General features: G+C 41.2%; 2 protein-coding genes and 1 long non-coding RNA gene across 32 annotated transcripts; 2 read left to right on the plus strand and 1 right to left on the minus strand.

Annotated features, from left to right (window-relative positions):
* The first annotated feature begins 17,766 nt into the window (after positions 1-17,766).
* On the plus strand, positions 17,767-57,143 carry ZNF438 (zinc finger protein 438). 9 transcript variants are annotated; one of them, XM_052693807.1, is made up of 7 exons: positions 17,767-17,834; positions 19,845-19,926; positions 20,376-20,429; positions 39,637-39,693; positions 47,186-47,290; positions 51,976-53,836; positions 55,378-57,143. In XM_052693807.1, the coding sequence occupies exons 4-7, from the start codon at positions 39,666-39,668 to the stop codon at positions 55,988-55,990; spliced, it is 2,607 nt and encodes an 868-aa protein (XP_052549767.1). In that variant the 5' UTR covers positions 17,767-17,834; positions 19,845-19,926; positions 20,376-20,429; positions 39,637-39,665; the 3' UTR covers positions 55,991-57,143. The 9 variants fall into 9 exon arrangements, with proteins under 9 accessions (XP_052549767.1, XP_052549766.1, XP_052549765.1 ...); XM_052693806.1 differs by lacking the exon at positions 17,767-17,834 and adding an exon at positions 17,966-18,099; XM_052693805.1 differs by lacking the exon at positions 17,767-17,834 and adding an exon at positions 18,261-18,610.
* A 45,397-nt stretch (positions 57,144-102,540) lies between these two features.
* Positions 102,541-107,754, plus strand: LOC128085856 (uncharacterized). Its single transcript, XR_008209130.1, has 3 exons — positions 102,541-102,657; positions 104,904-105,657; positions 105,955-107,754. It is a non-coding gene; the product is annotated as an uncharacterized LOC128085856 (long non-coding RNA).
* A 59-nt stretch (positions 107,755-107,813) lies between these two features.
* On the minus strand, positions 107,814-240,814 carry SVIL (supervillin). Of its 22 annotated transcripts, none has more exons than XM_052693781.1 (41): positions 240,740-240,814; positions 215,290-215,360; positions 176,714-176,780; positions 171,150-171,241; positions 165,567-165,624; positions 165,290-165,441; positions 164,257-164,941; positions 159,625-159,708; positions 157,558-158,433; positions 157,057-157,227; positions 156,289-156,323; positions 155,170-155,231; positions 154,630-154,769; positions 153,772-153,867; positions 152,309-152,561; positions 150,863-150,886; positions 149,329-149,815; positions 147,685-147,904; positions 142,052-142,181; positions 138,047-138,124; positions 131,978-132,128; positions 129,434-129,523; positions 129,256-129,342; positions 128,157-128,334; positions 127,715-127,887; positions 126,350-126,505; positions 123,527-123,663; positions 122,900-123,047; positions 122,646-122,791; positions 121,749-121,924; positions 121,506-121,650; positions 120,889-121,165; positions 119,073-119,224; positions 117,774-117,879; positions 116,786-116,993; positions 115,992-116,125; positions 115,139-115,294; positions 114,589-114,732; positions 109,843-109,964; positions 108,871-109,026; positions 107,814-108,752 (listed from the first exon to the last, which is right to left on the minus strand). In XM_052693781.1, exons 5-41 carry the CDS (start codon positions 165,572-165,574, stop codon positions 108,666-108,668), a joined length of 6,630 nt encoding a protein of 2,209 aa, XP_052549741.1. In that variant the 5' UTR covers positions 165,575-165,624; positions 171,150-171,241; positions 176,714-176,780; positions 215,290-215,360; positions 240,740-240,814; the 3' UTR covers positions 107,814-108,665. The 22 variants fall into 22 exon arrangements, 21 of the variants coding, with proteins under 21 accessions (XP_052549741.1, XP_052549740.1, XP_052549743.1 ...); XM_052693780.1 differs by lacking the exon at positions 240,740-240,814 and adding an exon at positions 240,386-240,517; XM_052693783.1 differs by lacking the exons at positions 165,567-165,624; positions 240,740-240,814 and adding an exon at positions 240,386-240,517.
* Between the last annotated feature and the right edge of the window lie 21,186 nt (positions 240,815-262,000).

The following is a 262,000-nucleotide window of genomic DNA, read 5'->3' on the forward strand; positions in this document are numbered from 1 at the left end:
GCTCTGCTAGTTCTCAGCCTAAAGAAACTGTGGTTTGTGCAGTTTTTCCTTATGTAAGAAGCACATTCACAGTCACTGTTCGCACTCAGTGGCATTATGCAAACTCTTAGGACCTTTTCCACCCTTTGTGGTTCTTTAGACATGAGTGCTGTGTTACTGCATGTATTCCTCTGCGTGTTCTGAAGGTATTTTTCCTTAGTGACCTGCTTACCGGACTGGCTAAAACTCAGATTCTGGTGGCTTCCAATGGACATTAAGCACATATGGTACTTTCTCAGGCAGGAGTGACCTTTTGAATTCGGAGCTGTAAAGCGCAGCTACTGTGTTTACTCTGTTGAGGGACAAATCACACTCCGCAGGTCTTGTACTCCCAGGTTGGTTGTAAACCTTTTCCTTATGTTTACACTGCACTCTGGGACTCAAATTTCTCACTCTCATGAGGTCCCTGCGTGTATGAGGCTCTCTTGACAAATGTGACTGATTCAGCTCTTGTGCTGTCCTCCTGTGCCAGACACATGTCCAAATTGGCAGGAGCTTCACTGTAATGCCTGATAAGAGATAAGTTAGCTGCACTGAAACAAAGTTGCCACACGGGATCATATTTTTTGTTCTCATGTCTCCAAATGAAGCTATTTCAGGAATTGAGAGTAATTCTCTTGGAGAAACAAAGTTTATATAGCCAACATAAACAATCCTATGCCTGCTTCATGCCAGGGAAGGAAGAAAGGGGTGATATTTCTTTTGCTACCAACATAGGCTCTTTTGCTTGAATAGTATTTTTGGCAGATGCTACCATATTTAACTTCCCACAATGGCACTGTTTACTTAAGGCCAATATAAAACATCCCTGGCCCTTCTCTTAGATTTTTCAGTCCCTCAGTGGACTTTCCCGTATCCTTTTAAGCACATTTTTTGTGGTGCCTTTGGAATCACTACTTGGTGCCGTTAAACGAAATACTTCCAAGCAATAAGAACTCCATCTCAGCAGGGCAAGGGAATGTGGTGTAGCAGCTGCACTATTGTTCATATATTTCATGACCTTCTGTACACCCTGTTCTCAACAGTAGTTCTGAGGAACAAAATAACCACCGGAGGTTACCTAGCCAAGTACCTTGTCACAGGCAGAGCTCAGTTGTGATTACTTAGAGAAGAGAGTAAAAAAAGGACAGTGGTGCTCTGTCTAATATGTATGGAAACGTCTGGCAATCACTTTAGGCAAAGCTATGCAGTTTTGTTTTATCAGACTGACATATGAGAAGTTTGCTCTCTGCATTTTTTTGCTATAGAAAATGTATTTGCATCTACAAATGCTTTGCATTTGATTTTAAAATCAAATATGTGTAGCTGTAAAAATAAGTTTCAAATTTTTATAGGAAGCATGCTCGGTCCTTCCTGATAATGGCTTACGGTCAGCCAACACAGCCTCTGCTTTCAACAGAATAGTCATTTTTCACTCATGATTTCAGACTGAAGCCTCCCTCTCCAGATGAGCACAATGGCACTGCTTCTGTTTGTGCCCGCCGTGTGTCCATTGCTGGTCTACGGCTTTGCAAATGTTGGAGTAGAATGGCACTCCAACCAAAGCTCCTTCCTTACCCTGTCTAGCTGCTCGGCAAGTTGGCACTGCTGCTGATGAGCCATGAAGGGCTGTCCCAGTGGGTCACTGAAGGCAAAGTCGTGGGACTCTATAGGCTTGGAGAAACACAGTTTGGACAGCCAGCATTTTCCCTGGCTTACAGAGACAGCCAAGGAATGCAGTTTTATCCTTTATGTGCTTGCCTAAATGTCCTGGGGTTGGCCTTGTGGTCACCTATCTATGTTATGCCTAATGTTTCTCCCACATGTGCTATTTCTGTTGAACAGAATTGATTGCTGGCATGGAGGTAAGGACCAACAGCTCTGGCTCTTGACACTCAGAGCTTCTGGTCATGTTTTTCCACTGATTTTCTCAAGTAAAAATACTGCCTATTACCTTAGAACCCTCACCACCATCATTACCTTTTTCTGTATTTTCCTGTGAAGTACTGTGGGTACCAAATACAATCCAAATAGCCATCTGCAGAAATAGTGTCTCTCAAAGGCAGTGCAAAACGTGTGCAAACGTGTTCTATTTTCCCAAGGACACCTGCCAGAATCCTGCTGATACATCAAACACAGGAAAGTATTTGGCACCAGCCACGTCTCCAAAGATTTCTCTTCTTGCAGGTAGTGGAAAATGCTCCTTTTAAAATGTATTTATTTCATTTTTTTGTTCTCTCTGTGTATGTGAACCACTCTGACTTTCCCTGCCACAGTGTCCAATAAGCACAGCCACACTGGGAGGGCTTTTTGGATCCCTTAAAGCAATTACCCAGTCCCTCTCAGTTCCTGCCTCGAGGTGTGAACTCGCCTTGCTGCTGTGCTGCACTCTCTTTGGTCTGTCTCGTGCTTCTGAGAGCTTTCTTCTTCCCCAGAGGACATCCTCTACCTCATTTTCAGTTTTTTAAGTGCTTGGGTTTTCCAGCAAATGCATCTTCTTAATGGCATTGGGATGCTTCAAACCCATGGATGGGTGTTGTTTTCACTGGTGCACTCACAAATTGTGCTGAGGTGGTAGCATGATAGAATACCAACAAACAAAGCTTTTGCTTGCTCAGGCAAGATTAGAGGGAATGAGACACACTGCCCTGCATTCACAGGTACATGTGTGTGCTCTGAGATACAGAACATGGAGAAGTCACGGTCTGTGAAGATAAGAGAAAAGTGCATCAGGGGTTTGACTGCAGGAACTGCTAAGCATGAACTAAGGAATATCTGAGGCTTTTTGTGTGCAAAATGCAGAATCAGCTGAAGGACAGGATTTTGTAGTAATGAGGGATGTTAACCAGGTATTCATTGGTGAAAGAATGCTGCAGAATGCTGACGGTCCAGTGAGTTCTTGGAATTACTGGCGGTGTCTTTATAAAAGTGAGGAAGGAAGCAGAAAGCAGGCTTTTCAAAGTTGATGCTAAGCAGTAAAGAATTACGAGAGTGTGAAGGTGAAAGACTGCATGTGTTAGAGCAACCTTGGAGTCAAAAGTATGTGATCTCTAGAAAGGCAATGAAGGGAATGGTAATGGCCTAGAAGTGTGGAGACTTCAATAAACTCTTGGATAGCTGGTAGCTAAGTGAACATAAGCATTAAAGACGGCTGTAAATGCCTCAAAGAAATATTTCTAAGTACAGCAATGTACATCATTTCACGTCACAGGAACTACAGAAAATGTGAGAAGAGATCAAACTGAGTAAGCCATGATCATTCATAATATAAGCTCAAATTCGGAAGTAAATTGAAACTGTGTCAGATTACTTGGGACTGAAGAAAAGTAGCCTCGTCACACTGGGCCAGAATTTATGTTTTATCTTTTCTTACTCTTTTTCTGAGATCCAAACTTAGATACAAAGAGCGAGAGTGATGAAGCTGATAAGTTCAGCAACATTGGGGGTGAATGCAAGGAACATGACAGTTTCTGCTTAAAAACAAAGGAGAGCTACAAAGCCAAGAAGGCTTAATTGGATCGTTTTGCATCTGTTCTCATTCAAATGATCGCTCTAACCAGTCCTCCAGCACAATTTTGGTTAAGGACTGTGGGGTGTGGCTTCAACTTAGAAGAGAAAATAGCCTAAGGAATTCTTATGTTAGGTGTTTTCAGACCAGTTGCATCTGCTTCATAAACTTCATCTGTGGTTTCAACTGTAACAGGATGGCACAAAGCTTGGTTCGAGAACTGTATCTAAAAATCTGTCATTTGTTCTCTGTTAGAGAATAGATGTATTTTCAGAAGGATTCCACAGGAATCTGTTTTGGATCACTTTCTGCTTGATCTCTACCCTGAAGACCTGAATATTTAATGTTTGAGAATGACATGGAACTGGGGGAACTACAGATGAGCTGCACAACCAGATTGCAATTCAGTGTTCTTAAAGGAACTTCTTGAAGAAATGGTCTGAGAAAAGGCAGAATGAAGAAGAGCAGGGATAAGGGCAAAGCATGCTTGTGCAGGTATGATCAACTGGGTAAATACCAGTTGATCAGTTGTAGGTGCTGTCAGCTTCTCAAAAAGGAGTCTGGAGAGATAGTGGATCATAAGCTGAGCGAGGCTCAATACAGGCGTTCCATTTCAAAAAGGCAGACCCAACACTGAGTTACGTAAGCAGGAGTGTGGCTTAGTATTGGATGATTTTATCCTGCTCTCCTCAGCACTGCTGGGGCGTCAGCTGGAGCATCATGCCCAGTTTTACCAATGGCCTTCAAAAAGCACATAAAATAGCTCAGAGCAATCCAGAGGAGCCTACAGAAATGATTAGTGCTGTGAAACACAACCTGGGAGGCAAACCTGAGAAAAATGTGCTTGTACAGCCTACATAAACAACAGAGAGAAGATAGAGTGAAAAGGAAAGTGATAACTTCTCAAACGTGTGAAAGACCACATTAAAAATTAAATAAATTTAAATATTAGATAAAACATCCTGCAGATAAAAATAGAGACAAGCTAGATGCAGCTGGTGAATGTTGTGAAATCACAGTATTTCTGTGACTGGTGTGACTGGATGGAGTCAGGAACAGATGAGACAAAAACAAACAAACAAACATAAAAAACCACTGTCAAAATTCACCAATAAATAATTTTTCGTAATTGTGGGTAGAGAGGTGGGCTACACAATCTCTTGATTGTCTTCTCAGCCACATATTCAGTTGTATGGATCTTACAAATTGTTTACACCCTCCTTTTGGGTAGAACTCATTACTAAGAGGCCCAAAGTGTATCACTTCTTTCTGGTTTTTTTTGTGTTAGAATTCATGGTATGTTCTTCCATCCTTCTTGTGGCTGTTCTATTTGCATTTTATATTCTTGCATTTTTGATGACATTTTCCACTGATGCTACACCAAAATCATCTTGGCTGTTAATGCTGCCATTGCCCTTTCTTATTCCTGCTGTGCACACTTCCCTGACACTTGCAGACTCTTACACAATGATGTAATCTTTTGGTCTTGCACCTCACTCCGTAGTTTAGCATTAATTTCCTTATTGTCTTCACAGAACACAGCTCCATTTACAGTCTTGGGGGCACTACTTCTTAATACTATGTAACTTCTTCTACATGATCAAACCCATTCCAGCTGCAATAAATAAAATTAGAAAGGATCAAGTGGATCACTGTTTCTATTCTTATAAGAGAAATGCTATAACTTAAGACTGTGATTAATATATAGCTTAAGACTAGATTAATGCTAAGTACAATCAAAATTTTAAGATGACAGGTGCTTGCCCTTCAAAATATAAAGAAGAGAGTGATTAGAAGAATGAAGGGTGGAAGCAGGAGCACACGGCCTGAAAGTAAATTCATGCTGCAGTTGCAGATTGTGTTCCCTGTAACATTTTCACTCGAGTAAATTGCAGGATAAGAATGAGAATCAGGGGAACTGGTGGCTGAGGCCAGTTCCTTCTGCTTTCCTTAACCCCGCTCTTCTTAGCAATTATTTCTTAGAGAATCAGACTTATGCTCAATTTCCCTAGCAGCAGAGTTCATATGTACTTGATTACTTACACAGGAGACAATTTAACTATGAAAACCTCATACGTGAGGGATTAGCTGAGGGCAAAGTAGGGCTCTTAAACTCTTAATGTAAGTATAGTCATGACAGCACAGTTTGATTAAATTGAAACATTGAACTTACTAAAGTATAGATTTAATTCTAATAATTTTAAAGGTGTCAAAAAGGAAGGGGTACTCATTTTACTCTGCATACAGTGTATATATGTGTCTCCCAGAGGGAAACAATGAACAGACCATGCATGGGAAAGAAAATAAACTATTCTGTTTCCTGTACATCATTCTTCTTCTGGTACTCACAATTCTTATGGACACATCTGCATGATTTCTACAAATCCTGTTGCACCTCATAGACAGAAAAGAAATTAGTGAATCAAAGTTTTATTTGAAAGGCAGAAAGCAGTGTTCATCTGTCTTGAGATAAAATGCACTTATAAAAGTGTTACAAGTTCTCATTTTCTGCAGATGTAAAACATAACTCATTCATAATGTCATGCAAAGGGTTTTTTTTTGAGGTATGTCTGCCATCTTCTTCTTATTGTCACAGTTTCTGACTTCATGCTTAGTGTTTATGTTTGCCATCCATCATGCAATTCCAGCTGACATATGATTTGATTTTTCTGCTACATAAACCAATTGTACATCGCTGTAGTTTCAGTAACAGGGGCTACTCACACCATAAGAAGAGCACTGAGCCTTTATTTGTTTTCTTTAGGTTCCTTTCCTAAAGTTCTGGGGCCAGATTCTCAGATTTTTCCCTGGGGTCTTCATTGTAGTTCTGTTGATGCTCTGTTGTTGCCAAACTCACCTTTCATCTCTACAAATCAACTTTTAAGTGAGTCATTCGATATTTTTGTTTTACTGAAATCTTTCCTCTGGGTTGAATGCTTTGAGATCTCTTTCTGTACTCATGGGCACCCATGTGATTTGCTAAAATAATTTGTGCGAAATTATGAATCCAACTTTAAAGACTGATGCCTAAAAATAACCACCTCAGAATCAATAGCCAGTTTGAAGAAACCTGGTTTGTACATTTTATGTGCTGTGATAAATGATTGTTGCACTGTATTAAGTTTACAGCGAGAGTGACTCAGGTGGATGGCATGAAGTGCTTCATTCACCAGCTACAAATCCGTTCTCTTTTGCCTTGAAGAGAGGGAAAAAGCAAACATGATTTCTGACCGTTGCACAGCAAACAGCCGCACAGGTGTGTGCGGAGATGGATAAAGTGTGCAACTGTCACCATTGTGCAATTGCTCACGATTTAAGAGTCAGCCAGCAGCAGAAACAGGAAGAGAAAAGGTCATGGGAGGACAGTGTCCATGGCCAGGGTCAGGTTTCAGAGTGGGGTCCTCAGGGGAGAAAATGAAAAACATTTGGATGTAATTAAGGCACTAATCTGGAAAAATGAGGAACAGTTGAAACCTGCAGAGTTGGGACATTGTACAAACTTCTGTCCTTGGTTGCAGAGCAGCCTTGCAGTAGCTTCTGCTACCGAGAATAGGAAAGAAAGACTGGAAGAAACTATGGTTCCCAGCTCAACCCTAAGGCGCTATCATTTGTGGTGCAGTAGCATCAATAAAGGCAGAGAAAGGAATACAATAGGAAGGGGGTCTGGGAGGAAATGACATGCATTGCTTAGAGCTTTGCTTCTCTGAGGATAGCACTTTCACATCTCTGAAAATGTGTATTTCTCCTAGAAGTGGCTTTCCAGTTGTCATCTTCAATTTCTGCTAGAAAGTTCGCCTTGTGCTTATAAATAGCATGTAAATAGCAGGTAGGGTTTGAGTTATATAAAATAACACTGTGGAGAATATGCACATACATTTGCTGATCTTTATTTGTTGCTTCACCTCACTCTCACCACCATAAATAAATAAATAAATAAAAACCGAGGGAGGGTGAGGACAGCACAAAACGAGGCAAAGGAAGGCAAGACGCTGGAGCTCCTTTTACCTTTTACAGAGCCTATGTACGGTACAGCTCCAAGCAGCTACGGGCATGGGTATTCAGCTTAGTTCCAGTGTTCTGTGTTTTGTCACTAGGAAGTATAGCAACAGAGTTGAAGAAGAAAATTAGGGCACTTTGTTACACTCAGTTGCCTGCCCATGCTTTAGAAGGCACACTAGAAAACATAGTTCTGGGCATCCCAGACAGGCAGACATTGAAGATGGTAGACTTCAAAGTCTATCTTCAACCACTGTGAACTGGCAGAGCTATACCTCTGAGTAAAGCAATGATGCTCAGCATGACAGTATCATAAATCTTCCTATTAGAAGCCGTATGCACATATATGAGGTTATTGAACAAACCAGGAATCTAGTTAGATGTGGGTCAGAATGGATGTTGTATATCCTGTTATCTACTAAGAAAAAGAAATATGTAATAACTTGATATTATTAAATGAGAAAAATGAAATGTAGCTTAACATTTGATAGAAATATGTGCTTTTCACTAATTGGATCTAAATGTTCATGAGTTTCACATGAAAGTAATTTTAAAATTTCATTTTGTGGTAATTCTTTCTAAAAGTGGCAGTGGCATGCAGCAAGGACTACAACTGTTGCTTTGAAGAAGTCTGTGTCTGCAGTGGTATGAAAATAAAATCCCACATCAAAGAGTACGGTACGAGTTAGCCCTGACCCACAGACAAGGATATTTATGCAAGGATGTGTGTGCGTTTTTTTCTAAGTTATGCCTTACTGTTTTGTTCTTCTGACTTACAAATACTTTTTCTGTTCTTGTTTTCCCCTTGCTGGTGATATGGCTGTAGCAGAAAAATGCACAGATGTACCAAAAGCCCCAAACCTGCAGTTTAAGGGATGCTCTTCTGGCTCACCAGAAGCTGGTAGGGTGTATTCTGGTGTTGTTTGAACCAGATTTATGCTGATGGAACACCTCTGGGTGAAATCCAGGTCTTTCGGAACTCAGTGGCAAAGCCTGACTCCAAGGACAGCCAAATGAAATCAGCTTACAGAGAAAGCCTTGGAAATACCTTTGTTATTTATGCATTTGACTCGAGCCAAGTGATCTAACTGTTGATGAATTCCAGTAACGTAAGTCCCAACTGATGCCATTAAAGTAAACTGAGTTAATCTTGTTTTACATACATGGGACTGAGATCAGAATTTGTCCTAAATAATTTTTTTTCATTTGTTTAAGTGGAAGAAGTGGTACTAAGGGTCCTTATTTACAGCTGGATAAGGATGTAAAGGTAAGAGGAGATGCAGGGAGAAAGGAGGAATAACAGTAATTTCTCTGAAGCATTCAGGCGCCTGGAGCAGCTGTTGCTGCCACTGCTGCCACCAGCCTGCACAATTACAAGGCATCCACATATTTCTTCTTAACAGAAACGTTACCTTGCTCACTTAGAATATCACAGCAGGTTTTTTACTCATTTTTGGCTCTTGAACAGACCGGTGACATTTTGGTGCTTGTAAGTTGTACCAGTGTGAGAGGGCTACATGGGAACCCCTTATTTTATCCTCTTCTACTGCCTGAGGTAGGCTGAGCCACAGGTGCTGGGCGGCAGCCATCAGTGCTCTGCCATGCATGGGTGTGGGCTGCTGCGGAAGTGCTGGAGCTCAGTCCTGTCCTGGATAAGTGGTGTGTTTACTTCCATCTAGCTGTCACTGAACACGGACGTCTAGAAGGCACTGTCAGAGCAAATGAAGCAGAAAAGGTGCTCCCCAAAATCAGTGGAGACAAATACCTCCCCTCTGCTTTCTGAAGAGATGCCAGTTCCTCCTGTGTATGCATGTGGATGAGCAGCACCATACAAAACAACATCTCAATCTCCCATGGCACCGAGCCCAGAAGGTGACCTGCCAGCCCCAGCCCGGTTAACTGCTAGCAGGCAGCAGAGCCTCCCGAAGGGTGAGAAGAAACAATTTCTGCCGCGCTGTGGACAATTCTCACATGGTTGCTCTGGAGCTGCATCCCTCTGACCTCTGAGACAGATTTCTAGGAAGTGTCCTCTGTCTGACACCTGCTGTGAACACCAGGCACCTGAGTTCTGCTTCATGCCTGTCCCAGCAGCCTTCCTAGTGGGCTGAGTCCACGGGCAGGTTTCCTATCATGTGCAGTGATTCCCAAAATACAGCCTTGCAGACTTTGCCTTCCTCCCCCTTCCACATTAAACATATTCCCATGTCCTCAGAAGCCCTAAGAACCTACACTGTCAAATCCACCTGCCTTTATGCCTGCCAGTGCCTGTACACTGATGGACATTATCGTGGCCTCCAGCAGCATCCCCTGCACTGCCTGTCAGCAGGTTCACCATGGCACTGGCAGAATTGCTAGGTGCCAGAAGAAACATGGGATTTATTGGTTTTAAGTCTGGTCTCTGCCGTTTCTTGTAGATATCCTAGAATTAACTGTTAGAAAGAAGCACTACAGAATAGCTTCATGGAATAGTGAGGGATTTATTCAAACAGAGCAGTGGAGACCCTACCTTGACTCCAGGGTGAAAAAAAGGTGGTATATGTGGATTTCCATGTGTTGTAGTGAAATCCTTTCACTTTTAATGAATGAATAAACTTGCTCCATGTAACAACCCCAAGCAGACATTGCCAGGAATTCCCCATCGGTGCTCCCCTGGCATACCCACTCTTTGCATATTTCCTGTCCATTGGCTGTAAAAAGAACTTCCAATTTTGTATACTTAGCTTTCCAGCTTATTCCAATTAGGAGCACCCCTACAATGACTTTCTTTCTTTCTCTCTTCTGTGGAGAGGAAAGCTTTTATGTTAAAAATCAAAATAACCCTTCTCTCTTATTCTGGTTTTGTGCTGTGTGTACTCTGGCATCTCAAATTTTACCACTGCAAACTCAGAGATGTGATCCCTCTGCACAAAGGAGTTCTACTGCTGAGTGTGCTCAAAAGCGTAACCAACCGAACAAACTGGCAGCCCGTCTAATGCTGCTGGGAAGGCTGCTTTCCATTGTGCACCTCTTGCATAGCATCCAGGGTCTGCTCCAATCCTCTGCTGCTCTTTGTACTGGAGATGCCACAAGTTTTCCCAGGGCCAGCATCTCCTTCCTTCCCTCTTATGTCTGCTAAGTAATTCAGGCAGAGTACTATATCTCCCCTCATTTGTGTTCTTGTTACCATGCAGATTGTAACTGGTAGGAATTCCCTAGGATATCCTGCATCCTTCTGGTCACATATTTTGCCCTTAACCCAGGAGACAAATTACCACAGTGGTCTCATTTCTTTCCTTTCAGGACACAGATGTCTTGGCACAGGATTCTCAATGAAGAATCCCAGTTCAGAATTGCTGTCTTTTCCTTCCTCTCATTGCTACACTACTCGTGGTCAAGAGCTGGACAGTCACAGGCCCAGTTGGCTTCTTTCCTTAACTTGGCTGCACGTGGAAATGAGACATTTACCACAGCACTTTAATTTTTATTTTTTTAATCGTTTTTTATTTTTATTATGACTTTTTTTTTCCTGTCTGTCAGTGCCCTGATAGTAACACAGAAATCCACCAAGAAACATCTGAGAAAGGCAGAACCTCAAAGAAAATCACATTCTTACTATGGTAATAAACAGACAGGGGAAGAAAGAAGAGTTAATATGTGGTCTAATACCATCACGGAGGATTACTGGACATAAATGATTACACATTTTAGGTGGCAGCAAGCTCAGGCAGGCTAGCCCAGCACCTTATCATCCTAGCCCTGGCACTGGCATTCCCTGCAAACCAGGAGTGCCAGCACGGTCCTGAGTGCAATGGAGGTGGGAAAATGCACAGGAAATCAAGGTCCATGGATTCTGCTCCTGCTGGGACCTCTTTTCTTGCCTTATGGTATCCTTTTAAGAACACACCATTGTTGGTTTTACAACTAGAATCAGGTATTTTATTTGCATAGCTTCTATATTTGAGATCACAATCTACTATGTGAGTATTAGATTATTTTGCCTTCTGAAATGTAGCATTGGACTAATTAATAAATTAAATATGTAAATATTTGCTTAATTAAGTACAGCTCCATTTTTTTCTTGATGGTCCTTACTCAATCCATTTTTAATATACCTATGTTTATATATACAATACATATGAAAGAGAAAATACTAAAAACTAATGTGTTAACTATGTAAAATGTTCAGATAATAAACTATGAAAATTATTAGGCTTCACCATTGATTAAAAACTAAAACAACTGGTTTCACACGTATGTGTGACATTAACCTTGAAAAGCGCTACTATAAAGAATAAAATAAATGTTGAATGCTTTCAAACTACAGATTTTAGGAGGGTTCAGAAGACAGACTTCCGTTTAATTGTATTTTTGGGCTGCTGCCAGGTTGTCATTATTCCCTAGAGCTGAATCTGTGGACATCAGAGGTTCTCCCCTGGAGCTGCATGTATAGACATTAAAGATTTGGAGTCATTACATACCTTAAGCTAGGGGAGACAAGGGACTAGCTTCTAATTACAGCTTGTACCCATTTAAGGTTATTTAAGCTTGATGCACAAGGCTTGATGTAGATGAAAATCAGCTCCTCAGTCAGTTCAAATGTACTCACAAAAAGAGTTACAATTCTGTTTAACTTCTTCTTCTTACCAAAATCTTGGGAAAAAAAGAATCTTTTCATAACCACCAGGGTCTGTGTGTTTTATCTGAAATCTGCTGTATAAAAAAGGTGATTGATTTTTTTTTTCACATTAAGGGCAAAATGGCAGGAGCTCTGTGAATCACTAACTGTTAAACACATACCTGCCCACAAAAGAGCTCACTATTCAAATAAAAATGGGATTTCTGCATTTTAACTGTATGACTTGCAGGGCTCAATTATTTTGGATTTGTATTAAATTAAAAGCCTAAAATTATTTTCCCATGAATATTCAAGTCAGATTTTTTCCAAGGCCATGGGCCACTTGACTGTGCCCAGGAGTTTATTCCGAACTCTGCTGGTGATGTCTGACTTAATGATGTTTCAGTACACAATACTTCATAGTGACCAAAGCTGGTTCCCATGACTTTTTACATTCAGTTGGGGAGTGTATCTTTCTCAGGCATTACTCCATGTTATTGTTTTCCAGAAATGCAACGTTTTGTGATGATCCTTGATTACTTACTTCTGTTTGTAGGCTGTAGATGTATTCATGGAAACGAAACTGCCATATAGAAGCAACAATGAGAAAAAATGTTACTAGTTAAATGTGGAGTGACATGTGTAACTATAATAAAAACTCTTGGTAATACACCTAGCCACTGTGGGACAGAATGTCATGCTCCACATGCCAGGAATGACAGTGTGATACCACAAGCATCTGAGAATCGATGGTGAGTCAGTACTCTAGCTCAGTGGCCTTGTTGCAGTGGGAACTGTACAACTGCAGGAGGCAACCAAGTAAATTGAGGTGTATTTCTAGCTCTCTTGTGTAGTAAGGTAAACTGAACCAAGAGATGTAGAAATGCAAAATTGCCAGTAATGGTAAAAGAAAATAGGAAGAAACACAACTACACAAATAAGTAGGTTGCACTGAAAGTAATGCCTCGTGTTTATTTCCATGTAAACCACAACAGATACAAAGAGTACAGTAACACTATTTGATAGAGCAAATTCTCAGCTATAAAGCACTATTTTTCAAAGTCACCACCATTGCTGTGCATTTCTACCAGCAATGAACAAGAGCCTGCATGCCCTAATGGTAAATATCTGCACCAGTGGAGGTGACCACTGTTTCACAGCTGTTACAACAGCGTCACTGCCAGGAAAATGTTGTCCATGTAGCCCAGCTTTCTTTGAGCCAAAGAGACGGCAGTCAGAAGGTGCCAAATCTGTACTATATGATGGCTGTAGTAGAACAGTCCAGCCAAAATTGGACTGTGGAACACCCATGGTCTTTGAGCTGCTATGGGGCCTGGCATGATTGTGTCGCCAGAGAAAGGTTGTTTTCTTCTCTGGCCTGACTCTGCAAGTTTGAGCCTTCAGCTTAGTCAGCGCTGTAATGTAGCTGTCAGTGTTGATGGTTTGTCTGTGTTCCAGGTATTCCAGAAGGATCACCCCTTTCCTATCTCAAAAAAACAGTGCACATCACTTTACCTGCTGAGGGCTCTGTCTTGAACATCTTTGATGGGAAATTCACCTGTGCCATGGACTGCAGTTTTGACTCTGGCTCAGAGCCTAACCAGAAAAGGAGAATTGTATTCTTGCTCTGTGGGTTCCATATAGAGAAAGCACTTGAATGATTTTGTTTTTAATCAAAGAAATTATATGTAAGAACTACCTACCTTAAGAGCTATTAAATTTAAGAGGTATTTCAAGTTTCTTGATGTTAAAATGAAAACCAATCCTCAATGCAAGAACCCTGCTCTGGCCACTGCTTCTCTTCCTGAGCTGTGTTCTTCATTCCCAGTAGTTAATTTTTATGACTTTATGAGGTTTCTCTTCATCATCAATGTGATGGTTTTATGAACTAACACAGAATTCTAAGCAAAAATAATGTAATTTAACACTTCTCTAATTACAGTATTATCTATTGGTATACTGCATTTATGGAAAAAGATGTATGGAGTATTATTTTCCAGATTGCACTTACAAGGCCATTTTCTTTGGGGAAAAAAAAAAAGGCCATAGTTGAGGGATGTTTTTAGTCGTCCAGTTTTTGTCCCTCTTTTCAGGCTTCGTTAACAAGTGCTATGAGAAATTTTTTACAAAATACTGCTTGTCCCCTAGGATGCACAGCAGCTGGGCTGGCTGACCGGCTTACACATTTTTCAAGTGTTCTTTTAACTGCTTTTTAGGAACAACAAGTTTTATAAGCCTTTTGTTAATTGTAATTTGTTCAACCCTTATGGAAGTTGTTTCCCAAATGAACATAAAACATTGCTACTGCTGAGTCATTTGTTTCTATCCTCTCCATTTATCTTGTATCTATTTGCAGTTTCCATTTCTCTCCTCTTCATTCTGCTTGCTAAAGCCTACTTTCCTCATGGATGTATTATTTCATTTTTTCTGTTCTACCATTTTTGCTGTTTTTATTGACTCCATGTACATATATATGACTCTTAGTTTTCCATTTCCAAAAAATTCTGCTTTTTTATTCCTTCCCATTGCTGATAGTTTCATGCAGAGCCTTTTTATCCTGCAGCTGTAGCAAAACAAAAACAAAAACAAAAATCAAAACAAACCAAAAATAAAAAAAACCAAAACTTAAAAACAAAAACGTGATGCTGAGAGAAGTGAGGTTACTTCTTCCTGCTTGCAACCTTGCATGTTTCCTCTCAGGTTTTCTTGGCTTCTCATCAAGAAAAACAAGAAAAGAGACAAGAACTATGTGTTCTTGGCTTGTCACAGTATTCTATTACCTTGAAGGATAGAGATCAACTTGTTGGGCATAAAATGAGCACTTTAGAGCAAGCAGTCTGTGGATTTTTATAAACAATTCTTATTTGGCATCATCAGTCAAACCCTTCATGTTGCTGAAATCTGTTGCTGTCTTTGAAAAATCCGTCATTCTAAGCTGGTACAAAATCAGTTCAAAGACAGATTTTCCTTTATGAATTTATGATTTCTTAGAAGCTTCTGAAAGCGTTTCCTCAAAAGAATAATAAGAAGTACTTAAAATATGTTCTTACTTTTTTCTATGAACCAATAACAATGGATATAAATTCTGGCCTTCCTCATATTACAAAACAAAAACTAGTTTGAAAGAATATTAGAGGTTGAGAAATCACATCTTGAGAAGTTAGGAAATGTCACCTAGTATCATTTTGACAATTATGCATTATGATACAATTCTCAGTTATGTTCCAAACATTAAAAAAAAAAAAAAGTTTCACTGAGTCAGTAGCTGCCATGTGCTTACTTTCTTCTTATTGCTGGGACTGTGTGCAAGACTGCAGCGCATATTATCCCTAAATTTGACATTTCCTCCTTCTATCTACTCCTGCAAGTCCATCTTATTCCACTTAAGCAGACTGAAGTCCATCCTCTGCTTAATGTCTGGATCTTTGTTCAGTCGCAGTCTCACCATGCAGTCAGTTTTAAGGTTAGATCAAAGTGACCAGCTGAAAACCCCCATTCAGCCATCCCGTAACACTGGAGGTATCTGACCGCTGAAGAGGTGGAATTTGTCAATTTCAGCTAGTAACCTTAGGCCCCTCCTATAGACAGAGAAACAGAAACTTACAGGGCACCACTGATGACCACTCAGGAGTCTTCAGGAGAGAAACTGCAGCCCAATGTATTGGCCTTTCTAGTTGTGTTGATATATGGCAGAAGTATTACTATGCAAGCATACTTCTTGATGTTAGTCTGAAAATATACTACAGTGCTAAGAAAAGAATGTGAGATTTTGTACATCTATTTTTAATCTGTTTAATTCTCAACTACTAATGCTCTTCTAAGTAGTGCAAGTTTGTTACTTTCTCATATGATCAGAATTCTTAAATGTGTACATATACTTTTCATTTTATTCTACATGATTGCCCACTACCTTTCTTATCATTTGCATAAAGGATTGAGTAAAAACTTTTCTACCTAATATTTATTCTAAAGAATTGCCAATGTAATCTTTAAAATGGTTATTATCTCTCTCCATTGTAAGGTTGTAAGAAGAGAAAGAAATATTTTCACCAGGTACCATACTGCAATTTTCTTCTGCTATCATTGATTGTTAGCAAGTTCTTAAGTTCTACGTAATTTCACTGCTAAGAGTAAACTTCTACTACTTTGCTTCTAAGAAAAAGTCATTCTCAGAAAACCTCCAAGATGGAACTGAGATCTCTGACACACTTTCCCCTATGATAATCAAAGGGCAGTGCCTCAGCATATCATAAACTATGATGTTGAGGGGCTATTCCACACAAAATACCATCTTCAAAAAGAGTTGCAAGGAAGTCTTTTTCCCAGTATTCTGTTTTAAAACTTGAGGTCCCAGATTAAAATTTATTACCACTGCTTCAAAGTTTCTAAAGCTTATTGTGAAGTGTGGTCTTAGGAAAATTAATATACTCCATTAGAAGGAACTGATCTTTTCTGTGAATAATGAACAGTCTACAATGAAAGTTTATATTGTCTCACTATTCTCATCAGTTATCTTCTTTTCTTTCACCAGCAACAGATAAACCCACTGTAGAATTTTATGATGTTTTTAAATGAAAACTAATAGCTGGTAAAGGCACAGACACATTTGCACATCACAATGAATATTTTGTGTCTCTTCAGATAGCAGGTAAATATATCAACAACCATCGTATGGTAATTATGTCTCATTTATGGTTCAAGAAGTCAGTGCATATACTGAGTATGGCAACATTTTTGCTCAAGTAAGTTAGACACAAATGGCTTCAAAAGGAATTACAACTGTTCAGGACAATTTGAGGGTTCTCTTTCAAATTCATTGTATTTTATAGGCTCTGTAATTGCCAAACACTTTGGATTTAGTAGGCACAAAAAGGTGAGGAATAAATTTGTTTATTTTTAAACTTCAGTTCCTGCTGAAATTGTAAATGACTTTTACATGAAGCAGTTCAGATACCTACATTCCAAGCAGAATACCTAACTAAACAAAGTATCTTATTATAAATGTACTTCAATTCTCAAGTGATTCTAAGTCAATTTGTCTGTCCTATCACCAGATATTTCATATGCCACGATGAAGAAATCTGCATATATATTTACAGACTTAAAATATGTTAACGTACTGTTAACTAACAAAGTTTGTTTTTCAGCCTGAGGTATACATGGAGCAATATGGAGGTTTGGAAAGGAGTACATCGTTCTTGCATCCTCTCCTGTCTTGACCTCTATTTTTGCAATTTCTTGTGCTTTTTTTTTCCAAGCACATGACAACAGATAGCAGAATTAAATGCTTCCCCTTCACAACTTCCACTTCCCAGAGATGTGCTAATGCAACTTTACAGATCCATCGCTCCAGCAGTGGCTGGGATGATCCTATCCTCCTCTTTTTCAGCAAACGGCTGTGACCCGACAGAATAGCTGTGGTAAATGGGCTCAGGGGTCCTGGCAGAGCTCCAAAGAGTTTGTGGTGATGGAGACAGCAGAAGACTCCAAGCTGAGAGGTGCAGCCGTATGACAGAAGGGAACAGAAGCTGATCTAGGCCCCATCCCTGGGGGCACTCAAGGCCGGTTCGGGTGGGGCCCTGGGCAGCCCGAGCTGCTGGGGGCAGTCCTGCCCACGGCACAGGGACAGGACCGGTGACCTTTAAGGTCCCTTCCGGCCCAAGATGTCCGCGCGTCTGTGAGGACGAAGGAAACGAAGGGCCAGAAGGACCAGGCGAGGTGGGTGGCTCAGAGCGACCGCAGGCACCCGCTACAAAGCGCAGGCAACAGCAGGGCGGCGCACGGGCAGGCAAACGTAACCCCGCGCCCAGGAGCCACCCACCGCAGGCCCCAGCCGCCCCTCGGCGGCCCCACTCGCCCGCCAACGCCGGCACCACGCCTGCGCCGCGCCGGGGCGGCGGTTTCCCCGCGGGCCGTGACGCCACACCGTCTCCGTGACGCCGCGGCGGCGTGACGTGACGCGGCCGCGCGGAGGGGCGCGCGTGTAAGTTCCCTTCCCCTGCGGCGGAGGGAGCCGCGGGACGGGGTGGGGGCGGGCGGGACCGCTCCCGGTCTCTGCTCACGCCGCCCCGGCTTCAGGAAGCCGGCGGCGGGGCCGGGCGGTCCGGCGGCCGCTCGGGGCTGGGCAGGAGGAGGAGCCGGGGCCGTCCGGCGAGGCTCTTCCCGCGCTCCGGAGGGTTGCGGCGGGGCCGGGCGGCGCTGAGGCGCCTGTGCTCGGGCCGGGCCGGGCCGAGCTGAGCTGAGACGCGGAAGCGCCGCGCGGGGTGAGATCCCATCAGCGCCGTGCCCGGATCCGGGCCCGGGTGCCGTCAGCAGACCTCGCCGCCTCCTCCGGGCAGCGCTGCCGTCCCGTAACGCTGCCGAGGTCCGGAAGGAGCCTGAGGGCGCCCGGCCTCGGCTCTGTGGAAGTAGATGCGATCGGGGCGGAGGGCTCCTGCCCCGCCGGGGCTGAGGCCTGTCACCTCCACAGCTCCTTGGGGCTTCGTGTTAACGAGGTAACGACCGTATCCCAAGCACTGAGCGGTCCTGTGTGGCTGGTGTTGGAAAAGCAAAGAAGGAAGTGTGAGAAGGCTTCCTAGAGGCGTTGTGGGAGGGCTGTGAGCGTGCCCTCAGTGAGGCAGATGAGAAAGAAAGCACGAGAGAGGCTTGCTGCACTTTGTCTTGTCCCACGGTCACGACTGCTGGAAGACTGCCCAGTTCTGTGCCTGAGCTGGATCTGTGGGATGTGCCTTACATACTATCGACAGTCTTATCCCCTTCAAGTCAGGAGCCAAGCAGCAAGTAGCAGTTGTTTTCTCACTGCTCTCCTGGGAGCTGTGTAAGGAGCCCGAGGCTCACTAAGCAGTCCCATATCTGTGGTGCAGTTCACCTGGCTTAGTGTAGAAGTTACTGTCAAAGATTTGCTTACACTGATGCATTTGTAATGTGATATGAGCAATGGAATAATTACTGTGTAATAAAATCACAGAGAGATGGCTAAAATAAGGTAAATACACAACTCCCCTGGATCACAGGATTAGCTGAGTGCACTTGGTTTTTTGCTCGTTCTTTTTTTTTTCCTATCTTTTTTTTTTTATTTTTTTCCAGGGCTGCACAGCAGCCAAGATACTCAGTTGCTTTTTTTTTTCCCATCTAATCTTATCATAGCTACTTATTTTTAGTAGCAGTTCTGGTGAAGTTAGCTCTTTTTGTTTATTTTATTTATTTTTATTTTTTAGAAGCTATTTTTGTGCAAAGCAAAATGTACGTATCAGCACGAGGGCATATCTTGTTCTGCTTCGGCTGTTGAAGGAATTGGGTTTTGTCCAAGTTCCAGAAAGATCAGAAAGGGAAGAAAGGAAAAACCTTATAACAGTTATGATGCCAGTTTAAAGTATTTTTCTCTAGTGATCTGGTGTAATGTGTTGGTTCAGTGAAAAAAAAAAAAAAAAAAAAAAAGCATGATGATAGCTGGAGGGTCAGAATAAAAACAACATGAGTCAAAGGTTTTCAGCGTTTGCACAGTCTGCTTGAGTAATAGATTTTAAGGTGACCAGAAATTCTGTAGCTAGTGTTTACCCAAACATTCACAAAGGAAATACTAATTTCCTATTTATCTTCTGAGTCTAATTTCTGGGAATATTGGAGCTAGCAATGGCAGTGACAGCATATGATGAGATTTTTGTCATTGCCATGTATGACTTTGGATATGGTTAGCAAACGTCATATGTATATGTTTTTAATGTGCAGGTTCAGTGACTGTGCTGCGTTAAACCAACAGGACTTCCTTCATCAGTGACTTGATGTGTTTTGAGGAGTTTTATGTGAAGAGGTAATGTTTATGGATGTGGCTTAATGTTTAAGTGTTTGTATGAAAATGATGATAGTTTTGTGTATGTGTTTGAACCTGATGAGATAGGTATTGTCGAGTCAAAAGAAAATGGTCAAATAGTGAAAGCTGTAAAGTTATTACCGTTATAGAAACTTACTTTTAAAAGTAAATGGTCAAATCAGGAATGTGCTTACTTACAGTTATTTCAGCAATATCAATTCAAGCATTTATTACTGTGTCTTGTAACCTAAATGATGGGAAATGTATGCTGAGCCTCGAAGAACATGGTGTTGTGTTTGCCCCAACTGAGAACACATTTTAGGAGGAGTCTTGTTTATTTACTGCTTTCTTAAACGTATACCTTTGTTTCTAATTTAATATGATGTCGTGACCTTTGTGAAATACATTTTGTGACAGATTGGGACTTTTCTGTTTTTTCTTTAAAACAGGAATTTAGATGAATGAAATACTTTATTGGCCATAGGAGGATCAGGATGTGCAAGGTAGGTACTCTGAAAGGATACAGTAAGTATCCTTGCAGAATATTCAAATGATTGATTCAGTATTTAAGTACAAATTAATGGTATACTGTGAGGGGGGGTTAAAACTAGATGATCATTGTGGTCCCGTTCAACCCAGGCCATTCTATGATTCTATGATTTTTTTTTGGTGTTTGCTCATTTGAATGCATCTTTGACTTACCATAGTGCAGTGCTTGCAGGTGTTGGTTTGTCCTTAATAAGCTAATTAACTGAGTGGGGGAGGTGTTCAAAAATCTGTTTTAAAGGACTGTTTTCCAGGGTATTTATAGCATAATTAAACACTTTAGGAAATGTTTTCAGTTTGTGGAGCTGGACAGTGAGCTCAGACAGCGTTTGATTCAAGTAGATGCAACAGATGTGGGAAGAAAAAGCACCATATCTGACAGTTTTACCAAGTCCCTTAGCAATGGACTTGATTTGGGTTACTAGGTAGCTTCAGAGTTCATGGAGAGTTTTACCTGATTGGTTGAATTTGGCAGAGAAACATTTGATCACTGAATTAGTCAGAGAAACATTGCTGTGCTCAGTGTCCCATATGGGGTCAGAAATTATTGATAACTGAAGATAGAAATATCTGTAGGAATTATTTTATGTGCCCTCTTAAAAAAAAAAAAAATGGAAACCAAACAAAGTGAGCTCTGCATTCCTTTGATAATTCTTATTTGAGAACATCCAAACATCTGGAACACGTATATTGATGATGTGAGTAAAGGAATTTAGCTTTTCTCTAGCTTGATTACAAGTGGTTGCATCTCACTGATCTGTGTGTCTGTCTCTGCATCAGGTCACATCTCAGTGGAATCCCCTTCAGGTAAATGACTTGTTCTCCTGGGACTGCCCACTTACTGCTTTGATCTTCTCATCAGTAGGGACACTAGAACTTTTAGGCAGTAACACAGAGTCCTTGTCAATTTGAGCCACATCAAGAGAGAAGACTGACAAGTCTAAGAAGCTACATTTGCTTTTGGTTTCTGTCAAATTTAAACCTAAGTATACAAAAGTATCAAAAGCAGCGTTCAGCAGGAAAGGACTACAGGAATTGGCTCCTGCTCATTCCCACTGAACTGTTCTTGTCATTCCATTTAATGGAGGTTGCAGTTTTTACTTTTTGGTGTAGTTAGGAACAGACTATCTGAAACTTCTTGCATTTGGCTCTGGAACAGCAAAGAACAAATGTCAGGGAGGTGCTGCGACAGGAATAAAAGTGTTCAGAAAGTATGTGGGAATTTGGGGGGAGGTGACAGGGAAATCTTCCTCCTATTTCTTCCATGCTGGAGTTCATATTGTAACATTTAGAGTTGGTGTTCAGTTCAAAACTTACTGTGCTGCAAAGGTTGGTGTGTTGACATGGGCACGCTTTCCCACAGCTCAAATAGTGGAGAGTTTATTTATAAAGCAAAATATACCTCTGAAATTATAATTGATACTGTAATTGTGGAGAACTTGCCTTAAAGAGGAGGCTTAGTGGTCTGTAGGACATTTTCCTGGCTTAGAATAGTCGAGATTTATACTGCAGCATTTTCTCTGTATGAGTCTTAAACAGGAAATTCCCCCATCAAGACAGAAAAACTTCAGTAATTAAGAGGTACTGTGACGGGGATGATAAGCCTAAAATAATGGTCAACTTTAAATGTTATTTATGGTTGGAACATCTAAATGGTGAGCTTTGCTTTACTTCGTGGGGATCATTGCTTTTTTAAAATATGCGTTCAGAAGCCAGCACTGTGTGGTGCCAGCCTTTCCATAAACCAGGGTGTGCCAGATGTGTGTGGGATCCTGGGGAAATTGGTTGCATTGGTTTCTCTATTTCACTTTGGTAACGAGCGGAATGCTTCCGAAGTTGCTGTGTTTTTTTCTTCTTTCAAAAGACTGGGAGTTTTGTACCTCAGCCTTGGGAAGGAGGCCGGTTCTGAATGTGTTTCACACTCATTTGTTACCTGGTGGAATGGTTGCTTGTTTATCTCATTTATAATTTTTTTTCCCCACTCATTGTCTGCCTGCACTTCAAGAACACCCATTGCCACTGTGCGGGTTAGAGATGATAAGAACGCAAATACGGTCTAATTTGCAGTGATTTTGATCACAGGTTGCTATGTTTGAGAGTTGTGCCAACTCTCTCTTGATGTGCGTGTATAATGATGTACTTAATGCTTAGTGGAGCCTGAGGGATTTGTTCTCCTGTAGTGAAAAAGTGCTATTTATTTGCACCGTAATCTGCAGAGGAGGATAGCAGTAAATCTTCTGATTTTTCTTGAGATGGTGCTCCTTTATCTTGTGTTTTATAAAACCGTGCTGCCTCCTGCTCCGGGTGATTGTGGTCTAATAGTGACTGTAGCAGCCCTTATCATTTGCAGGGGAGGTGGGATTTGAAGTAGAGAAGTGCATCCTAATTATTGCACACTTAATCACAAAATACAGAAAAAGACTGACTTTTTGTAAAAGCAGTTATTATAGCAGAATGAAATGCCAGAAGCGTCGTATCTGCAAGATATGTGGGATACTTGCTCTGTTCTCTCAGGTCTTACAAGATCATGACTGGAGTGGGCTGTTCAGATTTAGGAACAAGTCCTGCCATGTTTTCTGCTGACGAGCCACGTGGACATACTGATGTAAGAAAACGGGGCAAACCAGCTTCCTTTTTAGCTGCGGCATTTGAATGGAGGCTAGGTACTCTGATTTGTTATGGTGCTGTGCCAAGACCAGAGCTGCAGTTCGATGTCAGAGTTCTGCAGAGAAAGTTGCCCTAATTCTCCACCTGCAAAGTGTTTCATCTCTTGGGTGTCTCCCAGAGTGTGTTGTGGAATTCCCACTGAGTTTAGAGCAGTCTGGTTTCTGTCCAGTGGAGATGACTTGTGTGTTGGAAAACAATTCAGCACCTTTGCACTGCAGGTAAATAGACAAGGGAAAACGTGGGTAATAAAAACTGAAATACGAAACAACCATTTTCTTTTGTTTCCAACAAAATGGCAGTTATGAACTGAAGAAGAAACTTTGACTTCATCAGCGAGCTTTTGGCCTTCATTTAGTTCTTTACTGCACTGCATCTGCCCCATTCGCACACCCATCCTGAGACATTTTCATGTGTTGCTTTTGTATTTTGCTTTTGTATGTTGTATATTCCATAACTTTATTTCCTTTGTGGTTCCACTGAATGAGTGACTGCAGACAAGCATTGCTCATGCAAGAGTTCACTCTGCATGCACAGCTAGTGATGACGGTGGATTACATTAGAAGTGAAAGCAAGGAAAAGGAAACAAAATAAGAATCATACAGAATAATTGAGGAAAGAAAGACTGAATGACAAATGAGTCGTCATACACGAGGTGTGGTGACAGTGGTAGTGCTGTTCTGATTTGCAACTTCAACGATAACTAAGGAAGCATGGCATTTAAGTGGTTTACTGCCTATTTTTAATCAGAAAAGTACTTTTTAAATTCCATTTTTTGGGGAGATTACTTGAAGAGTTTACTCCTGTGAGTGTACAGCTGTTCCTCCTGTACGGGATCTTATTTTGTATAATGTAATGAGGATACATCCATTGTAGTTTTTAATCAACAAATTCATAAAAGCACTGATAATTGATTGCTTTGTTGCATCTCTTGTTCGGGTTATTTGCTAATACTTTACAGTGTTATCTATCAATAGATATAAGGTAGTACAGTTTTCTGTAGTGTGAGCTTAAAAAAAATGAAATCACTTAATGTGGAGTCTTTGAAGAGCGTTTGTGTGTGATCATATTCACTTTCCAGCATGGCACTTGGAGGCTTTGTAACTGGGTTGAGCTACAGCCAGACTGCTCAAATTCTATGTATATCTCTAGAGAATAAAAACCTCTTTACCATTAAATGCATAGGATAGCTTGAAGCCATCCCATTGAGCTGTGGGATTTATTTCAGGTTTTGGGAAAGTAAAGTAGATAACTGAGGGAGTGAGTATTCTTGCTTGGATAATGCACTGTTTGTTTTGGAAGGAAGTTTCCTATGACTAAATAAGAACAAGATGTGTGACCACCTTCCAGGGAGGAGGCTGTTTGGTCAGCATCAAATTAAAAGGAAAAATTTAGAAGAGGCAATTGCCCATTTTTACATAGTGTTTGAAATGTTTTCATTTTTCTTCTGAGCTTTAATTATACGGTATGTGAATGGCAACAAGAAAGGCCAGAGGTTTTCTTCTGTTCTTGGAAGTATAGCTTTATCACATCGTTGGGAATTTATAGCCTAGTAATATGTAGTGTTTTTTCCATTCCTGTGTTTTACAATTGGTTTGTAGAGCCTCGTAGTTTGGCAGCAAAGAGTTCAGTTTTTCATGATTTTTTTTTTTGGCATGAAAGGGTTACTGTTCACGTTTCCTGTGTAATTCCTTCTGATCTTGCTGGGCTGTAATTACTTTCTTGATGTTAAACATTCCCAGGCTCCTATAACCTTCTAGCCTGCTTGCACTGGCCAAGTTTGTCCCAGGTGATCGTGTGGGCGAACCTCCTGTTTTTAAGGATAAAAATCTCTGCTTCCTGTGTATGATAGGCCACAAACTCGTTCCTTTGCTGTGCAAACCCAGGATAAATCTTTTTTTTTTTTTTTTTAAATAATAGGGTAACACATCAGCCTTTCAGAGTCAGATTTAGCAGCTAAATTTGTGACAGGCGAAGTGGGTGGGTTTAGAACTTGCTGAATCTTGGTTGAATGATTTCTAGTTCACATTAAAGATTCTTCTCTTAATTCATTTGGAAAATAGGTTGTGATATAAAAAAGATCTTGACTGCAGCGTCTCACATCTGACCGTATAATTGCCCAATGGTTTTAAGGTTTTTTAAATGGAGAACTACTTAGTTGAGCTTCCAGGATCTTTCTTTTCTTTTAAATTCTTTGCTGAAGCTGTTTATCTTGCAAAAGAATGAGATGGATTCTCTCCTCGACATATAGTTGTTATCTTGCATTTCTTCTAATTTTTAATTTGTGACATGTAAGCATTAAACAAAGTATTATTTTCCTTTTTAATGTAAGTAGCTGCATAGAGCTGAAAAATGTTGGCTTCAGAGGTGTGGGAACTGCGGTGTTCTGTTCCGCAAAGGCGTTGCAAGCTTCTGTGTGCTTCATTTAAGCTGTTCTTCAGGGGGAATCACCTGTAAGAATGCCAGTGAGATCTGCTTTCTGCGACCTTTGTGCCACTTTCTCACAGAGTCCAGAAAGATGTGGGGTGGTGATGGTAACAGTGACTGTCTGAACTCTTGTGAACGCATAACAGTGTGTCAGCTCAGTGGGGCACAAATAAATAAAGGTAATAAATAGTGACTTTTCTTTGCTTAGTTCTCATACGTTGCAAAGCCTATGCTTTGACTGTGCAAATAGAAGTTAGACCAGGTGGTGATCCTGTTAACTGTGCTGATTTGCTAATGAAGGATAGGATGAGTGTATTTTAATGAAAACATCTTTTTATCAGGAGATGTTGAAGTTGATGGCTTAGTTATAACTGTGATGCAGTAAGTGTTCTGCCCTGTTCTTAACTGGGTCCTTTGTCCTGTAGTTGGTAACGTGGCTGTCACACACGTAACGTGTGTGTATTTGTTGTTGAATTTGGAGGTTCTTACCAGCATGTTACTCAAACACGCAGGAAGCAGAGCCTGGAATAAAGTTTGAACACACTAGCAAAGGAAGTGAAGGTGGGAGGGAAAGCTCCCAAGAACAAGAAAACTAACCAAGAAGCACTAAATGAATATGGCTGAACAGGCAGGAGGTGCTGCTGGTATCTTGAAATAAAGCAGTTGGTCATTTAGTTGTTTATCATTACATTTATGTGATTTCCAGGTGCTGAGATTTCGTAGGAACTCCATCTTCACACAGGGCTCACCTAATGCGTCTGGTTGGTGTTGCAATCTGGGCTTCCTGTGCAGCAAGCACGGCTGGGCAGTGCTTTTGGTTAAAGCCCTTTCAAAACAGCTTGCTTTTGACTTTGGATTAGGAAAACACTGAATTCAGAGTTAGTTGAAAATACGTACAACTGTACCGAAGTCTGCTTGCCATCCAGTAGCAGATAAAGACCTTCTTTCTCTTCCTGTCTTGTTCCACTCCCGTTCAGATGAATACAGTGAGAAATTGTGTGTTATATTATAATTAAAGGTAATCTGTCTTAAATTTGCTTTATGAGGAGCTTAGAATAAAACAAACACAACTTTCCACTATGAACTTCACCTTTGTGCTAACAAATTCCCTCAGAGGTGGTGAGTTTTGTTCTTTAAAAAGTAAGGCTTCAGAGTCCTGTGCAGTGTGTTCTGCTTTCTGTGTCAAAGACAGGTTAAAGGACATAAGCTAGTGCTGCTGATCTTGTGCCATCTTCTGTATGTGTGTGTGCTCGTGTTCTTGTGGTTTAACTTAAATAGAGCTCTTTGATTTAGTTGCCTTTAATGTGCTGGAGGCTAGGTGATGTTTGTAGCTGTGATACAGGGAAGAGCTGGGCCTAACATTATTGTATTCAGTACAGAGAAAAAGGGTGATTGGATTTAGCAAGCTAACGTGAAATTAGGGAGTAATCAGAATGAGACGAGTTTCTTAAGCTTTCAGACAATGAACTCAACTGTATTTTTATATTTAGTTCTACAAGTTCTCTCCTTGAGAAGACATGTAAATTACTGTTATGACAAAGTGCATAAATATTCCTAGGATTTGATAGTAATTAATTCATTTAACTTATCTAAGGCACAATTAAGTGGCTCAGTTTGAAGCAGGCTATAAAAAGTAACGTTTAAACAAATGTAAGACACGTCAGGTTCAGTGGCAGCCGTTTTTATAGAACTGCAGACATTTGTTTTTAGGTGCAGTGGTTTCTCATTTTCCAAGCTCACAAACTGAGGTTCAGTTGCAGTGCTGCTAGACCAGATCTTTGAGGGCAGTTTTTTTTTGTTGCTTGAGTGACTTAATACTTCATCGTGCATACTTCAAGTACTGCTAAAATATTAACTAGCATTCTGATAGAGTTAGTTACCACTGCTGCATAAAACAAATGATAGTCTTTTCCAATTTTCTTGTATTTGCCTTAGTTCAGAAGCAGCTGTCTATCCACCAATGCAAAAATCTCAGGATGCGTGCTGCTTGTGATGGAATAAAATCAGAACAAAATTGTCTTTCAGAGTCTCTTTTATAGATAAAATTTTTGCTGGGCTACCTACTTGAGTTTGACATTATGGACTGCAAAATAGATGATGTGCTTTTCAAGTTGCCTTCTGTGCTTTCTTGGTTCTCTGTATTTACACACGTACATATTTATGTGTAAATATATTAACGTTAGTATTCTTATGTGACTTGACTGTAGTTGTTCTTGAATATAAGCATGCACAAAGTCTTTTTGCAGAGCTCTCCCATAATGGATTATTTACATCCCACATTTTAATTCCACCTAGCTGCTTGCTACTTTTGCTTAGTAATGCCTCCTGACATGCTGCAGGTAGTCTTGCTATTCTTTATTTTAATGTATGCATACTGAAATAATCCCTATATTTTGTCTCAAAACACTCAAGCCTTGTTATGTAATATTTATTATTAAATATTGGCAATGTAATGTAGGTTGGAATGTTGTAAAATTGGGCAGTGCAGGTAAAGTTCATTGTGGTATGTCTTGCCCTGCATCTCTTACTGGTTAAAAAAAAAAAAAAACAAAAAAACTTTATGAATCGAAATTTAGGGAAAGTAAGTACTCTTCTGTGTTACCTCAAAGTGAAAATATTTGACCTGAAAAGCTTGAAACAAATTTGAGTTTGTCAGAATATATGTAGGGAAGAAGAGAGGAACAGACCAGCTTGTCAGACTGCCGTTAATTCTTGAGACAAAAAACTCTGCAGTTAAGCTACCCAGCTGGAAATTCATGGTGTGAGTGCTGATTTCAAGGAGAGGAAAAACAACAGAAATAAACAACAAAACAAGCAAAAAAAACCCAACCACCAGCTGCCATCTTTTACTTAAAAAGTGGAATGGGTACTTTTTCTCTATTGACTCTTTAAAATGAGGTAATATACTGACAGAACCAACTGTGCTTTAAAGAGCTGGCACTGAAAATAGTGATTTTTCAGTCAGATGAGAATCTTTCCTACTGTTGTAAGTGGAGTAAATCCTGAGTGTCGTTTGCTCATGAGATGGACACGAACAGACATGTGTATTGGTGATACACTTCCCACCTCTAATATTTAACTGCTCCATTTCTTATTTCTGGACAGTTATTTTTGGAAGTCTCTCTCTTCAAAGTTCACAAAACATGCACTCAGCTTGTATTCTCACTGACTTTTGCTAAACAGAAGTGGAGGCAGTGACTTTTGGAGGCAAAATAAACCTGTCTGCAATTTATTCATGTTTGTAGTACTGTAACTAACAAGATTCCAGGTAGCTGTTATTTCTGATCACGTAAAGGATGCACACACATTCATTGATAGCTTATTTGCAGCTATTATTGACTAGTGAAAATATTTTCTGTTCCTGGTAGATAAATATAGGAATCAGAATGCCTGATAGGCTCAGTTAGTGCTAAGTATTACTGCACAGCTGACCATATTTAGGCACTGCTTTCTTAGCTGAAGAAGAAAAGTGGTTTAAGCGTAGGGATAAACCTGTAGGTATTTTGTTTTGTGCCAAGGGAGAATAAAGAGTCATAACGTTTTTAACATTTGGGATGAAGTAAGCACAGAAGTGCTATCTGTATTTTTAAGACTTTCTAATTGTATGCTTTTAGATGAACAGCTTTGAAAATAAAAATATCTTACAATTTGAAAGGGATTAGGAAACAGAAATCCATGATATCTTCTGTGTAGAAGGACTTCTGTTTTTGTGATATGGTCTATGCTTTAAGTAGTTTTATGCTTTCTGTGTTATCTATCAGAAGTATATCTATTCTCTAGATTTGTTACTTACTGGTGGCTTTCAAAAAATCCTGTCTTAAGTTTTGCGTTTTGGGAACGTAAAGCTCATTCTTCCATCTGTACAAAATGAATTTGGTTTCCATTCTGTGGATTTTCATCATTTTTACATCAAGCAAATGTTACAGCTACTGCAGGGAACAGTTGTGCAAATACTTACAAATTATATATTTATGAAGCCTGAAACACTGAATAAATGAGTTACCTATTCATCTGTAGCCAATGTTAATGTGTATTTTTTTTAGATTAATCAAAGGAATGTGGTTTTTAGTGGAACTCTTTATCAGTGCTATTGCACGTTTCTTTTTTTTAAAGTTATGTAAGTCCAGACTCATGGCAAATCACTGACGTTTACACGCTATGGATTGTGAGGCCTTTGTGCAATAAAGGATGCAGTAAGTAAATTGATGTATCAAAAGACTTGTAGAAGAAAAGTAGAAAATGTCTTTCACAGTTCAACCATTCACTTTCACAGTTAGTACCATATTTTTTTTTTTTTTATATCCCCTACCCCTTCTAGAGCTCTTCAAAAAACAAAACAAGGTATTTCATGGAGTGGCCTGGGTTGGAAGGGACCTTTAAAGGTTATCAGTTCTACCACCCTGCTGTGGGCAGAGTTGTCACCCAGCAGATCAGCCTGGCCTTGAACCTGTCCAGGGATGGAACATCACAACTGCTCTGGGCAACTTATTCCAGTACCTCACTATGCTGTGAGTAAAAGATTTCCTTCTCACACCTAGTCACAGCCTCCCCTCTCTTAGCTTAAAGCCATTCACCATTGTCCTGTCGCTACCAGACCATATAAAAAGTCAGTCTCTGCCTTGTTTATAAACAGCTTTTAAATAATGAAAGGCTGCTGTAAGGTCTCCCTGGAGCCTTCTTCAGGTTGAACAAGTCCAGCTCCCTATGCTTTTCTTTGCAGGAGAATGCTCCAGCACAAAAGCCTGGTTGCTTTAAAATCTTGGTCATTGTTAATTGTTTTTTCTCTTGAAGTACTAATTCAGTTTGGTTTTGCTTAGATTGAGATAAAACTAATAAATTAGGAATACAAATATCCTTAGGAGCAGAAGGCAAAGCTGGAGGCCCGGAGTGAAAGAAGAATGTTCCCAGGGTTAGCATATTCAGAGCACCACAGCTGCTTGTTGGACATTAGCCAGGAATAATTTTGGCTTGTTTATTTCACATATTTTTCTTCAAGAACATATTTAGGGGACACTTCATTAAGCACGTCTAATAGTCTTTGAAGCTCTGTGTCTTTAAACTTTTCTTTTTTCAAAGAGCTAACAGGGTAGTGGATATGAAAATGGAAAAATAATATTAGCAAGGATTATCTGCACAATAAAAAGAACACAGTAGAAGTGAATGAAGGCACTGAAGTAGGACAGGTTAGAATTCAGTTAATTCTTTACATGTTTATCTGCATAAAGATTTTCTGTAATAAGGTATGTTTTATTGGTAACATTGTGCGGGTATACAATAACAAATCCTACAAAAAATATAATCTAAGTAAATCACAGAATTTGGATATTCATTTTGTCTGCACATCTTGTCCTGTATGCTGCATGGCAAACGGCTCTCCATTCTGAGCAGTAGACGTTATTTTGTGTTGCTTCTGGCTGCTGATCAATCAAGCAATATCTCCAGATGTACACAAACCTGTGGAATATTTGTGTCTGTCTAAATTTTATGATTGGTATTAGGAAATGTATTTATACCAGGTTGACTAAAGAAAAATAATACTGTTTCGTGATGATCTTGTTCTTAAAAGAAATAATGTGTCAAGTCTATTTTTGCATCAGACTGCTGGGAGCTCCCAGTCAGGGAATCAGGGCATTCCATGCAGGAGAACTCAAAGCGACGTGTCCTTTCCTGAAAGAAGAGATGAATATGACTGTAAGAGCAAAGAATGCAGACCGAGCAGCTGAACATCTCTGTTCAGAGGACTCTTAGGAGTGAATATAACAATTTGGTTATACAACAGCAGGGAGGGAGGATGCTGCTGCCTCTGCACGTTCTCAGCACACAGCTGGGCAATTGCTTCTCTTGGTGCAGTCTTCGCAAGGGCTCTGTGGCTGAAGTCCAATTATTCAGCTCTGCAAGCTGAACTGAATTTCATTTTGCAAGAGAATTTTGAATACATTGGTTGTATGTTTAGAATTCTTTTTGCCTAAATGAGAAAAAAATGATTGTTCATTAGCATTTAGAGTAAGTATGTGTTCTTGGAGTGAAGTAGGCTCTCGGCTATCCTGAAAAAAAGATCCTTAGTAATGTAACACTGACAGACTGGGTTTGGGGACAAGATCAGTGTAGCACAAAAGCAGTCAGAGCAGTCCTTAATACAGCATGTGATACGGTTTAGTTTTTGCCGAAGGAAAGCTGGGCCTTAGGATCTGTTGTGCTTTGATTGATCATAGGCATAAAAGTGTGTGGTAGAGGTCAGTCCTTTTTCGGAATCTTGCACAACCAAACATCTTAAAAGTGATCAGTTGGTATGCAGTTACAATTTTAACATACTGGGACTGTGTATCGCCTTAGCCTTCTTGATCAGCCAGTTCCAAGTTGGCCATCTCACTTTCTCGTTTTTGCTGTGTACTGGTATGCTCCTTTTATTTTTTTTCTTCCCAGCTCTTGAATGCTTATTTTGTTTAAGTCTGCAAATAAGACTCTTTGAAGTTACTTTTTTAAAATCTACAATATTTTCTGTGTGATGGATATAGCTGCACAAACATAGATGTTTTTATTGGGTAGAGGTTGTATCTTTCTGTAGTTATCTAGTTGACTTTCTAAGAAACTTCTTAGTAGAAATTCTTACAGAAACAACTGTAAATGATGCTCACTTTGTCATGTGGCAAAATTTAGTACTATTCAACTTTGGAGCTGTGAAGGCAAAACCAGTACCGTTATTTGAGTCAGATTTACAAAGACAATTCACCTTACAAATTTGGAGGGGTTTTTTGATTGCTGAATTTTTATCAGCTGTTGGTTATCTGTCTTCTAATGTGAGTGTTAACAACATCTCCAGACTTCATTAAAATAAGAAAACGTCTGTACAAAATCCTTCCTGAATGGCACAAGAAGTTGTGTCTTTTTTTAGTCTTCCCTGAGGGAATCAGTGTCCAAGTAACCTGAAATATTATAATACAAATAGAAGTAGCGATTAGGGATTGATTGTTTCTCATTTAGTTTTCATGTAATTTGAAGGCCAGCTATGATTCTATAAGACTTCTGTGCCACATCTCAGGCTTCAGTTGGTTAGCTTTATAGGTGAATTTGTTATTTTCTTGACTTAACATTAAACTTTTAATGGAAATGGCTCTGTTATCTGAGATATTCAAATACATTTTGATTATGTGTAAGTTCTGAAGTATTGAGTATATCTAAAATACATTAAGACCTCCATATTCAGAAAACAGAACACCTGATCGTCCGACAGCATTGCAGTGCTGGTTGATTATTTCTGCAGTCTGAGCTGATAGTAAGATCCTAAAAGTGAATTTTTGCCAGAAAAATGTCACTATACTACCAGTAATAGCTCATTCCTCAGCTGTTCAAGTTGAAAATGGAGAAAAGGAACTAAAATGCAAGTACTGTTTTCTTCATCTTTCCTTTAGTAATCTTTAATTATTTCTGTTAGTAACTTTGTCGAGCATGTAAGTCTCCTTCTACTCTTCAAAATAACCTGTTTATCTTTAGTGTAAGAATAAATTGGAAAAAAAAGAAAAAAAGAGTGTGTGGCACTCTGTTAGAAAGTATCTTTTTTCACTGCCAGTCATAAAGAATTTGATTTCTTGACTGGCTACTGGTGTAGCATGAAAACAGGAATACCTGTACAGCTATTTCTGAAGTCTGGTGAAAACACTGGAAAAGGAATTACTGGAGAAATCAGTTCTACAAACACAGGCTCAGTGTTACGGTAATCTTCAGATTTTCCGTTTGCCAAGTAGTAAACGTAGTTTCATTTTTGAAAAGCATTTGTTGAATTGGAAGTTTTCAAAACTCATCTGGGTAAAGCTTTAAATGCAAGGCAGGTTGACTCTGCCTTGAGCAGGGAAATTGGGACCTGCCGGGATCCCTGCAGGCCTTATTGGCAGTGTGGGTACTGGCGTAAGAAACTATGGCCATTTCTCTAATGTTGAGTAAGTTGTGCTCTAAGTGCAGTGCAGCCACTGTCTAGTATTTGTGATATTCTTTATCTGAAAGGAAAGCTAATATACAGCAAAACTACATTAGGTATTCTGTGCTTGTTTGGTCAAAGCAGTTATTAATTATGAACATCAATAAAGTTTTAAAAAAAAAAAGTCTCAGTTTAGTCAGTCATTACAAACTACATTATAGCTGAAAAGCTTAATGATGTGCTGCAATTCCACCATGAATGATGCTTCATATTGCTAACAGAACATTAAGATCTGTAGGTTCCGTCTCATGGACCTGCAGTCCTCAGTCATGGACTGAGACCTGCAGCAGAACATATTAGTGACTTGGACCAAAACAGTAAATTAGTCCGTAGTCTGGGGCTGGGATGGCACAGAAGAAAGCAGAACAAGAAGGAATTGTACAGTTTGAATTTTAAAATGAGTGCAGAAGTACTCACTGCCAACTAAAAGTACTAGATGTCTCTGTTTCATGATTTTTAAAAATCAGAGCTCTGCGAGAACAGGACAAAGGGAAATGGCCATAAGTTGGAGCACAGGAAGATCCACACCAATATGCAAAGGAACTTCTCTACAGTCAGTGACGGAGCACTGGAACAGGCTGTCCAGGGAGGTGGTGGAGTCTCCTTCTATGGGGATGTTCAAGACCTGCCTGGATGCCTACCTGTGCAACCTGCTGTAGGGAACCTGCTTTGCATGGGATTGGACTCGATGATCTCTGGAAGTTCCTTCCGATGCCTACAATTCCATAATTCTGTGAATCTGTAGAAACGTGGGAAAAATATTTTTGGTTTTCTAATTGTCTAATGATAGTCATAGTAACAGTTTTTCTGTTCTTTGCTCTTTTTAGTTTTTGAAATGGTGTTGTTTTTACAAATGGAAAATAGATAAATTTACAGACACAAAAGAAACTGCTCAGCTACAATTTATTTTGTGCGCATACATTTCATAAAATGATGAGCTGGTATTTCTCCTTCATTCAATTAATATTGCTCCTGTGCATACTTTTGAGAAACTTGTATATAATTCTTCACAAGATCTTGAGCTTACTCTCTTGGTGTTGGTTACAATTCTGAAATATAGAATTACTGTGACTTCTTAAGCTGTCTTCATCAGTAGAAAATTTTTGGGATATCTCATTTCTGGTTGTGTGTGTATGTGAAGTCTTTGTTTGTGCAATTGAAGAAATTGGTTTCAAGAGAGAAATCTCCTGAAGAAAAGCAATCACTTTCAATTGTTTTTTCTTTTAAGCCAAAAGATGCAGTCAGAAGCTGAACTTGCACTGCGCCATTTCCTAAGTAAGCTTTCATTATTGACAAGATATTACTGGAAGTAGCATAGAACCTGTTATGTAGGCACAGTTCCACTCTGACAGATGGGCATAATGTAGCCATGCCAGAGAACCATTATACAGATCACCTAGCAGGGTGTGAAGCAAGGAATTTTTGTCCAGGATTGCCACTGAGACGTTCAAGTGAGCTTGAAGTTCAGGAAATGTACTCTGGCTGGTCCATCACATAGGATGACCAAACATGTAAAAATAGTGTGGGTTATAAGTTCTGGTGGGTTTTTACTGGGGGCGTGGAGGGGGAAGACCAATTGTAGTGAGGCTTCTGCTGCTTTTTGGCTGTCTGCTGAAGTCACCTAGTGCTCTCAGCCAAAAGAATTCTGCTACAGGCACGCATTTCTCCCTGATTAATTACCTAGGTATGGGAATATTAACAGTAACAGTATGTAATCTGTTTTGTAAGAAAGCTGGTGTTTTATACTGTGTATCTCTTTGGATAAGTAGTTGTAGGATAAGGAGCTACTGGTGTAGGGTGAAATACTGGTGTGAAAATAGGATTGAAATAGAAAATTTTCAGTAATAATAAATAAAGCTTCTGGCTGAAGATTTGGATAGTGAAAGCATTGCAGAATTTTGGCAAATGCTGTTACTTGAACAAATGCTTTCGTGTATTCCACTAGTCAGTCTTTATGTATGTCATTGTCATTTCCTCAGGAGCTTTGTCATACTGCATCGCTTCAATGTTCTAATCCTTTGTTTCAAGTCTAACTCAACCTTTAAATAGTTAGATTTTGCTAACTTTCCTGGAAGCTATTGCTAATCTGTACTTTTTGGGGAGCTTGGTTTCTAAAAAGTTTCTGAATGTTGGGAAATAGTGATGGCGTGGAACCATCATTTAAAAGATGACACAGTATGTAAAAGAACAGGTGTGAAAAATGAAGTAAATGAAATGGCTTTTTAAACATTAACTGACATTTCATGGGCTTCTGTTAGGAGGATGTATTTTCTTAAGTGTGCTAAGTACTTCATATTTTTCTTTTTGGTGAAATATTTTCCTTCTGAAATGAAATTACATAATACTATTTAACTGATGCTTTGTTACATGCCTTGTTTTAAATTAGAATTTGTAATTAAGCTTAATATGAAATTATAAAATTTGATTTAATGCTTTCTTCCAGTATCTGAACGAGTGTTCACTGCATTAGATGGTATAGTCATCACTGAGAAGCTTTGTTCTTCTAACAAATGTACCAAAACTAAATTCAGTTAAGGTCACAGTGGTTTAGTTTAATACTATTAAGATATTAAGTAGTGTAATTACTTTCACATAGTTCTCCCCTCCCAGAGCATGAGGTTTTTAGTTTTGATGTCTGCTTAAAGCATGAGAATAACAGTAAAATTAATGTCATAACCTTTACAGCCTATTTATCATTTTCTGTGTAGTATCCTGAAGGATTTTGTCTAACATCTAAAATAAACATCCTAGTATGGACAAGCGTCAAATTAGGTTAATTGAGTTCACCTGATATTCAGAGCCCATATGTCTGTCAGGACACCAATTTCCTGTGAAGACCTACGAGTGTCTTTCCATGAAGATTAGTTTTGAATAAATACAAGTGTATGCTCTGCTGCCTTTGATTGTTGAAGACAATTTACAGTGTGGTTTTGAGACTCTTTTTCATTTTATTTGATTTTTTTTTTTTTTTCTTCTGTATTTATCCTTTCATTCTTTGGTAACGTAAGGAGGAGTGTAAACATGATAGAGATTTTTTGTGGCATTAAGATGAATTTGACTTCTTAATTCTATCCAACTTGAACTCCACTTATTTGAAATTCTTAGATCCATTAACAGCAGATTTCAAGGGACTATTCTGTGTTCTGGACTACTGCATTTTGAATGTCTTTTTTAACTATCTTATCTTAGTGTTACAAACTGAACAAAATAGATTTTAAGGTTCTGTGGAAATGTACAAGTTTTGTCATTTGGTTGAATGACGTAAAATTGTTTATATTGGTCCATACTTACTGTCATCTTTTGTATTTGGAAAGAAGTGGTATTGGAAGAGTAGGAGTGCTATGAAGTCCATTAATAATAAGAAAGTCTCCTAGAATGATTTCCACTTCAGCAGTCATTAAAAATTAAAATCAGTAGGACATCTTGAAGTGGTGGCCAACATAACATCTGTTCTGGACGTAGGAGTGTGAAATATGTACAAACTGCAGCTAGTAATTTTGTTTCTAAGATTGGATCTTTTTGAACGTGATGATGTTTTGAGGAGGAAGTAACACAATGATTTAGACTAGCCAGCGAATGAAAAAAAGAAAGAAAGAAAAAAATGTGGTGAGGGTGAGTTACAGGTAGCCATGTAGATGTTCTATCCTTGAATCCTGTGCATTCATTCAGAATTTCAGAACTTTTTGAACTGACAGCAGCATACGTGTTAGGACACCCTTCCAATGTGAGTAGCTATTGAGTAGCTGTTAAGCACATTACAGAGTGGCTGAAAAATGTCACGAATTTTCAGTGAGCAAGAGCCATTAATCATTGTGTTCATACAAAAATGCCAGCGGGGCCAGTTCCCAGAGCAGCACCAGGCAGCGATCAAAAGGCCGCATTACTGTTGATGGAAAACGTGGATATAGTAAAAGTGTAAAATCCCCTCCGGTCCCTGCAAGTTTCGTGTTGCCAGGCTGCGGCCCGGCCCTTCCGTCGCAGCGGCCCAGGGACGCTTTGGGGCCCGTTGCCGCTGTGCGGAGCGGTGCCCCGGGAGCGCGGAGCAGTGTGAGCGCTGCGGGCCGGCCGTTGCTTAAGCACCACGGACAGGGCCCGGGCGGCCGGCGCTCTGCTGCTGCTGTTGGAGCCGTGTGTCAGTCGGCAGATGGTTCCTTTCCAAAGCCTCCAAAATGAGTATCGGGAGGACAAGAATTTTTATACCCTGTGTGAATCCTGCCTTGCTCTTTAGCATGCTGCTCAGCCAAACCAAACTATGATGCAGCCAATCCAGTTGCTGGACCAGGTCAAAGGAAACCAAAGTAGATAACAGCATAATTTGATGCTGTAATTGTATAATGTCTTTCATACTTTACTGTTAAATCACACTGGAAAGAAACAGCCGGTGGCCAAGTAGCCACTTAGTGGTTTATGTCAAACGCTGTGCAGTAGAGTGGTAAGAACCAATGTCAAGCTCAGGAGAGATGGCAGTGTAATGTTGGCTTCACAAGTGTGTGCTAGCATTCTTCATTGTAACATCCATGGAAGATTCTGCTTATCAGTCAGCTATAGAGGATCCATGCAGTCAGATATTTGAAAGGAAACAGATGCTTAAGCCTACATTGTCTGTGTCTTCAGAATACACTGTCCCATTGGAAATCATGACATATTTTCTTTCTTTGAGTTTAACAGGGACTTTGAATTACAAGAAAGTTGTAGACAGAACTGAAATATGAATGCATATAAGCAATTTCAGTGAAACACTTGGTTTAAAACTCAGGTATGGTTTGCACGAGGTACAAGCATACTGGGTTCTATTCAGGAATAATTTTGGAAAAATGTTGCCATTTTTGTTTTGTTACTAAACCTGGTCTTTTTTCAACAGGTGAAAAAAAATATTTACTTTTTCAGGGACCTTTTTAGTTTTGCTTTTAATATGGTGTTTTTTGAATGAACCAGCAGGTTAAAATTTGAAAATGTGTTGTCAGTGTTAGTGTATAGCAGTAGTGACCTATTTAGTTTTTGAGAGTGAAGAACTATTGGGAAAAAGAGTATTAATGGGCATGTGAATGGAGTCTCAGTTCATGTATTGACTGAAATGTGCTTTGAAAATAAAATTGAAGGTTGAATAGATACAGAACTGCTGAATACGCTGGTTCTAAGTTTACTTTTGTTCACTTAGATAAATTAAAAGATTAGTGTGGAAAAGATGGGCATTGTTTGTAACCTCTGTACTGCAGCAAAAGCTGCCAATACCCAGAAATTACTACGATTTGACTAAAGTTTCAGTGTTGAGTCTGCAAGGTGAACATGTAGCACAGTAGTGTTTGAAATAAAATGCAAATGTTTTCACATGTTACAGGATACTAACAGTAAATAAAAATTTGTCAAGGGATCTTCAAGTGGAAAAAAGAACAGTCACAGAAAACATGTATGCTGAGTTAACATCATCAAATTACTTTTCAGTTATGCAGGTGATTTGTGTTTTTGCTCACTGTTTTCTTTCATTATGCTATGTAAGGCTTGCATGTAGTACAACACTGGAGTGATGTCAAGCATTTCAATGGATGAGTCAGTGATTCAGTGAACTAAATTATCACTGCAAAGATTGGCCTTCGAGTTCAAAACATATTTGCTAGGATATACAAGGAGACTTTTGGTTTTGTATTGATTCCAGATTGTACACTGCATCTCAGATTTAGAGTTACTGACTTGTTCTGTGAGGACTAAAGAAAAGTAAAGAAAAAGTATGATAGCATACAAAAATAGTCGTTACTTTTCATAAAAAGTTTTGCTTAGTGCTAGCTTGTTTACTTTTTTGTACATTGCTTTAAAATAGTTTGAGAACTCAGAGTGAACACACGGTTTTCTTTAATTTTACATTTAAAAATATATAGCAAAGCATGTTAAATAAAATTTTAAGAAATGAATGTATAGAAAGATAAGAAACCTCTTTACATGTTATGGCTCCCTGTAAATTCACACTTGAACTAAAAAATCTTCCCAGCAAGATGTGGGAATATTATTGCGAGTCTGTGCATTTAACTATACACTACTAGTAACTTCCTTTAGTTTTTTAAAAAAAAGTATCAGAACTTCTAAGCATCTGTATTTCTTCTTTCCAGGAACGTTGTCCCATCTATTAGTGGGCATAATGCAGAATCCTTTAACTTTTTCTGCAGGTACAGTATGATTTCTATATGTTTTTTCTTTGAGAAATTAGACATTTGTGATTCAGAATGTGGACTAAAGAGTATCCTTGTTAACAAAAGCTTAAATGGTAGGTGTAACTCATGCCCTAATTTTTCATTACTGTTTATCTGTAATTACTATTTGTTATTTTTATAAATTATAACACCTATCACATTTAAGTGATTGTAGAAGCTAAGATTGTTTTCTTTTTAGGACATGGGTAATTAATGTTACTAAGACTTTAACGTATATAACTCTGCTTGTTTGAATTAGCAGTTAAATATTCAGGGTTTGTTACAGTTTTTATCCTTATATATTTGAAAATCACTGCTATATTTGATTCCTGTGTAATTGGGGCTCTGATCTATGTGCAAGTTACTCTGTAAGTCTAACACAAAAAAGAAAGTGTGTATTTTCTAAATGCAAACTTCGCCTTTTCTCCAGCATTTCTATCCTTATTAATGTTTATTGTGTTCAACTGCATTTCTGCTGTTTTGTCTCTTCAAAAGTCATGTTTTGATGTAGTTTTTCAGTGGAGCGTCTTGAATTTTTGTCTTCATTATTAGTGAGTATATTTACACCACAGCTGTGTATTCCGAAGTCTCTAAGTGTTCAGCCATAACTTTTGTTTCCTTTCCTTGTTGTTCTGTGTTGTGACACTGGTATTTAAGTATAATTTTTAGCATACACTATTTTTAGTGGTAGCTCTTAAACGTGAATGTTGATGGATATGACATAAAGCCTAATGGACCCTGCTGAATCATTTTAGGCTGTCTGTTAAGTTTCCATTGTTAGTACTCATGTTAATTAAGAACAGCACTCTATATTAGTTGCCTGGAAGCACTGAGCTTTTGCTGTCGTATAAGTTTATACTTTACCTCTTCTGTCAAGTCTATGATAATTCTGAGGAAGCTATTCCAAGAGGGCATCACGTGAATTGATCTTTGTTGATGCAGTTCTGTCTAACAGGACTGTTCTTTCAATGCAGGTAGTACGTAGCATTGTATAAAGACAGCCACTGTGCAGTGTGCTCCACATCCGTATACTTGGGAGTGAAATACCTGAAATTCCCATAATTTAAAGAAGGTGAATTAAGGGTATTTGGCCACAATGTAGTTAAACTCTGTTCTCTTTAACAAAGTTATTTCTGGACAACTGAAGAATGCAGACTGTGAAGCTATTTGCAAACTCAAAAATAAGTTGGTGGGTTTTTCTTTTGTTTCCTTAAGAAAAATTCTTTTCAGTGTGTATCCCATTAAGAGCTTTCATGCAGAGTGAATTATAAGGGCCATGGTCTAACTTCTGGAAGTGTTGCTCACGATGGAGCTCGTAACCACATCCTGACTAAGAGCTGTATCAGTGCGAAATCGTGGTGCTCTTCAAATGCACTTGGCTCAGTATATGTTTGGTGTTCTGTGGCTATCACTCTTCTTTGTCCTTAATACGATGAGCAACCTTTGATTCTTCAAATGCTATGGCCCTTTGAAAATATCAAAGTTATTAGCAATTTATTATGATTTATGTGCAACTGTCACATCAGTTACGTCTCCTACAGATAAAAGGTTTGAAAATGAATGGTGTTGGAAGTAGAACATATCCATCAGCTGCACTTGGTATGGTATTTTTGTCAGCCTCTCTGTACTGTCAACAGGCTCGTTATTTTTCAGCTGAGTATGGAAGTAACCGTGATTGCAAGTGCTTCGAGTGACAACGTAACCAAAATGTTACCATTTGTAATATAGAAGCATGAGTTCTGTAATTTGAAACGTGCTCCTTCTGCACGTATTTTCTTCATGTTAAAATATTATATAAGAAAGGTGATTTTTTTACATATACAGTGAACAGCAGCATACATTTAAAACAGGTGGCTTCTCTGAGTAATGAGAAATAGGTAACTTCTGAGATTTCAAAGTTCCAATGAAAATTATAAAATCATAATAGAAATGTCTATCCGTGTAGATATTTGTGTTTGAACAAATGCTGTGGTTTTTTTTATAGCGCTCTATAATGACACAAAATAACTTTGAACCTTAGAGAGTTGAAATCCCCTTGGATGAGTGGTACTTTCAGATTCAGAAATTGCTTTTTTTTCTAGGAACTTGTTTAATACTTTCTTGTCATTTTGAGCTATTAATTAGAAAAATATGCTCATAGGCTGGTAGAGTTTTGCTCCTTGTATGTTTGTTTTAATAAAAATCATCATATAACTTAAAAAAAAAAAAAATTGTATAGTTTAATATAACAGTTTAATGTCAATGTTAGTGTAGTTGTAGAGATCTCAGACTTCAATTAACCATGTAAATGTGTTCCTTAGCATCAGACCTCACTTTGCTGGAACCCCTGCTGCCTTTATATCATTAACATAAATGCAGGTGCAAATAGCATTTATGCACTTTGATAGAAAGCAGTTGGAGACATTTCACTGTGGGACACGACACTTTCAGATTGTGTACATCTGTTCAAATAATGTATCCAAGCCAATGACATGAATGCAAGGATAAAAACATCTGCCCCTGAGACCATTTGCCATGCGGCAGATGCTTACATCTTTATTTATGCAGATGGTTTGTGTGATGAGCTGAGAAATGATGAAAGCAGGAAAGTTTGACAAAGATTTCAGGGCATTGCTTAGGATGGGAAAATATCTTGGCAACAGAACTTAATTTTCAGATGTCTATTAAAAAAAAATCTGTTATAGTTACTGATGTTTTTAGTAACACAGACGTATTTGAAATATTGACAATTAAGAATTCTCTAAACTACTTTTTAAATCAATTTTGTGAAAAATTGTACTGCAGTTAGAGAAGATAATAGTTTAATGGGGAAGCTCAACAGATAAAGACTCATTTAATTGCTTTAACAGGAAGGCTCAACGGCTTTGCTTCAAGTTTTTCATGTTTTCAAGTTTATTTAGAATACTGAGTTGAGTGAAATGTTTGCACTACGTAAAATATTTTGCAATACTAAAGTAACCTTGGGAAGCATGTAAAGACTGTATCTTAAATATTTGTGTCATTTAAGATTTTTCAGCAGAAGCTTATTTACTGTTACAAGAAAAATCAGATTTGTAGGCTAGCCTTTACATTTTTTGAAAATTACTGTCGATTAATTGGCACAAGTTTGCATATCTAAGCTGAGTTGGCACTGAGTAAGTAAAAAGCAAAACAATGGCTTAGACCTCAGTGCTTAGGCTTGAGGAGCCCTACCCTCCGGGGGTGGATGGATGGGGCTTTGTGCTACACCTGACTCCCTCTGCTGGACTTGAATGACCAGGACTTGCTTTGTTGCAAGTTGCCACTCGACTCAGCGAGCGCTCCAGATAAACAGAAATTTAATGTTAAATTTAATGATATTTCTGTGCGTGGCAAATGAAGGATGTCGTCTCTGGCCTACATTCTTGCTAATTGTGTGTCATCCCTGGCCTACATTTTTGCTAATTGTGTATCTGTTTTAATTCCATTGTATGTTGGTACTCCTTTACAAGCAGTGGCTAATGCATTATCACTTATCAGCAGCATATTCGATCAATTTCCTTACAGTACATCCAGTACAATCTTCTGAAAATCAGTGCTGCCTTAGGTAACACGGCATCTAACATGAGCAAGTGTAATAATGTCATAAAGCACTGAAGATAATGGGAATTATGCTTGGGGTGGGGGATGGCATTCAGATACTCTAATTTAAATCTTCTGCTACATCCTGCTGCTGGAATGGCCTAGCTATGTTCAGGCGTAGCAGCAAGTGATAAGTTTGTTCTGAAAACAAATATTTTACCAGGCTCTTTCTGAAGATGTTCACTTTCATTTGCTCTATGGGGGCTGTGTTTCCTTTCAAAAATATTCAATCTATTTGGAGTGTTGTGGAGATCCTATGATCTTCATTTTTGTTTTAATTCTTACTGGAACTGATTATAGGTAGCAATGTTTTGCATATCTTAGATAAAGCCATGTAATATGTCTTCTGAAGCAAACTTTCTTGTGATAAAAAAGGGTGGGGGAATAGTCTAAAAAGCATTCCAGAGCAAAAGCCATAGAGATTCCTCATTCATAGAATCATAGAATGAATCGTAGTATCATAGAATGGCCTGGGTTGAAAAGGACCGTAATGATCATCTAACTTCAAGCCCCCTGCCATGGGCAGGGCTGCCAGCCACTAGACCAGGCTGCCCAGAACCTATCTAAGGATCGTTGGGTTAGATCACAACAAAAGGAAATGAGCTATTCACTAAATCCATCTGAAAATACTCTCCAGAAATCCGTCTAAGTTGAACAGTGTGTTTTATATTCCAGTCTCTCCTTTGGAGAAGAGAACTATAAAAGCTATTTGTATGAAAAGACTCAGAACGAGTCAGGCTGTGTCTAACCATCTTCTGATCCTTTGCTCATCTTCAGTGGGGGAACGCATTTTGAGTGCAGAACTTAGCTGATAGATGCTTCTAACGTCTGAAGTAATACAGATTTGCTCTACCGAGAATCCGTAAGACAGAGCAGAGAATTAATCATTTGTCCTCTCTTACACAGGTCTCAGTTCAGACAGAAGTGCTCTGACTTTAGCGTAAAATGGGTACCCTATAAAATGATTAACAGTCTGACTCTTTTTTAGTGCTTTGTTTGCATTTGTGGGGAAAAATAAAAAATAAAAAATTGAGGTGTTACAGTCTTATTTCCCTTAGTGCAACAGTAGTAGTTTTCCATCCCAGAGAGGGATGGAAGGAAAGTTAAATTCCCAGTGAGATGAAGATTGATTCTGTTCTCAGCTTATTTGAAAGGTGAGCAAGAATGTAGTTGGAAAATATTTCATGACTTATTCATAAAATAGTTCTACTTGACCTTTTGTGCTGCTCAGTTTCTGAAGAATTCTGCCTTCATTTTTGTAGCAGATTCCATCATTATTGTCTCCTGCACTTAACAAAAAAAGAGTCTATTAATTACCGCTTACGTTAGGTGTCTCAGGATTTTGTCCAGGTTGATGTGATCTTGATTGTCCTATTAGAAAGGATTTTACACTGACATCAACTTTACAATGAATGAATTAGTGTTTGGTCTGTTTGATTCTTGAAATTCACTTAAAGAAATTTAAACTGGCAGGTCTTCCAAAAAAGAACTTTTGAAAATCCACTTGTTTTTTTCTTTGGAAACTAATGTTTGTTCCCACCTCCTAGAGTACCTAATTCATATTCACAATGCCATTGAAGTTTTATGAATTTATAAAACAGTGCTTACATCACCTCCCTTTATCTTTTATGAACAATTATTTCCTCCTGGTGGTTGCAGCACTGAAGCCTTGCTTTGCAAATCTCTAGGGATGGAATCCTCTCTTGAGTGGAATGACTGGGCAAAAAGAACAAAGATAAAATAGTGGAACTGCAGTGCTATCTAAATCGTTTCTTTTTTAATCAACTGACCTGTGTCAGAGCAGCATGGTTTCTAGAAAGTGAACACTTTAGTTTTGATGTGGTTGATGGTGGAATCTAGCACGGAGATGTACAGAAGCTGGAATGCACTCTTTTATCACATATGCATGTAACTGCATCTCTCAGAAGTGTTCTGTTCTTAAACAGAGAAGAACCAGCGTTCTCATCTTCATTAAGATAAAAAGTGGTTTCAGAGGCCAGGCAACCTTAGATCTATTTGCATGAACATTATTCCTAAGTTCTCTTACTGTGTTAGAGAGAAAAATGTGTGTGATTTCTTCAGCTGCTAATAATATTACTAATAATTATAGATGCTTTTCTGTGGCAGTTCTTGTTTCTTGATATGAAAACATTTTGATCTGTTTAAAGCCTATCATATTAACCTTAATAGGAAATGAGTAGTTTATAATTTGGAAGATAGTGCCTTCAAAAGGAAAAAAAAAAAAAAGCTTTTTTAAACTTCTCAAACACAACTGTAAGAAGCTAAGAAGAGTCTTTTGGAAACTATTTAAGGAATACAGGAAGTGTCCTGCTGTTCAGTGTTTTTCTGGAAATGGGCTTTAATCTTGATTCCATAAAATAGTAAACATGCACGGAGTTTAAAGCAAAGGAGGTCTCTAAACGGTAGAATGCCTTGTGAACAACTGTCAAATTATATTGATGCTAAAATCACTATTAATTACATATAGCTCTAAAGAGATGTAATTTCCCTTCTTAGTAATTTAACAAGCTGTTTTGATCTTGTTCCTCCAGTGGTATGTCAGAACACATTTTCTAGTGTTTGTACGTTATGTATCTTAGACTTTGTGCAAATGTTCTGTGGTTTTCCAATCTTGCAGTAGAGTACTTTGTTGTAATGTTTGATTTTCCAATCTATTTTAAATTGCACAAAAGAATTCCTATGTAAACGTAATTATGTTATCAAGCATTAAAAGGTAAGGAGTGCAAGATATGAGATTATCCTTGCAGTTTAAATGCTTCTCCATTCCAAATTACATGTCATAGTAATGTTCCTTTCTCATCTGAAGTATACTCATAATTCTTTATCCCCATCTGATTTTGTCCTAGACACTTTCCAAATCTCATTTCTAACTATCTTGTCATTTTTCTGCTTGCCCTCTGTATATCCTAGCTTCTCTTTCATGCTGTGTGAGCCCAACAGTTAAGAGCTAAGGAGAGTTTTCTTGTTTCCAACACTGATATTTGAAACTAAAACTGTACTTTTTGGAAAAATCTGCCTCAGCCTGAAGCACGAGCACGTTTAGTAGAACACAATCATTGGGAAAAGCTAGTTTCTTAAAGTATCTCTTAAACATATGCCGAGAGCCTACAGCTTGGGCCGAGTTGGGGCAGCTTTTCAGGAAGACAGGAAATTATTGTGTCACATGTCAAGGTCTTCCTCTAGTAATGTGTTAGATTTTTATTAAAAAATAGAAATGCACACACCTGGGGATGGCTGACATTCATTTTCTGTGAGTTTTTTTAAATTATCTGAGGCAAGTAGCTAGAATGGAGTGTTCCTCTCAAACCATTTATATTTGGCAAAGAGAAATGACTGAACATTGTTTCTTATATGGTGTATGTGGTGTTGGACACTCCTGACTTGTGCACTTTATTACTAACTTCACATCTTACAGGTGTGCAGCAAAAGTAGCTTTGAACACAAAGGCCAGATTCTGTTTTCTAGAATGCTGCCATTCTGTTAATTTATGTAAGATTATGGTGTCAATTGGCATAGAACTTAACCTTCAGTATGTAAAAAAAACTCCAGAAAGTTATGGAAACTTCATTTTTCTGAGCTTTTGGTTTTGGTACTGTCATCTCTCTACCATGATGCTCAAGTTAAAGTATCACATCTGTTTACCACTTCAAACAGCTTTATTTCTTTTTTAAACTGTTGCCTTGTGTTTGGTATGTAATATACTGGATTTTAAAACATTTGTGAAGATGGGAAAATGGCAAAGACCAAGAAGCAATAGCTTTCTTAAGGCATTAACTGAAAGATAATGTTTTATATACTTTTTGGTGCTGGGATTGATTAACTGAAACTGACTGAAGCACTTTTGCAGGTGGTGTTTTTTTGCATGCTAATCCTGCAGAGAAACAAAGTGTTCAACACGGTATGCTGGGTCAGCAAAAACAAGAAAGTTGTGCTGGAAAGACAGTATCCACAGGTATTCAGTGTGTATGGAGATCTGGTAAAATCAGTGATATTTCATATAGCATTGACTGAAATAAGTGTAGTGTTGTGTGTTAGAAAGTAGTTACGCATTTTGTTTCCCAAAGAACTCAATAGTCACCTTTTTGAAGTTTGCAAAGGACTGCAGAGTAAAATGTGCATTAAAATATTGTTAATGTTTTTTTTTTTTATCTGTATTTTGCCTTTTCTTTCAGAACTGAGTGGTTCCTTCTGTGTTACATTCTGCCAATTGTCCAGTCATACACAAATTAAGTATATGCCTGGCCAAGTAAGGAAGGCTTACAAGAGTTGTTTAAAAAAGAAAAAAGGCATTAATACCCAGAGACTGAAGGAATTCTGAGTTGTTTTTTTGTTTTTGTTTTTTAATTTTTTTTTGTAATTTTTAAGCAGATTAGGTGGGAAATGTAATTTTTTCTGATGTTTTCAGTGATTCCTGAGTTCTCCAATGTTGCATGCTATATGTATAGTGAGAACAAACAGAAAGACATACAAAAAGAAGGCAAAAAAGATTGGAATAAACTAAATTTAAATGACCTGTGAAGAAAAGAGAGCCATGAATGAGTGGCAGCCCAGTGGAAGGTGTCCATTCTTCCAGAGGACTCTCCTCAGCATGACTTTGTCAGAAGTTTGATGCATCATTGATTTTTATTGGTATATCATTGGCCAGTCCTATACAGTTTTAAGGTAATGTGGAAGTACGGAAAGCTTATGACATCCTGCAAGTATCAGAGTAATTTGATACTCATGTGTATGAGTGTGGTAACCATTAATCTTTCAACAGAGACTTTTAAAGCAAATGGATTGAATTGCATTTGATTTAACCTTGTACTTAATTATTTAAAAGTGTCTACCTATTGCTCCAACTGGATGCAAAAGCGAAAGACTGAATACACATCAGTTAAAAATGAGATGCACAGCATTCAGATACTGCATTCAATGTGTTCATTTGTTTCCTTTATTTCTAAGAAAGTATAAAAGCTGCTGCTCTGCAATGACAGACCTGTGGACTGTGACTTGTAAAAGGAATGTGTTCTAAAACAAGGGCCATCCTTGAAAGTGCCATCACAGTGCCTCTCATAACTGCCAGTTCCCCTTCTCAGATCCCAGACTTCATTTGCTCAGCTCACAGCTGGCTAGTCCTTGTCAGAAAAGAGTCCTTCTAACTAATGGAAGTACTTTGGGAGATAGAGTGGAATAGAAGTGGAATGACCCTGAAAGATGCGTATTAATTATCCAGGTAGCCTTCTGGAATGGTGGCAGCCAGAGCATATTTAAGTCATTTGACTTTTTCAGTGTCATGGCAGCAAAGACGTGAATAACTTCACCAGTGTCCAAAGTACGTTGAAAGTATGTGTATGTCTAAAGGTTATTGTTGAAACTTCTAGCAAAATATAAATTAAAGAGATAGTTTTGATCATTGATAATACTTGGGTGCTCTGGGAGGGCTCAGTAGAACCTCCAAATTGTGGACTGACTGGGTCCTTTTTGCTGATCAAGATGCTAAATTGTCTTCAATTAGTGTTCCTAGTCCAGATCACAATCTTAGCTGAGTCTGAAAGATCATCAGGGAGCTGCTCTGCATCTAGCCCATCTCTATATTTAGGCACTGGCTAAGCTGCTTAACTGCAGCAGCTGTGTGGGATGAGGAGGAAATATCGAGCTGAGTATCTTTTGCATTCTAGAGGCATGGCAATGAATATTTCTGCACTAAAAGGTCTAATGTAAACTTGGCAAAACAAAACAAATACAACTTGTACTCCAGGCTGCTACCAAACATGGTTAGCCTGGAGAAAGTATTCGTGATAAAATTACATTAAATGGAAAAGGAGCATTTGTATAAAGATCCCTTCTGAGACAGTCGTATCAGTACTTTAGCATTAGGGTAGCTGGAGGAGAAAGAACAATGTTGATCTAAATGGATCTTGTTTCAATCACCATTTTGTGGTTAATTTTTGTGAGAGTCTTGGCCTCTTGAATGGTACTTCTACAATACTGTGAAAATAATGTAGATGGTCCTTCTGTAAGTAAAAGTGATTTTACATCTTGAATTGCAATAGGCAAATCAACATATTTGAGAAGACTGTGCTTATTTTTATACCCAGTACAATGTGTTATTACTGCAAGCATTTGCTTCTAACCTTGAATTAAACATTCCTGATGCTTCAGCTGCCATCTCAGCATCCTTGTAGTGGCATGTCCACTGCAAAATCTGTTTCCTGAGCATTTGCTTCTATTAGTTGGAGAGAAGGTAACCTCCTAACTTGCAGCATGAAGCAGCTCAGTCCTCTAGAAATCTGGTGTTCCTAAAAATTTTATGTAGATCAGTGAGTGAAATTTTGAAAAACGAAGAAGGGAGAGACACAAGGCTGACCTGAAGAGCAAATGGAAACTGCTTATTCTTGCTTACTGTGGCACACTGAATAGCTACTGGTTTGGAAATTTAGTATCCTTAAATGGCAGGCATAATCTGGGGAGTGAGCTCACACTCCATCCCCTAAAAGAAAAATACCCTTGTTCAATAATCTGATGCATTCAGATTGTACAGTTTGACCTGTAACTGGCTTTGAAGTTCAGAGTCTAGTTTGGTTAATATTTAAAATATTTCTCAGAAGCTCTTAAAAATATTGCCTTAAAATCAGCAACAGGAAGATACCATGGAGGGCACAAACAATTCTCAGTGCTCTTAGCAATCCAGCAGTTGAAAAGATCAGGATTTATCTATGTATAGTGATTGGAGGTGGGCAAAATAGAGGTGCTTAGTGAAAAAACAGTGCGTGCTTCTAGCTTTTGGAGCATAAGGAAATAATTTTTACATTTCTGCTCCATCCATGTTGCACAAACTTCTTAGGCCTGGCTTTATTGTTGTATGTAGGAATCTCTTGGTATTTGTGCAGGATTTGCACGTATGCTGTAGTGCAGTCTTCACAGAATATGTTGTTGTGAATACGAGTTGTGAATAATTCTGCAAGCATCAAGCAACAAAGAAAAGTACAGTTGGTGCCCAGTAGATTCACTGAACTGGGGGGAGGATGTACAAGGCAATGTATGATAGACTTGGATTTTGATGCTTCAGATGGCAATAAAGGATCAAAGGACTACGCTCTGTATAGCTGCTCTATAAACATGCTGTAGGTCGAAGGCTTTGAAGAAGCATCAGCCCTACCGTGTATCATCTGTACGGTTTCTGTGCGATTGAGCAGTGAGTCTAATGTGTCCTGAAGGCACTGGATTTATTGCACATGTGCTTACCATGTGTGTGCACGTGCATCTGTCCAGGAGTCTTGGTCATGAAATGCGATAGCTCTGTAACTTCCAGTGCCTGTTGCAAAGTGTGTAAAGTCTGGAAAGAACATCCAGTATTAAAACAAACTTACTGGAGTTTGCAGTGTTGGTAGTCACTCACAGTTACCTCTTTATGTCTGTAACAGTCTGTAACAATGTATAAACACATTCATAATACAGGGTTTAAAAAGGAATAGATACTTCTCTATGGAATTACCTCATTGCCATTGCAATATTTTGGAATTCCAGCATTTATTTTTACATATATTATTCATGTTATCTTTTCTTAAATTTATTTTTTCTTACATCCATCGTTGTTTTTCCAGAATGGTTTTTATATCTGGTATCCTAGCATCTTTGTGATTGAATTGTCAGTGATTGAGATTGCTGGATTATTGTTTCCTTTGTTGTTTGAGAAAACCTATTCCAGTTTCTGTGAACTGGAAGCATCATTAATTGAATTTACTTGAGAGTGGGTAATGAGGCTGTTATATGAAATGGTAACAGTGCAATTTAGCTTTATATTAAGCCTGTTTTTTATAGAGCATGTGAAAGGTCAGTATACATCTCTGCAGCTGAATGTGGCTTTTATTTTATACATCATAGGTTTTCCTTTTTTTTTTTTTTTCTCCTTTTTTTCATTTTCCTTAATTATCTTATTCTCCCTTAAAAACATTTATGACATTTACCAACACAAGTAGAAACAGCAAAGAACTGGAGTTTAACTAAGGCAAATTGCATATTTAAGAAAATAATTGAATAACTTACATCAACATGCAGTTCTGTTGTGCTGTAAAAATGGATGAACGATGTGTGTGATTGGGTTTTTAGCAGTGGTTCATCTTCTCCTAAGTCCTCATCGATTTATTTATTTTTACACATTTGCATGTTTTATTGCAGTTGGTTTTTTGACAGCTTCATTGGCTGTAAGCTGTAGCCTGTGTCTAACAAAACCCACAAATTCTAAGTGGTACGAGAATTTTGAAAGATAGCATGATGTCCTGTTCTTCCAAATCAATACTGAAGCCATGCTAGCACAGCTTTTTGCAAGTAGAAGAGCCTTATGCACACATACGTCCTGAAGTGTCATGTAGCTTGTAATCTAGAATGAAACATACATTTAAAATTAGAATAAAAAATGATTATTTTCTTTTTTGTTTGTTTTTGTTTTGCATGTGAATATTTGCATTGTTTCAGAGAGTAGTTTTGTCTGAGACTTTCGCAGTTCTAAACTTAGTGCTCATTTAAATAACTAATATTTTTAATAGGCTTGTGTTTAATAGTATCCTTTGTAAGCAGTTTTATTTCTGCTGCAGCAGTATAAAAAAAAGAAATACTATTCAGTTTACTATTGTCTGTGTTATTTTATTATTACAGATAAACACAAATCCCCTGTGGACATAATACAAACTTTTCAGAAGAAAAGTCAGTTTAGGACCATTGCTCCAAAAATGGTGCCAAAAGTTTTAACATCTGGAATGGTTTCTTGTCTTCAGTCATCTTTGCCTGAACAACGTACAACGATTTCAGCAGCAGGTTCTAAACCACTGGTGGTACCAACTCAAAACTATGCCATCATGCAGGTTGCTGGGCATCAGGGTAGTTTTTCTCTTTTGGCCTTGCCATACATTACCCCTGCCGTGATACAGCCAAGCCAGCCAACAAACGTGGCCCATTCTGAAAACCAAAAGTTGCCTATCCCTCGCTACCAGTCTGTGAGAAACAAATTGCTTTGTGACAATAAAACAAGCCAGGCCTCTGTTTTGAATACACAGAGCAAGGTATCTACCAAAGGACATATCTCATTGCAGACTTCCCCCGTGACTACCTTAGCTGAAGACTGTCCAAAAACTCATTCTAGCTCAGATTCATCTGAGCCAGTGATGCTAGCAGACCATAATTCATCTGAAATGATGGTTTCTACATTACAAAGAAAGAACACTTGTGTGGAATCTGGATCTCCTTCAGTGAACAAAATAAAAACTGCTATCAGTAATGTTTCTGGACCATCTATAGTTAAGGAGTCTTTAAGCAAGCCAGAAAATTCAAGTAATCCTGTGAAATTCAACCTTGACTCTGTGAAGACAGCATCTGCAACCACAAAAGAGTCAGTCATTATGTCAGAGAAGCTAAAGGGAGCACCCACAAATTCTGCAAATTCTGTTTCTGTCCTGTCACCAGCAGTTTTTGGCAGTACAGTACAGATGGCTCCACCAGCACCAACGGGAAAACTTCCTATTTTGCCTTACTCAAGAATGAAAAATTCAGCGTTTTGTAAATCACAAAGTACTAACGTAAAGGATACCTCCGGTATTTCACCGAGACCTGAATGTGAAAAGACGCCAGCTTTGGTGAAAACCTTTCACGCCCCTGCTGAAGCATCTGATAAACAATTGGCTGCATCTTTGACTCAAGCCCCCAAACAAACCGTTCCGGAAAATACTTTCTCTCCATCCAATAAAGTGGATGTTGACAGCCTTAAAAAGTTGAATGGTGCACCCTCTAAAAGGATAGGCAGGAAGAGAAGAGTCCAAGATGATTTATTGGCTTTTCAGGCCAAGCGAAGGAAATGCATCGTTAATAAATTCAGAGAAGTAAGAGAGAGGGTGAAAGCTGATCTTCAGCCACCTGAAGACAAAAAAGCAGAGGCAGTGAAAAAATACCGTAATATTAGACCCAAACCAGTGGTAGTTGTGCAGGCAATTGCACCGCTGCCTTCTACGGCACTGGTGGAGGAAAGGTCTCCTGACCATTCAGACATAGGTGTTTTTTTAAACAGTTCACTTGCCAGTAAATATTCAAGTTATAAATATAACGATACCACATCAGCTACATCAATTGATGTGGGTAGAAATGTGTGCTCAGCTGTACCCAAGCCATGGCATAGGTGTCATGTATGTAACCATAAGTTCCAGTTCAAACACCATCTTCAGGACCATATGAATGCACACACAAACAAACGACCCTACACTTGTCGAATTTGCCGGAAGGCTTACATTCATTCTGGAAGCCTGAGCACGCATATGAAACTTCATCACAACGAAGGCAAGCCCAAAAAGTTTGTGTGTTGTGAATTCTGTGCTAAGATTTTTGGCCATGCAAAAGTATACTTTGGTCACCTAAGGGAAGTGCACAGGGTTGTTATTAGCACAGAGCCCTCTGGTAGTGAGCAACAGATGCAAGATGCGTTGAGGAACAGGGACACGAATATAAAAGAGGCAGAAGAAGCAACAGAAAGGTGAGTGTTTTCAGTGATCAAAAGCTAAGGAAAATAGATTTCATATTAATTTCATAGAAATTCATAAACATCACCATTATGAAAATTGTTGATTTTTATAGGTATATATTTTCTCTCAAGTAAGATTGATGATAATTTAAATATTTTTTCTAGTGGAATCTAGTCAATGTATTAAACTATCTAGTGTATTGTAGATGATCTATGGAATATAAATTATTACTGACACTGGAATTTCCAAAGTAGTTTTGCGTGTATTCTAGGAATACCCAACTGGCAGTGGAACAGTTTTGATCAGTTGATAGCTTCTGACTGTACCGTATCCACTTTGTGTTTTTTTCCCAGAAGATAAGTGAACCAACTGCAATAAGTGAAAAGCAATTCATATTTCGATATTAGCTTGTAGTTTGTTTACACTATTAAGTATCATTATTCCATTTCCTTCTCTGGAGTGCTGTGAGCTAATCTGTCTTGTGTGCTGATTACCTCTGCTTTTGCTTTTGCTTTGCCAAGTCAAAAAGTTGGTATGCACCATATTGAGATGGATAGAACATTATTTTAATTCTACTCTATGAGTTTGAGGAGAATGTTCTTGGCACAGTAAAATGGTTAGCGTTTTTGCTAACTCCATTGTGCATTTACCTTTAAGTGTGCTTCATTAAGCCCACTGCTTTCACCTGATGCCTCCACACTGCACTGTGTGTGTCTGCTTTGCGTAATTCTTCTTCTGGGGCATCACATAGAGAATTTTTAAGGTACTGAGGCTTAAGAAGTACCAGTACTTTTCTTTCAGCTGTCACTAGTTGTCATACAGTGAATCATTTAGTATATCCATTTTGTTAGGTAATCTGTCCAAAGTGTGTTGATAAATGCATACAAATAAATGACAGTGTGGTCCTTTTTCGAGATGTTGCAAAAGGGGGGATCTGTTGAGTTTCTTTTGATTGGCTTAACTTAAGCCAGGAGCATATTAACTCATACATACATCTGTTTCCTTTCTACTACAGAGCGGTTCTAAATTAGTGAAAGGGGCTGTCCAGTCGTAAATTACCTTTTAAAACTTTTTTAATGCTCTTACAAGCTTTTAGAAAAAGACTGAGATTTGAAGTTTTCCTGGTTCCAGTTCAGAGTGAGAGGTGGGACCTGTGCTTTTGGCTTCATGTCAGTCAGGTGCAAACATGATCGTTTCTGTTAGTAGTCAGCTACTGGAAATGCTTATTTGCAATTCTCTAGCACAGAGCTAGAACAGTTTGAAATGACACCACCAAATTAAGAACTTAAAAAAATGTTATTCGCCTTTTATTAAAAGGTTAGTGGCATTAAAAGATTATTTTTACTGAGATTACTTTGCTATTATGAAGGCAATTAGCCTTACCGTTATTTTATTGGGTTCTGTAGCTGTGCCTAATAAATTGGATGCTGTAGTAACAGTGCCTGTTTTTAATTAAAAGATTGTTTCATAGATGTCATCTTGAAACTTGCGTGGATCATCTCTTTAGTGCACGGCTGGTTCTGAAATAGTTTCTATTTCCTTTTTTTAACAGGGGAAGTAGATGCGATTTTGAAGATCTATTCCATAATCCAGGAGAAGTTAAATTACAGATCAGATGTGGTCAGTGTCAGTTCATTGCACAGTCTTTTGGTGAAATGAAGTTTCACTTGTTATGCTCTCATGGAGAAGAGATCCAGGGAAGAGTAAAGGAAGGAGCTCTGCAAGGAAATAGAGGAACTAGGGGAGAACTTATCAAACATGCAGCTCATTTCTGGAAACAGCGCAGTGAAAGAAGACTCTTGGCAAAATGCAGTGACAACGAGGAGGAGTTGTATACTTTTCCAAAACTGAAAAGACAGATATACCTTCACCATCAAAGTAATGTTGATACATTAACTAAAAGTGAAATGACTCAGTCAGGAAGCAGTGAAGCAGACAAGGGGATGCAAAATGTAGGTTGTGGGGCGCCAAGCAAAAAGATTGAATTTTGGTCTAAAGCTGGATATAACTGCATTTTATGCAAGCAGTTATTTGGAAGAAAGGAGGATCTTTGTAATCATTGGCAAAGTCGTCATAACTGTGAAGACTCTTCTATTTTATGGACAATTTTTAGTTTGTTCTCAAAACAGGGAATTTTTGAACTTTCTAGCATTGGTGAATATTGAGGCTCAGTTCTACAGTGCTGCGTTGATGAACGTGTGAGGAATTTGCAGCAGCAAATACTCAATGCTAATGGTTAAAATGAATAAGATGCTTCAGTTCCATTACACTTTATACACAGAAATAAATCAGTTTATATGAAGTAATCCCAATCTTGAACAAAATGGCAAACCAGATTGAAAGTGTGATTTCAGTCCCGACTGTGCTTCTAGATTTTATGCTAAAACTCTGTAACTGCAGTTCAGTAGAAAATTTTGAAGGTACATACACACAACCTGCATTCCAGAGCATAGTTATCTTTAAAACCCCTTTACATTTTGTTTTCTGAATTTCAGTCTTTTTGGACACTAAGTTTCTTAGGTGTTACGTTCAGTCCTTGTAATAGCAGGGAATTTTGGACTTCATTGTGAAAAATCTACAGTTCTTTTTTTTTTTTTTTCCCAAGCCCTTTGAAAACAAGAGTTTCTCACTACCTGTGGAGATGGAACTCTCAAAGCTTGACTGCTGTATGAAAATGAAAAAAAAGTTGTTTTTAAAAATAGTAATTTGAGCTTGTTACTGCGGGGAAATCTGATGTTCTGCAATAGATCACATGCTTCACTGTGAACTTTAAGCACTTTCCATGTTCCTCCAGTGGCAGCAGCGCTATTGCTGAGAACACCTTAAGCAGCACTCTGCCTTTAACACTCTTGATATCTCTTTTATTTTTGTGTAGTTGGCCCAGACATAGCTGCAATGGGAAATTGTTCCTCTGAGTCTATGATGCAGGTAATAAGGTTTTTTTGCTTGTATTTCCGCATCTACTGTACAGATGAATCCAGAGGCCTTTTCCAGCTGTTCTTTGTGAGCTGAGAAGTCACTGTATCACTCACTGTTCAACAGAAATCAGCATATCAGAAGGAAGACTGAAAAATACATCAGTACTATTTCTAAACTACTGCTCCATTCATTTCTTCTTGTGGTCAAACTGTAATTGAGGGATTGGAGTGATGAAAGAATCATTCCTAAAATGCCTTGCGTGACGTCTCACTGTTTTGCAAAAAAATTTTATGAAGAGATCTAAAAAGTGTTGGGGATTTCAAGGGGAATTCCAGAAGCTGTTGGAATATTTTGTGTATGTTTTTTGTTTTTAAACAGTAAAGGCAGCTTTCTGAGCCAGTGGTTTTGAATGTTGTTTCTTGTACGGTGCTGTGCCTGTATTGGACTACGAGACTGAAGCTGAGAAAAAATAAAAAAGGAAAGGTCTCATAGAAGTGCAGGGCTGCTCGGTGAGGTGGAAGAGTCCCTGTGGATTTTTACAACTTCTTTCTTACTATCAGTTCCATTGAATACACAACTGGTTTGTTCACTGTTTTAGGATAATACTTTGTGTGCTGAACTGCTGTAGGAACACAGTTCTTATGCTTGTGTGAAAAACATGTTTTAATGCATACAATATACTGAGTATAGTTGAAAATGCACTGAAATGAGAGCAGCGCTGACACCGAGTTCCCCCTATGCAGGAACAGCACAAATGATGGCTGGGTAGTCCTTCTAAAATACTTTCCAAAAGTGTCTTTTAAAATGACGCATCAGAGCCAGTGATGTAGATGAGTGATTTGGTGCTACTTTATTTATTTATTTTTTTTTTACCAAGAAGAGTCACTCTCTCATTTCCTTAAAAGAGGGGCTTGCTGTGCTGCTGGGGGAGGTTTGGGACTTAGGAGCCAGTTGTTTTTTTTTTTATTATTTTTATTTAAGTGGAAACTCTCATGTACAATCTTCACTTTCATTATGTTCCTGAACTTCTTTTTCCTTCTGTAGTCCAGGCCAAGCGGGTAAACACAGCCCAGATTTCAGCAATTTAAAGCCTGAAAATATGTTTTAAAGCATAGTTCTAAGCTGCTTCTCGGTGTTCTCATAAATGTTTAAAATTAGAAACCTTTTTTTTCTGAGCCTGAAAGCATTCTTACATTTCAGGCTATTAGGATTATGGTAGATCATGAAAGCTTGGGGTTTTTGAAAATACATCTGTATTTAATGCAGAGCTGTTCTGTGTTTCAAAAATGCGTTTGTTTTGAATTTGAGTTCAGTTTGATAGCATTTGGAAGAACGAAATGAGCCGTATTTACAGTACCATTAGATAGTGCTGTTCAACAGAATGGTCGTCATGAGTGCCGTTTGTTGTTTACCTTCAAGTCGGACAAGGTAACATCTGGCTTTGCACAGGAATTATAGTTTTAAATTGTTAAAATGAATGTTATTGTTTTTGTAGTTTCTTTCCCCTCTGATTTTTTATTAAATCTCTGTTTCAGCTTCGCTCTTAAACTTGAAAGCAGTGTCTCGTATGGAAAATTGTTCCTTCATCATCACACCATAAATAATCAAAGCTGGATGAGTTCCTCTGCTTCTCTGGCTTGCTGAGTATTGCCCTTCTCCAGCTGCAGAGCTGCAGTTTCCTATGGCTAACATATGGCTAACCTATGGCTAACAACTACGCTGCCAGCATGGTTGCTGGCAGTAAATTTTTACTTCATTTATTTATTAGAATTTAGATGTCTGCTGTTTTGTTCCATCAGAGTTTCTGTCATACCTCATTAGATACTTATTTTATCTACTATTCACTGAGCTCCTTAGAGTCAGTGTCATAAGAAGGATGAACAGGTATTTAGGAGACTAGATTTCAACCCTAACTTTGTGCAGCTGATGCTGACGTTTGAGAATCGCCAGCTTATCTAGGCTCAGCCATGTAGTATATTATATTTCTACAACACATCTACCTACATACGCATCTGTTTTTGAAAGAAGTGTATACTTCAGATTCAGCTCATGTCAGTTATGATTACCAAACCTGTACAATGTAGGTTTGCGATTATTATGCATAAAGATTAACACACTGTTGACTATAGTAGGTTGACTTGTCAAGTTCCTTATGGCTCTAAAAATGAAAATCTCTTCATGCTGAGTCTGACACAGAAAAGATCTGTTCTCGTGGAGAAAATTCTCATAGCTTAAAAAGAATGGCAAAGTTTGTCTTCATTTCACTGGGTGGTTTTGTAGCTGATCTCCACTTTTCCTTAAAGTGCCCTAATTTTTCTTTGTTATTGAGACTAAGGAGGACCCAGGCAGGCAAGTGAGTTTCATGAAGATGTTTTGATTTCCTCTCCCCTTGCAGGCAGACACATCTGAGGATCGAATTGTCTGGGTGACCTTGCTGTGCAGGCACAATGCAGGGCAAGATCTGGCTTCAGCGTGTGACTTTGTGGCTGACCTTTCTGCAGTTCCAAAGTTGAAGTTGTGAATTTAAGTGGAAAAAATAGCTTACTTTTCAGACATGAGTGAATTTCTAATTCCTTACTGGCAAACCCTTAAATTCTAAAAGTGACAGTAACATACCTCTATATTTGTGGTTTATTTGGCAATTTTATTTATGTGGCGGTACCAGCAGCATTTTAAAACTTGATAGTTCTGGGGCTGTCAAGTACAAAGGGAGCTTTCTCTGCTTTTTTTACATTTTATTGACTTTCATGTAAGCATTAGAAACGATGGGTTGAACTACGACTTCTGCTGCTGACAAAAACATATACATTATTCTGAAGTTATTTGGCAGAAATTTGCAATTTCATCTAGAATAACAGATTAAGTCAGTGAAAAGAAAATTCTTTCAAAAAAGATACATAAATGAACTGTCCATGTGTGGGTTTCTCTGCACACTGTAATGGATGAAATCTGTGGATGACAGACCTAGTGAATGCCAACCGTTTCCTCTTATCCAGAATTACTAAGAGTGGCCAAGGGAAGTAAGAATTAAAAAATCCCTTGCTGTTCTGACTTGAATTTTATTCAGTATTGCTGCTGTGCCAGTACACATCATGGACCAAGGCATGATATTGAGGCATTTTGTAAGGCACTTGCAGCATTTAGTGTAGTTCAGTGGAAGAAAGGAGAAGCAATGTGCAGAGCGGAGAGTGATGATGGAGAGCAACACAACCCATTGAATGCAGGATGTGTTACTGGCCCTTGGTGACCTGCGTGCATAGAAGTTTCTGCTGTAGCCTGCCTCTGAACTTCTCCCTTTGATGCCTATAATCATGTTGCTTGAGGTATATGAGCCTGTAGCATCCCTGGCTTCCCGGGACACAAGCTCATCCAAACGGCAGAGCTGACTGTATTTGCCCCTCCTTTGGGGGCCTCATTTACAGACTTGGAGTTAGGTGAGCTCCATGCAGGCTGCTAGAGCAGTCCCATCACCTGCCAGTTTACCATGGAAAGCATCTCTCAGCTTTTTTCCAAGAAAGTGAAATCTAAAGCTATGTCCTGCAAAGCAGGAACATGACTTGCTCAGTTTCCTGCAGATACATCACTGACGAGTAGCAGTAGGAAAAAAAAGCTATCTGTAGCTGTAAGAAACAGAAATAGTTGAATGTTATTTGAGGGTTTTAAGTGCCACTGGAAAAAGACAGAATGTCCCATCGGTAACATAGAAGTGTCTCATACAGTTGTGGTAGCATAAAGCAGCAAAGCTGAGATACTGATCTTTTTGCCCCTTTTTCCTTTCCTCTCTCTCTCTTCCTCCTTTTCCTTTTCTCTTTTTAAAGCAGTCTTGCCTTTTCTGCGTCCTCTGTGAACCATTCTGGCTGAACGCAGTTTTGAAATGACTCAACGAAGTCAAATGGTGCCATATATGATGTCTGTGCTGTGGCCGCAGCAGCTGCGCATGGCTTGGCAGGCTGGGGATGTGTGGGGCTGAGGCAGCTGCAGCAAGGCCCGGCAGCCCCATTGCAGCAACCCTGGCCTGCTTGGTGTCTTGGCAAAGAGTTCTGTCAGCGGCGCCGCTGGCCTGTCCCCAGCGGTAGGGCTGCCAGCGTTAATGAGGTGTCAGTGTGGGAGCTGGTATTTTAAGCACCGCTACAAGCAATTTTGTGACATTCGTAAAGAAAGAACCGAACTTGGGATAAAAAATCCCCCCAAGACCAAATAAAGTGATGGTTTCAGCTGGTGATGTTTCAGTAGTGAGAACATGTTTTGGCACGAAACCGCATCCTTTCTGTTGTTGTAGAGCCTGGCCAAGGCCTTTGTATACCTGCACAAAGGGCTCCTACTCAGAGCGCTCTGTGCTTTCTGGGGCTTCGGACTCTCTGCCTTTCGTTCACAGTGAATACACTGCTTTTTTCTACAGTTGATTCAGGATGAAAATAAAGCATTTTATTTCCTGTATGCTAAGTAATTTTGTGCAGCTTCGGGTTTAATCTGACTTCTGAACATATACCCGATCAAGGAGATCAATATAGCTTTCTACAGCTAGAAGCAATAAACGACACAGCAAGGGAGGAAAGCAGTAAATATCCCTTTGACCATACCTTTGAAGCAATGCAATTGCTTTTCAGTGGAAGTTTAATTTCTTCATGTTTTTACTTAAAAGCTTTTATTAATTTTAACTGAAGTAAATACGTTGTGCTTTGCTTTTCAAATCAATCCTTTTACAGCTTGGAGTCCTTGGAGCTTGAATCCTCTCCAGCCATATTCTCCAGCTATCTGCCAATTCCTTGCTAAGTGCAAATCTGACACTGCTGCCAATAAATCCACCTTCATGCTGTTTAAAGTCATCTGCCGTATTTCTGTGAAGCTAATCAAAGTCTGTGAGAAGACATTTTTTGAAGGGGACTGAATTCTGGCCATTTCAATTAAGTAAGTTAATTAAAATTAATAGCAGTGAACTATGAAAGAGAGAAGTGGTACAGTTTGTTTGAACGCTCACTTATTTTTATTCTCTGTTGCTGGAGGAGTTTTCCAGACCAGAACTGATTTTTGCTCTGCTGCTGTTTGTGATGCTCTTCCTGTCCACTTTCAGACTCCTGAATGCAGTGAGCCCCAGCTCTGAGCTGATTCCATCCCTGTGAACGCAAAGCACTGTTTTATTTTTACCTGGTGAGGCAGCTGGCCTGATAAATGGATGGGATGCCAGCACTGCAGGAGACAGCAATGATGTCTGCATGGTTCATGGTCTGCGGTTTTCCAGGAGCAGATTTTCCAATCTCTTTACACGCACGCATGCGCCTCCAAACACAAACTTACAAAGGATTGGGTCTGTGGAACATTTTTGAGGGGCTTGGTAGAGCCTTACTGTACACTCTGTACTCCAGTTATTTTTTATTAAGTGCACTAGCAGTGTGATTATTATACCACCAATATATTTATGGCGGATCTGATTCCTGAAATACAGCATGGCCATCTGGGTTCTTCCAGGAAATTGGATTAATTATTGAATTGTTTGAATTTCATATAAAAAAAACGTGCTGCTCTTGCTGGTTAGCAGTCCACATAGAGTTTAAACAATATTTCTGAGAGTGATTTATTGGTAGAGCGGAAAAGCCTGGTGCTGAATCCATCCACTGGGATTTGCTTACATTAGGAAGCAGTGCAGGTGGCAGTCTGTTTCAGCACCGAATGGATTTTTCCCTTTTCTCTCTGATAAATGAAGTGCTTATATAAGGTGAAAGATTGGAAAAGTAAGCGGTGCAGAGCCCCTGGGGAGCCCTGCGGGCACGGGGCTGGGGCTGCTGGCCTTGCTGGGCTGTGCTGGCGGCTGCGGGGCCCACCTGGGGCCTGCTGGGGCCGTCAGGGGCTGCTCCGTCTCAGCCAGCAACATGGGGATGTGGCTTGAGGAGAGCTGCTGATGGCATCATAGAATCATAGAGTGGTTTGGGTTGGAAGGGGCTTTTCAGATCACCTAGTTCCACCCACTGTTGAAGTGTTCACCTGGAGCTCCCAGTGTAGTTGCAGCACAGGAGGATGTTTCAAAACCAAACTCATTTTGTCACTTGAGAACAAATCGTCCCCATGGCTTTGTTGTTGTCAACTTCCTGTAAGCTTTGAGCTTCAGTCTTGTGTTTTTGTTGTGTGCGTAATGGGTAGGATCTGGTTTTGAATAAGTTCTCAACAAATTATTCTGAGTCTTGATTGTACGTGAGACCTCTCCTTTTCTTTACTGCTAATATACAAGATGTTTCTCCCAAATAATTATTTTGGTGTCATTTAACAACAAACATTTGATGGCTTTTACTGTCAAATACTATATATAAATTCCTCACAGCGTCATATTTATAAAGTGTTTTAAAGAGGCAGATATAATCAGCTCTAAAAAGGATCCAGGCTCACTAGCAGTGTTTCCTACAATGCACATCTCTGGAGAAAACTGAGATCGGACTTTTACAGCCAGGACCAATTAGGCTCAGCACTTAGATGAATCCCATTTTTCAGGCACAGCTTGAGCAGCCTGTCAGGTGTATGGGCTGTCTGCTCCTGGGCACCACGTTCCCACTGTCAGCCATGACACGTAGTGCCCCTTGTGCAGCCGTGTCTTAGGAAAGCACGATGATGAATCCGCAAGTTGGAGTTAAAAGGAGAAAGTGCAGTAGTGATTACTCAGTGCTGAGTAAGGTTTTGTTCTAGTAGACACATCTGCTGTAATATGGGGAATTGTTCGGATGTCTATGGCTTCCTACTTCATGTAATTATGAGGATTCATCCTTACTTGAAAGGAAAAATAGGTTTTGCCCTTAGTTCATCTTCTGGGTGTGCCTACAATGAGGCAGGGGTTTTGAAAATTAAAAAAAGGGAAAATAGAGTTGCAAATACAGCATGACAAAGCATCTAGAAAAACACGGGCAGGAAATCTCTGACAAACACTGGCAGTCCAAGTGAGAACATTTCCAGATAAAATTCCTGATAGATTGGAGTTCCTGCTCAACAGCTCTGACGACACTGAAATATAATTACGTCCTTTAGAACTGAAGGAGAACAATCTTTTAGCTTTGGAGGACTTGGAAGAGACATTCCTGCTGATGTAGAGGCATAGTGCAAAGGTTATCATTTAGAATTGCTGCTCAATTCTATATGCAGTATTTGTTTTCAGTGTTCCTCTCTGACATCATACGAGTGTGATCTTTCACATGGAGCAGAGATGCTACAACTTCCATCTCCTTTAAGCCTATGAAGAAAGTGAGTTTTTGAGACAGTGAGTTTACACTGTCAGAAGCCTTAAAAAAACCAAGCCGTTATAACAAAGCCTCTTGCTGTTCACCTTTTCAACTTTCAGGTTTCCTGCCCCTCATTATATTGGTGTTAGATGTAATTCACGTCAATATCAGTTCGGCGCAGCCATCCTGAAGTCTCACTGTCTACAGGCAAACCATGTCAGTATTCTAATAAACCTCTAAATGCATCCAAATCCTTCTAAAGGCTTTCAGACAACACAGCAAATAGTGCTTAGCTCGCTGTCAAATTGAAGCGATTACTTTATTTCTAAGTGCCAGGCTAAAGCAGTGTGGTAAATGCAGCCACCTTCCTCCTCCAGTGAGCGTGCGCCAGCAGGCGGTGCGAAACGAGAGTTCATTTGAATTGCAGAGCAAGTGTGTCTTATCTCATTAACTATGAGAAAATTGCATGTGTAGCAGGAAAAGTCCCATTCCTCGTGCTGATTGCAGGGATCCCAACAATGGGTCAAGAAATCTCAGAGCCGCCTTTGGAGTTCAGTCAGTGAATGTTCTTCCTGTTGGGTTACCCTGCAGCCACAGGTAGAAGAGTGAAGTTCCATCAAGAAGCCTAAGCTGAGAAAAGGGAATCAAGGAGTAGATTTATTTACTGAGAAGGAGGGCAGCTGCTGTGTACAATAACAATTCAAACTGAAATAAATTGGTCTGGACTCACTGAACAAATTGCAGCTTGCAGAAAGCACCAAACTAGGTCAATAAGTGCTGGAGAGGAGTTGAAAAAGTTCAGAATTATCTTTAGAGCTGGTTATTTCAGAAGGATGAAGGCACACGAAGGTAACTGAAAAGGGATGCAAATGTTTCTATATCCAGCAAAGTAAGTCACTGCAAGGGATTAAATGTAGACTGTTTGGTTCCTTGCTCTGTTAAATCCCCAGGGCAGCTTTCCCTGCCCTCCTATTTGCTCTTTCACACATGAGAGCATCCCATGGGAGCAGCAGCTCTGTACAGACAGAAAGCACAGGGTGCAAGCCCGGTGGCTGCTTTGGTGGGTAGAAAGCAGAACGTTCCTGTATTGTAACATTCTTTATTGTAGCCTCAACAGCACCAAATCTTGGCTAGTCTTTGCCAAGGGCAGCAGTGCATCAGTCCAAGTAGAAGTTACTGATTTAGGAAGGAGTGGTCACGGGTGCCCAAAGCATTTCTTCCTCACAAACTGTAAAGGCACTTTGCTATAGATTTTTCTCCTTCATACAGTTTCCTTCTGTAGTGTTGGTGGTTGGTTGATATTTTATAGATGGTCTGGGAAAAGTAATTAAGCAGGTCTGGAAGTATTTTCAGGGATTTCAAAGAGAAAACCTGAAATACTTTGGAAAAATGGCCTCGAAAACTAAACAGCGGCTTGATTTTCTTATGTGCAAATAGCATTCTTTGTTGCCTTTCCATTCACATCCCCTTCCTCTCTGGGTGCAACAATCCTCTACAGCAATTAAAACAAATCAGAAGTGAAAAATGACGAACCAGCTGAGGCTGAGCAGCAAGGCTGATTGACATGGGCCAGGGGAGGGTGTGTGATCCTGCCCAGCCATTTCCCCATTTCCTATCCCTGCTGTGTTCATGGGCACAATGTTCAAACCAAGGCAGCTGTTTGCAGTCTCCAGCAGCGTCCCAGCAAGAAAGAAGTGACTTGTCATTGGGTACTTTTTATCCCATGTAAAATGCTTTGCTGGGGAAATCTGATACAACTTTTATGTTAAAATAATCAATGTACTTCTCTGCTGCACTTTGATACCTAAATCTTGAAAGGCCTTGCTTCAGCTGCTGAGAAAGGGGGGAGCCAAAAGCCCTTGGGCCACCCCAGAACAAAGGGGAGGAGCTCCAGAGCTGGAGGCAGAAGGGAAGGAGCAGCCCATGGCTTTCCTGGCCTGGCCAGGGCTGCAGGCGTCACTGACAAACTCTTCCAGTGTTCCCCTCAGGCTTACAATACCTGCTAACTCTTCACAGATTTCATTAGGATTCTCCTAATGTTTTAACCGGTTGTTATTAAAAACATTCACTGAAGAGTCTTCAAATGCCAGGCCCTCTACAGGCCTGTTGCCCATCTCTCCTTGGTGCCTCCCAACCATGCACTGACGTTCTCTCAGCCAGCCTCTGCCCACTGTGAATGCACTTCATTAAATAACCATGTTTTGCATAGCATCTCTTGACAGAGGCACAGGTTGCTCATACTTAATGCATTGCACTGTGCAAAAAGTCATTTTTCCTGATAAATAATTACAGTAAATCAAATTGAGGGTAGATAACTCTTGGGACTATGTGCAGGACTTCATGTCTTTAATTACCTTTTGACTTCAGAAATGTTTCCAAGTGTTAGTTCAGTACTGAAGATGCAAGTGCTGAGGTTGTTTTTCCCCTCTTTGTCATGTGTTCTGGCTCATGCATGGATGAGCTCTTCATTCGATAGATGTTTGCAGTGGAGACATGCCGATCATTCCCAGTTTCTGTGCAGCAAAATCCGGTCTGTGTGGGATGCGGGCACTCTCAGTTTACACCTGCATTCCTTTTCAATTTCCTTTGAAAGATTTTACTGGGTTTCTCATTTTGCAGCGTTTGCACCCTGTACCTTCTTACCTGTAACAGTTAATTTTGCTTTGCCAGTTTTGTTCCCAAAAAGTCATTTGGTGTTTCTTCTCTCCATCCTTCCTGCGATGGCAGGATAGGATATTTTCCTTAGAAGGAAAATCCTTTTTGGATGCTGACATTTGAATAGCAGTTTTGTTCCTGATAGAATTGTCATGCCTGCCCCATACTGAGTTCCTCAGTCCAGTTGATTTCATTAACCTCTTTCATTTCTTCCTTGAAGTCTGCCATTAGAAATTGAAATCCTGACTTGAATACTCACTTTCTTGATCACTTCTTTGCTTTGAATTTAAAATCAAATCATAAGGAGGTGGCATCAATGTTACCTGTTACAGATGTCAGCCAAGACAGTGTAGCTGAATCCCCTGGTGTTTCTGCACACAGCTGGGCCCAGCACCAGGTGGGTTCAGAGATCCCATGGCAGGCAGGGAAACTGCACCACAGAAGGAAAACATTAAGCATTGTGAAACAGCCATGGAGCCCCCGCAGAATTTATGGCCTCTGGGGGCCCGTGAGAGGTTTATGAGGCCGGAAGGTTTATGGGGAACAGTTTTGTGTGGGATTTTGCAGGTGGCTCCCTGAGATCACACATCTCCTCTCACTGTAATTGCTGGAGCCAGCGCCAAAAAGGATCAGGAGCTGCAGCCGTCCCACTGGGCTGTGTGTGCTCCTCCTCGGCTTTGCTTTGACTTTCTGAACTGCTGGCCACATCTTCTGGGGAAACATGCAGAATTTTGCACAGCCATGCTAATGTTTGCATCGCCAAGAAGAATGGCAGGCTGCATTTCTTCTCTTCCTGGCATCAGAAACAATAACCAGTCAGGTTCAACGTGCTCTGTCATGCTCAGCAACCACAAAGTCTTCATTTGCACATCCAATCTGACACTCCTCCTGGGATGGGTTTTCCCCTCAGAAAATGACACGGGGTGTCCATGTGCCCACTTCCTGACCAGCGCTGTCTCACAGGACACGCCTGCCTCCTGCCCACTTGCACCACTCCGGGCGTGGGGCCCTTTTCTGGCTTTGGCCAGAGAAGGGAAACTGATGGAGAGGCAGAAACTCCAAATTCCCCGGTGGGGATTTGAGTTGTAAGTGATGGTCGTGTCTCACCAAAGCCTTTATTTATACAAATGGTGCAAATATCATGGGAATATTACTGTGAAGGGGCGGATGGGGGTCGTACAAAGCGGATTCAGGAAGAACACAATGACTGATAATTCAGTTTTATGAGCTGCAAAACTGAGCAATTGGAACTCAAAGAGTGGTAATTGCAAGCATAACCTGCTCGCCAGTTAAATGTGTTATCCTCTCACAGAGAGCTTTCTCTGGCTGCTTTTTAAGGGACGTACCTGAATGTAGTTATTCCTCCAGGGTCTTTCTCTCCAGAAGGGCTGGCAGCTGGAGAGCATGCTTTCTGATTGTATTTTGCCCTTATTTTTAATTCATTTTCCTACCTTCATGTATCCATCAGCCACTGCAGCCCGTTGTTTCAGACAGCTGCTAGGGCCCGGCTGATGGAGTTCATTGATTTCTGACCCTGATCTTACAAGCCTTATTTCAGATGTGCTGCCTGCCGTCTCCGTGGCGGCGCACTGCGCATAGGGGATGGCAGCCCCACGCCCACCACCCCCAGCATCTCCACGCTCCTTGCACATGAATTGGGTCCTCGCTGAGAAGCCTGGAAACCTGATCCAGATGCCCACATCTGGTTTCACCTGTGTTTACAGACGGGCTGGAAGCAATAACTCCAGGAGGTATAAACGCTGCCTTTCATCGTAATCAGATGTTAACGGGGGAAAAGTCCCGCTGCTCTCAGCGGTCCCTATTAACGCCACGGCAGCAGCTGGGGGGTGCTGGCTGGGAGTCAGCAATGCCCACCGCACACGCAGCCCCGTGCCCAGCTCCTGCCTAGGGACTGCTGCAAAGCAAACATCTGTGTGCCATTGCTTTAGGTTGTTTATAACGTCTTGGTGCGCCATTTGATTTTTAAGATTCTGGAGATCCTTCCAAGCAAAGCATTTTGGAAATGTAGCTCGCTCCTGGTTTATGTATTTCAGTGAAGTTGTGAGGGTCACAGAGCAGGTTGCTCGCTGATGCAAAACCAGCCTGGCCCTTTGATACGAAACGAAAATCACATCTTTGCTTTTGAATGCGGGTTGCAATTTCTGGTTATGCAGCATGGGATTAGAGGAGCAAAGCCAGCCGGTGCCCTACTCTGCACAGCTCCCTGGCTGTTTGCTTTTATGTAGCGGAAAGCCCATGCAGAAGTACAGGCACCGTGAAGATAACAGGGGATAGAAAGGCAATGTGCTTTCTGCTGGGCACCCTTATCTGCGCTGATGGTGCTGGATTTTCAGCTAAGTGCAACTGTGAAGGATAATTACCATCATGTGTTACCTGAGATTACAGGGTTGCTTTCCAACTAATGACACCAGGAGAACCAAGCAGTTGTTAATATTTAATCAGACTCTTGGCTTAACAATTGGATAAATGAGGTGTGTAATTACACAATTATAGAAGACATTTCAGATAGGAACTGTGCTGTTATTAATAGTGAAGGTGAAAGCTGGTGTACATACACTGTTCAGACCCATCGAGCATGTCATTAAAAGCGATCTTCAGCAGGAGAGTCTGACAGTATGTCCTACGAGATGGTAAACAAAGGTTTCAGCTGCTTTTGAGATAAAAATTCCTGCTCGACCAAGAGCTTTCCATGTCAGAAGAATACCTGACCAGATGTGTAGTTGATGTGGCAAGCTGTTAGCAGGGGCAGCTAGGGAACGTATAAATATGTACACAGAACATATCTCCCATTTGTCCCTGTGCTGTATGCATCATTTCTCAGCAGCCAGGGGATTATTTTCCCTATGTTATTCATTTCATGTTATCTAGGAAACAGGGAGGTACTTTGTAAGTCAGTGTAGTACTTACCTGCCCAAGTGGAACTTCTCTCTAACATAAATGCTTGTCACATAGGACGTGCAAGGTTTGTGTGCTTGATCACAAAATATTGGGCAGAATTAACCAAACAAAGGTGCTATTAGAAATAACAATAACACTAATCTGTTCTTTTAATCCTGTACTTTGTCTCTGCTCCTTAAAAATATTTTTTTCCAAGTGATTTTGATCTGTGAAGATTGCAGTAGTGGCAGTTTGTTTGTGCTCCACCAGTGGGTGTGAGCTGCAGTTCTTGCAAGAGTCACTTCGTGGGATACTGCAAAGTTACATCAAGCTAGAAAACAGGTTGACCAGTATGACTGCAGCTTAATGAAACGATTCTGAATAATGCAACAAATTGGACCTCAGAAGTGCTTTGCACAGTGCCATGAGCTGTGTTAGCGTGGTATCTGCACGAGGGGCTGTAAAGCCAAGCAGTGTTCGTTAGCAGATGCTGAGGGCGGCGGTGTTTCGGTCCCCTCCCCACTTAGCACTCCTGAGAGTCTGAAGGGACCCAAATGTAGGCACACAGATGTTGAGTTTCTTGGAGTCTGTTTCAAAGCGTGATTTCGTATCATGACTTTTAGAGTGATGAGGGGAAGAGGCATCCTGTCCAAGTGACATTAGCATGTTTCTCCTGGAGATATCTCTATTAAGGAATGGTGTGATCAGCAGAGTGGCTCGCATTGCCCAGCCGCGTTGGTTCCATGCCAGCAGAGCTGTCAGGTCCTCCTCCCGGCGTGTGCTGAACATGGGCTCATCTTGAACAATTTGTACGTGGTGTCGAGTTCACGCTGTGAAAAGAGCAGAACCTTTTTAATTATAGTGATGCTGAGCCAACAGAGGTAATTAGGATAAACAAGCTCTCAGCCCCAATGAATTTAAGATTTACCTATGTGACACATTGGCTTGGGAATAATGAAGTAAGCAGCATGCCAGGCTTTCTGATCGCACCCTACACACCTATGTCAGCTGTTCCTTCAAGGGCTGAGTGCCCAAAGAATGAAATGTCTTCTGGCAGCACTTAAGCAGGCAGCAGAGAAACTGCTATGTGCTGGTGGGTGTGCGGTGGGGTCAGGAGAGAGCAGCTCCTGGGTCCTGCTGGGAGCAGAGGCACGGTGAGCCGCCCTGTCCTGCCACGGATTACAGCCTACTTTAAAAGATGGTTTCATTATCTCTAAAGCTTTTTATTGCATCACATCCCGTTAGTCAAGATAAAATCTGTGCCCAGTGCAACTCCAGCAGTTCCGATAAAGGTCTTTTCTGTTGACATTAGGGGAACAACCATGACTGCCAGAACTTTCCTAGCTACAGCAAGATCTATCTGTTAATTAATGTGTGCATGACACTTCAAAAAGGGAAAATGCTGTGTGTGCATGCCCTTTTTTCGTGCCAAAACGGCTTGCATTTAAACCTTTTGAAGCCCTCATACTTGGTCTGTGAGTTCTTGACCTGCTTTATCTATAAAATTGAAAATAAAACAGGAGGATATTGAATCCTGGTGTCTGAAGAACTCTCCTTCCACGTGTTCCCTATCACAGAAGTTCAGAAAACTGCACAGTCAAGGACCATACAGCATTTATGGGATGAACGCATAAAAGATGGATTTAATTAAAGTGTTAAAAAAAGTGGAATGCTCCAGAGATGCTGCTTTGTAGATTTCTGCAGATTGGGCACGTCAGTGATTTACACACTGCCTGGTTTCACACATTGCATCGTTCTGTTTCAGTCCCTCAGCATGCGCCACAGAGGCCCTTCTGCTCCATGCACACCCTGGTGAGGCTGACTCCTTTCTGAAGGACAAACGGTGACAAACACAACATCCCAGATGTTTGAAGTGGTGCACGCACACAGACAGGCACAGAAGTGGTTCCTGAAGGAAAACAAAGGACTGCTCTTTTAGAGCTCAGGACTGACTCCAGTTTTCTGCTCAGCTGACATCTCCATTTTCTCTAGCTTTTATTTCCAGTGGCAGCTCTTGTGGGTTTCATCAAACTCATTTGTTTTTCTGTCCTTCTCTTGGAAGGAAGTTGGTGTCACCCAGACCTCGTGCAGCTCTCAGCTGGATGCATGTTTTGGCTCCCCATTTGGTTCTCACTGAACTAAATGTATTTGTTTGCATTTTGCATCCTTTGATGGGAGCGAGAGGCCGGCAGCTCAACCTCTCTCTGTGCACCCCAGATGTGCTCTCCCAGGAGAGTCCTTCCACTGGAATACAGACCCCAGGTGTGGAGGGGATGGGCATTTCCAGGCTCCTGGGCAGCTCCATGGAGCTGTTAGCCATTGCTTTGCATGGGGATCTCTGTTGTGAAGTGCTTTCCTTAAGGAATATTTCTTTGTGTGCCTTCCCAGGAGATCAGCACAGAGGTTGGGCTTTTGTGGTGGCAGCTTGCATCATCACAGTGCTGCTGCTATGGCGCTCTGGGGCATGTGTGGGATGGAGCAGAGATGGCTGCACCCCGTGTACAACATGGCAGCTTTGATCAAGAGGCTTAATCGGATTGCTTTGGTGGGAGCAAAGATGACTTTTGGTGTTTCATATTCTGATCAGTAGGTGTGTTAAGTCAAATGCAGACAGTTAAGTGCAGAGAACATGCATGGCTGTGGATGCCCAGGGATTGTGAAGATGAGCAGTGAGCTCACATTTTGGCAGGGAGGTGACAACAAGGCTGAACTCAGTTCAGCATGGAGAGAGAAATGGAATAAGGCAGCACGGGGTTCTCTAGGCAACTCAGGGACCTGCTTATCTTCTATCTATGGAATATAATTTCTGTTTGTAGAAGAATGGATGGATGTTACACAACATTTACCTAATACTCCAGCTGTGGAAAACAAACTACATCTGGTACATAAAATAACAATGAAATTATCTGAAAGCTGAGTTGCTCTTAAAAGCAGCTATGAGTACATGTCCAAATAACTTGCTGGAAAAGAATACATCCAATTTGTCAGATGATAATGTATAAGCACAGAAGAAGGAGAAAAAATAAGCCGAAAGAAATATTGCACGTCAGGGAGTTGAAATAAAGAAGTTCACTTCCACCATACTTCTGTGGTCTTGCAAGGCATAAATTACACAAACAGCACTTAAAAACAGGAATGTGAGACTTAAAGAGCAGAATTAAAAGCTCTGTTCATGTTCCAGCCATGCACCAAGTGTATGGCAGATGTCAGAGACCAACAGAGGAGAAATGCTGCGGCCTGAGTGCAGCCCGACAGTGAGTCCTGTGCTGCTGAGGTGGGACTTCACAAACACAGCTGCAGCTACGTACAGCACAGGTCCATGAGATGGGCTGGTGCTGCGTGTCTGGCTGGGATGCTCTGACCTGCGTGCTCTCTAGCAAATCTGCTGCCACCTGGGTGGAAAAGTATCAGGAAGACACATGTTGAGAGGACACATCCCGTGCCTGCTGCACCCTATTTGTGTGACAACACCTCATGCTGGGCACTGCTGGCCCTCAGCGAGCCAATGATGAGAGGGAGCAATGAATGTAGACACAGTGTGATGGAAATGCTCCCAGCACAGCGCAACGACTGCACAAAGCCCTTCCTTCAGTGGGATGGTGCTTCACTGAAGTGTTTGTATCTACCAAACAACGATCGTGCAGCGGTCTGTACCACACGCAGCTCCCAGCTGAATGCGAGGCTGAATGAAAGCAAATTAAAGGCCTTGCTGATGGCCTCAGCGAGAGGATGTTTCAGGTGGGTCTGGGGGCTTAAAATTAAGGACTAGAAATTAATTAAACAAATTTCTGTGACATCAGGCCTGTTTAAACAGTTTTGCTGTGGAAGCAAAGGGCACAGTCCCTGAGCCAGATGGGCTGGGGTGAACAAGGCTCATCCCTGGGGTGCTGCCATGCTGCCATGGCAGGGCGGAGCCTGGGCCAGCAGCAGGCATTGGGGCAGCAGGGCTTGGCCCACCCTGCAACAGGATGAGCAGCCACATCCCACAGGAGCTGGCAGGGCTTTAAAAGGGTTCCTTTGCATACACATTTCTGACAATGTGTTTTTTAATAGGAAAACTATAAAGATCTGGGAGCTCCAGCACCACAAAGTGAGGGAAGGTGGTCACAAAACACCCTCCTTCACGACAGAGGCAGCTGCAGGTTCATTTCTGTGGCTGGGTGACAGATGAGAGGAATTCACACTTCTCTCCTCACTCCCTTGGAAGATGTGTCCTATAGAATGAGAACAGACGTGCTGAATTATTGAGAACCATCCTCTTTGCATATGAAAATGGTATGGTGACATGTTAAATACACTGTATTAAGAGGTCAATTAGAGACCTATTTTGTGTTAATGGACTTAGTTCTTTTTTATTTTACATTTTAAATGCAATATTTCAAGTTGTACTGGAGAAGGAAAGAACAAAAAATAGAGATCAGTGAAGGGCAATTAATTACTGCCTGCAGAATGCCTGAGAGCACTGCAGGAGCCATGGGGCCATGGAACAGCTGAGAGCAGCTTGCAACTCCTATCTGCTCCCCTCCACTGTGTGTGAATGGGAAATGCTGGGTTTGTAGTTAATTCTCTACTTCTGAAAAGACCTTAAAGTGAGGAACAGTATTTCTGGGGGCTGGCTCCCAGCCATAGCCTTAATTTCACTGAGTCGTACAGCACTTTCTTTAAATCCCACTTGGTTCAGTGAAAGCCCCAGTGTCTCTATCAGAGGCACCATACTGACCTCAGCGCAGCCCTGCTGCGGTTCAGCCCCCATCAGGCAGCACAGCTCACCCTGAGTTCACCCTGCCTGCTCACCTTCCAGGTTTCCAAAATGCTTCAGACTGAGGATTTTTTTATTCTGGTAATTTGCTCTCTGCAGAGCCTATTATCAATACCTAACAAAGAAAAACGTTGAAACTCAAGCAACTGCAACACTCATACAATGGCAATTTGGAAAGTACCTTGGGCATAAGATTAATCATAGTGCAATTCCAGCTGGATGTGCCACGTAACTGGGTTCTGTCTGCAGCTGCTGGGGCAGGAGGTGGATGTCAGAGCTAGCAGAGCTAGCATCTGGGGCTCGGCATCACTGCACCATGAGTCCCACGGGTGCTCTCCTGCACCAGAGCAACGCCATGAGCAAACCACCCCTCCCCATGGGGGATGCAGGCCTCTCATTTTCCTGTAACCCAGGCCACAGCACCACTCATTTCCTGGCATTTTCTGTCTCTTGATTGTATTCCACTGGTTTTGCTTTACAAACAACGCGAGAAAAGCTGGGAAAGCTGTGAAAAACAGAAAGGAGAAATAGGTCATGCCAGAAATTCTGAAACCTCAGCAAAGCTCTTGTTTAAAGTGATTAATTCAGTGACCTCTGACCACAAGGCAGACCTTCAATTTGCCAGCAGAGGATAAAGGAGTCAAAATGTGAATGAGTAAAGCAGGGATGAAGGGTGAGTTAATCCAGTAACTGTGAAAGAGTGCTGGAAATAAAAATACTCAAGGTATATCCTCCTTCTCTTCAGTCCTATTGAATGTGGTTTATTTCTGGATATCCTGGAATATCAGGAGCATTTATATTCTTTTTGATCCACACAGTTTGGTCCGGGTCCTTCCGGAAGAGCAGACTGATGCATAATGTTAAGTAGCACAGTCTGCCTTTATTTACTTTTTAGAAAGGGAATAAAATGAAATACCTGCAAAATGTTACAGAGTAAAAAGGAAATGAGGCATTCTAGCAGCTTGTAACATTGCTATACCTATTTTCTGAGGATTCTTATCCTGGAATACACATCTCTACAATGCAAAGAGACGAACTTGTGAGTGACATTACACTTTTTTCCCCCGAGTTCTCTGCCAAACTCGCATGCAGAATATAATCTCTCATCTATACTTATAAGCCTTTAAGCTGCTTACACTATTTTTACTCTAAATTCACCTTTCGTCTAGTTAGTCTCCAACAAGTCAAACCAAATTTGCACTTACAAGTTCCCAAGTAATTTCCAGTTAACACCATTAAGAAGGAGTAGTGAAAGCAATACTGAAATAAATCATCACTGTAATGTACAGATTTTTATCGCTGAACAATAAAACAGATACCTAATCTGTAGTATCCTTAGTACGATACCTTTGATTATGCCATTTTCTCCCAAATTGAAATGAAGACATGAGGTAAATCAATTTTTAAAATGCCTCCATCCATCATTACTAATGGCAGGAAACTCCTCCACACACTAACTGCCTGTTTAAGCCAGTAGCACTTCAAAATGAGAGAAAGAGAACCTTGGAGTAATGTAAAACATTGGATCGGTCCATTATTTATCCAAGGATCAAGCACAGAGCAATTTTCCACATTCTTGTGTGGTTCAGGTTTCATTTTACAGCATAATACCAGGCTTTTGATGATTATTTGATTTTACTGCAAGGAATAAAGGAAGAAGTGAAGATAAAATGTATAATAAACACATCTTCACAGCATCATGAATGTTTTATGATTCAACCATGAACATCAGACCAACCCTTTCCTCAAAGAGAAAAATATTTATTTAAAGTGTGTATTAACTCTTATTTATTAAGTGCAGCAATTTCTTTATTGCTATCAAAAAGGAATCTAGAGAAAACCAATAATTCTGCTGAGGTCTGCTCAGCAAAGCGATCGTTTTAGTTGCCTTTGATTAAATCATTATCTTCTTTCTGCTACTTATTCTCCCTGGAGACGCAAGAAGTCATTAGTAGCAGAGATCAGGTTGTTGAGAGTCCAAGAAACAAAAAAGGGAGATTATATATGTTCAGCAGCCTGCTAAAAGATTGGAAACCCAAGTAATTTTTTAGATGGAAATCATTACCAAGATGAGCGATGCTGTTCTTACCTCTTCCCTGCCTTCTTTTCCTTGACTTAGTCTCTCACTGAGAGGTTAAAAATCAACTGAGGAACCGGCAGGAAGGTAATTAATGTTATAGTAAAGGATGAGGTAAACTTTTGGCTTTTGACAGGTATGGTGTGATGAAACCATAACTGCCTATAATGAATATTTATTGTTGTTATTTAGTGAGCGTGCTGAAAAGTGGGTACTGATTTACAGGGAAATGCACAGATAAAATCTTTCAGACAGGAACTTCATGTAACAAAATAAATTGTAACAAACTGATGACAGCAAGGAGGGTCAGCGTGCCTTCTTCTCAAGGAAGAGCCCTACAGCTTCTTGGAGAGCAAAAGTTTCTTGTCTTGTGCTAATTAAGCTCATTGCTGACTCAATGTTTTTTTCTGCTAGTTAGGAAAACTGATCACATTTTAGTACTGCTGTACTGTAATTGCAAGGAGCGGCCAGCAGGGAGAGGGAGGTGATTGTCAGCCTCTACTCAGCTCCTGTGAGGCCCCATCTGCAGTACTGCGTCCAGGCCTGGGGCGCCAGCACAGGAACGACGCAGAGATCTTGGAGCGGGTCCAGAGGAGAATGGCCACCAAGATGATCAGAGCGCTGGAGCACCTCTCCTGTGAGGAAAGGTTGAGGGAACTGGGCTTGTTTAGCTTGGAGAAGAGAAGGCTCCAGGGAGATGTCATTGTGGCCTTCCAGTACTTGAACGGAGCGTATAAACAGGAGGGGAAAGGCTGTTAACAAGGGTGGATAGTGATAGGACAAGAGGGAATGGTTTTAAACGGAGACAGGGGAGGTTTAGGTTAGATATTAGGAGGAAGTTTTTCACACAGAGCGTGGTGACACACTGGAACAGGTTGCCCAAGGAGGTTGTGGATGCCCCATCCCTGGAGGCATTCAAAGCCAGGCTGGATGTGGCTCTGGGCAGCCTGGTCTGGTGGTATCAAGGGGTTTGAAACTAGATGATCATTGTGGTTCTTTTCAACCTAGCCCATTCTATGATTCTGTGATTCTGTGATCCTCCAAAGACAGTAACGCTGATTACATCAAGCATGGCTGCAAACGCAAGTAGAAGCAAAACACTGAGACTATCAATCACGACAGAACCTCAGCAGCAGATATTATTTATGATGTCATGCCTATAATTTAGAGCTGTTAATGAAAACAGAAGATTGAAAGAATACTGATTTATTGGACCAGAAACATAAAGATTTTAATGAGAGCGTTTTCCCACTGAAAGGCTACTGGGAGATGCTCCAGTAACACAGGGCTCTTAGCAGCTCATGTTCTCACATGTTGACCCCTCTACAATTCTAAATGGAGTTTTGAACAATTTAGGTTTGGGGGAAAAAACTTAAACACTGTGGTTATGAGGCTGCTGATCTTCAAATATTTGATTTATCCACTTAAAATTAATAGTAAAAATCACATATAAGAGTTAAAAATTGCCCATAAATGACAAAAATATGTGGTGTTCAGGACAAGCAGTCATGTCCCTGCCTTAAAATCAAGAGATCTCTTCTCCTCTTTCCGCAGCCTTCAGCAAAAAGCCAAGCAGCTGGAAGGCAACTGGGCTTTGCCAAGCAGAGCGTTGACCCCATGCCTTCCTAGCACTGGAGAGTCTCATTTCCTTGTGATCCTCACACAGCCCGGCTGCTCCCCCAGCTTGTTGGAGCTGGAGCTGATGTTGCAGCCCAGGCACTGAGGATTGCTGCCGCAGGGAGCTGTGCTGCCTGTCTCGGTACTAAGAAGTAATGATTTTCAAAGATAAAGTATACAGTCCATGCCAGCACTATTACACTGATTTAAAGTGAGAGGAGCTGTGCTTGGCCTCTCCTGCACATTAGTGGGATGAAGAGTTGTATGAAGCCACGGGCCCTGAGTCCAGAGACAAGGAGAAAAGCAGGCCCACTGCAGGAGCAGGCTTCTTCCCCTCTGCTTTGCTCTATCAGTGCTGTATCTTTCAGCCTTTCCTGTGAAGATCAAGGCCTGTCACACCCATTGCATTTCCCTGACAGGCCCTCTTACTGGCTTTTCAAATCTCCAGTGCCTCCTGGTGCTGCCTGCACATGAGCCACACAGCATGCGGCCGCCTTGGTGTCCCTCCTCTCCTAGGTAGGTGTTCCTCGTGCCTCCAACCCCCCGTCCTCAGCTCATACCTGACATGTTTCTCTGTGACTGCTTTCCTACGTGGCGAAGTGTGGTGGTTAACCCATGGCATCTTTCAGGTGTTGGCTGTAACTGTACTGGAAATGTGATGGTAACCTTTTAAACAGAGGCAACACCATTAATAAATACTCACAATACTGTGTGACTTAGAGGAGTCAGTACTGCTGCCTACATTTAACAGCTAAAAAGGTCAAAGAAGGGGAAGCTGCAAAGATTCGTGCCAAGCACACAGAGGAACACGTAGTTGGGATTAGACTGTAGGAATTCCTTTTTTACTAGCATTATTATTAACTGTTGGACCAAGCCCTACTCTCCAACGTGCCTTTTACGTGCTCTATAAACACACAAATTTTCCAGCTGATCATCCAATAATTTGTCCTCCAACATTTGTGCGGGGCACAAGTCAAGCCAGCATGATTTGGTGACTGAGGTGGCTTGAATCCTCTTTGTCAGCGGTATTTACAAAACTCACTTCAGTTTTGAGACACACACCTAGTAACAGCAAAGTTGGACTGTGGTCATGGCAAGAAAGAAGTGTTTGACCTTTCACCATCTTCTATTTTAGTTATATTATAGCTTAGTTTGTTTTTTCAAACTCTCTTAATGCTAATATAAAATGGAATTCAAGCTGAAATAGTTACCATCTGCCTGAAAGAGGACAGGAAAACGTGGTTATAAAAGAATGTCTAAAGTGTGGAGCAAAATATGGTCCTGCTAATGGTAACATTTCTGTCATTAGCATTAAAGATTAAAGGCTGTAATGTACAGGAAAATATACTGCATGGCTTATCACATTTTTAATAAAGGATTCAGTGTTATAGCAGGCAAGTGCTGAGAAGAAAAATGGACCTCTTGGATTTTATTTGCTCCCATGGGAAACTCCCCTATCATGACTGTAGCCTGTAGGATCAGCCAAATGAACACCAGGCAATAAGTCAGCAGTCTGCAAAAGGTTAACAGAGCTTCTTCCTAATGTTACAGCAATGATTAAAAAAATTAGCTCACATTAACCTTTCCCCTTTCAGTGGATGGTTCAAATCTAGTGTGAGTTGGTAGTGACTGAAAGTAGTTACTAAATTCAATGTTTTTTGGTGGTTTGTGAGTGGGGGGGTCTCATACTGCCTCCCAGGGAATGTGTATCTGCCCAGTTAAAACCCCAAATTGGTGCTAATTGGAAACTTTGCTGGTTGCAGAGCCCTGTGTGGGCACAGAGCCCTGTGTGGGCACAGGCATCGAACCGGCTGCATCCCAGAATGCTCCCTCTGACAAAACAAGACAAAAATACTGAGACCAAGCATGGAGGAAGCGATCTTCATTCCAGGACCACGTCCTGTTCCCCAGAACACCCAGACACAGTTACAAAGTAGGCTGCCCTTAGACATTTTGACTTCCCCACAAGGTTACCAAGTCCTGCAATTGTTAAGGAAGGTGGATTTGCCCAGCTTTGTTCCTGAGCCTTCCCAGGGGCCTTATCCAGGCGCTGGGGATTTTGCCTTCTCCCTCTCCTTCTCCTTTTCCCACCCCTCATCCCAGGGGTGCTGCCCGGCTCCTTGGGATATACTAGAAAAAGATCTGATGCTGTGTGTACTTTTGCTTCTGGGGTGAGAGAGCAAACAATCAGCACTCAGGGCTTTTTCCTTCTTGGGTAAATAGTTCCTGTGAAACCAACCTAAGTAAGGTGATTTGCGCTATGGATTTTTCCCATCTACATTATAAATAAATTCAGTCAGCACATACAATCCTAGTCTCTGGTGGTACATAAATTTAATGCAATGCTCAACTCCCCTTCAGTTTTTATTTTTGGTGGATACTGGAGTTTTTCTTGGCACAAAGAGAAGTGGCAGGTGGAACGATCAGAGACTTTTTTCCATCAAAGTGAGATTAGAGTTTTTTGGGTTCCTTTGTTCTGTAAAAGCCTTGGTGTAATTCTCTTACAGGCTATCTAGCATTGAGAATGCCATTTCTTTACTAATTTATATGTTTGGTTTAAAGCTGTGCACTGATCTCAGCAGAGTTTCTCTATTTTTAGCTCCTGCTAAGAATTTTTAACCAAAGGGCTTAACGCAGAATAAGGACAGGCTTTGTTGGGATTTCTTTATTTTTGTGTTACACTACCAGAGGCGATCCTCTCTCTTCCCCCTGCTAACTTCTCAGCAAGAGAAAGTGGGACATCCAGGCTCCTGGAGGCAACAGAACCCACCAGCAGCTGCTCAGGACAGTGCTGGCTGCCTGCAGCCCAACAGTGTTACAGTTAAAGCCCGTCACTGCGTGTGAGGAAGTCTGCTTGGGAAGGAGAAAAAGGAGGAGAAGTGGGATCTGCAATGAGCTGTCTTCTCCAGGAACAGGCTAAATAGAATTCACCTGGCAAAGACAATCGCAGCACGCATGCAGCTTGCTTGGCAGGTGCAGAGAAGTCCTCTGACATGATTTAATGGTATTTTAAAAGGCAAGCACTCGAAACAAATGGGAGTGTGCTGGGATGAATTAGATGGATTAAGATTCAATGCGATAACCCAACCACCTCAGGAATAACTAATGACCTACACTAACTGAAATGTCTGCTGGGTAGGGAATGGGCAAAACAGCTCGCTTTAATGATTCTGCTGGCACCGAAGTCTCTTATTTGGGATGTTCAGCAGGAACAGCTTATAAAAAGTATTGGCTTAAGTCTTCGGTTTGTGCAAATTGAGTTCCTTTGGTATCAAATGTGTGGCCCTCTGCCCCATCAGAAATCTGCCACATGCCGGTGTCAAGGCTGAAATCATTGCTAGCCCACATGCATATAGCTGAAATATGCTTCTCTGTACCATCTTACCAAGAGTAGGCTCGCCTAGAACTTAGCATCCACAGCATTAGGGATAGCCCCAAATGTAGTACATGTAAAGAAGTGATGGCAATGCTTAAAGCATTTGAAGGGGCGCTGTGACGCTCAGGTGTCAGTTGGACACACAGAGAGAGCCATGTGCACAGGGTGGGTGATGCGTCGCTCCTCTGACGTTTGGAATGAGAAATGAATGACAGTGTACCTGAAAACTGTCCTTCATGTGAGTAATTCACTGCAACCTCTTTCCACTCTGATAATTATTCACTGCATTGGTTCAAGGGGAAATTTATAGTTATTTTGGCTGAACAAGCTGAAAAAAATATTCCTAGCATAAATTAGCAAATTTACCTAAGGGCATTGCAATTACTTTTTTGAACTGAAGTCTGTATTTCTTGGTGGTGATGGGCTGATTTAGTGTCCTGGGGTGCACAGAAATGAGCAGAATGCACAGGTCACCAGAATGAAAGTCCCCGTTCTACAGTCCTTATGGGAGGACACCCGGAGAAGCAAAGCATCTATAAATCTCAGCCTGGCCACTGGCCTTGCCAGGAAGATGGTCAGAGCCACAGAAACTAGGCTGAAAGGAGGGTGTGCCTGGTAGTGGGATCACCGCAGCCACGGGGGCTGCAGGGGCTCTCCATCAAGAGACCTACTGAAAAACTGGAGACAACCTGGATTGTTAGAAATAACGTCACAAACCACAGTAGCATGCAAGCATGAATGATGTAAGACTGAATATGTAAAACTGGATATATAAGGCTGGATATATAATGAAAATGTTTTTCTACAGTAAGGGTAGAGAGGCACTGGCACAGGGTGCCCAGAGAGGTGGTGGGTGCCTCGTGCGTGGAGACACTCAAGGTCAGGCTGGACGGGGCTCTGAGCATCTGATCTAGTGTAGGCATCCCCATTCACTGCACAGTTGGACTTGATGGCCTCCAAAGGTCCCTTCCAATTCAAATGGTTCTGTGATTCTATGAAATCTTTCCCACGGCCTCCACTGATAGCTGTGGGCAGCAGCACTTGAAAGCAAGCAAGAATACATTCAAAACTGAGGTGGGATGGGGTGACCTCAGTTGCTCTCCTTTCCTACGGTTTTACTGTCTATGTTCTCTACCAGCATGGGCTCATACAGCATTGTATGACCCTCGCTTCTTATTGCAGACAAAGTTACTGAGCAGTGCAGAGCTTCAGAGCCACCAAGCCCTTGGTGGTGGGAAAGCACGTGTGTTTGCAGCTGTAGGTGCTTATGGGCAGCTAACTGCAAGCTGTGACAGCACAGGGCACATGCAGTTCAACATAGCTGAAAGCTCAGAGCCCGACCTTCACAAAGCCAAGTAAAAACATTTCCCTGTACCAACCTCAGCCCCAGTTCCAGCTGCTCACCCCTGCAGCACTGCTCTGGCTGTGGGAGATGCCCATGTGCTGTGTGGGGCTGGATGACAGCACACGCTGTCGGCTATCAGCTCCTTTAACGTCTGCCAGGTATGTCAGAGAGCAGCGACCTGTCATAGGGCTGGAGTGCAGTTACAGCGATATCTGATCTGGGAATTTCTTCCAAAGCTTTCCTTTTCCACAATGGTTTTCATTTCCTGTAATTTAGAGCTGGAAGCATTTATGGAATATCACATGGTTTTAGTTTACACAGGAAATCAGCTGCAGTTGTGGGAAGATACTGACTTCAGGTTTTTAGGTTTTATTGTGGGTTTTGTTTTGTTTTGTTCTGTTTTTAAGACAGAAAAATTGCTTCACAGGAAAACACTGCGGAGTTCTACCTCTGCTGTTTGAAGCCTGTGCTCTGCAAAGTGATCTATGATTATATAGGAACAAGCAGTTTATTTCTGTTACCCAGTAATCACTTAACATGAATGCAGCAATAAATGCCTCTGCTTTTTACAGTGAGGAGATAAACCTAGAGCAGGACAAGCTGTGAGGAGGCAAGGGGAGGAGATGCCGGGCAGCCGCAGACAATCTCACAGAGCAGGAAGTATCAAGTCGTGTGCATGAGGAGTCAGAGACAACCAAATCAGATTAAAGTGGGAAAAGGTGGTTACCCCTTTTGACTCACAGTCTGCCCTTTTAATCTCTCTGTGTGACTGCTGGGGATGGGCCATGGCAGGAATAAAGCCCAGTAACGTGTGTGCCATGAAAGCCTTCTCCCCCCGGTGGGGTGAGGGCTGCTTCTCCTGACAGTGCCAGCTCCTTTATGCTTTGGGTTGGGGCGCAAGGCCTTTGGGGGGACAAAGTTCTCCCACTGCTTGTCAACAAATTGCTCACTCGAGTTGGTTGCGCTCTGACAGGCTGTGCGGGGTGGCAGCCAGAAAGCAGTTCGTCCCTTCCCAAAAGCACCCTGCCCACTTTGGGCCTCTCTGGTACAAGAGGAGGGGGAGATGGCAGGCTGTGAGGAGAGAGATGGAGCAAATGGTGTCTAATGAACCGTACTGGAAATGCTGTCAAAAGCAAAGAGCTGGGTCTGCATGGTTGCAGAGCAGGGGAGTGCTGGCTGCTCTCTTTCTGCACACAGAGGTACATTATGATTTTAAATGAATCCAGAGCAGCTGAGGCATTTTTGGACTAAACGCCAACATAACCATGACCATCTTAATCATCCCCTTGTAAAATGAGCAGCCATAAGCGTGAAATCAGCCCATACGTTTTATGGAATATCTGTTGTAGGCTGGACAAGTACTTGGACTGAAGTTTATTTTCTCAGGACTTCAACTCCTGAAATATAAACCTTGTAACCTTTCTCTTAGTGAAAACAGAACTTAGAGAGAGGAGGGGGCAGCGCCCCAAGTGTGCACCCTGGTGTGCGGCCTCACGTGGCGCCGTGCTTTGCAAGGGCCAGTGCTGTAATGGACGCTATAAACACTGATTGCTTTACAGTTCTGCGTATCAGCCCCGGACTTGTTGGGGACGGAGGTTTAAACAAAGGTGTGATGGCTTATAATATTTGTTAGTGAGATATCAAAATATTTATGCACTGGGTATTTCTTCGCTGTGCTATTCAAAAGCCTGAGGTTAATCAAAGGGAGCCTGTTCCTCGTCTTCCGATTTTGTCCCGAGATGCCTGCTTCCTGATCCCAGAAAGTAGTGTCACATTTCTGGTTGTTTCTCAGCTAATTGATTCAATATTAGTGGCAGTACTGGGCTATGTTAGGATTTCTCAGGGCTGGAGAGTCCCTCACTGGCCATACATAAGCAAGGCTTTTAACCATCTGTGCCACAGCTGTCCGCGGGTCTCGCAGTGCTGCTCGTGTGCATCATTACGCAAACCCACGAGTCTTTGCAGGGCCAAGGCCTGATTGCATTTTATGTTGTACCATATCCTGTAATATATCACCTTGTCACTGGCTTATGTGTCACAACTGCCTCCAGCTACCTGAACAGACTGTTAGAGGCATGGGGGTTTGTAAAAGCCACGGAGCACTCCTTGCCCTTGTGGCCTTGCCTTGACCTTTACTACTTGCTTCTTTTTCATCCTCTGGAGGAAGACATTCCTCTAGAGGAGGAATATTTGGGTGGGATGATATCTTCTTCCTGGTTTTGGCTCATGAGCCAGAGGACTCCCCGTTTTGCTTCCCTAGCCATCTTCTGGAGAACATGAAACTCTGTGCTGTGTGGGGCCACAGCCTATTTTCCCAGTAGAGGAACTGAGGTGGGCTGGGGTTTTCCAGTCACCTCCTCGACCTGGTTACTGGGAGAAGCAGGGTCTTTCCCCTGTGCAAAGGACTGTAGATGTGGCCACCAGAAGCAGCCTGTGCCACTGCAGGAAGACACCATGCAGTGCAGTGAGAGAGTGCTGAGTCCCCAGTGCAGTCCTTACTGTTCCTTGTCCTGGGGACTCCCACTCAGACACACTGGGTGTGCTGGGGAACAGGACGTGGTCCTGGAATGAAGATCGCTTCCTCCGTGCTTGGTCTCAGTATTTTTGTCTTGTTTTGTCAGAGGGAGCATTCTGGGATGCAGCAAACTAGGGCTGTACAAGAAGCTTCTCAAAGCTCTTCAATGTGGCTCAGCAAGAACTTAGCAGCCCCCCTTCACCCTTCCTTTAGGCATCCAGGCAGGACCCCTGCACCCCATGTCTTTCTCTAAGCCTCACCAAAATGGCCTGTCTTTCAGGAATCTTTGCGTAGACAGTGTATATTGGAACACTCTGGGTTTGTGCAGATGTATTTACCAGCCTGAACTAGGTTTTAAACAAATTGACATTTTAATATGCATTTATTCCTGTCACATTAGAAAAAAAAACCTGCTGGTATTATGCTGGAATGTGATATATAATGATGCTGTTTAGCAGCAACTCTGTCATTTGGTGTTGTTGACAGTAAAATAAATTAACATAATAAACATAATTTGTTCAAAAACAGCTAAGTAAAAACAGATGGTTACAATATTTTGGCAGGACCTGTTAGCCCAGGTTTACATGTGTGTTTAGACATTAGTTCTGTTTGCAACATATGCCACATATTTTCTCTATCCGTTTAATATGCAAATACACACCCTCCTGTACTGCTGTATAAATGGGTCCTCTGAAGAGCAGGTGAGGGGGTGGATGGAGGCAGCGGTGGTGTTTCTCACTCTTCTGAGTTGGGATCAGATCTCAGCTGCGTAAATGGGTGAGGAAAGTATCCATAGTACCACCAGAAACAAACAGGAGAGAAGGTGGAATGTAGCAACATAGTTGTGCACTGACACAAAGGCTGTCACTGGCTGCTCCCATCTCCTTGTAATGCACTAGCCCACTGCTTGCCCCCCCCGAATGTCCTGTCCCATCCATCTGCATCTCCCTGAGCTCCGGCAGGAGGAGCCCAGGCCCAGCCACGCACCTCCCTTCTCCTCTCTGGGGGCTGATGTGAAAAAAGAGGGAACTTCGCTTAAGCATGGAGCATGGTGGGACTATGCTCTTCCTCTTAACTGTCTGAGCAGCAATCGGACTGATAAGGCATGTGACTGTCAAGGGATTCTTGCTGGTGCTTAAAGTTTAAACGTCAGACACTTACGAGGTACATCAGCTCAAAGTAGGCTTTGTGCTATGAGAGAAACCAAGGGCATCATACCTGGGAATATATTTTATGTAAAATGTATACCTGTCTGCACACATGTAGATAAATGGCACCCTTCAAGCAACAGCTCCAGAGCAGCATGGAGCACTGTCCCCTGGTTGCTCTCAGCACAGCACTGCTTCTGCAGGGGTTTGGGCTAGAAGGCAAAGGGATCTGCAGTGCCCTGCCAGAAGAGCCTGGGACATTACGATTCCACATTGTGCCATCAACATGAGCTGAGGTTTGCTCAGACGTGGACTGGAGAAGCTCAGCAAAAAACAGAAAGGGCAGCAGGGAGGGTTGCACAGTGGTGTGAACTCCTTCCTCTGAGTCAGTAGTGAGTAGCACATGCTTCAGGGCATAGTGCATGTGCGCCACGGTAGCTTTATGCTGCCTCTCTGCTCATCTTGAGAAGCTGTGGGTGCCCCATCCCTGGAGGTGTTCAAGGCCAGGTTGGATGGGGTCCTGGGCAGCCTGAGCTGCTGGGTGGCAGCCCTGCCTGCAGCAGGAGGTTGAACTAGCTGATCTTTGATGTCCCTTCCAGCCCAAGTCATTTTATGATGCCTCTATGATTCTTTCTCAGCTACCTTCCACTTGTAGTCCTGTTTGACCTGCAGGAAGGGCTCTGGATGGGAACTGCTCTGTGGAGAAGTATGCACTGCATTGCTACAGAAGCGTGTGAAACGAGGGAGTACTTTAAAGGTTCCTCAAAATGTCATTGTCCCTTCCTGGTGTGGCTCTGTGACATACCAAATATAAAATGTTATTTGTGAAACTTCCTTTTAACTGCTGTTTAATGGCTCCTAATATATTTCAAATAGGCATCTGCAAGTTCATTTTGACATTTATTAGAAGCCATTAGATACCAATCTAACGGTGATTTTATGACAAATGTCTGACATCATTAAAAATGTGATGGTTGATAAATTATAATGTGATGTGCTTTTGAGTGTCAGGAAATTAGGCTGTTTCCAAATGTGACTGTTTTTGATGTTGCAAATTAACTTTTATTTCCAGTTGATTTGTGTCTGCGGGCACTTGAAGTGAAGAGTGTCAGAGCTGAGGAGTCAGTGAAGAAGCAGGTTGTGATGAAGGTAAAGGCAGTCAGACCAGTCAGCACAGGTCCTGATAGTCTGGTCTGAATGAAGGAAGATATTGGGAATAACTTACTTTTTAAAGGAATTTCTTGATTTCTCCTACCAGTGCTCCAGTAAGTACCTTCCCCAGCACTGCTCTGAGCACTTGCTCACTTCTTTAATTGCAGTCTTACACAGTATGGCTCATATTGGACCATCCCCTCCAGGTGCAGTGCAGAGGACAGACATGATGCTGGTCTTGCAAAGGCAGTGTACAGTACAGGCCCAGGGCCAAGGGACCGTGGGACACAATCAGCTTCATTAATACCAAACACTGGTGTTTAGAAAGCTTTTTGTAGCCATCATAGTAGAAGATTTTTAGAGAAATTGGCAAATGTTCACAGGAAGTTCCTATTGAGCACAAGAGGAGAGAGCTTTGCAAACTAAGAGTGGGGGCTGGACGCTGCCAAAGGACCCTCAGTGACAGGGTTCAGGCAGGTCACAAATGTGGTCACCAAAGCAACTCCGTCTCAAGTTGCATGGAAATCCCACAGCCACTAATGCTAACATATGCAGAAAGCAATGGAGCCAACCATAAGTGTATCTCAGATTTCAAAGTGATTGCAAGACCTGCAGATGTGGGAAAAGATGCTTTCTCACAGAGGGACCCCAGCTTTACGGACAATAAATTGCCCAATCCGCTGTGTATGCCTGGAGGGAAATTTTGTGGAGACAAAGGTAACAAGCCAAAGGATGGCAGGGTCACCTTGGCCTCCAGAGGTGGTAAAGGAAATGTGGCTGAGGAGAGGATGCCTTTGGGATAGGTGATGTGTGGGATGAAAGGGCTGAAGCATCCCTGGGCTTTGATGCTGTGGGCTCTGCTGGTTTCCCCCATCTCCAAGTACAGAAGCAGATGCCCACAGCTCAGAGCTGCTGCTTACCACAGGAACACTGAAGGACTCTCTAGAAAAAGGCTGGAAATTGGGCAATTGCATTTCCCCATCTGTATTAGGGAGCCACTCCTTCGGATACACACTTTTGGAGAACTTTCTGTCTCTGTCACAGTACAGCAACTCAGCAGGCTGGCAGGACAGGCACAGGCCTGAGTGGGCGACAGTGCTGAAAGCACAGCAGCACCTGGTTGGGCTGAAGTGTCTGTAGCCCTCTGGGTTGCTGGCTGTATGGATCTGGGGAACTTGGCCTCATTAATGTCCACAGCACATCTCCATGGAGGCCTGCATCTCTGACACTGAGCCACATGGCTTTCTATAAACCAAGAATTTTTGTTAAATAAGTTGCTGTTTTCAGTGATTTGCAAATGTAAACTGGAGGAGATCCATTATGTAATTACATAGTGTCAAAAGCTCTGATAAAGATTTTTTATTTTATCACCCATCTGGGAAGTGTTTTGCTAAGAAACTAAGAAGGCAGTTTTGGTCCCATTAACCTATTTTCTTGTCTATTTTTCTAGACTTTCTTTTGTGTAAATATTGTTTCACAATTGCACAGTGAAGTGCATGGGTTACTTGAGACAGATCATGCTGGAAAAATAAAGGCTTGAAAAAAGAACACTTTGCATTTGCATCACTACCACGTTTCAGAGCCTTCAGAGTTTATAAAGCTGAGCCTTGGTTTTCTTGACTGAGGGCTTGCCTCTGCCAGAACTGCTGTACACAGTGCTGAAGGGGGGCCAAGTGGTAAGTCTGTCATGCCATGTCTATTATGCCATATTCACTGTGCCGCATCTGTTGTTCCACAACTGCCTTCATGCATGCTTCCCCCTCATGGCAGAGACAGCAACCTCAGTCCCTCCCCAGGGCACATGTGTAGGACACCCACCTCTGGCAGACGTTCACCCTGCACCCTGCAACACTTTCACTTGGCAGAGAAGCCCAGCGATACTAAGGTGTCATTGCAGGGCAGTAGAGCAGAGTGTGAGCTGACCCCATCTCCTGAGCCCAGCCCCTTGCAGGCACCTTGCAGCCCCACAGCCGCCCCGTGCCTTGTACAGAGATACTCTGCTCAACAACATTTGTTTGGACTGCACTTCTCTGGCCTTTTTTCCTTCTCATTCTCTCCCCCTGACTTTCCAGAGAGGGAGAGATGCTGGCCAGAGCCAAACACACCATTCCAGGAGAGGAAATACCATTATACTGGCATCACGAGTGAGAAGAATCCTAGTGTTGTATTTAAAGCACAAGCCCTTGGTACGTCTGGGCTCTGTTCTCAGCCATTATACAAGATTTCTGCCATTTGCCCTGTTTACTCAGTCTCCATGCTGCATTCCCTCTCCCTATAACACCACAGCTGTAGTATTTTCTCTTCATCTTAAAAGTGTTGGGGTTGTGAAAGACTTGGATACTTGAGTGGAGATGTAATTAAAAGTGTAAGATAGGGCGGATTAATTATATCCCAGATAGCAGCAGCCAAATTCCCCATTCTGTGGTTTTCAAGGAAGAAATACATGTTTGGGCCATGCTGTGCCATCAGCTCCTGCTGCCTGAGGCTACATTTGGTCTGAAGGTAGAGCCGGGGGCTCAGATAGCCCTGGTCAGTACGTGGCTATGGACAGCCACGGTGCTGCCTCCCTCCTGTCTTGGTGTAGGTATGTATGACTACAACACACATGCCAGAGGGGGATGCCTCTGTACATTATGGTGTTAGCTGGGAGAGAAGCAGCCAGGTATCTTTAGCCTCCTAACAATCCCTCACCTCCTAGGCAGCTTCCAGCATTTCTGCGTTCTAAGAAGGAAAAGACACTGCTACGAACACCAGCTCTGCCCTCCTGTCCTCACCCGAGTGTTTGGCAGTTATCTGCAAATCCTCTTGTTCCTCTTTCCCTCTTTACAGAGGATGCATTCTGTAGCTGCTGGGCTCACCCTCTTCACACAGCACAGGGTGTCACAACCCGGTGTCCCAGCTGTGACCAGTGCTATGCGTCTGCTTTCCCCCCTGGTCTTCCCTTTCCCAAGCTAAGTGCCTCTGCTGCCAGCACCAGGCTACTCCGAGCCTTCACCCCAATCCTGTGCACACCCTTTTGCATACCAGTTAGGATACAGCAGACCCCAACCCACCCCAACCCACCAGTACTGCCACCAGTAGCAATCCTGGTGCTGGTAACCAGCCACAGGAGATTGCATCTTCATGCTGACATGTATTAATCTGAATTTGATTTTATTCAAGTCTTTATGTGATGATATGGCCCAACCCCACCGTATGTACACAAATCTACTAAAAAAAATTAAAAATTGCAAAAAGATGAGATACTTTAAAATAGAGCTGGCTTTCAAAAGGCCTGCTTAACGTGTGGGAAGTATGGACTGTCTGCTGGGGATTTTCATATTCAAGTGAAAATGGAAATCCTCTTACAAGATCTGTTACGTTACTGAGAAATTATAAGTTAAATAATAAAAAAAAACCCAGCTTTGCTGATCCTCAGCTAGCAAGCTGTCAAGAAAAAAGCGCACAGACCGTGCCAGATTAAGAACACTGAAGCAGAGCTCTTTGGGGGAGCAAGCAGCCTGTGGGCAGCAGAGGAATCCTTCCCGCAGGAACCCCTGGCTCACAGAATGGAGACGAGCAGGAATTGCTTGCAAGCTGCGTAGGAGCTGGCTGGGCAGCACAGGCCTTATTTTCTCTGGATAATTTTTTCCTGAGTAAATGCCTGCTATAGAAATGTCAAACATTTTCCAAGCAAGATTCCAGGTAGAGAGTGTTGCTTTGCGTATCTGAGAAATCACTTAAGCTGCAAACCTCACAAGCAGATGTGGGTGTTTGGGGTGCGTGTGGCATTACTGGAGGTGCAGCTGGCACAGTGGCACACTGGTACCACTGAGTCAGAGCTCGGCAGTGGTGGGCACTGCCTGGAAAGCACAGTATCAGGTCACTCTTCCCAAAACTGCAGTCGTTGTCAATGAGGAAAGCTGGGCTACAATGGATGATACATTTCAAAATGCGTATTTTAGGTAAAAATTGGGTGTGAAGTTCAAATTAAAAATATATGTAATAATATTGGTATTACTGCTGTTATGCCATTTTTCACGTGCAAGAGGAAATACGCCAGATCTGTCATGTCAGCTTAGGCCAAAGCACTGCAAAGTCGCAGTGAGATGTGCCTGCAGCCTGGATGGGGAAGGCAGGACAGGCATTCCTGGGTACCAGCCTGAGCTTCCTCCATGGCTGGGAATAGGCTTCCCAGGGAGGAGGTTGAGTCACCAGCCATGGATGTGTTTAAAAACTGTTTGGATGTGGTGCTCAGGGACATGATGTAGAAGAGGGTTGTTAGAGTTAGGGTAGTATGGATAGGTTGTAGTGAGACTCGATGATGTTTACGGTCTTTTCCAACCAAAGCAATTCTATAATTCTATTTAACATGATAATTAAATGGTGTGTGCTGGCCCCCTGAGTACTCAGCAGTGCCTGATGGCTGCATGGGACAGTGCTGCCCAGGCCACCACCTCTCCTGGGGGCCATCCCCAGCGCAGTGTGCCCGAGCTTGGATGGCAGCCACTGCTGCTCCCTTCGCTTCTCGCTTCAGGGAAAAAATTCCCTGGTCATATTGTGAAAGAGTGGTTCACATATGAGGTGTTTAACAATACTGAGAATCATTTGCACTTTCATGCAAAATAAAATGATAATTTATTACCTGAGGAACCTTTTGATTATGCTTAATGAGCTTCCTTTGTATCAGTTTAATAGAAGTGAGACAGTCTTCATTAAAGATATATCCAGAGTTAAACTGGAAACATTATTAGATATATCTGGGGACAGAAAAGTCCCACATATGGGAAACTGTGCCTTCATCTGAGAGCATGAGCATCCTCGTAAATGTGAGTAAGGTGACAGCAATTGGTCAGCTTTCCAAACTGAAATGTCAGTGCTTATTTTCAGGTACTGCACTATTTCTGCGTGTAGAAGCTTGTTTACACACTAATAGGTTAGCTAAGGTTTGGAAGTACAAGGAGCCCAGCTGCAAGTGGAAAAGCAGAGTTTGTAGTAGATGCTGACTACATTCTGTAGGCTGAAAATAAATAAGGGAAGAGCTTTTCCCTGGGGAGGGACTTTTTATAAGGTCCTGTAGTGACAGGACAAGGGGCTTTAAACTGGGAGAAGGTAGATTTAGACTAGATATCAGAAAGAAACAGGTTGCTCAGTGAGGTTGTGAATGCCACCTCCCTGGAAGCATTCAAGGTCAGGTTGGATGGGGCTGTGAGCAACCTGGTCTAGAAGGAAGTGTCCCTGCCTATAGCAGAGGGTTGGAACTAGATGACCTTAAGGGTCTCTTCCAACCCAAACCATTCAATGATTCCATGAGAAGCAGAGTGACAGCTTTGTGCTCAGCTCTCAGAGCACCTCCAGCTTCCCTCAGAATGATTTATTTCTCACTTTACTCGGTATTTATTAAGCGGTTTGTTGGTGCTGCGCTAGGGAAGCTGGAAACACAGCAGAAATATCCATTTTCCCCGCGCACTGCAGATCAGCAGCGACACAAACACTTTGAAACCCGGTGTCACCATGCAGGGCTGTGTCAAACACACGTCTACTTCCTGAGTTACACAAGAAGGGAGAGCTTACAGAAATGTTTGCATGTGTATGTTGGACAGGACAGCCTGAAAGCTCTGCTTAATGACATGAGCGGATTTTAATGTAATTTAAAGTTACTCTGATATCTAATCGCACCATAAAGAATGTTGTGGGATTTTTTCTACTTCCCCAGCTCCCACTGACCATTGCTGTCAGTAGGAATGAGCGCACTGAGTCTGCAGTGGTGAGTCTGACATTTTAATGAGCCAATGTGCAGGATTTGCAGCACTGACTATCCTGGTCTCTATTGATGACAGATTTCAGGGAATGGGAGAGGAAAAGATAGAAAATAACACCTTTTTTGCCTCTTTTATACCAACTGAAGTTGAGAGAGACATCAGCAGTGATAGGATTGGATCCAAGTCTAGAATCTTTCCCTTGAAATGCCTTTAAAAGCCTCACTTGCAATGGGACTGAATAAAACATGAGTTGAAACACTGTGCCTTGCTCAGCTGTGCCATGAGGAAAAGTTAGTGGTGGAAGAGGGGTGACCCTTCCCTGGTGGCTGTGGGAGCTGCAATCCCAGGAATTACAGCTTGGCCACACCGTAGTAGACTGACAGATACTCCATACACTGGAAAATTTCTAGATTTGTTTGATCATCTCACCACTTTTTTTCTAACCAAAATATTTGCTGCACCTAAATAATATAGTGCCTGGCCACGGGCTTCTTTCAGAAAATAAATAAAGATTACAGGGAATGTTTGTACTATGTATGTTAGATGGTCACACTGCAGTACAACTCAGAGCACCTGAAGTTGAGTACCTGAGTTGTCTGTATGGCCATGGAACCACAAGTGACACCCAAAGGGTGACTCAGAGCATCCAAGATAGGTGTTGGAATGCAGAAGATGGGGCTTCACCTTGCCTGCAGCAATTCAAGTGAGAGATGAAGGGCTCTATGTCCTCTCATGAGCCACCTTGTCATCAGTAAGGTGAAGTAAATCTTCCCTCCCCTCCCTTCCCCTTCCATTCCCTTCCCTATCTTGTTGTCCATAGCTTATCTGCCACTGTACAATGTAAGACACCACTGGCAGTACAGCTCTAGCTAGGCTGACAGCCCTGTAGGATGCTCCTCTTAACAGAGCAGCATATATGCATATCCCGTCTCTCTAAAACTGCTTCCCTTCATCTCCTCACTTCCCAGAGGGCAATCAACTGCCGTAGGACAGGAGAAATATTTTGCTGCTATCACCCAGATTTGAGTTTCATTTCCAGGAAGAATGCAGTAGGATGAAACCACCTTGCCACTGCTGGGACACTGCCAGTACTGCAGGTGATAGCAGACTGTAGCCAGCTGCCCCTTGCCATGTCCTCCTGGCTGTACCCAGCAAAACCCTCCTTCATGGTACAAGCTGACTGCAGGGAGAATTCCAGGTAATGATGAACATTCTTTTTACACCCAGAGCAGTTCTGTATATGCCAAGGAGATTTCCACACTACTTTGGGAAACACTAGTATCTTCCGGTACCATTCAGAACATTGTGTCCTCACATATAACACATTTTTCCTGCCCATAAATTCACTCAATTACATCTAATCTTATCCTAAATGAGCCACCCTTGGTGTTCAGAGCTTCCAAATACTTGTGGAGGGCTATCACATCCTCTTCCCTTACTCATCATTTGGACATATTATTTGTGCAGAACTACTTCAGCCTTCTCTCACCAAGCCATTCCCTCCTACCTCTGGTTTGTGGTGGTGTTCTCTGAACAGTCTCCACTCCACCTGCATCACCCCAGGCCAGAGGTGCACAGAAATGCTCACATCAGCACAGGTGTGGCTCTGGTGCAGCCCTATGCACATCTCCACCTGCGATGTGACACCTCTGCATGCAGCCCCAAATCACAGTGCCTTGCCTTGCACTGCAGCAGGGACGCTAACCAACACACCTGCCAGCCAGCAGTCTGCTTTCCAGGTTTCCCTGTCCAATCAACTAGCAGCGGTTTGGATTATTTCCCCCAACAGTATTAACCTCAGTTTTCCCAGGCACAATCTTATTTTGCTATCTCCTGCTTCTATTTCCAATCTTTCCAGTTTCCCCCTGTATGGCTATATCTCCCTTCCTTTGCTTTAGACCATTTAGCCCAAACTAGAGAGAAAGGTGATAGGAGCCCGGATGTGACCCAGGAACTCTGAAAGCCACTTTGCAAAGAGGTCACCCAGTCCACAATATCCCACCTCTCCAGGCACACTGACACACTGTGTGTTAACAAACGCCCCTTCCCTTACAGCCCTCTGTTGCTCAGGCAGGAGCTGTCAGGACAAAGTGTGGTATGCAGGACAAAGGTTCCAGGCTCCCTGCGAGGTGCACTGATCCTCAGGGGAGATGATCAGGCAGTATTTCCAGGCAGTTCTTTCAGGTCAGACACAAAAGTGAAGGTGCTCTGTTTTTCAGATGTTAAGTACTCGTAGTTTCCACTAGTGTTGTTGGCAATCCCACTACCTAAAGATTCGGACCTTTGGGTGTGATTTAACTGAGAGCAGAAACGTTCACCACCTTTGAAATTACTTTTGTGAAGGTGACCAAATTTCAACAGTTTTGGAACTACTCGAACACACCCACGATCATACACTGCTTGTGCATGGGTGTGTGTTCTGGTGTGGGGGACAAAGAGCAGGCAGAGGGACGCTGGTACTGCCAAAGAGCACCATGACTGAAGGGAGATGGAAGTTGGCCCTGGGTGCCTGCAGCCTGCCTCGGGAGCAGGAGCACAGTGCTTTGGCCAGCAAGCTGTTGCACATCTTCCCTCTTCAGAAACAGCCTGGGTCGTCTCGCACCTCCTGCTCTCCAGGAGGTGGCTGACCTTCTCGAATCCATTTAATCAAACCAGGCTTTAATTTTTAGTTCTTTATGTAGAGTTACTCTTGGTTCACAAACATTTTCAGCAGCTGCTCATGGCCTTTCATCATTGCAGCTCTCACTTCCCCGGGGCTTTTTCCCACTCAACAACTGAGGCATCGTGTCTGCCGACACGCAGTGCACGTTATTAATTTCCGTGCCTTGAGCCTTTAGACAACCATCTCTTTAGCAGGAAATGGCTTACATTTCACTAGACTGCAAATGATCTTGGAAACTAAGTCTGACCTAATCTGGGGAAGGTTCCCAGCACCCAGCTGTCTGACAAGCAGGGCCAGCTCCACAGAGTGTGGTGTGAGCCCAGCCCTGGGGCCTGGACAACGCACAGAGGAGTTGCACGCTTGAGCTCCCTATGCATTAACCCGGTCCCTCAGCTCTCCCCTTCCTGCTCCCCCAGCATGTGGGGTACAATGGTCAGCAGATGGCCATCATCAGATGGTCAGGAAGATAACCTGGAAAGCAAAGTCTCTGCACTACATACTATAGCGTTACTGGGTAAAGGCACATTAATGCTGTCTCCACCAGCTCTGCTTCATCATGAGAGGAGCCAAGGCTGGTGCGCTCAGTGCAGAACTCATTAGTGGAGCATTCTGAGTCCTTCCAAGGAGAGAAGGAGTATGCTGAGCTCCTGTATAGCTTCAGATAGAGCTGAGGGGCCCTGATCCAATGGCAGGGGTTTGAGGTAGACCTTGCAAAGCCCTGAGAAAACTTCAGTACCTGCGGACTTCAGCAGTGGGATTGCCCTCTCTTCACTCAGACCTCCATAATGGTGTCATGTACGCTGAGCCTCTTTACAGCCAGTGGTGAGAGAGAAAAATCATTTGGGTACAATTCACCTGATTGTCCTGCTTCTTTATGGATGAGATAATTCAAAATCCTAGAATCAAGCAGTGGCAATGAGTGGATCTCTGCTGACTACAGGTCCGATCCAATGCCTGTTCCCAGCCCCAGTATAGAGATTTGAGGTGGACTCACATGCAAAGCATCTCTGCAAATCTGAAGTCTGAAAACAGACAAAAGTAAGAGTGGAAAGGCAGTGAAAAGCTGCTTGTAGCTGGTCCCATGCTCTCCCTTAGCTTACCTCTTCCTGGTCGTCTTCTCCTCTGTAGGCAAGAGGCAAGACAAAAGCTGAGGAACTATTTCATCTTTCCGAAGTACTACAGAAAGCGAGGAAGGCAGTCTGAACAAAGTAGTTACCCTGGCCCCTGAATCTGTGCTTACCCAGGAAAAACAGCCAGAGGCATCCATGCTGGTGGGCTGGGAGCCAGCACAAGCCCCTGATGTCAGTGCAGCGCACTGCCCAAGCTAACAACCTGGAGCTTATTAGCTCAGGTGGCAGCAACTGCATCAGTCTTGCCATCATGGCCACGCTGCCATGTCTATGCAGCACCGGGCCACACCTCACATTGTTAACAGCCCTCTGTGCAAGCTCTGGGCTGCTGGTGGTAAGAACGTGCACTTATAGCCACTGCTGGCTTCAGATTAAATGTGCAAGGCCCACTTCTCTCCCACATCTATTTACACAGTAATAAACCCTATAAATAAGTCATAGCAAGTGAGAGACAAGAAGATCCAAACCTGGTTTTGGTCATCCACTTGGATCTTTGTCTCAGGAACGAGCAAATTGCCAATAATCACCCATTTCCAGTGCTCCCACCTCAGGCAGACGCATCCTACCCTCCTTGCCCATTCCCATTGCCTCTGATGTGCCACGCTTCTGCCCTCCCTTACACAAAACCACTTCCAGCTTTCAGGTCTCTGGGGATTCCTTTGCTATGCCTCATTGCCTCCATAGGAAGAGCTCTGGGGCACAGGAGCTGCCCCAGTGTGTGCCTACCTAAGGGGCTGATGCTCTGACATAAGGGGCTGGGTGTGGTGGGCTGGGCATCACCAGCATTGCTTGAACTGGGGACTCTCATTCTGCCTTCATTCTCCCAGTTCTCTTGTCCTAGACTCACCACAGAATCATTAAGGTTGGAAAAGACCTTAAACTGAACAATTCCAGCTCCATCAGCTGCTCCCCATAAGCCTTGTGCTCCACAACCCTCACAGCTTCGTTGCCCTTCTGTGGACATGCTGCAGGGCCTCAATGTCTCTCTTGTAGTGAGGGGCCCCAAACTGAACACAGCACTGGAGATGCTGACATTCCCTTATCCCCTGATGTCACAGACCTCCCCGTCCCCTCTTGCGTACTAAAAGCTATCTCAGAAGTTGCAGATGTTGTGGAACGCGATGAAAGCACACCGCCACTAGAGCAGCGGGGCAAAGCACTGCTGCTTGTTGCTTCCTTTAGTCCTTTCCGACACGTTTCCCACCGCACAGTAGGAAGCCATGAACTCTGCACCTCAAGCGCTTACAAATAAAGGCTGTGCGCTGCTCGCCCGCCCCCGGCTGCACAGGGCCGCCCGCCCCGCGCAGCGCCGGGCCCCATAGCCGCCCTGTCGCCTCCGGCCGGGGGTGGGCGGGGCGGAGGTGCCACCTGCCGGCGGCGGGGCTCCACGGCAGCGGCCCGCGGGCTTCCCTGCCTCCTCGCCGCGGCCCGGGCTCAGGATCCCGGGCTTTGACGGCCGCTTGTCGCGCGCGTTAGGCGCTGCCCGGGGCGCGGGCCGGCCGTGTTCGTGCTTCTGTGGTTCGGACTGCGGCTGCGCGAAGTTTGCTCCCGATTTCGGCAGCTCTGGTGGAACGTCGGCCGGTCCGTCTGTGCCTCACGCCCGCGGTCCGTGCCCGCTGCTGCACAGCACTCCTGTGCTCCCGCCGGGCACCGCGGGCTGGCGGAGCTCTACCAAAACCAAAACCGTTGCAAAAGTTAAGTCTGGTGTGCTGGAAATTGTGTGAACGAGCGGCTTCTGGATAAGGTCAAAGCCTGGGGCTGTTTCTGTTAGTTTTCCTTCGGTGAGCGTGCTGATTGGCCGGGTTTTGTTCCTGTGGTGTAGCGCAGCTTTGCTCCTAAGGCATCCCAGTCCTTCCTGGGCTGTCGAACTTGGGGTCAGGAAACAAGCGCTGCGCTGCTCTGTGCGCTGAGGTACCGGCATGCAGGTTCCAGAATGGAAAAGAACCACAACTGTGCATCCAAGTGATAAGGCTTCCGTGAAACGGAGGTACTGACTGGAGTTAGGAACAGCGTTAGAACTAGTTTTTTATTAGATTTTGCTTGGTGACTGCTTGCATGAATGACTGAAGTTCAATAAAACCATAGAAGTAAAGGAATAAAAGGTTGTAAGTTACAAGCAATTCAAAGTGCAGAAAGAACGATGCTGTCCATGAGAACAGAGGCTCTTGAAGTGTTACCACTTCCATGGCAGCGTTAGGTGCAGCACACACAGTGGGAGCCGTCCTTCGCAGTGCTGCCATTGCTGGGGCATCCTAGCGTCCCAAGGCTGCTGCGTGCTCATTGCCCACGTAAAGGCAATTAATAACTACAGGAGTAAACAGCCACCAGTTTGCAGAGTAAATATCTAAATTAGAGGGATTAGATATGAGTGCTGCTATCGCAGCACAAGTGGCTCATTGATTGCCCCTGAAAATAATACGCTTATTAGCACAGCCTGGGAGCGGGGGGCTGCAGGGCTGCATGAATGCAACTACTCAGTGAGTACGAAATTGAGCTGAACAGCTTCGGATCTGAGTTAAAGCACTGGGTATCAGTGAGCAGGGTGGACAGTGGGGATGTTACAGGCTGCTTCCTTCTCTCTCCCCTTGCTCCCCCAGCAATGCATTTGTCTAGGACTTGTCCCTGGCTCATGGACACAGTGGTTGATCCCAAGGATGGATCCTGGAAGAGGAGAAAATAGAAGTGTGGGGTTGTTCAGATGATGTTTTGCAGCCCTGGTGTGGGCAGCCAGGCTGGGTAGCCCTCAGGTTCCCTTTCTTGCTAACTGTGAGGAGAGAAAAGATAGCAGATCTGTTATTGCTGTATAAATATTGTGTCTTTTAGCAATGGGATGTAAGAAATTCATCCCCAGCCGGTCCTTACTGTGGAAATAGGTTCCTACTGCAGACTAACAAGTGGCACAGAAGAGTTACAAAGCTTTACATCAGCTGCAATCCGGGGTCCTGCTGAGAGAAACTGCTCTGTGAGGCATGACTGTATATGAACTTCTGGTTGTGGGGCTGTGCTCCATGAAAACTGTGGCTTTAGAAACAGAACAGGGCCATCTTCACCCTCTGGGCTTCACCTCCTGGGTGGAGTGTGAAAATGTAGATCATGGAATGGTTTGGCTTAGAAGGGACATTAAAGCCCATCCAGTTGTGAGCAGAGCTGCCACTCAGCAGATTAGCCTGCTCAGAGCCCTTCCTACCTGTCTTTGAGCACCTCCAGGGTTGGGGCATCCACAGCTTCTCTAGGCAGCCTGTTGTATGCCTGCATGGCTGCACTGATGGCCCAAGGCAAAGCCACCCAGCGGCAGGAAGGATGATGATGTGCACACAGTGCATGGGGCTCTCTCTTTTGCAGAGGAGCATGGACAAGGGCTGTCGTCCCACAGGCAGGGCTGCCAGCTGCAGGCTGAGGTAATGCTGCCACTTGGCTGCACACTCCTACAGGTATCACACAAACAAACCGCACAAAATGAATGGCATGGAGCTGCTTGAGGGAAGGGTCAGGAAGGGGTTGGGGAGAAGTTCTTCACCAGAGGACAGTGGGCATGGAACAGGCTGCCCAGGGCAGTGGGCACAGCCCTGAGTTCCAGAGTTCAAGGAGTGTCTGGACAGCACTCTCAGACATTGGGTTTGGATTTTGAGTGGTGCTGTATAGAGCCAGGAGCTGGACTCAGTGATCCTCATGGGTCCCTTCCAACTTGGGATATTCTATGATTCTGTGAACACAAAACCAGCATCAACATAACAGGGCATGTAAATATGAGAACAGAGGAGGGAAAACCAACTAGTCATTCAAGAACTGCACTCCAAGCTCCTTTATCTCCATATTTGATCTCAAAGAGAAGGTTAAAAATGTTCATTTACCCATGGCAACTTCTTGGATTCACAGAATCAACCACAGATCCCTCAAATGGTAAAGATGAGTAGTTTTTTTTTCCCCTCCTCCTCTTCTGGCTGAGTACTATGAGTATGCAATTTTTTCCATTTTATTTGCAGTTTTTGCGTATCACATGTCAAATGTCCAGCCCATTTCACTGCTAACAAACCTTTACACATGCAGGAATGTTTGTGTAATCAAAGAAAATATTTTTAAGTGTCAGGACTGAGGAGTTTTAAACCATAGGAGATAAGACTCTGAATCCTGGCTCAAGGCCTGGAAGCTGTGAGGCAGACCAATGGAAAATGCAGATGGTCGTGTTCAGAGTACTGCTTTTGGCTTTTTCCAAACACAGAATCCCAGGTACTTGGCCTTTCAACTCAACCTAGACATTGTGTTTTTGGGAGCTTATTTGAAACGAGCAAACGGCATTAAGCAAACAAACAAACGGACTCCCTTCCTCCCCCACACTCAGACTAACCCTATTTCAGCCCTATTTCCTATGCAGGGCTGTAAAAACTGTTCAAGAAGATGTTAATGGCCTTTTCCAATTTCTAGCCATAAATAGCATCCCTGCACTGAAGAGGAATGCTAGCAAAAAGTTAAAGTATAACCCAACCGTTCTGTCCAAGGCCTCACACTGCCTAACTTCCCATTGTCAGCTTCACCTTTCAGGAAAGCTATGTTGATAAATAACAGGGATATGAAGGACAATACAAACATTTGCATTCTTTCCACACCTTCAAGTTGCTTTTGAAGCTTTCCTATACAAAGTTAGGAACAAAGCACGAAAGGAAGTTGGGTTCTGTCCCAGTTTCAGAAAGTGGGCTGTAAGATACCAAATCGTGTAAGCACTGTGGAAATTCCAAAAGCTGGCACCAATGAATTACATTTCTCTGCCTGCAGGTCTCTGTTCCTGCTTGCCTCCTCTTTTAGCTGAGTTTCTAAAGGCTTCAAAGGTGGATGCTGCCCTTCAGTGGCACTTGGAGGGCTGATAGTGTTTTCAAAAAACAAAAGCAAATGATGCTGCCCTGACAGAGGGAAGAACAAGGTCAATCATGCGATGCAAATCAGCTGTTAGAGAAAATCAAAACAGAGGAACCTGCCAGCCCCACAGCATAGACTGAACATGAATAAACAAAACTTGATTCCTGCTTAATTTTATCATCAGAGAAGAGAGAAGGTGAAAGAGGAAAATACATAAGTGCAAAAGTACTTAGGTAATGCCAGGAATTCAGCAATGACTTTGGAAACAAAGCTTAAACAATAATCATGTTGCTATAAAGCCCTGTATGTTCAAGCTAAGCGTGCATCCCATCCAGAAGACATAGCTGAGGACTTCTGAGGATCTGGCAGACATTTAAATGCTATTAGGAAGGACCCTGGCTCTGAATATCTTTGCTCTCCTTTTATTAGGTTAGTGCTTTTTAGTTCTTGACAGAAACTTTCATAAAAAAATCCAACCAGTTCTGAAAATCCACCTGCAATGTCACACAGCAGCTGAACACTATTTGTGAATTTCAAGACTTTTGTTACAGAAATGCCAGGTTGTATGGGAACAGCTGAATCATGGCCCGAACCTCTGATTGATCACCTGAGGTGAGCCCTGAGTCAGCCATGGGAGCACAGGTGAAGGCAATTCTCCTGTGCTGCTGGAAGGGTGGAGCCTGGCTGCACCTCTCCTGAGGCCCATTTAAGAGCTGAATGCCAATGGGGAAGGAGCTCTTCTGGAGATTTCCCTCTGCTGCAGTTTCATAAGTGAGCTCAGGATACAGGTGAGTGTCCTATCTTTTCTGCTTTGGTGTGATAACTATGTGGCCAAGCTCTTTGATATACTGTAACATCTGTACATTCATTGATTGTACACTTGGCGAGGCAGGCATGCCAAATATACTTTATACCGTGTCCTTTCTGTGGAATTTCTATAAATGGGTCAGGGGAGAACATCACTCCTTTAGATAAAACGATCCCTGGAGAGATCCCAGAGTTTCTGGGTTCTACTTATTACTAATTAGCTACCATTGTTGAGAAATGGGGTCCCCCTGTGTTCTGTGGGCAATATTTCTCTTCTGTGTGATGGAATACTTTCAAGGATTAGACAGAGACATCCTAACTACCAAAGAAAGGCAGTTAGCTGCCTCCACAGTGGCATAGCCACTGTTAAATGCCTTAAATCAAGCTGAGATAAGAGCACCTTGACACCTTGGAAAGTGAAAATCAGCTATTAAAAGATGGTATTGAAAAACTGGAATGGGTACTTACTGTATTAACAGGGAAAAGACCAAGTTTACATTCCCTGATAGGTCAGGTCTACAGTATTTCTATAGATAATAGCTACACCTCTGAAGTAACACACCTGGTTGAACAGGAAAACAAAAACTCTGAGTCAGATTTCCACTTATGGTGGATTCCTTGGAACTCAGTCCTGTTATAACCCAAAAGACAAAGAAAGTACAAGATATACAGGAGGTGCCCCCTGCCCAAAAGCATTTAAACGTAATGGCTAGGCCAAATATACCAACAGAACTAATAGATATGGTGCTGTGATTTTGGCAGAGGCCAAAAGAGAGTGTGGTTACTTAGATTATGGGATTCAGGGGCCGAAAGCGTCACAGTTAATGGGCCAGAAGTATCAGAATTGGCCACTGTGACAGTACACCCTGCCCTCAGGCACAGGCTGTATGCTGCTGTTCAGTATAACAATGAGAACCATTCAATTATAGACTGGTTAATGGTAGCATACTGCATGGTTTGGTTGAACAAATCAGATATCCCATTAAACACAGGATTATGGTCCTCCATGGAGGATCTTCAAAATTATATTTGTGAACTGGGCATAAGAAAAGCAATATATGAGAACTCATTTGAAAGCCCAGATATGGTAAAGTTTTCAGCAGGTATGTGAGATTTAATCTTACAGTAGGCCCCTTCTCACCTGTATGGGACCTTGGTTTCCATGTTAAACCCCCTGGTGGCCTTGAAGGCTGTGATTCAACAGTCTGCCCAGTTAGTAGCTGATCTGGGGGATGGTCAGAGCAGCCAATGGGCAGAACTGCGAGCGGTGTGGATGGTTCTAACCAAGGAATCTGGTGATGGTATCCTGAACGTCTGCACAGATAGTTGGGCTGTGTACCGGAGGCTCACTCTTTGAATTGCACAGTGGGCCACCCAGGAACGGGCTCTTCACAGAATCACAGAATTGTAGGGGTTGGAAGGGACCTCCAGAGATCATCGAGTCCAACCCCCCTGCCAAAGCAGGTTCCCTACAGCAGGTCGCACAGGTCGGCATCCAGGCAGGTCTTGAACATCTCCAGAGAAGGAGACTCCACCACCTCCCTGGGCAGCCTGTTCCAGTGCTCCGTCACCTCACTGTAAAGAAGTTCTTGTGCACATTTGTGCAGAACTTCCTATGCTGCAGTTTCCAGCCGTTTCCCCTTGTCCTGTCTCCACTCACCACTGAAAACAGTCCGGCCTCGCCATTCTGCCCCCCACACCTTAGATATTTATAGACCTGGATCAGGTCCCCTCTCAGTCTCCTTTTCTCAAGGCTGAACAGACCCAGATCACTCAGCCTTTCTTCATAGGAGAGATGCTCCAGGCCCTTCACCATCTTCGTGGCCCTCTGTTGGACTCTTTCCAAGAGATCCTTGTCTTTTTTGTACTGGGGAGCCCAGAACTGGACACAGTGCTCCAGATGAGGTCTTACCAGGGCAGAGTAGAGGGGGAGGATCACCTTCTTCGACCTGCTGGACACGCTCTTTTTAATGCACCCCAGTAAGCCATTGGCCTTTTTGGCCACAAGGGCACACTGCTGGCTCATGGCCGACCTGTCATCCACCAGGACACCCAGGTCCCTTTCCGCAGGGCTCCCCTCCAGCAGGTCATCCCCCAACCTGTACTGGTGCATGGAATTATTCCTCCTCTTCGTGCCTGGCTGACGTGGGGCAAGGACATGTGGTTAGATATATGGAGTACTGTCCAACACAGGACTGTATATGTCTACTGTGTTTCTTGTTATCAGCCCTTACAGTCACTGGGAAATAACGAAGCCGACATGCTGGCCCAAGTTCGATGGATTGAGAATTTACCATCTGAGAACATCGCCCGTTGGTTACATCAGAAGCTACAGCATGCAGAACAAAAGACAGTGTGGGCAGCTGCTAAAGCATGGGGACTGCCCATACAGCTACCTGACATCATCCAGGATTGCGATGCTTGCTCTAAGAGAGACCAAGATCGTTGCCCGAAACAACAGCCCATCTTGCTAGAGGACACAATCCTCTCCAGTGATGGCAGGTCGATTACATTAGGCCCTTCCTTGGTCTGAGGGGGTGAGATACACCCTGACCTGCGTCGACACTGCAAGTGGACTGCTGCAGGCCTATACAGTGCTGAAAGCAAACCAGGCATATACCATCAAGGCACTCACTAAACTGATGTCTGCCTACAGGACAGCTCAAGTCATTGAGAGTGACCAAGGGGTTCATTTTACTGGTGCAACAATACAACCCTGAGCAAAAGAAAATAATTTTGAATGGTGATTCCACCTGCCGTATAATCCAACGGGGGCAGGCCTCATTGAATGTTATAACAGCACTCTTAAGGCTGCCCTGAAGACAGACTCCCAGTCCCTGCAGGGGTGGATGAAAAGACTTTATGAAACCTTGCAGGACCTGAATGAAAGACCTCAAGACGGCAGACTCAGTGCCCTGAGAATGTTGCAGACAACATGGGCTACCCTGCTTGGGATCCAAGTTACGGGCACTGATCATCAGGTAAGACCCCAGATTGGTTATGAAAATAATCTTCTGCTCCTTGCCCCTGAGAACTTAGATCCAGGCACCCATAGAATAAAATGGCCTTGGAAGGTGCAGGTAGGACCCAAGCAGTGTGGCCTACTTGCACCTTGGGGGAGATTGTTGGAGGTGGGAGGCTCAGTAGTCCCTCCAGTAACGGGTACGTGGCCTACTGATATTGTGGTCAACACTCCAATCTTCATTGCTAAAGGGACCCCCATCATGTCCCTGTGGCAGATCAGGACACCTCCTTTGGTGCCTGATATCGTTATGGAGCCACAGACATCTGGCCAGAAGGTGTGGTACAGGCAGCCAGGATGTGCCCCAGTACAAGCAGAAGTGTTGACCCTGGATAGAAATACAGCCTGTATCTGGAGAGCAGACCTTCCCCTCCTGGTACCTCTGACACATCTGTATTACTCCCTGTGAGTCTGTGAGCCTTCAGGATCACCAGAAGGAACAAAATGCCATCAAGCACTCCAGTGTTGCTGTCAGATCACGTGCAACACCTGGTGATGGTCTGCATGGGACTGATGGAACATAGCACGGACCTGCACCTCATGACCGCGTGCCTCCAGTTACATCATCGAGCACTGGCCTACAGAAGAATATGGACATCCACTGATCATCACTCATCTTGAATTGTACCAACATGCGTTGGGGTGGAAATGGTGTAAGTGTTGCGATATAGCGGATCTCTGTATTAGGAAAAGCTCAACCTGATCATTTGTTCATGCTGTGAAGGGGTGGAGTGTATGGGAATTGCTGAATCATGGCCTGAACCTCTGACTGATCACCTGAGGCAAGCACTGAGTCAGCCATGGGAGCACAGGTGAAGGCAATTCTCCTGTGCTGCTGGAAGGAGTGGAGCCTGGCTGCACCTCTCTTAGATCCATTGAAGAGCTGACTGCCAGTGGGGAAGGATCTCTTCTGGAGATGGAGCTTCATAAGTGAGCTCAGGATACAGGTGAGTGTCCTATCTTTTCTGCTTTGGTGTGATAACTATGTGGCCAAGCTCTTTGATATACTGTAACATCTGTACATTCATTGATTGTACACTTGGCGAGGCAGGCATGCCGAATATACTTTATACCGTGTCCTTTCTGTGGAATTTCTATAAATGGGTCAGGGGAGAACATCACTCCTTTAGATAAAACGATCCCTGGAGAGATCCCAGAGTTTCTGGGTTCTACTTATTACTAATTAGCTACCATTGTTGAGAAATGGGGTCCCCCTGTGTTCTGTGGGCAATATTTCTCTTCTGTGTGATGGAATACTTTCAAGGATTAGACAGAGACATCCTAACTACAAAAGAAAGGCAGTTAGCTGCCTCCACAGTGGCATAGCCACTGTTAAATGCCTTAAATCAAGCTGAGATAAGAGCACCTTGACACCTTGGAAAGTGAAAATCAGCTATTAAAAGATGGTATTGAAAAACTGGAATGGGTACTTACTGTATTAACAGGGAAAAGACCAAGTTTACATTCCCTGATAGGTCAGGTCTACAGTATTTCTATAGATAATAGCTACACCTCTGAAGTAACACACCTGGTTGAACAGGAAAACAAAAACTCTGAGTCAGATTTCCACTTATGGCGGATTGTTTAGAACTCCGTAACTACGTAGCCAAGCTCTTTGGTTTACTATAACATCTGTATATTCATTGATTGTACACAGGTGCTTGTAAAACATCTCAAGTTATGATCCTTTTTTCCCCTAGTTACTCTATTCAGGTTCCTAAGTAGCCGAATGAAAGTGATTTTGACTCTGGTGCTTATGGAAAGAATGGACACAATGCCATACTCTTTTTTTCAGTTCAAGTTTTACTCCCAATTGCACAAAGGTTGAAAAGGTTTTCAGAGGTTGAAAATCAGTATAATAATTTTGGTTTCATGTATAAAACCACAACCAGAAGGATACAGGAATTGTGTGATGGTTCCAACATGCAGCATGGAAGTGTCATACAAACTAATTTTATCTTATACAATGTTTTTCTTCTACATTCTCTGCTTCTCCAATGATAACTGTACAACATCTGCAGATTTGTAAGGTTAAAATATTTTGATAAGATACCACATTATGGGAGATTCCAATGAATTTGTACAGTTTACAGTACAAAATAATGACAAGTCAGAGCATTGCTAAGAGTTTATTCGGAAGCTTTTACTTTCAGTTCTTATATCACAAAAGACATGTTTACATGTTTACAACAAGTATTAGAAACTGAGATGTTTTTATTTCTACTATTATAAAAGTAACAGAGGAGACCATTCTGAGCCATCTTCAAAATGCAGACCAATCTTTTTTTGTATATAAACTGTACACAAAAAACAAGGCACTATACATTTTTGGATATTAAAGTATAAAGGTTGATTCGCATAGTTTCTCAAGAAATCCATGCTATAAATACAAACGCTTTGTTCAGTTTAGCACCTGAAGCAGCACTGAGAACAATTCATTGCCTATTGCAAAGAGAAACTTTTCAGAATGCGCAGGAGATACATATTGGTGGTTTAGCTAATTCAGTACAAGCAACTGCCATCCAGCTACTGTTCTGTAGTTCTGACATTGAAGTCTTGAAAGTGAATATATATTGCATTGTTAAATACATACTTGTTCTATGTGTTTATATAAATATAAATTCTTTGTAATCCACAAACTAACAAAATAACACTTTACAAAGAGAACTTCTTCAAAAACAAAAATGGCAAGTATTGGAGATAGCCAAAGGACAGCTACAGCAGTAGCTCAAGAAACTACTGTTTAAGTGCATAGGAGAGCTGAGCTTAAACATAACCTTCAAAGTCAAATTTGAATTCCACTTCCAAAGAGTTCTCTTGGCCTTTTAAAATATTACACACCTCCAGATAGGTAGTCACTAATAATTTCGGATTATCTCTATTTTGTAAATGTGGAGCACAGATTTGCTAAAGGGCACAGAAAGTGATAACGGACTTCCCTTTGGTGCTCAATCCAATAGATACAGCTTAAAAAAGTCCTTTTGCCTTTTTCAGATTAACCTGTTTCCATGATGGCAGTGCGTTGTACTCTTCTCTTGTCATCTCTAATGCAACCTGCATGGAAAACAAAAGGATACACCCCTAATAAGCCACGCAGCAAAACCATCAGATGACTTAACAGCAAGGTTGGACAGAAACACACAGAGTATTATTGTACCCATTCTCTCCTTACCTCAAAGTCCTCATCCGAAAGATAAATTTCAAGCTTCAGAGGATCAACTCCCTCAGGTAAAGGCCTGGCTAAGAGATCAGCTAGGGGATACACAGTTTTACACAGCTTGGCCAGCACATCTTCTACAAGGATTATCTGATTAGAAACATCAGCATCCTAGGGGGAGAAAAAGAAAACGCTCAGCTCAGGATCACAGTGCTGAATCCATCAGCTGCTTGTGTCACTCTGAGGACAGCGTGGGATCAACCTATGCTGCCTGGCTCGCAGAGCACAGAGCTGGACCTGTAGGTCTGCACATTGCCTACCAGCCTTTGCCTACAACCATTTCACAGCCACAATAATGTCTGCACTTTGCAGAAGGAATTCCTGCACTTTAAGAATCTCAGCTTAAGGTCAACTTGTGTGTTTAAAATCATGAATCCAGCAGTTTCCTCTTTGGATTGCTGCAGAAGATTTACAGAGAAGCAAATGTGATTTGCCTCGAAATTCCCCTTCACTGAAGGCTTTTAAAAGAGTCAAGTAAATTCAGCTGGGATGGTGCTTCCCAGGTGGGGAAGTTCATACTGGAGCTCTTTGTGGAGCTTGTCTCTCCCCAGCTCCTTCCATGTGGAGGATTGACCAGAGCTGAAGGTTGCTGCCTGTTTCCCAAAGTTGAAACAGTTGTTCTGCTAAATGCTAACAACTGTTTCTACAGAACAATTCAGACAGCACTTCACTCCAGTTCTGTTTTTAGCAAAAAACAGCATGAGAAGTTGCATGAAAAAGAACTGGGAATGCCTCTGATAGCCACACTCACAGTCAAAATTTGGCTTTGTTGTTTCTTTTTTTTTTTTCCTGTGCAGACTCTTAAACCACACTTTAATAGACTCACTCATGGGGTTTTGGGGCATGACATCACAAAATAGCAATGTTACTGGCAACACGAGATAATTACTAGCAATAGCAAACAGTGCACACTGTGAAAGTATTTACCATTTCTGTGATCTCTGCAATGTCTTCCCTGTGTTCCCAACTTGGGAACATATTAGTGAAGGTCAGAGGCTCTAGGCCAGCATGAATGAGATAGGACTTTGGGGGCTTCTTTACATTTTTTCCTAAAAACAGCCAAAACACAAAAAAGAGAAATTAAAAGTGGTACCATATTTCCTGGTATCATCTGCCAAAAAGAACTATGCTGTAGATAGTTAAGTAATTTGAGGCATTAGGAATGCATTTCATCATGATTTCTTTTACACATAGCATGGCATCTTCTAAAGTGGAGTTGTTTTTGTTTGTTTGTTTTTGGTGTTTTGACATGTGCTTTTTACTGTATCTGACCACAAAGATTAAAGCATGTACACTGATGAAAACTTTACAGTTACTTCCTAATTCAGTGTACATCTTATCTTACAAAAAAAAAAAAAAAAAAAAAGTGAGGATAGCTTTAGCAGAATGTGATGATCTGAAATCAGCCAAATTCAGGTAAAAAAAAACCTCGTATGCCCAGAAGTGTCCTACCATCAGCAAGTACCGAGGAAGCTTGAAAGGCTATGTGAGAATGTGTAAACTGTCCTTAACTTGGGATCCTGACATTTGACATAGTCATTTTGTCACAACAAATTCAAAGGAACAGGATCTGCAAGTTAAAGAGAAGTACTGCAATAGCTAGGTGGCAAATTCTGCTGATGTTTAAATTTGTATAAAACATGTGAGAGAACACTATATATGGCAATAAGCTCTGTCTACGAGTGATGCCATGTAAGAGAAAGGGTTGAAGTCATTACACCAAGAACAACTGAATAAAGGCCCTGTTGCTTGAATGAATTCATACCACAAAGATTCAAAAGCACCAATAAACTCAAATGTCCTTGGAAAGAGGCAGACAGGCAGTCGGGGCTGGGAGGAGCTATCTCCTCCTAATAGTCTGAAAAGTATTGTACCTTCTCTTTAGTTGGGTTAAAACACATCACTCTAATCAGATTGTTTTTCCAGACAGGAGATGGAAAAGCTGAACATGTTGCCAAGTCCAGAATCAGGAGAAACTAACACAACAGTATCACACAACCTTGCTTCTGAAAGCTGTATCTTCTTGCAAAATTCTATATGTAATTCCAGAGCATCTTTAAAAAATAAGGATTTACTCAAGAAAATATCAATCTGCTAAGGATGACTTTGTTTAGTCTCCACCATATGGTCTTCATTTTTGTGGGAAGATCTGAAAGAACATGGCCACCTACCATCTGCTAGGGAGCACCCCACAGCACTGATGTAACACCTATGCTGAATGCAAATGGAGAGCATGGCTGGACATTGTTGTTCCAGTAAGCTTGTTAAATGTCAACATTACAGGTTTGGCTTAACATCAAGTATTGGTAGCAAGCTGATTAGAGAGAGCATGTTAGCATGAAATTGAACAGTAGAGAAAAAGCTCTATGGAGCAGTCAAACAAATGTATTAGAATGTGAATGCTCCAAACACACAATTTAGACAGGAGGTTTATTATCTGAATACTTGATGCTAAGTCCTCTCTTACACGTGGGTGTTTGCACTGTGGTTTATTTGTTCACTCTACCATGAATTATTCATGGTACTTAAAAGTACCAAAGTACCAAAGTACTTAAAAATTCAACAGGTACTTTAAAACTCTGTGCTTCAAAAATATGCCAGTCTGCTCTGGTTGAACTGCTCCTGTCTCAGTAGTTCAGTCAAGATACAAAAGGAGAGCTGCAAGTGATAATGGGCCAGTATAGGCACAGCCATCTCATAAGACTGACTTCCTACATAAACAGATGAACAATTTCATTGCATGAACTCTGCCCTCATCACAAGCTGGTCTCCACAGTCATAGTCACTGATGGTCAGACCAATTTTTCTCTCTCCTGCTGTCTGCAGTTCAGTACTCCAGATTGCTGACTTAAAGGATAAAACCATAGAAAATCATTTCACGACGTTCTGATGAATTAAATTAAGATTTATGCATAAGGAGAATTGTTAGGTATATTCAAGGGATATCCAGAGGAGGTTATCAATCTTTTTCATACCATCACGTGATTAAACATTGCAACCCAGGAAAGAGAGGAGTGAGAGGGAAGTAGAGGATGAAAGAAATGGAGAAAGAAGAGTTGTCTTATGCTTCTAATCACTCTACTTGTATACCAATCAGAATATTTCCTACACTTAATCTGTTGGTTTTTAATCTCACCCCCTTAGTAAGTAATGACACATAAGTAGATCTTAAGTCAGCCCTGGTAGCCTGAAGCAATGAAATTTTGAACTGGTTGACAGAACAGCCCAATGCTAGATCATGGAAGTGATGGGACAGCAAAAAAGGTCCCATTCTATGATTCTGTTACATCAAATTTGGCACAGAAATAGTACAAGTAGTATTGATCTTTAAGGGTAGTAAACTTGCTCTGTACCCATCCAACCAAAGGGGAAAAAGCTCTTACTGCTGCAAAATTATAGTCAGGGGCTAAAAAGTTTGCATCCAGCAAAAAACCTATGACATATATGCTATAGTTCAGACCCACAAGAAGTCACTGAAGAGCTTTTAACTGTGCAAACTGAGATGCAGCAAATTTAACCCCCTTTTCTCATCATCTAAGTCAGTGATGTTCAAGAAATCTAGAAAGTATCCAAACCTCAACATGTATATCAGATTCCATTTTTTGCTGGGGCCAGAAAACATGATTTTTACTGGCAGAAGATTACAGCACTGTGTAAGAAACACAGCCTGGGGGGGATCTTATTTCCATCTCTCTCAGTGCCTGCTGAGGAGCTCCAGGCATTTCACTGTATGGGCTCTGTCCTCTATGCTGACATTCACTTCTGCTGGGAAGCATACGGTATGAAATGATCTTACAGGTGCCTACAATCATTCATTCTGACTGGCAAAAAAGAGACAACCTAGGGGGATGCAGTGGGAGAAGGAAGTGGCTAGCCTCTTCTTTAGGAATTCAGCCATCCCAGCTAAAGACGTTTCCATCTACTGCCTTGACTGTAGCCCCCTATTCCTAAACATGCTGCTGTTTTGGCTGGACAGTGACAGGGACACCAGAAGATCAGCTACACAGAGCAGTAACACAGTCTCAGAAGGGTCACATTGCAGTGTCTCTCACAGTGGTTTTCAGCTGTCTCCTTCCAGGTGTTACCAGTTTCCCTCAGTGACACCAGGCCACTGAATAGAATCATAGAATCATAGAATCATCACAGAATCATAGAATGGCCTGGGTTGTAAAGGACCACAATGCTCATCTAGTTCCAACCCCATGCTATGTGCAGGGTCACCAGCCACCAGACCAGGCTGCCCAGAGCCACATCCAGCCTGGCCTTGAATTTCTCCAGGGATGGGGCATCCACAACCTCCCTGGGCAACCTGTGCCAGTGCTTCACCGCCCTATGAGTGAAAAAATTCCTCTTAATATCTAACCTAAACCTCCTCTGTCTCAGTTTAAAACCATTCCCCATTGTCCTATCACTATCCACCCTTGTTAACAGCCTTTCCCTTCCTGTTTATATACTCCCTTCAAGTACTGGAAGGCCACAATGAGGTCTCCCTTGGAGCCTTCTCTTCTCCAGTCTAAACAAGCCCTGTTCCCTGAACCTTTCCTCACAGGAGAGGTGCTCCAGCCCTCTGATCATCTTAGTGACCATTCTCCTCTGGACCTGTTCCAAGAGCTCCACATCTTTCCTGCACTGGGGGCCCCGGGCCTGGACGCAGTACTGCAGATGGGGCCTCACACGAGCTGAGTAGAGGGGTACAAAATAGAATAGAAACATAGCAACTGCTTCTATTCCTATTGGACCTGCAGACTGGGAAGGAGACTGGTTTTATCTTTATAAGGATGGAATCCAACATGGATATTGCTCTTTGGTCACAAGTTGTAAAGATTATTTGTTATAGAAAGAAAAAAAATCAGTGTCATCTGAGATCAGCCTTTCCTTGCATGAGGAAAGTTTGCACCAGTTAGTAACCTGGGTAACTTGTTCCAGTGAGAATTGCTCTGAGTTGACCAAACATGGCTGTTCTTCTCTCCCCACCTTTCTTTATTCATCCTCTGTTGGAAGATGCAAGGTCTGTTTCCAGTCTCACATAACCTTAGATGAAACGAGATGAAAGCACTGCAACATTTCAAAAAAACTCTACTAGTGCAGAAATGAATCTGGCCAGATGACTTTTACATGACCATCAATTACAGCTTGAATGACTGCATGCTGAGCAGCAGTAACTCTGCCTTGTATAAATGATTCTAGGAAACTACCGAGCAAGGGCCTTAGCTCTGTGTTCCAGCTTTTCCAATAGCCATCTGTTTCTTTGTGACACTTGTTCTTGATCTTCAGTCTTTCCATCTCCCCCAGTAAATCAAAACCCAGTTATATCAGCAAAAAGCATTTTTCATTTAGACTTTTGACACACATAAGCTTATGGAATCTAAGAGGAGCTAGAGAGAAAGCAAGTTTAAGTGGCTCTGTTCTCAGAATTCCCTTTGAGAAATCTGAACTATGCTCCCACAATGAGAACACGGGGAAAAAAAGCCTTTCCTGTAAGAAATGGGTCACCAGAGAAACGTGGCAACTTGGAATAATGGCATTACTGGGCAAATTATTTGCTAATAAAGAGTGGAGAATGTATCTTCAAATACATTAGTGTTTATCAGGGGAGCACCTAATTGAGCAGCCCCTAGCTTGGGACAGAAAAGAATGGCACACACAGAACAGCCAGGCACAGCCATCTGTTACCTTTGCAGTACTGGAGCACTGTCTCCATGGCGCATTTCCTGTCTGTAGCCCATCTGATTCGAGCGGATCCAGCAATTTTGTTTTCCACAGGCCACCAGCCTTGCCACAGGTACACTTCATGGTGATTGTCAACAAGGAACAGTGCTATGCAGAAAAAAAAAAGCAAACCCGCCATTACCACTCTGGAATTCTAGTTCTTGGAATTCCCTGAACAACATCAGCCTTACATGCTTGTCTGCATCAGAACAGGATCATTTTGAAGCTTACCAATCCCTTTTGTTATTCATCCAGTTGAACCTCAGCTGAACTCTGATTTTCTGATATAAACAAGGTATTTTTATAGCAAGCTTTTGAAATACAAATATATTTGATTAATTCTCAGCATATTTATCATGAAGAAATTACTCATTGCTTAATGCTGCATAAACATCACATACACACATTTTCCTGCTATAAATCAAGTTAGAAGTGATTACGGTAACTGAATTGCTGCCCAAGGCATGATACAGTTATCTGTTTTTCAGTTACAGAAGTATATTAAAGCAGATACCTGGCTGTGGGGCAGTGTAAAGATCCTCTTGCAAGAAGGGCATAGAATTGATGACAGCAGGGTCCCTTGAAGGGTAAACGAACTCAGTGGCTGAGAATTCTCCCGAAGAACTACTGAGGCTGAACAGGCGGGGGGTGAAATTAAACTTTCCCGGATCTTGAAAGAAGAAAAACAAGAAAAAAAGATTTTCGATAGGAAATGATGGAGATGAATGTTTAAAAATAAATAAATGAATAAATAAATAAATAAATAAAAGTATCATATATATATATATATATATTTTAGAGTGATTGTAAGTTCTCTGTTTTTTCAAAAATCAAGAAAGATAACCAGATGTCTTGGGGGACTGGCAGCAGTTGTGATGAACTTGAGGTAAAAGGCTGGCTGCCATCAGTTTGAATATGGCTCTGGCTAGTTACAATCAGCCGTTTCATAACTGGCTGTTTCAGCTTAAGTGAAGCAATCCCTTCTCAAAGCCTACTTTCCACTTTGTAAATCAAGTCTCCTGCTACCCTTGCTGGCAGTTTGAAAGCAAAGACTGGACAAGAATTTGTGCAGAACAGCTCCCTAATCCCTTCAGAACAGAAGTAAAATGTGTAGGTAACAGCATTAACTGTTGCTCCATGCTGCATAAACACAGAGGGGCTGCAGAAGGGGGTGAGAAGAAAATGAAACACTTGTTTTCCAGCACTTTCTTTCTAGAAGAGTATTGCTTAACTCGGTAGAGGTTGGGATTTTTTTGTTAGCAACTCATCAAAGGGAAGAAGTTCTTCAAAACCTGTACATTAAATCTGACAATACTATAGACCAGTAAAGTAAAGTGGAAGTGCCAAACTCAGGAATGCATGTCTACCTTGCAACATGCAATCATAGGCCTTTCGATCTCGCCTTCCTAATGCATCCCAGAATCCCAAAGGCTCTGACCCTTCATCACATTCATGTATTGTCACCTTGCTGCTGCTGTGCAGCCCTGCTTCCAGCGGACATCTGCAAAACACAAAGAAAGAGAGTGAATCCAATTTTTCTCCCTGCTCCAATTACCACCACATAAACACCACACACTTGCTGGCTCAGGTTTTACTAGAACCCAAAGCCACCTCATAGGCTTTTTGTGCATTGTGTCATCATGATCTTTTGGAAAAGGATGACAAAAGTTATCAGTAAACAAGACACAGAATTCCAACAATCATTCTCATAACATCACATACCCAAGGAGGAGTAGACGCTCACAGGAGCTCACTGTTCAAGTTTGTAATTACTGCTGTCCTCCTTGCATGCTTTCTTAAATTCACTTGCAATCACTTATTCACAAGGCACATCTTCCTCTCGGTTCTAATCCTATCAGCTGGGATTTAGTTTGCTACTCAAATATGGAAATTCTCCCTCCATGTGGAAAGAGATGTTTTTTGCAACTATAATTAGTACAGTAGGATGAATAAGTGAATTTCACCTGAAGTGATCACAGAACACATTTTCCCCACTCCATTGAATCAGTTACCTGCCATTCCTCCTTCTTATCAAGCATGCACATACTGCAATTGTACTCAGAGGACAGCTTTATTTATTTCAATTGTTATACAAGGCAGACTATTTTAAGTAAATTGGTAGTTTATATAAACATCTCCAAAATATAGGTCAGGCACTCACTGTTCTTTTATTTTATTGGCTGCTGTTCTTCCTACATCCTTGGTGTGAGATTGTGCTTTGCAGCCATGCCACAGGTAGATAAGAGCTTTATTTATATTGAGGACAATCATGGATGTCCGGGAACGCAGGCTGCTGCAGTGACATGCTACTTCAAGTAAGTTTCCTTCATTGGGAACTTCTCCTCGCACGCAATATAGTCTCCAGTCACCTGGAGCAGACAGGAACAGTGCAGTGGTATTATACAGTCACACGGAATTGAAAATTCAAGACCTCTGCTTTGGAACAGCTGTTTTCATACTAGATAAATTTCACATGTTGTGTTCCTCTATTGTTATAGAATAAACTAAGCATCAGGTTTGGTTAAAATTACTTGAGAAACTGCTGCAGAAGAAAGTGCTTTATGAAACCTTGCTATGAGAGAGACTTCAAGAGTCACGTCTGCTCTGTTAAGAGCAGAAGAGTCAAGATTCTGTTCCTTTTTAACTTGCAGGAACAAAAAGGGAAACAAAACGAGTAGTCATTGTATTCAGCATCTCTTTTTCTGTGCACCTTAGGCACAGCAGGTCGCATTCAGAAGTGAACTGGAAAATTTCCAAGCTACGTCAAGGAATATGTTGCAAAGTGCAATGAATGGGTAACAAAAGCTTAATTTTGCATTAGTCACAGAGCTGCTCATAAAAATGCTCTTTTTCCTAGAGTATGTAGAAAAGAATATTTTAATGCAAAGAGGCACTTTGCTTAATTAAAAACCAACTAGAACAATTTATGCATGCATCAATACAATGAAGTCAGCTCGCTCTTGGCTGACAGAGTGCACTCTAGGCCCAGGGAAGATATAAACTACCTTGACAGCAAAGCAGTCTCATGGTATTCATGGCATTCATGGCTCTTTTCTACAGAGTATGGTAGTTGAGACTGAACACAAAGTCCTTCACAATAGGCTAAGAAAAGACTGTGGGGCAGAAACTCTTAACGAACAGTAATTTACTTTGTGCATTTTCTTCTTCCTCTTCCCTTCTTCCAGCATGCACTATCATCCCTCCTTGGAAGCACTGCAGGAAGCATGGTGGTTCTTTCCCTTGAAGCACTTGTACCTGGAAATTGGAAAGCACCACTATCCATTAAAAAAAATGAAGCAACCATATGGTCTTGGGAGAACTATTTCCTGTGGTTCATTAAAAATTATACTGTTACAGCCACCCACAAACGTGGCTTTTCTCACACTTGGCTGAATATCGTTGAAAATTACCATATGTGTTGACATGCAATGAGTTTCATATGTGACCTACATATTAAAAGAAACCTTATCTGGAATCCAACAATTAAGAGTTTCAGAGGATAAAAAATACCAAATGAACTTTAATTCATATTAGTTTAATTTAACCACTATTTGAATTCTTTACAAGACTGGGCCATCTTGCCTGATATTCTTTGAAACTGTTTGGGAAATACTGCAGGAACTCAGGAAAGCTTACAATTTGCTGTAGAACTGGCTTATGTGACAACATGCACATTCCTTGTTAAATTCTGACTGTGAAACTGTGATAGCAAATTGTTAAATCAGTTAGGTTGCACAGCATCCCACACACTGGGTCACATGGTGTTTGCAAATCTTGTCTGTGAACTCATGGCTTAATAGTCATGTTTACACTGCTGCTCAAGAATTAATTACAGCTTTATCAAGGTGCAGAGATTAACTTTAAATCTCCTAATTTTGTGTGCTCTTAGCAGCAAAGCTGAACTCAGCCTAACAACCAAGTCTATACTCTTTAAATTAGCTGTATGTGCAGTTGCTAGAATTTTTATAAAATAAGGCAATCTCCTCCATAATGACAGAGTAAACAAACTGAAAATTTGATTTCAAATGTATTTTCATGTTTTAGCCTTGCAGAAATGCTCCTGACAGAGTTCAACAAAACAGAGTGCTTCTCCTGCTCCCAGTGCTAGGAACACATTCTGTTGTCTGGATACATGGAAAGGGAAGGCACAAATTTCTTTCACTGTGCTTCACTTCTTTCTAAGAGGGAGGAGAGAAGATGTCTTTCCTCAGCCATTCTCAAAAATATAGTATTTATAATTGAGAGTGGGGAATGAAGATCCATAAAGAAGACTGATGCATCTCTGGAAGCTGGACTAAAGCCAAAAGTAATTTTGAAGGCTAGCTAATTTCACCTGCAAGGATATCATTACAGAAAGAGAGGAGGCAAAAAAGATCACCCATGCTTTCTGCCAGTGACTCTGTGGGCTGGCAGCTCTTGCCAGCCACCAAGATCTGCAGGAAGCTCACCTGTGCTCCTCTCTCCTCATCAAGTTCCACTGTCATCAGTGCCGATGTCCCTTTCTCACTCACTGTGGAGTGCCTTCCTTGCCAAAAGAAATACACACATTTCTCTTTTCCAACCGCTCTTACTTGTTGCTCTCCTTTTTGTCTGCTTCCAACTGCAAAACAGAAAGCACGTGCTGAAGAAAGTACGTTGTCTGCAGGTTTAAGCAGCACGTGGTTTAATCTCATCTGCCAGCTCAGCGCTACCCTGGCCAGAACAGGAAAGATGAAACAACCAATTGGAGGAACATCAGGCCACCAAGCCAGCATGCTCTTATGCAAAGCTGGTATTACCTCACTGGGTGGATGTAAGCCCAAGTGCAGAGATGCTCACGTAAACCAAAAAGAGAGAGCATATAGAAAGAAGTGGTAGTACCTGGAACAAAATCACTAACAAGCACTTGAGCAAATTAGCATGTGAAATGGTATGTCCCATCAAGTTATCAGAAGAGTGCTTTATGGCTCATTTTCCACATTACACACTGTTCTTTGGCAGCAAAAGAGCTGGCTGCTGAGCAATACTGGAAATAGCAACAGTTGAGAAAGCTACAGGCATAAAAGAAAACTTTCTTGGTAAAGGAAAACTACAGAACAAAAGAAACCAAAGAAGTATTTTGCAGTCATATAAGAGAACTATTTGGTAAGCTTTTTAAAATGATGTGTAGAGTAAGTGAAGTTCAACAATAAAACCAGTTATGAAATATTTTATTCTTACTGGTGAATAGTAGATAACGTAATTAATTCAAAACCAAGAGCTTTCAACCAGATTCCTAAAAATGTGCTGACCAGAAATCCAATTCAAATACTTAAGAGCCAGTATCCTGGTTTTATTTTTTAAATTGAGAATATTCAAGCTACTAGTCGTATCTAAAATGTATGGTTTCACTCGGAACTGTGCATTCAGCCCATAAAAGTACTGCCTCCTACACAAAAATGTATTCTTTTTTGGACTGATGGAATATATTTCCAGCCCTTTGGATTAAGAGACTGTTTACAGTTCAATAGTAGTGTTATACACTTCTCCCACGGCTTACAGGCTTTTGTGTTTTTCTTGGATTCACCAGTATCAGAAGTCAATAATGCTGAAAAAGACCTTGCTATGTTTTTTGGCTATAAGCCTGAGGCTGTATAGCTGTTTTACTGCTTTCAACTAGCTTTGATGTTTTCCTACTCAGAGCAATCCTTTTTTAGATTATTTCTATTTTACTGATCACAAATGGCACTTATTATTTTAGTGCCAGAAGGGAGAGTTCCAATGAGCACACCGAGCTGATTTTCAACATTTACCTGCTGCTGTCAGGCACTTTGTCAGAACATAGTCAAAATTGTTTATTTGAGCCTGAAACCCATAGAAAAGGGTTTCCAGCAAAAATGGCAGTAAGGGCATTGAGTTGGCAAGGACTCTTCCTGTCATTGTTCCTGTTCTCCATTACCCAACAAAGGCTTTCCTGGTTGCTAAGCCTACCTCTCCCGTATCCAGATGTCTAGTCATTTTGGTGCTAAGCTGTGGGCACAATTCTGGCTTAATGAGCTGTCTTGTGAATGTGTACAACCACTGTTGGGCAAAAGCAGAGATACACAGTACTGCACTTCAGGTATGAAAAATAACTACTGTTTTTGTGTGTGTTTTTTTTTTCTTACTTCAAGGCCTAGGAAGACTAAATTAGCATTTCTAACCTTTACAATAGTTTCATATAGTGCTGGATCTCAGCACTAACAGGAACTGTTTTATCTGCACTTATCAGTGTTTCAGCAGGATGAAACAGAATTGTTCACTAACCTGTAGTGCTCACCATGTACTTCCACTTCACCACGTATGTGTCTCCCTCATGGAACTGTCCTATGCTTTGTTTAGGCAGTCTACTATAATCAAACTCCAGGATGTGCCAGACATCCACAGACGCAGTGATAATTTCAAACTGCCTCCCATCTTCTCCTTCTACAAGTCCATAGCCCCGGCCAATATTCATTCCATCCAGAACTGTGCCTACAGCAGTTTGAGGCACAGGAACCATTAGCATGACATCATATGGTTTAGAATCAGATTTGGATTCTTCCTGCGAGAAAACACAGAACAGATTTCTTTGAGCATAGCCTTTCCCCCCTTCCCGTACTACACAGCTCCACTGAATATTTTGACTCCTGCATATTTCATTGCTTTCTATCTTGTCATCATCTGATGCCTTGTCAAAGCCACCTTGTCAGTCTTCACTGACTTGCTCAGCACTAATAAAAAACACTTCTGTGGCTTCACACTATAGCTGGTGATGTTCTGACCCTCAGGTCAGAGCCCGCAAGATAAAGAAAGTGCTCTGCATTCTTAAGAACAAGCTTCCCTGGCTTCCATCCCAGCTAGGCCATCTAGTTTGAAATACCTAGCATGCTTATTAAATGCACCTTCTGGTGAAGGGATTCACTAGAATTCTTCTCATTGAGTTTCTTCAGCTCTGTCCAATCAAGGAATTTTTCTTTGAACAGTATGGTCTCATTATGTTCTGTGAGCCTGCCAAACACAGCCCAATCTGGACGTCCTTGTCCCTTTCTGTACAAGGCAATATAAGAAAAAGAATCAAATTTAACACTGAAAGAAGGGAAAGAAACCAATGTTTCTGAAATAAGACTAAACTTGAATTTTGGTACCTGGGTATGAGGGGATTGCATTCTCCTGGGTCCAGAGGATTTATGTCACAATTTGAGTAGTCGAAGGTGCCATTCCACAAGTGTTTTGCCAGCTGGAATGCTACTTTTCTTTGTGCTAAAGTAACTTCCTTTCCATGCCAAACATACACTTCACTGCCAAAATCAAATACGAGCACCTGAATAACAAATAGAAAAAAACAAACCCAAAAAATCATTTCAGTAACACACCATCAAGTTAGGTAATGCCCTGATCCTCCAGTTTCCTGGTGCCACAAGCTGACAGTGTGTTTAACTCAAGCTCCTCCAAATATCAGAGTACCGACAGTGATACTAACAGCTACCATTATAATGAAAATAAGGCTATGGTATACACCGTGGCAGTTAGAAATTGAGAATGACTGGAACTAAGTATTGGGGATGCTACGAGGTATATCCTTAGGTGGTAGCTAAGTTGCTAGCAGACCAGAGAGCTATGGCTATGCAAGAACTGATTCTGTTCTATGACCAAATGCTATCTGACTACAGCAACTTTCCCTGAGGTTTACACCTATGCTTTTCCTCCAACAGGGGAATGCTGATACAGCGCGGGTAACTGGACCAGCCAATAGGCAGCAATGTCAGTACATTCAATAAAATGCTACTTGTTTTGTACTTCATGACTTCAGAGTGAGAAGAGCCACTGTTGCCTAAAAGATTAACATTTCCTAGAACAGTATTTCACTTTAAAGATATGATCAGATTTGTGAAGACTTGCAGCAAGCTGTAGACAACAGTATATTCAGAAGCTTTTCCCAAACACAGAGGAGCCCATTTTCAATGAACATCTCCATGAGCATTTGGAGTCATATCAGCTGTCTGTTCCTGCAATTACCACAGTAGCAGTAAGTGGCACAATACCTCTTTTGGTTGTAGCAGGGTACATTTTGGCATCTTTCCCCAGTAGTCATCTTCAGGAATGAGTTTATCTTCTACAAGACGGTAAATGCAATTAGTTTCTATTATGGCAGCTTCATACATTTCATCCTCTTCAGGTCTTCCAGCAGCTTAAGGAAAAGATTGTCCAATATAATTATTTTTTTTTTTTAGAGAAAACCAACTCAATTATTTTACTGTGATAAAACATGACATAATGTAAACATGAGAATGCTTACACTGGTAATTTGCTTGGCCACCAAGGAGTTTCCAGAAGTCTTTGGCTGCATGGGTATGGGTGTTTATTCCTTCTTCTATAGTCTGTATATAAGAAGCTCTACAGCCAAGTTCCCTCTTTGTCTGAATCAAAGTTGCAAGTTCTGAAGCCTAAAAGATTGACAGGTTTGCGTAAGTCTTAAGCACACTTGTGCATATGGCATTCAGAGAGAAGGCAAAAGCACCAAATAAGAGATACACCAAATAAACAGATACTAGAGAAAAAGTTACAGAAATACATTCATTTTTTCATTCGCCTTGAAACAAGGCGAATGATCTTAATCTTAACAAGAATAGGAATAAAAAGGACATCCTGCAATACAGACTATTTTTTGTTTGCGTGCAAATCCATTTCCTGAGGATATCCTCTTTTCTCTCACAGATTTGCAACTAACACATGTCTACGTCAGCTTTCATTCAGTGCACAGTGCTAACACATATTTGCAGGAAACTTGCATATCTACCCATTGCTCACTTTCAGCTCATACAACCTTACAAGACAAGTGGCACCAAGGCTCAGTTACGTCAAAGAGGTTTATGCTGTGACAGTTCTAAAAAAAAAAAAAAAAAAAAAAGGAACTAGTACTAACCTTTGCTTTTTCTATCACATTTGCAAACTCTCCTACCCATAAGAAACAGAGATGGGGAGTTAACAATAGGAAACAGTCTCCACTGTTCAGTGATGAGGCCCTTGGTTCAACTAATCTTGTTTGAACATGTCTTCTTCCTAAAGATAAACCAAAGCTAATTATATTCTCATGAATACCACCATCAAATGCCAAGATCTGATCATTTTGAATGAAAGAGAAACAATGCCCACACAGTTAGCAAAATACATGGAAAAAGTCTGTTAAATAAGAGTGAAAGAATATAATGGTGGAAGTAGGACTTACTTACAGGAAGCAAAATTTGTTGCCTCCTATCAACTAGTATTTCTATTATTTCCCATTCTTGCTTTAACAACTTCATGTCCTTCTGGAAAAAAATCAATTAACTAGATGGCAGAGAAACAGCCAAATTCTAAAATCACTTATATGCACTCAAGAAGGCAAGGCAAGTCTGTAGTCAGTAAAAAGTTTTATGAGTTTTTGCCCAAGTAGCTATTATTTTGAAGAATCAGATACATTACTATGATATGGAATCATAGAGTGGCCTGAGTTGTAAAGGACCACAATGCTCATCTAGTTTCAACCCCCTGCTATGTGCAAGGTCACAAGCCACCAGACCAGGCTGCCCAGAGCCACATCCAGCCTGGCCTTGAATGCCTCCAGGGATGGGGCATCCACAACCTCCTTGGGCAACCTGTTCCAGTGCGTCATCACTGTGTGTGTGAAAAACTTCCTCCTAATATCTAACCTAAATCTCCCTTGTCTCAGTTTAAAACCATTCCCCCTTTTCCTGTCACTATCAACCCTTGTAAACAGTAATTTCCCCTCCTGTTTATACGCTCCCTTCAAGTTTTGGAAGGCCACAATGACGTCTCGCTGGAGCCTTCTCTTCTCCAAGCTAAACAAGCCCAGTTCTCTCAACCTTTCCTCACAGGAGAGGTGCTTCAGCCCTCTGATCATCTTAGTGCCCCTCCTCAGGACACGTTCCAAAAGCTCCACGTCCTTCCTGTACTGGGGGCTCTGGATGCAGTACTGCAGATGGGGCCTCACAAGAGCTGAGTAGAGGGGGACAATCACCTCCCTCTCCCTGCTGGCCACCCCTTTTTTAATGCAGCCCAGAACACAGTTGGCCTTCTGGGCTGCAAGTGCACACTGCTGGCTCATGTCCAGCTTCTCATCCACCTGGACCCCCAGATCCTTCTCCATAGGGCTGCTCACAAGTAGTTCTTCCCCCAGTCTATATAAATACCTGGGACTGCCCCAGACGAAGGTCAAGACCCTGCACTTGGCCTTGTTGAACCTCATTAGGTTCACACAGGTCCACTTCACCAGCCTGTCCAGGTCCCTGTGGATGGCTTCCCTTCCTTCCAATGTATCAACTGCACTGCTCAGCTTGGTGCCATTTGCAAACTTGCTGAGGGTGCACTTGATGCCATCATCTATGCCACTGATTAAAATGCTGAAGAATACAGGTCCCAAGACTGATCCTTGGGGGCACCATTCATGACTGGCCTCCACCCAGACACAGAAGCATTGATCACAACCCTTTGGTTGCAAACAGCCAACCAGTTCTTAATCCATCAAACAGTCCCTCCTTCAGATCCATTCATCTCCAATTTAGAGAGAAAGATGTGGTGAGGGACCATGTCAAAGCCTTTACAGAAGTTCAGGTAGATGACATCCACCACCATTCTCCCATTCACCAATGCTATAACTCCATCATAGAAGGCCATCAGATTGGTCAGGCAAGATCTTCCCTTAGTGAAGCCATGCTGGCCATCTCGTATCACTGGATGTGCCTTAACATGGTAAACATGAGGATCTGCTCCATGATCTTCCCAGGCACAGAGGTGAGGCTCACCAGGCTGTAGTTCCCTGGGTCTTCCTTTCTCTCTTTCTAAAGAATGGGAGTAACACGATTTTTCAAATATGCTGGAGAGTGGCTCAGCAACCACATCAGCCACCTCTCTCAGAACCCCCGGATGCACTTCTGGCTCCATGGATTTATATACATTCAGTTTCATAAGGAGGTTCCACTGTTGGGATGGAGTCTGCTCCTCTGACCCACACCTACGGCTTCAGGGTCCTGGCAAACACGGGGAGTCTGATCACCAGTGAAGACTGAGGGAAAAGCACTTACTGAGCACTTCAGTTTTTTCCATGTCTGAGGAAGCCAGTTCTCCATCCTCATTTATCAGAGGGGGAACACTCTCCCTGGTCTGTCTCCTCCTTTTTACGTAGGACCCCTTTGTGTTACTTTTCACATCCCTTGCCAAGTTCAGCTCCATCCATACCTTGGCTTTCCTGATCTTATCTCTATACATGCAGACAACATCCCTATATTCCTTCCAGACTACAAAGCCTTGCTTCTACTCGTAGTACATTCCTCTGTTTTCCCCCAGTTTAAGCTGCAGGTCTTTGCTCAGCCATGCCAGTTGCCTGCCTGCTCTGCTCGACTTCTTCTGCATGTGGAGGAAGTGGAAGGAAGTGGAGCAAGAACATCAAGGCATTTCCAAGCTATGCTAAACGCTAAAAGAACTAGAAGACAGTTCAAAAATTTCCAAAGGAGAAGGCTACAATTCTTGAAACATTCTGTTTTCTCCTTAGAAAACACACATCAGTGATGAAAATGCAAACCTATTTGACAGGGTTTTCATTTGTTGCACAGTTCTCACTATTCTCAGCTTTTAGGCATAAATCTTGAGCTGTGCACCTCCTAGAAACTAAGCATCCAGCCATAACAGCAACTCCCACCTACTGCAATCAGCTTAATATATACAGACAATGAATGCAGTTCTAGCATACCTTTAATTTGCAGCAGCATTAACTTCTTGTATGGCACAGCACTGTTGTTAGAATTTTGCTCTGTTAGGTTAACACTCCGCAGACTAACGTTGCTGAAGTTCTCCTTGCTTGCCAAACCAGCAAGTGCTACTTCTGAGAAATTTGAGTTTGCAGACACTTGTATGTTAAAAAACAAACAAAACAAAACAAAGTTGGATAAAAAACACACGCAAATGAAGATAAATTATATTCAAATAACTTCAATTATTGCATTAAAAAAATGTTTCCTCAAATGTTTGCAATTTTCCCTTCCTCAACAGAACAGCAAAAGCAGGCTGAACTTAGATTAATTGCTACCCTAAAAGCTTTGTGGGTTTACTAGTACCTAAGTTTCTAGATATCATCACAGACTAACCAATTTGCATTGGAATTATAAACTTCAGTAGACACACCAGTGTTAGTAGTATCTGGTATGTTATGAAGTATTGTGTAGATCCTCAATGCCATAAGCATGATTAATTATGAAAGAGACCCAAGTAGTCAACGCTAATGAACTGAAATTCACTTCAGATTCATCTCAGCCGGTGTGATACAACAGCAATCTGCATTTCAAAGTCCTATTCATTTTTTATTGTTACAGTTCAAGCCTTAAATGCTTTGCTGCTTTTGCTTATTTCTCTACCAAAGGCAAAGCAATGTATGAATTTATAATTCATGGAAATGCTTCCCATCAAATGCAATAAAATATCAGACACACAATTAGTCTTTCATCAATACTTAAGAGATAACCTCCCTTTATTAAAACATAATAAAGAAAACTTATACCCCAAATGTTAGAAGTGGCTTGACTAATGTTTGAGCAAATTTTAGAGTGATTTGTGTTGCTGTCAAGTCTGGTTAGCAGGAGAAAGCATCGTCATAAGCAAAAAACAAAGCCCTGCTACAGAGTACAGATCCTTTATAGAAATTAACCTGGCTAGTTTCAGGTTGAGAAAAACCAAGGACCCAAAACTGAGGCTAGTACTCCTAAACATTTACCTATTCTTCCCAGCTCCCTCCAGCCCCTGTAGCATATTGCCAGATTTGCTTTGCTTAATCTCCTGTCCTTACCTGCAAGTACAACTGCTCTACCTCTGCACAAGGTGAGTGCTAACAATAAATAAATACACAGAGGAAGAGGCTGCAGGTAGCGTTCCCTGAGGAAGTCAAGTGAACTCTTTTTTCCAAGCCTCCTCGGCCAATCTATGTTCAGTCTTATACCTTAACCAATCTGTTGTCTTTTGGAGAATATATTCTATTCTTTCAGTTGTGGTTTTTGCTTTTTGTTTAGTTTTGGTTTTAACTAAATTAGCAAGACAGTGGCTTCCACAAACCACCTTAACTTACTTTTTTCTACTTTCATTCGCTTTGACTCCATGAAGGCAACATTCAGTCTTTGTTCAGTGTACTCATGAAGAATATCTTCTCTTGCTGCCAGCATTTTCAGGGGGTTTCTGGAGGACTGAACCCTGCGCATAGGCCTCACTGCACGTTTGTGCTCTGCTACAGAGGATATTAACCTGGAAAAAAAAAAGCAGCGTTTAAAATTATCAGTTGATAATTGATAAATTGTAAGAGTTTAATGACAAGAGACTTGCTTGATTTGGGGTATGACATTTGTGAGGAAACCAGAATTAGTTCACTGATCCAGGCAGAAGGCTGGATTTAGAAAAGTGTAGTAGAAACAGACATGCCCAGTATAACACTGTCTACAAGATAACTTAAAGCCGAACATTTCGACCACCATTCCTATTTCTGCATTCCAAGCAGTGAAAAGAGTAATTCTTACTTTGGTGCATAAGGATCAAAGATGGCATCAAAGTCCTCATCAAGGTCCAAAGGCACTGAGGAGGAAGGGAAATCCACATGGCGGTAAAATTTGGAAAATGTTTCATCATCATCCAACTTCATCACTTCTTTCACAGATTTTCCTGTAACTGTCAGCACTGTCTCTTGCATTCCAGCAACTGTAGGAAAAAAAAAACAAAAAAAAACCAGCCCATCCAATAAATAATCACGCTAGATTCTAACTCAATAAGAGGTAAGTATGACTTGCTGTGGTTTTAGTTTGGTTCTCATTGACTGAATGGAATTTGAAGGAAACACAATAGAAGTGTCTCTTGGAAAATAAATGACTAAAAAGGAGCATACCTGTTACTCATATACAATAATCCCTGTTAAAAAATGGTTGGGAAATATGGCCAAAACAAAATTAGGCACTATTAAAAATGAGTTATTTTGGTAGGAGGATACGTGCATTTTATGGTCTTGTATATTCTGTCTTGCCTCCAACCAAATAACTTCTTCCCTTCCAAAGATCTGCTGGAGCCGCAAGTATAAAATCACTTCTTGAGATTATTGAGTCAAAAGCAATCATTCCACTGTGCTACTGCTCTGCTGATGGAATGTGAATACATTTATTTTTGCTATTTGAAACTCTACCACTCACAAAAGAATTTTTGTCTTTACAACACTGAAGACTAATATATGAGATGGAAACAGTCAGAGAGCTGTACATAGCTTCCTGTATGGCCAACCTGTACAGAAAGCTTGTGTTCAAAAAGGTAGGACAGTGAATAACTGTGCTTGAGCACAGTTCAAATAAGATCAGTAAGTTCAACAACATTAAAGTTGTCTCATTGCATACCTTCAGTATGGTCCAGGATGAGCTGAGCACATGGATTTAAAGAATTTTGCTCACAAGAAGAATGTGTACATCATGTGTGGAGGAATAATATAGAGTGGTTTTTGCTTTGCTATTTTTTTTTTTTTTCAGTTGTGATTTATTTTGCTGTATATATGTAATGTAACACTGTAAGTACTAGAAGTCCTTTAAGTGATTTAGTGAAGTCAGAATGAACACATTGCCTTCTTTGGTAACTACTGACCTTTGTTATTCAGCCTTCCCAAGAACGACTCCAGCTTGTCAAGCTTCATATCTGATTCCAATTGCATATCAGGCCTAGCTTCAATTTCTAAGCAAAACAGAAAGCAGAAATTGTTTAGTGATAGGAAGTTTAAAAAAAAAGAAATCCTGGACTTGTTTCAGCCATGTCTATTCCTTACCTTCCAAAGGCTTTGTAACTGGAGTGGTAGACTTCTGCCTGTTACCATAAGGGGATGCTACTGGTGTTAGTGCACTTGGAGAAGCTAGACCTGCAGAAGAACAGAGAATATCAAAAACACCATCCCATGTTATTCCACATCTCCAACAGTGATGACAGGAGGTGAGCTGTTTAGGGAAAGCAGATGGGCCTTGCCATTTCCTATGGTCCCTCATCCTACTGCAGCCTCCACAACTGCTGTATCAGGGATGTCGGAGCGCGCTCTTTTGAAGCGTCACTTGGTTTACATTTTAGACTCAAGTTCTACTTCAGGCTATGTGTGAGAAATACAAAACTTGTTTTGCTCGAAAGATACAGAAATAGCAGTGAAACCTTCCAGACCTTGGTGTGGTGTCTCCTGTCCCCTTTTTAATCAAAACCCAGTCTTAACAGATCTAGCAGAATGCATCTGACTTGAAAAAAGTCTGTAGATCAAACAGTAATTTTTGGGCATGGTTGTTTTATGTGTATGATTGAGGGGCTTTTTTTGTGTTGCTGTTTTTAAGTGGAAATGGATGCCCTCACCATGTAAAGCAATGTACCCACTGAATTTGCACTGTCCTCCTTTCTTTTCAGAAATTATCATGAAACAAATTATTTCGGACTCAGAAGAAAAAAATGAATGCTTTGTTCTTTTGATATGAATCCACTGACACAGTAAAAGAAATGGCACACTATCAATTTAGTGTTTTTGATTAGGTGGAAAAGCATATTGTATCAAATAATTCTGTCTATTAACCATTGCTGCCTAGATTTTCAGTGATGGAGAGAAATGCTACTTCAAGCCTTCCTCTAATGCCTATTTTTCACCCAGCCATAGGTGAACACTCTGCACTATTTACAGAGCCACATAAATTTCAATCCTTAGTTGTTTTGATCAGATAAACCAGCACTGTACTGAGAGAATATACACTATGTTTTCACTGCCTTTAATTTAAATCCTAACAAGTCTTAACTGCTAAAACCAAGATAGATTTATTATATAACACAGTAGCTTTTCCACAAACACTGTTTTTCCCTTCTGCCTAAGAGATTCAATTTTTCAGCAAGTCAGTTTGTAATGCCTTCAGCAAGACATAGGACACAGTCCTTAAGCAGTTCTAACAAGACTTAATCCACAGGACTACAAGATCTACTTCATGTGTCAGTCAAGATTCCAAATTCCAATTAAAGAATTTAAAATTTCAAGCTGTAAGAATCAATTAAAATACAGCATCTGTGCACATGTATATAACAAGGATCTAATTTTGCAGTGCTTTCTCATCATCCCTTAAATTAAAAACTCATCATGATAATTTCTTCTTCTTGGCAACAAAAATAGCACACATCTGCATAAAATCTCATTTGGGCTACTTTTATTGATGTCACTGTCACAGGAATGCCTTTTTTCTCCACAAGACAGATCACAGCACCTAAAGAGATGCTTTCTGAGTATTTATCACTTCCCATTAAGGGTAAACGTTATCATCTTCTTTTCCTTTCCAAAGACCAATTTTTTAATTTTTTTTTTAAACTAAAATAAAATCTCAGCCAGCAGTCTGTGGGCAACTGACCACTTTTTCTCAGTGACCCGCCAAAAAATAGGTTAGTCTTGAAACAAACAGCAGTCAATTATCAAAGCAAAACAATGTAAGCAGCAGCTAAAATACTCTGCTAATAAATGAAATTCCTAATACAATCTGTTTGTTTGCCAACAAAATATGGTCTGGATTGCAAATGGAGTTGTTCCCTCTTGCAGTACTGCCTCCACCATGAATTTTGCCATCTTCTTGTCACAGATTTTAGTGTCCTCTGACTACAAGAGATCAGTTTAGGCACCTTCTTCCAAAACTATCACCTTCCCAGACCCAGTGCATGAACAGCTGCATTTCTACCATGGATAACCCTCACATATTTCTTTCCACTTCTGGAGAATTGATGCATCTGGAAAAAGAGTCTAGTTGAATTCAAGAGATCCCAAAAATGTCAGTATTGCTCCCATGTCATTTCTACTCCCAAATTCTATGCAAAAATATGTTCACTGATTTATTCAGTCAAGTTGTTGTCCAAAACAGCAATCATAAAAAATAACATGTGTTTCCTACATATTCCCAGTGACCCTCAGAGTGGGAAAAGAGCCAGCAACACCAAGATTTCACAACTTTTGCACAGAAATGGCACCTGGGTTTTTAAACAATAAATAAGAAAGGATAATCCAACCATGCCCTTTGGATTACATCAGACAGAAAAGATGAAGTACATAAATGTTGAAGTGATGGATGATCACCAGTCAGACAGATCCCCGTTATAACTGGATGGTAGTGCAACAGGGCAGAACAAAATGGATCAGTACTGAGAGCAACAAGCAGCTCAAGAGAATGACCTTACGACACCATATTCAGTTGAATATAAGCAGTCCTCCTCTTGCTAAACATGGATACTGTTTCTGCTTAACCTTAGCCTGACTTTATTTTGACTAGACAGATAAGTAGTGGCTAGTTTATATTGGGATCATTTCATCACTGACCTTTTTTTACCATTCGACCAGCTACAGTGAACTGCGTGGAGTCATTCGCTGCGCCTTTTCCCCTGGACTTCCAGGCTTCTTCTCGAGCTGTGATCAGGTGTTTTCTTTCTTCTATAGTCATTTGAGTCTCCTGATTATCTGCTATCCTCTGCTTTTTCGGGGGGCAGAGAGAAAAAGGATGTTTAAAAATAAGTGAACCGATCAGGATATAGCAAAAGACTGGGTCCCCTGACCTCTGTAGAGACAGGAGGACTAACAAGCTACTGAAGGGAAGTCACATACTCAGCTTCGTGACCCTGGCCCTGACAAGCCTCACTGTTTCCCTGCTTCGTTACACTGAGAAGATAAAGTTTCAATCTATACATTCTGACTTTTTATTGAAACTACCAGCCAAGGCAAAGGCATCCTCATAAGCAAAACAAACCACTTACTGTGGATATTCTTCCAGATCTTTTTCTCTTCAAATGTTACTTGCTACACTACTGAGATCATGAATTGAACTTTCAACAGACGTTTTCAAGTGTAAATTTGCAGGGGGCGCTGGGAATAACAATTAAGAAAATGTAACCTCAGTAGTTCATCACGTCTGAAGAAGTAACTCAATTTTCCAGGCAGGATTAGCAGTCTTATCGCTCCAGAGGCTGCTCATTGTAGGCTCTGTCTGCTTGCCCCTTTCAGTATTCTTCCAATGACTGGATCGTTCTATCTCCTGCCATCCCCCAACTTATTTTGTGGAGGTCACCTTTAGCTTTCCTTGCCTTCTTTAGAGAGTAGCTCCCAACAGCTTGAGTAACTGAAAGTAGCCAAGAGCACTAAGCATCTTAGTGGCTTCCTAATACAAAGGACAGATGAAGGCACATTGAATTGGAAGGAATTTACATAATCAGCTATAGCCAGGTTTAGCTAAAGAAATATTGCTTCAATGCACTAAGCTTAAAAATATAGCAACATTTCAGGATTATTCTGCATGGAAATCAAGTATGAAAGTTTTTTTTAGTGCATGGGGCTGTCAGTACTGGAATTACTTCCAAGTTGTGTGCTCTTTGACATTTTTCTTCACAAGTTAACTTAAGAACTGAAAACCATATGAAAATTAAAAGCCAGTGCTTTAGCACAGCACACACTTCTAACTACAAAGAATTTTAAATTAATAGTAATCCAAAAGCTTGTGAATATGAGGTGAACTCTCTTCATGGGGTCAAGATGCAAGGAAGGGATATAAACCTAGTTGATCTTATTTATTTTCTTTAAATCAACAGCACTGAAGAAATCAATCCAGGGTTACTACTCTGTATAGAACTATGTAAGAACTATTCTGACTACAGGAGATGCAGTGAAATAAGATTTCAGCATGTACTATTAATAACATGTATCAGTCAGAAGAATAAAGACAAGTGCAATGGTTGTACAAGGACTAGCACGGGCAAACTCTCCAGTCCTTCCTTTTAGATCCATGCAACTCCGCAGCCTTCTGCAGTAATGTTTGCTCCCAGTTTATCAAGGGAACACAATCACACTACAACTGCAGAGTCACGATAACCAGAGTAAAACACCTCCAAATTGTTCCACAGTAATAACAAAACGGAAGTCTACTCAAGTATTTCGTCCTCTTCCATAAAAGCCTCTAAATACTTTCAACAGAAACAGTGAAAGCAATGTCTACTTGCTTTCCTGAATCTTTTCCCATTCCAATGCTGGAAGCACAGCCACCTATGGGATGAGCAGCTAGTAAAAGAAAATGACAGTAACACACTACCAAAGATCTGAGCAGGAAATTAATATATCCCTAATGAAACTACAAGTGAAATTTCATACACAAAACAAGTACTTTTCACTTAGCAAATATGCATAAGTTTTTTATTACAGCATGTGGGGAAGCAAGGAAGATAAGAAGATGTAATCACATGGATTCTTTTACATGTTGGGTTTTTCCCCAACCTCTAACAATAGGAGGCTTAATTTTAATTTCATCTCCAGAGAATACATTAAGTTTCAAAGTGTGCAGAGCCACTGGACATTCTGAAGGCACAAACCCAGAATGCATTTGCATTGATCACTGCACACACAAACTGTAAGAAAGATCATGACCAACTCTAGAGCAGTGTCAAAGAACAAAAGACCACGTAGCTCCAACAGCATAAACAAACTTTCTTTCAATATAAGATTTCACATTATTCCTTCGGGCAAAACATCCCTGGATTTCCTATAAGTCAGACTGGTTGTGTACTACACAGGCTTCAGAGTAATTTCGTGTCAGGACTCTCCCTAATGCAAAAAGACTCCCATCTTCCTTGATTAATGAACCGAAAAGCAATGCTATGCTGAATAGACAGTAAGCCATACCTAGGCCATGTACCTTCTCATAATGGTGCTGATGAAAATCAAAAGCATATGCGGTGCCTAAAAGGACAAACAATTTTCTCCAGCTGGAAAACTAGTATAAGCCAACAGAATTGTCCATAGAAATTTCATAACATGCACACATGGTAATTAGTAGCAGCTTAAAAAGCTTTCACAATAGCCAAAGGGCAGCATTCCCAAAGAAGTGAGTTGGCTAAACCACATTCTGCCTGGGGGGAAAATATTGTGAGAAATACAAAACTTGCAAGTTTTAGTTCCAAGTGGGGAAATAAATAACTACATGAGGATATAAAATAAAGATCTCAAATGCATAAATGTGACCTTTTGGTAAAATAAAGAGCCCGTTCTAATTTGTACTGAAAGATACATCTCTGTTTTCATTGATGTCTCTTCTTTCAGACAAATGACAGAACCCTAAAATCAAGTGAAAATACAAAAAAGGTCAGAACTGGCATCTAACAAGAAATAAGTGGGACAGAAGATGCTCCAAGCATAAGTCCCCATTTTTTCTAATTTAAAGAATAAAATTCAAACAAACAACCAAATTAAATAAAATTTAAACAATAAAATTGTCCAACCAAAATGGACAATAGATAGCATTGATAAAACCTTACATGGAGACAACATTTAGAAGAAAGTAGAACTGAAGCACATAAGCACAGGCCACATAAGCTATGTTTTGTTCCAGACAATCATGGCAAGATTGCTGTAAGACAATCAATAAAGAATCAAAACACAGTTGCATAATTAATGCCATTCCACATGGCATTATGGAAAACAGGCTTAATCAAAATGGTAAGTTTGATGAGATCAAGTATGATTAAATATGTTAACAGTTACTTCTGATTTCTTTAATATATTTGACTTCATCACAGATGACATTCTGAGCTTTTTTTGGGGTGCTATAAAAATGCAGCTCACTCGTTAACTGACAGAAAAAAATATTCTGAACAGAAAACAGCCATGCAGCAATCTGTATCACCCCAACCTGTCTGAGATTATTTCATGCAGGTGGAAAAAAAACCCGCAGTTCTGCCGAAAACCAGCTCAGGAAAACACCAACACACAGAGAGAAGAGAGGGGTGGGTAATCATGAAAAAGAAGTAATCACATACATTTTTAAACAGGCTATAAGAAAAAAAAAACTGGAAAATCAGGCTTCTGACATACCTGTTGAAAAGAGAATCAATTAAAAAAAAAAGGGGGGGGGAAAAAAACAGGGCAATTAGATATACAGAAAAAGAGAAGAAAAAATTCCCATGGAACACTAGTTCTGAACAGATAACTAACTGAAAAAGGGATGACATACACAGGTAGCTAAGAGCTGGTATAATCTGCTATTACTTGTATAAACAAGAAGCTGAGGAGAGGAGGAAGATGGTGATATTGGAATCGTTATTGAAATAGCTCATCCATTTCTAGCATCTACATGTCTATCCGGGACATTGACAGCTTTGGAAGCTTTTCTTGCCCACTGCTTGTGAAGCTAGCTGATGATACTACATGCTAGTCTCTTCTAGAAGGCAACACGTTTCTTGAGAGCATGCACTGGCACTCCACTGCACTTGTAACACCAATTTGGGCTAAGGAAGGGATCTAGGCAATGTTCTGTTTGTATCCCATGATTTTGTAGTCTAAGTAGCACCACCCTAGGTCACAGTGTCACAGTTCAAAGTGGTCTGAAGTGGCCTGTGAGCCTGCTTTTTTTCCTTTATTTTAAAAAGCCTTTTTTTTTTTTTTTTTTTTTTTTTTGTAATATGCAACAAATACATGAATTTACAGTTTTCTATGTTGAGGACCATGATGGCCCCTAGCTGTAGGAGTCTAAAAGTCTAAAACCAAGAACGGATGCTAAAAATGAATTTTTCGAAGTGAGGGTCCACTTAAAACCAGTGTCATGAACTATTTAAAGAGGTATTCCAAAAAGTATCTGCTTTACAAGACAGATAATTTCTCCCGGTTTAGGGGCAACTGTTCCTCTTTTAGGGTAGCTGAGATGAGCAGCTACCCTCCTCTCTCCCCTGGATGAGAGGACCTCCTCTCTCCCCTGATGACTGCAGGGATATCAGGGTTATTAAATTAGGAGATAAATTTATGTACTCAATATATAGAGTGAGTGAACTCTCACAACAGAATGAATAGGTTGTCTCAAGTCAAACAGTAATAGAATTGTAGTGAGTCTAGAACTTAAAGAGAGGAGACAAACCCAGTGATTTTCAGTTGATAGCACCAAACCTACTTTTTAATTTAAAAGTTCAGAGTAGAAGATAATCCTCAGAAACTGGCCTGAAAGTGAACTTGGGAATGGTACATGTCAGTAGCAAAATATTTGAACATAGTTACAGTAATCTCTACCATAATCATAATCCTCTGCTGTAGCAGTGAACCACCATCCTATGCATTCATTCCATTACTCATGCAAGCCAGAATGCTCCTGACACATCCTATGTGCTGTGTTCAGAGGGGAATGGAGAACACAGTGCACGGCTTGTAGAACTACAGCCACACATCTGGGAGGTAAGGCAATAAAGCAGAAGTAGGCTTGCAAATCTATCATGACCTATCTTGATAGACCTATCAAGACTTTCCACTCAGTTCTCCTTGTTTTCTTGTGTTCAGCTTGTTTCTTTGCCCACTCCTGCCTTTATTGTTTTCACCTCTAAATGCACGACACAAGTGCTGTTTGCTCAAATAGAGATCTGGTATTCTACTTCGGCTCAAAGACAACTTCATAAGGTAGTTCTAACTGAATAAAGCAGGTTGTTTCACATTTCTTGTTATCTATTAATTCTAAGTAAAGTAAATTCTTCCCATCATTTCTGTTGAGCTTGCAAAGATGTATGCATGATTTTGCCTTAAACTTCACATGAAGTTTTACTGTTTACTGTTGCAGCAGCAGATGTCTATTCCCAAGCAAAAGCAGTTAACTCTGTTACCACAAGTTGCTTTGGGAACATGCATCTTAGATCTGAATGTAATTTTCTGTCTTACTTCTCACTTTGTTAATTTATTAGGAAGTTTGTACAGCATTTCACCTTCAATCTCCAAGGATGCCGTTCAGCAGAGAGCTTGATTCTTTCAAGCTAGTACTACAGACCTTAAGAAAGAGAGAAAAGCAAGGAGATGGGACAGTCAGAGAATAGAGGCAGTATGTGCCAAGGCAAAAATCCTTCAGACATGGAATAGGAAAAGAAAAGCATTAGAAGTCACCTCTAAACAGAAGCAGCTTGCTCTGCACAGTTAATGAATTAGACTATTCAGACTTTCACAGTTGTATATGTACATTTCTCACAGAGAAGACAGGGCACATGGCATTTTATTCTGAAATAAATGTTGTATAGTTGCATGCTGTTCATTTTCTATGTTTGTGTGGTTTTTTTATAAACAAGTGACAAGTTTTCTGTATTGTAATTAATGCAATAGCACCTCCTTCATTTCATTTCTTATTCATATAGTCTAACTAAGTCTAGCTAATGAACTTTTAGAAAACTAGTCACAAGGGAAACAATAGCAGAATGTGTCAGTAGCAGACATACTGAGGAAGGTTACACACTGCAGTGGTACAATGCTATGTTTCTTTAAAGCAGCCTTTGTTAAGTTGGTTAATCAACTAAGAGGACTGTTAAATCCCTATATTAAAAAAAAAAAAAGTCAGAATGAGTCTAGTGGACATTGTTGAGCATTTGAACTGTGCAGACTTTTGCTCACCTGATTAATAGGTAGAAAAGGATGAAATTTATGGACAGCAGGTATAACAGGAGAGTAAGTAGAAGCATATACAGGTTCCTATGACAAGGACAGAAGCAAAGTGAAGGAATTAGAGAAGAACTGAACTGCCAGAGATGGGGATGGGGGAAAAGCACTCCTCTTCCCCCAAGTTCTTGAAGTAAATTAAATCTCAATCTTTAATCTTCTAGAAGCTTCTTCCCTACCGGAAAGCTAGAGATCAAAAGATGCTTTCATGATACAACAGCATGTTTACCAAAGCCAATCCATGCAAGAATTAAACAAGTTAGTAACAACATCACTACAACTCAACACAGAACTGAACAGCACAGCCAGGAGATAAAAATGACCTATGTATGAAAAGTGTATGTCTCTGTTTCATGCACCAATTAAATGATAAACCAAGTCAACCATGATGGAAATCATTCTGCTGCAAGTTTAATCATACCCTATTAAATAACAAGCCACTTACTTTGAGGATAGAGGAAGGAATACTTAGTGAAACTAAGATACTCAAAAACCATCTGGAGGGAACTGCTAAGCCCATGGCACCTAGCGAAGGTGCGTTCACTATTCCAAGCAAAGCCTACAAATAAGCCTTGCCTGAGAGCTGGTCTTACTCAAAGCTGATTAGGCACAGCTTTACCATCAATAACTATTCTTCCTTTCAGTAGGCTAAAGCAAATACAGAACAGTGCACAGAACGCAGGCAATCGTAGCTCATTAGAGTGGCCTGAAATGAAGCCTAACCACAAGAGCCTCAGCTTTGATTAGCACTGTATGCAAGTACTTGGAAGCCACATCTGAAATAGACAAAACTATTACCACAGTAGGAGACCAATGGTTTGTCTAAAGGTTGATTTTTAGCAGCCCACCCCTGTAAGATTTTTATACCCCTTATCTGTTCAGTCCCAGCCTTTAGCACCAGTACCAAGTTGCAATATGAGCTTGCCATAAGAATTAAGTTCATTGAAATATCATTCACTGCTTTAACGTTACTGCAATGCAGCTGGTAATCACATTAATCAGGGTCTCCAATAAAGCCAGCCGACAACAGAACAGGAATTTTCATTCCAGTAAACCTCACTGTTTTGGTACTAAGGAGAGATTTCAAAGTTTGTTAATTTTTCTATACAGAGAAAAAAAAAAGAAGTCTTCCACCAACTTAAGAAGAGGAATACAAACATAAAATCCAAAAATTTTTTTTCCAAATAAAATGCATTCCTTTCCTCACACTATGACACTCCATTGCCTACAGTTGTTCTTCTGATGTTAGAGTTATTCTTTAAATTCTGCAAGGATGTTTTATTGTACATTTAAGTCATTTATGAAGTCTCACAGCTTCCAAGAAGCTTTCCTCAAATATGCAGCAATCATCAAAACAAGATGCTAGATCTCCGTGTAAATCTCAACTGTTTTTTCTTAAATCTGTCTGAATTAAAAACTTATTCTTTTATTTCCTACATTATATTGCTGTCAGCTTTTCCATTAATTTCATGGCTTTTCTAAGTTTAGTCTTCATAGAAATGACTGTAACACCTTTAGAGAAGTATCTCAACATGTAGACTACTGTGCAGAAGCATTTTGACTAACACTTCTTAGTGCAACTATTTTATTGAAATGAATCTTCCAACTTTTATTGATTAGAAGTAATCTAAAAGTACTCTAACACTTCTATTTTAAATAGCTATGCTTCAGTAATCAAACCCGTAAAACAAGTTGAATCACTTTTCTAAGGACAAAAAAAAAAATCTAAAAAGGTGCACTTTGCTATGTTAACAAGAGTTACTTAACACAATTAGAAAAACTTCAGGCATTATTGTGAACCAGCAAGCTGTGACAGAAGCATACACACCCCTGTGACAAATGCATGGCTGTGATTTGTGGAAGGTGCACTTCAACTAACTCAAAACACAGTAGTCAATTCAATATCTGCATTTTTATCATAAATTCAGCAACAGAAAGCAGTAAGTACATTGTAGTCTCAAAGCTCTTCTACAAATGGAGACTTCAGTGGCATGTTGCCTCGTGGTCCTCACAGAGCAACTGCACCACACTGAAGAATTATAGATAATATTTCCAGATTTGAGCTCATCTGACAGCAATGTGTCATAACCACTGTGGTCAGCTTGGACAACGCTCTACATTATTTGTCATGTATATAATAAATCAGCATCACAAATATAAATATTGCTGTGTGTCTGATCAGACCTTTATTCTTACACAGTCAAGATTTCACTGATATTTTGGCAGAACTGCAAATGCTTGGCTTTAGTCTCCATATAGCTGAGAGCTAACATGAACCCAACAAACACAGTGGGTGACCTTATGTCACAGAAGCTTCCACTGCTAGCACTACCACATCAAAGCTCACACCCTTCAAGCACTTCATGCTCTTTTATTTGCTTCAAAAGCCTAACTTGTGCTATGCTGAATGAAGCTGCTAACACAGCAGGGAGGATATGGGTGCTGGAGAGCAAGAAAAAAGAAAGAACAAAGGTTTTGTCTCAGCCTAAATCTTGGCAGCTGTTTAAAGCTTTTTCTCTGCCCCATTGTCTTTAGACTGAGTACATCTGTAATCTGATCTCAACAGTTGTCATTTTGGCTGTTAAAAATGTGACCACAGTTTTGCTTTCCTCAGTCAAACTGTTCGTGCTTTAGGACATCTTCAAACTAGCAACCTATTTTTTTCAGCAAGCCCAATCTGCAAAGATCAGTTTTCTTGCCTTTCTGTACAGTTAACTAACACACGACCACCAAAGAGCTCAGGTGCAGAGTAGTCCTTAATAATGACAGACTGTAACAACTCCTTACTGGTCACATACTGATGAAATAATGAGACATTCTGTTATTGTATGCTTACTTCTAATCTTAATAGATAATCTTAATAGATATCTTAATAGATATGGTATTTCACAACTAAATAATTAGATCCAAGGAGGGCTGTTCCCTGTGGTAAAATTGGTATTACAAATCTTATCTGTAGAAATATTCCTTCAAAAATCAGAGGCTTTTGGAAACAGCTATTTTATCTTAACGACAGTGTCATGTTCTAAAATATTATTAGTTTGAATTGGGATTCCATTCTTGAAGTAAATCTCTCATTAATCGTCTTTCTTTCTTTCTTTTCTTTTCTTTTCTTTTTTCCTGTGCTTTGGATCATGTTGCAGAATGAACAGATGTTTGGATGAAACTAAGCCCTGAAGCATACTCCTGGGCTCCCATTTAACACCACAGCTGCTAACAGGCAGTCATGCCACAGGAACAGACTAAATCTAAAACCCATCAAGTAAGTATGGCATATATATCTGGTCCTCATCAGTAATTTTTATGCTTTACAGATCCACTCCTTATGGCCAACACAACCAAAAAGACGTTGCTACAGTGTGCTAATGTTGTGAACTTACCTTTCCTCCACATCCTTCTACCATCTCCTACTCTATTCACTGACAAGACAAAGTCCTTGTCCAAGAGGTTCTGGCTATCTACAAACAAAAAGATCACCAAAGGCAACCAAAGGCTGAATGAACGATGCAGGAATGCTTGGTGTCAGCACTTCCTTAGTGTTTCTATGATTGAACATTATTGCTCAATTAAAAAGGAAAAAAAAGTATATGGATAGAGACAACACAGCTTTAGCAATGTGAAATTCTTCCAAGCTCATCCACAAAGAAAACACTTGACCTTAAAGTCTTAAGTCATTTTCACATAGTTTGGTGCATGTGGCGGAAAACTTGCAAATATTCCTGAAGCCTTTGAAGCCCACTTACTTATTGCTTTCATGAAGACAGACATGAAGACATACTTGTTGAAAAAGCTCTCACACTGGGAGAATTGCTTTTTAAACAAGCCTGACAATGAGAGGAATAGCAGAAGCTAGTATCTACTATTAGGCATGCCTGTCTCATGGGATGCATTTTCAAAGCTGAAGCATTTCAAGCAAGATGTTTTTTCCAAACAAGGTTTTCCAAACAGGGATAGAGTTACCTTCTTCAACAGCTGTTCAACTTCTTGCATCTGTGCACTACGATCAGTGGCAGACACTTTTGCATACTCCTGCTTTTTACTGAGCCTGCTCTTCCAATCTTCTTCACCACTCTTCTTCAGCAATGCCAACCTAGAAGAAAAACCATGTAAAAAGATTAGCTTTAAATACTATACCTCCCATTATCCTTACAAGCTACCTCTATTGCCTCAGTAATGACACATTCAAGAAAATTCGAAATTAAGTTTTCTAATTGACTGCAGTTATTTACATTTCATACACATGTACAAAGCTCACAAATGAACAACAAGCCTTTACTGAACAGGTCAAACAAAAAATATCTGACAAAACACAGACATCTAGATCTGAAAAAGGCACTCCAGTTAATTTGTACAGTCAGTGGAAACTGCCAATACAATCAAGAGAGGCCAGGGTACAATGCAGACTGTCCTGAAGGAAAAATATACGCAGGTCAGATGAATCACTGCTGTTTTTCCTCTTCTTGTCGATAATATACAGAGATTGACTAACTCAGCTATGGATGCTTATGCTGTAGATGACCAAAGTTAATGAGATGAACCCTATCACTGATATTTATTGTACTCATTAAAAAAAGATTTAAAAATTTATTTTCTTTAAAACCCAAGAAGGAAGAAGTGTATTCAGCAGGCAGCTATCAATAAAGTCTCATCAGGCATATCAAGTGATAACTTTGCAATCAGTGGTTGGACTAGAGTTCCGATGACTATCAGACTGCTAGTGAACATTTAGCATCTTCTTGCTCATCTAAGGTATTGCTGTCATAAATCAGTAGTTAAAACACACTAACAACTTGGTGCTATTGTGCTACAGCTGTGAACACTGTCTGCAAGATTCAAGTGGTTTAAATGACGCCTTAAGCTTAAAATGTAGATTATCACTGATCTCAGATAAGCAGGATCTTGAAGAAAGGCTATTTTCTAATCTTAACCAACATTCTGAACGTAGCACAGAAAGGACAGTGACTGTCCCCATGGGCAAGCAAATATGTTTGCTTTGCTGGATTAGAACTTGTTTGTCCATGCAAACCCTGAAGTGACTAGCTTTGAGCACAGGACAAGTCAGTTCAGAATAGAAGGTCCACAAATACATGAATCTTCAGCTTATTTCTCTCAGAAATTAAACGTTTGTATGAATTTTCCAGCTTTCAAAAATCATTCATAGCATTCCATAAAATGTATATTTTTAATACCTGTTCAAACAATTGCACTGTTCCACTAAGTCATTTTATTTCAGTTTTTTTGCTACATAACTTTTTTAAATCTAAAGCATTCCTGCAAGAATTACACTAAGACCCTTAACCCTATTTGTATTTGGACAGTTCAGTAGGTTGGCAACCTGTTTCAATCACAGGAGGTGAAGATGTGTTTTCAGAGATGTGACTACTGAAACCACCATAGTAAGTATGTGAGGGTTGTCCCGAACCTACAAGGAGAAGGGAGGGTTAGGACTGAATAGGTCTCGCCAGAAGCCGAGTTTCAGTCAGTTGCTTCCTGCAGAAATCCAAGGAGTGTACCTGTGTGGACTACTGACCTCTTCAAGAACACCCAATTGGTCCTAAGGCAGTCAGCTGAGGAAAACTGAGGATTCAGAAGACAGTAAATCTACAGTGTACAATGGCAGTAAGAATGTTGGCATTCGATAAGGCAGTTATTTCCTCTGTTCCTGCCCAGGCAGGCAGTGCAGGCAGGCCTAACTGCCCGGCTGCTTCATACCTCACTGCACGGCATGAATGGGGGTGAAGAGGACTCACAGTAAGGAGCTGAGACCATGGTCATTGCTTCCAGAATGTATACAAGATTTCACTGTCCAGAACTAATCTTCTAGAGTGCATCCATGCGTACGTGAAACTACACAGGAGACTAAGTTCAGATGAAATTGCCATCACACTGTTGGTTCAATAGTTATGTTCTCTCAGGTCAGCTTTGCTTAGAAATGATCTTCGGTAACTGAAGCTGGAAGGCATTTTGATTAGATTAGCTCAGGCCTAAAATCAGTTTGTTTCTAAAAATGTCTATTAGCTGCACAGCACGGAAGGAAAGATATCTCTTCCTGTGTTTTTTTTTAAACCAACATCACTGCAGCGTTTTTGCCCAAGACATTGCTCCAAACAGCTTGGCTGACCAGGAAGAGAAAATCTCCAATTCTAAGACTGTTTCTGAGTCTTTGGAGACTGCTCTCTTCTCTGTTGTAAGGATGGATTATTCACTTTCATCTTCCACTTGTACATGTAATGAAACAATGCATTTCTAGAGTAAGGCTACACCTGTCTGACCCAAATGATGAAATCACTCTTAAAGAGACTGGTATGCCCAGCATGCCATTGAAAACTTCACTGCTGTGCAAAACCTAAAGCCATGCATTTGTTATGAACCACAGAAAGTGCATTTAAATTCAGACCACTTTGACTCAGCAGCCATTGGAGAGCTTTTTTTTAAATAAAGATGCAAAAACTGCTGAATTAAATCACATAAGCAAGCCCAACAGATCAATAGCTTAACTCAGAAGGCAGATAGTAGTTGATTCTTTGGAAAGTCTGCAAAGAAAAAACAAAGACAGTTTTTGGTTCTAACTCTCGGATCTGTTTAAGGTCTGCTTACTTGGATCATTGCATACATCTAGTTTTCCACCTTTAATAAAAAAATAATTTATTATTTTTTATCGATCTTTACGATTTACATTTACGACTTTTATCGATCTTTACATACTTCCTCCTTTTCATCCAAAAGTTCCTTTTCCTATCTGAATTTTTACTCTGTTCTTGGAAGGAAAAGCTTTATTATATATTTGCCCATCTTTGCAGCTTGCTCTGTGTCTTTTTTTCACCCATTACTGAGACAGAATGATGCAGAGATGTCAGATTCAAAGCAAAAGATTTCACATTTGAAGACAAGGATTGGTACTGAAGTGAAATATGAGCAAGATTTGAACAATAATTTTGCCTAAACTAGGAATGTTATATGAAAGGTCTTGACAAAAGCCCACACAAAAAATGACTAAAAGAAAACAAAGATGCATCTTTCTTCTGTGGCAATATTTCAGTATCTGACTGAACTGGACACAAGTTTGGCTTCCACACACACTCCATTGGTTGCACTTGACCAGTACTTTCTATTGGCCATTCATAAATCCTAGAGGCCAATGTGAGTGAAGAAACTACAAAACGGAAGCTGATGGTCAAAGATTTCACAAATTCACCGCGTATGTGAACTAGCCTACATAAGAAGCTAGCTGTGATCCAAACATCAATGAAGGCTGAAAATAAAGCCTAGTCTAGGCTTCTCTTGACAAAGACAGAATGAAAGCTCGAAGTCCACCAACTTCTTATCTGTGATTTTTGAAAATGGGGATCATGGCATATAGCTGACTTCTACAGAAGAGCAGACCAGGTGGCCTTCTAGCAACTTCAATCTCTGTAAATGTACAGATACAGGCTACATGCAACTGACATTGTGTTCAAAGCCCTCCGAGACATTCCCCTCCCTGAAGGCCTCTCCCAGGCTTTTCATTTGGCTGAAGTCAAGGTGATTATAAAAGGGTTTCCAGTCTAACACAAAACACAGCCAAAACAACTGTAAGAGAGGAATCTCTGTTCCCTCTCACCTCTAAGTGGCATGTTGGCAGAACACAGATTTTCTGTCTTGAAAAATCATAATTTTCCATCTTCGACATAATATTGGTAATTTAAAAAATGCCAGGTATGCACTCACCCCGCAAGATAATACTACTTCAGTGAAATAAGTCTTTGAGGAAAATCACTTTCATCCAGATCAACAAGTATGCATCCTGCCCAAATATCATTACATCTGTGGAAAAGCTGTTCTTCCATAACGTGAAAGAATGTCTGACACAGCCAGAAAAAAATCAGTGGATAGGAAGATGAAGTTCAGAAATGTAAAAAGAAAAAGAAAAAAACCAACAAAAAACCAACAAAAAAAAAGCAAAGAAAAAAACGACACCTAAAACACAAAGTATAAAAGGTAATTTTTAGCAGAAATGCTCTTTGAGGTTTATGAATATTTGGCACCAGCTACGGACAAGCAAAAGAAAAAGTTACAGCCAGTCATTAATATTATTTTATTAATTCTGAGTCAAGAAGAAAACTACTGTGCTATTTTGGAAGGCTAAAATATTTTGATACCAGCTCTGTCATTTACAGACATTTGCAGAGTCAGAATAAAAAAATTCCTGACAAGAAAGCAGGTATTTTATGGTGTCAACTCTGGGATTAAGTAGACAGCCACAAAGGCTTAACAAAAGCAATTTCAGATTGTGAGTGTGATTGACAGTCTGACAGGAACATCAGTTCCTCGTGAGACCAACTCTACTGAAGCATGAAATTTAGGACCAAAACAGCTGCCAACACATGGACAGTCCCCCTCCTTCCAATCTTTGTCTCCCCATCATGCTCAGAGAAAACAAATCACTTACTACCCCAAAATCAGAAGTTACTGGACTTAAATCTTATCTGACCAGACAAACAACATATTTACAAAAGGATGGGGGGAGGGAAAGGTTGCATTAAAATGAACAAATAAAAACCCAGTGAACTGAAGTTGGTAAGTAAATAATTCAGAAAGGGATCCAAGACTGTACAACTGTTCCAGTTGCCCTGCTCTCCACTTTCTGTTAAAGGGATAAAAGGGAGTGAGGATGCTAAAAATGAGGATGACTCACACACCTAGAAATACACGAAGCAAGCTTTGGAATCCTTCCTAATATCACACTCACAAAGCGATGGACTATTTTGACACAGTGAAAGTTAAGAAGCTACTTTGTTGCATTGGTTCTACTTTCACTGTACAAAAGCTGAAGGATAAGGCTATTTGTCAACTCGATGCAAACCACCATAACTTCACTCACTGGACTGCTACTGGAATCCTTTCATACTCCACGATTGAGCTTATACTCTCAAAGTTTCAACTGAATTAGAATGAGTTTCATAAGTGCTACATGCAGCGACTGTAGTTCCAGCTAGAACTATAAGCACACAGTAATTATTGTTTAATTTCAGATTAGAATGGTCTTAGGTTGGAAAAAACATTTCTAATACTCCTACAAACCTGTGAAGCTCATCATCCTTAAAAATCTCTGAGCAAATCTCAGATGTCAAAATGGAAACTATGTATTTCTGAAGTGGGAAAAATCACAGTGTATCCCTAATTTCCTGTACTCAGCTTACTAAGAGACCATTTCCATAAAGCAACAAAAAACCACACATTTTTTAAAAAAAACACCCTGTAACTATTTTAACTGAAGAACCTGAGGAAGCATGTTGAGTATATCAGCATAAATGTAACTAGAATAAGAATTTTTACTGCTTTCATTTTCTGATCTTCTTATTGATCATTCGGGTGGCTCTTTCAAAATCAGATTATCATGATCTCCCAGACAGGAATTCTCATTCATCATCTACCTTTCAGGTGTGTCAAGCAGATTAGCTGCATATTTCTACTGTTAACTTTTGACATCTAATACAGCCCTATAATCACTGCTTAGCTTTCTGACAAACGGGTTTAAACCTTCATTCTTATATCACTCCAATAACTTAATTAATAGACTTAAAAAAAAAAAGAAAAAAGTGAAATTCAAGTACCTTTCCTTAATTGACATTGTTTTGCTGGAACTATCAAGGGCATCCTCAGTTGCCTGCATTTTGTTCTCTCCAGCCGAAAACATCTCACAGGAATTCTTGTAGATTTTCCCCTCCAGTTGTTCAGACAGCTCCTGTAGCCTGCAGGATGCCACAGCTGCACTCTGTGAAAGCGTCCTCGTTGCTGGTGTGCTGGTGAGTTCAGAAGTAGGCTCAACATGGTCTGCCCAGTCAAAAGAAAAGTGCTGAATTACACTTAGCACTATTCTCAGACCTTTTTTAAAAATTACTAACACTGAAGCAGCAGATCTGCTTTTTGATATTCAAATCACATGCTGTCCTACAGAGAAAAAAATTTCTGTCTGAGCTAGCATAGAAAGATCAATTGTTCCAGTATTATCTGCTGCATAGACTGGTCTCTTCTGACTGAAGTTCACATGAAGCTGCAGAGTATCACGTTCAGTACTCAACTCTGAACTTCATACAGCTGAGGCACAAACTGCTGCTCCTGTCAACATGCCAACAGGAGAAAAAAAAGCAGACAGATGAAAGAGAGAGGGGAACAAAGAGCAGGAAAAAGAAAGGAAAATTTAATGAATTTAATATATAGGTAAAGCATTTTAATGTATAGGTAGCACACTAGGAGAATATTTAATAATTTAATGGAGATCTTGTTTTCTAGGAAGATCTTAGGGACGTATTTTCCTGAGCTGCAACTCAACCACAGGAAAAATTGCCCTGAGAAAAAAAATAAAAGCATGTTATCTTCATTTTTCTTTTTGAAATTCTGCAAACACAACATTCCCTGTTACAGGTCTGCTCCTGTTCTATCCATTCTGTCTCCCCAGGAGTCTGAGAAATTTAATTAGGATGGTCACTGATGAGAGGAATACAAGCAGAACCGTATCTTTCTCTGTACATCAGTTTGGAGACCATTTACATTTAAAATAAATTAACTTCATAGGTCAATTGCAAAACTGTTTCCAGCAGCACAGAGCACTCTTGACCTGTACCCCAATCTAGTAAAAAAGAAAACTGCTCTGAGAATGACTTGATTTGCATTTTGTCACAACACTGATAGGAAAATAATGCTTCAAAAAGCATAGGAAAACCACTGCTTCAAAAGCCCACAACTAGCTACCTATGTACATATGCAGTTAATATGAAGACAATGGCTCAGAGCAGTTTGCAGCAGACATTTGACCCAGAGCAGCTAGTTCAGTGTGTTCGGGGTTTCGGAGGACAAGGACAGGGCAATGGAGGAAAGAATATATCTTAACTTCACCATATGCTACCATTTCTTTCAAGGTAACAAAACATCAGTAAAAATGAGCCAACTCTAAGGCCTGAAGTGTTATAAGAACAACTAAAAAAACTGCCCTTCCAAAACTTAAAGGCCGAGAAGTACATGCGACATATTAACTACTGCTTTCACTAGTTTAAGCAGCATTACAAAATAAAAACAAAATAGTCTCGATAACACTTGAAAAGAAGAAGTTGTAAAACAAAAACACTGCTCTTTGCTGAACCAAACGACACCAACAACGAGTACATATACTGCACCTCTGTGCAAAGTCTTTCTTTTCACACCACTTTTCAAATCCATTTTTTCTCCAAAGGAGTGGCTTTCTGTGACTTCCCATTTACCTTGCATGATGGTATCAATTTCCTTCCTTTCAAGGGGCTGAAAAAGTGGTTGTGAACTAAACAGTTCCATGCTGCCCTTCCTCAGGAAGCTGTAGGCTGCTTCTTTATGGTAGTCTCCTGTTTTTTCAAGAACAGGATGTGTGGTTTCATCCTCAAAGGAGCTATACTTTCTAATTTCATTAGCCTCATGTGCTAGAAACCTCTTTCCCTCTTCATCATTCTTCTTTGATGCTCTTTTGCTTTCTAGCACTTCCATTGAGGGCTGCCACTGATCTGACTTTTGTGTGCGTTTTCCTGATGAGTCTGGACTTTCCGCTGAAGTGTGGAATCTCAAATCATCTTTTGTGGCAGCACTCACACTTCCATCACTACGTGGCTTCGCATGCACGTCTCCAGCAAACAGTGCAGAAAGGGCAGAAGCCATTGCTGAAACTGATGTTGAAACTGTACTTGACAGGGGAGTAAGTTTTCCACTTTCATTTTGAACCTATGAACGAAAAAATAACAGAAAGAAAAAACAACCTGAGAAATCCAAAATTGCCCATTTCCAAGAAAAGTCAAAATCATCCATTCCCCCAAAAAAGTGTGTCACATTAAGTTCCTCAGAGCAGAAGGCGTGCTTCCATATGAATGTACTGCTCTACAAAAAGACAAGGAGAGCAACAATGCCCCCATAATTTGTCTGCAAACAGGTGATTCCACCCAGGGTAAAAATGACTGCACATGAACAGCAGCATCATTAGCAGTAAGGGGTATATGCATAGCATGCAATACGACATGTCAGAGCTCCATGAAAAGATTTGTACTGACCTGGTGCTGCACAGCACTGGGAAAAGAAATTAGTTCAGGTTCCAGACGCCGGATGACATGCCATGTGCCCAGGCTAATCAACTCTGTGTCTCAGCAGGGCTAATTAGCTTTGGCACAGCTCTGCTCTGATACGGTCATGCAGCTTTCAGCTCTGGAGCCAGCACAGCACCAGAAAGAGCATTCTGTGCCGACAGTGGCACACATTTCTGACACTTTTGCTACAAAATCACCTTCACAGAGGAATGTTAGTCTGAGACTTTTGGATACATTTGCTGTCCCATACATCTCTGAGCAAAATATTAAAAAAACTCCCAATTTGCTTTGGTGGCCTCTGCAGTACATTTTCTACACAAATACGATACTTTTTCTGAAGTTTTTCTAGACAATTGAGATGAAAGTTTTCCCTGAAATGCAGAGCTTGGCATTTTCTTCTCCAAAGAGGACAAACGCAGTGAGAGTATTTGAATGCCTTCAAACAAATCAGGAGATGGCTTTTGTTTGACTTATTTGATGTTTTCTTAAACTGTAGGGCTAGTGAACAGCATGCAAAAGGAGTTGACAAAAATCACACCATCAGGAGACAAACAACTGAGAACTTAAAACGCACATGCAAATTCCACGAAGTGTGGACTATACACTCATAAACACATCACAAAGCAGAGCAAAGACTACTACACTAGCTCAAAGATTCAAAAAAGCCCCAAAACATTAATAAAATAGTTACCGGTTTACTCTTTTTCCACTGCATCTATCAGAATCAGAAATGTAGAGGAGATCAGCAAAGAGATTTCAGCTTTAATTACAAGATATTTATTTACATTTGCAATTACATATTTTGCGAATGAAACCTCCACTTGCCTATTTTGTCACTGTATTTATATTTCTTCCTACAAAAGCTGTAGGAAGCTGTACTGTCTCTCCAAACTCCAAATGCACAGCATGCTACATGAAGACTTTTTGCCAACACATTCTCACTGCACTCTGATTCAGAGACAAGCCTGGTTTCTTTTCCTAGGTTCAGAAAGAGAAGACAAAACAAGCTTCCTCTGCATTTCCTTGCCTGATATCTAAGTTCATCTGTAAAAGCTTGACAACCTGAACTGACTGTCACTGGATTCTTTCTTGTCTGCTTCAGTGCAGTTCTGTTGATTGCATTCCTGGCCCCCAAACATGTTAATAACACAATCATAAAGGAGTCCAGGCTGTGACAGTAGTTAGCATTAGAAAATGAATGCAAACAGTACTCTGTAATGCCTGGAAATCATTATGTATACATGCCAAATATTTAGTACGGCTTCAAGCCTAAGAAAATTAGGCATAATATACAGTTACAGTCATACAGCTTTGCACCAATATGGTTAAAGAATCCTACCTTCTCACAATTCTATTATTATATGGAAAAATGTATAAAAATGAATGAGAATATGGAAGGAGAAGCATAGGAACTTTCTCACACTCAGACTGATCCAAATTTGTAGGAGCAGAACATGCAAAGCTGTTGTCCCTAAGGAATGGATTTTTCTGTTGTGAACATCAGCTCTGAAATACTGGCCACTCTGCTCTCAAACATCACTAAAAATATATTCCTTTCCAGTTTCGAAGAATTCTGGAAGGGGAAGCCCAATTCCACTCCACAAATTAAATCACTTCATTTTGACTGGAAATTTCTAAATGTCAGAAGTATTCTGCTTTGGGGGGAAAAAAAATAAAAATCAGAATCAATCCCCTCTCCTGAAAGAAAATGACAGAGTAGAGCCCTAATGATGGAAATAAATAACGCCTTCAGGAAAGGATTTGAAAGATGCACACCATAGACTTCAACAACGAGATGTGTCACAGCTTTCAGCCGTTTGGTCAGGAGTTTACTTTCAGAAGGCATACAGCATTGCACAGGAAAAGACAGATGCTATGCAAGGTACAGCATGCACTCATCAGGAAAATGACCTACTCTTAAAGTACGAAAAAAAGAAAACCATATCAATGAACTCAAACATTTTGGAGGATGCTGTTCCTCTATGTCTGCTTCTTGACAAGTTTTTTCCTGTGAATATGTCATGACCCCTGCGTGTAGCTTGGAGCAAAGAAAAGGCCAGCTGTCATGGCATCTTACACAGAAGCTGTTTTGTCTGATGAAAAGACACAAACAAAAAACAGCCAAGATTGCACTTACCTGCTCAACTTCTCCAAGAGTGACTGGCTGGGTCTGGTAACGAGTGTTCATCCTCCTGTGCCTAATATCTCCTCGACTCCTTGTGGATATAGCCCTGGATACTGGCTGAGACAGTTTGTTAAACAAAGCCATCTTTTCTGCCAAGCTTAATGTAGAAGAATCTGGTTCATCGGATTGATCTTGCCCCACTGCCTCTTTGGCTGCTCTTATCTCCTCTTTAGCTAATATTTTTTGGTGTGCTGATGCCTGCAAGCTGAAGAAACAGAACTGGAAATGAGTTTTAAAGATGCTATTGCAAAGTTTTAAAATCTTAACCTGAGAGAAGCAGAAGAACTTGCATATGAAGCATAATAGCCAATGTAATATAGCAGCCTAAGTGATTATGCAGTGGTTCAACATTGGCACGAAGGGTTCCAATTAAACAGCTGAAGATTTAAAGAAATGTTAATTTTTCAATCACAAATTCATTTGATTATGATACCACAATTTTTGGGAAGGGAAACTCAAGGTGAAGACAGGCTTTTGAGACCTATCGATTTATACATAATACAGATCGATGGAGAGACATTTGAGATGCTGCTGTAGAACAAACACTTGTCCTACACTATAATTTATATAAAATTCAGCTTCATTAGAAATAATTTGTGGAGCACATTTTATAAAACATGTAGAAGATGGATTTAAACTCCAAGTTAGAGTGGCTTTTAGGTTAGCATAAATTGTAATCTCTCTTTCGATTTGAAGGAGAATAGAATTCATGTTTATTTTTTGTTTGAGTTATATAGGGTGACTCAGTAATAAAAAATAATTTTGCAATTCACTCCATTGATTTTTAAGATTGTATGACCAATGCTGAAGGCAGACACATTCATCCATAAAAGCTGTAACTGCATTTGTCTCTACAATAACGTTTTATTCACCTCTAGCTAAATTCAGCCACATTTAAGGAATTAGTACATATATTTTCTGTTGTGCTCTTTGCTGAAATGCTCTTGTTCAGAACAGGCAAACAGTATTCTACAACGTTACCTATAGGTGGTGCAATTTCTTATCTTTCCTTAAATTTTGCAAGCTAAAAAATATATGTAGAGACAGACAAAGAGGGTATGTCCTGCTTGTGAAGTCAAGCACCCAGCTCCAGTTTTTCATGTCAGGATGACATTATTGTATAAAAACATAACAGAGCGAAGAGGCTTCTGCCAGGTCTGCTCACATGCAATTTCATGTCTTTCACATATAAGAATAGGTGAGTGTGGTTAGAAAGATCCTAAAAACAGATGCTTGACAAAAAAAGCTGCAACGTTTCATCATGCAAACATAAATGAATTTGACAAGTGTTTTAGATATTCTTGACAAGAGTTTTCACTTGACACATTGAAAAAGGCATTCAAGACTTTAAAGATGCATCTGCTATTGAGGAATCTTGTGCTCCATGTAACATGCATGTTTATCCCCCCCAGTACCTGGTAGGTTGTACAGTGCTCTTAACTACAGTGGGACTAGGTAATCTTGTCACTACTGTGTGGGTATTCACAGAACGTGAAGCAGGGGTAGTTTCACTTTAAAGAATTGCGAAGGAAGGAAAATTCACAGGGAGAGAGAAGAAAAAAGCATTAAGAAAAGCAATACATTAAGTGTTAACTACAGAAAAGACCAAAAACAAAACAAAACAGAAAAAAAAAAACAGCAATGATTTTTAATTAACAGAGTTACCTGCTATGAACTTTGCAAAACAACATCAAATACTTTGGAAGAACTAAAAGCTTAGAGGAGCAAACAGGTTGTCTCTTGAAGTTGCTGTTACCCGTAATGTTATCTTTCAGCAGATCTTTAGATGGATGTCCATTTGCCTTTTTTTTTTCCTCCTATTTTTCCCCCAAAAAATATTTCCCTTCTTTTATTAAGGCTTCATGATGTCCAAGCAGAGTGCAAAAAATGTTTTCAAGATGTACACTTGAAATTCCAGACTCTAAAAGGTTTACTCCAATACAAACACATTACATGAGAAATTGTGCAGACTTCCCTCAGTGCAAAATATCCTTTTCATTTCAGTTACAAACCAGTGCTATGAATAATCCCTTTTTCCTAATCCACAGCTTCATAAAACTGCTAAATTACAGTTCATGCAGTTGATACTTTACTATTCCCTCTATTTCAAAAAGAGAATTTCCATATAGATTCCCCTGTGGTTCTCAAGATAGTTGGCCCTTAAGAAAACACATTCTTTGTGCTACAAAGTTATAAACACCACATATATGGAACTTATTCCCAGATTTAAAAGCAGGAACCAAGGTTAGAGCCAACACATGCACAAGACTTACGTAGCTGCAATGACCACTTCCTCACTGGTAATTGGCTGTGTGTGTGATCTGTCCTGCAAACGCCGCATTCTTCTCTCTACTGCTGAGCTTCTCGTAGGTGGTTTAGGAATATTCTTCATTTCGAAAGATTTTTCCATTTCCTTAGAGGACAAATGTCATAATTCAAACTGTGTAAGAAAAGTTCTAAACACTACTTTCTTTTCAGCCTTCTTGGTTGCAAAGTATTAATTTTGCTGATTGTCCACCTCTGAATTAGAAGCAGGCTACGAGCACATAGTAGGCATCACGTGGTTGAAATTAACTACACATCTCTTTAAATAATATTCTTAAAGAAGGCTTTAAAGCAACAGGTCTGCTGTGTAAAGTAAATGAGATAAAGTTAAAAAAAAGTACGTACTTGGACTTGGTTAAGTGCATTACACTTCATTCTTATTAACTTAGTGACCATCAGCATCTTGAATATGAAATGTTCAGCAACCTTCTGCATCTTGAACATGATATGTTTACCTCCATTTTCTATTAAGAAAGTTTAATACTTACTCTAAAAAGCAGCCTCTTTGCAGCTACACTTAGTTTGGCTCGGTCATCTAATTTTTCTTCATCTACAGAAAGTAAATAAGGAAAAGCTCATATTAAGGTAAAGTTTTTCTGACTAAGAGATTTCTGACCTCGCCCTAAATGATGTTTAACTAATGAAAAAAGGTCAGAAGTCAAAAGATGACTGCACTCTCTTTCAGTTGAAGATATATCGTGAAGAAAATCGTATAAAGTTCTACTTGTATTTACATGGATAGCATCAGAGAAAAATTCTGAACAGGATTTCTAGAGCAAAAGAATTTTCTGCATTGCAGCTCATGTACTTTCAGGTTAACTAGAGAAACTTTTATGAATGATCATATATGTTATGGTAGTCTCTGATAACACACAGACTAAGAAAACATTTAAACTAAGAGACAGACTGCTCTCTTAAGGCTCATTATTCATTGTGCTGCACAAAGCATCTATTTTCTCTTAGTCAGCCAGACATGCTGCTCTGCTCTTTCTGATTACCACCTTGTTTCTCCATTTTTCAGAGGTTCAGCTGGTATCCTGAGGAGCTGAAATCAGCATCCTCCAGATCCAACAGACAGCATCTCAAAGCTGCAAGTATCAGCTTTCAAATAGCACAAGGCATTACATCTAAATTTAGCTACTCATGAGATTAGCTTCTTAATTTGTGCCAGACTTGCTGTGAGCGACAAGAGGAAAATAGAGGCAAGATGGCAGACAATTATATAATTTAATAACCAGCATCTTCCAATATTTTTAGCTAGAAAATACCAATATGATCTTCCCATTATAATAAAGGCTTTTTGTTATTAGACTTAGAACACTGCTCAAAACAAGCTTTTTTTTGTCCAGCCAGATAAATGTAATTATGTTGAAAAAGCAAGCCATTGCCATCCTCTCCCCCCCATATATACTTAAGTATCTGCAGGCTTTCAAGCTTAAAATCAAGTCTGCAGCAGACATGGCCCAAGGAAAATATATATATTAAATATGTATAGTTACTGATGCTTATTTTCAGATGGACTTATTTTTTGCATAATCAAACACCACTTCAGTAAAGAAAGCACATTCATTCGCATTTCTTCCTTTGAAAATAGCACAGTGACGTACCGTCAGCAGTTGGTATTTCTGCACACAAAACAGACCTAGTGAAATATAAACAGAAACAAGTTAGCTTGAAAGAAGACATCAAAGATTAGATTCAAATTCCATGTGAAGCAGCAAGACCTCAAAATTCTTAAGAATAGAGAAACCATGCCTATCTTTCAAGGTCCAACAACTTTCAACTAATTCCTCTTATAACATCCTTTAATAAAACAGAAAGGCAAGCAACCATATCCAAACTTTACTAAAGTAAAAATACTAAAGTGTAAGGAAAATTATTTCCTGTTTATCTCACAGAAGACTAAGGCCTAAGATTTGCTGCCTGGTCTATTAACATCAAATACGTAGATCTGAATGCTCACAATCAGTGAAACAGAGTAGGATGGACTCTCTATTCTATATAACTCTTTTACGACAACAAACAAAATCATTTATCATCAGACAGAACCAGACAGGTGCAATACTTCACAACTGACTGTTAACCACTTCACGTACAGAGATTTGATCCTTGAGGTCCCTTCCAACCACGGCCATTCTGTGATTCTGTGATTTGCAGCAAATTGCTTTCTGTCACTTTTTATTTTGTAAGAAACTTCACACCCAAGTCAATTGGAATTTATTCTATAACAAATGCTTGATCTTTTTTTTTTTCTTTTTTTAAGAAGAATGATAACCTTTTAAAATATTGATGCTAACAAATGAACAAATTTTCTTGACACGCTCGTTCACATCTGCCTGCACCAGAACGCAACACAGAGCTACACACATGCCTACCTATCCATCTCCTTTCGTTCTGCTGAGGTTATAGGTTGGGTTTTAAATCGCTCAGAAGTCTTTCTATTTTCACCAGGAGTGAAATAGCGCCTCGGCCTTCGCGGCCCTCTTTCACGGTCACCACCAGCAGGCAAAGCGCTGCCTGACGTTGACATCTCAAACCGAGATTCGCTTTTAAACCATGCGATAGAAAGTGCATAGAAAAGAAAATAGAAGAGAGAAGTAAAGCATAGATGTAAGCATCCCAACAGTTCACCAGAGATCACTCTGCATGCTCCTCCGATAACATGCACAGACGGACACATTCCAGCTCCCCACACCACAACTCGCACTAGCAAGCAGAAGCACGGAAGCGGGATCCAAACCATCTCAGCCTCCAATACACAGTGGTGAGAGCTAAGCTGTGTGCTGTAAGTGCCGAACACAACTGATGTTGAGTGTGTATCATTTTGCCAAGGACGTGCAACTTTCACACGAAAATATGTCTGAAATGTCACCTACAGGTCCGTTTTCTTGCTGGCATGAGCAGTTTCCAGAAAGACATTACGGAGCTGGGCAACAGAGACCTTTGTGTCAACCATGCCAATCTCACCATTTGCTGCGTTTGCTTCCATGCTCTTACTATGAAAAGCTTCTAGCTTAGGAGGCACAGTATAGTCAGACATTGAGCGAGTCAGGACTTTATGCTTTGACACCTTCCAAACAGGGCCTTTTGCCTGCGCCGGCTGCGATACAGACCCGCTCTGTATGTACATGACAGCTTCACTCCTCTCCATGTTCTCAGGTGTCTTCAGCTGCTGCTCAGGCACCTGCTTCTTTCTGCACTCCTGCTCCTGCTGAACATCTGAACCGACCTTCGGCTTGCTAGCAGATGGGCTCCCCACACCGGTATCCAGGTCTTCTCCTCCAAAGAGGCCTTCGTGGCTCTTCCCTTGTTTGCGAATCTCAGATGGCAAAATTGGCCTTCTGCCTTTGGAAGCTTGCTCACCCTCTGGGGATTCTTCTTCACCAGGCTTTGCTCCATAAGCCAGCGCCTCTTTCTTTTCACCCTCCGGCGCAGTGGCTGCTGCTGATTTTGTTAAGGGGCTGACACTGTCTGGAAGGAGGCGGCGGCCAACGAAGATGTTTTCTGGTTCTTCTGTTGCCATCAGCTGAGCTGTGTGTGCAACGCCAGCGGGCTGAATATAGCCATGTATTGGTTGGCGCACCGTGCTGACGGGCTGATTGAGAACCCTGTCAAAGGCAGATGCTTCTGTCTGAAGAGGCATGTAGTGGGCTGGCACTGGCTGGGATTTTCTCTGAGATACACTGTCTGTGACAGGTTCAGGGCTTCCACGCGCGCTTTCCTCTTTCACCAGTTTCTCTCTAACTTTTACTCTTTAAGAAAGAAAAAGGATTAAAGCTGTGAACTGCAATACCCAACAAGGGAAGGAACACAGACACCTACTGTGGTTAGACAGCAGTATCATATTAAAATAAAAAATAAATGGTATATATAAGGAAGGCACATTATAATGCAACCCTTTCTAGCCCCAAAGTATTAGAAGTGATATTGCTTAAAAACATTCAGGGAGATTCACAGGTTCTTAAACATGCATGACTCCTGTGAAAACATTATAAATGCAAGCCTCAAAGCCCTAGGTGAAACTATGAGATGGCTACCACTGTTTGGAGGGCTTGAAGGGGATCAAAAGAGAAAAAAGAGACAAATCTTGGTTTGAAAGAAAGTAATCCAGCTCGAAGTACGTGCAATTCCAGGCTTGCCACCATCACACTTTGGAATGTTTATGTTACTAAAAAAAAGTACTACTTCGGAAAAGGGAAAAATTTTGAGAGAATAATTCAGGATATCCAAAGTTATCCAAAACATTAACCTTTCTTGTGGTTCTTTCTTTTCTCCCCAAGAACTGGTGCTCTTGTTAGTGAAACTTCTCAAGTTTACTCACAAAGTTTATTCAGTCTGATAAAGTGATTCTTTAAACTATAATGCATGTATCAAGAATATCCACAATGATGTTAGTACTGGGTTATAAGAATTATTCTAACTAGGAATGCAGAAAAGAGTCTTCCTGCATTGCATAGCATGGTGGGCTAAAAGTATGTGTTATTGAATGGGAGGAAGCAGCTGCTTGTAGCTCTGATCAAAAGCTCGATATATTTTTCAGTATTAAATTTTTGCTTTCCTCACACCATCATCTTTGGAATTCAATGAATTAATTGTAAGGAAGGCTAACATGGATTGGATTGAGGTGGAAAAATCTGTTGGTTTGTAGAGTGCAAAATGAGATAAAATAAGTAGTTATAAAAAATAAGGGAAGCTGGTATGAGACCAGTTGTGGAAAAAGTGAGGGGCATTTATATTTCTTCAACAGAATATCAATTGGTCACAAGTCACAATAAGAGCAGATGCTTCAGGAAAGTTTAAACAGCTGCTTATCTGCAAGGAACAATACTTTGTAACTCACTGCTGTTAAGGGAAAATAAAGGGCAAATGTTAAATCATGACAGGGTAAAGGGGAAAAAGGGGAGTTTCACAGTCCACTTGTTAGCCACACAGCTCTGTGATACCTGGAGGGCCAGCTGATAAGAGATGGTGTGTCCCCTTCTGAATCTTTCTGAAGGAACCATTCAGGTTTTGCTTTCCCTGCACTACTACAGAAAACAGAACTTCAGGTAGTTTTGGAGAAGGTTGCAATGCATGCTCAACCTCAGCTCCCACTCTTCCCTCCCCCATCTTCATATCAAAACCTTTTCACTTTTTAAAAAAGATGTGATTACTTTGTTACTGAAAATGGTTAAGGAAAAGGGAAGTACAGCACATTAATAAAAATACAAGGTGACAACCTGTGAAACAGACCATCACATTTCCACAAATGACTACATTGCCTTCTGAGCACTGCTTTGTTGTTTGTTTGTTTGTTTGTTTTGCAAAGGTAGGTTTGCCAAGTGTACGCTATTCAGAATTCGAGAAGTAAAAGCCACAGTACTATTTCATTTTTGCCACTGCAGCTTTGAAGGGTATATGTAAGGATATCCCAACAGCTTGTTGAAATTGTTCCTTTAGTGGTAAAAGCCTGTTGCAGCCTGCCGGTTCCAAAGTTAGAAACTCAGGTGGCATATTGTACTTCCTAAGAAACTCTGGGGCAGCAGGAATCCTCCTCTCTCCCAGTGCTCCAATACAGCAGCTTCAGAGTGCCAACCCTGCAAGCTCTCAGAGCCACCAGGTGAGGTGTGCTGTGTAACTGCACGATTGGAAACAAAAAGGAGCAGGAAAAGCAATCCCTGACTTCCTTCTGCCTCTGTGTTGGACTTAAAGGCATATAAAGACAAAAAACCTTGCAAACTTACAAGCCCTACAGGAAACAGTGTTTGCAGGCTACCTCCCTAGCTTCCCCAAGCACTTGCTCACTTCAGTGCACAATGATCAGCAAGAAGAGATCACAAGGGAATTTCTGGCCACTGGTGCTTACTCCCAGAGGGTGACAACACAGGCTGCTTTCCATTCTGATCAGGTGGGTTTGAAAGAACTCCTCACCTTACATTACAGTCATTTGGGATTAGAAATCCCACCAAGCTCCAGGTCTTCTGCTTCAATTTTTATCTAGTCATTTAATAAGAACAGTTGGAAAAGGACAAATAAAAGATGGTTCTTAAGATAAATTTACTTGCAGTAATACACTGGCAAAGCTGAGAACTCACCGACAGCTGTCACCTCATCCAAATCTAGCTTAGAACAAAGCCGAACACCAACTGCTGAAATAACTTTTGCATTCTCTTTCCAAACGTTTCTGAATTCCTAGAGGAACTGGCCAACGAGGAGGCATTCATGGGAGCCTTAACAGGAGCAGACTGGTAGCTGAAATTGCTCTGAAGAAACTAAACTTCCCTCTTGTCTCCTGATATGTACTTTGGCTCATTTTATAGTGGGCAGGGCACAAGCAACATTTATTTGTACTTGATCATTCATCCTTTGAAGAGGGCTGTCAGAAGAATGCAAGCCACATTTTGAATGTGAAGTTAATCAGCAACTTCAGCAGCAGAATATATACAATGTCAAACAATACCTTCTCAGCACTTTGTTGTCCTCTCAGTGATGGATTATAGGATTGCTCATTAATACACTTAAGAATAAAGGCACAGAGCTTCCATACTTACCCCAAACTAAGCTGAGTTTATTTTCTAGTTTGAACTCAGCAAACTAAAATTTAACAAAACACAGTTTAACAACATATATGATGGAAAGCTGCTCTCAGACCAGCACTGATCTGGAAATTGGGATTTAGAGATTATTTTATTTGAGCAAATCTCTGGAACTATTCCTACATCAGATTCCACATGAAAATGGATTTTACTACTTTGTTATCTGGAAACAGATAACAACCAAGTTCTTAAAAAACAAGAAGATCTTACAGTTGGAGCCTGCCTCCAGTCATTGCCAAAGACAACTGACCCATGGTGTTACACACAGCATTAGATCTGAGTGACATACAACTTCTAACAAATGAAGAAGTATGTCTACTTTGAAGACTGTTTCCTTTGTTATTTCTCTTCAGCCCAAATACTGCAAGACCTTTTATCACAGAAATAGCTAATGGCTGAAGCGACAGATTTAAAGTGAAGCAGCTGGAACATATTGACTTGATATGCCTTCATCCTACTCAGCCTCAGTTTGTGGCTGTTTTATACGCATAAACTGGAATAGCACACTTGTTAGCTCTGATTACTTTAAGACAGATTTTGGTAAACTATTTTCATGAGAACCACTCCTTGATCTTGAAAAAGCAGAATTTAAAAATGAAAAGAATTTTATAAGAAGGCTGGACTTGTCCACATAGAAAGCTCATCTCTGAACAAGTCCACAAGGAGCTCTATTTAACAAGAGCTGCTTTGCCAGAACAACTGCAGCCCTCCCAGTGCTGCATGTAGCCTGCCTAATCTTGAGCTGGAGGAGAAAATTTTCTAGAAAGCATTTCAGTGTCTCATTGGTTCCCCTTGCAGAAAAACAGACTGTGGTTGCTTTAAGAAAATAAAGTTCCTTTTACACTGAAGCTGACATATTCTTGGCTATGAAGTGTGATATGCTATTCTCTTTACTTTTCCAAGGTTGAAAACTTGATCCCTTCCTTCACCTTATAAAGCAAAGAAAATAACTTACAAAATTGAGGATGAACCTGCCAAATTGCTTCCTTCCAATTGCTCACTATCCCTTCCTATCAGTAATTGGATTAGCCAAGAGATGTATCTTAAATTGACCATCTGCAGCAAAGGGATAATATTTTGTAGCATTTGAGTTGAGACTGCTTCAGAGACCTGTGGAGTTTGGAATAACCTACTCAGCTCAAAGCTTCAATACAATTCTCTTCTCGTTTCTGTGGGTGACCTTATGATGATTGCTTTCCTTACTCTGGTAGCAGAATTGTAAAATTACATCAAATCACAGTAATTTCCCTAGCATGCTACCTTTTTTATAAATGACAATATTCCTTTAAAATCTAATGTGAATTGGAGGAGTCCAGTGATAGTGCCTACACCCACCTATCCATGGAAGGTGAGCAGGATTAGAAGTCGAGTGTATAATGAAAGGAGATATAAAAAAAAAAAAAACCAAAAAAAACCCGAAAAAACAACTAAATACTATCACTAGTGTTTCCTATTCAATAAAGTGAACAACAAAAAAAAAGAAAGTAAAACTACCTTCCAGCAGGTTTCAGGCAGTGTACATAGGTGACGTGATCAACCCAAAAGGTTGTTAACCCTTGATATTGAAGATTGAGTCACCATTCAAACTCCAAGGTACAGTTATGCAATTTAGTAAGTAAGGCTGTAACCACTTAACCACTTCTACGTAAGAATCAAGTTTTGTGATTTTGATGGAAATGATACAGAAATCCAGTCAAGGTACCTTCTTTCTCTACTCATTGCTTCCATGGTTACAAAGGCCAAATTTTTCAGCTTAAGCAATTCACCTGCTTAGAAACAATCAGCAAGGCTCTACGATGAGCATGTGTCTAGAGTGCAGTTCTCACTCTAATTTCCAACATTTTTAACTGCAGCATTCTAACATAACTTCTGCTTAAAAGTTCTGATTTTTCATATAAGCACCTACCTAGAAATTAAAGAATCAACCCTGGAGAAAATCATACTATTTAAAAATTCTTAACTTGTTTTCAGTTGCCATGACACCTTGATGGACTGTTTTTAAATCACATTGTGAAACTATGATGTGGAATTTGTGAAAAATACTTTTTTTCCTGTTGGAAAAATCTGGTAATCCTTTTTATACATTAGATTTGTCAAATCTGAAGTAATTCAGCATATCAAGAGGGAGGCTGTGCTCTCCCAGTTCATCATGGAATTTTTACTGCCTCTCTGCCCCTTCATACATACCCTGATACTATCTGAGCTATCAGCTATCACAGTTCAAAAGGGGTTTTACATTTTCACAGCAGGAATACAAATCAACTATCCTTACAGCTAACCCAAGACACTTTTCAGCTTTTAAATCTGAGGCCTGTTTTATCTTGGCAGAAGCTGTCACAAAGCTATTTAAACCTTCCCTGATAAACAATTTGCTTGGAAACTGCATCCAAACAATTACAGGATATAGGGGGAAAAAGTTAAAGGCTTGCTCTAACAGGTAATAATAAAAAAGCAGATTTAAAACCATATCTACTCTTGTTTCTAGTTTGTATAAATAAAGACATTTAACAAAACATCAGTTATTCCACTCCCCCAGGAGGAGCATAAATTCTGCAAGTATAAAGGTAAACCAAGAACGTATTTAATCACAGAAATACAGATATCCACACAGTTGCATCACAAACACGACACAATTCATGAAACCCAACCAACCCAATTGGCAAGTGGGCTGGTAAGGGGGATGAGGGATACAGCATATCTCCTATGTTGTGCAGCCTAGAGAAAATCAGGTTTTGACAAGACCTGATAGCTGCCTTCCAGTAACTAAAGGGAGCCAACAGGAAAGCTATAAGAGAGAGGGATTTGGATTAGACATAAGGAAGAAATTCTTTATGCAGAGGGTGATCAAGCATTGAAACTCTTAGAAGCAGTGAATACCTCATCCCTGGAGGTGTTACAGGCCAGTCTAGATGGGGCTGTGGGCAAACTGATCTGATGGCTGAATAAGTTACTCATCAAGTTACAAGCAAACTGTATGAACAAACAAAAAAATCCTTTTACCTTTGTCTGATGTTACTGTGCAAGGGCTGGTCATTCTGCAGATGGATTGGTGAGGCTGCCCGCTTCGGTGAAGAAAGAGACTCTCGGGGGGTTTGCTTTGGTGATACTGGCACTTCATTACAGGAGGAAGACTCTCGTCCAGAAAGTGTAAGTGAGACAGAACTATCCAGTGTTGCTGAAGGGTCAGAAGCCTGTCTAATGGCACTCTCATCATCTGCTCTTTTATCACTCTTTTCATTTGAAAGCTCTTCTTTAGCTGGAATACCATCTTTTTCACGGCTAGAGTACTCCCTGGATTCAGAAATCACACTCTTTGACTCCTTCACCTCAGTCCTGGACAAATACAAGGAGCCAGAATCCTTGTTTTCATCATCATGCCTTTCACTTCTCAATCCCTTTCTATCCACACTGTCAGGATCTCTTCTTGCCCGGGAATATCTGGATGAGTAGTCAGAATCCAAATCAGAATCAAGAGATAATCCATACTTTTCTGCCAGCTGGCGCCGTCTCTCTGCCTTGTACCTAGCTATTCTTTCTGCTTTAGACTCTAGTTCATGGGTATCCATGTTTCCTGTACTGTACAAAGACTCTGTATTTCCTCCTGTGGTTTCTGTGCGGTATCTGGATGATCTGGGTTGTTTCTCTACAGAAGAATCTGAAGTTTCCTCCTCTTCATTTGATCTTCCTGTCAAAAGTACAACACATATGGACCAATGCATCCAAAACTCCACCAAGTACTCTAGCCCACCTACTCTGAATGGTGGGCTTTCCATCTTCTTACAAATCAAAACGTACTAGTGACTGCATAGACATACTACAGTTTTTCACTACAGTCTTCAAAGGGACATAAAAGTGATTAAGAAGCTTACATTAATTGTAACCCTCCAAGAGTTTCCTATCAAATTATTATTATATCAAAAGCAGGTTAAAAAAAAAAATCCTAATCAAAGCTGTTCTACAAAACTCTTCTGTTACCGAGCATATGATGGGGTAGAAAACAAGAAGTAATTCACCAATGGAATATACTACTTACCTAAGTGATGACTGTATGGATCAGTTGCACGCATATACCTTGGTGTATCTTCTTCTAGTAAGCGGTGTGTGACTGACCCCGGGCAGTTCTGTAGAAGCATAGGTTGCGTATCATTTTCGATTCCCTCTAAGCGTCTAGCTATTCTCTCCTTTCTGAAAAAGATGCAAAACAACTGAAGTGAAATATCCTTGAAGATCTGAAGGGAGAGTTTCTAAGAGGAGGTAACAAAACAAGCTGTATGTTTTGTTTTACAGGCCAAAGACTTTTTCTTCTTTACCTTTTCATTTCCAAAAAATCTTGGTTGTTTGGTTCAAACAGTTTTCTTAATTCTGAAACTGAGACAACAAAAGATTATACAGTTTATAAGCTACTAAGTTTCAGAAACTCAAAGAAACTTTCTAAAATGCTTCAGAATAAGAAGGAACAGTCAAAACGTTAAGAGATTTCACATAATTTTTGTCTGGAAACAAGCATTTACGTTTTGTTTTCCTAGTTTACTAATTTGCTCTGTCAAAAGTGCATTAGGCCAACAGATGTAAACACCAAGGAGTTCTCCAAGTACTTCCAGGCTATGCTAATTTTTAAGATCCAGTGTAAACTAAGCAAGTTATATTTTCATTAGCTTATGTGCTATATTAACTGCTTCAAAACCAGGCTGTACAGAATTACTGTCTACACACTGTCTACGCAAGGGTTCGTGACCATGCTTAAAGAGATAAAGTGTCCCTCCCTATTCCTTAGCTCCCACGGCTACAAGTGGCTCAAGTTTGGAGATAACCTATACAAAACACCACATATTCTCAAAGTATTCCTGCATGGTTAATCACTTCACTAGCTCTCCCTCGTAGTTCTAACTGGACACATTCTCCTTCTCTTGCCCTAAACCTGTTTGGTGGTGTTATGTGCTAGCAGACAGCTGTCACAGATCACAAAATAGAGAACCAACGAGAGGCATGATAGATGAAGTAATCCCTATATATACATGTATGTACACAGTTATCAGTACTGTCTGCAAACCACACTGGAGCAGTGAGTGCTACATAATCAAGTTGTGTACCATTTCTTACAAGCAAGAAGAGAAGCCACTAGGGCTGTAAATGGACAGAGTAGATCGGAGGGATTGTGGATCTCACAAGTCCCCAAACTGTCACTGCCATGGCTAAGACATGGTGCTAAAAGCTTTGTGTATCTACTCTGAGGTAATGTATCTCTAGCCTTCTGATCCTGTCCACACAGGAATCAAAAGCTGAAGCAAAATAAAATATTCAGCCTGTTAGATCAGTCCAAGATTGCCATCAGAAACACCTCATGACTCAGGAGAATCTAGAAGACACTGTTCCACATCACTATAGAAGTGACTCCACCAGCTTTATTCCCTATTGGACTTCACAGATCTAGATATTTGTAAGTTAAATATTGTTGAAACACCACCCTTCTAAAGGTCAGGTGCACCTTCTCTCCCTTTCCTTCTTAACTATTAGAATTCATGAGCAAATCTAAGTCAGCTGATGCATACCCCAGATGGTTTCTGTAGTCACTATGAGTGCTTGCACATCACATCACAGCTAGGAAAAGATGGATACTATTAACATTGGCTGTCATATCATGTTAACATGATGAAAATCCACCAGGACTCCAGGTAAAAGGCCTTTGACCAGGAAGACTGAATACAATCTCATTCTGCTACTCAGAGAGGCAAATGACTGAGGTACTGATATATTGTCTGAGGCTTAAGATGGAAGCCTACAGGAGTACAATACATAGGGGAAAAATGTCATCTGGGGCACTCTCTGAAAAAGCCCAAGTCTACATTTTTACAGAATAGAGACTCAAACCATCAACTTAAATTTTTTGAGGCAGGTTATGTCAAACTGCTTGCCATCACATCATAAAAATCTAAGATGTTCCACCCTACCTAGCAGGGCTAACCCCCTCCCACGCCTTGCTTAAGCATCTGCAGCAAAACAGGGTGAAGCTTCACTGTTGACCAAGTTGACCACATATGTAGACAGTCTCTGAAAGCCAGCAAGCTACAGGCAGAGATCTCTACAGATGGATAACAACAGAACAGAATGTGGCCAATGGAAAATCTGCATCCCAAAACAAGATTAAAGGAAGATGAGTTCTTACACTGCGTTTTCATAGTTTTTTTTCCCCCCTCAATTCATGAGCAATTCCCACATTGTTCTATCCGTTCAGTACCATTCAGTGAACTGTATTAAAGATCTTATCCACGTGAAACAAGCTGTTCCACATTGACACCAAAGGAAACGATTTCTCAAATACTTTGCTTTTCACCTCTACTAAATCTACTTCTATTTAAGTTTGTTCCTCTGGACATTAGGGTTTTCTCTTGCACCTGTAGACTCTACGTATAAGAAATGATCAAAACAAAAGCCATAATTGTTCTGCTACTTCAGGCAGGGAGAAGGCCTCCATCACTCACAGTTAATAAAACTACATTCCATTCAAACCCTGATCATTTTTCTTCCCTAGTCACCAATTTATTCAGCCTTCTAAAACATCAGAAAACAGGTCTTTTGGAGAGTTTTAGTTGGACTCTGAAGCACAGCTTCATATATTAAAGCCTCCACTCCCCCCTCCAAATCCAAACAAGGAAATTTGACTATAAGTCATTCTCATACAAGAAATTTGGAACATCCGAAGAACTCCCAGCAGCATTAGCTCAACACCCTCCCAATATGTGTTAGCTGAAGTTCCAGAGATTCTACTACCACTCTGCAGTCCTAAAAAGAGCATTGGACTCACGAAGCATCGCTCCAACACCTTCCCAAACAACATGGGACAAAAATAGCATGAGACTGCTCTACAGTGCCTTATACTTTTTCCACACTTGAGATTCCAGACAGCTATTTGAGCTAGGTTGACCAGTACCTGCAGAGTTCTTCTGTGAAAATAGTTTTGGTAATACTTTTTTTTTTTTTTTTTTTCATCTTATTGGTAAAGAAAACCCAAGAAAAACACATTACACAATAAAATAAAAAAACAAAAAGAAAAAAAAAAAAGAAGAAAAAATGCAAGAAGTCTTCTATTACTGTAGTGATTTTTTTGCTGACTAAAATATAGTACTTAAAATTATGAAAGTTAGTTGGAAAAATTTCTGTCCCAAGGACCTTGGCTGGCCTTTGCACGCTTAGGTGATCACGTTTCTCTTTTTTGGGTTGCAGTTTGGATATGCTGATGCCAGTTTCCCATCTGTTCATTAATGTTTTTCCACATAATCATCAGAAATGGCATCATCTCAAAGACACCCATCACAAAGCTAAAAAATAATAACACTTCTTCCTAAAAGATAGCACAGAAATCTGATTCAGCAAACAAGATTCTGATTTAGCACACGAGAGAAGACTAAAATTCAGCTCACTGTAAAAGCTCGTTATCTAAGTTAGTTCATATTAACAATTCATAAGCACTGTTAGTAAGCATAATTAAGAAAAAGAAGTACAGCAGCAGTTCAGGAACTGTCCTGTGCTTCAGGCCTTATTTCAGGATGTTGAGCAAGATGCTATGATAAGATATCCTCTAAGGCAGACTGTCAAGAAGGCATCTTAAATTTGGTAGCTGTAGACCTGCTGAGCAGAATTTACCTTGTAAGACTAGGTATCTAGCAAAAGTGGTGTTGTTCCATATCTCAACCTAGAGCAGCGATTTTTAAAAGTATATTTGGAGTTCACATTACAAGAATTTTAAAAACCAAGCGAACAAAAAAACCCCAGCACTTCAAATTTGAGTGAGATTTCTTAGAGAATTCAGAAATATTTCAGAAAAATTACTTACAGAATACAAATGCTTTTGCTGGAAGCCCGCTTTAGAAATAGCACAGCAGAAACATGACGGTAAAGTTGAAAGCATATGATAATATTATTCTTAAAATACAGAAGCTGTAAAAACTAAATCTAGTCTCTAGAAGGAGGTAGGGAGGTACATTTTTAAATCTGGCACAGAGGTATAGGTTTACAAAGCCTGGTAGAGGTGGGTTAAACTTTACCTGCCTGCCACAGGCATGATTTCTTAGAAACTGTAAATATTCACTGCAACACAAATTTTCCTCAAAATGTTTAACACAGTAATGAAGCCAACCAGCCTTTTTCCTTCCTCCTCCTCCTCCCACCTGGAAATGCTCTGCAAATCAGGCTGGTAGAGCATTTACCTTCTGTTCATGGAGCAGGGGCACACTGATATACTTAATGCCTAATCATAAGCAGCAATGTGCGAGACTTCAGCTAGACTCTTTGATCATTAGTTCTATCCCTATCTGTTGAAAATGAAGTATGTTCTCCCATTTTCCAACACATGCAAATGTGGACCAAAGATAAGCCATAGATGGGGAAAATACCCTCAAGTAATGCAGCCCTCAGAATGTAAGAATCAGCTCCAGTACAAACAGAATCTGGCATCTTTTTTACAAAAATCAATTCCTCAGACAAAAGAAGGCATCTTGGAAAGAAACAAGTTCACTGAGAAGCAACTTGCAGAGAAGGTTTCCCAAGTGAAGGCTCTCACAATTAACTTACTGCCCATTTTGACCAGCGTGCCTGCAAAGCAAAGTATCTGGAGTAATGAGGGACTGTTTATTCATACTGGCTGGTATTTAGTAGTCTGCACTGTATAAGTACATATTATTTTAATCTATCAATGTGCCAATGAAATCTCTTTCTAAACATTTGCACTACAAGAGCAAGCACATCACTTAAATACTATGTTGGAAGAAGTAAGCTGCAGTAAATTACATCAGAGAGAAAGCCAGTTAGTTCAATTTTCCTGGAATTAGTGCATCTAGCCTTGTAGACTTTTGTCTGAAAAGAGTAAATACCTTCAGTTTTGAGAGAATACAAACACAATTTTAATCAAAGCTCTGAGATCTACAACATGCCTCAAACAAAGGGAACATCTTGATGCCAGCTACACAGAGCTCTTCGTTCAAATGTAATCTCTTAATGTAGTTTCAAAAAGACTGTGACTCCTCTAACAAAAGCAGGTGAATTTCAGTCCTCTATCTCAGCTGTCTTAAAAGATAAAGATGACACTGATATCTTCTTAAGTTATTCAAGATAAGGTGAGAAATTTAAAACCAAACCAAAAGTATCGCCCAATACACAAAAAACAGCTGCTAGGTTTCTTTGAAAACTTCTTGCCTTGAAATACTTTGGAGAGACAGGATATTAGGGTCATTTTTCTTACTTAAAAAAGACATTAAGCCAAAGCCTCTGCTCCTTGAATAATTTGTCTGCGCTAAGGTTTATTAGCCACTGTAAACAAAATTTCTTGTATGAGTCAAGTCACAGAACTAGCCACAGCCCACCTGCTGAACTGCTCAACAGTGTTAGTGCTAAGAGTGTTGGGAATACTGCTGCTCTGCTTTGCTACAAACTGGTCTCATATACTATAAATTAAACCTTATGTAGTACAGGTCCTTTAGCGTGCAAGATCAAAGATCTGTGTGCAGTCAGTCATTCACATAAACATGGTTATTCTACCAACTACTGGAAAGAGTCATAAATACAAGCCAAGTTAATTCCTTTCAATTCAGTGCTCATATACTTGTTCAAATAAATGTTTCAGAAGTTTTGAATTTCAGCTACTTTTTAAACTATTCAAAATGAAGTAAACGAAACTGAGCTTTATGAAGCAGGGACATCATGTCTTGTAAAAGAACACTGTGATTCATCCCCTTTCATTCCATTTTCATACTTCATGGGGAAAAGAAAACACATTTACAAAGTGTTACATACACTACACAATACAAAGCCTAAGTGAACTTAATTGTGCTGTGCACTTGCATAGGCTAAATTTCATACTCTGTTACCATTTGTGTTCATAATACATCTCCCTTACATACCTTTTGGAAGTACTGCTAAGAGGTTAGCATCAATATCCTTTGTGCTGTTGGCAAGTTCCTCTTTATCTTCAAATGAGAACTCCTTCTGAAAACTGAAAGCAACATCTGGTTTACAGAACTGCGACTGTTTCTGCCACAAATCAAATACAGTCAAGATGTAACCAATTCCTGCAAGATAGTCCAACAGAGATACCAAAGAAAATACTTTCCATAAGAACGAAACTAGAAATAACCCCAAGAAACTCACAAAGCCAAACCTAACATCATTTGAAACTTATTTGGAACTGACTATGACACATTTTTGCATTAAATTGCTCACTGGAGACTGCCTTCAAAACTAGTAATTGCATTTGAAATCTATATAGAATGACTTGCCACAAATACTAAAACATACTTCATCAAATGCAGTACTAATTGCACTCTCCACCCAGAAGCCTTCTGCACAACCACCTAGTTGCTGCTTCTGCTCTGATCTCTGGATAACACACAGTTCATAATACATTTAAGAGTAACAGGTCGATCAGTCACTTCATAATAGCAAAAACACCCAAGTAGATGAGAAAGAATCTCTTAAATATGTTCATTAAACATACATATTTTCACTCTGAAATGGAAATGTCATAACTGCCTATAGTGACTTTTTCAGAAGAAAAGTGTTCATCCCTGTGGGATCTACTCTACTAAAAATGGATGGAAACCTGATGTACTTAGAATCATGGAATCACCGAATTGCTCAGGCTGGAAAAGACTGTAAACATCACCAAGTGCAACCACAACCTAACCATACTACCCTAACAACCTTGTGCTACATCATGTCCCTGAGCACCACATCCATATGGTATTTAAACACATCCAGGGATGGTGACTCAACCTCTTCCCTGGGGAGCCTATTCCAGTGCTTAACAACCCTTTCTGTAAAGAAGTTTTCCTGATATCCAGCCTACACCTCCCCTGGCACAACTTAAGGCCATTTCCCCTTGTCCCGTCACTTGTCACCACTGAGAAGAGACCAGCCCTGCTCTTGCTGTAAGCATCTTTCAGATACTGGAAGAGAGCAATAAGGTCTGCCCTCAGCCTTCCATACCCCAGACTAAAGAGCCCCAGTTCCTTCAGTCTCTCCTCATTGGGCATATTCTACAAGGCCTTCACAAACCTAGCTATTAATCTATCCCAAACAGGCATAAGGATACTTCTATTAGTCTTAAGATCTTTAGTAAATTTTGTAGACAGGTGTAACAGATGCAAATCCCCGCAGCGATCCTGGGCTCTTCATTTTGTCACGGAATTGATGTGCTGTACAAGTTGCTGCCATTCTGATAAAAGAAATTACACAGCCTTAACACTGGAAAATCTCTTCTTAGGAGAGTTTTTAAATGGCTTTTTGAAGAGCTAAATATCCTTTCATCAAGGGTATTTGGCTAGGAAAAAAAAAAAGAAATTGTCCTTTTTTCTTTCTTTTTTTTTTTTGTACTAATTTATCCAGATGAACATTTTTCAGTGAAAAGAAATATTATATTTCGCTGAAATATAATAACTAAATAATATTTTACATGAACTGCAAGAAATATATGCTTCTTAATCATTTACAAATAATTTTCCTTTGTACGAAGACACTGTGGGAAAAACTGAACTCTTGAAATGACTATAAGGAACTGGCTGTGCCACATCCAGGCACCATGCCACATGCTGCACTTAGAGTAATTGTTCAAGGTGCTGCCAAGAGCAGGAATGCTAGTCACCACAGAAAAGCAATAGCAAATAGAAGATTAAGAGCAGCAATAAGCTGCTTGTTACAGAAAACCGTGCATCCTTATAGGGCGAATACACTTAGAATGGAACTAAAAGAAATAATTCTATAGTAGACACAAGCAAATGGGTGCATATGTCATCTGAGACTGGGCTGGGACTCAGCAAGTTCATAGCACACTTCCACGTGCTTAACCCCATACTGCAATCACTCATGGCTTTTAAGCTTTACAATACACTATTTTCTTACAGATAGGTTCTGCAGAAACCCCAAAGTTGAGGGACTCAGTTTCAACTCAAAAGCAGTTTCTACTCCTTTTGGCTGAGGTTGGAAACTGCAAGTAAATCAAAACCAGAATCAATTTTGCCAAAACATTTTGATTACTTAAGATTTGTCTCAAAGTGCTGAGGGAACCAACTTATCACTTGCGAGCATCTGAGGTTTGTTTGACAGCACCTCCAATAGCTTCAGTAATGCTTGTGTCAGAGTAGTACCCTATGTTTCCATTAACCTAGGGTTCTTAACATTCTCTTATGCAGCAAAATCCTTGTTTAAATTAACTGCATGCTAACATCCACCACTGTACCTGAGTCACGTATCAATTTCCAAGGGAAAATCCATATAGAATCATGACCAGTACTAGCACATTGGTCATAAAAAGAATGGCATTATTGGATGGCTTGTGGATTTTCAACAAACTTTCAAATATTGTAAACTAGTTCAGCTCCCCTTTTCACCTTCATTCAAACTGTTTCAAAGACCCTGAAGCTAGAGATCCTTTAATTGTAGCCTAAATGTCTTTTATTGGGTTTACATGCATCTGTTCTCTTGCCAGCATAGTTAATTATGTTACTCCTTTACAGAAGTTTCCATGTTTACTCAGATTTTTCAATACAGGCTCTTTCAATTTCACTGATCATCATTAAAAAATATTCTCTACCTGGTTCAGTTCTAAGTCATCTTTTTTGTATAATGGTGATTGGGACTGGAACATTTTGACTCTAGGCCCAGCTCTGCTACTGTCCTGTAAAAACAGGACTTCTAATGGAGAAAGCATGATTACATGACCAGATGGATGAATCATGCCCTACAATGTTTGCCTTTTTATAACTACATTACACTACATTAACTGCTCAATCCCGCAAGAGAAACTAATATGCCCAAGCTTTCATCAGTTGCAAGTGACAGAAAAACGTATTAGCCCCCGATGTACAATCGTGCAAGTAGTATTATTACATTACGTCCCTTTTTTTCATTCCTTTTCAAGGTCACCCAGTTCCTCCTGTACATGAACTCCTTCCTCCTTTGCTTCCAGCCTCTCCTCATTGGCGGATTTCATTAAAATTCTTGCAATAATCGCAAAGTTCTTAAACTTCACCTTGCTGGACTACATGACATCATAGGCTACCTGCTTCTCATGTCCCTTCACAGTTTCCCCCATGCTCTCATTTACCCTTTCCTTCGAGACACACTGTCAACATTCATTTATTTATTTAATCATTAACTGTTTTCATCTAGTGGCTATTTAATCCACAGGGGGGAATTTTTGCTTCTCCTCTTTGCAGGCAGTTTTGTGGCAAGCTCTCTCACACTGCTGCAGGTACTATTGCTATTGCTTGGTTTAAATATTTGCACATTAGAAACAAAATGTTTTCAACAATGTATCAATTACATTGCTTTTACTTGATCAGAGAATTCAAAGACAGAGCACTGTTTTGAGGATGATGGTCTGTCCAAATAATTGGCTATTTGTAGGTACATATATAAAAATTGTTCTAGAAATGAATGTAGACATATTTAGGACATGTCACAGTATTCACTAAGAACATTCATTAGGAACCTAAACTGAGTCAGAATGATGATAAAGCAATTCCAAGTAGTTTTAAAAGCAACAATTTTTGAAGATTATTCCTAAGGGTTTTAAAAATATACTCATAAGCAATTCCACATCAAGACTTCTCTTTTTCCCTCAAGGGAATCTATCTAGATGTTGCCCTGTTTTATTAGCTTATCTGCTAAAGGAGCTGGTGCATCTTCAATTTAATTGCTAACGTAGGGTCAGACAGCCCGATTTTAGAATGCCACGCATACTGTGCTTTCAAACTCATCCACTGCCCTTTTTCCTTTTCAGTTAAATTTGGGTAACACAGAATCACAGAATTGTAGGGGTTGGAAGGAACCTCCAGAAATCGTCTAGTCCAGCCCCCCTCAAAGTAGGCTCCCTACAGCAGGTAGGTGTCCAGGTGGGTCTTCAATATCTCCATAGAAGAGTCCACAACCTCCCTAGGCAGCCCATTCCAGTGCTCTGTCACCCTTACTGCAAAGAAGTTCCATTGCATATTGGTGCAGAACTTCCTATGCTCCAGTTTATACCCATTTCCCCTTGTCCCATCCCCACAGACCACTGAAAAGAGGTTGACCATAAAAGGTTTATACCAAAAAGGAAAATCCTCCTCATTTGCTTGCCTGGAATATAGCCTGTGAAACAGAATAAACAGCATAAGGTCCCACAAGTTTGCTTTATGAAGGATTTACATGTGGTTTGGCCTCAGGTTGCCAAGGAACTCATGCTACACAATTTTCAGGAATTCATACAATTCCTATTAAAACACAGACAGTGTTTCACAACCTCAGTAGTTTTTCTTTAAAAACGATGTAGAAGTGGCATTAGTAGAGCATCTGACAACCTCAGTAGGTACACTCCTCTTGCAGGTTCCAAAGTGCAGGCTCCTCCTATACATCAGGGATTCCAATTTGAAAACTTCATCTGCTGCAGTAGCAGCATATGGTTTCTAAATAGCTGTCCCACTAACCTAGTTACATGCCCAAAAGCAAGCAGAAGTTTGATCCAAATGCCACTGGTAACACTGCTCTGGCATCTGGATTAAAACTACGGGACATAATGAGATTTTCTGATTGAAAGACATATGTGAAGATTCACTTGTATACCTGCCAGACATGGGCTTGGCATTCATTATTCTTCTCCTTCTCTACTTCCACAATTTCTCTGGATTCCAAAATAAAAGATCTGCTCCATGGTTGCATCTTTCTCCAGTAGCCTTATCCCAGATTTCCCCTACCTGCACTCCCTGTGTGCCTCACACACCAACTCAATACAGCAGGTAACCAGAAATGCTCAAGAAGTGTGTACTGATGGGAGGGGGTCCCACAGATGAAGTGGGGAAGGGAACAGAGAGGGAATGTGACCTGCCACATTCTTACCTAAGCACTACAACATCTTACCCAGCCACATGTGACCAGGCCTTAAGGCTGCAAGCATGAGGCAGCAGTGTCCTACAAGGAATCAGCAAACTCAGCCCTCTGTTCACCTGCAAGGTCTCCTTCTATATGCTGACAAAGCTGTACGCACAACTGTACCAATAATTCCCTTACCTTGACCACCTCACTTTTCAGACAGATCATTTTGCACACTGGCCCACTAGATGTGGGTACTGTGCTCAGGCCTTTCAGAAAAGTGGGACTTTGAGCCCCACTGGGTCTAAAGGGAGGTATCCTTGCCTACAGCAGGGGGTTGGAACCCTCAACCAACTCAAACCATTCTATGATTCTGTGATTGATTGCAGCAGCAGGAGACGCAGAGCGGAGTGGGACTCTTTCCTTAGCAGTATGAGTTGTAAATTTACACGATTATTTAGGAGGCAGTTTTCAATAACTGTTCAGATGAAAGCTTGGTCCTGTGAGAGGAACAAGAATTATTTTTCCCAGCAAAAGAACAAATGGAGATTCCTACCATGACTAAAGTAACAATCATGCAATTAACTGACTTTACCAGGCAAGAAGAAAGACTTGGACTTACCTTAAAGCTCTCTTCCTGTGGAGCAATCGTGAAGGTTTAAATCTAACTGAGTTTCCTTTGTCAAAATCTGTGAAATTAAAAAAAGAAAGAAAGAAAAAGAAAAAAAAAACATTACAAAGACATGCTTTAATAAATAGGGAACTTTCAGGAAACCACTTTGTAACTTCCAGCCATGGTCCTTTTCCACTGGAAAAAACTCTACAAAGGCCTTTCTTCTAGTTAAAGTGGCATAGGCTGCCATGCCCAAGGTGGTAATAAACCAAACCTTGCAAAAGTAAGTAAAGACAGTAAAACATATGGCAGTTTCATAAGGTATTGAAGCTTTTGATATTCTAATCCCAGTATTAAGTGTAGCACTGCAGCCTGGGGGTATCATTTAAACTGCTTGACTTGGTTTCCCTGCTTAGAAAATGCACAGTAGATATGTTTTATGTTTGTAAAGCATTTTGATAATGAAAAATGCAGCAACAGCCTTTATGGCTGCAGCCAGGCAATACTCTAAAAACTGCATAATCACTGCAGAAATCAGAAATACTCAGCTGAGAGTTTGTTGTAGCAACATTATTACATCCTCTGTGACAAAAGCATTTCTGAAGGTTGACCACTGTTTGGAAACTCCTGGTTTTTTTTCTGAATAACCTTAGGACTTGTACTGCTCTCCACTCTGATAATAAACATGGTTACATGAGAGCAAAATTATATGAGATGCAGCCTTAAATTCAAGAACTACGTATTACAAAGCCACTGGTTTCCAAACCTCCCTCTGAAACACAGCAAGCAACAGGCCATCTCCCCTCTCTCCCCACAGTTGTAACTTCCTCATTTCTGCACTCAAGAACATCACTGTAGGTCTATAAATGATGACTGTTAGCAAGGGGGAAGGGGGGGGGGGCGAGGGCAGTGCACCAAACATCAGCTGCCTCCATTCAGCAGTGAAAATGCTGATGCTATTAGGAGACTTTACAGAATGGACAGCCAGGAAGCAGGGCAGCCTGGTCTGTTACTGCTGCTGAAGAAAACATGAAGCTACTAAAAATGTACTCCCAGTGAGAAAATGCCTTTAAATCTCCATTTACATTAAGTCAACTACCTCAGGACTCAAAAATCAATACTCCATTTTTCACCTTATTCTTCAGACAAAAACTTCAAAACAATTCAAAAACAGCAACAACCCTTTAAACTCTAATGCAAAGCTCAGATTTAACTACTTCAAGGAAGAGATAATCAGCCAGTGTACTTTGTTACATGTTGTTGTATTATTTAAAATAACGAATTGTTTTGCAAGCAAAAATACTCTTGTATTTTAAAATCTAGGTATGATGATGATTGTTTTTTGCAGAAAGGTTTTTTAAAAAGCTTCTTGTAGCTGACAATATCAGTCTGAATTTATAAAATGCACATTTTCTCACTGGCTTTCAAAACTTTTCTCCTTCCTTTGCTCTTCCATGCCTTCCCCTCAGTCACCTTTCCAGGTCCACTGGTTTAAAAAAAAAAAAAAAAAAAAGTTCAACACTTTATATATGAAGAGGCTTAAAATGTGCAAAAGGGCATTTTTTGGAATTTGCTGCAAGTCGAGCAATTGTGCTAACAGCATCTTCAGTGTTATTAAACAACTTTTTCCTGTTTTTCTTAACGTTTGCTTTTTCTCCCCGAGCAAATGGAGAATAAAGCACAGAGATTACACAGAATCAGCTTGCCAGACCAAACAGAAACAACAGTATTAATGGTATATAACTCACTGCATTTTACACAAGAACATTAGAAAGAAGATAATACTGCATACTGTAAGAATCTCTAAAAAGGCCAGGTTTACATCACTGTGAGAACAGCATGCCACAGCTTAACAAGCCCAGCCCAGTATCTGTTCAGTTAATCAGAACCAGGCATATCTTAAACACACAGCCATTCCAACAGGATAACCACCCATCCTATAGTTTCTGGCACTAAACAGCTGTCTGCCACAAAGTCCTCAAGCAGAGCACAGGGAAATGCTCCCTTATACTGGCCAAAAATAAAGAGGAGATGTGAGAAGGGAAGAAGGCAGCTTTCATCACAGCAGTGGGAGAGGAGCTGCTCAGATGGAGCACTCACAAGCTTTTCTGACTCTTGCTCCCCATTAAACACATATAGTAATATTCATACATGCCATATTCATAGTGGCTCAAAAACCTATTAAAACTCTGCTGTAATTTGTAGGGTAAGCTCCTCTCTTTCCCCACCTAAATAAACAGAGAACTACGTGCTGTTACACAGTTCTGATATTTTATGAATTTCCTCCTGTTCAAATTAAGCCCCATGTGGGAGGATTAAAGTCCAATCAAACTTACTGACTGTAATATGGAAGCTTTAAGATTAAATGCAAGCAAAGACAAAAAATTAAAAACAACTGTGCTTCAAAAGGAAATAAGTAAGTCCACAAAATGAACATCAGTCTTATTTCAATGGTTAATTTAAAGAAACCCTCATAATACCTGATACAACAGAAAGAAAATCATTGCAACATCATTTTGTCGCCCTTTTCACTGAAGAATAAACATCCATATAACCCTATTAACACAATTTTAAATATTTGTATTCAAAATTGAGAATATCTTTACTGAAGTGGAAATCGAACTTGCTCACAAGTTTAACCATTTCTTCAGTCTTATCCCCCCTCAGCCCCCCGGATACAAACTACCCAATAAAGCCACTGTCCCCAGTTTAGCACATAGGAAATTAAAAATGCTGAATTAAAAAAAAAATCCAGATGCAACCTTGCACTGCTATTTGCTATATTTAAAGGCCCTAAGTCGGCGGCAAGCTAATTAGAAGATCCATCTAATCGGATCTTTCAAAAGTGTCCTTTAGGAAATAATGAAACAGACGAAGTGACTAAGTGCATACTGATCACTAAAGTAGCTAATGTAGCTGAAGGAGATGCAGTCAAACAATATTTACACATACAACCATACAAGAGATTAAAAGCACACAAACTGCATTTTCCTCTATCTACTTGGAACTCTTACCTTGCTCCTCAGAGTGTTTAACATTTCCCAAATAGCTGGAGATCCAAGGATTTCGGAACATGGTTGTACAAACAAAGGATTCAGCAAAGAGAAACTACAACAGCAGCTAATTCCCAACCAGCCACAGCCCTAGGCCTGTCTGAGCAATATCATGTAGAGATTTTTTCATAGCACAGGACTGGAGCTGTCAGGCTACCGCGTCCCGGGGAGTACAGTAAATGCATAGCAATAGGCTGCAAGCTGGAGCCGCTCAAGCCAATAATCAGATTACAAACAGAAATTAGGCACATGAATGCTAAAACAGATTGGGCAATGGTGATTGGAAGATTTATAATATCACCACTTCAAAGATGCAGCCAAATCACACGTTATATTCCTGCAAAATGAAAGCAGACCGTCTAAATCCTCATATAAAAAGAAAGAATTCTGAAAAAAGAGGAATAATGCCTCTCCATCTCTGATCAGGATAAACTGCAATGCTTGCTGAAGAAAAACTGCATCCAGGCTGCCAAAAAATGGACTCTGTTAATCATATCATTATGCTAAACGTTTTGCCCAACTATTAGTTGGAACGTTTAAAACAGACAAGATTTATGGATAACATGTGAGCGAAACGACTGGTGGGGGTGGGGATTTAAGAACAGACACTGCAGCTCAAAATATTTTAATTTGAGACAGAAGGTGTAAAATTGCACAAGTACTGTCTGTCTAGCTACCATTTTTTTATTAAACAGATTTGATGGATTTTCAATCCAAGAGAGGAGTCAGAATCCTTTACAGTTCTTTGTGGAAGTCTGGAAACGTTTGTTCAAAATGGGGCAAGAGCCCTGGCTCAGCCTTCCACAGCTCTACCTGATCATCCCAGCCAACCACCCAGCACATAAATACCTGACTGAGACAGACCCACACACTGAACCCCATCCAACTGAAGGCAGAAGCTGCCTGCTGGCTTCCCTGTCCCAAACACACTTGTTAGTTATCTTCAGAAAGATTTCAGCCAGCAGCAGCAAACTCAGCACAAGGATGAGGTTGTGAGGACACTGAAAAAGTCCTAGAAACAGAAGTTCTTAACTTTGCTTACCCACTTCTATGATATCTGCTACATTAAAACCCTTATCCATGTTTGAAATTTCCACGTACCAGCAAAAATATAAGCACCAATGCTATGAAAGAGACTCCAGAACTACAAGTGAAAAATATAATCTATGAAAAAGCTAACAGTATTAATTGGCTCAATGTGAAGCTGTTTTAGCCTCTCTAGGTCATCGAAACTACAGCTTTTCATGCTAACAGGTTCTGTCAATGTACATAAGAATACACGCTCCATGTTGTCTATATTGTCTAATGTTATTTACTGCCATTTTATTTTTAATCACGACTCATCTTGAGTAGCTTTAACAGAAGCATGATTATTGGTTGATCTTTCAATTGTATAGAGTTCTCTTCAACAAGAATAGTCCAACGCTTAGGACACAACATTGAAGCCCTCCCAAAGTAGAATCGTAGAATCACAGAGTTACGAAGTTGGAAACGACCTACAAGATCATCTAGTCCACCCATCCTCCTACCATCATTCCTACCCACTAAGCTACTAAACCACATCTCATAGCACGTCATCCAGTAATATATGAGTAACATATACCTAGATCAAAATTATCTGATGGTACACACCCTGTTTTTTTCTTTGCTTCTAAACTTACTAGCTCTTGCATTTAATTCTAACCACCACATCACTATCATATAGAACAGGGACCCAAACACTGCTGGGCTCTGTGGATCAGCTGTACCAGGCCTAGAAAATATAAAAGCAAAAATGCAATCAGTCAGTACCTGTTGAAAACTTGCCATTAACCTGAAAATCTGCTTTCTGGACCAGACATATGTGCTGATATGCTCAAAACACAAAGGAGACAGTGAGTATGGAGGTAACACAAACTGCTAATAACGCCTACTTTGGATGTTATAGACTGAACCCTGCTTCCACGAATACTACTAGTATGAATACTTCTTGTTTGACCTCATGAAATGAATGTATTACTTTCTACCTGTAGCATTTTTAAGCACCTGTAACTCATTTGGTACCCAGTAAGGGATTTTTTTTTTCCATAAAACACAAATAAGTAATTACAATTGGATAAATCTTGTGGCCATGGTCTCTAGAAGTGTTGGAGAAGAAGTTCACAGCTCAGCCTTAGTGATCTACTGGTATAACTACAGTGATAGTAAACATCTCCTTCTAATTTTTGTGTATGCTTTTCTGAAGGTACCAGAGCAGTTTCTGGTTATTGAAGGAGACTGTCTCCGCTCAAACATCACCCCCATGCTGCTGCTGCCCCATAACCAGAAGAGATGGGTACATGGTTGGATTTGCAGAGGGAAGGGCAAGCTTCCACATCTCACCGCTGTGGGATCACATCTCCAGCATTTTGTCCCAGCATCCTTCTGAACAAGTAGTAAACTAGTGAACAAGGTAAAGCTCACTAAAGTATGGAAAGATGGAAAATCTCCTTATACCGTGCACAGTCTGCAACCATAGGGTCACATCAGCTTCCCCTCGAGACAAAGGCTGTATGCTAATGCTGCTACCAATGTTAAGGTCTTAAAGTCATGAGGTGCTGGAGCCCTAAGATATTATACCAAGGCTATGCACTTGACACAGGTCAGTGGAAGCATACAACTGTTTGCTCACTCCTCCATCAAAATGGGCTGTCTCAAAAAGTCTCTTGTTGGAAGAGAGATCTCTGTGCTGACCCTGAATCGGCTTTACGAGTAGAGAAGACACCTTGGTAAAAACAGCAATTCAGCAGGGTCAAACAGTTGTATGAAGGAAGTCTCGGATTTAGGTTTTTGCTACCTGTTTGGAAACAGTAGTTTTGAGAAGTCATGCTTCCCAGAAGAAAAGAAATCCATCTCCAAGTACTTGAGGAAGGAAGGATGAAGAATTTTCTCTCCTTTAAAGCAATCCAATCTTCAAAACCCAGAAATATGGTCAGCCAAACTACATTATCAAGGCTGTTGCATATCAGTAGTAATGTTCTTGTCCTCCCCTGCCATCATTAATTCCTGAGCTTTTGTAGCCTCCAACATAAGCAAACAGAAAGAAAACAACAGTTCAACTGTTGGAAAGGGGGGCAAACCCAGCTGGAAGTGAAGTTTGCAGTCATCTAGGCAAAGAGCTGGAGGTTAACACGCATGCATTTCCAGTCTGAGACTGCTCAAGAAAAACCAGCTGGAAGGTAAATGCTGTTCCGAAACTTCCCACAGGAAGAGAAGGAAAATATCTTCCTTTTGTCTGGCAAAACTAATCATTGTAATCAAAGTTGGAGTTTAAACAGCTTGCAAAGCTGTTCCCAACTTACAGAGCTGCCAGCCCCAGAGCACTGGAGAGTTATGAATCAGGTCCCACTAAGATCAAGCCTTTTTATTTCTAAATTTTGATCACGTAGGAATTTATATTTAGATGTGTTTCTCTGCGATAAGAAGAACCAGATACTTTGTTGTGACTTGCAGTTATGATAAAAAACAAAAATCAAAGAAGCCCATGACAGCTGTTTGAAGAAAGTCTAAAAATAATAATAATAAAAAAATCAAGAATGCCAAAGGGAAAAAAACAAAAACAAAAACAAACCACCGCAGTGACTGCAAGGAAACTTTCAGCAAATATGCTAGTTAGGTAAACATGAGACCAAGTAGCATGGAAAACTGAGATGATCTGTATAAACAGGATGATGAAATAGTATTTACATCTACACTTCATGGGGCAAGGTCTAAAGGAGTTCATGAATTTTATTTCACTGTTCCGCTCCTGAACAGGGGGTGAGCGCACTTGGAATAGCAAGTCCAAGCAAGCAGTGCTGAGATCTCAGAGGTGGTGGATGATCTCAGGAACAAAGGTTAGAAGAGGGGGCTAAACCAGACCATTCTTTTTCCATCTGACCCTTCCCAGCCTCCAGGCCACGCACACACCCAAGCATACCATAATGGTTTTCAGCCTGCAGGTATGTATTTGTAAAGGTAAGTGCCAGGGCACAAAGAAAACCTCCCTTTTCTTATCTTTCTTCTCCTTCACTCTCCAGCAAGTTCTGCCAAGGTTTTCAAGAAATAATTTAACCAAGACTCATCAAAAGTCTAACAGAAGATTACTTACACTGTATAATCACTTAACAAGAAGTTATGTTCAAGCATCCTTGCTTGCAAATACAGCGTATCAAGGATTGGCAGGCCCAGTGGGTTTGGTCATCTCCACTAAAAGCCCCTATACACAGACAAGTGAAATTCTTACTTTCTAAATGAAGACATTCATAAGGACTTAACCTAGGATGAAGTTTCCTCACATGGTGCCATCCCTTCAGCAGGAATCAAGTTTAATCCTGTTCACTTTTTTTTTGTTTGTTTGTTTGTTTGTTTTTTTGTTTGTTTTTGGTTTTTTTTTTGCACTTCCACAGTGCAATAGTTTTCAAGTAATGATTCTCTCAAGATGATGTCTCCTGTTTGGCTACTGACTGCATTTTGTACAAGTCCAAATAAATGTAGCATCACATCACCTGTGTGACAATTTAAAGCAGGTACCACACCAAGATCAGAAAAGCTGATTAGTAAGGGTCATAAAAAGAACTAAGCTTTTTTAGCATAGCATAGCATAGGAAGGCAACAGATGAATTAAAAAATATGGATCATTTTTTGGTACTGAATATTTAGTAACATTCTGGAAAATTCTATCTTCTATGTGTATTCTAAGAAAACCTTTCAGAACTATTACTATTTCAGATTTAACAAAATCTCAGTCAAACCACTAATTTTAGCAGTTAATTACTCCTAAAAGGAGACTCTGGTACCTTTCAATCTGCAACATTTTTTCTTATTCTGAAATGCAAAGGTAATTCCTACTGACACTCCCCCAACTTGGATCACTGTTCATTAAACGCTATGTCAAGACTACAGCATATATAAACATATATAGGAACTGTTGAGTCATGGCCTGAACCACTGACTGATCATCACTTGTGGAAAGGACCTGGTCAAGCCTGGGAGCACAGGTGAAGACAATTCACCTGTGTGACTGAAAGTGGTGGAGACTGGTTCCACCTCTCTTAGACCCCATTTAAGGGCTGACTTCCACAGGGTAAGGGTCTCTTTCTGGAGGTTTCTCCCTGGTGGAGCTTTCCCCTGCAAACCTGGAATATGTTCTGATATAGGTAAGCAATCTTTTTCCCTTCCCTTACAACGCCTTTCTTTCGTGCCAATCCTTCCATTATACTGATCTGCCCAATTGCTACATAACACCTTCAAGGTTTTCCTCTTTAGCAGTAGGCTCAGCCTAGACTAGCTGCTGGGGGGATGCTGAAAAACCATACATTCCTCTCACTTGTCAAATCAGACACACCAGTGAGGCATATGCAGATTGAATCAGACCTGGTATCTGTGAGCCCAAAGATATAAAAGAACTTGTCAAGTACACACCATGAGGGATGGACTGAGTAAACTGCTGGAAACAAGGGATAAAAGAGGAACTCCTGCCCTGAACAGGATGTGCAGTTTCTATGCCCAAGGACTTTGAGGAAGAAGAGTTTTTGCCTAGCAAAATAATAGCTAAGCATTTTGTACCAGAGCCTGATGTAAAGCAGCTGCAGTTCAGACTGTAGAGTCATGCGTGTCAGTCTCTGCAACCACCCTAGATCAACATCATACCATAGGCACCAGTCTCTTGTTTAGCAGTGTGGTCGGTAACAGCTTTGCTGTTGCAGCGACCAAAGGCTTAAAAAAAAAAGGGACTGTTTGCAGGTCTCCTACTCTCCTAGCAAGTTGTTTAGGACAGGTTTCCCTACCTTGTGTCACCTCCAGCCCCTTCCATTTACAGGAAGCTTCACCAGATTGCAACGGGCCTGTCTCCTTATCTGCAGACCCAAGGCCCAAAGACCTGGGCAGTAAAGTGATATTAAAAGCACAGCCACGCTACCAAGATTACTCCTGGCTGCTCCATCTGCTCAAATTTAAAGCCCAAAAAGGGAGCAGAGAGGCATGCATACCACAAGAAAGAATTTATAACAAAGTTCTTTGGCTCTTCTCGATAGTCATCTAAGGAAGGCATTGATTTTGTTTACCACAGTGATGTGACATTTTGCAGGCCACTTCATAGCCCTGCATACTTACCTTGAAATATAACTCATTTTTAAGCCTTGTCTTGCACACAAGGAATCTAGATCTAGTTCCCATCCTGTTTAAAGCATGTTGTAATGCTTCCCCAGAAAATTAAATATTCAGTAAAACAAAAACAGAAAAAAAACCCATATGCTCTATTCTAGTGCTGATGGTCAAGGTGACACAGCTCAAATACAAACTGCCACTGAAAATAATGTCACTCTGAATAAGCACATACATGAGGCTTAATCTGCATCTAGCATTGCTGAGCACAAATTCATGAAGAAAGGAAATCTGTTCAGCACAGCAATACTGCAGTTCTAGAGCAACTTGCTCTGGAGAGCAGCCTTCAATTCGAAGCAGCCAAGACCTTTTCTCTCTATTGCCCCCATGTGCTCCCAAGCTCCTACAAGGAGCCCAGGTGTGCATAGAACTCAGTGGGGTGCTGATTTCTAATAGCAGGCAATCAGCATACAACCTGAAGAGCTTTACCAGAGCTGCACAGCACCTGGCTGTACTGAATTTGTCTGAGTCTAGGGGGATTTCACTGAAGAAATAACACAGACTTTTTTGTTTTTTAAAGCCTTCATCCACAATAAAAGTCAGCTTGTATGTGGGGAATATGATGAAACCTAGTTGAACCCTGGTCTGTACACAGGCAACAGGTGCCAGCACTCCCACTCCCCTGGGAACAGGACCATTGCGTTAGGCAATAAAACACAGCCCTCCAATAAAGGGCATAAACTGCATAAGAGGAGAGCAGAAACAGTCCTGAAGTCACAAAAACAAAACACCTCTCTTAGTTCAGGTGTGTGCCTAAAATCAGACAGCATGACAAAGAATTTGAAAGGCATTTGATATGTGGGATAACAACATGAATCTTAGGGTATAACCAAGCCTGTGAGAAATACTTCAGGAAAGAGAGCTGCTACTGCAACCGTTTACACAGGAGGCTTTTCTGAGCCATCTCTAGCATGATGCAGCTCCTCCAGGCACAGCACATGGCAGTACTGGGCCATGTCTCCCAGGGCCTGGGCTGGATCTGTTCCGGGCTGCACGCTCCTTGCTGCCCTGCAGCAAATCCTGTCCCCAGACACCACTGCTGCAGCCTAATAAGGCCAGGCTGAGCTCCCTGCTGCCTTGTGACCGCCAAGCGCTTACCTTGCTGCTGCCCACCCACCCCAGGCTTCCACAACACAGGGCGGGAGCGCAGCAACGACAGCCTGGGGTGAGCCATGAGCAGCACAAGCCAATAGCTGGCTGTGGGGTGGCATTCTGCACAGCACCATTTAGGATCAGTAGCTGCAAAAATAATGGGGTTTCTCACTACATGAATTGCTCAAAAGTAGGCCAGCAGCACGAGTGCAGCCAGCCACCAGGCAGGTACTTGTCAAGCACAAAAACCAAATGAAGAAGATAAAAGCAAAGCACAGACACTTGCTTGAACACTACCACTGAATTATTTAATGCTGTTGATCAGTTATGGTGAGATTTGCTGCAATTCAGACAGATGGCTTCAAAAGTAATGATCTGCTCTCCCCAAAATAACTAACTAGCAAAAACTCTGCTTCTGCTGCTTGGTGCCTCTCTTGTAACACCGGCTAGCTCCTCCCTCACACCTCTCCCAAGGTAATTTCAAGAGGCTAGATTTGGAGAGCTCTCCTCTTTCACAGTGCAGAGGCTGTGCAGGAAGCACACAGCCTGCCTGAGGCTGGGCCAGGCCACAGAGCACAGGTCGCTTCCACCTGCTGCTGCAGCCTCCACTGTCAGCAGGCAGCACTTCAGTGCAGACACAGCTCCACGCCCTGTCTGGCACTGAGCAGTAAAATAAAGAAGCAATTCAAGTGCTGCTTGTACCCTGATATTTCTAAAATTGACATCCAATCTTCTAAGTGCTCTGCTGCTTTGAATGAAGCATCACTGATGAGCATGCTGCCGAGGCCACAGTCTGGCCATCCCATCAGTACACATCTGCAGATGTAGGAGGCACTGTAGGGGGATGCTGCAAGAAACAGAGGATGCTGCCTGCTGCCCTGGGAAATTTAGTCCTTGAAATTTGGAACTCAGTCCCACAGCTGTGAAGGACTGAAGAAACACTGCCCTGCAAGGGCTCAATGCCTACCAAACACTAGATGTATGTAAGAATGCATTTAAGGACCATGCTTCTCAAAGCTGGAAAGACCTCCAATACAGTGATTAAAACTGAGCCATGATTATCACCCCAGAGAAAGAAATCGAACTGTTACAGGTATTCCCAGTTCCCACAGCAACCTCCAGGTTCATACTGTTAGATTGAAAGTGAGAGCATATTTGGCAGCTTGCTCTTTCAATAGTGTGCATTAAGCAGTACAGCTGTGAATCATGCTGGCAGTATGTAAGCTCAGCCATTATCATCTCAGGTTGAAGCCGTGCCCAGATGCACTCACAGACCCTGGCTCAGAACTGCTGATTTTCTGCTAAAATACGCCTCACTAATCCAAAGAAATGGGGCACATTCAAAAAAGGGTCAGAAATGATTGCACGCCAGTAGTCCTAAAAATAAACTAACTTACTTTGTGTCCAATTTGCTTAGATCAGCAGCACAGTATGTTCTCATTACTATTTAATACTAATAACAAAAGCTGTACAAAAGTAAATAACAGGGCATGAGATGGATTGGTGCATGTGTGCATTCAACAGATCTGTCAACAAAGTCTTAACAAAGAATAGCACTGGCCTATGGAAGTCAGGCACAGCTAACACAGACAAAACCTACCAGGCTTGCTCTACTTCCTGACAGAAATGGGTTTCAAGACTTCAAGATTTTTCTAGTCTTTCAGAATACACACTAACAAACCCCAAGTACCAGCGGGAACTCTTTCTTTTTGATTAAAAAGGAGAATCTCCATCAATTCAAACACATCCAGAAAGCCACTATGGCACTCTCACAGGTGATTATTTGGCACCTGTTAATTTAGGGCCATTTGTGCAGCTGCACACCAGAAGATGCTTTCAAAAGGCTTTTATGCTTTTGAAGTTTTAATTTCAAACCGAGGTAAAGTAATAGCTGACATTTTCCCCTTCTAACACTCCCACTGTCCATTTTTGCTTACAGACATTAAGAATTTCAAAAAAATCACACTTTAGATAGAAATTTGGGGGACTGGTTGGAAATATGGGGGTATTTCTCCACTGTGAGTAAGACAGGAAGGAAGGAAAAAAGTACAGCTAACATTTTTGTGTCTGTATGCTGATTATCTTAAATGCAAAAGGACACCTGCTAGGCACAGAAGTCACCCCCACCAGGAAGCATGGCTTTTTCATTGGTCAGGACAAAGCATAGCTTCTGTACTAGCTAACTAACTGGTATAGAGCTAGGAGTGAGAACTCTATCCTCTTCAGGAATAAAGTTGGAAGCCAATTTCAGCAAAATCTATGCATATCAAAGGTTACACTTAAAGACCGTTGTAATGAATGACTCACGCAAGTCCGCTGCTTTAAATCAAGGGTGAATAGGTGTGGTAGTTTTTTTCTCCACGCTCCCCCACCAATCCAGGCCACTTCCCCCAGTGATCCTACAAGAGCAAACTCCCACTCAAGTCCACCTGAGAGGAAATACATCTGCCATGTAACCAACATCTAAGTGTTGCAGGCACATTTTGGACTGAAGACAAATGGGGAGGTTCTTCCCTTGATTTAAAGATGCTCCAAAATTAAATACAGAATATCACTGCTTTGTTCAAATGAAACGTAGTAAGCAGAGAAAACAGAGATCCTACAAATGAAAGGATGAGGCCAGATACATGGGAAGTTGAGAGGTTCATTATGACTCCTCAGGGCACCTTGAGAACAAAAAGTGGACATCTCTAAGACTGCTCTGCTGCTCCACAGCTCATCTGACACAGAGGAGCTCAGCTGCCCCAGACTGCATCAGTCTTCCTGAGATTAAAAACTGCCATTCCCAGACATAGTCCCCTGTTACTTCCCTAGTTCTCACCTTGTCTGTCCCTCTCTTCTGATTTTTATTCTTGCTGCTTTCTTTATAGCTTTACCCCCCTCCTGCACCCCCTTCCCATTGGTAACCCAGCCACATCTGTTTTCATTAGCACCTTACATTTTATTTCTACTTTTCCCCTGTCTCTTCTCCAGCTCCTACTGCAGAGTCCCCCATCACACCCAGTCCCACCTTCATTGCTCTCTTCACCTCTGCTCCAAACCAGGCCACCTTCTCAAGCAGGGTTTTGCTTTCCTTCTCTAGGTCCAGTCCAGTAGACTCAATTCTTACCCTCCCCTTTATTAGGTGAGATCTGCACATGGGAAACTGAAAGTATGATGAGCAACAGCACTTGAGAGAGCCAAACCAACTTCAACTTCAGCAGCAAGCTGCAGAGCATGCCAACAACTGCAGGTCATAGTGTGAGCATGCAGATAATCTTAGACACTTGTTTTTTGCAGGTAAATTCCGTTCATCAGTCAACTTGCTTGTCCCATGAATAGCACCAAAGGAATGCTGTGCTGATGGAAGAGAGGCACTAAGCATGTGTAATGGAAAAAGCACATCTCTTAGAGGAGAGAGAAGAGCCAGCTTGAATAAATTAGAGTTGGAAAGAATGAAGGACTCTCTGGATGTCTTGATGGCCACCAGTTTTTACAGTAATACAGTAACAACCAGTTATAGAAAGAATTCTGTATTGCTAAGTCTGGACTAGGTCTTTGCAAAGGCAGACCTTATAGCCGCAGTTTTAAAAAGATACCTTTAGCATTTCTTGTCCCGAAGAGAGGAAGAACACTCAGAAGCAGCAGAACATTATCAGGTAAATCACAAACACACACAGCACAGTGCTTCCTAGCCCACAGGGCACAGTGGGACACAGCCCTGTGCCAGGTGATGCTGCAAACCCACACTCACCAAGGCACATCACGTGTGGCTTCAGTCTGCTGCTGAACAAAGTGTTTCACCTGCTCAGGCAAGGCAGCAGCAAGGTGCAGCTACCATGGGCAAGAGCTCAGCATGAGCTGTAAAACCCAGTAGGGAAACAGCACATGTGCTACAGCAAGACTTCTCACTCACAACATCTGCCCCAAATCCAAGTCCTGGCAGTCCTGGGGAACAATCAGAATTGTAGGATCACTAAGGTTGGAAAAGAGCTCTAAGATCATCCATTCCAACCATCCACCCATCACCAATATTTCCCACTAAACCACATCCCTCAGTACAACATGTAAACGTTTCTTGAACACCTCCAGGGTCGGTGACTCCACCACCTCCTTGGGCAGCCTGTTCCAGCTCCCAGCCAGTCTCTTGGAGAAGTATTTCCTAATATCCAACATGAATCTCCCCTGGCACAACTTGAGGCCATTACTTCTAGTCCTATTGCTAGTTAGATGGGAGAAGAGGCCAATCCCCACCTCACCACAGCCTCCTTTCAGGAAGTTGTAGAGAGAATAAGGTCTCCCTTGAGTCTCCTCTTCTCCAGACTGTACAATTCCAGCTCCCTCAGCTGCTCCCCATAAGCCTTATGCTCCAGACCCCTCACAGCTTCGTTGTCCTTGTCTGGACACACTCCAAGGCCTTGATGTCTTTCTTGCAGTGAGGAGCCCAAAACTGAATGCAGTACTCGAGGTTCAGCCTCACCAGGGTTGAGTACAGAGGGACGATCACTTCCCTGCCCCTGCTGGCAGTGCTATTTCTGATACAGTGAGAGGTAGCAACCTGTGGGGAATATTAGGGTACATCAACCCTGAGCTAACTGTAGCCCCAATTCCTGATCCAACCACTGCAGCGTAGCATTATGCCAACTTCAACACTTTTACAGAACATGCGTGGGGCAGTCACATGAGAAATTCACAGAAACTCACCTTGTTTATTGGTGGTGCCCTGCTCGCAAGGCCTGATGCACAAGGTTATCTTAATGCATGAGAACAGCCCTCCTTGCTACAGGAGGGAGCTGCCGGGAGCCATTTGGAAATTCTATTTCAGCACCAGCAGTACTGGCCCATTTACTACTGAACTAATATATCAGCACTTCACACAAAGGATCTGGAGACCCAAACAAGATATTTGTTTTCTTCAATGTCTTTCTATGCCTGGCCTGATTCTTACATTTGCTAATGGAAAAACTGAATAAGAGAAAGCAGTAGAAAAGTTAGAGAGCCCAGCAGTTACTCCAAATAAATAATTTAAGAATCCTATCATCCTTCACTTCAGCAGATGCATCTTGCTTGGACTTAGTTCTCAAATAGTCAAGTAGACAGAAGAAAAGCTCAGTTGAGGCTGCAATTCAAGACATTGACACTATCTTTTAAGTCTATTGCTTGCCAATGGCTTCAAGTCAAACTACAGTAGTACTTTAAACTCCTACAGAAAGTATGTCCGCATTAAAACTCAATACAAGAACCTTAAACATCCTGACAGCATGTGGCCATGCATGAGATCACTGTGAAAAGCTGCAGCATTTTCTTCAGCTCTTTATATTTGTGTTTCCTGGGAAGTCTGAAACCATAACCAGCAGCTTATACCCAAAGTCTATATTTCAGACAGTACAGACTGGAGAAAGTCCAGCAGTTGCATTAGCTCACAGTATGCAGGAAAGTAACACAACCCTATCCAAGAAGATCCAGAGAAATAGAATGCTATTTGATGTAGGCTGAACAAAACTAGACAGCTGCTCTTAGAGAGGACACTATATAGGGATTTCACTTGGAAAGCATAATTTCATTTTTATAGTCAAATTCACACTTCTATCCCAAGAGAGAGGAAAAAAACATAATATTAAAGACTTTGGCATATGCAAGTTCTCAAGTTCTCAGCCAGTACTATTTTTTGGAGCTTTTTTGATTGTCAAGAACTATCTTTATTTCTTGCAAGTCATTATGAGGAACAGTATGAGAGCATTCACAGTTTCTGATATTTCAAGGTAGGGCTTTGTTTCAGCTATAGACTGTAAGAAAACGTTCTGCTAGAACAAACACAAAACTCGTGATGGGAAATGTCTTATTAACCCATTCTGTCTTCTCATCCTGTAATTGGGAAGCAAAGAGAAACAGAAGGCAGACAGCTTGGTAAGTAAAACTGAAAAATGACTTCCAAACATAGAAAAGCAGGGAAGAGAAAGGAGGAGACTGAAGGATGCTGAGGTGAATCAGCACCAGGAACACTAGAAATCTTCTCTGGTGTACTCCACTGCCTGTTTTATGTAAAAAGTGGAGCAGCTGTTTCTTTGTGTCAGTGATACACTGGCAGACACTGAACAAAAGTTCCAAAGGGTGAAAGTGTGTCACCTGAGGGCATTCCAGGTTCACTACTTTGTGGCAAGTACCTTAAAAGGAACAACCAGTAACTTGCATTGTTAAATGATGTAAACAATTTAACCTCTCCCCTCAAAAATAAAACTTACATTTTGTTTCTCTTTCCATACCTGAACTACTATTGTTCACAGATTATTACTACTGTTATTACTATTATTATTTTTGCCTTAATATCCTATACTGTAAAAAAAATAGGCTAGTATTGACTCCATACAGGGTACGTGTATTTTCAAGTTTAAAGCCTGCAGCAGGACTTTGGCTGCCTTTCAGTTATCCTTACTAAGAAGTAGGGTTTAGAAAATACGATAATGAGAAAGAGAGCTCAGGACCTCTTTTGGGTTCCATTATGTAAGAACAATAGATAGATATATCCATCACCATCTACTGGTGCAACAAATATAGAATATCCCGAGTTGGAAGGGACTCACAAGGATCATCGAGTCCAACTCCTGGCTGGAATTGATATCTAAACTGCTCCTATTTTTAATTCCTCTTATTCTGACTTAACAGAGCATGTTGGTTACCTCTGTCATAAATAAAAGCCACCTGTATGATGCACAGCCAATCTACAAACAAAGCCCTTATCTTTCTTAGAACTGAGCCATTGCACTCTATTAAGCTCCAGTTAGATTATAGTTTTTCCTGTGACTTCTTCCACATCAAAAGCTTTCTGAATGTGCATTGCTGCTACCCTGTTTTGGTCAAATATTAAAATGATATATTATTTGAAACTTTTAATATTAACTTGCTTGTGAACTTGTGGCACAGAGGCCACAGTCAATCTCTATCTCATGCCTGAAGACCAGCTGTGGGGTGACTTTGTGTCCACCTTAGGTTTTCAGGACATCTCCTGAGATCCATAAGATAGGTTACAAAAGCAGGCAGCAGTAATGGTGGAAGGGCTTTACTAATAGACATTAGTTTTGAAAAAATTGAGAGCAGAACACAAAACCCTGCCTCCAGTTCCATCCACGTGACACATATGGAACCAAAGCGCCATGTGGAAGGGACGTTTTAACATACTTCTATCTTTCATGGTTTCTGAAGAACTGCCTTCAAAGAAGCTCAGACACAGATAAGCTGTACCTAAAACATTGATGACCATGGAGGATGGTGCAGTTGCTCCTTCAATATATCCTAGTTGCTGCTGACCTCTTACCAACAAGATTCCATTTTTCCCTGTTGGGTCAGCAGCTTGGAAGCTGCTGGCTTGTAACATGAAAGACAAATGCTAGCACAACAACACCCCCTTTCCTGGCACACAATTTATCCAAATTAGCTTTTCTGACCTCCTCCACTTAGCCAGAGCTCAGGTTGAGGGCTGTGGTTGGCTCTGCAGCCCTGGCAGGCGCAGCTGAGCACAAGCCCAGCCCTCCTGGCACACAGCCCTGGGTGCAGGCTGGGCAGCAGGCTGCTTCCAGACCCCTCGCCACACCAGTGGCCTCTGCCATTTTGAATACTGTAACTGATATGCAAAGTCAGTTTTCATGAGAACGCCGGATATCTTAACTTTAAAATCAACAGTTATAACAACTTAATTTAGAGGCCACTTGTACAGACAGCCTATTAAAAGGAACCAGAAAGTCAGACAAGCAAGTCAGAAGGTACTGACCTCTCCTGTAACTTCTTTAATCTGACATTCCTTTAACTATACATTAATTACTTTCAGGTACAGCACTTAAGAAAAAATATAGTGAAAAGCTTCAAAAAAGAGCAATGAGAGCTTTGCTCTAGTCTCCTCTGCAGTGTGCAGCCCAATACACATTGACAGTGCATCATCGCATGTGTACTGAAACCACCACCTTGATAAAACAGCCTAATTCAAAGCCTAAAAAAGCCAATTGCCAACTCTGCTAGCAGCACAAGTAAAGCATCTGTCACTGCAAAGCCTTGAAACTGTTTCTTAATGTTTCAATTCTGGATTTTGTTCCTGCTAAAGGAAAAAAAAAAAAAAAAAAAAAGAAGAAAGAATCCTAAAAACAATCAACTCACAGTTTTTGTTAGAGTAGATTTTATCTGATTTCAGAAGTAAATAATATGGGCATTAAAAAAAAAAAAAGAGAGAGAGAGAGAGAAACAGTAGTTTTTTTCTTCTTACTATTTCACTTTCACTTGCAACTACGGACTGACTGCAGGTAGCTTTGTAAGCTAACACCACAGGCTAAGGATGGAAACAAGCCGACAAAGAATGCCTGAAGCTACATTTGCCCGATTGAGTTCCTTTAAATAAAGCTGATTCTATTTGTGTGCAAATGAATCTGATCTTTGAAAGCTCAAAGAAAAACTATAAAAATAAAACCTTTCAAAGAGAAGTCAGAGAACTACTTGACAACTAGAACAGCCATGGGTTCACCAGGTAACAAGTTTATAACCTCCCCAGCCTGTAAACTCCTTATTTCTTTCCCCATTTAATCAGTTACTTTCTCCTCCTCCCCCGCTGCTGCTGGAACACCATACCAGCAAGCTCCTCTCCGACACTTCAATACATATCTGATTGAACGGAGCCGTTTTTCATAACTTCTGTTTAACCTTGAAATCTGCTGCTTCTATTTCAGACTGATGAAGTGCTGGTGTGCCTGAAAGCTTGTCTCATTTTTTCCCCCACTATACCAGCTGGTCTAATAAATTACCTATTCCTGTGTGAGCTATGTCCTTAGATCATACAGCAAAAACACTATTTTGCCACTTCAAACTTACATTAAGCCCGAACTCCAAACCTTCTGACTTAGTTAAAAACAAATCACCTAAACTACTGCCTTGCATTACAAAGGTACTTGTTCAAATTCTCCTCTCATCACACAGATGAGGGTATATACACAAGCAAAGGCTCACTTATTAAATAACTTTCAGCAACAGAAATATTTCCTGTCCAAGTTGCTCTAAATATTTAAAATAAAAATACTGATTGCAGATCGTAGTCAGTTTGAGGTGACTCCAGGGCTGATGGTTAGGCTCTCAAATGCAGAGCACCAGCATAGAACCAGTTTGCATGATTTAAATTTAAAAGCAACTTTCTCATTTCATTTGAGAAAGGGAAGGGGGCTGGGGAAGGAACGTTTTGCTGCAGATAAATCACCTCTTTTCAGTCCATGGGGAAAGGCTCTTTTTTTTCCCCCACGGTCCGGCAGCTGGAGCTCAGCTCCCACTCAGACATGCCTTTATTTGGAAACAATGCCGGAGCTCGCAGGGCCGGGCTTCTTCAGACACAGTGCCCGGAGAGCTAACAACAACCGGGCAAACTGAGTGGCAGCTCTGCTCAGTCAATGCAGCCACATGCTGCTCTAAACATCCCTGCGCACAAACAGTGCAGAGTTGACAGTCTGAAAAAGCAATCAAACAAAAACCCCTTGTAATTGCTTATTGATCGTTAAAGGAAAGAGAATTGTAGTATCTGCTTGTCAACAGAGGCCAATACTCCTTAAAAATCCTACAAGCTTTAAGCTCACACAGCTATAGTCTTCAAGATGCTTGTTTCCTGTACCACAGTACTACCCTCAGTAATTATATTAGCTCCTGAGACACTTACTCCAGTGTCTACAGCCACACAAGCAGCATTGGTTGTAAATGTGAGAGACTTGTGCAGCTAAATGAAATGCTGCCAAATTACTGAGAATAAAATCATTAAGGTTGGAAAAGACCACTAAGATCATCTAACCAGAACCCACCACCATGCTCACTAACCATGCCCATCAGTGCCACATTTCCATGGTTCCCAAACCGTGGTGATTCCACCACCTCTCAGCCTGTGCTAATGCATCATCACTTTCTGAGAACAACTTTTTCCTAACATCTGACTGCTACTTAAGTCCATTACCTCTCATCCTAGCTTCAAACTGTGTACCATCAATGTATCAAAATGTAGGAATCAGGTCACATGCTGGCACTGCACTCACCACTTCACTGTAACTCCTGCAAGATGATTCCTTGGATCACATCCCCCTTTCTTCCTACAGTCAGAGAAGAGATACTATTTTTACACACCTGCTGTTTACTTTCATCAAAGTGGGCCAGCCAGAACTAGAACTTAAGGCCAGCCATCTTCCTTACACCACTGTCTTCCATGGGTTGCAAGGACATGGGCAGCAAAGGAACCCAAGTGGCAACAGGAGATCCCTGAGTATTCGAAGCTGTTCACCTCTGATGCTCACCTTACATCAGGATCCATCTGAATGTCCTTTCTTCACCCTGCTTTTCTCATACCTTCTCAGCTAAGAGGCTTATCATCTCTTCAACAATTTTTATTTTTTTGGAAAACCCCCAATCATGTTCCATTCAGGTTCCCCTCAGCCTCCATCTCCTCCCTCTTAGACACTGCCAAGGTCATACACAGGAATCTTTTAAAGATAAATAAGGAAAAAAATTTAAAAGGTGTGGAAGCAAAATAGGAGATATCTATTTAAATGCACTTTCAACTTTCACAGAAAATGAACTTCTGTTCCTGAAGTCAAAGCTCTCATTCTGTCGTCTTCAGCATGGATTATCTATCCCCTGTGCTGCTCCCGGAGCACTGGCTCAGCACTGTTAAGCTGAGGAAAGATTATCCACTCTGACATTGCTATCCACTTGTGCTGGTTGGCTCACCACCACTAAGCCACTTCCCAGTTTTCTAGACCACAGTGTTCACAGAAACACCTGCTTGCCATGACAGACACAACGTCCCAAGAAACTACTTGCATGCATCCCTTGGCAGACACCTGATCTGATTACACCAGGCTCTGTGCCTGTGGGTACTGTTCACTTTAGGAGGGCAACCAAAAGAATCTCTTGAGCCAGACATGATTCACATCTTCCTAAAAATGCCAGATCCCCATCTGGAATGCCCAGACATTTCAGCCAAGAAAACCAAGTACAACAGCAACACAATAAAGAGCCTTGGTAGAATGAAGAGGAAATACCTACTTAAAAAACTTAATTTGCTAAGGAAAAGCCTGGACTTAAAACAAAGAGCTTTTCTTCCCAAGGGACAGCCTTGTGCTGATGGTTTGGCACCTGTTCAGTTCCTCCTCCCTGACAGCAGCCTTGCTGCCTCCTGCACAGACGCAATCAGCAGCATTTTGCCTGCCTGCAAGTTACATTTTTCAGGGCTCATCCAGAAGAGCCTTGAAGTTTGTTTCCCATCATGAAATACATCTTGCAAATGTGTACTTTTTCCTGATCTCACAAAGAGATGCAGTGTCTTGGAAAGTAAAGTGGGAGGAGGTGGTTTGGGAGAAAGATCATTTCTGTTACTCACTTTTCAGCAAGGGACCAGAGCTGAAGAATAAGCATGGAAGGAATCATGCCTATTTAGTCATACAAACTGCAAAATTACATACATGGTAAATAATTTCTCCTAGCAGAAGATTCTGAAGGCTGTTGTAAAAAGGCAGACATTGCCTCTGTAGTCATCCCACAGCAAGTGCTGTGGAAGGCTGAGGTAAGAAGTGATTTTCCTTCTCTCAAAATTGAAGCAAGTCTCAGTAGGCAGAGTGATTTCCTTTTGCACTCCCTCAGTTTGCAAGCACTCTCATAAGCACTGTTTCTCATACTGGATATTTCAAAACTTGAGGCTTCTTGCAACTTTATGGCTATAATGGCAACTCTGTTGCTCACCGCTGAAAGGTTTCCTCAAGTAAGATTTCAACTTCAAAACAAATCAGAACTATTTCCTAAGTCCTCCCAAACCTTCCATATCCTATTTAGCATGTTTTGAGATATGCAGTTGTTCTCAGACATTTTTGATGGCATTTACAAAGTGCTTCATTTATGTTTACAGTGTTTGCTGTTTCTTGCTCTGGCAGAAGGTGGGGGATGGTCAGCTGTTCCAATGCCTTGACCCAAACAAATGACTAGTTTAGTTCAGTTTAGATTGTAGCTTTACACCTTATAAAAAAAATAATAATAAAATTCAAGTATTATTTCTGTTCCTCCTCCTTCTACCAGCTGTGATGATAAAAGGTTCTTGTGTCATAGATCTTGATTCAAGAAGCACAATAGTGTATTCTTTCTTAGCATTCCCTCTATTTAAGAAAGAAAATTTGTATTTTACTCTAAGCAGAATAGTAGTAATTAATTTCAGGAAGATCCTAAAATTCAAGAACTGACTACCCTGATTCCAAGGAGTTCAACATTTTTGCCCATCATACCACTGTAGGGATCGCATAGGATTTACTTCAGCATTTCTAAAGTTTCAAGCAATATGATGGAGAAAGGCAGTAGGAAAAATAAGAGCACACAGACCATCAACAATAGCTAGAGATTTTTCAAACTGTTTCAGCCAAGCGAGACTAGAACTACGATCTTTGTAGCTCTCTCCATTCCCTAACAATTCTGAAAGCAATATAAACTACTGATAACATACAAAACAGAAATGAGATATTTTTCATAGCTCTTTCAAGAGGCATAGTCTCTTAAAGCAACAATCCTTACAAGTGAGTTATTGCAGTATTAGTATCCCCTGTAATAAGTCTAGTGCATTCTCCAGATAAAATGCTGCTTCTAACAACAACTGGCAATTTTCGAGAGAGCCACTCCATGCTTCCCAGCCCAGCAGGGTACTTTATAGCAAGCAAGCCAGAAATCAAGACCAACTCAGTAACAAAAGACACAATCAGCTGCTGAACTACTTGAAGATGATTTATTTACACAGTAGCTAGATGTAAATACTTCTTATCTAAAGCAGTGGACCTTTAGTTCAGGGAATATATTAAGAGATTTGGAACCTACATCCAAGGCTGTGGCTCCCTCTGATTGCCACAATGTGTAAAAACTGCTGCGAGCCTGTGTTCAGCCTAGTTAGCCAAGAATTTTACCATCTCTATAATTAACTCTGGAGTCTGACATCATCACCCCCTCAAGGTTCTCTTAAAATTTTAATAACCTGGTTTATGAATATTCAGTTGCCAGCATTACACTTCCAGGGATTTATGAAAACCCAATGGCATGTCAGTTCCCGAATAGATTCCATTATTCCTGCTGCTCCTAAGTGTATTTATTACAAACCAATTTCATGCTGACAGAAAGTACATCAAGCCTGCAGTTAGTCCAACCATCGAGGTCATTTCATAGAAATTAAAAGGCAAAGCAGACGGAGTGCTCTTGCTAAGGATGCCTTTTAATCCCTCACTGGACATGATGCTTCTTCACAGGCCTCACTGGTTCTGGCCTTTAAACCCTGCTCCTCCTTTATCTCCTCTTGTTCCTCTCCTCCCACACCACTGGAATGAGACTCTGGGCACACAGCAGGCAGCCTTTCAAAGTCTGCTGTCTGTAAGAGCACCTATGGACTCCCAAAGCCAAGACCACGAGGGGTTTATGAGTTTGGGAGAGACAGTTATTTCATGCACTCAGCTTGCTTCAGCAGATGCTGCAAGTCAGATGAAACTGGCACACTGCAAACAGCTAAATAAAGTTTGTGACACATCATTCCATTACTGAGAGTCGTAAACACTTCTTATGTACTGAAATACATCATTTGCTTGACAATTGCTCTTCTTTTTGTTTCCCCCCCTCAGAACTGTGGCAGTGCTGCAGTGTAAAACCATTGACTTGCATATTATTGCATTTCACAGATGTGTGACCCAACCATCCCCAGATGCAAAGCAGCTCCTTGTTCTGAAAGGGGAGATCAATGAAACCTCACAGAGCAGGTTTATCAACAGCTCTTCTGGATTTGAATCATAAAACAAATGTTTAGAGCATCATTTGAAAAGGCTATGTTAAATACAGTAAGTCAGTAAGTCAGGTGTATTTTTCACTCAATCATTTAGAAGCTTTCTTATAACATTCATGCAAACTGGTAAGCAAAACCAGACAGCAAGTCGTATTTGTCATTTTTCTCATCTATTCCTCGGTTGCACTTCTTTGTCAGCAAAGAAGCAGCTCAAGAGTCTCACAACTACTTTTGCCATTCTGTAGCAAAATGAATTTAAAGAGATCTTTCTGAAGGCAGTGTCAAACCTTACCTTAGAACAATTTATGCAATTATGTTGTTTTCTCCTCACTGTCACCACTACAGAACAAGTTCATGAAAGGTTTTGATTTGTCATAAACAAGTATATAAATGTTTTGGCTTTGTTTGTGTTTCTGCTCCAAGTATTTAAAAAGCAATGGAAAATCTGTGTTTCAAAGAGTCATTTCCAATAGTACCATTCAGCAAATGTAATATTTAAAAGTACCTCCAAATGGAACCTGCAGGCCATTGAAAGCTAGCAAGGGAAAAGAGGGTCAGAAACACAGATAAAGAATAACTTAAGTAATAAAAGGGTATAGTCCTTGGAGGGAAAGGAAGGGGAAATTAGAGACCAACAACTTAAAGGCAGTCAAGAAGAAAGGTCAGAAAGTCTTGAGGGATGTAATCATGATCTTGTTTTAAAAAGGGAAAGGCTAAAATTGCAACTGATACAATGGCCTATTGGCCAGTCCAGAAACTTAGAAGTACCATGAATAAAATGATTTACAGAGCATCACTTGAGATTTTTCACCTGATGCTTCCTTTAGCTCCTAGGCCATAGCTTTGGGAGTTGGAAAAGAGCTGTAAATTTTTCCCAAAACCTGGGTGAAAAGCTCCAAGGCTACAGGCAGTCTCTGCACTGGCCAGAGTACAGCAGGCACAGCACCACTGTGATTCAGCTACTATTTCTGGTTGCTTCTGCAGACAAACCAGGCTATTTGGCCAAATTTTTTTTTACTCTGAGACCTCTTTGGGGAGGGAATAATTTAAGCTATGTTTTCAGAACACAAAGGCCTATTGTCAGTCACCAGCAGCTTGTTTGCCCCAACAGGGAACAACGATATATCTTTTGTGGTGGAGAGGGGAGGGGAACCTTTTGCTTCTAAGAGATCTCCTTGAGAAGCAAAATGTTGTTATTACTGTTTTTAAACAACAATAAAAAAGTTGCAATAAATTATTTCAAGAATCCTTGAGCTAGATTTTTGCTTTTTCAAGAAATCTAGAAGGAAGAAAAAAAGCCAAGTTTACTCTGCTCTTCCCTCGTTTATTTATTTATTTTTATGGACTTGCAAGCGAAACCCTTAGCCCACAACAAAACCTCTTTTGGGTTGCTCTCAGCCCTTAAAACTGAAAAGCTATACCACTTGGCAGCTGGTTGTAGGAAGGAACTTCAGCTACATGGAAAAACAAGATAGGCAGGGTAAAGCTGGATGCCTAGCGATTTTTTGGCATCCAATTCTCTCATAAGACATAGAGCTACATTGGCCAGGGTTAGGGTCCTGCGTTATGTAAATACTTCCTAGTGCTTACAGCTTGTCTGCCTTGCTGGACCACCCAGACAGTACAGCCTGGTGGCCGTAGGGACAATACAGCCAAATGTACAGTGCCTGACTGTACTTACAACCCCAGGGAACTTACTGTGTCAGAAGAGCCACGTGCCTGCACAGCGTGATGCACCAGAGCATCACTGTGTAGGCAGAAGTACTGCCTGTCATGTTCAAGTTTCAGCCTAGCAGTCTCATAATGTGCAAGGGCCATTCTGAAGTTTTGCTCCTCTGCTAATGGGAGAGGAAAATTTGTTTTCCTCTTTTGTTCAGCAAAATAAATAAAAATAAGTCTAGGTTTGCAGAAGCAACACAAACATCAGAAAAGTGCTTTATAATTGAACCAATCATTGCATGCTGCAAGAGAGAAGCAATTCAGGAGTGTTAATCAAGCTGGAGCCAACTAAACTTGAGCTATCTGTTTCTTCAGGTTGCATTTCAACAGCCACTGAATCAAAGATAGAGTAAAGCATCCCAAGATGCTGAACACCGTGAGATACATGACACATGAGTGAAGTCATGTCAAGCAACAGCCACTTACACCTCCTAGGGTATAATCTCATGATGCAATACTCAGATTAAATCTTAGACTATTATCCCAGCATATCAACCCTGACTGTTTCCAGCAGAGAGGTGACCCAAACATCCTGTTTAAACCAGCCCATTTATCCAGTCAAGACAGTAACAACAAAAGCGTGTGAAAGCTCCTCTTTAAGTACTTCCCTTGGTTCTCCTTGAAATCATCTCTAGGCTTCAGTCTCAAAGCCTGGTTCCCTATTCTCGGTCACACCCAAACTCTGCTCACACTGCTCTCTCTCCACCTCCCTCAAGTTTTGCACAGGGACCAAGTGGCCCACTGTGATAGGCTGCTGAGCTTGGAAGACAAGCCAGAGCAACCAAGCCTAGCAGTGCTTACTCTATCTTTAGTTTTTGCTTAGAGGAATGTGCACAGTCACTTTCTTTTCTGGCAATTACTTTCACAGATCCATGCTGTCATGACGTATCATTGTCTGCATACAGTCTCACATCGTAGACAATTGCAAGTCAGTCATAGAAGTCTATGCAACTACTGGTCCCATGTTTAGCTCACAAACACACATTCATTTAGTGTTTCTGTGCAAACTAGCAATTTCTGTGCTGGCTTCAATAAAGTCACGAAGCTCCCAAGATATCAAATTTATTTCTCTTTGGTATCTGCACTTCAAAATTATGCCCTCATTTTACCTACACCTCATTTAATGAAGTCCAAAGAAATCAGTAGCATGTAAGCCTCTGCAACTCCGACAAAAGTTTATTTAAACATCATATGAAAGATGCAGAGGTGACTAATTCTAAGCAGAAGACTGTTCAGACCTTGGTCCCCATGATGCTTTTTCAGAGGGATGAAGCAGAAGCAAGGAGACAGCTGGGCAACATGAACTCAGAGCTAGGAGGAACAGCAGTAGGCTTAGCCAAGAATCAAACTTAAAATGAGAGATAAGTTCTTTTTGGCATAAAAATATTAAGGATATAAAGTAAAACTAAGAATATTAGAATAACAGCACAACACTCAAACAGCACTGTGCAACTAGATGGTGAAGTGAACAGTTCTGGAGCAATTTGAGGAGTGGAAACGACCTGAATAGTTTCCTAAAAGAGTATTTTAAAGCAAGGTTGCCATTTACACCGTTCTCATTTGCAAATCCAAACCATCAGCTGCCTAAAGCAGTCAGAAAAGAAAACACCTTTTATGCCTAGCCTTAAACATTGGCAGGAACATGACCCAGTAGGTGTGCTTGAATATACCTAACATACACGAGCAGCAACCATGGTTGCTTTTATTAACTCAGCTGACAGTAGGAAAGAATGTTGCTGGCTTCACCAAATGGTGTTCAAACTGTCTAGGCATCTCCATAGTAAATAGGGAGACCTGATTTTGAAACTTATGAGCCAGAAATCTGAACCTCCACTTCAAGAGATAGCCATAAACATGAGTCTACAAGCAAGGCAATTCTTGCGCTCCCTTGCTTCAAGCAGGGCAGCTGAGATGAGCACACAAAGTCTTATTTACTATTTTATGGTTTTTTCTGCAATTAGCAATCACTATAAACCCTCTTAGTTAATGTTTGACACATGACTTGCTCAGAGAACGGAATTTTGGACTGAAGTGTGCTGGGCAACCTGATGCTGTTGTCACCTTTGACTCAACCATTATGCATAATTATATCCAGCATATATACATGATCCTAATATCCAAGAACATGATTAGCACTGGAAAAACTAAGCCTTTATGACTCTGAGTGCCAGAATGGATTCTTTTTCCTTTGCCCACCTAAATGGGATCTTTACACATAAAGCACTGTGTCTTCGTCTAATGACTGATGAGAAAGATCAGATAACATCAGAGAAAGACAGAAATTCCAACCACTTACATACATTCTAAACTTCACAACTACTAAGTTACCAGAATTCCCAGCTGAATGCTTCTCTCTCTTTATCTGGCACTCAAGATGCTACACATGAGTTTACAATCAAAGTCTTCAGTTGAGCTCTGAGATACTTCAAAACAATCAATCCTTTGCTGCTGCTTCAAAGAACCTAACTCACCAAGCTCTCCACATCTCCAATATCCCATTAATCCTAGTATCGCTGTGAGATCTCTGACTGGACATCTCACTTGAAATGCAGAGGACAACAAGTAGCTCAGTGAAGACTCGGCTCCTCCCTACTTTGGCTGGGACCAGCATCACTGGTCTGCCTGGCTCTTCACTGTATCACTTCCATCTGCAGATGTAGCCTGAACCGGTTTTGTGGTAAGTGACATCACAAGCATTTTTTATCATCGGTTACCCAATATATTCTTATCTGCTTAAGGCAGATTCCAACTAGGACGTACTTCGCTCTTTAAAAACCAGAGACCTTCCAATGTGTCAGTTAGCTCTAAACCAGCTAGCAGAGAAAGTAGTAAAAACAGGAAATTCATAAGGGGAGAAAGTTTTGCCTACTGTTTCACTTGACGGCATAGTACTCCCTTCCACAGTGCCAAATGAGGATTCTGCATGGAGAAACAGAAGCCTACGTCTTCTGCAAGAAACAGCAGTGCCTCTGAAAAGTGAACAATCTCAGGCCACCCTGATCCTGCAAACTGTTCCACAGCTTTAGCTTTTTTGAAGTTGTAGTGAAATTGCCATGCACAAGAGCCAACAAATTGGAGAGCAAAAACGCACTCTAGCAATGGCAATTTAAACTAAATGAGCTCATGCAATTTTCACTTAAGTACATGATATGAAAGGCTTCACACATAACAGCATGTCTTGTCAATTCATTGTAAGCAAGGAAAATAACAATGCTGCACACATTTTGTACAAACATACAAAATTCTACGCACTGTAGGAAGAGGTTTGCTTAAACAAATGTACTAAGATTATAAAAAGCTTTCAAACCACTTCATCAATGTAACTCCAAAAAAAGTTCAGAGGATGTTGTGATGTACGCATGGTTACACACATGGCCACACAAGGAAGCAGCAATAGGCTCCTCCAGCCTCTGGGAATGTCTTTGCCACAAATGGCTCAGCTCCACCACCTCCAGCTCTGCTTAGACTCACTGCGAAGAAGAAATGTGCAAACCACAGTTTCACTTTTCTTCCCCCTCTCTGGGCTCTACATGCAGATTATGTTTATACTGTAATCTATCTTCTCTGTACAAAAAGCAAAGATGGAATTGCTGGATTATTGCTCCTTGCCTGTCCCCTATTACCTTCAACCCATTGACACTATCAAATATAAGGAATTTGGCAAAGAAACATCAAAAACACAGCTTTACTCCTTCAGAACAAGCCCTTGGAGTTCTGAAAATCTCTTTCACATTGAAGACTTCTGCCAAGAATGTCATTTACTAATACAACCAAGATAAAACAGCATTGGAAGAGGTAGAATTAATGCTTAAATTGACTAACTAATATCCTCTGAGACAGACACCAAGGAAGAAACGTTTACCTGTTCCAACAGTTAAAACATCTGCTGCACAAAGAGGAGCTGATATTATTACTTCTCATCAGTTTCTGCACTACACCCTTGGTGCTCTTCAGGCTGAAACTCAAGTTAGAGACTCTTGCTCTTGCGCAGACCCAGGGGTAGCCAACTTTCATGTCTGCTGCCTCTGTGGCCTGTTTTAAGGCTTACAACACACTGACACCTTCTAGAACATTTACAGGAGCACAACACTGGCATGCTAAAATGATGAATTTACATCAACTTGCTTTTTAAAGTGCAGGCAGCAAAATTTTTTAAAAATAGTCATCTCTAAAAAAGGGTAATTATTAAAAGTACTAACATAACCAGAAGCAATGTAAAAGGTAGCTTATATTCCTGTCAATCCCAGAGAAGAATTAACAGATAATCAGAATATTCTTTTTTCTCCATTGCCTCTGCAGGCAGAAGGATCTAATCTCCTATAAAATCTACAAATAGAGGTGAGTATTTAAATGGTATCTGCCAAGGCTCATGTGAGAAAAGTTAAAAATATACATCTATTTTTTTTTCAAATAAATAATCCTTGCACTGAACTGCTAAAAATACTTCTCAAACATTCAGACATATTTTGTCTCCTGGTATTCTCTAGGCTAAAACATTTTTATACAGTTCAGAGCAAAAATGTTAGAGCCATCTGACAGACAAATGCAGATTTGCAGTCCAAAGAAAATGGAGGATGGCCCTAAATTGCTAGCTCCTGGAAGGGAAACAGAGGCAATTAATAGAGCTATTTTTAAAACTTGGTAAAGACAATCTTGTTGCATTTCTGGAGACCAGAATACAACACCTGGAACACCCTTGAAGGAACCTCTTCTTCCCCCCAACCGTCACTGTGCTCCCTGTTAGCAGCCTATCTGCGGCAGTAGTGGATGGAAAAGCAGTGGCAGTAACTTTCACCTGTTGCGTCCTAGTAAAATTTAAAAACAAGGGAACGGAAAGTTGGAGGAAGCTTTCTTCAGAATACTCCAGGTGCCAACACACAACAGTTACCTAATGCAATAGTATCCACTATGTATACAGAATCTCTCAGACAGGACAAAATAGCTACTGAAAAATCTTGTTTTTCAGAGTTCTTAGGGCTGCTTGTAGCTGTGCCTAAGGTTAGTCTATGAAAACTAAGAAAGATTCACCTCGCACACAAGCCAACCACCAATGGGTCCTTCCATTCATAGCAGCATGAACTCATCCTCCAAGCAAAACCACAAGAATAAAAACACAAAATGCCTTAAGGAGAGCTGAATGAGTGGCATGCACAGGCTGGAATAAACCCACTATCATTTCAACCTGACAAAGCCTCCAACAACTGGCGCAGGTGGCCGCACGCATGCTCTGCGAAGGACATACGACTTACTTCAGAATCCTGCAAAAATCCACTTGCCTGCCCTTCTGCAAAGGAGGAAAGAAAGAAGGTACAGACGCAGCAGAAGGGCTCAGCCTTCTCAAAATACTTACTGATAACTCCGGCAGCACTCGTGAGCCAAGAATTTCATGATTCTTGTTTTAGAGAAGTTTCTCACTTCAGCTAAGGTTCCTTTCCAAAGGACTAATGCTCACCGCTAATAAAACGGAAAAGTGACTTCACAAAGTTACCAGATATCAACATGCAAGGCTGGCGAGTACATGTGCAGTCAAGATGATTCAGATAAGTCAGATAAATTTAGAACAACGCTTTCCTAAAAGCATGCGTTCACCAAATGCAGTGCACACGCAGGAGCTATATTCCAAGCGCTGATTCCAAACATCAGAACACAAAATTTATTAGTGAAAATCTCCTTTTAAGAGTTCGCTGCCATCTGAAGTCCTCGACAATGTTACTCCTCGATCTGCCTTTAGTACTTCCATCCATCACTGGATTTATCCACATAAAAAGCTATAGGCTCTCCAACCTCGGAGGACTAAGCCAAATGCAGTGTGGCAAGTTCGCATAGGACCGGCCTTTTATGGTTGGAACAGTAGAGCTTTGATACAGCTAATCTACCATAAATAGCTCTTGAAACTCAGAAGGATCAAATCAGCTGTTGCAACAGTCCCAGCCTGTAGCTGCTTCAAATCCAATTATACTGTCAGCTCTGTCTTGCAGCTTTCCTTTTTATTCCCCCATCCACAACTTTTAAAGTTCCATTCCTACAAGAAATTAAATGCTGCAGGGACAAATGCAGCAGAATTGAACGTGTTTCATAAAAGTAGAAACAAGCATGTATTTTTACAGTTCTCTGAAGGAGAAAAGGTTTTGCTGTGTTAAAAACATCTTGAGCATTTGATGCCAGTAATTTTTTTAAATGAGCCCTGACTCGTAATGCAAACATACAATCTGAAATAAGTAAACAGTCCCAAGAACAGTCAGCTCAGCCTTAAAAGGTGGGTAAAAATAAGCAGATAAAACTTCATGCCGTGCTATCCATGGCCCAGATTAAGGTACTGAATTGCTTGCATATTTTTATCATAACTTGAACACAAATGCAAAGCACTAGAACTCACAGTTAAATCCTTATATTATAATGTTTCCTTTCTGCATTTTGAACTATTTGCCCACCAAGAAGCTCAGGACTATAATTTCAAAACTCTTCAATACCTTCGGAGCTTCCAAAATGAGCTCTTGCTAACAATGTAAGTCAACAGAACCATGAAAAGCACCCTAAGGGCTGCCAGAGCCCTGCGACCCCGAGCACTCAGTGAAAGGAGATACCCTTTGGAGCCGGGGGAACGCAGATGAGCAGCGTTATCTTTATGGTTCACTTCACAGTGCAAAGCAGCAGCACACAAGTACATAAGGATACATAAACAACAGATGTATTTTTAACTGTGTATTATTAACATCTCCCCAGTCTTTCCAAAACAAAGAGTTAAATTACTCCAATACAGTGTAGGAACTCCAAGACTCTGACAGGGATGATGTGCCCTGTGCACAAAGTCTGAACCCGTTATCTGCTGGGAGCACTTTCAGCCTGCACATTGCCCCCTCAAATACCAGGTGCAACATCTAGCACAGACATCGGTTCTTCTTGCACAAGGCAGAGAGAAGAGCATTACTAACTCCCAGTGCCCAAACTGCTTTAGCAGAAATTTGGCTCCTCTAGAATCAAAGCAACAAAATAAAACATAAAAAATAAGCCCATTGTGGAAAACTCTGTACCCCTTATCATCAATATGCTACCTCACTCCTCTCTGAGCTTCTGTTCATCTTATCATCCCAGTAAAAGGGCTTTGCAAAGTATGCAACATACATCAAACACAGAAGTCACTGCCTTCAATCCTGTCTGCAGTGACAGTGGATGACAAAGTAACGTCAATTAAGTGTGGGTGGGTTAAACGAACAGGCTTGTTATTTCCTTCAAACTGTGCATGGAGAACTCAGCTGTGTCACTTTCTGCAAGTCTCAGAAAAGAAAGAGTTGGAAGTGGGCACAGAGTTTCCCTTTAGGCTCTAGCAAGTGCCCAAACAAATTAATTCAGATGTACGGCGGACAGAGAGCTTTTCATTAGCATGGAGTAAACTGAGCATGTGACAAGTAGATTAAACAGACCTGCAAGATGTGCCTGATTAAGTTCATCAGTTTGAACGCTACTTGTCACATTGTGCTACTTCTGCACACTGGTGGAAAAGTAGCTGAACCAATTGCTGACAGAAGTTCAACAGAGCTCTTAGAATGCAGCAAGCATGCTTGCAACTGCTAAGAGAAAGAGCAGTCGTCAGCACACTGCCAGAGCACAAGTGCTGATGCTTTATGCCCTACCCATAAGCATTTAACATCTTAGGACTTTTCTTGCTTAGGAATTTGAAGGATGCAGGCTATGAGATGGAAACACAGCCCCCTCCTCAAGGAGCACAACTGGGATCCCTTGTTTCTTTTAGACATACCACCCTACAACCAGCATCTTACTGCTGGCATTCATCCTCCCTATCACATAGGGCATTATGCTAAAGATTTCACTTCCACAGCAAATGTAAAAAACAAACAAACAAACAAACCTGTATGTGCTCTTTTCACACACACTTCCTTAGCTATAAACACAGAAACAGAACTGATCGTCATGGGAATGCAACACTTTCCTCCCCTTCCTCCCCAGCACAAGATTTCTGTAAGCACAAAGTGGAGTAAGCTACAGCTAACACATTAGTTTGTCTCTAGCTCTTTACAGAAAGTGTAAAATCTGACTTGTATCATACAAAAATGATACTACTTCTCAGATCACAGGCTTTGTCTCAATGACGACAGATGTACAAATGAATAAACACAACTTTGGTACCATGGTCTTCCATTGCAAGAGAGGGACTTCTGTGACTAACTGTCAAGAAAAACCACACAGTAGAGTGCACACAGCTTAAAGGAGGCATGGCTTTATTTAACATTCAGCTTCCTAATTTACAGCCGTTTTTTTGCAGCTGGAGACAGGAGGGAAAGGCAAGACTTCCCAGAAAAATCAAAGGCAAATTTAATAACAAGCAACTTACCAGCATCCATTGTTAGAATCATGACCCCACTTCTGTGTCCCAGGAAGCAGGAAGCCTTACCCATCCAGTGCATGCGAATGACTCAGAAGGACTGCATGGCTTTGTTTCAGCTTATATCTTCCAGCTCATTCACCCCTCCTCCCCCGTGTGGGATAAAAGTGATGCCTGTGCCTGACCATCCCCATTGGCTCAGTTCAGAAGCCACTCATTCAGCACATTCAAATTGCCGTGAGAGCCTAAAATGACCCACGGAGAAATTCTTATTTATCATTTTTCAACCCAACCCACTTTTTTTTTCCCCTGAGAGAACAAGCCATTCATTGTTTCACTATCAGACGCATGCCACAGTTGGTGTGATTGTCACAGAGCCAAACAATTGCCTGTGCTCTGAACTGGGAGAAGTGGGCAGCAGGGAGGAATCCCACAGCCCCAATTCCGCGGCGCTGGCTGCCTGTGGAAGTAAGCACATATGTTTTATGCCATAGTCTGTGCCCTCCAGCCCAGCTTCTCTTCAATGCAAACTACATACACCCACAGCCTGAGAATCTCTGGTTTGCCAGGGAGGATTTACTCATTCATTTTATTTTTAAATAGGAGGATAGCTGTCTTACTGAAGAAGCAAATCCAAACTCTATAGATTAAACTTTGCAGTAAAGAAAAGGTTTTTTTTATTTATTATTATTATTATTATTATTATTATTATTTTTTAATCTGTAGGACTTCTTAAATATAATAGCTGGTATGAGCTTGGCTCTACCCAAAGAATTTGGAAAGCTGTTACAATCTATTTGTTAACCACCTCCCCAGTGAGATAATGCAGTCTTAAAAAAACAAACCGTATCACAACGTAAGTGTAATTCTATCTGATTAAGAGACACCTCTGTCTTTTGTTAACTTTGATCATACAATGAGAGAGACTAAAAAACATGCACATGGAAGGAGAGAAAGTGGAGGATATTTGTCTCTGTGCCACGCAATCCTCAAGAACTTACTGTGCAGCTGTGAAAGGCAAGTTCCTGTATTTCACAATGCGAGGTGTTGACAGACATGGTATCTGTGCTTAGAGATTCAACAAACACAGTGAATGAAACACTGGTGTTCTTCATCTTTTGATAAGAACTACCTTTTCCAAATAAAGCATGGACATATTAGGCTGCCATTTCACCATGTTAGTCACCACTAGATAACCTAAGATTCATAACTGTGATACAACCACAAGTGTATTTTGGAAGTGTTGCTTGTGCTTGTTGAAATAAACAGAGCTCCCTCTCCTCCCCTCCTGTTTTTAGAAAAGGTATCAGTTGCAAGTCTCACACACTAACGTTTGCAAGGCAGCAGCGAATTCAGAATCCACAATTCAATGGAATTAGCAAAAGCATGATAATTAAGTCATCACTTCTCAGATTTCTCTACCTTCCCTTGCTTTGCACATCTCCACAACAACAGCCTTGAGTCATCACAGTTTGGGGGAAACAAAGTATTCCTAAACACAAAGATTCCTGATGTTTTCAGTGGGACACCACAAGAAAAGTTTTGGAAAGAGGCCTGGGTAATTCAGATCTAGAAAACTAACCCAAAACCTTTGCTTCTTGATCTCTATTCAATGAATTTCTCAGGTAGACAGATTGCTCCTCAAAAACTTTCTACAAGGTTTCTGTTTTCAGAAGGAATGTTAGATTAGTGAACCAGTCATTCCATCCAAAGCTTACAGCTCTCAAATTGTTCTTTTGTTGATCATAATCAATAGCCAAGATCACAGGGCAGCAATGTGCCATGTGCAGAGACGCATGTTGAACTTTTGGGAATGACAAAAAGCACAGCTTCCTTTCTTACCACTAATGATTAATTAGAAGAGGGGTGCAGCAGTGTGGAAGATGCACTTTCCACCTACTCCATTTTTCTTTACTTAGAATCATAGAATTACTCAGGTTGGAAGGGACCTCAAGTATCATCACGTCCAACTGCACTTGACAACATTCCTGTTAAAACATCACAATGATCTGGACAAACCAACCAAAAAAAATATATATATCAAAAATTGTGAGTATTGCACTTCAAACACTGCAAGCCCAAAGCCCAAGAGAAACTCTATGGAGAAAGTGACCAAAGACTGGTTCTTACCTACAAAATACCAAGCAAATAGTGAGAGCCCCCACACTTTGCACCTACACACTGGCTAACCCAGTGCTAATACAGGTATCTTCAGGCAAAGCAAGCATGAAAATACTCATAACAGGTACCACACCAAATGCACACATTTCAACAAACCACTCTCAAGAGGATTAGATTTTCTGTATGCTTAATTTTTGCAAGAAGCCCTTGCAAAAGGGCTTGCCTTTACTGTTCTGCAGCAGTAAAACACAAAAGCTCAGACAAAATATTCTTTAAAAAAAGTTTTCCAACAGTAGGAAGTTGTGAAATACTGCCTGGTATTATTGCTTAAACAGCCTATTTCTGCTTACTTTCAGAAAGCACACAGTTAAGAAATGTGAAGTGAATATGCTTGTACTAAATATTTTCTGAGGAAGTTTTACACAACTAATTGTATTCAGAATTGTCAAGATTCAATTCATTTTTCATGACCATAGATATCTAATCTTTTGGGAATCGTGGCCAAGTTTCACTTTTCTATTGCAAGCCTTTCCAACTTGTCAAGCTCTACAGCACATATGAGTGTACTCACTGTCCTCAGACCTCTAGCCTTTACTCAAACTTATACTCTTTACAGCATGTTCTCACTGCCTTCAGAAGCTATGGCAAGTTGCATGAAAAGAGTTCTCTCATAATTTTTGAGCAACATCTAAAACAGTACCCAAAGTACCTTTGAGAAAAAACAGAGGCCACTTGTTGTGAGAGAAATAGTGGGACCACAGCTCTTACCAGCCTTTATAGCCAGAATCATGCATCACTTCCGTTATAGGAAGCTTAAGAAATCATGAAAGGATTTTCTATCCATTATTTTGGTGATATAAAATAGTGACATCCTCCTGATCATCTCCAAGAAATCACGTCTCTCTACTCACAGTAACTATAACATTTTCAAAGAGCAAGCATGGGATTCCATGCTCTACACCAGCGCGGGAGCTGCCTTTATGAAAGCAGCAGAACCGGACACACGTACGCACATAAAAGGTCTCTTTTGTCCTTCATTTGCTTTCCAGTTTTCTACAGGAAAAACAACTGTAAGACATATTAAAAATCTGGCTGGATTAAACACCACTTCAAGCTTTCAAATAACAGAGAGTTGAAATGTTTTTTAAATGATACATATCAATAGCTTTATACTTCCAGAGTGTTTTGCAAACAAAAGGCATTTTCTTTGTTGGTTTTTATCTGAGTTCCCAGAATGTCCATCCTCCATTACAGACAGATTTGGTGCTACAAGTGAAGAACTCATTTCTCTTCAGTAAAGGGTAATGACAGATGAAGGTGAAGGAGAAAGATTCTCTCACCCCACAGTTTGTTTTCAAACAGTGACAGCACAGGGAACCATGGGCCTATTTATAATTTTAGCTTTCAAAAAAGAATCAGTTCCTCAGTATTACAAAGCAAGGATGACACCAAAGCATAGTGCTGAGCACAACTGAACGAGGCTGGCAACAAAGTACTCTGTTAGTCACTTTCATAGAGCAGATCATTAATGGCCTTAACACCATATACTCAAGTCACACAGCTGCAGCCTGCTCTGTGATGGCTGGAGAACTTGTACCACACCTCACTCATTACAGAAGAATCTAAAAAATCATTTATATTCAAGAAAACAACATAAACCATAAAACTCCACTTGGTAGGACCAGATTCAAGCATCTTAGTAGCCAAGAACTAAGAATTAAGTTGCAAATTTATGTCAAAATTGTAGGCGTTGGAAGGGACCTCCAGAGACCATCAAGTCCAAAACCCCTGCTAAAGCAGGTTCTCTACAATGTACAACAAAAAGGGCAGACTACAGATCTGTGACTAAAACGTTAGATTTTATATAAATGCCATTAGAATGGTTGAAATTATTTTAACACGCAATTGGAAGAGACAATGACAGGAAGGCTGGAAGAAGAGATCCATCTCAGCTGCCTGCTGCCTATTCATTTAGGTGGACTTTTGGATACACCTATTGTCACCTTCACATTGAATTACATTTCACCTTAGAGTAGCAGCAGCATTTACAAGGTATTTAAATATCATTTGTCTTTCCTGAAGGTCATAAAGGCTACTCAGGTGTCTCAACTGTTACACCACTGCATTTTATTTATGCTATACCTTGCACAAGTATCAGAAAGCATATATGGATTCTTCTTTAAATGTTTGGTACAAACTCTAGGAAAAAAAAAAACAAAAAAAAAAACCTAAAAAACCAATCACCACTACGGCCACCAACAAAACAGCCACAGTTCATGGTTCAGATCAGCACACTTTTTCAGCACAGACATACCTTAAATCCCAGTCATCCAGGTCTCACTCTCCAGATAGATCTGTATCACCATGACCAAGACAGTCCTCCTCCTACAAGAAATAAACACAAAGTGTGGGTAAGAACCTCAAATGTACATCCCAGGGTATGAAAACAACACTAGAACTTCTAAGCAGTTGCACAAAGGGTTAAATACAGGAATGAGAGCAGTTTATACTGTACCTCATTCATTCATATAGGCAAGATCATCAGCATAAGCAACAGCACTTTTCAAAGTTTATCTACTGACATCCTGCAGCTATGTTCATACTGAAAGAGAGGTTTTGCATGATTACCAAGAACCCTGAAGAACCTGACCCCTCACTTAAAGTCAGAGCCTTTGACACGAGACACATTCTTGAACCACCAATTTCTCCAGAAACGGAGTTTTTACTTCACCACCTCACAGAAAGCAGTCTGTGTCACATCTTTCAGTAAGGTCAAGCAACACCAAAAACAACACAAAGATGGCATTTACCATAAGACTGTTATCCTCACAATCTTCAATTTTAACATTAACGGATGCAACTGGAACAGACAGTTCTTCTCCCAGAGCCATGGTGACCAGGATACAGACCAGCAGCCTCCGCCAGGGGAAAGCACCCAGCAAGCAGGCCTGGCCTGCCCACAGTGCTCGCCACAGAGCCTGCCTCCTGGTCCCCACATCTTCAACCACATCTGCTTGTGTTTGCTTTGATAAATATAAACCATCTCCAGCTCTGCCTGTAATGCAAACTGCTTTCCTGCCTGGTGACTTTGCCCATGTGGAGATTTGTGTTGATGTACCATCCAAGCTAGGCTGTTTCAAACTAGTTGAACTATCCTGGCACTGACCTGTCCTCAAGGATGCCAACCCTTGAACTCATTAAAAACCCACAACAATCAACAGCTCCACACTTGCTACTCTATTTTCTACCACTAAAGTTGTAGTTTCTTCCCAAAAAGAAGAGCCCTAGAACACAAACACCTGACCTCCATGAGACAGCACCTGTGCTGAACAGACTTGTCTCCCTTCCTGTAGCAAAGGATCAAAAAAACATATTTTTACTCCTGTGGCTCAGCTCGTCTGTATGTTATTCTTAGCTGGTAAATACACTGCTCAAGTCATTCACTTCCACAGTCACTTCATTAAACTTCTTGCTTTAATCAAGTAAGAGGCATAAAATGAAGCCATGATACTCCAAGCAACCAGAGCAACAACTGCTCAGAGCAGTCAGATCATTGCTCTGCGTCCACTGCAGCTGCTGAACATGTCAGACACTAATAACAGCATCTAGAGAAGAGGTCAAAGCAAAAATAATTCACTGAAAAGGCAGAAAGACAGACAAGACAGGAATTTTGCTTGAGTTCAGAAAAATTCTCATTTTCGAAAGCAAACAAAAGCCCCAGTATAGGCTATATCAGAGTCCATAGGAACAGGAAAGGGAGCAATTCAGCTTGCTCCAAATGTTATGCAGCTGTTAACACATTTTAATTAACTCCCTTTTCACCATCAACTCACATTTACACTCTTATTTTGGAATAAACTACTCCAAAATTCCTTGAATACGGCAAACCACATGCTATTCCCACTTCCAACTTTCCAAGGAATACTCATTTGAAGTGAATGAATGATAGAGGCTTTCTGTCCTTAAACAGAAAAGCCAGGGATCTGAAGTGCAGCCATAGGTTTGGTCAACTACTTCATGGGTTTCCTGGAAGTCACTGTGAGGTGGGAAGAGACAGCATCCAGTGCACTGAACCTAGCGTGCACTGCCGCTGTTCCCATGGCACATTTCACTATTTCTTCCGATTTGGAAAATGCTACATTTGTGTACTGAAGCACAGAAAATGGCAGCACTGCAGTTTTGAAGGCTTGTAACTTTGAAACCTGTCAAAGTCAATCCTTGCAAAGGAGCTCTGAGTATCCGGTGTGTGTGGATCTTGACGGCTTTGTTTGTTGGTGGTTCTATTGGTTGGCTGCTTTCTGGATATTTGTCACTACACTGTATGCATTCTTCTTAGCTACAGAAGTTCTTACAAGAAGTTTTGGCATAAATGTATGATGAGACAAACACAAGGCCCAAGAAATACAGAGCACGTATCAGTGAACATTTGCATTTGCAATCAACATGTCAGAGCTAGCAATTCAACTTCAACCTTTTAAAGGCTGACCTTGGCTGCAATTTTTTTGTACTCTCTCCAGTTTGTCTGAGAAGCGTCTGGCAGGTCACTTGAACCATTTATCTGACAACTCACACACTGTGAGAGCTTAGAACAAAAGCAGGAAAAGGCACTCCAAATACTAATTTTGCCTTTTTGATGGATTCCGCTTTGCTACATAACAGATGGCTCCAGGGATCACATAGTATGTTGTAAAAGGAAGACAAACACCAAAATACTATTTGGCTGCTTGATATTATGATTCAGAAAGAGTGGCTAGGGTGTAACTGCTTCCACTCAGCCACACAGATGCATCATTTTTGACTGAAAAAAGAGTCAGACTTCCAGTTTTTCTAGACAAAGGTTGTCTTGGATGTGGAATATCAGTGCATCGCTATCCGCACTGATTATCACTTGAAAGTCAAATCAGGAAAGACTGTCACTAGTGCACAGCAGGCAGAGCTGTAGCTGCTTTGTGAGAGTCTGCACCAAACTGGATTGTACGCAGGGTGGCTACATAACAGACTAGCTACTACTTTAAAGACTCCTGGTCCTGTAGTTCTGCAGTTCTTACATGTAGAGAAACTTGAAAACATTTCACTTGAACAAATTAAGGTAAGAAATATCAGCTGACTATCTGAAGCAGAAGTTTGCAAGCCTATCAGTAAGCTAGGATCGCCTTACAAATGTAGCATCCAAATCCCCAACATTCATTTTAAGATGCATGTTTCACATGTTGAAATTGCATTTTTTGCTTTTCAGTAGGTTCTGTATATTTCTTATAAGAAAGAAATGATTCTACCAAGTTGAAGAAAGGTGACTTGAATCACCACCTGTTTTATGAGCCAACCTTCAGTATTAAGTTTTCTATAATAAAAACATCACTGAAGTGTTATGTCTAGAAAGGAGACATGTACCTGGCATTGGGAAATAGGTTTTGCTGGCTGATTTAGTTTGCTTCAATCATCTCTTTCTGCTGGATATGATTTCTTTGTTCATTCTGTCTATTTACAGGTATTTAGTGTTTTGTGTTTTGCTTTTGTATGCAACTAGCTGGTTAAAGCAAGCATTTTTAAAGTAAACATTCAGCTTGTTCTATCTTCATAAAAAATTCGAAGCTCACCAGGGTATGTAGTATGAAAGTGACCTTGAGGATGATTGTGTGGCCTATCCCCAACAACTGTGTTTCTGTCATTCTTGCATTACATTCCAATCAACAAGACAAGAGAGATGTGCCTCAAAATTACTTCATGTGTCCTTTCCAAATAGGAAAGGGAGCCAAGTAGTAAGTACAGTCATACAGAACACTGTAGGTTGCCTTCAAGCATTTAGTGCAGCAAGTCAAAAGGAGTTTTGGCTACTACACTGAAAATTTCTTCTCATTTCAAGAGGCAAAATGAACTGGTATCCACACAAAGCCTCTGTATCAGCAAGAACAATGCTGTAAGTCACTGGAGCACAAGTTAATTTTTTACATATATAAATCATCTCCAATCAGCAGGACTCTCCTTCAGCTAATTTTCATTTGACCTCAGCACTATTGTGGTTTGTCCATCTGTTTCAGTCCCCCTGCCCCATGACGTTTTCAGAAACAATCTGTTTTTGCACATTCCAGATGTTAAAAGTGATCACTTTTCTTCAGTACTGAGGACAACCTGCTAAGGAGCCAACCTCCGCAAATCTCATGGTAGAATCATGCATGACTGCTTCCCTCAACACCCTGAAGTGAAACCATCCACCTGAAAGGTATCATCTGGCACCCTGGAGAGCTACACAAAGCATAATAGGTGCAGATGCAATTCTCTCACCACATCAGTAATAAGTTTATACAGAGCGTGAGATAAAGATGACTCCTAGAGCAAGCACTGCATATAGAAATACATCTGAAACAAAAGTCCTGTTATTGCAACACAGCGCAAATGTTTGAGGTGCATGTTGGAACAATCGAGCGCGTACATTCATCCTTACCACATTAAAGCACTATTATTGATACGTGCCAAATACTCCTCAAGCAAGGAGAATTAAAAGCAGGAAGCTCAAAAAAGCCCTTTAGCCAAGAAAGTCATAAGACATATTAGCATGAAGGTTTTTTTTTCCGAAGTAGCAGGCTACAGTTTCCCTTAGAATCTGGTTTCAAATTTGATGAAATAGGATTCTGCAAGAAACTCTACACCACATCACAAGCTCCCGTCATACACTGACCTCTAGTGTAATAAAGACTCAAGACATCAGGAGTCTTTGCAAAGCCTTAGAAAATACTATCACATTATTTTCCCAATACTCTAAAAGACATTTCCATGCAATAAAACATACTTTAGTCAGATGGTCCCTCAAAATAGATCACTCTCAATAGGTAAATAAAGGTAAAAGAAGTTATGAAACTTAAGCTCTTCAATGGATGTAAAACTATTCCTGTGTTTACATACTGTACTTTACAACAAAGCTGCATGTAGGTACTCTGAATCCCAGGTTAATTTAACTTCTAAATACTCTGGATGTATAGAATTGTTTCCTAAGTAGAGTTTTATAAAGCTCAATTAAAAAGGCATCTGAGATAGAAACACCTGATTTGGGAACACTGTATCTGACAGACACAGATCAGCCCAGGTTCTGCCCCAGACCATCAGAGGGCACACAGAAAGGGGCCTGACTGCAGCCAGCACTCAGAACAAGAAGTCTGCTGGAAGCAGAGGGAACTCCCTCAAACAGGATGCACAAACCCCCAGGATTCCTCACACCCCAGGTAGTAGGGCAGGCAGATGGGATAGGGACAGCAGCTGCCTGGTTTTGCCCAACAGCTTTCGAAAAAGACATTCAGTTGGTTTCCAAAGTGCCAACTCAAAATCTAAACACCCATTTTTTCCACTCAGCTTAAATGATTAATAGTTTGCACTTTGTTATGAGCTGACTATAGTTTTATTATAAAGTCTACCTAGAGGATGTGGAGCAAATTCTAAGACAGTGTTGCTGAACACAATTAAAATGGAAGCTCGAATTATTTAGGGCTTTAATACCTTTACCTAAGCACCAGTCCAGATGACTTTGGACAGCATGTCCCAGAGACATTCAGTTTGTCTCAAAGTCCTGTAAGAGCAGTGAGTCATTCAGAAACCATTTCTGAGTTAAGTGACATCCCCAAAGTGACCAAGTTATGTTTAAACCTAAATATGTAATGCTAAGGGCCACTTCTGAAATACATGCAAGTCATGATGAAGACAACTGCTGGCATCTACCACATTTGTGTTCCACATAACGTGGAGCCTCCTGCTGCTCCAGCAATGAATTCCATGTTAACAAATTAGGCACCTCCACCCCAAAGCGTCCCAAGTTCTGCTTTTGGACTCGCTGCATCCTGCACTCTAAACCCTGCAGACCTAAGACATAACACCAAATATACAGATCATAATGAAGCACGGCAGTCCACTAAACATTCTAGAAGAAATGGGATTCTTGTCTATTGATCCAGAACTGCAAAAAACAAATCTCACGTATAAGAATTGCTTTTCTTTTCTATGCCTTAGCCCTTCTAATACCCCAAAACTCACACTTAAATGTAGCATTGAATCAAAATAGCAGCATTCAGGATTTCCAAGGATACTGGTCACTAAGTAAGGCTGTTTTATGCTGAATTACTTACAAGATGATGTTTTAATATGAGAGATACTAGTCTAAGCCATTCAGCCACATTTCACTTCTAATTCAAGCATGCAAACTTGGTCAACTACTTCCTCCATACACATTACTCAGAGAAGGAACAGTATCAAGAAATTCCTTATGCTACGCTACCATTTCTGTTCACCAAACACTTCACCATGACCAGGAAAGCACAGTGCCTCTCCTCCCTGTCCAAAGGGGGCACAGGTAACACACTGCACACATCCAATAGATTTCTAAGCAAAAAAGTGTGTGGAAAAGTGCAGATTGAATTCTGATGGCTTGAACAACAGATCCCTGCCATTGTATTTGACAGAATGTATTCTTCCAACTATTTTTGTCCTAAATTCTTGTATTTAATTCAATACATGTGGTAGTGGAATTGACTTTTAGAACAGTGGTGTGCATCAGTACACAGATGTTCCACATTTGTCATGTCACATGAACCTTGTGGCTAACACCCAACCATTACAGGCTAAAAATCCTCCTACATAAAAATCCACACATGATACATTTGTTCCTAGATGAACGATATATTAGATTGCTGAAGACAGGCTTCTCCAACGTTGGGGTTTTTTTTGTTTGTTTGTCTTGGTTTTTTTTAAGCTGGTACAAGATTTCTTTGGTTCCCATAACTAACATTAAAACATGTACAGAGACCTTAAGTCAAATGGCACCTTGACAAAATTTGACAGAGCTAGAGAAAGTCCGTCAAACTGAACTGATTGTTGTGTGAAGAACCACATGCATTTACTACGTATGTTCATGTCCAGAACTGTTATTTGGCCAGCCATTTTCTAAGGGAGGCATAAAAACACAAGAGAGAAGCAGACAACTTCATAGCCAGCACTGAGCTCTAAACTATTCCCTCAAGTTTCCTAGAGCATTCCTTCGCAAACAGAAGTATGGCACAAAAATAAATTCCAAACCACATTACCTAAGTTCTGCCCTCAGAACTTATGTTCCGCACTGTGATCATCATAAGGAACACACTTCAGGGGGTGGTATCTGTTAAGACACTTTTGTCTTCAGGATTAGTGAATAAATGTTTTATTAGGCAACTGATAAAATACATGCTGCATGAGTTATCAGGCAATTGTGTGTGGACCCAATTTTTACCACTCTAGCGAACAAGCCAATATCTGTGCTTTCTTAGGGTAGTGGCCCTTGTTTGACAGGTTGCTGTCCATTCAACAACATTTCCAAGGGAAGGTTATCTGGAGTCGACTATGCATTTTTCATCATACACACACAGCTTACAGAGACTTACATGACCAGCTCTTACATTTGGATTTCAGCATACACTAGACAACATCTGTTAATTCATACATTAGTACCTGCAATAAATTCAAGTGGGAAAAAAAAAAATTTTCTACCAGCTATTGCAAAGGACTGACCAACAGTCCATCCTAACATGGTTTCAGTTTCTTGCTGGCAGAAGCCTGTGTGACCTTGCAGGAGTCCCTAGGGCCGGTCAATGGCTCTGCAGCGACCTCAACTGCTGCCAGCTGCTAGATTCCCAGCTCCCCTTCCCGGCTGCACAAGCATTCTGTCCCTGCCCCACAACTTGTTTGGCCCCGCACTGACTCATTTCAGACCAGTGACCACAAAAATAATTCCACTGCTTCCTTGCACGTTAAACACACAGATGACCCAACTCAGGGTCAGAAATGCAGAGCCGATGCACAGAAGAAAGCTGGGATGTGGGACTTTGCTCCTATATTCCAGCTCCCAGTACATCAACTGAAAGGAGTGCTGATGAGGATGAATAACTAGAGCTTAGAAGTCACTGAGATTCACATTAACTCTGGAATAAAATTTTAGAGGATATCCATAAGGAAGGGAATTTCTTAACAGAATACCCATTTTCAGAGAAGGCCATGGTCCCCATCATCTAAAGTCAAAGCAGAGACTTCCTGAAATTAAATGAAGTTTTCATAGGAATCCTTGTTGAGGCAGGAGACTCCAGATCAAGCCTGAAGGACAAGAGAGTTGGAGGGGAACAGGCACAGAATTGACATTCTCCTCAAGTCTTCAACAAGATCATAATTTGCTGCTGTTTGTTTTTGTTTTTGGCTAGGGACATCACACAGCACATCTATCCAAACAAGTGCACACTTCTGCTTTATCTTAATTGGGTAAGACTTGACCATAAAAAGGGAAAAGGCAAGACAGACTCTTCAGGAAGTTCCCTACATAAGATGTCTTCCAAAGGCAGAATGTCATTTCTCCTCCCTCAACAAAAGGAAGAGGTCAAATTCATTCATAAACCATCCCAAAGGGAAGCTACAACTTCCTATGATCTCCAGTGTGATGGCTGTTCCTCTGCCAGCCGAATAATAGTGAAGACCTAACTCAACATTTAAAGGTTATGGTAGACAGAAGATGAAAAATGTGGCCTTTAGGGAACTGCTATACCGATAAAGAAATCCAGCACATACATAATGATGAGTTTCTCTCTTAGACATTATTTCTGTGGCTGCCACATATCCCCTTACATACACTTCAAAAAATTAAGCAGTAGCCATTAACCCATCTGCAGAGCCTTAAGTAGCCTTCAGAGCCTTTAGTCTCCTTATTTATTTTATGAAATCATAAAACAAACAAATCAGTCTTATTTACAAGCTAAGCTTTGGAAATTTTACTCACTTAGTTGACTGCATAGTTATGGTAGAGACTGCCCAGTCCTGTGGGATTCACTCAGTTCCTTCCTAGCTGTCTCCAGTATTAAGAAGTTCATTGTGCTCACAGTTTATTTATGGACTTTGCTTCTTATGTTTTGAACTTTGAGACAAATACCTTAATCTGAGAAAAGAGCAATCTTACTGCTTACTCCATTGTAGCCAAGCAGCCTTGTTAGTTGTAGTCATAAGCACAAATACGTAGAAGACAACAGCCTGAATTTCAGGGGAGCAATGTTATTGCCGTTCTATTTGCCCATTTTGCATATATAGGTTCTGAACACATCTTTTCTGTTTGGCAGGCAATTGAATAAACACCATGACATGCAGCTCTTGTTATAAAGGAAAGTTACATGAGTTATGCGTGTTTATTACAACACAACAAGCACTTGTGATAAGATTTTTACATTTTCAGAGTGAAGTAGTCTGTCTGTGCTGACAAATTCTGTTTTGAAAACAGAAGCAGTAAGCCAAAACACCAGTAACACTGAAAGAGCCATACTCTGATTAGTTGCATATCATATAGCTGCTGGAGGCAAGAAGCTCCCAACTGTACCAATGACAAAAGCACCCTCCTTGCTCACTCAACTCCTGGGAAAGCAGGGCTGTGATTCTCAGAACGTGATTTCTGTGCTCAGCACCTGGAGGCCTTATCATTCCTGGCAAGCAGTTAGCTCTGCTCTCCTCCCACTGCGCGCTGAGGAAGGCATCTATCTGAACCAGAGCAGACCTCCCTGCTGCAGCTCTTGAGAAACTGCAGCTCAGTCCTGCCCTGCACAGGAGTGTGCTCTCTTGCTTTTCCCCAAACTCACACAAATTCATGAAATATATTCTTAAGGCAAATCATCAGTTTGCTAATTAGGCAGGAGTGGATAAATGAATTTTCTGAAACATATACAAAGGTATGACATAAAAATAGAAGTACAGTTTACTCTTTAATTGAATTTTATACATAGTCTTGCTTCACTTGAAATGCCTGGGAGCTAGGTTATTTTTAGGCTGGAAACAAGCTTTTAAAAACCTGGCCATGCTGCAGAAAAGCAATTCCCTTTCAGCTAGGTCGCCCTCTAGGCTAGATGAAGGGCAAGAACCTCAATGAAAACAACAATTAACTATTTGCATTATCTTTGAATTTCATCTAAGTTTAAGGGAATTTCCCTACCTCAAGGCTAAACACAACAGTGCAATACAAACAAAAATATTAAAATTAAGTTTACAGCAAGCCCAGGAATCAACCACTGCTTTCACCCTGAATTGTGTGCAAGAGTTTATGTGCTACAGAGCACCCACCATATGCATTAGCCAGCCAGCAGACCCAGGACCCAACATCTATCATCAGTTCAGAGGGAAGTTTGTTCTCTCTTAGGCACACCTACTCCTTAATCTTCAAGTTGAATTCCTTCCTCATCTTTTACATATCAAGTAGATAGACCAAAACAAAAGCCAAATGGCAGCTGTGTGAACTTTTTCATCCCCAAAGTTCAATTTCAAAGAAGTGAAGCACAGCAACTGTTGCATGTTCAGGACAGCACAAGTGTGGGTATCCTGGTGATGAAGGAGTCTGAAGCCTTTACACAGTGCAAAGGTACAGCTTTCACTGATCTGTCTATTGCCAAAAACCACCTGGCAATCAGAAGCTTCCTTTTATGTTTGTAGATTAACAGCCAGCGATTCAAGTTAGGCAGCGGTCCATCTCGACCTCACCACGAACAGAGGCAAACACCGACGGCTAACGACACCTGCGGTAAATTGCGATGCTCAGCAGCGTGTTTGTGCAAGAACGTTTCACAATTTTCACAAATTTCTCACAGAAGCCCTTGAACTAGAGCAAAGCTGCAATGAAATAAATGCCACTCTTAGCCAAAACAAAATGCAAGCTTAGATTTAAAGGAGGTTTCATGACTTAAAAAGCTCCTCCACAACTGAAATGGGACATCCGAAGTGGTTCCATTACAGACCCTTTTAGCTCCTTAGGCAGAAACATCAATTATTTAGGAAACCTTCTGAAAAGGCTGCAAAACTGAGTTATTACGTTCTTAGACTTGTTGAATTGTAGCACTCATGGAAGAGATACTTTATCAGAACATAAACCAATGATTTCTGCCAACCTAATAAGCAGTATGGAACAGATTGCCACATGAGCTTATCAGACTGTTTTCTAAGTCCTCCAAAGCAATTTTCGGAAGCATTTGTTCAGGCTCAGAAATATTTGCATGTTCTGATTTCGTAAGAGCAGCAGGCTTTTTTCCTTCAGAAGACATATATGGTTACGTTGCAGGGTACAGCACTCAAAGAAACCCCACAACTTCAAAACAAACAATACATAAATAAATAAACTCACATTTATGACTTTGTTACCACACGGAAACTTAAGTTTCATTTACCTAATTTCTCTTACTAGTCCTAATCATTTTGCAGCTGTGTTATCACCCACACTCTGCAGCATTCAAATTACCCTGAAGTTTCAGTGTTAATATCCAGCAACGGGATCAAGAGTATTGCCATTCCTCTCTCCCTAATGCAGTAATTGCCCAACTTGGGGCAATTGATCAAGTTCATTTCAAAGTAGTCTGGAAAAGCCTTTTTAGTTTGTCTTGGTTTTGACCCTCCTTGGTTCTTACCTATGGAAAAGAAATTGGAAACTTCTGCCCCTTCTGGACTCTGAAACATTGGGGCTGATGGTTTCAAGTGCATGTCAAGGGAGCAAAGGCTTTTAAATGATTATACTCCTCACTCCATGCAAAACAAACAAACAAACAAAATAGAACACCAAACAACCACCAGTGGAATTGGTAAGTGAGCATAGGTGATCCCAAAGAGTACTGCACAGATTAACCTATTTATCTCAGACCCCCACCTCCCAGAAGAGAGGAAATTCATGCTTCAGTTACCACAGCCTGTCTCAAGTCATTCGTTGTTGGATAATGCAGGCAGCTGCTGGGCAAGGCAGGAGTGCAGGCAGTATTGGTTCCAGCCCTCTCAGCATCCCCATTTAGCTGGCAGCAGGAAGGGAGATGCTATTCCCCAGAACACAGCAATTCAACACACACCGCTGGCCCAACCTGGTACAACAGAGATGACTGGTGCATAAACCAAACCAAAGAGATGTGCTTCTTTCAGCTGGAAGAGAAAATCTTGCAGATACAGCTAAAGGAGAGGCTTTGGTGCAAGGCAAGCAGAAGTAGAGGTGCTAGGATGGTTGGCAGCTCCAAGTGCTCAGTCAGCCAACGTGGAAGTGGGAAGTCCAGGAATGTTATTTGAATAAAAAGTGGGAAAGGGAAGGAAACAAACCATGTTCCAAAACTGATGAATAAGAGACTTCTTACTTGAATTGGGCAATTGGTATCGATTTCAGGCAGAGAGAGTAGTAGATTCTCAGCAGTAAGATAGACTAAGTTTCCATTAAACCGGTCTGCATGTGATCTATCACATATCACCCACTATAAAACCTACAAGGTAGCGCTTATCCTCAGTTACGGTCAGCTATTTTGCAAGACCTGATCATACAGAAGCCTCAGCACATGCTCATTTTACATCTCTACAAAGTAAGAATCAAATTTAGGTTTGGCAGAGACAGATTGGCATTTCCTGCCCCAGCTAGGTTAGCAATTACTATAGTTCTGCATCAAACCAGCACCATTCACAGGGCAAGTACAGAAACAGCAGAATTGCCTTCTGTATCTGGTAAAACCAGGAACAGCTGTGTAATCCAAAAAGAGAGAATTAAAGCTGTGCTGACCCGTAAAACAAAAGCAGTTCATTAGGAGTACCTGCTTTCCAGAAACTCTTCTAAAACTACCAAGAGAACACCTAATTCAGAAGGCTTCTCTTCAACAGGTTATTATTCCTGGATCGGTTGTCATGCGTCATCCTAAAATGCACATGCACACCATCCAAACTCAACAGAACAGAAGGCTCCTTCAGTGCTGGAACAATGTGTATCAACTGAACATTGCCTGAGCATCTTGCAAGGAAGTCTTCAGAGCTTCAACCTCAGTAGTGAAATTTCATTAGTTATACATTCAATAAATGTAACAACTCTTTCAGTTTAAAAACAACACATTTTTCAAACAATATTTTGTTTTATAACTTGAAATTACAGCACTCAATGCAGAATCTATTAAGAGGATTCAAAGGAACAAAACACAATAGTGGGGTTTCCATGAGTAACCAAGTAATGTTAGGTCTTATGGTTGAAGATCAAAACAAGTTTGCTTTCTTTCCTCTCCGTTAATTAAAGCACACCAAACAGAATGAATCAAGTAGATGCTGTAATTAAATCTGGAGAAAATATCAAGTCATATTTGTGAGCAAACACTCCCCAGTAAGTTCTAGCAGCAGATTTGAGGATAAGGGTCTTTCATGTAACAGCTATTAAATCAAACACATCAGTGCTGTGGGACATGCAGAACAGTGCCTGAATAGCTGACACGCTCCAGGCAGTGCCCATCTACCAAACCCCACAGCTCCAGGCAGGAGCACCCCGTTAACAATTAACTGGAACACGGACTTTGCCATTTAGGTATAACCTTTGAGTCTAAACCTCATATTCCAACTAAAATACTTCAGTTTATTCTATAGAGAGCAGAAGTTTTGCTAAGATGTGAAAAAAGATGGAGTTTATGGCCACATAAGCACTGATGGCATGATGGGGCAGGGCCAGAAAGGGGGGAGGAATCAGACTGTTGCTGGGAACATGTCCAGCCAGGCACTTGTGCTAGGCAGCGCCAACAAGACCCTCATCTCCTCTGTGCCAAAGCAAACCCTGAGGTGCAAAGCTAGGAGAAAAGCAGCTATTTGCTCATGATCACAAGCCAAAGCCATCAGGTTAACAGCACATACTACTTTTTAGTAAGTCTTTTTCAGTACTCAGTCTGAGTTTCAGAAAGCTTCCCAAACCCCCTAACCTGTAGGTACTGGCCTGAGCATAGTTTTCCCGCATCTTCTTCCTCCCGAGTACTTCTTTCCCATTCTTAATTCACTCTACGCACAGAAGAGACACTGTCACCATGAATACTGCAACTCCAAAAAACAACATCTCCTGCTCTAATATGCTCACATAGCATCCTTATAGTCTGACGCACAAGTAAAGGATCTGCAGTTTCAGGGGAAGACAAGTTCTGCTTGCCATACACAGACTAGTAGAGCCCAGACACACTGCAATAGCTTTTGGTGTTTCCCAGCTAAAAGCATAACGTTTCCTTTAGACAAACAACTTTTTAAAATAGCTTGGGGAAGGAGCCACAAGCACAAAGAAAAAGAACATCCATTCTAGCATTTTAAGCAACAAATAAATACTACTCAGAGTTCTATTTGAAAGCTTTTAAGGTGCAGTGGGAAAATGCATGTTTATGCTGTGGTTAGATTAGACACGGCTAACAGGGCAGTTCAAAGAGCGGACAGAGCCACCCCACAATAATCAGTGCAGGCATTTGGCTGGGAGCAGGAAGGAAGAGGGGTGGGAGGAGCAGGGAGCTGCTAGGCTCATGAAACCTCATCCCCAGAACTGTGTTACTGCAAAGCCACACACACATATTCTGGTCTCAGAACTGTACTGCGGGTTTCAACGCTCGTTAAATGCTTCCAAAACAACGTTTTCAGAGTAGGGTTTCAATGAGAGAAGGAAAATCATTTCTTTGGATTGCTCTGTAAAGTCTGTTCCTTCCAGAAACGAATGCTGAGGCTCCCTCACTCTCCTGCTCAGGGAATATTCTATCATACCAGAATTCAGCAGCCAGCGCCAAAGCCGGGAGGAGCCCAAAGCCCAGGGCAGCCCCTGTGCAAGGCACGGGAACAGAAACTCAGCATGAAGGTTGTACACAACTTCCCAGCACAGAAAGTTATGCCTGACCAGAAAGGAAAGGAAATTCAGTCTAGTTTTGCAAATTCTTAATACTAAAAGCTCTGCCAAAGTATTGCCCAGACAACACCAAGTACAGCTACTGGTGAGTTTCTTGCTCTCAGAAACCACAGACCTTCCAAGAGCTGTATAACTTCACCACAGCTTTGTTTATTTGCAGTACTTTTAGTTTGTAGAAGAAGCAACAGTGCATAGGTAGAGTATAAAAGCAAGAATTGTTCTGGCTTGGGGAAATCAGACTGTAGACACACCATGACAGATGCTATGCCTCAAACAGCAGCAATAATGTTGCTGTACTTGAGAGCCCAGCTAGCATAAAAAATAGTAGAAAGTATCAAAAATCATAGAATCATAGAATGGTTTGGGTTGGAAGGGACCTTTAAGATCATCTAGTTCCAGCCCTCTCAGGGACACCTCCCTGAAGACCAGGTTGCTCACAGCCCCATCCAGCCTGGCCTTGAATGCTTCCAGGGAGGGGACATTAACGAACATTAATGAAGATGATGTGATAGATCAGTTTCAAACAAGCAGCACAGCCTGCAAAGCAAAAAAAAAAAAAAAAAGAAAAAGAAAAAAATCACTACTTACTATCACTAGCTTAGTCAATTTGCCACATCCCTACCCACTGTTCTTTCATTAAAAACAAAGAAAAAAAAAAGGGCTGTGTAATTTGAGTTCTACTCTTGACAGTACATGTGAATGAAACAAAGTAAGGATCAAGCTCTCATATGACAGAAAGCTTTACATTAGATCAAGTCTGAAGAACAGATCCTTGGAAATCCAGACGAAGGATTAAAACAAACAGCAAATAGAAGATGAGGAAATTGACAAGATCAGGTCATACTTCAAGGTAAAATAAGGAATGCTGAAAACCCAAAAGTGACCCATGAAAAACATAAAGATGGAAGTCCCAGGTATAGCTCCAAGGAATTGATAAAGCCAGTAATTTTTCAAGTCACCAGAACTCAAAGCTCCCAGCCTGCAGCACACACATTGCTCACTGACAGGTTGCACACCACGTTGATACAGCACACATGTATTGGCCAAGTACAACCAAAGAGTGGGTACATGCACACACATGTGTGAGCACACCTGTACACCCACATGTCCTGACCCAGGAGTGACCCAACCACATGGGCAATTTTCAAGTGCACCACTTACAGAAGCCCTAACAAAGCAGCTCATCAGACACCAGCATGTATTTAAGACTGAGATCACGTTCAGTTGCCGCAACTGTCATCTCTACAGATTTGAAGGGGTAGAAATAACTGATGAATACACATAGTCTCAGGCTTGCATGTATCCAAGTGCTTGGAACTCACACAGATGGATGCAAGACTACAAACATTTGAGCAAGCGATCTTCTGCTTATCAAAACAGCAGAGTTTCTTACAGCAGCTCTACAGCCCACACCAGAAACACCAGAACATTTTGAACAACTTTAAAAAACTAGTCTAATGACTATTTTACAGGAGTTAGAAGTTTTCCACAGTAAGAATTTGTGGTTTCCTGTGCAAGAAAGCATGCCAATTCATACCAACATGCTCATGGAAAAAGTTTTTTTGGGGCTTCCTTGAAAAACTGAGTTCTGTAACATCACTTGTTTTGTTTCAGCAGACTGGCACAATGATAAGTTCTCATGCCAGTCTTTGCATAAGAATCATTTCCTGAAGTAGTACTTGCTTTATTGGAAGAAAGCTGTTTACTATTACACCATGAATGCACACCGCATGTTGCTCTAGGAATTTCACAAGTAATCATAATTCCTGAAGGCGGTAGTAAGGTGTTGCCTCTCCGGATTGAACTTGAAGAGATCTTTAGGCCAGGCTGCAGTTCAGCACAAACCACGCAGACCCAGGGGTTACTTCACACACACATCCTTGCCTTTTGGTGTCAGCAGTTTGTTGCCAGCAAGCATCACCTGGCACTCCACAGAGAGCATGTCCAACCCAATGCTGCTCTAAGGATCTCTTTTAAAAGACTCCCAGGTCAAAATTCCAACAGTGGTCAGATGAAACTAAATGTCAGTTCCCCATGGGAAGTCAGATTAGGTTCCCAAAATAAGGAAGGGAAATTCTCACTCAGAATCTGCCAACTCCTGCCCACACAGATCCCTTCAAGTTGTCTGTGGCTGTGCTACGCCAGCAGGGTACAATACACTGTGCATTTCAGACATCAAATTTAATACAGAAGTCATAGCCAGGCATTTCCCTCTTAAACCACAAGTTTCAAGAACCTGAAATGCGTGCCCAGCAGCTATTACTTATGCTACAGTTAGCTTTTATTAGCCTAAGTCCTAGGAAGTTGTTTTTCTGGGTTCACTGCCACTTTAAGTTAATTTTATTCAAAGTAACTTTATTTCAAGCTGGAAGAATTAAACTTGCATTCCATACCAAGAAGCCATAAAAACAACTTTCCATTCACCAGGCTTTTGCTTGAAGTAGGAAGCCAGAACAGCTTTGTTGCCAACCCACAAAAACAATACAAAATTGTTATTTGCATGCAAGTTGTGAAGTCAGGCATGCAACAAATATTACAGAGACAAGATAAACAAGTGTATTTAAAATAACCAAGTCTTATCTTCAGGCTCCTGGCCTGTGCAATATGACAGGAAGGAAGAAGGCAGGCTCAGCATGCTCTGTGCTCCAGTCTGCTCTAGGGTTCCCCCAGTATGGGACACTGAGGAGAGATTTCACCCAAAGTCTTAGTGAGAGCATTTCTGGAACTCAAGGAAATCTTTACTCTGAGCCTTGCAAGGATCAGGTTTGGTACAAACTCCTCTGAAGTGGCATTTGTCACAGTATACACTTGAAACCACAAATAACACAGTATTCTAACATGATTTAAGACTAAAGCCAACAGCATAATGCAACCAGAAATACACAAATTGAGTATTCTTCTGGAGTATGGTGGTAGAAGCAGCTATGTTCTAGCATGCAACACCTCAGCGCCTGCTACAAATGAGAATGTAGCCTCACACCAGCTCATAAACAAGGCACAGCATCCAGAACTCAACTAAGTACAACAGGAAACCCTCAAAAAAGGAACACATTAAAGCCAGATCTGTGCTGATAGAGATTATCTTAGCAAATACACTTTCTTTCTATACATATTTCTGTTCACTACTGCAACTTCTGCTGAAGTCAACTTCCAAACTCTTGAATCTTACCATAACTGTATTTAACAGCTCCGTGGTGCCTTGCGTGTGGCAAATCCATGGTTACAGGGCAGGCTCAGGAACCACACAGCCCATCAGATTACACACACCTGAGCTCACCAGCGTGCTGGACAACCCACAGCAAGAGCTGCAGTGACCAACCTGAAGAGAAACCAAGCTGCAAATCGCTCTCAGCAAACATCAGCCTGTGGCTTGGGAAAGCACCTCTGCCTGACACTGCTTTGCTGCTCCTTTTAAATTAATCCATTCTATAGTTTTGTTTTTAGTTCCAGAGAGCAATGGAAGAAGCAGTGCAGTGAAGCAGGCAGAGCAGCACTTACCACAAACTGTGCAAAGGAAATCATTAACAACAGCAAAAGGAAGCAAAGGTTGAAGGGATGAATTCAAGTTACAGTTCAGGACAGGAATTTGCCTGCTGCTGGAAATGCTACTCTCCCATGCAGCCCAAGGTCTCTTCCTCTGCTGAGCTACAGAGCTGCCAGCTTTCCTGGAGCCGGAAGGCTTGACATGGACAGACATGTCTTTAAATTGGCAGGGAAGCCAATTTAAATTTAGAGGAAACTTTAAAATAAATATTTTCCCCTTTAGGGGACGGAGCAAATTTAAGCCAAGTTGACAACATTGAACCTTCCGTTTAAAAGAAACAACAACAAGCTTTCTCTGATGCTCTTTTTTCATGCATCTCCAGAATTTCCACCAATTTCAATTAGGAACACTTTGGAGGTGGGTGAGAAGGATAACTCCTCCTATTTACTCCATTCCTTTGAATGCATTTAGTGATTTAAAGCCATTTAAAGTCATGTCACTCAGCTTCCCACCACCTTTCAAGAAAAATAAGTATTTGTTTTTCTTATAGCCTTTCATAAGAGGTGCTAAAATTATTCATCAGATATTGTCTTCTTCCACAGCTCAGCTGAGGACAGACACCCTCTTATTTTTATACTTCTCAAATTCCACTTTTCCATGCCCATTCCCTCCACTCACTCCAAAGGGAGGGGGGGGGGGGGGAGGGGTTGGAAGGGAAGAGAGAGAGTATAAATTAAACAAAAGTACTTTTTGAAAAAGTAAGACATTCCTTAACCTTCTCTGTGACTTATGTTTCTCCTCCAGTGCTCACTTGCCCCTCCCTCTCCTCACTGGTCCTTTCCATTTTTTAAACATGGCCACTCTGCCATTTGTGCACATCACTTTTAACCCCAAAACATGCATTTCTACTTCTTTTTTAATTATTATTTCCCTGTATTAACTACATATTTAAAACTAATAACCATGACTCTGTCCAGCTATGTACCTAATAGGATCATTCTAAACTAGTGGCCTGTACCTCTGCTCTGATTTCAGAGATACACTATTCTCACAGTCCAACACAGAGTCTAAAAGAGTAATTTTTCCAGAGAATGAGAGCAAATATCTAGCCAAAGACAGTGTTTTAACATCTCCTAAGACACTAACTCAATAGCGTTGGGATGGAAAAGTTCAAAATCTCAGCCATTTGGAAATAAGAACAGATTCCAAAATATACTTCTTTAAATCAAGGGGTTTCTTTTTGTGTTTTTGCTTTGTTTTTATAGGGCAATGCTTTACTATCAAGCCAAAGTCATCATCTTATTAAGCACGAGTAGTACAGAAATCATGTTAATGCAAGCAGGACAGCTACGACCAGCTGTGATGAGGTAGGCTTGGTGAAAGAAAAAACAGGCCGGGGAAAAATATATATATATCTCTACAGTCACCTGAAAATTTCCTCTCTGAATAAGAGGGGTTTCAGATCAATTAAAATGGGTGACTAAGAGCCGGGTGCAGGGGGAATGTTCTGTTCTCAGCAGCAAGAACGCTCATGTTCCCTTCCAGTCTGCTTCACCATGCAATGATTCACACAGCCAGGAAAATGCAAGTTTTCATCCTTAAACTACAAAGTGCATTAAATGTTTTCAAGAAAATGCTTGATCCATCGCCTTGTAGAGCAGTATGGAATACTAGCTAATGTAAAATCGCCCCAGGCTTCTGAGAAGTTACCTTTATCTCATCCTCAAACAAGGACACATTCTTTCCTATCCAAAGTTTCAAGCTAACACTGTAGCACAGGTTAAGAAAAATAACTTTGGCCACTGAAAGACTGCTCCTCTCCAAAGCAGACAAAGTTAACCTGTTCAAAACTTTGCTCGAAGTTCACCCTCAACCTTTTTATGAACACTGTCTGCTTTTTCACTTCTCCATCTGCAGAGTCAAACTTGTGTACTCAAGAGTTCACTTTCCATGCCCTGTTCCTTCCACGGCGGGGCTGGAGCAGCTGAGAACTCTCATCTGGGCTGAGCACACACGGCAGAAACCAGCATCATGGTTCCAGCCCTCCTCAACATCTGATCCCTGTGGCATTGCCTGTGAAACACAACTCAGAGCTGGGAAATGAGCACCTTGGCTGACAACCATCAGAAGGTGCCTTGTTCAGCTGGAGGCAGGTCAGAGAAGTGGGGAACAAAAGAGCTGATGACAAGGCTGTAAGGGGATCTTCTCTTACATGAGTTACTACCACAGGCTGTGGATTTACAGCAATATGTAAATAACACTGCATTTCATTCTTGTGCCAAATCTATAGGAAAAGAAGGTTTTTTTTTATGCCACTGATGCAACAAATGACCAAAAAAGCATCTCCTAGCTATCCTGGTGTTGTAAGAACAGTCTGTTTCTGGTTTAAATCCATTAGAAGCAGCACAGGGGCTCCCAGCATTTAGCAAGAAGTCAATTTTATCTCCACTAATACTTAACACCACAGAAGCAAATGTAGCTACAGTTGCCTGTATTAAGCAGCTGGCAAGCCCGGAGATGGAAAAGCTGCAGAACAGCTGGGGAATGCGAGACCCTTTTGAACAGGCTGCTATGTGATCCAAAATAATGGTGGACGTTTACACACAACACAATGGCAGCAACAGCCAAATGCAGGCCTGGTGGACGCACCACAGCTGCTCCTGCCTTCAGACGAGGCACAGCCAGCAGATACAAAAGAGTTCATATTCACAAAAATATGGCTTTCATCTTAAAAAGCAGCAGCTTGGTTTCCAAAATAAGCAGCTGGCCTTCCAACTGGGCTAAACCCTATGATATTCTGCACTGGAAGTTACCCAGTAGAACACTCTGGATTAGGGCCACAGACTGCTGCTACTCTGCCACTGGCAGCTACCAAAAATGCAGTCTTCAGACCAACAGGCTGCCATGCAACAAAGGCTCTCACTGCAGTGCTTTCCAGCTAGCACCAGGAAGATAGCAGCATAGAAACCCTTAATACAGACACTAAGTACATAGAAGTTAGCTATCCAAAGAAATAATCAGTGAGCTAGACAGCAGCATTTAACTGGGCATGGGCCATTTTGCTGCTTTTTTACACCAGTTTTGCACACTAGTGTAAAGGTAAGTTGGTATCTGAAGTCAACATCGCATTGCTCACACCCAGAGATAGCCTTTGTTGTCTGCTGTTTTGCAATGACTGACTGCATGCTGCAAGGAGCCCTGGCTTGTTTCACAACTGCCATCTAAGTAAGACACAGTTTTGTATGCGACTGTGCACAAAAAATTGCATCACATCTTCTCAAGTTTTCACACCTCGGAAGCACAGTATCACCAGTCCCATCTTTCTTGCTCAAGACAAGCCATGATTAAACAGTGCTAACAACCTGGTTACTACTTTGTACCATAACTATACCACTTCTAATTATGCTGGACACCAAAACATGGTAATGGAATGTTTCAACCATCCGCATCTTGATTAAAACCAGTACAACACAAAAGAAACTGGTTTTGAGTGAGAGAAGGAGACAGAAGAGGGAATCTTTCAGTGTTTCTTCCTCTGTACGTAACTATTAATGTTACAATCCCAGTTAAGAGCTATTCAGAGTATGGTGGCTAAAACTGGACAAAGACAGCTGTCATAGCAACCGAAACAGATGCAAGCACAATATTTAATCTTCTTTATTTTTTAAAGTAAAATTCTAGTAATAGTGAACACAGAAAGGATTTAGAAACAGGGGTTGTAAGACTGTCACCAGTTAACAGGAAGTGTATGCTTTTGCACACCTACCCAACTAAACGTCACACCCACACATTTCACTCTCAGATTTCTTATACAGGCTTTCTAGCAAAATTCCTTCATTAAATAAGCCATATTTCTAAGAATTTCCCCATACAAATAGAACACATGTATACAATAAAGAAGGAAATAAGTAGAGCCTTGAATCACAAGCCCAGAAAACACACTTCTTGCACCAAAATACTATTGCACTACAGCATAGCGCCCTTCCTGGAGGCAAAGCAACGACAGGCATGCTACCTTGCAATTCTAACATTTGTAAAGATAAGAACACAGATTTGTTCTTCCAGCTGTACTGGCACTAGAAACAGCTGCTGGCATGCCATGTTGGGTGTGATGCCTTATCCCCTCAGAGGACCAACATTTTCATCGGTGACACGGACAGGAGTACTGAGCACACCCTCAGCAAGTTTACTGACTTAACCAAATGGAGTGGTGTCGTTAATACGCTGCAGGAAAGCACTGCCATCCATATTTCCTGGACAGGCTTAAGAAAACCTCAAGAAGTTCAACAGGGCCAAATACAAAGCCTCACAGCCAACTCGGGGTAATTCCAAGCACAAACATAGGCTGGGTGGAGATAGGGTTGGGAGCAGCCCTTAGGAGAAAGATTTTTGGGTTCTGTTGGATGAAAAGCTGGTCACGAGCCAGCAGTGTGTGACTGCAGCCCAGAAGGCCAAATGTATCCCGGGCTGCATCAAAAGCAGCATGACCAGCAGGGAGAGAGAGGTGACTGTTCCTCTGCTCTGCCCTCATGAGGCTCCATCTGAAGTACTGCACCCAGGGTCTCCATAGGAAAGATGTGGAGCTGCAGGAGCAGGTCCAGAGAAGGCCATGAGGATGCTCAGAGGGCTGCAGCACCTCTCCTACAAGAAAGGCTGAGGGAGCTGGGACTGTTCAGCCTGGAGGAAACAAAGGCTCTGGGGAGACCTCACTGTGGCCTCCCAGTATGTATAGGGGCTTTAAGATAAAGCTGGAGAAGGGAGTGTAGTGATAGAGCAGGGGGTAAAGGCTTTAAAGTGTAAAACAGGAGACTTAAGCTAGGTGTCATGAAGAAATTCTTCACTCAGGGGGCAGCGAGGCCCTGGCACTGCTGCCCAGAGAACCTGGGTTATGTCCCATCCCTGGAGGTGTTGAAGGTGGGGTTGAATGGAGCCCTGGGCAGCCTGAGCTGCTGGGTGGCAGACCTGCCCATGGCAGCGGCTTGGATTGAGATGGTGTTTAAGTTCCAGTCCAACTCCTCAGAGTAAACAACCTCAGTATGAGCTTTTCAGCCCAATCTATACCGAGAGGTTTTTTTCCAGTTTTGACACAGGCTTGCTACTCAGATCTATCCAGCTCTGAATGCACTAGTGTCTCTAAAGTCTAGTTCTGAAAATAAAAAAGGATTAATGGAACAAGAGCAGGATACTAGAATGAGCTAAGACATCCGTGAAGCTTAGCACAGTTCAGCAAACAGCTGATTTTAACAGTTACATGTAATGTACAGACAGCCAACCCACAAGAGCAAATGAGATGTAAGTGATCTGCACCAAGCTGCACTTGTAGCTGGAAATGACTCTTTTAACCACCACCCCACTTCTTTGTAGTCAAGTTATATATCGAAACACCTCCTGGGCTGTTTGTGTGCACACATGGATCAGTAGCAGGACAAGTTTCTCAATTCCGTAACATTTTACACGTGGATGTAAATTGAACTCTTTCACAAAGTAATTACAGTTGTTATTTACTAAGAAGGAACTAAGAAAACAAGTATGCTGATAGCTTATTCTGGATTTTATTATTATATACTACATTATATATATATACAGATATTATAACTACACCTGTATTACTTAAAAATGATTAGAAGGTGCAACTACACCAAAGTTTACTTTCAGTAACAGAGATTTCCCTACCATGTAGATCTCTCGACAGCCATGTCCCAACAGGCTCTAAATCGCTTATACACATACTGAGCACTGTTCAAAGCAGACTTGCTTTCAGCAAGATTAAATACCTGTTCAGTTTGAACTGTCCCAGTGCCAGGACAAACTACAGCTCAACCAGTTCAGACAGCCATCCCACCGGGCACTAATGGCCTCTGCAACTCCCAGCACCCCAAATCTGCTGCTTCTGGGAATTCTGCCAGGAGCTGTGGGATAGCTCTCCACTGAGGACATTGCAAATTAAATATTTTAGATGTGTGCTTGTGTTTACATGGAGCAAGGCTGCAACAGTTCAGAAGATGAGTCAGCACGGTTTGCTTCTACAGAACTAAGCAGCGCAGTTAGAAACGGTGCATTTTTGAAGAAGCAAGGGGTGTGAAATGACTCCCCCAGGGGAACAGTCAGGCTGCACCTGGCAGGAGCCAGCACTCACCTGGATACAGAAATTTACTGCAGTACCTCACTGCTCCAGAGCGCACGATTTTCCCGTAGTAATGCAGAAGTTTCTGCACAGGGCAGGCACTTTGGTCCTGCCTGTATCAAGGAGGCTAACAATGGTACAGCCAGACATGCTGACAGGCATGCACACCCATGATGAGGCTCTGAGCTTTATTTTTTTGCCTTGCTTAAAGTGGAAGCTGAAAGATAGTTCCGATCAGAACAGCAAAGAAAAAAATTAAAAGCATCTCAATTAGTAACACCATGAAATCCTCGGACAGAAAAGCAGAGCAGAATTGAAGAAGAGCAGTTTGCCCCCGTGCATCTCACCATGCTGGTACCCATGGCCAGGTGCATTTTAGGGCCAGCACAACTTCATCAAGGCACAGTAGAACAGCATATCCTCCCAGGGAGCACACATCAACCGAGCACACCAGCGGAGCACCGCTGTCTCTCAGGGATCTGATGCAGGACAGTTCCTCTGCAAACACAGCTGCAGCCCTTGGCTGCCCCGTGCACACACACAGCCATGGGACAGGACATCTCAGCTCCGGCCACGCTTCAGCTCCCAAAGCACAGCACCCCACACAAAAAGCTGCGTACGGCTCTGTTGGCACAAACCTTAGCCGTGTGAATCTGTCGAGACGTTCCCATTCTGAAGGGGCTTTTGTTTTCATTTTGAACAGAAAAGATTAAGATAACCGCAAGCTGAGAACACTTTTCAGTAGCGTACAGTTTGCTTTGCTTCTCAGGAAGCACACGATCCAAGCAGGGCAGCTCACTCGCTCAGAGCGGGACGCTGAGCGGGGACGGGGCTGCGACAGCGCTGACAGCTCTCGAACCTCCACAAAAGCATCGCAACCAACCGGACAACTCGCACTTCCCATTTGCTCCCCCGGCCCCGGTCTGCCGCCCCCTGCCAAGTAATAAACCTGAGTATAGCTGATCTTCGCGAGACCGCTTAAATCTCTCTTAAGAGAGCCATAATCCACCATCACGTGCAGCATTAAGGAGCATTACGAGTAAAACAGATCCCGAGGTGTCAGCAAGCAGCCGGCTACGGCGCCGGGCACCGCGCTCGCCGCTACCAGCACGCCCTGCCCAGCGAAAACGAACCTCCACACCGCGATAAAGGCTCTTCCTTCACGCCACACGTGCGCGCCGCTGCCGCCTTTCTCCGGCTGAAAGCGGGGACAAAACTCCGGGCAGACCCGACCCCGCCGCACGGCGAGGGGCGACCGGCGCTGACCCCGAGCCCGGCGCCGTCGGGCGGCAGGTGCGAGGCGGGAGGGCGGCAGCGCCGTGGGAGCGGAATGACGGCGGGGCTGCGGGCTTCGCCCGGCGGAGGGAGAAGAAACGGAGAAGTTTTCCGCAGGAGCCCGGCGGCGCGCCCCCAGCCCCGGCCGCCCCGCACCGCCCGCGCCCCGCCCGCGCCCCGCCCGCGCCCCGCCCGCCGCCGCCGCCGCTCACCTCGCAGCCCGCGGCTCGGGACAGCCGCAGCCTCGGGCATCCGCGCCTCCGGCCGGAGCGGGGCGGGACGGGGCGGGGCGGGGGAAGCGGGGCGGCCGCGCGGACCCCGCGGCAGGGGCTGCCGGCTCCTCCTTCCCCTTCGCCTCGGCGGGGCGAGGCGGGGAAACGCTCACCGCCGCAGCGCCCAGCGGGGAGCAGAGAGACTCGAGCTCGGCGGGGCGCGCGAGGAGCAACCGCTGGCAGCGGCCCCACGCGGGACGAGAGCGGACGAGACGTGCTTCCACTTGGCCCGGCCCCGCCCCGCCCCGCGCCCCCCAACCGCCCGGCCCCGCTTCCGCGCGCCTCCTGCGGGCGCTGCTCCGCTCCTTAAAGGGGCCGCGCCCGGCCCGGCGTGGGGCGTGATGTGAGGGGCCCCTGCTCTGAGCTCCCTGACACGCGGGACGGCCCTCTGTGTCACACCGAGACCTGCCCCGCTCCCTCGTTGGTCCCCTCTAAACAAGCCACGAGTTGTTCTTTGGGCCATCAGAGTAGAGTCCAGGTCCCCACTTCCTTGTCACAGCCCCCAGCAGTACTGAGGTGAGGGGACATGGGTACGCGTCCACGTTCTCTGATATTAAACAGCCCAGAAGGTTGAATCACTTTCTTTTTCTTTTTTGTTTTAATCTTTTATTTAGACAGACATTTTTTCTAAGTGTACTACATGAAGGATTTGAGGCCCATTCCTCTTGATCAGGTCTCTGAAAGCAACGTGAAATGTGAACATGAGAAGAATTGCCAAAGAGGGAATCATTTGGGGGCTGCTGAACTTGAGATCTGGAGCAGACAGTGTGTGGAACCCAATAGAATGGCTGATTCCCTTCTGCTCAGCTCCATACACAGAAGCAGAAGGGAATCTCAAGGTGCAGAAACACGTTCAGATGAGGCAAATCATAAAGCTTTCAAGTCAGTGCCCAAAATGCACTCTGCAGAGCACACTACAAAATGCCTCCCCGCAGCACTATGGCAGCTTTGTGCCCTAGGTGAGCTCTAACTGAACGCTGAGGGCTTGAAGCACTGCTGGGCTTTGTAGCTCTGTGCAGGCAGAAGTTTCTTAATTGCCTGCTAATGATGCGGTGTGGGCACTGCCTTTTGCCCAGTGGTTATGAATTACTTTGTGCAGATACACAAAACCCACATCAGACAGAAAGCACAGACAGGTCATTCCAGTCTGACTGAGGGAGAGAAGGAGCAAGGCTAGCTCAGAAAGGAAGACAGAAATGAACCATAGCAAGGTTAAAAATCCTGGAGAGTACAGTGACCTTAAAGGTGTGCTTCCTTCTGCTGCCTTTCAGCGCAGCTCCTGTCATCCTGATTGAAAATATCAAAGATGTTCCCTCTCCCTGCAGATAAAAAAGGCAGCAGCTTCTCACTGGAATCATCAAGGAACTTTGATCCTGTAAGAAACACCCTAAAAAATGGGCCTGAGTGGGGGAAAGTGCAATTGGATGTTACATTTGCTTGTGTTGTGATTGACATGACACTGTCCTGATTTATTTTCAAATATCAGAATGGAACTCTTACAACCAAAACCTGCGATCCGTTTGCCAAGGGCTTTTTTTACTCCAGTTGAGAACTGATTTGTCTGGATTTTGCCTTAGGCACAGTCCTTGCCATCTTCTGCCAGAGATTTTTTCCCCTGCAGACTTAATCCAGGATCCAGATACATGATTGTTTAAAATTTACATTTAAAAAGGAGTAAAAGATTGATTGGAATTCCAGGGGAGGAGAGGGAGGCATGATGATATATTGGAATCTTTTGTTCCCAGAAGAGCCAGGAAAGAATTAAGATTATTAAAGAAACATAATTTGGGTCAGACCAAGCATCTTAATCCACGTCAGTTAAAAAGATGATTTTCTCTACTTTTTTAATGTGTTTGACACAAGCATGTTTGATTTATGATGGGAGTCAAAACCATCTGTATTTGGGGCACAAGCACATGCTTATTTAAACAATGGGGCTGCCTGGGGGGAGACATAGGAAAGAAATGACATTCTTTTGCAAAGAATTCAGTGTTTCTCACTCCATGCAGTAACTGGCACTGTTTTGAAAAGTGCTGTACAGAAGACGCAGTAGCTCAACACATTTTAAAGGAGTCCAGCAGTTTACCTTTATGCAATTGGTGTGATAGTGAACAAGGTTATCACTGATAAAGCTCAGCTATTCTCCACTCTCCTTTGAGTGACCCCTGTGAAGAGAATTTGTCTCATTGGCAGCATGTAAGTATTCACATCTTAAAGACATTTGAAGCTCCTTGGTGCTCTGAGGTCCAGACTGCACTCAGGATTCGCTCTGATTTCAGCAATTCTGTGGCTCCTGGTCCAAAAATACCATAGATACAGCAAGTTGTGATCTTCTTCATTCAATATCTGAGCACAGAACCACAGAATCATAGGGCTGGAAGGGACCTCTGGCCCCTGCAATAGCAGGTTCCGTACAGTAGGTTTCACAGGTGGGTTTTGAATATCTCCTGAGAAGATCCCACAACCTCTTTGGGCAGCCTGTTCCAGTGCTGTTACCTTCCCAGTAAACACTGTCCTTGTGTTCAGACAGAACCTCCCGTGTTCCAGTTTGTGCTCACTGCCTGTCGCTGAAAAGAGCCTGGCCCCACTTCTTCCCTTTAGATATTAGGGACTTGTCCTAACTGCAGATGAGGTTGAAGCAAAGGAACTGCTTTCTGAAGATGTCCTCCTCATCTCATTTTGTGTTGAATAGTTTATTTAAAGTTTTTTAGGGAAAAATTGTTGAGGGCTATCAGGATGACATCTACAGCGTTAAGTTCTAGCCTATGCTGGGTGGAGATTCCATTCTGTAACCAGATGCTGCACTCCATATGGATTGATATGATTAGAAACAGGCTTGGAAATAACACTGAACTTTACCAGCCAGTTTCTCAGAGCTCATAAGCCATGTGAATGGATGTTTTGCCCGCTGCTTCCTTTAAATCTATAACCTTGAATCCAAGCATCCCTGTGCTTAGGGGACCTTCTTGGCAAGCTGTGGAACTGATCTCCAAAGCTCAACATAGTCAATATCCCATGACAAAGACAGGCCTCACTGTAAAGCCCAGTGTAAACTATGAACATCAACAAAGGGGCCAGAGGGGAGACAGAAATATGTCTGTCCCTGAAAGGTTTCCACATACAGAGAAAGCAAAAAGTAACAATCCGAATTTCAGCTTCTTTTCTAAATGAATGTATTCAACAATGTGGCAGGCCGGTAGCTCTCTCTTCCTGTGTAAGGCTATGCCAAACTCGAGTGAGGAAGCCTAGGGTCTTTTAAAAGAAGGTGAGAAAAACTCAAGGGCAAGTGTAGAATTTTAGAAAAGAGCCAAAGCCTCTGTCCACCCTCAGAAGAGCAGAACGACAGAGTTCTGGCAGCCATTGCAGCCACCACCGATTTATTTACGAGTTCCTGGAGTCGATCCAGTGTAATTATGGGCCTGAACTCCAGATCAGATTCACTTGACATTTGAGAAAGTCTGTGGAAAAACAGTAATAATAAACTGATAATAACCATCCGTCTCGTAAGCAATGAGAAATAAAGGGAAGAGAAAGGGCAGGTGGGGAGAGGGGAAGGCAGCATAATCCCGAAAAGATCTCTTGTTTGTCAGAAGACACTCTCAGTGTATAACCCTGTGCATTTTCTAGAAGGAGCTGCAGAGAATTTTGGAGTAAGTCCTGAATCATGTCAATGCTTTTGCTATTACTGCACTGGAAAAAATGAAAATAGTGGGTGCAGAGGAAGCTGGGATAAGTTGGGACGGCAGTTTCTCTTGGTGGAGCAGATAGTTTGTGGCCCACGTGGCATTTATCCAAGTGTGCTCATCACCTAAATTATGTTACCATGAAACCACTGGCTTTGGAAAAAGATGTTTGAAGAAACTATGATTCGGCATGTGATTTATTTTCAAATTCATGCACTGAGTAGAAATAGGCTTATTGTACTTTTTGCAAGTCTCATTCTGCCAGTTCATATTATTGGTATAACATGGATGAGTATTAGGGTTAAAAATATTTGTATTTAAAACATCTGCAGTCTTATATCAGGATTTATATCCCATTGTTTGATCCTTCCCGTCTGAATCACCCCATATTGTTTCCTATTGAATTGTGGGAGATGGCTTCACAAAGCTAACCTCTGGGAGGTTTCCAGAAAAAAATATTTTTCAAGTAAGATAAGTTGATTAACCGAAAAGTCTTCTCTGACAAGAAAGAGGCCTGACATTTAGTTTACAGTTGTCTCAAGTATTTTATTTCAGGTGATGGAATTGAATTGCAAGTTATGAGTGAATGCTTAATGGAGCAAGAAGAGTTACATTTGTGCTACTCCCAAGCAGCATTTGGTGAGCTTTCCTTATGTAGGGTTTCAGGACGTATTAACTACGTATGCAAAGATACAATGGAGCCATATATGTCAATAGGTTTTCTCAGAGGGAGCATTCCAGTTAGCTGCTCTCATCAGACAACAGCCAAATGTCGATGCCCTGGCAATCAACACCGAGCACGGTAACACTAGACGGTATCTGAAGGAAAAGGAATCCTGGATGGATGAATGGGGTTAGTGGCCCAGAACATGTCATCTTCAAGTGACCTGCTTTGCCACACTCATGTAACTTCTCAGGAACTTCTCTCTCACGACACAGGTGGTGTAGCTCCAATTGTGAAGGAGAAAGAATATTGAAAAAGGAACGGCTGCAACTGGATGCAGAACAATGAATGCACACTTCTTTGAGCCCAATCTCTGTGAACTGCACACATTGGTTATACGGCCCATTCTTTCTGATCTGACAGTGGTATCAATTTTTTCTGCTTAGGAATAATTTGTAGAATTGTAGTTCTATGTTATTTAAATCTTTTTTTTTTTTAATTTTACATTGACTTTTTATTTAACTTTATTCAACATGTACTTAACACTTCAGGTTACAGTGTTCTTTCTGTACGCTTTGATAATTTCTTCTATAAATATACATCTCATAGGTCTTGAGGAGGAGACTTAGCAGTCTGGACCTCTGATACAAGGTCAGTAACATAATGTTGTACACAGGAATGCAATATATTTTTTTCCTCTTACCTACCATGCATCTGGTTTTCACCAGACAGGTCCTTTTCTTATTCCTGGTATTTCATAGGAGCAGAATGCTCACAGTTGTCTGGGACAGCCTGATCAGAATAGCAGCTCAGCCTCAGCTCCTGGATTAGAGATCCCAGACACATTTACCATGCACAGCAGATCAGCCTCACAAAACGTGTGGTACTTCCACAGAGCTAGACCTTTGGGGCATATATTGCCCAGATGAACTGCACAATGCATAGTAAACCCACTTACTGTGCGAAGTCAGACTAACCATATAATTTATGCACTATACATATGATGCATTGACATGCTGGGCTCACAGTTATCTTCTATTCTGCATATTCATATGTCTTCCACTGGGTATTTCCTGGGCATGAAGCCCATGTCTTTTTATTTCCTTGCTTGTCTGTATCGCATGATGAGATGCTGCTTGGAAATAACTAATTTTTGTTCGGGATCAGCTAATGAAATTCTGCAAGGATTTGTTATAGGTGGTCAGCTGTGTTTGCATCCAAACGACTGAACTCGGCGGAATGTTGGAACACAGCAGTATTGGAGGCACACTGAATAAAGCTTTCAACTACTGACAGCATCTGAAGAACATCAGAAAAATGCTGAAAGCCTAGGTAAATATCCTTCAGAAACCAGCTGGCATGGCTGTATGGTTTTCAGCACAGGGCCTGTCTGCCACAGAATTTTCTTCGTGTTATTTGGTGTAACAGTCCTCACATGGAGCTCGTAGCTATTAAAATAAACAGTGCTTTTAGAATAGGATTTTTTTTAGGATTTTGAACTCCATTCCTCTCTTGGCTTCCAGTGCCATGTAACAATCTCATGGCAGGGGTAATCAAAATAATTCCATGACAAGAAAAATCACCTCATTTCAACAATCCCAGTTTGCTGTTTTTGACTATTGCATGACTTATTGGCACAAATATGGACAGTAGACAGTGTCTGAAAGATTAATGTAGGTCTTACAGAGGTATTGCCTTACGTGGACACCATCAGACTGTGCCCACATGCATCCTAGAGACCTCAGGAAGAACAGATTCTCTTTGCACAGTGATACCATCATTTATCTGTTCTGTGTCTGAGGCACGATGAAGCCTATCATCTGTGATGTTAATGGCTTTAATATACAGGCTTATGCAAGGCGCATAAAAGAAATTCCTCAGGCTTGTCGGCTTCAGCTGGCTATGGAGCCATGGCATGAATTTGTAGTCTGGTTCTCCTTTCTGGAATTACATGTGAAAAAAAGGTGGAGAAAAAAAGTGCCAATCCGTTTGCATGCAGGGTTCTTCCCCCATGGAAAACCCTAGAACTTCCAGCTCCCTGCATTTGTGTAATTGGGCTTAATCAGTTGTCTGTACTTCCAGATTCTGATGCACAGAAGTACTGTTCTGTGTAGCTATGTCTGTGTTTGCAATACTGTGAAGGAGCATTCAAATTTCAAGCAACGTCAACAAAAATAAAACATGAAGGCAAGGTGTTTACTTGAAAATGCCTACAATTAGAACCGCAAATGTTTCAATATGTGCAACATGTGATTGCTTATGTGGGACAGCATGAGAATGGACTGCCCACTGGGAACACTTTTGGCTCTCAGTTTTGCAGAATGTCTTGGCTGCAGAGGAAGGATTGCTTTGCACTGCTTTGGAGGAACAAGATTTTTTTTTAAATAGCAAATTCTATGAACAAGTTATGTTCAAGGGATCAAGACTACATGGGAACTTCAAATGAATTTCCTAAATTGTTTCATCTGGAAAAGCTAAGAGGGAAGGAATCAGAGATGAAAAGTTTAACCTTGATATTTTCACAATAAGTGCTTTGATTTTGGATTTGGCAGTGGCACATCAATTTTATATTTAGCTTAATTATGAAGAGTTGCAAAATAGGTAAATAAATCTATGAAACAGAACACCTTGAAATTTCACAACTGTGAAGGTTTTCAAATTTCAGAAACCCATGGCCTATGTGGTTCCATAGGCAGCTCTGGCCACTACGTAGAGATCCAGTAATATTCAAGGATTCCAGTGATATCCCAGCATGAAGCTGAGCCTTGGTGTCTTCAGCTGGGACTAGAACTGGTGAGTAATAAAGCCCAGTAATGGAAGTGGATGGTTCTGAATGATCTGCTAGCAGTAATGATTTATCCGTAGCACTCTTGTATAACTTAAACAAAGGCTCCCCCTGAGACCCACAAAGACAAATATTTAAAGATATGTGAGAACAACAAACTGTTAAAATAATCCTTTCTAAGTCTTATAGCTGCCAATATTATGCAAGCGTATGGCATGAATCTTGTTAGCCCTCCCTGGAAAAGTCTGAGTTTCTTGCAGCCTTTCACTAGGATCTTGCAGTGTAAATATCTCGGTATACAGAAATGGTGGTTGGAGTGATGCTGAGATGGAAACTTGGTCTCTGAACACACAGTTTGCATACAAACCACTACACGTATTTCTGAAGTGATCTAGAATGTTGCCACTATACTGTAAGCGGTAAAACACAAAGTGAAAAGAAAATTTTAAAGGACAAGCTTGTAAATCCATTTGCAATGTCAATACAATTTCAGACACATTTTCCCCAGCCTCAAAGGTACTGTTGCCAAAGATTTGTGACAGATTAAAAGCATCAGGAAAACATAAACATCTCAGCTCTGACACTGTGTCAACAAGCAATTTCCATAGTGTTTTGCAAGATCAGAAATTATCTAGTAATAAAATGCATTATCCTAAACAACAGTGAAAACACTCAAATCAAGGACACATTCTTTTCTGCCTTCTATCTTATTTACTCGTTTCTTTAGGTCTCAGTTAAATATATCAGTGAAGATCTCAAGAATACTTCCTAGTATACAATAGTAATACTTGAAGGTTTTAAGTTAAACATATTGTGAACTGATTTGCCAGAGTTAGCTTCACAGATCTGAGAGGTGAGCTCGACATCCAGGACAAGCTGCTGTTGATACAGGCAAAGGATGCTGGTACTTTGAGCTGTATTTTTGCTTCTTCTTTTCAACAGCCTAGCAAGTAATACAATAGCTGGAGAGAAAATAAAAAAAGCTGCAGTACAGCATGGCAACAAGTCTCTCTGCACTAATATGTTCCAAAGAATGGCTGCTGAAGCTGGGGATGACTAAGAGACCACTGAATGCCTTATAGAATGTCTGCAGAGCAGTTGCATTGCTGTGAACGCCATTGTGCTGCTGGAACAGCAGGGAAGAGCCAGAGCAGAAGCAGACACACAGGAGAAGGATTGTGAAAGCCCCGTGGGCTTTATGTCATGGAAGGTCACAAGCAGTAAACTGCCAAACTGCATTGAGGCCTTCTACTTCTACTGCAAAGTTATGGCTGCATTACTGTACTAGGTAGTGGCAAATCAGCTCAACAGTTATTCTTCGTTTAATGTAAAATGCTTGCATTTCAGCCAATTAAAATATCTCAGTGTGTTCAAATAATCTGTAAATCCATGATTCTGGAACATGCCCAGAACTATTTTAAAAAGCCAGTACCTGTAACAAAGAAGTCACAAGTCAAAGAATATTAAAAGTGTCTTACAGTTCTATAAAATGAACAGTTGGGTGAGATTGCTTTTAGGTCAGCAGGGTTGGCCTTGCTTGAGCAGGCTTAGCTCACTTTAAGTGCACCCTCTTACCTTTGTAAATTGATATTTTACATTTTGAAAATGCCAATTCAATAGTGGGTATTTATATCAAGTTGGGTGTTTAAATTGGAAGAATTCATTCTTAGTAAAAGAAAATTTGTTTAAGGTTCATTGCAAAGCTTTTGGAATTGAATGCTTCTTATTTACAGAGCTTCTTTCAGAAAAGCTCTTTTAAAAAATAACAACATTTTAATAAAATGGTATATTTCTATTGACAAGGCTTTGGGGGAATGTTTTATTATATGGGAATTTTCCCCTCCAAACCTGGACGTATTTCAAAATGTCAGAACTTCCTGTGAAACAGAATTTTCAGTTCTGACATAGCCCTGACTGTTGAGCCTTTAGAATGAAGAACAGTCATTAACATCAATAATCAGCCAACAGACCCCAACTCACAGGAGAGACAAAAAAGGTTAAGAGAGAGAGAGAGAGAGTAGAAATACCTTCTGCAGATTTTTGTACTCAGTGTATCCTCAGGAGCTTAAGCATACATGCAATTGTCTCTCTAACTGAATTTAGATATGGGAGCATTCTAGCCCTAAACCTCTGACGTTGTACAAAGAAGGCATCAGTGGTATGGTACTTCTTCAAGTCATTTTTTTCCAGCAAGCTGGAATAAGATGATAGGCTTTGTTTAAATCTGTAGCAAAAATAATCACTCATAAAATCATGGAATGTGGATGCAAGCATTTGGAACCTTTTAAAGCTGCCTTGATTTGCTCAGCTGTACTACTTCAACTGCTCATTGTTGGCCTACTTGAATCTTCATCTACAAACTTGGAAATCTCAATTCTCCATCTGTGTTAAAAGTCCATAATTTATGTACACAAAATTTTCTATTTTTTCAAGGAAATCTACCAAGCAGTTTCTCTGTCTCAAATCCGCTTTCTGAAGATTAAAAGGGGGAATACCTAAAGAGGATATAACATCCTGTGGCATTCAGCTACTCAGTAAGATTGATTCTGCCTAAGAAGATGATGGATAATTCACACTACCAGACCAATTTGCTTTTAATTTCTAGAAATGTTTCCATCAGATCATATGCACCAAAGTAAACAAAGAGAGAGATATATGTGGAGGGATATGTAGACATCAGTAAATACAGACAGCTAACTTTTGATAAACTGAGGACCAGAGAAAGAATAGCTGATGATTTGGGAGGAAGTTCTGTGCTACTAATGATTTTAAAAGAAATAATTTTAAAAAGGAACCAAAAAATGTTCAGGACTTTATTACAAGAATGTATAAATCTGGATGCACAGAGAACAAATATGCTATCTACATGAAACACTTCAGTTTGCTGGCTCCTCCTACTTGGATTTACTGGATTATAGCCAAAGAGTTGTAACTGCCAGATTCTTCTCTAACAGAAAGCCCATCTGAGCAGAATTTAGTATTGGCAGAGGACGTTTGGAGACATGTGTGAAAAATTATGAACCCTTTTAGGAAAGAAGTCACCCAATTAAAAACATGCAGAAAATAATCCAACATACATTCCCATCAAATCTCTTTTGCTTTCAAGTACCAAAATAATGACTGGATGAGACTCCAGTTGAGTCTAGAGCTGGCTGAACTGTTTATTGTGGATTTAACATTATGTTTGAGGAGAGAAAATTCTGAAATGGGCTTTTTAGTGTTTTTAATTTTTTTTTTTTTCAAGTTCTTTCTTTGTGGAATATTTTTACATAAATAATATTCAATCCTCTGGCTTTTTGAATGAACTTTCTTTGAGCATTTCTGTGTATTTGCATATGTCACGTGTTTGCACTTTCAGGTAGTGACTTCCCTGTCTGGATGACTCTTACATTTTGAAAAGGATCACAAATCAATGAATGAAAACATCAAACTAACACATATTCAGTTTCAAGAGGATAATCACTTTCTTAAAACTTGTGAAACATTTATAGTCACAGACATTAGGATGAAGTGCTCAGTGATTTTCTAAAAGGCAACATAATAATAATACTAATTAGCAGATCACATTCTGTAGCTTGTGAGCAACCGTATTTGCTATTTAAGAAGCTTTTTGTCTTGCTTTGTAAATACTGACTCAACCCTATCATAACATGTGTGGTACAGGACCTGTAGAATGTAAAACAGCGAGTTAGTTTTTCTGTTGTGTTGAGAAAACCAAAAAAACTGCAAAGAAAACTCAGTCTTTTGTTTTATTATTATATTTTTTGCCCAGAAATAGAGCTACATGTTGGATTTCACAATTCTGTAATTATTAATCAAATTGCATTCTTCTTTAAAGTAATAGCCCACTTTTTTAGAAAAAGTCGAAATAATTTCCTTATTTCCATAGTTAAATATTTACTTTTCAACATTATGAAACCTTTGAGTGGCATTCATTCAATCAGCTATAAGAATCACAGTTTCAAACGCATGCCCTTGAACAGAATAAATTGACCTCCAGACATGCCTTTTTCTCTACACTGACTATAACTTTGGGGTTAGACAAAATGCTTAACTTAGTCTTGGCTACAGATAAGTATTTTCCCAGAAGAAACTCTCCCCAGACCTGTCCTTTTTGGAGTAGGTTTGAAATTGTTCCACATATTGAACTCTTAAATACGCGATTACTTGTCAGTTCAAACTTGAGTTACTCCACATATTTGGTTCGGCTTCACTTCTGAAGAATGCCCCAGACAGAGAAGTGATCATATAGCTTTTACGTCTCTACAGAATTTAAGTTCCATTATTTTTTCCCCATTTTATCTCTTTTATCATAGCTGCAGGGTATGTTACAGAGTTATCCTTCACTCTGCTAATCAAGAAGAGTGTGTCTATTATTCTCTACATTTATTTCATAGAAGAGATCACTGTTCCTGGGCATATGCAAGCAAACTGTTCACATCACCAGACATCATTGGAAGTCTGAACAGGGCACTGAACTTCCAGCTTTGTGGCTTCTATGATTGATTAAACAGACACTCACAACCTATGAAGATAAAATAACTTTATAATAAATATGATATACATTTTGTATTCTTATATTGATGAAACTACTTCTGGAAATAAAGAGATTTAATTTAGTACTTTTTGTTTCTTGTGCAAGTTGTGGTATACCCAGCACTGTATGTCTTATTAGGCAACTAATTACAACATTTTTTCATAGAATCAATGTAAAATTCAGGGAATGTCATAAGAAGGGGAAGTCTAGTCTTCTGCTCGAAACAGGACTAACTTGAATATTATGTCAGGTTGCTCTGGGTTTTGTCTAGTTGAGTTGCGAGTACTTGCAAGAATGGTCTCCACAAGTTCTTTGGATTACTTGTTTTGATGTTTGGCCACCTTCACTGTGAGGATTTTTTTCTTAGTCAGAATTTTCTTCTTGTGATTCATCTCTGTTGCCTCTTTTGCTGTTGGCTTCCCAGAAAGTGTCTCCATTTTCCCTGTAACTATCAGCAGGTAGTCATGACAGCAGTTAGATGCGCCTTTCAGCCTTCTCTTCTGCAGGCTGAACACGCCAAGTTCTCTCTGTAAGTCACGCACTCCAGACCTCTGGCCATTTTAATGACCCTCTGCTAATGTATATTTTTCCAATTTTCTGCATTTTCTTAGAATTTCTACCTTAAAAAATCCCAGGCCTTTGAAATTAAAGTATATCTTTATTTGTATAATTGCTGATAAATTTGCTGTAACTTGATCATCCTGAAAGAGAACTGCTTGAAAAATATAACCAGCCTTTCTAGTCATCTGGTCTGTAAGAGGGTGGATTACTCTGTCAAGGCAGTCAAATTTAACAGGGAAAAGAACCAGATTTAGCAACCGTATCAAAAGCAGACATTGTCTCGAGAGACGTCTCATACTCCAACCAGATATGAGCCAAAGCGAGTAGCACAAACAAGTTCCTAAGTCCCTATTTAAAGGTGGATGGAAAGTGTATTTCTTATCTAAAACTGTTTACTCTCCAAAATTAGTAATTATTATGCATACAGAGTTAAAAATTACACATACATTTATGGAGTGGTGCTGGAGAAGAGCAATGACAGCGTGATCAAAACTAATGCACTGAGCCCCTTCTCAGCATAAAACATTAGGAGTTAACATAAAGTACAGAAATGCAGAATCACAGGATAGTTTGTGTTGGAAGCTGTACAGATCATCCTGTTCCAACCCCTGCCATGGGCAGGGCTGCCACCCAGCAGATCAGGCTTCACAGTGCCCCATCCAGCTTGACTTTGAATGTCTCCAGAGATGGAGCATGACAAAGGGGCATGAAAATTATCACATATGCTAGTAGAAGGCCTCTAAGATGATCAAGAAGCTGGACGGCATGACAGGAATTGAAATGGCAGTTCTTCCATGACTTTAGTAACACCGCTGTAGACTGGCAGATTACTCCTCCATTAATTTCACATTCATAGAACACCCTCTGAGCCTAGCCCTACTTTCATGTTCATGGGATCTGTTTTAAATACCATAGGGGAAACGGACCTGTGCTCCTGGCCCCTGTATGCGGAAGTCCCAGAGTTAGCATCAAATGCAGAATGAAGCCAGTTAGGAACTGAAGTGAGGAATTGGCTGGGAAGGGATGCATGTGCCATCCTGAGAGCGGGCTGAGTGCCTGCTGCTGCTGCTGGCCCCTCCGCAAGTAGGTCAGCAGCCTATTTGTGGTGTCCGTGCGGCTGCGGGCTGCCAGCAGGGAGTGAGTCAGCTGGGCCACAGGAACCCTGCACAAGGCCGTGGCCGAGGGGAGCCTCTGCTGTTTTCCTTCCCAAAGCACTTCGCCCCCTCCCTGCAGTGCAGAGAAATTCTATCCCACTTTCAGGAGAGTCAAAGGATAAGTGCTCTTTTTTGCAGGACAGCTGGGGGCCGACAGTCTCGGCTGCCTGATGGCTGCTGTTTTGCTTCTGGGAGGAAGAGCTGAAATACTTCCCCTGGCCCCAAAAGCTCCAGCCATGGTCTGAGGCTAAGACGGTGCCAATGCCCTTCCTGTAGCAAGGCTGATATATTTTTATCTCATCTGTGAAAGCAGCACCACCAACTGCAACTCCATCTGCAGGGGAGAAAAGAACCTCTGCCAGGTACAGAGTTGTTTTTATAGGTAGCAAGATTTGACTTGCTTGTTGAAGGAACTTGAGTCCATTTGTCACATCATGGTGATGTGGTTTAACCAGACACATGGCCCTCCATTGGGTGACCATTGGGAAAGAATTTCTTCGTACCTTTCAGATCAAGTGCAACTGCTGGGGTGATGGACACAAGGAGAAAATCAACAGCCTCTTAACCAACCTGGCTTTTGAATTGCTAATTCTGTCTGCTGTGCCTGGGCTGTACAATTCTCTCCTGCATGTCAAAGCAGAATTTGTGATCTTTACACATTTTGCCACGATTTCTGGACCTATGCCTAGAAGACAAAACCAGTGTATAATATAAATGATTAAGATAGACAGTATTATAAGTTAATATATTATAACTGAAATAATATTTACTACTGTATATTAGAAATTAACGTAGAAGTAAATGTATGTACCTAGCTGGGCTGCAAGTGTCCAGAAATTCCTCCCATGTGCACTGTGCAAAGGCAGACCTTCTCTCCTGCTTCAGAGCATGTTCAGTAAGCTTAGTTATGGCATCTACCCTACAAGGTATGTATTGTGCTATTAAAGTGCACATGTGCAAAACGTCCATTATATCCCAAATATTTCAGACTTACGTGACCCACAAAGACAAAGCAGCTATGTCTCCAGTGACTAGTTTAATTGCAAAAGAGCCTCAACATTTTTCCCACGTGATTCTGTTCGTTGCTTGCTGTTGAGCTAGTAACATTTCTCGTCTTTCTTTCCCTCCATAGTCCTGACACTTTGTCTGTTTTGCTTTAAAAAGGAGTTACTGTAGAAGTTTCCAAAAGATAATTATCTGGGGAAATACTTGTGTTCTCTGGAAGTCAGCATCATGAAATACCTGTGGATTTACTTCAAAGGGGAGGAAAGTTTAAATACAGAAACACTGGCACATTAGCTCATTTCTATTTTTTATCTGCCTATTTTAGATTTGTTGCTACAGGCAAACCTTAATGTAGGGTAAACTTTGGCTTAAGGAGGCACCATTGTTCGCCATGAGATGAGGGTCAGAAACAAAGTCTGGAAACCATTTGTCAAAAAAAAAAAAAACCCTTATAAAAGTAGGAAGCTATTCATGTGGTTTGTGTTCACACCAAGTCTCGGAAAGCACCATTTATCATGGTGGCAGCCACCAAATAAATCTCATAAAGGGACACTGCTAAACAGTTTCAAGACAAAAATTCTGAGTTGAAACCTCAGATACTCAGCTGAGTCATGTGCTGGAAAGAAGTTGAAACTGTCTCATGGGCACTTAACAGAGGTGATTGTAGCTAGGAAACCATATGGATTCACACAGTAAATGAACTTTACTGTGTGAAAGTAATGTGCAGAGAAAAATACCGCATGATGCTTGACACCTGTTCAGGATGAAAGGATACCTTGAAATCCTAGGAGAGTGAGAAAGGAAATCAGACGTAAAGAATACTTCACTGGAGGTGGTTTTCAGTGGATTGTTGTCCCTGGAGAACAATGGATGCATCGTACTCTGCAAACACACAAACACAAAAACCCAAAACAAAATAAAATAAAAACGCAGTTGGAATGTATGCCTTCCCTGGTGCTTTAAAAACATTAGGCAGTGCAGCAATTATTTGGTCACGGAAGAAAAGAGCCAGCAGCATTTGTGGCTTCGGGACAACAGAAGTTTTGGGGACTGGAAAGCAAACAGCAAATCATGAGATGGGCAGTTAATGAACTGGGTAGAAAGAAGATTTCAGCTCCCTGGTTCTCTCTCTCTCTCTCTCTCTCTCTCTCTCTCTCTCTCTCTCTCTCTCTCTCTCTTTTTCTTCTTTTTTTCCTTTTCATTTTCTTCCCCCCTCTCCCCACTCAAGTAGACAGTCTTACTGAGGCTAGCTTGGCTTCTGGTTTAGGAAAAGCTTGGCTGATCTGCCCAGAAGTAATGAGATTCCTTGATTTTCTGAAAGGTTTTCACCAAAAGATTCTGCACCAGCTGCAATACTATTTTCAAGACCATCCTGGCTCAGGGCTCTGTGATGGCTTCTCATAGTAGGCAAACTGTGCATTTCCCTGGCTGTTCCTTTTCCTAGGCCAGTAAAAGAGCCAGCATCGGTCCCTTCTAGCAATTAAGCAAATAAAGACATTTGTAAGGCTGATACTCTTTGTTCTAAGCAAAGAGTTCCTAGCAGAAGAAAGAGAAGTTTTTGTTTTCCTGTTCTGTATGTGTTGCATGAATTAGTTTAGCTCTCCCTTTCTTTTCTTTTGCTCCTTTGTTTTCCACCTCTCCACATCTCAGTTAGGATCCTGAGATCATGCCCTAATTGCCCTCACTTTCACTCATATTCCAATAGTCCCTCTTGTCTCCTATTTCAATTCAATTTTCCCCCAATGTCCTGAATCCAGATTCATGTAATATAACTAAAGCAAATGAGTAAGAAAGAAATTGAGCTAACAAGCCATGCATCTCTCATCACTCCCTCCTTCAATTTGTCTCTGCTATTATATCCCACAAATGTGACCACTGTTTGTCCTTTTAACTTGCAAGTAATTAAGGCCAGGAACTGCATCTTCGTATGCATTTGGGCATCACACCATTCAACAGGGACCTAATTTCTGCTTGGAGCATTATCATAATATTAATTATGATAGTTGAGAGTCTCAGGTGTGCTTTGACTGCAATTGAACCAGAACAAAAAGCAAGCCTGCAAGACTATAAGCAAAGCAGATGCTTACTCAGTTCTGATAATGGAGTTTCTCCCTTTTGCCAAACATGGAGTAATAATTTATATATATTCTTTCCTAGAACAAGAAGGAGGAAAGCGTGGGGGTTGCAGCCTGTGCTAGAGCTGGGTGGAGAGCTGAGCAGTGTCCTAGGGACATCCATATGACCCTCCTGCTGCAGCTCAATGAAAGCCATCCTCCAAGAACTCCCTAACATGACCTCCCTCTTGATCCTGCCCTACTCAAATTTTTTCTAGTTTTCAGTGGTGTGCAAGAGGCATTCTGGACTTCACTCTCCAGCTCTTCTGTAAGTACATGCAGAGTCCAGGAAGATTCTGAAAGAAAGAAGTAACTCCAACAGGGATCTTTGATTCCTTCGTATTTGTACTATTAATCTAGGTATAGTTGGAATTCCTGCTGATTTTAAGAGCCTTACCTCCAAGGCAATTAGTCAGTCTGGCATCAGCTTTTAGACAAATAAATTCTTTTGTCAGAACATGTGCATATATTTTGTCAGGAGGTGCTTCTATTGCTCTGCTAGGCAGCTATCTCAGGTCTGCACCTTGTAGGCTGAAATGTGTTACGTGGCAATCACTTTTGCACACTGGTCATTTGTATCCATGTATATGGCAGAACTGCCCAAGCAGCGAGTGGCAGCTCCCTTTTAGTGCAATGACAGGGAAGCATTTTAAGATTTGTCTAATGCTCACAACCACAGGCTTCATTTAGTTTCCAGCTTCAAGACTGAGTCTGTCAAGCTGTCAAGCAGTTTTAACACAGCTGAATGTATCAAGATAGAGCTGAGATGACAGGAATGCACAAACAGCAATCTGGTTCATTAACTTGCAGACACTTTCTGGAAGTCTGGAAATAGTGCTGTGCACTAACCTTGAATTCAGAAGACCTGGCTTGTTCCCATCTCTCTGCCACAGCCATGGTACATCAGCCTAGTCAAGAGGTTCCCATTCTGTGCTTTACCTCCTACCTGTGTTTTTTCTCTAAATAACCAGGCCTCATTTTTCAATTCCCATAAAATTCATTTTCGGTTATCCTATTTTTCATGGGGAGTCTGTGAAGAGAAAAGGTTAAATGGAAATACCAACTCCACTCTTAACAGCCTGATGCAGATGAGTATATCTCCCTAAAGAATGTTACAAGACCACATGACAAATTGAGGCTGGGTCAAGAACAGAAAAACTTCAGTTTCTAGATCTGTTTACAGAAGATCAGCTACTCATTCTCATCCATCCATCACAGCTGAAATTTCTGTGCCCACGGAACGCGGTGGACAGAGATACAGAGATGAGAGAAAAAGAGGTGGCCCTGTTGGCATGGCATGCAGCTCTGGCACAAGTTTCGGCCTTGTCTGCAACCCTTTTGGAAAATAGGGAGGGAGCTTTGCACAACTTGAGGGAGTATTTCAATATGAAACATATTGTCACAGAACTGAGCTAGCAGGAGAAACATTTTCACCTTAATCACATTGTATTCTCCACATTTGATCAATGATCCATCATACTTAGTTTCTGCTCAGGCAGTGGTAAATACCAGATGTTTCAGAAAAATGTGTAAGCAATCTGGTAAGTTTAAGGTTTAGCCTGCCCAAGGCACGCTTCCTCCAAAGCCAGGTAGCTGGCTTATGGCCTGGCCCTTGGAGGTTTATTTCCCCACAGTTATGGTTCAAACAAAGATGCAATGGTACCTTGGTTCCATAGGTTACCTAATCACCACACAGAACTGTTTGTTATTCCAAAGTACAATTTATTAGAAACAGAACTGGAAGGAATGTTTTGAACTATCTTGGCTTCTAACCTACCCAGATGAACCAGAGCTCTCAAGAGTTATTCTAAGTGTTCTTCAAATAGAATGGTAAAATAATTTGAGGCTTGAGAGGAGAGTCAGTTACATGCATTCTGCGGGCACGCATCTTTTTTCTACCTACCAAAAGAAAAGGAATAGTCAGAAGAAAGTTTGACTGGTCTTCATAACTTTCAGTGTCAGGATTCACCCAAGTACCCAAAGGCTAATGTTTATCTGGCATTTACATGTATCCCATAATTCAGCAGATCAGGGACCACTGAAATTCTCTCACATAAAAATTTTCAGCTCTCCGACTTCAGACACTGGCCAAAACCCTGCAAAGCCAGATTTTCATGTAAATTATGGCATTATTTGTTCTGGTCAGAAGAGGAAAAGTAAAGTGTAAAAAAGATGTAAACATTTACATATTTCAGTTAGAGTCTATCTCTGAAACAGTGTCTTGTTCTAGAAACATTCTATCTGATGACTCTTGCCAAATCCTAGGGTATTTCTTCTGCATGGGGTGGAACTGAGTTGCTCCTGAAGCTTTCCTATGTCTTTGATAAGAGAGAAACATCCAGGTTAAGTTTAGTTTCAAGTATTTTTAAAATTGTTTGTTTCTGTCTTTGTATCTGTTTGTATCTGTCTTTGAACAGACTTCAGCTACACTTGTGAGCTTTTCCTACTTACTTCTTTCAGCTGAGATATTCCCAAAGACAGAAGAAGGAACAAAATAGGTCTTTCTGATGTTCCCAGCCCTCCTCACAAATTCCACAACAACAGCATCCAACCTCTTGATGCTGCGACAGCCCTTAGAGGGTCAGGTGTGAGGACACCATGAAGCCAGAAATACCTGCTGCTCAGTAGCATAGCTGGGGCAGCCTTTCTTCTGTGTTTGCTCTTGAGGTACAGCCACATCACTTCTCAGTTCTTTGAGACATTTGCTATACCTCACCACCATGGCAAGCTCCTCTTTGTGTTCTTTATGTTCACTGTGAGTTATTTTATGGACTACAAGTTAAGTTATTTTATGGAAAGAAAAGAAAAAGAAAAAGAAAAAGAAAAAGAAAAAGAAAAAGAAAAAGAAAAAGAAAAAGAAAAAGAAAAAGAAAAAGAAAAAGGAAAAGGAAAAGGAAAAGGAAAAGGAAAAGGAAAAGGAAAAGGAAAAGGAAAAGGAAAAGGAAAAGGAAAAGGGAAAAGGAAAAGGAAAAGGAAAAGGAAAAGGAAAAGAAAAAGAAAAAGAAAAAGAAAAAGAAAAAGAAAAAGAAAAAGAAAAAGAAAAAGAAAAAGAAAAAGAAAAAGAAAAAGAAAAAGAAAAAGAAAAAGAAAAAGAAAAAGAAAAAAGGAGAGGAGAGGAGAGGAGAGGAGAGGAGAGGAGAGGAGAGGAGAGGAGAGGAGAGGAGAGGAGAGGAGAGGAGAGGAGAGGAGAGGAGAGGAGAGGAGAGGAGAGGAGAGGAGAGGAAAAAGTCCCAGGAATGAAAAAGTTGTACAGCACCAATTCTGTCTTAAGTGAAATCTCTTGCAGGTTTGATACTCAGTCCATGTTCTTTGCTTATCCTTCAACTCTTCAGCTCATATCCTTTTGCTTCTAGAGGTAGTTCCATGTGAGTCATAGTGCTGGAATGCCAATAAATATGGCTGTAACCATGTCCCAGTTTGTTGCTGCAGATCATTTTGGCACAAAATTGGCCCATTCTTATCTTTGTGCAACTCTCCCAAAATAAAATAAAATAAAATAAAATAAATTAAAATAAAAGCTTCAGGCCTGGCTGTGGTCTCTGGGGTACAAAACCAGGAGAGAGATTGAGAGATTTCAAAACAACAGGAATCATTTGTACTGTTAAAACAGACTATGGACAGAGAGAGGTTTCCAGGCATCTGAGATGGTATATGCCACTCATAAAGATGGGAGATCCATGCTTCCCTCTTTGAGGGTTTTCCAGATAAGTCAAAGATAATTTTACCACTTGTTAATTGTGATAGAGGTTTCAAACAGTGACTTAAATTAGTAGCAGTGCTCTGTTTCCATCTGTTCCAATGACGCTTGTGTGTTTAAATTTGTTGTTCATCAATTGCATATGGAAATAAAAGGTGACTACTTCACAATTCTCCTCCTTCCTTCCTTGCTCACTCTCTCTTTCATATTCTCTCACTTTCTAGCACATCTTAAAACTTATTTTTGTTATGATTATTCCTCAAGAATCAGTTGTCAGAAAGTCCCTGATCTCAAGAGAAATGATGAGGAGGCCCATGGCAATTACCTTTCCTAACAAGGATGTTCATGTAAGCTGGATAATGAGATCCATGTCCTGGAATGCAGTGCAGTAATGTAGGCAACTATTTATAAGCTAGTTCAGAGATCATTGTGTTTACCTAATATTGAATCATTTGTGTGCAGTTTTACAAATAATCCAGCCTCTTGGATATATCCTAGTATGAAAAACTTCTACCCAAAAATACAAAGCAAGAAACCACGGGCAGTGCAAAACACAGTCAAAACGAGCACTGTGCAGATCCCCTGGAATCACTTTGCTTTGTGCTACATTAGAAAGGAGAGTTGTTTAGGGCCTGTCTAATACTGCGTTCCTCAAAATGCAGAGGCTGAGCCGTGCCCCTGCTCTGCCGGCTTGGAGGCATGTGGTGGCACGGGGACACGTCGTTCGCCACCAAACACACCCAGGCCCTACTGCAGCACCCCTGAGGCTCCCATTCCCACAGATCACTGCTGCTGTTGAGCAAGACTTCTTGCTGAATGAGCCATTATCTCAAAATTGCTTCAGAGCAAGCAAGTCTCATTGGCTGGAAGCCAGCATGCTTTCCTCTTTTCGTTGAGGGGTGTTATTTTAGGTGTGAACACTGCTGTTGTTTTTGTATGGCATCAGCTTCTTGTTTCTAACTGAAGTAACATGCAGTTCCTTGGACAGTTTTTGAACCTGG

This window comes from Tympanuchus pallidicinctus, unplaced genomic scaffold, assembly GCF_026119805.1.
Source record: "Tympanuchus pallidicinctus isolate F22 unplaced genomic scaffold, pur_lepc_1.0 scaffold3, whole genome shotgun sequence".
Taxonomy (NCBI): domain Eukaryota; kingdom Metazoa; phylum Chordata; class Aves; order Galliformes; family Phasianidae; genus Tympanuchus; species Tympanuchus pallidicinctus.

Coding starts and splice junctions, on each gene's coding strand:
- ZNF438 (XM_052693807.1), top strand. CDS start 39,666: ATGCAGAATCCTTTAACTTTTTCTGCAG. Junction 39,694..47,185: donor TCCTTTAACTTTTTCTGCAG/GTACAGTATGAT, acceptor GCACTTTTGCAG/GTGGTGTTTTTTTGCATGCT. Junction 53,837..55,377: donor GCAGAAGAAGCAACAGAAAG/GTGAGTGTTTTC, acceptor TTTTTTTAACAG/GGGAAGTAGATGCGATTTTG.
- SVIL (XM_052693769.1), bottom strand. CDS start 210,936: ATGCACTGGATGGGTAAGGCTTCCTGCTTCCTGGGACACAGAAGTGGG. Junction 171,242..176,713: donor CACAGGAAGAGAGCTTTAAG/GTAAGTCCAAGT, acceptor TGTTGCTTTCAG/TTTTCAGAAGGAGTTCTCAT. Junction 155,232..156,288: donor AGAAATACCAACTGCTGACG/GTACGTCACTGT, acceptor TACTTTCTGTAG/ATGAAGAAAAATTAGATGAC.